The 288,358-nt window shown below is 41.8% G+C and overlaps 2 protein-coding genes, 2 long non-coding RNA genes and 3 pseudogenes across 14 annotated transcripts; 4 read left to right on the top strand and 3 right to left on the bottom strand.

The window, feature by feature from the left end:
- The first annotated feature begins 12,706 nt into the window (after positions 1–12,706).
- Ankrd31 (ankyrin repeat domain 31) lies at positions 12,707–206,446 on the top strand. Of its 8 annotated transcripts, none has more exons than XM_063282676.1 (22): positions 12,707–16,622; positions 18,388–18,475; positions 31,958–32,895; positions 46,400–46,571; positions 49,696–49,766; positions 50,853–50,962; positions 57,373–57,413; positions 66,768–66,844; positions 80,829–80,872; positions 84,142–84,708; positions 86,727–87,004; positions 87,527–87,603; positions 99,544–99,681; positions 100,398–100,540; positions 128,354–128,516; positions 131,089–131,204; positions 133,391–133,478; positions 134,314–134,410; positions 150,463–151,453; positions 158,989–159,129; positions 179,012–179,114; positions 194,825–206,446. In XM_063282676.1, the coding sequence occupies exons 4-22, from the start codon at positions 46,468–46,470 to the stop codon at positions 194,971–194,973; spliced, it is 3,498 nt and encodes a 1,165-aa protein (XP_063138746.1). In that variant the 5' UTR covers positions 12,707–16,622; positions 18,388–18,475; positions 31,958–32,895; positions 46,400–46,467; the 3' UTR covers positions 194,974–206,446. The 8 variants fall into 8 exon arrangements, with proteins under 8 accessions (XP_063138746.1, XP_038959391.1, XP_063138745.1 ...); XM_063282675.1 differs by lacking the exon at positions 12,707–16,622 and adding an exon at positions 16,632–16,875; XM_039103464.2 differs by lacking the exon at positions 12,707–16,622 and adding an exon at positions 16,632–16,875 and having other exon boundaries at positions 194,828–206,446.
- LOC134485631 (small ribosomal subunit protein eS26-like) lies at positions 46,648–48,355 on the top strand (annotated as a pseudogene).
- Positions 141,674–142,424, bottom strand: Cbx3-ps1 (chromobox 3, pseudogene 1; annotated as a pseudogene).
- Rnu6-180 (RNA, U6 small nuclear 180) lies at positions 177,977–178,075 on the bottom strand (annotated as a pseudogene).
- A 322-nt stretch (positions 206,447–206,768) lies between the features above and the next one.
- Gcnt4 (glucosaminyl (N-acetyl) transferase 4) lies at positions 206,769–236,533 on the top strand. Of its 4 annotated transcripts, XM_039103468.2 has the most exons (3): positions 206,769–207,730; positions 210,001–210,353; positions 231,781–236,533. In XM_039103468.2, exon 3 carries the CDS (start codon positions 231,782–231,784, stop codon positions 233,183–233,185), a length of 1,404 nt encoding a protein of 467 aa, XP_038959396.1. In that variant the 5' UTR covers positions 206,769–207,730; positions 210,001–210,353; position 231,781; the 3' UTR covers positions 233,186–236,533. The 4 variants fall into 4 exon arrangements, with proteins under 4 accessions (XP_038959396.1, XP_038959395.1, XP_038959397.1 ...); XM_039103467.2 differs by lacking the exon at positions 210,001–210,353 and having other exon boundaries at positions 206,769–207,768; XM_039103469.2 differs by lacking the exon at positions 210,001–210,353 and having other exon boundaries at positions 206,769–207,137.
- Positions 236,534–258,594: 22,061 nt separating this feature from the next.
- Positions 258,595–261,654, bottom strand: LOC134485580 (uncharacterized). Its single transcript, XR_010063710.1, has 3 exons — positions 261,529–261,654; positions 260,394–260,735; positions 258,595–259,390 (listed from the first exon to the last, which is right to left on the bottom strand). It is a non-coding gene; the product is annotated as an uncharacterized LOC134485580 (long non-coding RNA).
- A 255-nt stretch (positions 261,655–261,909) lies between these two features.
- Positions 261,910–283,054, top strand: LOC134485579 (uncharacterized). Its single transcript, XR_010063707.1, has 3 exons — positions 261,910–262,046; positions 263,439–263,645; positions 281,746–283,054. It is a non-coding gene; the product is annotated as an uncharacterized LOC134485579 (long non-coding RNA).
- The last annotated feature ends 5,304 nt before the right edge of the window (positions 283,055–288,358 follow it).

Genomic DNA, 288,358 nt, shown 5'->3' on the forward strand with positions numbered 1-288,358 from the left:
TTGGGTATATGCCCAAGAGAGGTATAGCTGGATCCTCAGGCAGTTCAATGTCCAATTTTCTGAGGAACCTCCAGACTGATTTCCAGAATGGTTTTACCAGTCTGCAATCCCACCAACAATGGAGGAGTGTTCCTCTTTCTCCACATCCTCGCCAGCATCTGCTGTCACCTGAGTTTTTGATCTTAGCCAATCGCACTGGTGTGAGGTGAAATCTCAGGGTTGTTTTGATTTGCATTTCCCTTATGACTAAAGATGTTGAACATTTCTTTAGGTGTTTTTCAGCCATTCGGCATTCCTCAGCTGTGAATTCTTTGTTTAGCTCTGAACCCCATTTTTTAATAGGGTTATTTGTTTCCCTGCGGTCTAACTTCTTGAGTTCTTTGTATATTTTGGATATAAGGCCTCTATCTGTTGTAGGATTGGTAAAGATCTTTTCCCAATCTGTTGGTTGCCGTTTTGTCCTAACCACAGTGTCCTTTGCCTTACAGAAGCTTTGCAGTTTTATGAGATCCCATTTGTCGATTCTTGATCTTAGAGCGTAAGCCATTGGTGTTTTGTTTAGGAAATTTTTTCCAGTGCCCATGTGTTCCAGATGCTTCCCTAGTTTTTCTTCTATTAGTTTGAGTGTGTCTGGTTTGATGTGGAGGTCCTTGATCCACTTGGACTTAAGCTTTGTACAGGGTGATAAGCATGGATCGATCTGCATTCTTCTACATGTTGCCCTCCAGTTGAACCAGCACCATTTGCTGAAAATGCTATCTTTTTTCCATTGGATGGTTTTGGCTCCTTTGTCAAAAATCAAGTGACCATAGGTGTGTGGGTTCATTTCTGCGTCTTCAATTCTATTCCATTGGTCTATCTGTCTGTCCCTGTACCAATACCATGCAGTTTTTATCACTATTGCTCTGTAATACTGCTTGAGTTCAGGGATAGTGATTCCCCCTGAAGTCCTTTTATTGTTGAGGATAGCTTTAGCTATCCTGGAAAACCCTTTCTTTTCCCTCGGCTGTTTTCAGTCAGTATTTTACTGTGGCAACAGAGCGCAAACTAGAGCAGATCCAATGGAGCTAAAGCGAGAAGCAGTTATGAGCCAGTCAAGGACTGCGTCGCCACAAACTGAGCGCAGGTCTTCTGCGGAGCAGCTCGGGCTCTTAATAGGGAGCCATTTCTCCAGCCGCCTTTAAAAGGCGTCTTAAAGTCCTGAAACACGCAATCTCGTACTCAGGAGTAGACATAAAGAGGAATTGCATTGGATATACAGAATTTCACAGCGGGTAAAAGGATCACTGCTCTTAGCGAAGCATGCCAACGGATGAACCACTTCCTAGAGCGACACTGTGGGGTACACAGCAGAGCTTCTAAGTGGTCTGGTGATGGGGGGGGGGTCACGCCGCGTGCTCGCTTAATTGTTACTGAGGTTAAAGTGGAGCGTGAGTGCCTGTCATAAGGTGACAAAAGAACCTTACCTTTAGATGCCACTGTGGGCCACATTGTATATCCTGGTGAGGCAGCTGTCTCAGAGAGGAGAGAGAGAGAGAGAGAGAGAGAGAGAGAGAGAGAGAGAGAGAGAGAGAGAGAGAGAGAGAGAGAGAGAGAGAAACGGAGGAACTGCGCCCTTAGACAGACAAGAACAACCTGACTAATGTGTGGTATTGTCCCTACAATTGATGGGAGAAGACAGTAACATCCTACAACAGGGCTCTGGGATTTTCATTGTTTTGTTTGTTTGGTTGGTTGGTTGGTTGGTTTGGTTTTTAAGGTAGGTCTCACCCAGGCTTGCCTCAGACTATGTACCTTGAAAGTCTGGTCCTCCTGCCTCCGATTTCTTTTCTTTTTTTTTTTTTTTTTTTTCCGGGGCTGGGGACCAAACCCAGAGCTCTTCCCCAACCCCCTGCCTCCGATTTCTAAGAACTGAGATTGCAGGCGTGTACCAACACACCTTGTTTATGTGGTGCTGGGGTGGAATCCAAGGCTTCATACATGCTAGCCGAGCAGCCTACTAAACAACCCACATCCCAGTCCAGTCCCTGTCATTGGATGCCCCAATTTCTGTTTTATTGCATCAGAAGAGTCAGATTATGGTTTGCCCGTAGAAGAGAGGCATCTCTCGTTCTTGCAGGTTATAGACAATTTCACTCAAAAGGCCAAAGCCGAGAGAAACACAGCACTGAAAAACCCGGGCTCTGTAGACACTGGAGCGTTAATATGATTTATTGAAGTAAACCCCTTTCATAGTTATATGCTCATTTTGCTCCACTCCTCAGAAGAACCTATAGTAATAGACTCTATCCTTCCTGATGGTCAATCCAGCCTCATCTCTGACCAAGTAAATGTTACGTCTTCTGGAAAGAGATCCTTTAATGCAAACATGTAATGCAGCACCCACCGTGCGAGGCACGCCACAGAGCTGCGTGGGGTGCCAGCAATAAGTGAAACTTTCCTAGTTTCCAGTCCAGGTAGAAGGCAGACACCGTTTAAAACAAGGCAAAGGCCGTAATTGAAACAGTATTTACTGCTTAGGCACCATGGCCTGGTTTCTACATCATTCTGGTCCTATGGGTACATCGTGTGTTATCTTTGCCACCTTATCCAGTTGTCAGCTCTTGCACAAGTGATTTAATTCATTTTTTATTACTTTTCTTTTTTACAGTTCAGTCGTTACCCCACCTTCCAATCTGCCCTCCCAGAGCAGTTCCTCATCCCATCTCCCCTCCCGTCCCCCTCCCCATCTGCTCCCCGCCTGCCCCTCCCCCTCCTCGACTCCCCTCTGCCTTCCCGCATCCCCATCTCCAAGAGGATGTTCTCCACCCCCCCACCAGGCCTCCCCACTCCCTGGGGCCTCAGGTCTCTGGAGGGTTAGACCATTGAGGCCAGACTAAGCAGTCCTCTGCTGTATATGTGGCAGGGGCATTGAATCAGCTCTTGTATGCTGCCTGGTTGGTGGATCAGTGTCTGAGAGAGCTCAGGGGTCTGGGTTAGTTAAGACTGCTGATCTTCCTATGGGATCACCCTCCTCCTCAGCTTCTTCTAGTCTTTCCCTAATTCAACCTCAGGGGTCCCGGACTTCAGTCCAATGGTTGGGTGTAAGCATTTGCATCTGTCTCAGTCAGCTGCTTGTTAGACCTCAAAGAGCAGCAATGCTAGGCTCCTGTCTGTAACACACCATAGCATCCGTAATAGTATCAGGCCTTGGAACCTCCCCCCTTGAGCTGGATCCCAAGTTGGGCCTGTCACTGGACCTCTCTTCCCTCAGTCTCTTCTCCATTTTTGACTCTGCAGTTTTTTAGACAGGAACAATTCTGGGTCAGAGTTTTTGACTGTGGGACGGCAACCTCATCCCTCCACTTGGTGCCCTATCTTTCTACTGGAGGTGGGCACTACAAGTTCCCTCTCCCCACTGTTCTGCATTTCATCCAAGGTCCCTCCCTCTGAGTCCTGAGAGTCTCTTACCTCTCAAGTCTCTGGTACATTCTCCCCACCTCCCCCTACCTCCTTCCACCCCCAGATTGTATATTTTCATTCTTTCTGTGGGCCTCAGGGCTTCTCTCCTGCCCCACCCCCAATACCTGATCATGTTCCCCTCCCCGTCCTCTCTCCCACCCAGATCCCTCCCTCCTTCTGCCTTCCTTGATTGCTTTCTTCTCCCTCCAATGTGGGTTTGAAGCATCCTTACTTGGGCCCTTCTGCTTGTTAACCTTCTTGAGTTCTGCGGATGGTACGCTGGGCATTCTATACTTTTTTTGGCTGATGTCCACATATTAGTGAGTACACACCATGCATGTCCTTTTGGGTCTGAGTTACTTCACTCAGGATGATATATTCAAGATCCATCGATTTGCCTGCAAAATTCATAATGTCCTCATTCTTAATCGCTGAATAGTATTCCATTGTGTAATGAACTACATTTTCTGTATCCATTCTTCCATTGTGGGACATCTGGGTTGTTTCCAGCTTCTGGCTATCACAGATAAGGCTGCTATGAACAGAGTGGAGTGTGTGTCCTTGTGTATGGTGGGGCATCTTTTGGGCATATGCCCAAGAGTGGTATAGCTGGGTCCTCAGGGTAGATCTATTTCCAATTTTCTGAGGAACCTCCAGAGTGATTTTCAGATTGTACCAGTTTGCAATCCCACCAGCAATGGAGGAGTGTTCCTCTTTCTCCACATCCTCGCCAGCATCTGCTGTCACCTGAGGTTTTTGTTTTGTTTTGTTTTGTTTTGTTTTGTTTTGTTTTTAATCTTAGCCACTCTGGTGTAAGGAGGAATCTCAGGGTCATTTTGATTTGCACTTCCCTGGTGACTACGGACTTGGAACATTTCTTTAAGTGCTTCTTGGCTATTCTAGATTCCTCTGCTGTGAATTCTCTGTTTAGCTCTATACCCCATTTTTTGATTGGGTTGTTTGGTTTTTGTTGGAGGCTGGATTCTTGCGTTCTTTATAGTTCTTTATATATTTTGGACATTAGCCCTCTATCGGGTGTGGTGTCAGTGAGGATGTTTCCCAATCTGTAGGTTGCCAATCTGTCTTATTGACTATGTCCCATTTCCAGTTTCATAAAGTCCCATTTATCAATTCTTGATCTTACAGTTCTGTTTAGGAAATTTCCTCCATGCCAACGAGTTCGAGGCTTTTGTCCACTTTCTCTTCTATTAGATTCAGTGTATCTGGATATATTGAATTCCTTGATCCACTTGGACTTGAGCTTTGTGCAAGGTGACAAACATGAATCTATTTTCATTTTTCTACATACCAACTTTGCGAGTTAGACCAGCACCATTTATTGAAGATGCTTTCATTACTCTATTGTATATGTTTTTGGCTTCTTTGTCAAAGATCAGTTGTCCATAAGTGTGTGGTTTTATTTCTCAGTCTTCAATTATATTCCGTCGACAAACATGTCTGTCTTTGTACCAAGACCATGCAGTTTTTAATCACTACTGCTTTGTAGTACAGCTTGACATGTCAGGCATGATGATTCCCCCGGAAGTTCTTTTATCTTAACATTGATGTTTTAAGAAGAATAACGGTAAGTCACATCCACTCGCTGCACACGGCTTAGAAATGAAATCGTTGGAAGTAGTCGAGCACGTAGCACAGTGGCTGTGAGCTGTGGCTGTGAGCTGTGTGTGCAACGTGTAACATCACACACAGTGTTGCAGATTCCGTCTGGAGGGTAGAGCTCTCTACCTGAAATAGAAAGGCGTCTTCTATGTGTTGAAGTCTTTGTGTTTTCATTAGCATGGTCTCATGACAGCAGGCCTCCGTGAGGCATTTTCACTTGACTCTCTCATGCATTTCGCTCATATTGGCCACCCATTCACCCTTTTGTGTCTCCCCTTTCCTTTTCCCTTCCACTTCCATATTGGGGTCTTGCACTCACAGAGAAGCACTAAGAGAGCCAGGAATGTTATTCACGCAAGCTGTCTTCCCAGTGGAGGAGAGGAAACCAAATACCTGCCTTCCATCCAGGAAGCTGCGAGTGGATTTTGCTATCTGGAGGCAGACCTCACCTGCCTTTTGTTATAGAGGCAGTCCTCAATATCCCAGACCCTTCCCTTCCCAGACTGTTGCCATTAGGGGAGGTGTCGCGTGCATTTTATGACCTGCTGACCTCTATACTATTAGTCAGAGAGCACACTAGATTCTAGTTTTTTTTAAGTTATAGAATCCACCCTCAAGGTCACTTTGTGAAAGAGTTTCTATGCAGTCACACCATAAGCTTCATTGTGTGCCTGGTATTGGACAGATTGGACTGATTGTGACCTGGAAACTTTCCCCCAAATTGTACTGGGTTTTAAAGGTGCTGACAATGAGCCGCCTGGCATCAGATTTCCTGAAGTCCGATCCAAGTGGACAAAGTCAGTCTGCACCAAGTTTTCGTTCTTACCTCTTCCTGAGCACTGCCTGCACTGACACTTGCCAGGACCCCTCAGTTACACACACACACACACACACACACACACACACACACACACACACACACAGTCACACACAAACTCACAGCAGATCTCTAGTGTTTGTTTGTTTGTTTGTTTTTGTGGTTTTGCTCATTTGTTTTTGGTTTTATTTTTGAGACAGATCTCATCCAGGCTGGCCTCAAACTTACGATGTTTCGGAGGATGACTTCTGATCCTCCTGCCTCCACTTTCAGAGAGCTCTGCTTACAGGCGTGTACCAACGCACTCACTTCGTGTGGTGCTGAGGGGAGTCCGAAGCAAGCACTCTACCAGCTGTGACTAGGAAGGACAAATTATGTGTATATGTGTGTATATACATACAAACATATGTGTGTATACGCACATATGCACATGCATACACATATACTATGTATATATTGTGCTGGCCTGCTACAGTGCCTCCCCTGAATCATACAGATAAGAAAAAGCTATAAAGGACAGAAGGGTGGAGATATAAAACGATGGACCGAATGGCTGCAGAGGAAGGAAAGCCGGGCAGAAGTAGAAGAAATGAGACCGCTGATCTGAATGTTGACTCCTCTCCTCAGCTGCTTAGTCTCTGCTCCTGGTCTGGGCTATGTCCCACACTGTGTTCAAATAGTCCTATTCTTCTTCTGTGGTCTTATAGCTTCCACAAATTTCAGAACAGGATAAATTTAGCATGTTCCCATTTCTCAATTTAAAACTAGAAGCCAATCTGTGCATGAAAAGCTCTTCCCGATGTTTATCCGTGACTAAACTGAGAAAGGTTCCCACTTTCCATGTTGTGCTCTCTCTAATTGCTGGATTTAAAAAAAAATGCAAGCCTATTTTATATTTATGATTAGAGAGTAAAGAGGCCTTTAGGGATCCATTGGACCCATGGTGCTCAACTGCCCTCAATGCTTCAACGCTTTAGTACAGTTCCTCATGCTGTGCTGACCCCCAACCATAAAAATCATTTTGTCGCTACTTCATAACTGAATTTTGCTACTGTGATGAATCCTAATGTAAATATTTTTGGAGATAGAAATTTGTCAGCGGGTGGAGACCCACAGGTTGAGGACCGCTTCACTAGACTAGTCCGCTTGTACAAGAGGAAGCCTACACCACACTTGAGGTTCAGGTCTGAGCAATTCTGAGCTTTGAGGAAGATCGGCCATGGTTTATAAAGCAGGTAATGTCAGCCATACCTCCTAGAGTAATGCTATTAGAAAGACCATTTCTTATCTGCCCTGTGGGTTTTTTTTTCTATTGTTAGCTGTCAGGTGGCAAGAAGGGACATCAGGGTTCAAATTTGGGGAAATGCTACCATACCAGCATTTGAAGAAGTGTTTGTATGGTGACTCACACCTGCAACCCCAGCACTCCAAAGCAGAAGCAGCAACCTCACGGCAAATTTGAGGTCAGCCTGGGTTACCAGGTGAACTCTGGGTGAGTCTGAGCTACAGACTGAGGCCCTGTCACAAATAAACAAATGGACAAATCGCAAAGGGGTGGGGGAGCGCTTAGAACTGGATGGCTAATGTCTCAAGCATAAGAAAGATGAATGAATTCTAACATACCCAAGAACATAGTATAGAGTGAGGGAAGCAATCTACCAATGAAGGCTCACACACCGTGTCATTAATAAACATTTCTGAAATAAATTAGGTGGTGCGTATTTTCCTTAGAGGTCACAAGTACCAAGACACAGGGGTGAAACATTCCATCAGTCCCTGCTTGTCTCTGGCAGAGGAGGAAGGAGAGATGATAAGTCAGGAAGCAGCCTGAAGGAAGCTGAGTCCTCTCAGGAAAACTGGCTGTGTCTTCTAAGTTACTAGACTTCTATTTCTCATCCTCTCTGACTCTTTCCCTTCTCTCCCTCACTCCCTTCCTCTCTCCCTCCCTCCTTCCTTCCCTTAGGCGGGCATACGTTCTTTTTATATATTATTTAGCTGGTTCCTAATTAGGCCCTTTGGCATAACAAACATAGAAGTAAGGATAGTAAAATATTAAGACTGACATCCATATGATCTCTTGCATTAAAATCCCAACATCACATTAGGAATGTGTATCAATTTGCTATTTCTATATAATAAACTAACCAAGACTTTACAGCTTACTTATTATCCCACATCTCTATGGGTCAGTTATCTGGGTCAGGTTCAACTGGAGTCTCTCCTTGGGGGTCTCCTATGGCTGAAATCAAAGAGTCAGGCATTCTTGGGCTCTTCCTGCAGTAGGGCCTGGTTCATTGTTCCTAGGGTAGAAGAATACTGTCCTTAGAGTTGTCTAGGTTCTTGGATGTCTTGAGACTATTAGGTGGAGGGCATTTTCGGCTCCTACAAGCCAGCCTGCATCTTTCTGCCTGTGACTGTCTCTAGAACACAGCCGTTGGTATTGTTGGGGCCAGCAGGACTGCTGTAGCTTAAACTCATTCTGCATTGCTGCATCTCCAACCATTGGTCCTTCTTTCAGGTAGCCTCATCTGATGTGATCACATTCATCGGGGATAACCTTAATTTTGTTTAATACAAAGCAACTGATTAGGGATGTGAATTATATCTGGAAAAAAAATCCCTGTGGCATGTAATGGTAACATTCATCAATTCTTCCTAAACGTCGGAGTAAAGGTTTATAAAAAGCACATTTCACTCCAGAACAAGACTATCAGGGTCAGTTCAGAATTCTACCTATGGCTATGCTCCCTTCCTAGCTCCCTTATTTCCTCTCAGGTACAAAATATATTGGGCCAGTGAGATGGCTCTGTTGGCAAAGGTGCTTGACACCAAACCTGATGACCTGAGTTCAAACCCTGGGACCCACAAAGTATAGGGAGAACTGACTCCCTCTGACTTCCATATATGTGCTGTGGCATGTACAGGTCCGCCCACATAAACACATGCATAAAATAAAGGAAATAAAATATAATAAAATTTAAAATACATACACATATATATATATGTCCACCTTTCCAAGATTTCCTAGGAGTATCACACCAGCAAAGTATTATTAATTTGATAGCTTGACTCTCACCATCTCAAAGTAAAATCTCTTCATAAGAAGTATCTCAGTCCAGAGCGCATGAGGCTCCCAGTACAAGCAGGAACTCAGGGCTACAGTTTAACTAGGCTCTCATACTTCATTGCCTCCTATTTGTTGTATGTAATTTCATTTAATGGTAGATTGCTGCTGCGTGCCCAGCTTTTACGGGCAAGATAACATCTAGGGTCCAGTGGTAAGACTCAGATTTCAAAATCGCTTGACCTATAAGCAGTTAGCTTTCTGCAGGATCTAGTAGCAAGCCAAGACACTATTTCTCAAAAGGATAATATGCACTATAGAGGACGTGAACTTAACTTCCCGTCTTTAAAAAGGTGTTCCACATCTATTGGTACCTGAAAGAGACTCTGATGGACACTTTGAGTGCCATGGTCATTAGCATCAAGTTCATGAGGCCTATGTGAAAGAGAAACCTGTAAAACACATTTATCACTTATGGTCTAGATTCATTTCTGTGGTGCTAAAACACTATGAAAATCAACTTGGGGGGGGGGGATCAGGTTTATTCTTGCTTATGATTCTAGGTTACAGCCCATTATCAAGGGCAGGTCAAGACAGGAATTTAAAACAGCTAGTCACATTATATCCACAGTTAAAACCAGAGAGAAACAATATTTTCATGCTTATTTCTTTACTTGTTCTCATAGATTTGCCCAATTTTATATCGTTTAGGACACTCTTCTAGGGAATGGCATCACCCACAGTAGACAAGGCCTTCTCACATCGGTTAATTAAGTCAGTCCCACATCATAAACAACCCAAGTTAACCTTCACGACTTACTCAAAGGTGCCAGATAATATATAAAAAGCAAACACCCTGTGTGCTGACTAGTTTTTTTAACGTCAACTTGACACAAAAGAGTCATTTTGGAAGAGGGAACCTTGACTGAGAAAATTCCTATACCAGATTGGCTTGTTGGCAAGGCTGTGGTGCATTTTCTTAATTGATAGTGTGGGAGGATCTAGCTGACTGTGGACGGTGTCACCCCTAGACTGGTGGTCCTGAGTTCTATAAGAAAGCAGGTTGAGAAAGCCACAAGGAACAGGGAAGTAAGCAGCACTCTCCTTGGGCTTAGCTTCAGCTTCAGCCTCCGGGTTCTTGCCCTGACTTTCCTCACTGATGGACTGTGATGTGGAACAGAAAACTGAAACAAACCCTTTCCTCCCCAAGTTGCTTTTGACTATGGTGTTTATTATAGCAATAGAAAAGTAATTAAGACACTCCTACCCCCACCCCCGATCCTCACAAAATAAAAATAAAAAATAAAACAATAAGAACAACATCCCCAAAAACTAGATGATTCAGGAAAAATAAGAGCCTTGTACCTTGCTTCTTGTCTCAATGTCCATAAGAAATTCAGTCTATAGGATGATAAACTAGCTTCACTCCATAAGTCGAATAGATCTTTAGTTCCCAGTAGAAATGGGTAGTTGAAAACTCAGTTTAAATTATGACGATAAAAATTTTAAATGGAAATCTTCCCAGTTACTTAGCAAACAGATCTGCTTAACACAAGCCCATGTTCCTCATCCTCCAGATCTAAGCTGCCTGCCTGCCTTTCCAAGGAACCTAGATACCAGGTGACAACCACAGTTAGCATTCTGGGACAGTGTGATGTTTCATGGAATCCAAGACAGTCAAGATTTCTACTAATTTTAGCAGGATATAACTATGAGGCAAGACGAAGAGGAACTGCAGGTCCCACCAAACAAGAGTAAAGAGTTTCTGGCAGCCCTCAGTGATTAGGAAAAAAGCATCTTTCATGTCAATAGCCATAGACCAATAGGGGCTCTGTCACTAACCTTTCCTCACTAGGAGAAAATGTAAACCTCCTCCAGGGTCCTTATGCAAACCCAGGTACAATTCCACCAAATTTTACCCTAGGGAACAAATGAACTTATTAGCCCTTTACAGAGCAGTCAGTGAGGTGTTACAGGAAGGAACATGGATGTCCCTACAGCAGCCACAGGAGAAACTCTGTACCCGGCATGGACGATGACTCTTCATAGCTGCTTAGTGGGAGGGCTTTTTATCATAAAAGGATATTGAATTTTGTCAGAGATCTTTTCTGCAGCAGTTGAAATGATCATGTGATTTCTGATCTTAGGTCCATTTGCAAGATAAATTATGTTTATTGTTTGTACGTGTTGAAAATACTTCAAATAAAGTCAAATTGACCATGATCTTTTGCACGTTCTCTTGAATATGGTTTACAAGTATTTCTACTAGGAATTTTCATGTCTTGGGCCATTGGGGAGATCAACCTATATTTTTAATTTTTTTTGTTAGATCTTTATCTCATTTTGATAACAGGGTAATACAGGCTTCATTAAATTGCTTGGAGCCCTGCCCCCTCCTGGCAATGGACAAAGACACCCCTTGTTGGTGGTGGTGTTGTACTTATCAGTCAGGGGCAGAGAGGATGGCGGTCCTTTGTTCATCCTAGCTTGATGCCTGGTTTGGTGGCCAAAGCTGTCATATGCCTAGGACTCATAAAAACCAAATCAAATCAGATCAAAACCAGGCACCCAGGAGGAGGAAGACAGACAGAGACCAGTGGATCGCCATGCCACCCACAGACCTGCCCTTCAGTGCCTAGCACAGATGGGCCACAGACACCTGCTTGCTGCCCTGTCAGCATAGATGGAGGATGTCATGTCATGCAAGGACCCACCAGCCTTGTGGCCAGCCAGCAGTGGGAGCCATCGCAGTGTGCAAGTATGTGGCAGTCAGATGGGAGAGAAAGAGAAGAGGTGCAGCTTGAATATTAAGAAGAGAGATGGAACTGGAGACTCGATGGTAGACAGGAGTACCCTGTTTGAGAGTCCCACCACATGAAGCCATGTTGAGGTCCCAGCCTGAGCTGCCACTGAGGACCATGTCAGAGTTCATGGCTATGCAGAGGTCATGGTCAATGTCCAAGGCTCATATCACCACTTGAGAACAGTTTAATGTTCCTTGTCGGGGCAGCCACCAGGGTCCAAGTAAATGTCCAGGGGCTGTGCATAACTAGCCCCACCCATGACTGGATGCAGCACTCTGGAGAGTTTGTCCCATCTTTCACCGGTGGCAGCACTAGGGAGAGTGACCCTGCACCTTTCCTAGGCAGCACAGCTGACATTGGTAGTAGGAATGTGGGTTAGCTGGCCCCAGGGGTCTGAGGATGGGAGAGATGACTTCACTATTCATCTGCCATTGATGGCAAGGTCACATATGATGATGACAATGATGATGACAAAGAGGACAATGACGATGATGATGATGTATGCATGTACGAGTGCCTTTGTGTGTCCCAACACCTCTCACCTCTGGCAGTCACGGAAGCTGCCCACGTGGTCATGAGCTCAGGAGAGCTAGCCCTGACCCTCACCAGCCGCAGAACCCAGGAGGGCAGACCCCCTACCTCACCTGGACAGCACAGCAGAGTTGACCTTGGTAGCAGGGACATAGGTGAGTTGGCCCTGCCATCGTCTTCCATGAAGTGGCCTGAATGCAGTTATGATGCCTTCCCATTTGCCCCTCACCACCTGCTGGTAGTGTATAGATAAGCTATTGATTTATGCAAATTGATTCTGTATCCTGCTACATTGCAGAATTTGTCTACCATTTCTAGAAGGTTTCTGCGCTCTCTCTCTCTCTCTCTCTCTCTCTCTCTCTCTCTCTCTCTCTCTCTCTCTCCCCCTCTGTAAAAATTTATCCTAAAGTGGGGATAGTTTGGCTTCTGTCTCTATTTGTATCCCATTAACTTCCTTTTCTTACCTTACTGCTCTTACCTTATTCCTTGAGCACAATATAGAAGAGATGTGGGGATAGTGGACATCCTGTCTCAGTCTCGACTTCAATGGGATCGCTTCAAGCTTTTCTCCATTTAAGATGATGTTATCTGTGTGCTCCTCATATGTAGCTTTTATTGTATGTATGTATGTATGTATGTATGTATGTATGTATGTATGTATGTATGTATGTATGTTCCTTCTACCCTACACTGTCTAGGACTGTTATCATGAAGGCATGGTAGATTGGGTAAAAGGCTTTTCCTGCACGTATTGGAATGGCCATCTGATCTTTGTCTTTGCGTTTCATTATGTAGCTCATTACATTTATTGGCTTAAATGTGTTGAACCATCACTGATTGCATTTGAGGATAATGCCAACTTGGTTATGGTGAATAATGTTTTTGATGTATGTCTGTATTCTTCCTGTTTGCATTTTTATTGAGCATTTTTGAGTTTATATTCATCAGGGACATTGGCATGTAGGGTTTTTTGTTTGATTGTTTGTTTGTATGTTTGTTGTGATTGCTTTACCTGCAGCTGAATGGAATGTGTATTGTTTGATGTTTGGGTGGAATAATTTGTAGATATCAAATGATTGATGCACAACACCAAATAATTCTGATGTTTATCTATTTATATTTTGTTCAGATAATCTGTCTATTGGGAAAACGGGATATTGAAATTATCTAATATTAGTGTATTGATGTTGCTTTATATCTTTAAATCCATTTTTTTTAAAAAATGAAATTGAGTGTCCCAGAGGTTTGTGCGTAGGTGTTTAGAATATTAATGTCTTCTCAGTTAGCTGTTCCCTTGATCAGAGTGAAGCATCCATCTTTATCTCTGGTTAATTTTAGTTTGAAGTCCATTTTCTCAGATATTAGAACACTGATGCCTGCTTGCTTCCTGGTCCCATTTGATTGGAGTACTTTTGTCCACTCTTTTATTCTAAGGTGGTGCCTATCTTTAAAACTAAGATAAAACTAAATCTTTTAGACAACAGATACATGGATTTTGTTTTTTGATCCATTCAGTCAGTCTGTGACTTTTGATTGGAGAATTAAGGTCATGGTTATTTAAAGTTATTATTAAAATGTGCATGTTAATTGTGGTCATTGTATTGTTGATTTTGGTATTGATTGTGTTCTAAGTACTTTCTGTTTTAATAATTATGGTTACTTATTCCTTTCCATAGTCTCTGTGCGATGCTTATTCTCCTGTTCAGAACAAAATATTTCTTGCTGTACTTTCTTTAGGTCTTGTTGTTGAACTCAAAATTTGTTGGTCTCTTTACATCATGGAAAGTTTTTCTTTTTCTTTCAATGATGGCAGATAGTTTTGCTGGGTATAGTAGTCTAGCCTGGCTACCATAGTCTTTTAGGAGTTGGAATGCTTGTTCCAGGCTCTTCTGCCTTTCAATGTTTCCATTGAGAAATTAGCTTTTATTCTGTTGGGTTTATCTTTATATGTAACTTGTGTTTTTTCTCTTCAAACTTTTAATATACTTTGTTTTATATGCTTAGGGGTCTCACACTTCCTATATGTTCCTTTTGTACTTAAAATGTTTCTATACCTTGGTTATTTGGTTTAGATCTTCTAATTTATCACTGAGTTGTGATATTCTGTTTTCTGCTTGATTCATTCTACTTGTAAGGCTTTTCTTTGAGTTTTCTAGTTAAGCTATTGGGTCTTTCAATCTGATCCTCATTTCAACTTGAGTCCTCATCAATGTTTTTTTCTCCTGATTGAATTTTGTTCTCAAGGTTTGGGTTGTCCTCATCATTTCCATCAGCTTTGTGTTTTCTTGGGTGTCATTCAGGTGTTTATCCTCCTTAATTTTATTATTTCTTTGTGTCTTCTTTAAACTCACTGAATTTATTGATCAGCTTTATAACTGTTCTTTTAAATTCTGTGTCCTGGGGCTCATTTAGGCAATTCTCACTGGCAAACATTTCTATAGGACAGGTAGATATTGGAGAAAAAGTCCCAGCTTGCCCTCTCATATTGTTGATATTCTTAAAAGGAGATCTGGGCATATGGACTTATTTTATTGTTTCTAAGTCTGGTATGGACAGAGCAATTTGGAACAGAAGAGAAGATTGTGGGTAGTTGGGGCTAGAGATGTTGGACCTAGAAAATGACTTGGATGAAATAAATCAGGTGGACAGAGGGAACTTGGCTGGTATACCAGATGTACCTCCTGGTCCAAGCCTGGAGTATGGAGGTATGTCTGATAGGATGTAAAGTTGAATATGGTATGGGAGGGGCCTGTGGGTTGGGGGATAGGTAGACAGGGTTCTGGTAAAAGCATAAGAATAGTTGAAGTTCAAGCAGGAGATACCATACTAGGGTGGAGGCACTGGATGTGGGACCCAGGGTAACCTGGCAAGCTAGGGAGGGTGAATGGATAATGAGAGTCAGGGACACCCAGTGGACTAGACCTTAGAGAAGGATATAGGAGATCAAGCTGGGTGGGATTGTTGGGTGCTGACACTTAGGACACAGTTCCTTTTGGGAAAGGCTTGGTAGAAGGTTTAGAACATGTGTCCATGTTTGTGCTGCTGTAGTTTCCTTTCTCAAAGGAAGCTAGCCCATACCTCTACCCAGGAGTTCTGAGCTATGAACTCGATTTGGTTTGGGAAGTAGAAGAGAAGTTGTGATGTCCCATTACAGTGACACAAATCAGAGGGCTGGTCGCCAGACCTGTAGTTTTTCCTAAAGGAATATGTTACTAGACCGTCTCTATATTCTATTCCTGCATATAGGTTGAATACCCTGACTATTGAAATCTGAAATGTGAAGTGCTCCAAAGTTAAACAGTTCACAACCAACCTTACATAACAGGCCATAGACTAATAGCACATTAATAAATTATACAGCATCACCCACAGACTATGTATGTTATATATGTGCATAAATAGGAATATTGTTCAGATTTATATTATATGAGTTTCTTGGCTGGTAATGAAGCTAAGGTTATAAAAAAGGTGGACATGGTGGGGCCTGATGCAGTGGGGAAAGGAAAAATGAAAATTATTCAGGGTCAAGCTTGAAGAATGTATCTAAAAATTAAGTGTGTAAGGGGTTCTGGCACTTTCTCGGGATGCCAGAGATTGCCGAGAGAGCGAGCTGAGAATATTACAAATTGAGCTGAATCCTATTGTTGTCATGTCCATCCAGGGCGCAGTGCTTTTTTTTTTTTTTTTTTTTTTTTTTGGTTCTTTTTTTCGGAGCTGGGGACCGAACCCAGGGCCTTGCGCTTCCTAGGCAAGCGCTCTACCACTGAGCTAAATCCCCAACCCCGCAGTGCTTTTTAAAAGATGAGTCTGTGTTCATATTGGTTGATGTGGGTCCCTGGAAGTTTACGGTTGCCTGACGTGGATTTGCTCAGAGATGTCTACTCTAAGCTGGATTCTGACTTAAGCTCTTTGAACCCAGTCTTTAATTCTCCAACACAGGCTGTTGCACACTCAACTGTTGCAGCTAAACTGTTACTCCTCTTAAAATACGCTGTGTCGGAAATCAAGAAAACGCTTTGTAAAGGGGATCTTAGGCAGGACGCTTCCAGTTACATAATCACTGCAAGTATGTCGTGGCTTTTACCTCCTGTTCTTTCACAAGGGCTCAGTCAGTGTCAGCGGGACACAGTCATCCCAAGGCTTGGGTGGAAGGAGACACTTCTACTTTTGTGTTGCTGGTAGAGTTTGGGTTCACTGTGATAACTGACCGAGGCTCGTTTCCCATCAGCTGCCTGCAGAAGGCTTTCTTTGATCCCTTGCCACATGAGTCTTCCATGGGGCATTGCGTAACAGAGCACTGGTGCCGTCAGAGAGCACAGGCAGCACTGCAAACGACGTAGCCCCGGTAAGAAAGAGTCGGCTCGCAAACGTGGCACGCTTATCCTTTTGCATTAATTCACCCAGGAGACAGACCCTTCAGGCAGGTTCCACTCACTTGCCATGGAGGGCATATTCAAGGGCAGGGACATTAGGATCCATATGGGTGTTCAGAACAGTCCACCTAGCTGCACGCTCTCGCACCTGTAATTCCTGTAATTCCAGGACTCAGGAGGTTGAAGAAGAAAGGTCATGAGTTTGAGGCTATCCTGGGCTACATGGTGAGTTCCAGGCCAGTAATGGATATACAGGGAGACTTGTGTTTAAAAAAAAAAAAACAAAGCAAAAAGAAACAAAGAGTCCATCACTCTGAGCAGGAAGATTTTGGTACTACACTCCTTACCATGCATCAGTATTGATGAGTGACTGTTGCCAATAGCTGATTATAAGGAACTGACAGAAAATAAATAATCAGAATATCAGGTTTCATTTTGTAAAAATAATACTAATTATCAAACTCCTGAGTGAATTGCTCTTGGTCATGCCTCACTCTTATAAAGGCTAAAGACTGTGATTACCATTCAGATATGCCCAATGTGTTCAATATTTTTACTCTAAACATTATTTTGCCATACCTATATGCTTTATGTACTTTGAAGTCAATATTGCCTGTTTCTTCTATGACAGGCCCCATTTCAACAATTTTGTGTACAGAATGAGGCTTTTACCTGTCAATATACAGCGTGCAATAACCTCTCTAAATAATCCATACATTAAAATAGAGTTAACCTCTCTAAATAATCCATACATTAAACTATGGAGTTAGGTTGTGCAAATCAGTCTGTTTCTACAAAGGAAAAGACTTCTCTATTCTCTTATGAGAAAAAATATTGAAAATTTTGATTCTTTTCTTTATCCTCATCATCCAAAAAAACAATGGTTCTCATATTTTTCTAATAAATTTGCTATATTGTTTTAAGCATGTAGCTTTTGCCTATGACGTGTGCACACACGTGTGCACTCTCATATGCATTTATATTGAAATAGGAAGGGAGAGAATGGCTTTGCCTGGTTCTGAAATATTCTTGTCGAGACAGTTCTATCAGTGTGACGTGTCTTTCAACCCACCCCTTAGCTTTTCCCAAGAAAAATGAAATGACCCAATAACTTGATAGGACAAGCAAGCATAAACTGGCTATAATCAATACTCCTTTACTTACACGCAGAGGCCGCCCATCAGAAGCATAAATAATGTTTTCTGCAATCCACATGCTTCTTTCAGGAGAGCTTGGAAAGAGTGTGTGGATGTGGTAGGTTCAATTTGTGCCCCTTTTAAATTCTGTAATTCTTTGTGTGGTATCCCTTTGGCAGTAAACATAAACCTTTTTTTTTTTCAATATTAGATTTATCACCAGAAAAATCTGGCACTGAGCCAGGGTTATAGCTCTGTTCTTAAGTGTCTGCTTAACAGAAGACCCTGGGTTTGGTCCCCAGCACCACGAAATAGGGGTGTTTATATGTGCTAACTGGTTTTCTGACATCTTTCTAAGTCTTACTCTTTAAATATTCAGAATATGATCAAAGAAATCAAGAATATCTTTTGTTGAGCTTCTCCAAATGCCTCTGTGAAGTTTTTGTTGTTGCTGTTGTGTTTCATTTGTTTTGGTCTCACAGTCATCTTGGGTGGGGGGAAGGGTAGTCAGAAATGCATATTCAATTCGTAGGGGATAAAAATGTCGATTTGAAGGGTTACGTTCATGATCTAATAGATATGGCCTTTTGTTTCCCCATAGAACTAGACAGGCAGTAACTAGTCAGAGGGAGAAGTCCGAATGATTACCAGAGAACTCTGCTGGGGAGAGCTAGGACTGGAAGTACCAGGTCAGTGCCATGATGCTATGACTCTCTCCTCTCTATTCAACATGGGTTGTGACCTGTATTGCTGAAGAACACATTTTAAATAAAACAATAGAAAAACCCTGGGATTGGATAGATCCCTGAATTAATTTCTTCCCGCTCTGCAGGCTCTGACCTGGTACATTCTACTTGTAAGTCCCCAAATAAAGGAATTTGTAGAGAACATTCAGAAGATGCTTGGGTAATACCAGAACTTTGTTTCTTTTGTTTTTATATTTATGTGTATGAAATGTCTTCCCACATATATGTATGTTCACCATATGCAAGCCTGGTGCTCAAGGAGGTGAGAAGAGAGAATTGGTTTTCTTGAGACTGGAGTTAACTAGAGCTAGAGAGATGGCTCAGTGGTTAAGAGCACCGACTGCTCTTCCAGAGGTCCTGAGTTCAAATCCCAGCAACCACATGGTGGCTCTCAACCATCTGTAATGAGATCTGATGCCCTCTACTGGTGTGTCTGAAGACAGCTATAGTATACTTGTATTCAATTAATTAATTGATCAATTAAAACAACTGCAGTTACAGATGGTTTTGAGCCGCCACGTGTATATGGTAAACTGAGCGCCAGCGCTCTGCAAGAGCAGCACGTGCTCTTAATCATCGAGCTGTCTCAGCAGCCCTGTTTACTTATTCCTAAAACAATACATCAGTGACAGATTTTAAAATAGTATGTAGTATTGGGGTTCAGAAAAGAATGTTTCATGTGTCTCCGTGGCCTTTATGTGTCCTCTAGACTCTTCTTTGTTTCTCTCCTAAAGGACAGTAAAGTACACTCTTGATCTGCTGAGTCCTCACCTGCTTCGGCCTGCCAGAGCCCTTTCACTTCAAAAGGTCTTAATCTGGCAGCCCTGAGCTTCAAAAGACAGGAGCTTCAAAGTGGGGTTTAGTCACTGTTCCTACCCCTAGGGAAACCTAGTCCCCTCTCCCTTACTACCTCTGATTTGGAGCAAGTTGCTTAACTTCCCTTAGCCCCTTTCCTCATCTGCAAAGTCACGTGATGTGCTTTACAGTGTACCTCACAACGGTGTCGTAAGATGCGTGTAAAGTAACTGACAGGTCAGTTGGTGCTCAGTACATCTGTAACTGTGTCTTAGAACTTCTGTAATCTAGTCATTCAACCTTTAAACAAGCAATGTTTGCACTCGTTGCCTCAGTTTCTTCAAGATAGCCTATGCAGAGCCAGAGCCAGAGCCAGAGCCAGAGCCAGAGCCAGAGCCAGAGCCAGAGCCAGAGCCAGAGCCAGAGCCAGAGCCAGAGGGATAAGCTAGTTTATTCCAGGTTCAAGGACAGCCCTGATGGGTGGAGTATAGAGTCTTGAGTGAACACATTTTTATTTGAAAAACAAACAAACAAACAAACCCTCAGCCTAAGGAATTGGGGCTTTAGAACTTGGTCAGAAAGGATCTAGCTTCTTGAGAAGAGGTTGTTCGAAGTCTGCAAATACGCTAACCTAACCATACCTGAGGAATTATGGGAGAAGGGTAAAGGAACAGAGAGGTCTGACTGACTTCATCTTCACTCTCCCTAATCTGTAAAACTCAACTAAGGTGAAAGGATAGCTCCAAGTGTGGGTCAAAGACACTCCAGCTGTGGTTGTCACATCTGTACAGTTAACAGCAGGAGGCTGAGAAGTCCTCAGAAATCTGAATTGTAGCCATGCAGTGGTAGACAATGTTAAGATTGTCCTGGGACTCTTCAGCCTACATCCAAGGCAGGCAAAGGCACCCCACATAATATTCTGCATCATTTGAAAGGGATTCAAACAGACGGAGAATAATCCCCACCGTTTGCCAGAGGGAGTTAAGTGCTCCTAGCTAAAGCCAACCAGCCTTTCTCCTACCTGGCGTGACTTGAGAAAAGGTGGGTTTCACCATTAGCCAACAGCAGATGAAAACAGGTACAAACCACCTCACCATGCTCCTTTCTTTATCGCGCTGAAATCTGTCTCGCAGGCATCTCACAGATGTGCAAATCTATGTTGCAATGGAAACTTGGACGTTTGCCTTCACTCTTACCTGAATAAGTGTAGAAGTGGAATTATCTAAATTGTTATTGTCTTCATCAGTTTTCTCCACGTTTTCTTAAACTGTTTGAAGATTTAAAAAAAAAAAAGTCACATGGAATGCTTGTGCAAACCACAAAGGAATTCCTCTCCTCAACCCCTAACGCCCCGTGCTGAATTAGGATTTACTGGGGGAGGAAAGATAATTCCATATTTTTAGGTGCTTTCCTCAGATCCAATCTTTGTAACTTGATCAAAGGGGTTTTTCAAAGCTACAGAGACAAAGAGACACCAGAAACCCAATAGAATCACTCTAGAAAAATATTACCTCCCCTACCTTCACCCTCTCTCAAAGACTCAAAATTACACGCAGTCATATCATGTCTTAATATGGGAGGAGAGGGAGAAAGATTGTGTCTATTCTACTTTGGTCTCAGGCTGGGATTGCCCCATATCTCTTACATTTTTACTTGAATAAAAAAATCTAGTTGATAATTTCCAAATGGATCACTTAAACCACTATTTCTTTTGGACTTCGGGCACGTGACTGCCACAAGTCCCTACCCTTGAAAAGGTCAAATGCAGGGATATATATTAGGGTATCTATAAGTATATTTACTTCAGAATAAATGGGAAAACGAACCTTCGTTATTTGGAGCCATTGCTTAAAACAAAACAAAACCTTCCCCAACCTTTTCGGTCCGACATGACCAGGATCCAGTGTAAAACTGTAATAGTCAAACCTTGAATTAGAAGAATATCACACAGACCCCCCCCCCGATTCTCATATTTTCTTCTATCTCTTGCAGATACATCTTAGTTTTATATCTAATGGTGACTACACCCATGCTGAGGTAGAAGTGGGTCATGCTGAAATTGGCAGGCCTTGGACTGGGGATTGCTCAATAGCAGAGTATGTGTGAGAAGTCTGGTCCCTACAGCTAGAAGAGAATGAGAAGAGAGAAAGAGCAGGGCTTAGCGTAGCCAAAGATATGCCAGGGGAGCAGTTGTTTAATGGGTACAGTCCTCTGTCCTCTTCCCAGAGGCCGGCTGAACAGATCTAAGAAGAGGTTTGAGTCATTTTCATTTTTAACAAAGCACCCAATGATTTTGGCACCCGCGATCAGTGCATCAGACCAGGAAAATAGTAACCTGAATGTCCATAGGCATATAAGCAGAAAGACCAGAGGAATTCTCTAGGAACTAAATTCTTAATTTTCAACAAGTCCTTGTAGTTAAAACCCTTTTTAATACTTTCTGTGGATTAATAAAACTGCCCAGAGTGTGAGGATACCCTCTCATCACAAGCATGGATGAAGACATGCTCCAGTCACGACCACTATAAATAACCCGTGCCTCGGGGAACAGCATGCTAAGCAGAACGAGATGTGGGGAGCGATAGATGAGCCTGATTAGCCATCGCTGTTCTCAGTCAGGTCAGAAGGGTAGCACTCCCAAAAGAAATGTCTGCGATTAGTTCAAACAAAGTCTTTTATTTGTGCAAATGACTGTACTATAATTGCCACAGTCCTTCCTGTCTGTGTAATTAGATAGTACAGCTCACTTTTCCAGTTAGGTAGGAGATACCTCTCTCTGCCATTCCTGGTGTTGCAATACTAGGCCCATTATTATATTATCATGTGGTTGTGGGAAGGGATATGGTTGAGACAAGATGTTATTCAAGGCTAGTTTCTGACTCCATTATATATCCAAGAATGACTTTGAACTCCTGGTGCTCTTGACCCCACTTCCCCAGTGCTTCGATTATAAGTGTGCATCGCCCGCCATGCCTGGCTCAATGTTAGGCCCATTAAAAGGCTTCTCTTGAGTAATCTTTTCTTGCTGGCTTTTGATCTTTATCATTAGTAGATGTCCCTAAAGTGGGCTGACCTAGTAACACAAAGAGAAGATGGCAGACACAGCGATGAAGGGTTGGCAGCAGTGACAGTGGTTGCCATAGCAAAAAAAAAAAAAAAAAAAAAAAGGAACTAAAGAGCTCCAGAGAGCCACCAAGGCAGCAAGCACAGTTGGCAGAGACAAAGATAAGACACTCTAGGCTCTGGTCACTAAAAGAGTTCCTGGAAACTGGCATGTCTTAAGAGTCAAGTGTCCTACATCCTAACCCTGGAAGACACAATGATAGCTGCTGTTAAAGGTAAAAGGTCTCAACACCCCATGCTGTAATGTTAGAGCACTAGTATCTAAGCCGAGGGTCTGAACACTTGAGACCTATTCAGGAACTATAACTATAACACTGCCTCTTGTTACCTGCCGTCTCCATTCACTGCTGCTGGAAACCAGGCACTGAAGAGTCAGCTGCTTCTGCGACAGCTGGTGGTTAAAGTCCAGCATTGTTTGCCTCCAGCCTGAGTGCCTAAAGCTATAACTCTGACTTCTAAAGGCTAGTGCAGCGGGCCTCCAGCTCTCGGGACATGATGCTTTAAGCCTCTGGGTTTGCAGGTCCAGCCCCATTCCTTATGCACTAAAGGGCCCAGGATTGCCTACACTGAATAGCTCCATGTCAACTTATGATTTGTATCTGAGTAGAGCAAAAAGAGGCCACCCTATGGCTGGTAATAGTTTGTCCCCCAAGTGGTAGGACTATCAAGTATCTAGATTGCAGTTACTAAGTCATGGGGTAGCACCTTTGGTTGTGGTTATTATCCATCTCTCAGGAGAAGTTTAGTGTGTTCGAGGCTGGATTTACTGCTTCCAGAGTGGATTGCTAATGAGCTATCTCACCGTCCTGTTGCCTGGGTCTCTTCTGTATGCATGAGCTTGTCAACCTCACATGTATGGTGTGTGAGGATGAAACCCTTCACTAATATCCATGTTATCACCATGTAATGATGCAGCCTGATCTTGAACTTCACTGCTTGCCGAGCTGTGAGCCCAAATGTATCTATAATGTAGGCTTTATTGATCTTTCTGCAAGTAAAAACATTTTTATAAATAACTGATTATACCTCTATGTATAATACCTGGTTATGCAATCTATGGAGATTGCATGGACAGGAGCAATCATATCTAATTCCAGATGAAGAGGTTATAGAACAGAAGACTTAGAGAAAGCCACTAAGAAGGTCAAGAAATAATGTAATGAGGTTGAAGTGCCTGGCTCTCAGGCCATCCCTACTTCATTCTGGAATGATAGTGAGGAAACCTTCTCTTATATCTTACAGAACAGAACTCAACTTCTCTCTAGAAATGGACTCTTGGCTTTTAAGAAGAGCACTGCCATGATTATTTTGTTCCCCCTTCTAAGTGTGATTGAAGCATCAACATTTGGTCCTTTCTTCTTGTTGAGCTTCATATGGTCTGTGAGTTGTATCATGGTTATTCTGAAAATTTTGGCTACTATTCACTTATCAGTGAGTACATCTCATGTATGTCCTTTTGGGTCTGGGTTACCTTAATCAGGATGATATTTTCTGCAAAATTCATGATGTCCTTGCTTTTCAATAGCAGAATAGTATTCTGTTGTATAAATGAACCACATTTTCTGTATCCATTCTTTGGTTGAGAATCATCTGAATTGTTTCCAGCTTCTGGCTATTATAAATAAGGCTGCTATGAATATAGCGGCACACACGTTCTTGTGGTATGGTGGAGCATCTTTTGGGTACATGCCCAGAAGTAGTATAGCTGGGTCTTCAGGTAGAACTATTTCTAATTTTCTGAGGGACTGCCAGACTGATTTTCAGAGTGGTTGTACTGGTTTGCAATCCCGGCAGCAATAGAAGAGTGTTCCTCTTTCTCTACATCCTCATCAGCATCTGCTGTCATCCGAGTGCTTGATCTTAGCCATTGTGATTGGTGTAAGGTAGAATCTTAGGGTCATTTTGATTTACATTTCCCTGATGACTAAGTATGTTGAACATTTGTTTAAATACTTCAGAACCATTAGAGATTCCTCAGTTAAGAATTCTCAGGCAGAAGAGGGGAGAGACCAGGGTAGGAGAGGGGAGAGGGAAGGAAAGAAAGGGGCGCAAGATCAGGCATTTTTGGGGGGAGAGAAGAGAGAAGCCCAGAGGGCCTGGAGAATAAACAGAAATGTGCAGCAGTGTAGGGTGGGGACTGGGGAAACTCAAAACACCAGGAATGTGTGAGGCTCCCAGGATCCAATGGGGATGGCCATCGCTGAAATACTCAACAGGGTAGACATGGAGCCTGAAGAGACCACCTCCAGCAGATAAACATGGCCCCCAGGGGAGAGATGGGGTCACACAACCATCTCAACATTTTTGACCATAATTATTCTTGTCTAAAGGAAATGCAGGGACAAAATGGATGGAACAGAGACTGAAGAAAAGACCATACAGAGCTGCCCCAACTTGGGATCCATCCCTGGCACTAAAACCCAAAACTATTGCTGATGCCATGCTGTGCTTGCAGACAGCAAACTGGCATGGCTGTCCTTTGAGGGACTCTACTAGCACCTGATTGAGACAGATGCAGATACTCACAGCTAACCATTGGACAGAGCTTAGGGACCCCTACAGAAGATTTAGGGGAATGGCTGCAGGAGCTGAAGGAGATTGAAACTCTATAGAAAGAACAACAGTATTAACTAAGGAGACTCCTGGGAGCTCTCAGAGACTAAACCACCAACCAAAGAGCATACATGGGCTGTTCCTTCGTCACCACTACATATGTAACAGAGGATTGCCTTATCTGGCCTCAGTGGGAGGGGATGCACTTGGTCCTTTGGAGGCTTGATGCCCCCGTTAAGGGGGATGGGTGCTAGAGGAATGAGGTGGGAGTGGGTGAGTCGGGGAACACCCTCTTAGAGCTGAAGTGGAGAGGAGAGGGAGTGAAAAACTCTGGGAGGGGGACTTGGAAGGAGAACTTTAGAATTGTAAATAAATAAAATAATTCATCTTTTTAAAGAGGGAAAAGAAGAAGAGTAAGAAGGAAGAAGGAAGGAGGAGGAAAAGAAGAAGGAGGAGGAGGAGAAGAGAAGAAGAAGAAGGAGGAGGAGGAGGAGGAGGAGGAGGAGGAGGAGGAGGAGGAGGAGAAGAAGAAGAAGAAGAAGAAGAAGAAGAAGAAGAAGAAGAAGAAGAAGAAGAAGAAGAAGAAGAAGAAGGAGAAGAAGAAGAAGAAGAAGAAGAAGAAGAAGAAGAAGAAGAAGAAGAAGAAGAAGAAGAAGAAGAAGAAGAAGAAGAAGAAGAAGAAGAAGAAGAAGCCGCCACCACTGCCTTCTATGGGGCTCAAGCTCTGGTGGGGACAGAGGGGGTTTTAAACCACAGTTCTTCAACTATCTAAAGCAAAAAACTGGGAATGTCCTTTCTCTCCCTAATCAGGAACCATAAACCTCCAGTAGAATCAGAAGATGTAGTAAAAATAATGGTGAGAGGGCAGATTTAGTGCACTAAAGTGGGACTGGGAAAGTCTTTAAGAAGCAGGTACCTCAAATAGGCTTAAGGTGAAGGTTCTTTGCTGATGTAGTAACAAACACTTTGTACTTTCATAGCAAACTGTGTGAGGAAATACTCATCAATGTTTAGGGGCTGACACACACTCCTATGGCTGTAAAATTATTCACAGGAGTCCTTTGAAGATTAAAGGAGACCTTCCTCCAGGTCATTCAGATTGGCCATTCAAGCGTTGTTTTATGCAGAAAAAAATATCTTATGTCCAAATAACCACTGGATGCTGCTAATGAACTGTAGGGAATTTTGTTTTGTTTTATCTAAGACTTCTGAATTACTGGATTAGAATTTAAAGGTACTCCAGAGGAATTACAGACATTGCAATCTATACATACATACATACATACATACATACATACATACATACATACATACATACATACAAGCAAAAGCATCCTACAAAATCAGTAAGGAAGTGGTACTCATGATGTCTGAATATTTAGAGATGTTGGCATAGATGAAGGTCATATTAGGATTTCGATACCTATTTGTCAGATAAATAAGAACGACAAATCTTTAGATATTATCTTCCACACAGCGTTACACTGGAAGTAAGTACCGTGCCCGACGAATCATTCACAGCAGCAAAGATAGGAAACCAGACTAGATGACCACTGACACGTGTCTGTACAGAGGAAATGTGGTGTAAAGACACAATGGACTTTTATGCAGCCATAAAGATCAAGAATATGTCATTTGCAGGAGAGTGGATGGAACCTATGATCGTGTTAAATGAAATGAGCCAGACTTAAAAAAAATGCACGATTTCTCTTATATACAGAATCTAGATCTAGATACAAGTATCTATGCACGTGTGATAGAGAAGTAGAAGCTCTCTGGGGAGGGGAAGGGCAGGAGGAGAGAGAGAACAAAGAGAGGGTCATGGGTGGGACAAGAAAGCCAAAACATCCATATTTCTCTCATATGCAGAATCTAGATTTAAACACACATTCTCTCTCTCTCTCTCTCTCTCTCTCTCTCTCTCTCTCTCTCTCTCTCTCACACACACACACACACACACACACACAACCCACCATCAAATCAGAAGCTGCATTATTATTTGAGTGGAGGAAAGGAACCAGGAGGGATGAGAAGAGAGTCGCATATGTGTGTGTGTGTGTGTGTGTGTGTGTGTGTGTGTGTGTGTGTATGTCATACAAGAAGTTAAAGTAAAAAGGAAGATATATATATTATATATAGTTATATGCAGGTATTGAGTTACAATATAGAGGGAGATATATATATATATATAGTTATATATATAGTTATATATAGTTATATGCGATACAATGACATTTTATCTAAGGGACTTGATACCAAGAGCCAATTGTTTTATACGACCTTTAGGCAATCAGGAAAATGTAGAAAATTACAGCAGAAGAGAGTATCTACAGCACTACCACTGAGGGAGCTCCAAGCATAATGTATCACATATATTATTATAAACTACATGTTTTATAGAGCGTGATAGAAAATACATCAGTATATATACTACATACCATGTACAACTAATAAATATGTAGTAGTTAATACCTGCTATATTGATAACTGATTATTAACTTTATGATACGTAAGTAACATGCATAGCACAAGACGATAATTGTATATTAGATTTATATAACTTCATTTTGTGTAAGCTACGAAGACAGTATCAAAATAAACGCTTGTGATGTACTGCACAGCTCAAGACATGGGCATCACTAATTGTTTGAGTCCTTGAGAAGAGTTTTCTGTACTGTTTCTTCACCTCCTTCCTTCTCCCAGAGAGGTGCTTCCTCATTTCCTCCCAGAGAGGTACTTGCTACCATGATGTTTGATATTTTTTTAATTTGTTTTACTTCAAGTTTTGCCATATACAAATGGGTTTTAAATAGTACATTGTTTAGAGCCCTGCATATTTGAGGTTTTAAGACACTTTCTTTGTTGTTGTTGTTGTTGTTTTGTTTTTTTAAGACACTTTCTAAAACTCATTGATGCTGTTATCTTCATTCATTCTCTTAGTTAACGAGATAGACTACACATAAAATATTTCAATGGTGTGAATCCTCTTGATGAGCAGTTAGGCTCATTTCTATGCAATGTTAGGTGTGTATCTGGGTGATGACGTGTAGGCAATTTTTTAGAAGTGGGATTTTTGGAATACGGGATGTGTGTCTAATTTAGGAACCACTGCCAAACTTGTTCTTGCGGTGCGTGTATCGGTAAGATTCTTCCTATCGAAGCACACCAGTTCCTCCGGCTCTCTTCTTCACGAGAACTCAGTGGTTCCTAAGTTTTACATGTTTGCAAATCTGCTGAGTATGGGACTGCATCTTGTGTGATGGCTTTAAGTTACACTACAGCCATGGACCTTTAAAATAATTAATTTTGTGATTTTATGTATATAAATGTTTTGCCTCCATGTATATCTGGGCACCACTTGCATGCCTGCTCCTGGAAAAGACCAGAAGACGGTGTCAGATGCCCTGGAACAGAAGTTATAGACAGCTGTGTGTCACTTACTGTAAGTGCTGGACATTGAGCCTGGATCCACTGGGAGAGCAGATGGTGGCCTCAACCGCTGACCCATCTCTCCAGCTCCAGTCCTTTGCTTTTGTCCCCACATGATTCCAGTCTTATTTTCTTCTTCAAAATGCCTATGTAAACACTTATAAATTGGGTCACTAACCTATTTCTTATTGACATTTAGGTATCTTTTATTTTAGATTTTAGTCTCTTCCTAATTGTACATGGTTTAAGTATCTTGCAATGGGGAAAGAAGACTGTGTCTTTGGATTAGAGTAAGTTCTTAATTCTGTTACTTTAGTCCATCTTTTTTGGTGTGGTAATCTGACATCTCAAGAAATATTTCTTAAAGTTTAAATCCCATTTATTTATTTACTTACTTACTTACTAGTGGACAGAGCTTGTACATGATGGCGTATGCTTGTGTGGGTGGGTTCAGAGGTCAACTTGCGGCACTTGGTTCTCTCTTCCCACCACGTGGGTGTTAGCAGCAAGCTCCTTTACCAGCAGAACTGTCTTGTTGGTCCAAGAATTCTTTTCTTATGCTGAATTTATAAAAGTGTCTTCTTATGTCGAATTGAAAGTTTTTACTAAAGTGAGAACAATAGCTAACAATATTCTTCAACCATCTATGCATCAACCCTCCCATAAGCATTTAACACTGTATGGGCGACAGTCACCATCCACACCCAGGATGTTAAGTGTCAGAGAAAAGGACCGTATGCAGGTGACCTATCATTCGATGCCTCCTTTGGAGATAACGGCTGTTGGGCTGACTCACTTCTTTCCTCTAACTAAAGCTAGAAAGCACTTCGAGGGACTTCTTGAAGACTTGCCACATGTTCTTTGCACTTCGGGTCACAGAAGACTGACATCTGGTTCACAATTCGGAAAACGAATGAGTGTCAAGTGATCAGCCCCTGATGACAGAGCCTAGGAAATGATCAGTGTGCTCTATGAGAGTTTGTTTGGGCAAAAAGGGTTTCTCATGAACTGAGTACAGGCCAGGAACCAGCCTGGTAAGATCCAGACTAGAGCCTGCAAAGGGTGAGCAGGTCTCAGCAGAGAAGAAATAAACAAACTTCCATATTCTCTGGTCCAAAGACTAAAGAACCAATTGAATAGGCTACATCCTCTCGGATGAAGTGCACAGAAGTATATGTCAGATTCCAGTGGTCAGTCAGGCCTCCAAAATTCTTACAGGACCACTTGTGAGAGAACCAACTTGAAAATAGACTCTCAGGGGTTGGGGATTTAGCTCAGCGGAAGAGCGCTTGCCTAGTGAGCGCAAGGCCCTGGGTTCGATCCCCAGCTCCGAAAAAAAAAGAAAAAAAGAAAAAAAAAAAAAAGAAAATAGACTCCCGGGGATACCCAGATGCCTCGGAATAAAAGTATTCAGAAATTCGTTGGTAACATTGGATTGCCGATCATCTTCAGGTCGAGGTGGACTGTATTAAAAAAAGTCATTAATCGCACTTGCTATAATATTGTGCAAGGAGGATTTTATTTCTCCCTTATAGGCACCAGAGACCTTGTGACAGGTTCTGATAGCGGAGAACAGAAGTTGGGCTCAGATATGCATTTAGCACAGGCAGTGGGAATTGATAGCCGGGTATGCAGGGTCAATGAACAGAACGTTATCAGGAGCTAAAATAGCAGGAGTAAGGGAGATGATGATGGTGGTGGTGGTGGTGGTGGTGGTGATGGTGATGATGATGGTGATGATGATGATGATGATGATGATGATGATGATGATGATGATGATGCAATAGGCACAATAGGATTCTTTCTGAATATATAGGCCACTGTGATAGGACTTCTCTGTAGGGAGTTGGGGGTGAGAGTGGTCAGGTATCTAGGGTTGGGGATTTTTTGCTATGCTGACTTCTCAGCAATCTTTGCAAAAGCTACAGGTTTGAAGGATTGTACTCTAAAGCCTAGAGTCGAGAAGCCTGACTTAAATTTGGCCAAGCTCAGAGTCTTCGTGAGGGGGAAATCTAGGATTTGCCGCATTAGAAGAGTCTGTCACATTATATGGCATATACGATGTGTCTACCATAAAGTCAAATGTGTCAAAATAACTAAAAATTAATGAGTTTCTTTTGTACACATCACAATCCTCTTTGATATGATTTACTCAATTATAAGATTGTATACTTTAAAGAATGTATGTAGAGCTGACCTTATGTTGTTACATTTATTGTTGAAACACTTTTTTTTTTTTTTTTTTTTTTTTTTGGAGCTGGGGACCGAACCCAGGACCTTGCGCTTGCTAGGCAAGCGCTCTACCACTGAGCTAAATCCCCAACCGTTGAAACACTTTTTAAGTCTAACAGTTGTTCTCACGAACAAGCACCACAGCATGGTCTGTCCTGCCTTTCTTTCTCTGTCCTTCCCACTCACCACTACTGCATTTAGTTATGAGAGAAAAGAGAACCTGGAAATAAGACATCTCAGTTCTCTGAGAGGAAGATGGGGTATTCCACCATTCAACAACACTGGCATTACTTTACAGAGAACGTGAACACGGTGGAAGGCTGAGACAGTCCAGGCAAAGAGAAATCCAGTAAGTGGATCTATTGTTAGAGGGAAGGATGAGAAATCAGACCGTCACGCCCACGTTACTTGGGTTTGTAGTCGTTGTAATTACAAGGCTTGTGTTTTATCTGTCCCAGCTCCTGCCAACCTTGATTGACTGTTTGATCTTAGCTCAAGTAACTAGCCTGTAGCTGATTAACCAAGTCTCAACTTTGATCTTCCATTAAAAAAAAAAAAAAACCAAAAACCAAAAACAAAACCCTCATATATTGTTCTTTTCTAGGAGCACTGAGAACCGGTTTGGGCTTATGACTTTTAGTGCTTATCCCACAATGGTCTGTCTACAGGTCACTTAATGATGGAGATACAGTCTAAGAAAAGCACCTGCGGGTTATTTCATCCTTGTGCGAATATCACAGTGTTTATACTAAAACCTAGATGTTCATACTGCAGTATATGTCAAGGCCTCAAATCTGTATAGCATGTGACTGGACTGACCACTCTAAGCAATGCATGTGTGTTTCTAAACATAGAAAAGTGCAGTAAGAATACAAACGGTAAAGGCACAGAACGGCATATCTGTGTGGGGCATTCACATAAAAGGATCCTCCAGGTCTACAAGTGGCCCTGCTTAAGTCAGCAGATGACAGGTGAGTGAACATGAATGTCTAGAATATTGCATGTTACTGTACATTTTTTTTGAGACAGTGCCTCACTGTATAGACCAGGCTATTCTCAGTCTCACAGAGATCTGCCAACCTCTGCCTCCTGAGTGCTGGGATTGAGAAAATAACACCTTCGTGGCTTTGGCTTAAGCGCTCCCATGTTAAAAACACAGTGTAACCTACTGGCTTGGATAGTGTTCTTCCTGGCATTTCAGAGGGAATCTCTTTGGGAAACAGAGTGTTGTGATTATAAGTAAGCCTGAAGGAGGTAGGACGGGCTCTAATCTCATATATTTGGTTCCCTTAGAAGAGACACAGAGACAATGCTGTCATGTGATGAAGCCAGAACCCCGTGCACCTTCACGCAAAGGACCACCAAGAACCTCTGGCAACCCCTCCGGCGGCCCAACGCCACTCACATCTGCTGATCGCTGTGTCTTCACTGCTTCAGGAGCCCGTGTGCAAGGCTGACCTGTGTCACTTCAGATTGTGCAAGGACGTTCTATGATGTTTGCAAAGTGATGAAACAAATCCAGCAGAACATTGCTCAGTACTGTCTGTCCCTGTGTGACACATGACTGTACTATTAAAACACAAATCATTGCATTGCATTGCCTGGTGTCAAAAAAAATCATTAAGCTCTTTTGGTTTTGTTTCTTTCCCTGTATCAGTAGACACACAATTACATTAATTTAAGTATATTCACACGGTTGTTTTAGTTATACAAAAAGAAGGTTGCTCATTTGACAATCCTATTGGTCCAGAAACCATTACATTTGATTTTTATTATGTTATTTATTTTTATTAGTGTTACTTTTCTCCTCCTCCTCCTCCTCCTTCTTCTCCTTCTTCTTCTTTTCTTCTTCTTTATTTAGGCAAGGCTCATGTGATCCAGGCTCAGTGAAAATTTTTTATGTAGCCAGGGGTGGCCTTGAATTTCTAACCTATCTTTGTCCACCTTTAAAAAACAATTTTATTATTATTATTATTATTGTTATTATTATTATTATTATTATTATTTTAACTATGTGTATATTATGTGGTGATGTGCTTATGAGTGCAGGTGCTCAAAGGACCCAGATGCATCAGATACCCCTGTATGCAGAATCACGTATGGTTTCAAGCTGCCTGATGTAGATGCTGGGAACTGAACTAGGGCCTCAGTGAGAACTGTGCTTTTAACCAGTGAATCACCCAGTGCTACCACCCCACCTTGCATCTACTTCTTAAGAGCTGGACCTATAGGTATGTTCTGCAAGCTTGACCAACTCTATTTTTAAGGCTGAAAATAATGATTTTTGTTTTCACCTAAAATTCCTGTAGGTTGATACATATTATTTCAAGAAACACGTAAGAACTGTATAATGACTCAAACACACATCGAGCTGAGCGCTAAAGGTTTGTGTGTTTGTTCATATGTAAATTATTCTAAAATGGAAAGGATTATGCTTTTCTGCAATAGCAGGGCTGGATGTGGGATGTTATATGTGGAGGGTCTTATTACACTCTGTTATTAATTTAACCATTCTAAACAACCCGCAGATCAAGCCACAAATGTGTTCTGTAAACCGTAAGCCAAAAACCTGTGTTTGTTAATGTAACATAGCTGCCATTCTCGGGAGGGTTCACTGGAGCCTTTTTTACATGAAGTCCCAGAGCTTTCACTCTTCCTCATCGGTAATAAAGCAACGCAACTGTATGTTCACAAGCAGAGCTGTGGCTCACCCGCTCCATCGGCCGCAGGATACTCCCCTCAGTCACTCTCTATTGGTGCACCTTAAGAATGTTTCTAGCTCTTTTTTTTTTTTTTTTTTGGTTCTTTTTTTTTTCCGGAGCTGGGGACCGAACCCAGGGCCTTGCGCTTCCTAGGCAAGCGCTCTACCACTGAGCTAAATCCCCAACCCCACTAGCTCTTTAAAATTAAAGTTAGTGACTGTGATGACAGTTTAGGAATGAATTCCTGAGGCAGGATGTGAGCACATGGAAGACTTTGATAGACACTGCTGTTATTCACACACGCACGCACGCACACACGCACGCACGCACACCCGCACATGCACACAGACAAAATCAAACAAATTTTTTTCTCTTCCCAAAAATATATGAAAACAATTGTTTAAAACCCAACATTATCATGTTATCATCAGTGCGCACTTGGTTGGCCTTTCTTTCCACGCAAGCAAATAGATTAACTAAGTCAGTCAACAAACACCCTGTTAGCTATTTTAAGAAATGTTTCCTTCCTGAGTTACACTAGTGTCTTAAAAAAACAATAAAACAAAAAACAAAACAAAACCGCACATTTTTTACACTCCAGATTTTATTCCCCTCCCAGTCCACCCACCGACTGTTCCACATCCCATACCTTCGCCCCGCCCCGCCCCGCCCCGCCCCCTCAGAGGTCTCCATGAGGATACCCCCCCTCCCGCCCCAACTCCACCAGACCTCTAAACTTCCTGGGTCCTCCAGTCTCTTGAGAGTTAGGTGCATCTTCTCTGACTGAACCCAGACCTGCGAGTCCTCTGCTGTATATGTATTGGGGGCCTCATCTCAGCTGGTGTATGCTGCCTGGTTGGTGATCCAGTGTCTGAGAGATCTCGGGGGTCCAGGTTAACTGAGAATGCTGGTCCTCCTAAAGGGTCTCCTCCTCCTCAGCTTCCTCAAGCTTTTCCCTAATTCAACCAGAGGGGTCAGCAGCTTCTGTCCATTGGTTGGGTGCACATATCTGTATCTGACTCTTTCAGCTGCTTTTTGGGTCTTTTGGAGAACAGTCATGGTAGGTCCCTTTTTGTGGGTGCCTCAAAGCCTCAGTAATGGTTTCAGATCTTGGGGCTTCAGATCTTCCCCTTGAGCTGAATCCAACTTTGGGCCTGTTGCTGGACCTTCTTTTCCTCAGGCTCTTCTCCATTTCCATCCCTCATTTCTTTCAGATAGGAAGAATTATGGGTCAGAGCTTTGATTGCGGAATAGCAACCCCGTCCCTCACTTGATGCCCTGTCTTTCTGCTGGAGGTGGATTCAGTAAGTTCCCTCTTCTCACTGTAGGGCCTTTCATCTAGGGTCGCCCACTTTGAGTCCTGAGACTCTCTCACTTCCCAAGTCTCTGATACATTCTGGAGTCTTCCCAATGTCCTTCCTCCTGAGGTCTCCTGTTTCCATTCTTTCTGCTGTCCCTCAGAGATTCAGTCCTTTCCCCCAATCCAATACCAAATCATGTCCCCCTCTCCCCCACCTCCCTCCCTTCCCCCTTGTGGTTGCTTTCTTCTCCCTCCCAAGAGGAACTGAGGCATTCTCACTTGGGCCCTTTAGCATGTTGACATTTTTGAGTTCAAAAATGTACTTGGATTGTACTTGGGTATTCTGTACTTTTTTTTTTTTTTGGCTAATATCCACTTATTATTGAGAACATACCATGCATGTCCTTTTGGGTCTGAGTTACCTCACTCAGGATGATATTTTTAGTTCTATCCATTTGCCTGAAAAACTCAGGATGTCCTCGTTCTTAATAGCTGAACAGTATTCCATTGTGTAAATGAACCACATTTTCTGTATCCATTCCTCTGTTGGGGGACATCTGGATCATTTCCAGCTTCTGGTTATCACAAATAAGGTAGCTATGAACATAGTGGAACACGTGCCCCTGTGGTGTGGTGGGGCATCTTTTGGGTATATTCCCAAGAGAGCTATTTCTGGATTTTTAGGTAGATCTATTCCCAATTTTCTGAGGACCTTCCAGATTGATTTCCAGAGTGGTTGTACCAGCTTGCAATACCACCAGCAATGGAGAAGTGTTCCTCTTTCTCCACATCCTAGACAACATGTGTTGTCATCTGAGGTTTTGACTAGCCATTCTGACTGATGTAAGGTAGAATCTCAGGGTCGTTTTGATTTGCATTTCTTTGATCACTAAAGACTTTGAACATTTTTTTAGGTGCCTCTCAGCCATTCAAGATTCCTCTGTTGTGAATTCTTGGTGTTTAATTTTATACCACATTTTTGGATTGGGTTGTTTGGTGTTTTTTTGGTGGTTAGCTTGAGTTCTTTATATATTTTGGATATTATCCCTCTACTGTATGTGGGGTTAGTGAAGATTTTTTTCCTAATCTGTAGGTTGCAAATTTGTCTTATTGACTATGTCCTTTGCCTTACAGAAGCTTTCCAGTTTCATGGGGTCCCATTTATCAATTCTTAATCTTAGAACTTGAGCCATTGGAGTTCTGTTTAGGAAATTTCCCCCTGTGCCAATGAATTCATGGCTCTTTCCTACCTTCTCTTGTATTAGATTTAGTGTATCTGGTTTTATGTTGAGGTCCTTGATCCACTTGGACTTGAGCTTTGTGCAAGGTGACAAATATGGGTCTATTTTCATGTCTCTACAAACAGACAGCCAGTTAAAACAGCACCATTTATTGAAGATGCTTTCTTTTTTTTTTTTTCTTTTTTTTTTTATTAACTTGAGTATTTCTTATATACATTTCGAGTGTTATTCCCTTTCCCGGTTTCCAGGCAAACATCCCTCTCCCCCCTCCCCTTCCTTATGGGTGTTCCCCTCCCAACCCTCCCCCCATTGCCGCCCTCCCCCCATAGACTAGTTCACTGGGGGTTCAGTCTTAGCAGGACCCAGGGCTTCCCCTTCCACTGGTGCTCTTACTAGGATATTCATTGCTACCTATGGGGTCAGAGTCCAGGGTCAGTCCATGTATAGTCTTTAGGTAGTGGCTTAGTCCCTGGAAGCTCTGGTTGCTTGGCATTGTTGTACTTTTGGGGTCTCGAGCCCCTTCAAGCTCTTCCAGTTCTTTCTCTGATTCCTTCAATAGGGGACCTATTCTCAGTTCAGTGGTTTGCTGCTGGCATTCGCCTCTATATTTGCTGTATTCTGGCTGTGTCTCTCAGGAGCGATCTACATCCGGCTCCTGTCGGTCTGCACTTCTTTGCTTCATCCATCTTGTCTAACTGGGTGGCTGTATATGTATGGGCCACATGTGGGGCAGGCTCTGAATGGGTGTTCCTTCAGTCTCTGTTTTAATCTTTGCCTCTCCCTTCCCTGCCAAGGGTATTCTTTTTCCTCATTTAAAGAAGGAGTGAAGCATTCACATTTTGATCATCCGTCTTGAGTTTCGTTTGTTCTAGGGATCTAGGGTAATTCAAGCATTTGGGCTAATAGCCACTTATCAATGAGTGCATACCATGTATGTCTTTCTGTGATTGGGTTAGCTCACTCAGGATGATATTTTCCAGTTCCAACCATTTGCCTACGAATTTCATAAACTCGTTGTTCTTGATAGCTGAGTAATATTCCATTGTGTAGATGTACCACATTTTCTGTATCCATTCCTCTGTTGAAGGGCATCTGGGTTCTTTCCATTTTCTGGCTATTATAAATAAGGCTGCGATGAACATAGTGGAGCACGTGTCTCTTTTATATGTTGAGGCATCTTTTGGGTATATGCCCAAGAGAGGTATAGCTGGATCCTCAGGCAGTTCAATGTCCAATTTTCTGAGGAACCTCCAGACTGATTTCCAGAATGGTTTTACCAGTCTGCAATCCCACCAACAATGGAGGAGTGTTCCTCTTTCTCCACATCCTCGCCAGCATCTGCTGTCACCTGAGTTTTTGATCTTAGCCAATCGCACTGGTGTGAGGTGAAATCTCAGGGTTGTTTTGATTTGCATTTCCCTTATGACTAAAGATGTTGAACATTTCTTTAGGTGTTTCTCAGCCATTCGGCATTCCTCAGCTGTGAATTCTTTGTTTAGCTCTGAACCCCATTTTTTAATAGGGTTATTTGTTTCCCTGCGGTCTAACTTCTTGAGTTCTTTGTATATTTTGGATATAAGGCCTCTATCTGTTGTAGGATTGGTAAAGATCTTTTCCCAATCTGTTGGTTGCCGTTTTGTCCTAACCACAGTGTCCTTTGCCTTACAGAAGCTTTGCAGTTTTATGAGATCCCATTTGTCGATTCTTGATCTTAGAGCATGAGCCATTGGTGTTTTGTTCAGGAAATTTTTTCCAGTGCCCATGTGTTCCAGATGCTTCCCTAGTTTTTCTTCTATTAGTTTGAGTGTGTCTGGTTTGATGTGGAGGTCCTTGATCCACTTGGACTTAAGCTTTGTACAGGGTGATAAGCATGGATCGATCTGCATTCTTCTACATGTTGCCCTCCAGTTGAACCAGCACCATTTGCTGAAAATGCTATCTTTTTTCCATTGGATGGTTTTGGCTCCTTTGTCAAAAATCAAGTGACCATAGGTGTGTGGGTTCATTTCTGGGTCTTCAATTCTATTCCATTGGTCTATCTGTCTGTCTCTGTACCAATACCATGCAGTTTTTATCACTATTGCTCTGTAATACTGCTTGAGTTCAGGGATAGTGATTCCCCCTGAAGTCCTTTTATTGTTGAGGATAGCTTTAGCTATCCTGGGTTTTTTGTTATTCCAGATGAATTTGCAAATTGTTCTGTCTAACTCTTTGAAGAATTGGATTGGTATTTTGATGGGGATTGCATTGAATCTGTAGATTGCTTTTGGTAAAATGGCCATTTTTACTATATTAATCCTGCCAATCCATGAGCATGGGAGATCTTTCCATCTTCTGAGGTCTTCTTCAATTTCTTTCCTCAGTGTCTTGAAGTTCTTATTGTACAGATCTTTTACTTGCTTGGTTAAAGTCACACCGAGGTACTTTATATTATTTGGGTCTATTATGAAGGGTGTCGTTTCCCTAATTTCTTTCTCGGCTTGTTTCTCTTTTGTATAGAGGAAGGCAACTGATTTATTTGAGTTAATTTTATACCCAGCCACTTTGCTGAAGTTGTTTATCAGCTTTAGTAGTTCTCTGGTGGAACTTTTGGGATCACTTAAATATACTATCATGTCATCTGCAAATAGTGATATTTTGACCTCTTCTTTTCCGATCTGTATCCCTTTGATCTCCTTTTGTTGTCTGATTGCTCTGGCTAGAACTTCAAGAACTATATTGAATAAGTAGGGAGAGAGTGGGCAGCCTTGTCTAGTCCCTGATTTTAGTGGGATTGCTTCAAGTTTCTCTCCATTTAGTTTAACGTTAGCAACTGGTTTGCTGTATATGGCTTTTACTATGTTTAGGTATGGGCCTTGAATTCCTATTCTTTCCAGGACTTTTATCATGAAGGGGTGTTGAATTTTGTCAAATGCTTTCTCAGCATCTAATGAAATGATCATGTGGTTCTGTTCTTTTAGTTTGTTTATATGATGGATCACGTTGATGGTTTTCCGTATATTAAACCATCCCTGCATGCCTGGGATGAAGCCTACTTGATCATGGTGGATGATTGTTTTGATGTGCTCTTGAATTCGGTTTGCCAGAATTTTGTTGAGTATTTTTGCGTCGATATTCATAAGGGAAATTGGTCTGAAGTTCTCTTTCTTTGTTGTGTCTTTGTGTGGTTTAGGTATAAGAGTAATTGTGGCTTCGTAGAAGGAATTCGGTAGGGCTCCATCTGTTTCAATTTTGTGGAATAGTTTGGATAATATTGGTATGAGGTCTTCTATGAAGGTTTGATAGAATTCTGCACTAAACCCGTCTGGACCTGGGCTCTTTTTGGTTGGGAGACCTTTAATGACTGCTTCTATTTCCTTAGGAGTTATGGGGTTGTTTAACTGGTTTATCTGTTCCTGATTTAACCTCGATACCTGGTATCTGTCTAGGAAATTGTCCATTTCCTGAAGATTTTCAAATTTTGTTGAATATAGGTTTTTATAGTAAGATCTGATGATTTTTTGAATTTCCTCCGAATCTGTAGTTATGTCTCCCTTTTCATTTCTGATTTTGTTAATTTGGACACACTCTCTGTGTCCTCTCGTTAGTCTGGCTAAGGGTTTATCTATCTTGTTGATTTTCTCAAAGAACCAACTTTTGGTTCTGTTGATTCTTTCTATGGTCCTTTTTGTTTCTACTTGGTTGATTTCAGCTCTGAGTTTGATTATTTCCTGCCTTCTACTCCTCCTGGGTGTATTTGCTTCTTTTTGTTCTAGAGCTTTTAGGTGTGCTGTCAAGCTGCTGACATATGCTCTTTCCTGTTTCTTTCTGCAGGCACTCAGCGCTATGAGTTTTCCTCTTAGCACAGCTTTCATTGTGTCCCATAAGTTTGAGTATGTTGTATCTTCATTTTCATTAAATTCTAAAAAGTTTTTAATTTCTTTCTTTATTTCTTCCTTGGCCAGGTTATCATTGAGTAGAGCATTGTTCAATTTCCACGTATATGTGGGCATTCTTCCCTTATTGTTATTGAAGACCAGTTTTAGGCCGTGGTGGTCCGATAGCACGCATGGGATTATTTCTATCTTTCTGTACCTGTTGAGGCCCGTTTTTTGACCAAGTATATGGTCAATTTTGGAGAAAGTACCATGAGGAGCTGAGAAGAAGGTATATCCTTTTGCTTTAGGATAGAATGTTCTATAAATATCCGTTAAGTCCATTTGGCTCATGACTTCTCTTAGTCTGTCTACATCACTGTTTAATTTCTGTTTCCATGATCTGTCCATTGATGAGAGTGGGGTGTTGAAATCTCCCACTATTATTGTGTGAGGTGCAATGTGTGTTTTGAGCTTTAGTAAGGTTTCTTTTACGTATGTAGGTGCCCTTGTATTTGGGGCATAGATATTTAGGATTGAGAGTTCATCTTGGTTGATTTTTCCTTTGATGAATATGAAGTGTCCTTCCTTATCTTTTTTGATGACTTTTAGTTGGAAATTGATTTTATTTGATATTAGAATGGCTACTCCAGCTTGCTTCTTCTGACCATTTGCTTGGAAAGTTGTTTTCCAGCCTTTCACTCTGAGGTAGTGTCTGTCTTTGTCTCTGAGGTGTGTTTCCTGTAGGCAGCAGAATGCAAGGTCCTCGTTGCGTATCCAGTTTGTTAATCTATGTCTTTTTATTGGGGAGTTGAGGCCATTGATATTGAGAGATATTAAGGAATAGTGATTATTGCTTCCCGTTATATTCATATTTGGATGTGAGGTTATGTTTGTGTGCTTTCACTCTCTTTGTTTTGTTGCCAAGACGATTAGTTTCTTGCTTCTTCTAGGGTATAGCTTGCCTCCTTATGTTGGGCTTTACCCTTTATTATCCTTTGTAGTGCTGGATTTGTAGAAAGATATTGTGTAAATTTGGTTTTGTCATGGAATATCTTGGTTTCTCCATCAATGTTAATTGAGAGTTTTGCTGGATACAGTAACCTGGGCTGGCATTTGTGTTCTCTTAGGGTCTGTATAACATCAGTCCAGGATCTTCTGGCCTTCATAGTTTCTGGCGAGAAGTCTGGTGTGATTCTGATAGGTCTCCCTTTATATGTTACTTGACCTTTTTCCCTTACTGCTTTTAATATTCTTTCTTTATTTTGTGCGTTTGGTGTTTTGACAATTATGTGACGGGAGGTGTTTCTTTTCTGGTCCAATCTATTTGGAGTTCTGTAGGCTTCTTGTATGTCTATGGGTATCTCTTTTTTTAGGTTAGGGAAGTTTTCTTCTATGATTTTGTTGAAGATATTTACTGGTCCTTTGAGCTGGTAGTCTTCACTCTCTTCTATACCTATTATCCTTAGGTTTGATCTTCTCATTGAGTCCTGGATTTCCTGTATGTTTTGGACCAGTAGCTTTTTCCGCTTTACATTATCTTTGACAGTTGAGTCAATGATTTCTATGGAATCTTCTGCTCCTGAGATTCTCTCTTCCATCTCTTGTATTCTGTTGGTGAAGCTTGTATCTACAGCTCCTTGTCTCTTCTTTTGGTTTTCTATATCCAGGGTTGTTTCCATGTGTTCTTTCTTGATTGCTTCTATTTCCATTTTTAATTCCTTCAACTGTTTGATTGTGTTTTCCTGGAATTCTTTCAGGGATTTTTGCGATTCCTCTCTGTAGGCTTTTACTTGTTTATTAATGTTTTCCTGTGCTTCCCTAAGTGTGTTCATGTCTTTCTTGAAGTCCTCCAGCATCATGATCAAATATGATTTTGAAACTAGATCTTGCTTTTCTGGTGTGTTTGGATATTCCATGTTTGTTTTGGTGGGAGAATTGGGCTCCGATGATGGCATGTAGTCTTGGTTTCTGTTGCTTGGGTTCCTGCGCTTGCCTCTCGCCATCAGATTATCTCTAGTGTTACTTTGTTCTGCTATTTCTGACAGTGGCTAGACTGTCCTATAAGCCTGTGTGTCAGGAGTGCTGTAGACCTGTTTTCCTCTCTTTCAGTCAGTTATGGGGACAGAGTGTTCTGCTTTCGGGCGTGTAGTTTTTCCTCTCTACAGGTCTTCAGCTGTTCCTGTGGGCCTGTGTCTTGAGTTCACCAGGCAGCTTTCTTGCAGCAGAAAATTTGGTCTTACCTGTGGTCCCGCTGCTCAGGTTCGCTCGTGGGGTGCTGCCCAGGGGCTCTCTGCAGCGGCAGCAACCAGGAAGACCTGTGCCGCCCCTTCCGGGAGCTTCAGTGCACCAGGGTTCCAGATGGTCTTTGGCTTTTTCCTCTGGCGTCCGAGATGTGTGTGCAGGGAGCAGTCTCTTCTGGTTTCTCAGGCTTGTCTGCCTCTCTGAAGGTTTAGCTCTCCCTCCCACGGGATTTGGGTGCAGAGAACTGTTTATCCGGTCTGTTTCCTTCAGGGTGCCGCGGTGTCTCTGGCAGGTGTCCTGCTGCTCCTGGGCCCTCCCCCACGGGAGCCCAGAGGCCTATTCCTCTTGGGCCAGGGATGTGGGCAGGGGTGAGCAGTGTTGGTGGTCTCTTCCGCTCTGCAGCCTCAGGAGTGTCCACCTGACCAGGCGGTTGGGTCTCTCTCTCACCGGGTCTGGGAGCAGAGAGCTGCTGCGGGCCTGGGATCCTCGGGTGTGGGGGAAGATGCTTTCTTTATTCTAACATATATAGTTTGGCTTTTCGTCAAAGATCAAGTGTGCATAAGTGTGTGGTTTTATTTCTGGGTCTTCAATTCTATTCATTGATCAACCTGTCTGTCTCTGTACCAATACCATGCAGTTTTTATCACTATTGCTCTGTAGTAGAGCTTGAGGTCAGGGGTGGTGATTCCCCCAGAAGTTCTTCTTTTGTTAAGAATTGTTTTTGCTACTCTGGGTTTTTACCTTTCCAGATGAACTTGAGAATTGCTTTTTCCATGTCTTTGAAGAATTGTGTTGGGATTTTGATGTGGATTGCGCTGAATCTGTAGATTGCCTTTGGTAGGATGGCCATTTTTACTGTGTTAATTCTCCCAATCCGTGAGCATGGGAGATCTCGCCATTTTCTGAGATCTTTGATTTCTTTCTTGAGAGACTTGAAGTTCTTATCATACAGATCTTTCACTTGTTTGGTTAGAGTTACCCCAAGATGTTTTATATTCTCTGTGGCTCTTGTGAAGGGAGGTACATATGGTTTTTTTTTAAATTAGTTCTTCCTATAAAGTGGGCAAAATTGCTGTGGGGAGAAAAGAGACTAGAAGAGACAGAAATACAAACTTCTCAGCTTCGAGGCCATCAGTGAGTGTTGCTTGCTTAGATAGACGAGCAGGAGAATTTGTCAAATTAGTTGACAAAAGTCTCTATTATCTTCATCAGAATGTTGCATTTTATTCTTTAATTCTTGACAGTCTGTCATGGCCTCTTCTATTAATTTTTAAATTTCAAGCACTTAAAACAGCCATTCTGTTTATTTTAGTGGTGGTGTTCAATTTTCTTTTTCCTTCTTTTTTTCCCTTTTTCCCCTCTTATTTATTCTTCTCTCATATATTACATTCAGGTTGCAGTTTCCTCTCCCTTCTTTCCCCAGTCTCAAACCCCCTCCCCAGCTTCCTTTCCCTCAGACTCACCCTCCCATTGTTTTTCGAGAAAACGTTTCTTGTTTCTTGCTTGTTTTGTGGATGTAGGTGCATATATGTCATACTCATGCATGTGTATGTATGTTTGCATGTCTATGGGTGTACATAGGGTGTGTGTGTGTGTGTTCATGTTAAGCCAGAAGCTGATGTCTGATATCCTCTTCAATTACATTCTACTCTTACTTAACCTGGAGCTCCCTGATTCAGCTAGTTAGGTGGAATTCTCTATCTGTGTTTCCTGAACATTGCGATCACCGGCAAGCTGCCACCCACCATAGCTAGATGAACAGACATTTATGAGAGCCTAGTGTTTTTCCGTTCATTCATAGCTAGACATACACTGGATCAAGAGACCTTTGAAAATGAACAATCAGATTTTATTCTTTCTCATAACAAAACCCTTTCTTGAAAAAAGAAAATGTATATTGCTATTAAAAAAAAGAATACTTTCCCTTCATCAACAGTGGTTATCTTAAAATAAAGGATAGGAAAGGATATTTGATAGGAAAGGCAGAATAAATGCTTTATTTCTCTTTTTATTAATTTTAATAAACACTACCCAGCAACTTCCAAGAGTAGTCAATCATTGTAAATCCCAGATTTTATGTTTTTGATTTCAGTAGAGTTAGAAATTTTAATCTAAACTAATTTAAACGGAAGCTGAGTTCCATTTCTTCCCAGATGCTGTTTGAGTATTTGGTTCCCATCATCCCTGAAGTGCTTGGGTTCCCGTGGAGGGTTCAGTGTCTGATTCAGCTTACCCTCCCTGAAGCCGTTTGAACTGCATAGCTACATAAGGCTCTTGGACTGATGACCTGGTCGTCCTTTCTTGTCTTGCAACTGAAACTCTGAACTTTATTTTTAAAATTATTATGTTTCTTTACAATGTTACTGGCGTTCTGGAGGTTCGTCTCTGCCACCTCTTCGTTGGGCTTGAAATATTGCTAACTCTTCATTAGAAAGACAAAAAGAACAAGACCTAAAACTGTCACCTTTCTACCACAGGAGAAAGCATTGAAAGTGAACGCTAACTTTAGTTCAGACACCCAACTTTTGTCTACTTAGGTTAGTAAGTGCTTGCAACAAGGGCTGCTGACAGCGGAAAGCCAGCTCTAGCTTTAGGGCACCTGCAGTAACTGACCAGTCTTTGTTGGGTATGCATATTCTCTGCAAGGCTGGGAAAGTGGAGCTGAGTGACCAAAGTGTTGATGAGCAGAGAGCAGGAGCAGTGAATTTATATGTCATTTTAAAATGGAGGATATTGCATGAAGAAGAGATCAGAGGTCTAGATCTTTGTCTACTTATTATTCTGCTTCCTTTTAGTTCTTATCTGTAAACGGAAAAGACCAGCATCAACCTGATGATTGCCATGAGCAACACAGCAGTAGCTTAAATATGGTCTAGTAGTAAAGACAAAAGGTGGGAATGGCAAAGCCAGGACAAGGAGTGAAAAGGGCATCGGAAATCCCTAGTTCCACCCACTTCCTTGACAAACCGCACGCACACACGCACGCACGCACGCACGCATGCAAATTTCAGGGAGAGAAAGAAACCCAGTCTTGTGCTGAGTCTTTAAGCTGTCGTGTGGCAAATGGACAGTCTCCGTGATGTGTCTCTTGAACACTTGTGCGGCTGTACTGACATCACTGACTGCTCACACAAACTAAGACTTCGGACATGACCAGGCAATCATAGTCTTTATTGGCTTAATTGTCTTCATGTGTTGTATAACTGTAGTTCGAATTTAAAACCTTCAAATAAAGCTCAGCGTGGGAGTGCAGACTTTTAATCCCAACTACGCAGAAAACCGTAGGCAGGGGGATGTCAAATTCAAAGTCAAACTGGGTACAACATGCATGGAGGCTAGCCTTAGGGAACTCGGTGACACTTTGAATTAAAAAGTCAAAAGGCTGCTGGAGACAGGGTTGAGTAGTAGACACTTGTCTAGCGTCTAGCGGGCCCCAAGTTTCACTCTTCAGAACCATATGAAATTTTCAGGTAGTTTGCGAAAAGACACTTCAGAGGGTGGGTGTGGTGGCAAAGCACTTGCCAAGTTTGACAGCCTGAGTTTGATCCCTGGGCGGAGGGAGGGTAGGAGGCAGGGGGAACATTTTCAAAAGTCATCAAATGAATTTTAAAAAGAAAAAAAAAAAACCCTAAATCCTCACTGAGAAAAATAATCATTTTTGAGTGTGCTAGCCACCACCACCATTCTAACATTTTATAAAGGGGAAAAGCATTTCTACTTTTTCTATATAGTTGTATTTCAGAGTAATTTATAGAGTTGTGAGAAAAATATACAAAATGTGTACCTATTGGATTAGTGGATCAGAAACCCTTTGATAAGCATTTCTTTTAAAGGAACACTTAGGGAGGTATTATCTAAGGGATTAAAAAGTTAGGAACTATTGGTGGATTGTAACACCCTCTGGGTCTAAGATTACATTCTGGCTTCAGAATGTTCTGGAGCCACGGCCTCTGGGACTTGCAGGAGGCTGTAGATAATCAAGTCAAAAGTATTAGCAACCTGCAGCAAATTAGCCTGGGGGGTTCCAACCACACCCTGGTAGACCAGAATCTCAGAACAGACCAGATTCATAAGGCCATCTTTATGGCTTTTATACATCCCGGTCAGTCTTGAGTGGGGCGGGGAGGCCAGGGAGGAGCCTCAGGAACTAGGGGCGGGGCCAGGAGCGGGGCGTCGGCGCACAGACCCCTGGGATTGCGCGCGCAGCACTAATGTGTGGCGCGCGGCTGGCGCGCGAGGGCAAGAGAGCCCGCGCGTCGACGACCATGCTGCATGTTGTGTGCGGATTTTGGCGTCCTCGATGCCCAGAGAGTTTTTCCCTTTGTTAGTTTTGTTGTTTTTTTTTTTAAATATTATTATTATATTAAATTCTCATTTCCCTCCTTCCCATGAAGCATCCGTTTGCTCGCCGATAAGAGGGAACTAGAGGAAGAGAGTAATAACCACTGAGTGAGGACCGAAGATGGAGAAAGGTGACCAGGCTTCCGACTGTGACAGTGATGAAACAGTGATTGAGGGGTCGGTGACAGAGAACGAACTGGAAGATGATGAGCTTCCCTGGAGAAGGTGACCACCATTAGGGCTTGAGCACTGAACTCTCGCACTGTTGTCAGTCTAGGCTTTCTGTGATGTTTGAATGGAAATGGCCGCCAGCAGGACCGAGCTTGTGGGTGAGAGAGCTTTCGAGGACAGCTTTGCTAAGAATTTATAAATAGCAGCTGCCGTCAGGCCCCCAAGCTCAGCTAGAAACAGTATGATGACGGTGGTCGTCTTTGTGGCATTTTAAAATCTTATATGTCTCAGACTGGGTCTAAGTACCTTTGGCTATGAACAAGAAATAGTTTATCCAAACTTAGCTTTGATCTAGGAGGTGGGTCACAGGATTTCCTTTCATTTATATTGGGGAAACAGGTTTGTATCAAACTGGAGACGTGTTACAAGAAAGAATGGGGCTGCAGAGATGGCTCAGTGGTTAAGAGCACTGGTCTTCCAGAGGACCCGAGTTTAATTCCCAGCACCCACATGGCAGCTCACAACTGCCTGTAACTCCTGTTCCAGGGGATCTGACCATCACAGAGACACACATTCAGGTAAAACACCAATGCACATAAAAATAATAAATGAAATATTTTTAAAGAGAAAAGGTATTCCAGCTTATCAGAGCTCTTTTTGAATGTATTCTCAGTGTTAGACTCCGAGATTTTAAAAAGGATTGAAATAGCGAGGCCACTACCTTTGTGAAAACTAGACTTGGAGAAACGCTTAAGTCTTCTCTGTGGAGTCCAGGGATGTGGGATGGAGGGGATAGTGTGAGTTTGAGAATCTCTGCAAAGTACACTTGGTAGCTAGTGCTTTTATTGTTTGCTAAACCATTTTACCAACCCTAATCCCCCTTCCCCCTTCAAATCCCTGAAATATTTAGTTTTTGATTTTTTGTTTTTCCTCTTGGGCAACCAGACTTTTTCAGACTGTATCTTTATGTTCATTTACACTCACACACCCTTTTAAAAAACAAAGTCTTTCTGTTTACCATAGACTGGCTTTGAGCTGAAGGTCTTTTTGTTTTAGCCTCACTAGTGCTAGAATCACGTACAGTAAATGGCTACCTGTACCTAATTAGCCTGAAAGATAGGTTGATTCTGTCCCTTAAGAACACACTAGCAGCTCTTTCGAGTCTTGGCTCCAATATGACCAAAAAAAAAAAAAAAAAAAAAAAAAAAAAAGGAGAAACCACAGTCGTGCCAAAAAGGGCCATAGCTATGTGCGGCCAATTGGCTACATGAATTGTGTCCAGTACATGCCTAAGGATAAGGCCAGTAAGAAGTTTGTCACTCGGAACATTGTAGAAGCCGCTGCTGTCAGGGACATAGCTGAAGCAAATGTCTTAGATGCTAATGTGCTTCCCAAATTCTACATCAAGCTTGCATTGTTGTGTGAGCTGTGCCATTCATACATAGCAAGGTCGTCAGGAATAGATCTCCTGAAGCCTGGAAGGACTGAACACCCCCACCATGATTCAGACCTGCTGGCCCTGCACCATGATCTCCACCAAAGTCCATGTAAAGAGATGGTTTTGTATAGGTGGAAGGAGAAATACCTTTGAAAAAATAAAACGGAAGTTATACTTTAAAAAGGAAAGAAAAAGAACACACTAGCACTGTATTCATGCAGTTATAAAATGACTTGATGGAAAGTAGGAGCAAAAAAGCCAAGCGTAAGAGACATAGACTTAAATAGCCACATTAAATTAGCACATAAAAGTTTGGATCAAGATCTGTGCCACAACAGGGGTTTTACTACTACTGATCAAGGCAGAATGTTGTTAAATACTGCTTTTTGACCATTATATTGGAAGCATGTTTTAACTAAATTTTCTCAACATGATGTGAGGATTTGTTTGTTTAATACACATAAAATTCAAACCCCAGTTGTTAAAAATTCATTATATTTTTAATAACCAATGAAAATTGTTTCAAATCTTCAATCAGATTTTAACCTGAAAAATTTCCTTTTAGTTCAGTCCATTAATTTCTCTCTCTTTTTAATGGCTAATGCTTTTCAGTGTTTCATCTTTTTAATATTAGAGATATAACATTCTAAATGTTTAATAATATTCTATTTCATTATTTAATACATTGAATAATATTTGATAATATTTCTTTTTTTTTTTTTTTGGTTCTTTTTTTCGGAGCTGGGGACCAAACCCAGGGCCTTGTGCTTCCTAGGCAAGCGCTCTACCACTGAGCTAAATCCCCAACCCCTAATATTTCATTTTTAAAATACTGCATCCTTGGAATTTTTTGTGTATGTGTGATTTTGGTGTTTTAAGACTCTTATTCCAGGCTGGCCTGTAACTCACTGTATAGCCCAGGCTGGCTTTGAACTCTCATGATTCCTCTTATGTTAGTGTCCCAAGTGCTTAGATTATAGGTATGAGCCACAGCATACAGCTATGATTTTGATAATTGAATTTTTGAAGTTTGTCTCATGATTTAGAAGGTTTTCATTAAATCACAGTAATAAAAGAGTCCTTCATATTTCCTCCTTGCCCCTAGTTTCTTTTCTCAAAACTCTCATTTTGTGCTCTGTGTTTGAAATGGCATCTCTTAAACAAGTGTTTGTATATGCGTTTGCGTGTACCCATAGAAGACTGTAGGAGGGTCAGGCCCACTGTGGGCAGCACCACCCCTGGGCATGTAGTCCTGGACAGTATAAGAAAGCAGGCTGAGCCATGGACAGCAAGCCAGTAAGTGACTCCTCCATGGTTTTTACTTTGCTTCCTGCCTTGAAGTTCCTGCCCTGCTTAAGTTCCTGCCCTGACTTCCTTTTATGATGAACTGTAAGCTAAAATAAATCTTTTCTTACAAAAGTTGCATATGATTATGGAATTTTTATCAGACAATAGCTAAGACAATCCTAAGACAATCAAGTACTGTTACTGTCTATCCCTTGTCCCCTAAATCAAACATAATGACAAAGTACTTGAAAAAAATTAATATGACTAGGTGGACATTTTTCTTCTTAGATAAATTTATATTAAAGTATGTTTCTTAAATAGTATTTTGAAATATAAGTATAGTAGTATAAGGGAATTTTAGCAATTTAAATTATAATTAAAAACAGTAGCTAAAATGTTACTCTGTTTTGGAAATACGTAATTAATCTATGTTTTCTTTTTTGCATTTGAAAGGTTCTTGAGTCAAGATACAACTTTTACATCTGAGTTCTGTTTTCATTCTGGTATAAATGGAACACAGAATGGTAAAAAAAAACTTTTACTAGTTGTTTATTTGTGTGTGTGTGTGTGTGTGTGTGTGTGTGTGTGTGCCTGTGTGCGTGTGCCTGTGTGCCTGTGTGTGTGTGCGTGCCTGTGTGTGTGTGTGTGCATGTGTGCCTGTGTGCCTGTATGTGTGCGTGTGCCTGTGTGTGTGTGCGCGTGTGTGTGTTGTCTGTGTGCCTGTGTGTGTGCCTGTGTGTGTGCGCGTGTGTGTGCATGTGCCTGTGTGTGCATGTGTGTGCCTGTGTGTGTGCATGTGTGTGTGCATGTGTGTGTGTTTCCTGTGTGCATGTGTACGTGTGTGTGTGTGCGTGTGCCTGTGTGTGTGCGCGTGTGTGTAAGGCATTGCCACACAGTGTGTGTGTGTTGCCTGGAGGACAACTTGTAGACGTTGGTTCTGCTCCTTTTACCATGTGTGTCCTAGGGATTGAACTTCAGTGGTCAGACTTGGCAGGATGCAGCTTTACCTACTGAGCTATCTTGCTGGGCCATGGCCCATTAAGTGCTATGTGCATTTAAATGTACATTTCTATGTAAATGTCTCTTTCTCGTTGCCTTTCATTTGGGTGACTTTCTGTTCCATTAGTACATTAGTATCTTAAGCACTTAGTGTATTTGAATGGAATCATAGAGTTCCTTGTGAGGCAACTGATTTTAATTGACAAGGTGTGTTTTAGCTAAAGGACAAGTACTTTACCCAACAAGACATCTCCTCAGTACCGGCATATAAAAATTTCTATACATACTCATTGTATTCCTTTATCCCGAGGCCAAGAAATATCAAGCATTGTTTTGTTCAATGCAGCATTACCCCTCCACTATGTAATAATTTAAAAATATTGACATATAAAAGTGGCAGTTAAGGAAATATGATGTATAATTATTTGGACTATGCTAGGATTTGAACTCAGGCTTTGTATATGCTAAGCATAATATATAATGTTAGTCTCCTGTGAAGCAGTTTTTAGTGACTTTAGTTTTAGTTATAGTATTTATAAAATTATTGAATTCTTCTCAAAGTAGAATAATAAAACTACTGGATGATATTGATCAATTACATTTCATTACAGGTATGCATTCTCCTGAGATTCAACTTGGACTGAAACTCAGAAAGGATTCACAAGAGCAAAATGATAAAAATGAGGTGTTGCGGGCTCTTAGTGAGGACCTAGTGTTACAGGTACGGCTGTGTTGTTTGAACATACACCTATCAAAAGCTGGAACTGCTATCTGGCAGATTACTAATTGTAAGGGTTTTTGTCTATTCATGTTTTGCTTCTCTTTCTTTGTTCAGTTATTATACCTTTTTAAAGCAATCATTTAATTTCATTGTTGTAAATTCGATGAAGGTCATTTGTTTTAGGAGGGAGATTTAAAATATTTTCTTTTTCTCTCTTCTTCCAGCATGAAAAGGCCTTTTGTTCTTTTATGTATGTTAATACATATTTGTATATAAATAGTATAAACTTGTTTCTCCGTAGTGCAAAAACTGTTGGGAGAATAGGGTATTAGCACTCTGGCTCGATTAAGCTAAAGCTTTAAGGCAGGGACGGGAGACGCACACAGGCTCCTGCTTGTTTTGCAAGACAGGGTCTTACTTTGTAGTATAGGCTTATTTCTGACTCACTACATAGCTCAGCTCAGGCTGGCCTTGAATTGGGGCAGGCTTCTGCCTGCCTGCCTGCCCTCTCTCTCTCTCTCTCTCTCTCTCTCTCTCTCTCTCTCTCTCTCTCTCTCTCTCTCTCTTCTTTCCTAAAGCAAAAACAGGTTTATTAGAACAACTTGAACAGAGCAAAAGTGTGTTGTTGTCCAGACACAAATAACCAACAGTCTAGAGAATGAGCACTGGACAGAGGTTTCTGCAGTCTAGATTTTTATTAGGGTCTTTTCCCTGGGGATTGGGGGACTATCTTTAGACTACTGGAAGCTATCTCTTCCACTTGAAGAAGAGGGGTTTTTGTTTGTTTCTTCTGTTTTTCCTAGATGGTCAACTGTTGTGGTACCATTCTGTCTAATGGACTGTTGAATGGAGTGTTAACAGACCCAGACGTTGCTCACTGCAGGGAATATTTATTTCCAACAACAGTAAAACTGTTCTTTGCTGAGGCAAAATACCTGTCATACCCAATTTAAGAAGGGAAACTGGCTTACAGTTAGTGAGATCTATCATGGCAGGAAAACTTCCTTTGTCTCTTAAGTGCTGGGTCTGCAAACATGAACCACCACACCTGACTCACATACATGTATGTCTGTCTGTGTGCATGTGTGTGTGTGCGTGTGCGCTCACACATGCATGCGTGGATGTAAAGGGATGCACATGCATTTGTATGTGACAGTTTACCCACACAAAGGTTGGCATTGGGTATTTTTGTTAGTCCCTTGCCACCATATTTTTTGAGGTAAGATCGTTCATGAATCTGGAGTTAACTGATTCTGATAGGCTGACTGGCCAAAAAGCCTCAGGGATCCTCCTGTTTCTGCCTCTCTAGTACTGGTCTTACAGGTAGGTACAAACAACTGCGCCTGGCTTTTACGAGGATGCTGGGGATAGAGCTCAGGCCCTCATGATCGCTACTCAAAATAGAAGAACTGGGGTGTTGGGATTGCGGGTGTGCACACTATTAATCCCAACTCTTGAGAGGCAGAAACAGGCAGATCTCTGTGAGTTTGAGGCCACCCTGGTCTACAGAGAGAGTTCCAGGACAGTCAGGGCTACACAGAGAAACCCTATCTAGAAGGAAGAAAGAGAGAGACAGAGACAGAGAGAGAGAGACAGAGAGAGACAGAGAGAGACAGAGACACAGAGAGAGATTGAGAGAGAGAACAAAATATAAAACTTACCCAAATTGGGCCAGGATCTGGCATATGACCACCACTAGGCAAGTGGGCTCACCTTAAACCACACTAAAGATAAGCAGGATACTGTATTAGCCCTTTAATGAAATACTATACTTTTCCTTCCAAGAATTATCTTTGTGGCACAGCCCCTAGGAAGCTCCATGCAGTTTGTCTGAATCTGACTTAGAAAGTTGCAAGTTCTCTTGTTTTTCTTTCAGAGCTTAAGTATGCTTGTTTGCTTGCTGGCTGGCTGGCTGACTTGCTTGCTTATTTATTTATTTATTTATTTATTTATTTATTTATTTATTTACTTACTTACTGACTCACTGACTCCCTCCCTCACTAACTCTCTCTCTCTCTCTCTCTCTCTCTCTCTCTCTCTCTCACACACACACACACACACACACACACTCATACACACACACAGCCTCTCTGTGTCTCTCTCTCTCTCTCACACACACACACACATACACACTCATACACACACAGCCTCTCTGTCTTTTTGTCTCTCTGTCTCTCTGTCTCTCTGTCTCTCTGTCTCTCTCTCTCTCTCTCTCTCTCACACACACACACAGACACACACACACACACACAGACACACACACACTGTCTCTCTGTATCTCTGTTTCTGCCCCACCCCCACCCCCAGTCACTCTGGGCTTCCTTACTTCTCTAAAGCTCCCTTATGCTCTGTGGCTGCTCTTCATGCTAACTTACCTGATACATAACCTTACCTGCTTTTCCATGCTCTCATTAACTGCTAAAATTTACAGCTTGACTGCCCTCTTTTTTTATGCTAATAAAATTTTTCTCACATTTTCATTTGACTCCTTTCTTAAATTGTTTTATTAGTTACACTAAGAACTATGAGAAGGAACTCTAATTTCCTCAGCACTAAGTAATTCTAAGTAGTTTTGTCTTCTAACCTTTGAGTTTTGTAAGCTGTAGAAGGATACAGATACACATAGAACCTGTGTGGATAACTTTCATGTCTGTAGGCTGCATAATCAACAAGTAGCACTGAATATCATTTGGAGAGGAGAGACATTTTTATTTTCAAATTTTGAATTTGAATTTTATTAAATTTTTATTAAAATGTTTTTGAAGTAATACAAAAATCATAGAACAGAAGGGAAAAGATTTTATTTCAATTCTCTTTGGATAGCTATATTATGTTTCTAATTGTATTTGTTATCTCAAGTTTTTTTAAGCTAAAATTTCACTTTATTTTTAAATTAAAAGATTTATTTTTAATTTATTAAAATTTATGGAAATTACATACATCATTTCCCACGTCCCCGAGGAAGACTGTTTCTCCTCCTTTTTCATCATTCCTTAATTGCCTGTAGTTCTTTGTCAATGGATGGAGTCCATGAGATTTCCCCTCCCATGTTAGTACATCTATTGGTGAACTTCTTCAGGTCTTATTCAGACGTCAGCATTGTTGAGGTATCCTAAGTGAAGCAACCCTGCCATTTCTAGGAGATAGATCTCACAGCAACTATCCTGCTCCTCTGCCTCTTAAAATTCTTGCGTCACCTCTTCTGGGATGTTTTCTTAAGCCTTATGCGTAGGAGTTGTATTGTAGATGTATCAATCATGCCTGGCACCCCACAATCAATTGTTTCTCAATATTTTAATCAATTGTGCTTTTCTGTAATGGTTTTCTTCTGTTGAAAGGACAAATTTCTTTGATGAGGGTTGAAAGTTATACTTATCTGTGGTTATAAGGATAGATATTTAGAATGTAGTTAGGATTTGTCCTGGGTTGTTGTTGTTGTTGTTGTTGTTGTTGTTGTTGTTGTTGTTGTGTAAATGGCAGTAGGAGAGTCTCCTGTCAGACCCATGAACTCACAGGCCCTAGATGGTTGGTTGGCTAGGTCTCATTATCAGGCATGGTTTCCTTCCTATTGAGGCTCTGTAGGCTCAGTGAGAGAGCAAAGATGTGAAAGCCACAACTGTGCTCTTAGAGCTCTCCTGCCATGCTTGTTATTGTAGTTGATAGGCACTGCAGCTGGGTAGGACTGTTGGGTGCTTCCCTCCCTTGGAAGCTTCTATTGCCCTTCCTGGTACCATGAGAGTTTGATCTTAGGAAAAAGGCTTTCAGGTCAGATCCTGCTTAGCCTCTAGGTCTTGTGTTGAAGTGCATGGTGTCTTCAGTAGTAAGGACTTAACCTTTAACCCAGGGAGACATGAGGATAGCAACAATAGCCTGTATTGTTTTAGTCTGTAGTCCCCTGACCAAAAATTCCAAAGATTTCTTGTGCCTGGTATTTGAGTTTTTGTCTATAGCTATATGGAGTAATATTATTGGCTTAAGTGACATAACTTCATTTGAGCTATATGTGTATGTATACATATATACTGAACACTAATTTGAAGAGATAGAGAAGTTCTCATATACCATGATTTATGTGTGTGTGTGCTTTTTGAAAAAAAATGAAATTGTATTAGTGCGACTGCTAAAACATTTGTACATTAAGAGCAGTGGTTTCACTTTCAGAAAGCCATATCTATAGATCATAGAAATAGGCAGGGGACCCCTGGAGAAGAATTTTTTCTAAATATTTTTTGATGTTGATAGTATGTTTAAGGCAAGGTTCTTTTTAAGGTGAACAAAGCAAATCTACTGTGAAATCTTAAACTGAAAAATTAGATCAGTGAATATTATCTTTTTAGAGTAAGACACAGTAGCCTCCATTTTTCTGGTGTGGTATGAGAGTTTAGCAGATGAGCCAATCATTTATTGTACAGAAGTACTCTAGTTTTTTTGTCAAAAGGAAGAATAATCAGGACTCAGAATCTGACAAGGATCGTTCCCCAGACTCATCATGGATCAGTGAAGAGGAGGGACATAGGGAATAAAATTCATTTCCCTTTCTCTTTGCTTTTTGTTGTCATTTGGACATCACTTACATTCTCACTCATTTGAATATTTGGTCCTCAACTGATGGCACTATTTCCGGAAATTGTGGAATCCTTTAGGAAGTGAAGCCTAGTGGGTCACTGAGGCAGAAGGTTCATTCTAAGCACTCTTCTTCCTGGTCTGCTAAATGTAAGCAACCTGTGCCACAAGGTCCTGCCATCACCTCAGCCCCCAGCCACTGTAGCTTCCCTGCCATAGGTCACCACATCTACTGAACTGTGAGCCAAAGGAAATCTCTTTCTTTAAATTGCTTCTATCAGAAATGTCGTCCTAGGAGTGAGAAAAGCCACACAATTAATCACTTACTTTACAGAAGTAAGTTAAGGAAAATCTATAAACTAAGTAGCAATTAGAAGAAAATATAATGGAAGGAATCGTGACATTGGGTTTAACAGTGATTTTTTTCAGTAACACTTGATAGACAAGTAAAAGGATTGGTAAGGTAGATGTAATGAAAATTAAAAAATGTTGAGCCTGAAAGGATACTTTAATAGAGTAAGAAGGTAGTCCAGAGAGTGGGAGAAAATATTTGCAAATCTTGTGGTATGAGATTGGTATCCAGAATATATAAAGAATTCTTGCAATGCAACAGAACTAACTCCATTAGAAAACGAGATGTCCGGCCTGGTGGCATAGTCCTCTAGCTGCTCAGACTCGGGACACTAAGACTAGGAGAGTGCAAGTTCAAGGACCGCTGGGACTGTAGTGAATGCAGGCCACACCGGGAAGCTGTATTACAATGAAGGTAGAGCCTGTAGCTCAGTAGCAGGATGAGTGGAAGAGTAACAGACGGCACGTAGTAGTGGAGGTTACTCAGTCTGAGGTAAGGAGAAAGTACTGACACACACTAGTGCATGGGTCAGCCTTGTTCTGTGTGAAATAAGCTATTCACAAATGACAAACACTGTGTTTCCTGTTCCAGGACATTCTTTTTTTTCTTCTTCTTCTTTTTTTCAGAGCTGGGGACCAAACCCAGGGCCTTGCGATTGCTAGGCAAGTGCTCTACCACTGAGCTAAATCCCCAACCCCAAGGACATTCTTATAGAAGCCAAATTCATAGAGACAGAAAGTAGTTTGCCATGGATGAGGGTAGATGGAAGTGAGAAATTTGTGTTTAAAGGACACAGAGTTTCAGCTAAGGAGTTTCAGAAGAGAAAGGTCTGGAAATTAGTGGTGATAACAGTTGTACAAGATGTAAGTTACTCAATGCTCTAGAATTATGCACTTGAAAATGGTTGAGATGGCACATTTTATCTGTATTTTCCACTATAAAAAAGCTTCCAAGGCTCCAGCCCTATTCAAAGAACTCCAGGCAAATGAGGAATGATGAGAGTGGGAGAGAGAGTCTTCCCTAAGAAGGAGCACACTGATTGGTTGTTCAAAACACTCTAGAGACCGAGCAAGTTATACTTATATATTTAGGGACACACACTCACACACACACACTCACACACACACACGCTCACACACACACTCTCACACACACACTCACACACACTCACACACTTACACACACACACTCACACACACACTCTCACACACACACTCACACGCATGCATGTACACGCTTACACATACATAACAACAATTAATGAAAAAGAGAAGAGACCATCAATTTAAAAGAGCCAAAGGATGTAAGGGAAGGTTTAAAGGGAGGAAAGTAAGGAGGATATGATATAACTATATTATAATCTTGAAAAATTAAAAATTAAAAAGCTAAGAAACACTAAGGTAAGAAATCTCTGGATTTTTGTTTGTTTCATTAGATTATAATTTCTTAGTTTCAGAAAAACAAGCAAAATAACCCTACTCTTTTTTCCCCCTAGGATCCTCAGGATGAAACAACACAAAATCAAGTTCTGTTACAGTTAAGTATGATGACTTGTGGCTTTATTACATTATAGGGTATCTATTTTGTTATTTTTTTCATAACTGAGTCTTTGTTTTTTTTTTTTTTCTTTTTTCTTTTTTCGGAGCTGGGGACCGAACCCAGGGCCTTGCGCTTGCTAGGCAAGCGCTCTACCACTGAGCTAAATCCCCAACCCCGAGTCTTTGTTTTTATGAGACTTTTAAAGTTATATGTTCTGGAATATTAGTAGGGTAAATATAGGTAGTTTTATAAGTATTTTCAAGATAAATTTAATTTCAAGTTTAATGAAAACTTGAATTAGATTAAACTAACTTGATTGTGTCTGCTACTCTTATTTAAACAGTGAGTTTATAGCATAGCATGAAGGTTTTGTAGTCACTGCAGTAATGGGACTTTATATTCTCTCAGTTCTTTAAAAACAGTGGTTCTCAAATACGGCTTGTAGGCTCCCTGGTAGTTCCTGAGGTTCTTTTAAGTGACCTGGGAAAACTATTTTCTTAATAATACTACCATTATTTGCCCCTTTCTGTGGGGTTTATATTTGCACCAACAGTGCTAAGCAGTGATAACATGCTGAAGGGCCTTAGCAGGAACCAAGGGAGCAGTACCAAACAATACTAGTAGTCATCTTGGTTTTCTTAGTGCCGTGTGCTAACTGTAAAAAGCACATGATGCTAAATTTACTTAAGTTGTCTGGAAATAAAAAAGTTGCTGGCTTTCATGAGGTGTCTACTTTTAAGTGTATATCTTTTCAGTGTTCCATGTGGCAAAACTTGTGGTAGGATTAAAGCACTTCTGTGCAGTGTGAAATAGTCACAAGAGAAACATAAATGTAGTTGCTTTAGTTGCAAACATCATAAAATCCACTTAAAAATTCAAAAGAATGATTGACGAACTAGTTCTTCACAATCAGTTGTATGTCTAGTGGTTAAGGATACACACTACTCTTGCAGCGAAGCCACACTCACTTCCTAGCCCCTGTGTCGGGTTGTTCCAGACCACCTATAAAGACAGGGCCAGGAGATCTGACTTCTTTCTCTACCCTTTGTAGGGATCAGCACTCCTGTACATTCTCATACACAAATGCATACACATAATTATAAATAAGTATTTTTAAAATGAATAAAGTAAGCTGGCCATTTCAAGAAAAACAAGTAATAATTATTGTTGCCAATGAAAAAGCTCAATGTTTTATATTTATTCCATAAAAAATTTATGCAGCGTGTCTTGATCATACCCACACCTTAGTACTACATATTCCCTAACTTCATGTCCTCTGTTTTTTTATTATTTATTTTATTTATATGAGTGCACTATATAGCTGTCTTCAGACACACCAGAAGAGGGCGTCAGATCCCTTTACAGATGGTTGTGAGCCACCATGTGGTTGCTGGGACTTGAACTCAGGACCTCTGGAAGAGCAGTCAGTGCTCTTAACCACTGAGTCATCTCGACAGCCCATGTTCTCTGTTTACAATTTGAAAACTTTTAACCCACCGAGTGCAGTTAGTGCTGCCCATATGTTTATGTGTTTAGGGTCATCAGCTAGGGCATAACAACCTTTCAGTGGCCACACTCCTAAACAAAAAGTTACTATCTCCCAGCAGCCATCAACTGCCTATAGCACCCCAAATAGGGTTAAGACCTCAGTAGCCTCTCCTCCCACCATTCTAGAATTTTAAATTGCCTTCATCTTGTGTAAGTCTTACATGGGTACCCACCCATGCTGTGGGTTCATGTGTGCAATAGTATGCTATATCTAAAGGACAGGATGGCAGTGTTTAATATCCCCTGAGCCTTGGTGGGGATGTTGATAGAACTGTCCCCTCTATAGCTGAGCTTTCACAGTTGCTTATTGCCAGCATTTTGAACAGTGATATGTCCCTGCATTAACCAATAACCACTGTATTCAGAAGTTTCAGAAAACTATGTCCTCCTTTCCCTTGATCTTCTTTTTCTTCCATCTTTATTAATTGAGGATTTCTTATTTACATTTCAATTGTTATTCCCCTTCCTGCTTTCAGGGCCAACATCCCCCTAGCCTCTCCCTTCCCCTTCTTTATGGGTGTTCCCCTCCCCATCCTCCCCCCATTGCCGCCCTCCCCCCAACAGTCTAGTTCACTGGGGGTTCAGTCTTAGCAGGACCCAGGGCTTCCCCTTCCACTGGTGCTCTTACTAGAATATTCATTGCTACCTATGGGGTCAGAGTCCAGGGTCAGTCCATGTATAGTCTTTAGGTAGTGGCTTAGTCCCTGGAAGCTCTGGTTGCTTGGCATTGTTGTTCATATGGGGTCTCGAGCCCCTTCAAGCTCTTCCAGTTCTTTCTCTGATTCCTTCAACGGGGGTCCTGTTCTTAGTTCAGTGGTTTGCTGCTGGCATTCGCCTCTGTATTTGCTGTATTCTGGCTGTGTCTCTCAGGAGCGATCTACATCCGGCTCCTGTCGGCCTGCACTTCTTTGTTTCATCCATCTTGTCTAATTGGATGGCTGTACATGTATGGGCCACATGTGGGGCAGGCTCTGAATGGGTGTTCCTTCAGTCTCTGTTTTAATCTTTGCCTCTCTATTCCCTGCCAAGGGTATTCTTCTTCCCCTTTTAAAGAAGGAGTGAAGCATTCGCATTTTGGTCATCTGTCTTGAGTTTCATGTGTTCTGTGCATCTAGGGTAATTTGAGCATTTGAGCTAATATCCACTTATCAATGAGTGCATACCATGTGTGTTTTTCTGTGATTGGGTTACCTCACTCAGGATGATGTTTTCCAGTTCCATCCATTTGCCTATGAATTTCATAAAGTCATTGTTTTTGATAGCTGAGTAATATTCCATTGTGTAGATGTACCACATTTTCTGTATCCATTCCTCTGTTGAAGGGCATCTGGGTTCTTTCCAGCTTCTGGCTATTATAAATAAGGCTGCTATGAACATAGTGGAGCATGTGTCTTTGTTATATGTTGGGGCATCTTTTGGGTATATGCCCAAAAGAGAGGTATAGCTGGGTCTTCAGGTAGTTCAATTTTCTGAGGAACCTCCAGACTGATTTCCAGAATGGTTGTACCAGTATGCAATCCCACCAACAATGGAGGAGTGTTCCTCTTTCTCCACATCCTCGCCAGCATCTGTTGTCATCAGAGTTTTTGATCTTAGCCATTCTCACTGGTGTGGGTTGAAGTCTCAGGGTTGTTTTGATTTGCGTTTCCGTTATGACTAAAGATGTTGAACATTTCTTTATGTGTTTCTCAGCCATTCAGCATTCCTCAGCTGTGAATTCTTTGTTTAGATCTGAACCCCATTTTTAATAGGGTTATTTGTCTCCCTGCGGTCTAACTTCTTGAGTTCTTTGTATATTTTGGATATAAGCCCTCTATCTGTTGTAGGATTGGTAAAGATCTTTTCCCAATCTGTTGGTTGCTGTTTTGTCCTAATCACAGTATCCTTTGCCTTACAGAAGCTTTGCAGTTTTATGAGATCCCATTTGTCGATTCTTGATCTTAGAGCATAAGCCATTAGTGTTTTGTTTAGGAAATTTTCTCCAGTGCCCATGTGTTTGAGATGCTTCCCCACCTTTTCTTCTATTAGTTTGAGTGTATCTGGTTTGATGTGGAGGTCCTTGATCCACTTGGACTTAAGCTTTGTACAGGGTGATAAGCATGGATCAATCTGCATTCTTCTACATGATGACCTCCAGGTGAACCAGCACTATTTGCTGAAAATGCTATCTTTTTTCCATTGGATGGTTTTGGCTCCTTTGTCAAAAATCAAGTGCCCATAGGTGTGTGGGTTCATTTCTGGGTCTTCAATTCTATTCCACTTGTCTATCTGTCTGTCTCTGTACCAATACCATGCAGTTTTTATCACTATTGCTCTGTAATACTGCTTGAGTTCAGGGATAGTGATTCCCTCAGAAGTCCTTTTATTGTTGAGGATAGTTTTAGCTATCCTGGGTTTTTTGTTATTCCATATAAATTTGGAAATTGTTCTGTCTAACTCTCTGAAGAATTGGATTGGTATTTTGATGGGGATTGCATTGAATCTGTAGATCGCTTTTGGTAAAATGGCCATTACACTATATTAATCCTGCCAATCCATGAGCATGGGAGATCTTTTCATCTTCTGAGATCTTCTTCAATTTCTTTCTTCAAAGGCTTGAAGTTCTTATTATACAGATCTTTCACTTGCTTGGTTAAAGTCATATCGAGGTATTTTATATTATTTGGAACTATTATGAAGGGTGTCATTTCCCTAATTTCTTTCTTGGCTTGTTTCTCTCTCTCTCTCCCTCTCTCCCTCTCTCCCTCTCTCCCTCTCTCCCTCTCTCCCCCCCCCCCCTCTCTCTCTCTCTCTCTCTCTCTCTCTCTCTCTCTCTCTCTCTCTCTCTCTCTCTCTTTGGTTCTTTTTTTCAGAGCTGGGGACCGAACCCAGGGCCTTGCGCTTCCTAGGCAAGTGCTCTACCACTCAGCTAAATCCCCAACCCCGGCTTGTTTCTCTTATGTGTAGAGGATGGCTACTGATTTATTTGAGTTAATTTTATACCCAGCCACTTTGCTCAAGGTGTTTATCAGGTTTAGTAGTTCTCTGGTGGAACTTTTGGGATCACTTAAATATACTATCATATCATCTGCAAATAGTGATATTTTGACTTCTTCTTTTCCAATCTGTATCCCTTTGATCTCCTTTTGTTGTCTGATTGCTCTGGCTAAAACTTCAAGAACTATATTGAATAAGTAGGGAAAGAGTGGACAGCCTTGTCTAGTCCCTGATTTTAGTGGTATTGCTTCACATTTCTCTCCATTTAGTTTAATGTTAGCTACTGGTTTGCTGTATATGGCTTTTACTATGTTTAGGTATGGACCTTGAATTCCTGTTCTTTCCAGGACTTTTATCATGAAGGGGTGTTGATTTTTGTCAAATGCTTTCTCAGCATCCAATGAAATGATCATGTGGTCTTGTTCTTTCAGTTTGTTTATATAATGGATCACGTTGATGGTTTTCCATATATTAAACCATCCCTGTATGCCTGGGATGAAGCCTACTTGATCATGGTGGATGATTGTTTTGATGTGCTCTTGGATTCGGTTTGCCAGAATTTTATTGAGTATTCTTGCGTTGATATTCATAAGGGAAATTGGCCTGAGTTCTCTTTCTTTGTTGGCTCTTTGTGTGGTTTAGATATAAGAGTAATTGTAGCTTCATAGAAGGAATTCGGTAGAGCTCCATCTGTTTCAATTTTGTGGAATAGTTTGGATAATATTGGTATGAGGTCTTCTATGAAGGTCTGATAGAATTCTGCACTGAACCCATCTGGACCTGGGCTCCTTTTGGTTGGGAGACCTTTAATGACTGCTTCTATTTCTTTAGGAGTTATGGGGTTGTTTAAATGGTTTATCTGTTCCTGATTTAACTTCGGTACCTGGTATCTGTCTAGGAAATTGTCCATTTCCTGCAGATTTTCAAGTTTTGTTGAATATATAGGCTTTTGTAGTAGGATCTGATGATTTTTTGAATTTCCTCTGGTTCTGTAGTTATGTCTCCCTTTTCATTTCTGATTTTGTTAATTTGGATACACTCTGTGTCCTCTCCTTAGTCTGGCTAAGGGTATATCTATCTTCTTGATTGAACTTTTGGTTCTGTTGATTCTTTGTATAGTCCTTTTTGTTTCTACTTGGTTGATTTCAGCTCTGAGTTTGATTATTTCCTGCCTTCCTCCCCTCTTGGGTGTATTTGCTTCTTTTTGTTTTAGAGCTTTTAGGTGTGCTGTCAAGCTGCTGATATATGCTGTCTCCTGTTTCTTTCTGCAGGCACTCAGAGCTATGGGTTTTCCTCTTAGCACAGCTTTCATTGTGTCCCATAAGTTTGGGTATGTTGTACCTTCATTTTCATTAAATTCTAAGAAGTCTTTAATTTCTTTCTTTATTTCTTCCTTGGCCAGGTTATCATTGAGTAGAGCATTGTTCAACTTCCATGTATATGTGGGCGTTCTTCCCTTACTGTTATTGAAGACCAGCTTTAGCCCGTGGTGGTCTGGTAGGATGCATGGGATTATTTCTATCTTTCTGTATCTGTTGAGGCCTGTTTTATGACCAATTATATGGTCAATTTTGGAGAAAGTACCATGAGGTGGTGAGAAGAAGGTAGATCCTTTTGTTTTAGGATAGAATGTTCTATAAATATCTGTTAATGTGGTTCATGACTTCTCTTAGTCTGTCTATGTCTCTGTTTAATTTCTGTTTCCGTGATCTGTCCATTGATGAGAGTGGGGTGTTGAAATCTCCTACTATTATTGTGTGAGGTGCAATGTGTGCTTTGAACTTTAGTAAGGTTTCTTTTATGTATGTAGTTGGCCTTGTATTTGGAGCATAGATATTTAGAATTGAGAGTTCATCTTGGTGGATTTTTCCTTTGATGAATATGAAGTGTTCTTCCTTATATTTTTTGATGACTTTTGGTTGAAAATCGATTTTATTTGATATTCTAATGGCTACTGCAGCTTGCTTTGTCAGACCATTTGCTTGGAAAGTTGTTTTCCAGCCTTTTACTCTGAGGTAGTGTCTTTCTTTGTCTCTGAGGTGTGTTTCCTGTAGGCAGCAGAATGCAGGGTCCTCATTGCGTATCCAGTTTGTTATATGTCTTTTTATTGGGGAGTTGAGGCCATTGATGTTGAGAGATATTAAGGAATAGTGATTATTGCTTCCTGTTATATTCATATTTGGATGTGAGATTATGTTTGTGTGCTTTTTTTTTCTTTGTTTTGTTGCCAAGATGATTAGTTTCTTGCTTTTTCTAGGGTGTAGCTTGCCTCCTTATGTTGGGCTTTACCATTTATTATCCTTTGTGGCGCTGGATTTGTAGGAAGATATTGTGTAAATTTGATTTTGTCATAAATATCTTGGTTTCTCCATCTGTTAATTGAGAGTTTGCTGGATAAAGTAACCTGGGCTGGCATTTGTGTTCTCTTAGGGTCTGTATGACATCTGTCCAGGATCTCCTGGCTTTCATAGTCTCTGGTGAGAAGTCTGGTATAATTCTGCTAGGTCTGCCTTTATATGTTACTTGTCCTTTTCCCCTTACTGCTTTTAATATTCCTTTTTTGTCTAATATGTTTGATGTTTTGACTATTATGTGATGGGAGGAATTTCACTTCTGGTCCTATCTATTTGGAGTTCTGTAGGCATCTTGTATGTTTATGGGCATCTCTTTCTTTAGGTTAGGGAAATTTTCTTCTACAATTTTCTTGAAGATATTTACTGGCCCTTTAAGTTGGGAATCTTCACTCTCCTCTATATCTATTATCCTTAGGTTTGATCTTCTCATTGTGTCCTGGATTTCCTGGATGTTTTGGTTTGGAACCTTTTGTGTTTTACATTATTTTTGATGGTTGTATCAATATTTTCTATGGTATTATCTGCCCCTGAGATTCTCTCTTCTATGTCTTGTATTATGTTTGGTGATGCTTGCATCTATGACTCCTGATCTTTTCTATCTCCAATGTTGTCTCCCTTTGTGCTTTTTTTTTATTGTTTCTTTTTCCATTTTTAAATCGTGGATGGTTTTGTTCAATTCCTTCACCTGTTTGGTTGTGTTTCCTGTAATTCTTTAAGGGATTTTTGTGTTTCCTCTTTAAGGGCTTCTACTTGTTTACTTGTGTTTTCATGTATTTCTTTAAGGGAGTTATTTATGTTCTTCTTAAAGTCCTCCATCATTATCATAAAATGTGATTTTAAATCTAAGTCTTTCATTTCCGGTGTGTTTGGCTATCCAGTATTTCCTTTGGTGGGAGAACTGGGCTCCGATGATGCCAAGTAGTCTTGGTTTCTGTTGCTTAGGTTCCTGCGCTTGCTTCTCGCCATCAGGTTGTCTCTGGTGTCAGCTTCTCTTGCTGTTTCTGACAGTGGCTTGACCCTCCTGTAGGCCTGAGTGTCAGGACTCCTGTAGACCTTTTTTCTTTCAGGTGGATCTGGGAGCAGAGAGCTGCTCCTGGGTTTATGTCACCTGAATCCTCCAGGTAGGTTGCTTGGCACAAAGGAGTTGATCTTAGCTCTGCTCTCAGGTGTGTAGGTGCTCCTGGAGACTGGCTGTCAGCTCTTGACACAGGCAGAAACTGGAAGGTCCTGCTCCTGACTGCTCCTAGGTCACTATACCCAGAGGGCAAAGATGGCACTAGGCAGTTGGGTCAGGAATGTAAGCAGAAAGTAGTTGTCTCCTCTGAGTTCTCAGGATTGTCCTCTCTTCTGAGGGTCCAGCTCTCTCCCACATGGGACTTGGGTACAAGGAGCTATGGGACTGGTTTAGTTCAGATGTTTTTAATTTTTAAACAAACAATTTATTGTAGTTATTTTCTTATATCATTGTCTTTTAGCATAAATTCTTTTTAAATTTTATAAATAAAATAGTGTCTGTTTATTTGGTTTGTTTTAAACAGTGTACACAAAATTATTTACCATGTTACGTAATTAAAGTGCTTTGAGGGATATTTTATTGTACGACTTATAATTTGTTGATTTGCTCATCTAGACTGGACATTTATCTTGTCTTAATACTCTTAGTTCAGTTCTTAAAATTAAGGAAGGCAGTTCTCATGTTGATTAAAACCTGTGTATTTATTTTGTTTTCAGTTACTTTATTCTTCTTTAAGTATACCATTCTTTCCTGTTAGCTTTACAGAAATTATCATTCTGTCTGAAGTGCTTAATCAGCATTTTCAACCTAACTTCTATTGGGCACTTTTGGACAGGAGAAAATGCTCTATTTGGTATTCTTCCATAGGATTTAAATAACAATGCCTAATACGTTAAAAATTATTGTTAAAACACCTGAAACAAGAGGTTATTTTTTTATTTTAAAACAGGAAAATGCCCTTGGTATTTATTCAATAAATTACTATGAAGAAATAAAGTAGCTGGCTGATTGTATTTTTCTGTCAGTTTTTAATTACCCCAAAGTATCAGGTTATAATTGCAGATTAGACATGACCTTTATTTAGTTTTAATCTTTTTTCTTTTGATTTTTTTACTCCTCCTTCATATTTGCTATGCAATACAAAAGTAGCAAATAGTAGCTGAGAAATTTCTCACATGACATTTACTTATGTCATCAAAATTCTAATGCCAAGCCCTCATTTGAAGGTAGAACCATTTTCTCTAAGCTTAGCACCCTTATTTGGTAGACAGTCATCTCTCAAGCCTAAATGTAGTTAAGATTGTTTCTATCCCTGAGGTTATCCAGCCTTTTTAGTACTTTTGGATTCACTTTAAGAAATTGATAATAATTGCAATGATAATAGAATGATATAGCCAACATTGTTTTCTTTGCATTTAAAAAGTCTGCTTTTGTTGATTAGTTAATGTATTTTTTTAGAACTAGAAAAGAATTGCCAGTATTCTCTGTGTCAGTTCCTCACCCCGAAGTTTCATGGAGTCACCAAACTACTGGAGGTAAGCTTTCATGAATATCAACACATAAGAGAATCTTTAAGACTAGAAGATGTCCTTCAAGTGAGCCCCCTAACAATTGGAATAGGAGGAGGGGGGCTACTCCAAAAGCTGTTGCCTGTGTGTGGTTATGTTCTTTGAGCTGGACTTCCTTGTCTGGCCTCAGTGAGAGATGATGTGCCTAGCCTTGCAGAGACTTGAAGGGTCAGGGTGGGGTCGATACCCAGGTAGGGCCCATGCTTTCAGAGGAGAAGGGGAGGGAGGGAAGAATTGTGGGAGGGAGTAACTGGGAAGGGGGCAGTAAGCAGGGTGTAAAGGGAATAAGTAAAGATAAATAAATGAATAAATAAGAAAAAAAGAGTAGAAGACCTGATTGAATATGGATTTATAGCTAGGCTAGTGTTTAAGTTTGAAATCAAGTCATTGCTGACCTTTGTGTGTAGACTCCCTATTGGAGAAACGGAGTAATTGCAACCTGTATCTACTGTTATAAATGTGTACTCTTCTCTTTTGATTTGGAGGAATTATATTGGAGAATGATAATTGCTCTGTCTCTTCATGACCTTATTGAAATTTATCTATACCTCACATAGACTCATTTAGCCATTTTCCCCTTTAGTATTGAGGTATCTTACTAGTGATATTTTACCTAGTGTTTGACAGCAGAGTAAATATGCATAGTGGCCAATGATTGTAGTAGTGAATTGTTCAGCTGTTCTGTGCTTCCAGCAGGTGCATGCACAGCTCTGCATCTGCCCAAGAGCTCTGAATTCGTGAATGAACACACACACACACACACACACACACACACACACACACACACACACACCCTTTATATTTTTGACCAGCTCATTGGTTGGGTACTTCCAAACCTCTACTTGGGTAGCATATACTCCCCTCTGGTATTCTCGAGGTAACACTTTCTAAATCTATGTTTTATCTTTGCTGCTCTGTTTCATTCTGGGCAGCTACCTACTGCTCTACCCCAATATGGGGCTGATTTCCCTTTGCACCTACATTTAAGCTGTCTCACCCTCCTTCCTCTTCATGGCATATTCTGTCCTACACCCCTCTCAGGGCAGAAACCCTTCTTCTCCTCCCCTGCATTTCTTGCCCAGGAATCCTAAAAGTCCCATCTCTCTCACTCTGCCCAGGCATTGTTCGCTGGCTGTTTATTGACCCATCAAAAAACCAAACTGTTGTCAGGGTCCTGCAGTGGACCCTGCATCAAACCCCCAACAAATGATACCCAGGTTAAAAGAAATAGGTACAAGGACATGATAAAAAACATTCATAAACTTACACTTTATATTACTATTTTTGGTATTAACTACCCAAACATGTACTTCTACTGCCTAGCTTTTAATATATGTTATTTTTCATGTTTCTAATAAACATTTATTAGATGCTATATAAATGTTGTATGAATTCTAAATACAAGATCACGGATATTTCTTAAAGTGTGAAGATAACAAGTCATATCTGAAGGATGAAAAACAAGGACTTTTTCAAGATGTCTGCGGACAGTGCTGAAAAAATAAAAGCATAATCTGTTCTTGCTTCTACTAGCTATGCTATGACAACTTAAATATAGGGGTAAAAACAGTAGATTTTAGTGCATGGAAGAATATTTTCTAGACTGCATAATACTTAAAATCATAAAATGTATAAGTGGTTGTCTGAATCCAAGAGTGATTAAAATAAGACACTAAACTTTCTGTGACTTGAAAGTAGGGACCCGTTAATGCGTGCACTGTTTTCTTTTTCACCTTTTCATATTTAGGGATTGAATTCAGAGCCTCATGTATGCTGACCGGGCATTGAACTACACTGTAGCCCACTTTATTTAATAAGTATGTTCATAAAGTATAATATATTTTTGTTACTATAAGTAGAAAAAAAAGAAAATGGAGTAAGTCAGGTACCCTTGAAGAAAGTAAGAATTATGCCAACAAAGGGAAAGACCAATTACATAGCACCAGTGGGACATATAAAATCATATAAGAAATGAAACTTGGGAGGAGAAAGCTGAACATTCAGAAGTGTGGACCATCCTGAGACCGCAGGACAGAGTGCCACTTCTGCCCAGCTTTGCCATATCCCTGTCCCAAGAGGAAACTGATAGTGCCTCTGGACACAGGAGTATAGGAAGAGTCAGCAGCAGGTAACTATGGTTCCGGTCTGTGCCTGGAACTGTACTGAACTGGTCAAACTGCACCCAATTCCCATGGGGGAGAGAGTTGGACCCTCAGAAGTGCAGACACTTGTGAGAAAGCAGAGGAGACTACACTCTGCCCACATTCCCAACCCAAGAGGGAATCAATCACCTAGTGCCACCTGTAGCCCCTGGGTGCAGGAATCTAGGAGCAGTCAGGGGCAGTACCCTTCTGATTCCTGCTGTGCCAAGAGCTAAAAGACAGTCACCAGGAGTGCCTACAAACCTGAGAGCAGAGCACTCTGTTCCCAGAAATGGCTCAAAGAAAACAGGAAAAGAGGTCTACAGGCATGCTGATACTCAGGCCTACAGGAGGATCAGGCCACTGTCAGAAACAGCAAGACAAGCTGACATCGGAGACAACCTATATTCAGCAAAACTCTCAATTACCATAGATGGAGAAACCAAGATATTCTATGACAAAACCAAATTTACACAATATCTTCCTACAAATCCAGCCCTACAAAGGATAATAAATGGAAAACTCCAAAACAAGGAGGGAAACTACACCCTAGAAAAAGCAAGAATTTAATCTCTTTGCAATGAAGCCAAAAGAAGAGAGACACACAAACATAATTCCACCTCTAACAGCAAAAATAACAGGAAGCAACAATCACTATTCCTTAATATCTCTCAACATCAATGGAATCAATTCCCCAATAAAAAGACATAGACTAACAGACTGGATACGTAAAGAGGACCCAGCATTTTGCTCCATAGAGGAAACAGACCTCAGAGTCAAAGACAGACACTACCCCAGAGTAAAAGGCTGGGAAACAACTTTAAAAGCAAATGGTCCAAAGAAACAAGCTGGACTAGCCATTCTAATATCGAATAAAATCAACTTTTAACCAAAAGGGATCAAGAAAGGTAAGGAAGGACACTTCATATTCATCAAAGGAAAAATCCACTAAAACTCTCAATCCTAAATATCTATGCACCAAATGCAAGGGCACCTACATCCATAAAAGAAACCTTACTAAAGCTCACAAGCACACATTGTACCTCACATGATAAAAGCAGGAGATTTCAACACCCCACTCTCATTAATGGACAGGTCATGGAAACAGAAATTAAACAGACATAGAAAAACTAACAAGTTATGAACCAAGTGGATTTAACAGATATTTATAGAACATTTCATCCTAAAGCAAAAATTATACCTTCTTCTTAGCACTTCATGGTACCTTCTCCAAAATTGACCATATAATTGGTCACAAAACAGGGTTCAACAGATACAGGAAGGTAGAAATAATCCCATACATCCTATCAGACCACCACAGACTAAGGCTGGTCTTCAATAACATCAATAACGACAGAACGCCCACATGTACATGGGAGTTCTACAACGCTCTACTCAATGATAATGTGGTCAAGGAAGAAATAAAGAAATTAAAGACTTTTTAGAATTTAATGAAAATGAAGGCACAACATACCTAAGTTATGGGACACAATGAAAGCAGTGCTAAGAGGAAAACTCATAGCTCTGAGTGCCTCCAAAAAGAAACAGGAACGAGAAAGAGCATACAGAAGCAACTTGACAGCACACCTAAAAGCTCTAGAACAACAAAAAGAAGCAAATACACCCAAGAGAAGTAGAAGGCAGGCAATAATCAAACTCAGGGCTGAAATAAACCAAGTAGAAATGAAAAGGACTATACAAAGAATGAAGAAAACCAGGAGCTGGTTGTTTGAGAAAATCAACAAGACAGATAAACCCTTAGCCAGACTAACCAGAGGTCACAGAGAGTGTATCCAAATTAACAAAATCAGAAATGAAAAGGGAGATATAACAAGAGGATCTGAGGAAATTTAAAAAATTCATCAGATCCTACTACAAAAGCCTATATTCAACAAAACTGGAAAAATCTGAAGGAAATGGACAATTTTCTAGACAAATACCAAGAAATAGAAGCAGTTATTAAAAGTTTTCCAACCAATAATAGCCCAGGACCAGATGGATTTAGATCATAATTCTAGCAAACCTTCATAGAAGACCTCATACCAACACTGTCCAAAGTATTCCACAAAATAGAAATGTATTGAGCACTACCACATTGCTTCTATGAAGCTATAATTTACACGTATACCTAAACCACACAAAGACCCAACAAAGAAAGAGAACTCCAGACCAATTTTCCTTATGAATATCAATGCAAAAATACTTAAATTCTTGCAAACAGAATCCAAGAATACGTCAAAAAGATCATCCATCATGATCAAGCAGGCTTCATTCCAAGGATGGAGGGATGTTTCAGTACACAGAAATCCATCAACATATTCCACTATGTAAACAAACTCAAAGATAAAAACCACATGAGCATTTCATTAGATGCTGAGAAATCATTTGACAAAATTCAACACCCCTTCATGATAAGAGTCCTGGAAAGATCAGGAATTCAAGACCCATACCTAAACCTTGTAAAAGCAATATACACCAAACCAGTAGCTAACATCAAACTAAATGGAGAGAAACTTGAAGCAATCCTACTAAAATCAGGGACTAGACAAGGCTGCCCATTCTCTACCTACTTATTCAATGTAGTACTCGAAGTTCTAGCCAGAGCAATCAAACAACGAAAGGAGGTCAAAGGGTTACAAATTGGAAAGGAAGAAGTCAAATGATCACTATTTGCAGATGATGTGATAGTATACTTAAATGACCCCAAAAGATCCACCAGAGAACTACTAAGCCTGATACACAACTTCAGCGAAGTGTTGGGGTATAAAATTAACTCAAATCAGTGGCCTTTCTCTACTCAAAGGATAAAGAGGCTGAGAAAGAAATTAGTGAAATGACATCCTTCACAATAGTCGCAAATAATATAAAATACTTCAGTGTGACTCTAACCAAGCAAGTGAAAGATCTGTATGACAAAAACTTCAAGTTTCTGAAGAAAGAAATTGAAGATCTCAGAAGATGGAAAGACCTCCCAAGCTCATGGATTGGCAGGATTAATATTGTAAAAATGGCGATTTTGCCAAAAGCAATTTACAGATTCAATGCAATCCACATCAAAATTGCAACTCAACTCTTCATAGAGATAGAAAGAGCAATTTGCAAATTCTTTGGGAATAACAAAAAACCCAGGATAGCAAAAACTATTATTTATACAACAATAAAAGAACTTCTAGGGGCTCACTATCCCTGCCTTCAAGCAGTATTACAGAGCAATAGTGATTAAAATTAAAAAAAAATCACTGTATGGTACAGAGATAGGCAGGTAGATCAGTGGATTAGATAGAATTGAAGGCCCAGAAATAAACCCACACGTCTATGGTTACTTGATCTTTGACAAAGGAGCTAAAACCTTGCAGTGGAAAAATGATAGCATTTTCAACAAATGGTGCTGGTTCAACTGGAGGTCAGCATGTAGAATGCAAATTGAACCATTCTTACCACCCTTTACAAAGCTTAAGTCCATTTGGATCAAAGACCTCCACATCAAACCAGAAACACTCTAATAGATGAAAAAGTGGGGAAAAGTCTCAACCCCATGGGCACTGGGGAAATTTCCTGAATAAAACACCAATGACTTATGCTCTAAGATCAAGGATCAACAAATGGGATCTCATAAAACTGCAAAGCTTCTGTAAGGCAAAGGATACTTTCATTAGAACTAAATGGCAACCAACAGATTGGGAAAAGATTTTTGCCAATCCTACATCTGATAGAGTGCTAATATTCAAAATATACAAAGAGCTCAATAGGTAGATTCCAGAGAGACAAATAACCCTATTAAAAATTGGGGTACAGAGCTAAACAAAAATTCTCAGCTGAGGAATATTGAATGGCTCAGAAGCACCTAAAGAAATGTTCAACATCCTTAGTCATCAGGGAAATGCAAATCAAAACAACCCTGAGATTCCACCTCACACCAGTCAAAATGACTAAGATTAAAAAACTCAGGTGACAGCAGATGTTGGCGAGGATGTGGAGAAAGAGGAACACTCCTTCATTGTTGTTGGGATTGCAAACTGGTATAACCACTCTGGAAATCAGTCTGGAGGTTCCTCAGAAAATTGGACATTCCACTACCTGAGGACCCAGCTATAATTGTCCTGGGTATATACTCCAACGATGCTCTAACTTATAACAAAGACACGTGCTCCACTATGTTCATAGCAGCCTTATTTATAATGGCCAGAAGCTGGAAAGAACCCAGATGCCCTTCAGCAGAGGAATAGATACAGAAAATGTGGTTCATGTACACAGTGGAGTACTACTTAGCTATGAAAAGCAATGATTTCATGAAATTCATAGGCAAATGGACTGAACTGGAAAATATCCTGAGTGAGGTAACCCAATCACAGAAAAACACACATGGTATGTACTCCAATAAGTGGATATTATCTCAAAAGCTCGAATTAGCCAAGATATACCCCACAGACCATATGAAGCTCAAGAAGGATGACCAAAGTGGGGATGCTTCACTCTTTCCTTAAAGAGGGAACAAAAATATTCATAGGAGGGGATATGTAGGCAAAGTTTAGAGCCTGAAGGAATGACCATTCAGAGCCTGCCTCACATGTGGCCCATATATGTACAGCCACCAAAACTAGATAAGATTAATGAAGGTAAGAAGTGCATGCTGACATGAACCAGATATAAATCCCTCTTGAGAGACACAACCAGAGCATGTCAAATACAGAGGTGAACGGTAGCATCAAACCACTGAACTGAGAACGGGACCCGTTGGAGGAATTAGAGTAAGGATTGAAAGAGCTGAAGGGGCTTGCAACCCCATAAGAACAACAATGCCAACCAACCAGAGCTTCCAGGGACTAAACCACTACCCAAAGACTGACCCATGGCTCCAACTGCACATGTAGTAGAGGATGGCTTTGTTGGGCTCCACTGGAAGGAGAAGCCTATGGTCCTGCCAAGGTTGGACCCCCAGTGCAGGGGAATGTTGGGGGTATGTGTTAAGGGGTGTGGATGGAGAGGGGAACACCCCTATAGAAGGGGAGGGGGAAAGGAAGGGATAGGCAGCTTATGAGCAGGAGACCAGGAAAGGGGATAACATTTGAAATGTAAATAAAGAAATATATCCAATAAAAAAAGGAGAGAAAAAAAAGAAATGAAACTTAATTCTCTATGTAACAGATAACTGAAAGCCAATTAAGGAGGCTTTTCCACAGTCCAGATTCTTCTGTTATTAAAAGTAAAAGTTTTAAATGACCCTGCTTTATCATTATTATATGCTAATAGAAGGGATGAGTTTGCACTGATATTTTTAAGTCAGTGCATAATGGCAAGAGAAATTTTTCTCACACTGACCAAGTACAATTTAATAGATAATGTTCTGGGACAAAATGTAATGTTACAAAAAGACCCTTTAGAAGCTTAAACTGTTGTAAGTACAACCAGAAAACGACTCATTGGCTGCAGATCAAGGTGGCATCTTTCTAGATATGCAGAGCAGAACATTCCTTTTGTTCTCTGCTTATAACTGTCCAGAGGGTATCATGGGGTTTTAGGACTGTGTCTGGTTATTTTGAGCAAGTGATGTCACTAGGTTCTAGTTATCAGGTGCAGCCTTTGGTATGTAGTTGGGTTCCTGACTAAGCTATTTTTTCATGTCTAAAATGCATTTTTATTTTGCTCATTACATTCCATCCTCTGGCATACACAGTGCCAATGAGGACCACATGTAAGCATTACTAACAATTTCATAGCAATTTGCAAATTTGGGCTATAACAGGTAAAGGAGAAACCATACAACAAATATTCCTAACACTGATAAACATGTGCAGGAAAATAAGTCTCAGGCACTAAAACATACAATTATTAAGCAAAAATGATCAAAGCAGTGTAGATCATAGAATATTGCTGTGATTCCCTATGGCATATACATATTTTCCCAAATTCATATTTTCTTTATGTTTTGTATGCACCAAGTTGAAAAATACATTCAGAGATAAGAGTTAACGCAATTGCGTTCAAACAAAATGTTGCAGAGTAAAGGGGTTGGGGGTGGTGGCATAACAGGTTTAAAGCTGTAGAACTGAGCTAAGCTAGTCATTCTAGAGCATTATCCTAACTTGATCACAGGAACATGTGAGTCATGGTTGTGGCTAGATATTTCTTCTTCTGTTAATGAAAAGAGCAACTAAGTGTCCAATAATCTTCATAGTTAATGTCTGACTTAGGGTTGTATTGCTGGGAAGAGACACCATGACCAAGGCAACTCTTATAAAAGAAAGCATTTACCTAGGTCTGACTTACAATTTCAGAGGTTCAGTCTATTATCAACATGGCAGGAAGCATGGAAAGGGTACAGGCAGACTCGGTGATAGAGGAGCTTAAGTTGTATATCGTGATCTGCAAGCATCAGAAGGAGACTGGATTCCACACTAGGCAGAGTCTGAGCAAAGGAGACCTCAAAGCCCTCCTACATAGTGACACACTTCCACCAATAAGGTCACACCTCCTAATAGTGCCACTCCCTCTAGCCAAGCATTTAGACACATGAATCTATGGTGGCTAAAACTATTCAAACCACCACAGCTTCTAATGTTGTTTCTCGGGCTTTTTATATTTTAATATCATGAAAAAGCAAATGATGAATTTATAAGGCATCGGGAAGTCTGGTATGTTTCTAGAGGTATCTATCTCAGGTCTCAGACCAATGTATACAGACCCTCTCTTTTAGCAAAAATGGCAGTTACTTGGTGGAGTGGAACAAAGAATTTGGAATACAATATTTTTGCCCAGTATTATCTGTCACTGTGGAAATGAAACATCTGAAGTTTTCCCAATCACAGTTTGCAGCTGTGTTTGGTGGAATCATATATGGTTTAGTCCTTCTTGTGCTGTTACAAATAAGGCTGCTATGAGCATAGTGGGACATGTGTCCTTGTTATATGTTGGAGCATCTTTTGGGTATATGCCCAGGAGTGGCATAGCTGGGTTCTCATGTAGTGCAATGTCCAATTTTCTGAAGAACCTCCAGACTGATATCCAGAGATGTTGTACCAGTTTGCAATCCCAACAACAATGGAGGAGTGTTTCTCTTTCTCCACATCCTTGCCAGCATCTGCTGTCGCCGGAGTTTTTGATCTTAGCCATTCTGACTGGTGTGAGGCGGAATCTCAGGGTTGTTTTGATTTGCATTTCCCTTATGACTAAGGTTGTTGAACATGTCTTTAGGTGCTTCTGAGCCATTCAATATTCCTCAGCTGAGAATTCTCTGTTTAGCTCTGTAGTCCATTTTTTAATAGGGGTATTTGATTCTTTGGAGTCTACCTGTTTGAGTTCTTTGTACATTTTGGTTATTAGCCCTCTATCAGATGTAGGATTGGTACAGATCTTTTCCCCATCTGTTGGTTGCAGTTTTGTCCTATTGATACTGTCATTTGCCGTACAGAAGCTTTGCAGTTTTATGAGGTCCCACTTGTCAATTACTGATCTAAGAGCATAGCTATTGGAGTTGTGTTCAGGAAATTTTCCCCTGTGCCCGTGTGTTCAAGGCTCTTCCCAGTTTCTCTTCTATCAGTTTCAGTAGGCATGGGCCTCAAATTCCTGAAGTGGTGTTGAATTTTGTCAAATGCTTTCTCAGTATCTAATGAGATGATCATGTGGTTTTTTTTTCTTTGAGTCTGTTTATATAGTGAATTACACTGATGAATTTCTGTATGTTGAAGCATCCCCTCATCCCTGGGATGAAGTCTACTTGATCGTGATGGATGATCTTAGGGAGTGTCACTATTAAGAGGTGTGGCTTTGTTAGAGGTGCTGTGTCCACTAGGGTGTGAGCTTTGAGATCTCAGAAGCTGAAGCATTTTCTTTCTGCTTCTGTAGATCCAGATGTAGAACTCTTAGCTCTTTTTCCAGCACCATGTCAGCCTGCATACCACCTTTTCCCTGCCATGATGATTGTGGACTAAACCTATGAAAATATAAGGCAGCCCCAATGAAATGTTTTCCTTTATAAGAATTACTATGATTCTGGTGTCTGTTCATAGCAATAGAAACCCTTACTATGACACCCACTAATCCCTGAGCCACAAGATGAAGCCACAGAATCCTACCAGTCACAGGCCTCCCTGGAAAGCTCTGCCCTCACCTTAGAAGCCCTATATAGAGCTTGCTCAGTTCTTTGCTGGTTCTGTCATAAGCAGAGGCAGCCACTCTCCCTCTTGTGTCTTTCCCAATAAATCTCTTATGTGAGGTTTGTTGTACAGTGTGACTTTATGGTATTCCTTGGCTCCTGACTGCCAGGATACCTTTCTCCTCAGCTGTAAGACTTACACTTTCTAATCACAGTCTCTAATGCTGCTAGAAGGTGGATGTGGTGGGGGTGGGTTGTGCACTGAGGATGCCTTTCAGTGCTACTTTCTTGACTTTGGTCCTGGGAGAGACAGGAACTTCCTTCTTCAGTTTTTGGTGCCCTCTTGGTGGTGGGTTTAAAATATTATTTAGTATTAACACTTTCCAGTAACATAAAAGAAATAAATAATAGTGATTCATGCTAACATTATTGTTAACAGAACTGATACATTGTGCAGCCTTTGTAGTTGGGTATGCTTCATCTTTCTAAGACATCTACTGCTGGGCTCAGTGGGCAAGGTTGTGTGTGTGTGTGTGTGTGTGTGTGTGTGTGTGTGTGTGTGCACTGTCCTGAGTTTGACCCCCCAAAACCCAGTAAAGAAGCTAAACTTGGGAGAGGTATGTCTGTGCTCTTCCAGAGTTCTTAATATCCACACGGTGGCTCACAACTGTGTGTGACTCTGGTTACAGGGTGATCTAATACCTCTTCTGGCCTCTGCAGATTTCAGGGATGTATGTGGCATACAGATATATATCTATGCAAAGCACCCATACACATAGATAGCAAACGATTAAAGCTAGATTTGGCACATGCTGAGGAGGTGGATCTTTGGGTTTACTGGTCAACCAGTGTAGCCAACTTAATTAGCTCCTGGTATCATAAAATAAGGTAGATGGCTCCTAAGGACTGATACTCTGTGTCGAATCTCGTCTTCAGAGACTCATGTACACATATGAATGAATATGCATGCCCCACCCCAAGTTAAAAAAAAAGGTTTGGTGTGTAAAAAAATGAATCCTATTAAACTTGTAATTTTCATTGTCTAAAGAAATTTCAACTTGTAATTGATGTTTAAATGTTAAAGAAGCAGTCATTTTCAAGTCTTCATGTGTTAGATATGTATATGTGTGAATATACATGCTCTCACATGTTTGAAGTGAGAGGTAGAGATCGAGTATCTTTATCAGTAACTGCTCACCATATGTTTTGAGACTGGGTCATTCACCGCTTGCCAGTTTGTCCAGACTATCTAGCAAGCAAGCCCCAGGGATTCTCCTGTCTGCAGCCAGCTTTGATGTGGGTGCTGGGAATTGAACTCTGGTCCTCATGTTTATGCAACAAGTATTTTACTGAAAGAGCCTTCACTCCAGCCCCTATGACCATATTGTTTCTTTGAAATATTTATTTTTCAATGAGGTACTAATACTACTATAAGGTTCTTTTATTAATTTATCAAGCTTTTAAAATGGCAGCTGGTATTATAAAATGTCAATTTTCTTTGTGATCAAATTGTTAAAGACAATATAGGGAAAAGTGTCCTTTTAATTTTATTTTTTTCTTTATTTCTATTTATAAAGTTTTCTTTATTATACAAAGGAATTATAAAGAATTTTTCATTTTTTAAATCTCTCAAAAATCTGACTATTTAATTAAGCAAAGAAAAATATACCTTCCCTTCATTGATGATTAAAGATATGTTTCATTCATTAGTACTAAGACTTTTTTTAATTTTATGTGTATGGGTGTTTTGCCTGCATGTTTGTCTGCATGTTCATGACATCCATGCAGTGCTTATGGAAGCCAGAAGCCAGAATCAGATGCCCTGGGACCGGAGTTCCAGAAGTATGTGCATCACCATATAGGAGCGAAGACTTGGCTTCTCTTAAATAGTAGGCAGTGTTCTCATCTGTCCAGCCTTATTATTAATATTTTTAATGACTTAAAGTATGGGTTGTAGAACTTGTCATTGCTGCTTGACATGAAATTTTTTAAAAGAATAGTAAAATTAAATAATGGTTGTAAAAGTAAAAAAATAAAAATAAAAAAAATATTGGCTGACTTCCACTTGTCATCCTGTGAAAGAGTAGAATGCCATTTTAATCTTCCCTTAAAGTAAGTATGTATGTATGTATGTATGTATGTATGTATGTATGTATGCATGCATTGTGTATGGGTGTTTTGCTTGCATTTATGACTGTAACACTTGGATGCCTGGTGCCCGTGATGGAAAAAGCTGGTGTCAGTACACTAGGACCGGAGTCACAGATACATGTAAATGCCAAGAAGTCAGTGGAGTAGCTCTTTTAGGACAGCAGCCAGGTTTACTCTTATTTTTGTACTTTCATTATCAAATGTCAACATGGAGCAAAACACTGAAGACCAAAACAACTGAAGTAGCTACTTCCTACACTATCCCTCTCCCTGAGGAGTGAGGGAGTGGGACTGGGGGTCAGCCTCAAGATTTTGGGGGTGGTGTGAAGTTTAGCAGGTGTATTTATGCTTAGTTTCTTCCCTGGTAAGCCTCTGTCGCCTGCAAGGATGTATTGAGATTCAGCAGATAATTACTTCCTACTTTTGTTAACTGTGTAGATTTTGTCTATAATAAGAAACCAAGAGAAAGAAACTATTTGAAGCATCAGCGTGGGATGTGAATTCCACCCATAGTAGGGTCTAGATGATCCCCAATTCCTCTTGGCCCCACATGAGGTATTCTCATTTAACTCCAGACAGCTAGAATTCATTTAAGCTCTATTACCTATCACAGAGAAGATGGCATCTCAAAAAACTAGTTATAAATCCTTCCTCTCTAGTTAGAAATACATAGACTAACACAACAGAAATAGGTTTATTTTCAGCTCAACTAATTTCTAATAGTTACAATTCTGTTTGGATTCACTTTGTTTACCACTCTAATTGTCCTTTAACCTGGGAGAGTGGAGCCTGAAAATGAGGCGCACTAAAGTGTTTATTCAGCGCATCAGAGAGTTTATACCCTGAGGGTTAAGAAAAGTCACATGAGTAAAGTTCTCATGAGTTCAGGCTGTATATAATCACAAGAAGAAGCTTCATATGGTAAAACGGGTTTTTCCATAGAGGAATATAAGCAAATATCAACAACTGTAGTGAGAAATCAAACTAAACTCATTCCTGTCCAAAAGCAGCGTCCAACAACAACTCTGTGTTCATGTTTTTGAAGAAACATGACTCTACATTCACAAGATTCTTGACTTCTCTTCTTGGAGTTTTCCCACAAGCACTCAGAATTTTCTCTGCAAAACTCCAACTGCATTCATTCATGGACCCTGTTCCAACACCACATAATCTTCCACCCCACCCCTTCCTCTTTGGAATGAAGAACCAAAGTGTCTGATAGCACCCTGGTTAGTCTTGATCTCATTGTGTGGCCTAGGGTGACCTTCAACTTCTGACTCCTCTCCTCAGTGCGAGGCTATAGGCCTGGGCCGCACTACCACTCCAGGAGAAGGGTTCAGGAAGTACTAGGCAGAAGCCCAAGGCAAGCAGTCTACCAGCTTTGCTATACCTCAGCCCAAGAAATGAAAGTCTTATTATAATTATAAATAATATTTATATCAACAAACATTTATACAATGCTTAATATACCTGTGGGTGGAATTCTGTAAGAAAGCTCAAGCTTTATTGCTAGAAAATGCCTTGTGGTTTAATAAGGGCTGAATAAATACATATTGTTCTATTCTAGGGCCTGGAGCTGAAATCTGTGAACATTTGCCACACTCAGAAAAGGTTGGTTTATGTAACCAAGATTGGCTTTATGGATTGCAAATTTAGATGTTTAAAAATCATGTTCATTAAAGTTTCATGTGGATTTAGACTCTCCTCTAGGCATAATCTGACTAAATCACATCACTAGCTAGAAACCTGTTCTCTTTTTATAAGTTTTAGGGGGCCATGTTGATACGGGTTTTTCTTTTTTATCCCTGACTGTCCTGGAACTCACTCTGTAGATAGACTGGACTGGCTTTGAACTCAAAAAGATCTACTTATCTCTGCCACTAGAGTTCTGAGATTAAAGGCATGTACTACCACCATCCGGCTATAATATTTTTGAAACTATAATTACATCATTTATCCTACCTTTTTCTCCCTCCAACCTCTCCCATGCACTCTACTTCCTCTCTCAAATTCATGGCCTCTTAAGAAATTGTTTTTACCCTGCATATATATGCAGGCCTATAACCTCCAACACTCAGAAGGGTCAGAAGTTCAAAGTGATATGTGTATTGTGTTCCCGTGTATATGTTACTATTGCTTAGTTTGTGTAATGTTACCCGTATGTGTATGACCTCAGATCTGACTCCCTGGGAAGGACCATTTCTTCTAGTCTTGCATTTTCCAGTTGTCTGTCTTTCCTTGTGTAGGGTTGAGAACCCACAAGCTATCCTCTTCCATGTTAACATGCACAGCGGTGTCATCATCTCTCAGATCTTCTTGGTGAGACTTTCCGGGTGTAGCTCCTCTGACATTCCTGGGAGACACGAGCTCACAGCAAACTCCCTGGTCCTCTAGCTTTACATCTTCCTTCCATCTTTCCGCAGTGATCCTTGAGCCTTAAGTGCAGTTGTTGGCATGTAGATCGATTGGTTGGGATTGGTACACACAATCTCTTGTTCTCCACATTTTAATCCATTTTGTTTTCTATAATTGTTCTCCTTTTGTTGCAAAGAGAAATTTTTGATGAGGGGTGAGGATTATAAATATTTACAATTTTAGGAATCATGCTGGTTTAGTAAAGTGGCAGGTATAGATTCTTGTTTGAGATCCATGACTCACTAGCTCTGGATAGTCTTCTAGGTTTCTAGTACCAGGGAACTCTTATTGAACAAGTCTTATGTCCAACTAGAGAGCTCTCGGTGGCCACCAGTGCCTGAGTGCAGGTACTGTACCCTTAGGGTTATTGTGCCCTACTGGTCTTTGCTGTGGTTCATAGGTGTCATAGCTGAGTAGGATTATTAGTTCCTTTCCTGCCTTGTAATGTGCATGGTACCTTCTGGTGCAATGAAAGGTATTCCTCAGGAGGAAAAACTTTGTCTCAAAATCTGTTCATGGGGCTGGGGATTTAGCTCAGTGGTAGAGCGCTTACCTAGGAAGCGCAAGGCCCTGCGTTCGGTCCCCAGCTCTGAAAAAAAAGAACCAAAAAAAAAAATCTGTTCATGTATATATTCTTCTGCTCTTTAATAATCTTGGTAATTTTTTGATCTGTGTTCCTTACTATGATGGAGTGTATGTAGCCGTTTTGTTTTTAAGGTTAACCTCATTTCTTTAATATCTCAAGCTTGTGTTCTCATTGTCTTGTTGCTGTTTTTCAGTGACCTGCTTTGTCTTTGTTTTCCACTTGGAGCTGTGAATCGACTCTGCCCACAGTTAACTCAAATCCTCCTTCAACATACCAAGTAGCTTCGTACCTCCTAGGCCCACCCTATCTTCTCTGGTTACATCATCTCAGCTGTGCCTCTTCTATATCTAGTTTCCAAGCTCTTTTGCTGAACTTATAAGCCAGAGGGCAGGAAAGTAGAGTTAAAATTTTGAGTGGATGTGTCTTCAAAGGCAGCTCTGGTTTACATCTATAAAGTACTGACAGATAGATGTTTCAAAGAGTTATTGTGAGAACCAGGAGCAATGACTTCTGGCCTGACACCTAGTTGTGTTTGAATAAATATATGTTGTTATTTCCCTTCTTCATAAGTCATTCATTCATGCCTCAAGTTCTTCCTTTCCTTTGGACCTGTGGCAGGTAACTGGTAAAATTGATCAAAGTAATTACTTCTTTCACTGGTTATACCAATCTTTCCTAATAGATCATCCTGTAAAAAAAACTTTTAAAACCTTTGGGGAGCATTGTATCTTAGACCTTTATATGTTTTAAAACATTTGTGGGAAAGAAACTTGATTAATTTTTCTCACATCAAAGTATTTTCAGAAAAATCAGTACGAGTCTGTTGCCTCCCTTCCCTGAAGGTTCCTCTTACGTATTATTCCTAGTACACCTTAGTGTCTTGAATTTAAAAAACATAAAAGAACTAAATAGCAGGGGACTCTTAGGATGTGACACAAATAATGGGTAGGAGCCATTTCTTAGATTTCTTATCTTAAAGAAAATGATAGCATTACAAATAAATAAAGGTATCGTATTAGGTTCTGTATGCTATAAACATGGGATAAAATGGTGCTCCATAGAATATATGGATTTTTTACTTCTTTTGTTCAACTTAGAGCAAATTAATAGCAGTCTTAGGAGATGATAATGCATCCCGCCAGAGAGGTAGTAGACACATTTTGGGGGAGCAGCCAACGTGACTGAAAACCATGAATTTCAATCCCTTTAACATACATATTTTCCTGAGCAACATAGTAGCTAATTGGATAGCAGCTCTAAAAGTAATTCTAATATTGGACACTCAAGCTCTGTGAGAGCAAGTACAACCTGATACGGTGTTGCTCTTGAAAATAACTCCCTGAGAAAGTTGTGTTTTATGTTGTTGTCGTTGTTGTTTAAAACAACAAAAACTGAGGGTTATAAATTTAGAGTCAGGATTCATAAAATTTCATAGACTTGCATCTTCATTTCTATCTCTCTTTCTGATTTTCTGTTCTTTCTTTATTCACATTTGCATATTCATTCACAAAGGGAAGTGGTATCAATTTTATAATTGTATGACATAGAAATATTTGGCAAGAATTTTATATCCTTACTTAAGCTGTGACATATTGAGGTCATTTGTTAATTTAACTAACTAGAACATCTGTCTCTTTTATTGGGACAGATAATTAAAGCTTAGTTGAAGAGATAATTTGTCATCTGTGATCCAGCCAGTGTTTCTCTTAGTCCATTTAACCACTCATGGTTAAATATTTAACCATGTATTCAGGCATTATTGATTTCATACAGGAAAGTAATATGGATGAAGTAGAAATTTGGTAAAAGTAAATTATCAAAATGAGTTCTAAATCTAACTTTTAATTTTAAATATTGCCTTGTTTTATGTAACACACAGGAACTAAGTGAAAACTCAGATTCCCCTGAAGTTAGTCTTCTCTCAGGGACTTCTCTTATGGCATCTGATTTGGTTACCTTAAAGGAACAATTAACAGAGCCAGTGAAGACCTTAGCAGTACCAAACACATTTTCTGAGCCTGGAAAGAAAGTAACACTGACCTTGACTTCTATAGAAACCAAAGATGAAGAAAGCTCTCTTGAAACATTTGTGTCTGCATTAGAAAAGTTACTAGAATCACCAGAATATACCCAAGAAGAAAGACTGCTTGAAATAATGAATGACTTCAGTCCTCAAGAGTTCTTGACCTCATTGAGCAATTCCATGAGTTCTGTGTCTGTCCCTTCGAGTGCCTTGTCAGCAGGTGATAGAGATGAACTAGGAAACAAGGCTGGTGCTGTGTTGCCAGCTCAATTGCTGGCAGCCATCAACACATTGCCAGGTGCTGATGTGGGACCCATCTGTCAAGGACAAGAGAGAAGCAGCAGTGTTAGTGGTGGAAATGGATGTTTAGAAGTGCAGCCTGCCATGTCTCAGAAAGATGAAGATTGTACACACATAGCACAGGTGAATTTGCTACCCTATTATTTAAATAGTTCAGTTTGTCCAGGTGGTAGAACAACCATCTATCAGTAGGACAGGTGGTTATACACAATATGAAAATCTGAAGCTAATTTTTATAGTGACCTGTAACAACCTTTATTGCGTTACATTCAAATCATCTCACCAATTACCAACATCTGGAAGATACTGGGGAAAGATAACTTTCATACATAGATTGATCCTTTCAGAAGTACTGGGAAAATTATTTTCTCCCCAACTTACATAAGAAGGCATATCATTAGGGTTTGGAACAATAGGAAAGAATTTTTTACCAGAAATTTCTCTTTGTTTAGAATATTACTATATTTACCTGAGTACAGAGTAGTTACTGAGCCCTGCAATTGGATATGGAATAATCTGGGCTACTAGGTATGGAGGGGAGAATCAAGCCTTCTTTAAGCCCTATTTGGAATACAAGTAAAATGCCATAGCCTGTGGTTTTAGAATTCCTACAGCATTATGCCTGGAGGCCCTGTAGATGTGTAACAGGTGCCAAGTTCTCTTTTCATGTTGACAGTTTTTATTATTATTATTATAAAATTAATTAAAGGCAATATGGTGGTGTGTACTTATAATTAGAGAGGCTGAGGCAGCAGAGTCAACAGTTCAGGAGTTTAAGGCCAGCATGGGGTCTTAGTAACACCCTGTCTCAGATCAATCAAAACCAAAAAGAACATATCATTGCATTTTAAGATTGTTTAACAGAATGGTAACAAAAGTCTCCTATAGATTTACTCTCTAAATATTTTTGATAGTTTGGTGCATCTTCAATGACTTCTAGTCCATGTAACTTTATTTTATTCAAATGAGACTGTATAATACAGGATACACTGCAACTTATTTTTTAAATATATGTTGCTTTTATTTTTAGTGTGAAGAAACTTAGCACTTTGAAACTTTTAGGTTATGAAATGATATATAAATGTATTATGTAAATATAAATTAATAATAATGGAAACTTAGGTTCCTTTTATTTCCTCTTAGCTATTAACAAAATATTGCGTATACATCCCCAAGATGATTTTGAGAAGACATGAGTTTTTGTTGCAGCATATAACCTGGAGTCTAGCTCAGATAGACACTGTAGGATCAAGAAACAAAAACAGAAACATTAATCAAGGAGATAGAGATAATTAAACATTTCACTGTTATAGTATGAGAAGAAGAACTATGACTAAAATGTAGAAAATCTGATTAATATTGGTAAAGTAAATACAGGTTTTAGCAATTCTTCAAGTTTAAGATGAGAAACCTTTTAAGCAGTAGATAGAAAGGAAATTCATGGACAATGAATCCTATCAAATACTCAGCTGTGTTTAAATTTTCAATACTTTGAGAAGCTTTGCATCTGGATATATAAATGAGTTCAAGGTTTATGTGGTACATGTAAAGTGTAAATGTCTTCATAGAAGTGAGATCAGTAGTAGATTGTTAAGGAGAAATAGGAAGAATTCATGACATACCATTGAGCTTTGAAAGTATGGAAGTTGTATATCACCTTGTCCCTTAAATGTCATTGCTTCTGCCAAGGAAGTGCACAGACCATTGATCTGGTCTTTGTCATGTTCTTATATGGGTGCCATATTCTATATGACTTATTTCCTGCCAAATTAAGCACCAAAGGAACCTTATATTTTCCTCTGAAATTTAAAGTAAAAATTGATAAAAGTAATTTGAAAGTCTTTCCTTTATTTATTTATTTCCTTCTACTGCCCCAGGTCTCCCTATGAAGTCCAAGCTGCTCTTAAACTCAAAATTCTCTTGTGTTAGATTTCCAAGTGCTGTGAGTGTAGACATATGTCACCAAGACTAGCTACTTATGTAATTTATAAGCTTACAATCTATGTTCTTTTAAAAATATGACTATAGATTTTTCATGTCTTCATATATGCTTTTAAATTAATTTAGTTTTAATAGAAGAGAATATAGATTTAACTTGTTCTTTTAATGTTGTAACTATTTATGGATATATATCTTTATAGAATATAGAAGACCCAAAACCATTTAGATTACAAACATTGACTCATGAAAATGCCACCTCTTATGAGCAACTAAACAAAAAGGAAAATTCAGATTCCATGAAAAACACCTCTACCCAGAAAACACCTCGTGTACTAAGAAGATCATCTAGACTGGAAAAACTAAGAGCAAGCAGAGATGTGCATACAGATGTCATACTGGAGAGGCCAGAGAGGATTTTATCAGAAGCACTTAGCTGTAAGGATCGAATAAATAGCATATTTACAACTGAGAATTTCAGGTATGCTTAATTGTATCTTTTTCACCAGATGTGCTACAGATCTAACCAGATGTGCTACAGTAATTGGGTGCTGGAGGTTGTTGGAGGCTTACCCTTAAGCAAAAAGCTTTTTCTTGTTTGTAGTTTTAATCAGTGCCCTGTCACCCACAAGTCCCTTTACCCCCACAGCCTACGAAGGGCCTGCCTCTTTCCCTACAGGGTGGCTAGAGGGGACAGAGACATGCCTTCTTGGAGAGCAAAGGGGAGACGGCTCACAATCCCCACATTTGTAAGCGGCTACACCAATGTGATGGAACTAAGAGCCTGGAGTGGGCCTTCTCTCAGTTCGCTACGGCTTACCTGGCTTCCACCGCCATGTCGAAGTTGCTTTGTCAGTTGAGAATAACTCAGTAACTATCTTAGGGGTTTCAACTTTTTGTTAAATTTCATGCGATTCTCCATGAATGCTTGTAGAAAACATTGCACTTATTTAATAAGTCCATTTTTTAAAAGAATCAAGGATTCTGTTTTGATGATTGACAGTAAAAGGAAGAACATGCATTCATCCAGATTCAAGAATGAACAGATAAGGAAAAATGAACAACTTAGAATAAAAAATGGTGAGACATATTTTGAGTATTTCATTTTTAAGTAGCCTATAGAAACAGAACTGAATAAAAACAATATACAATGTAAATTCAGTTTTATTGATGAGTTATCCGTTTCAATGATGCTGTGGCATAAGTGGATTTGAGCTTAATGGCTCCCAGGGTAGGAATATTTTCCATACTTTCTACTATAGAGAGCAGCATGGAGGATACTTTCACATTTGTGTGTATGGCTAACACAGCAAAAAAACTGACAGTACATACCAAAAATACTAGTTGAGAAAAGAGAGCAGTCATTAATTAACAAGTTCTGTTTCTATATAACCCATAATATTGAACTAAAATTTGTTACAATAAAATAATATAGAATTACTGGTTAAAATTAATAGTAGACTTGACAAAATTGAAACATGAACTAGAGATTACATCTGTTTTGAATTTTTGAATTTGAAAATAATACTCTTTTTTTTCTTCCTGACTGGTCTTTTTTTTTTCCTTCCATTTTTATTAAATTGAGTATTTCTTGTTTACATTTCAAATGTTATTTCCTTTCCCAGTTTCCTGTCCATCAGCCCCCTAACCTTTTCCCTTCCCCTTCTCGATGGGGGTTCCCCTCCCCACCCACCCCCATTACTGCCCCCATCAATCCCCTACACTGGGGGTCCAACCTTGGCAGGACCAAGGGCTTCCCCTTCCACTGGTGCCCCAACAAGGCTATTCACTGCTACATGAAAATAATAGTCTTGTATAAGAGAATGTTGATATTCTTAGAAAATATTACTTACATATTAGTGATAAAAGGTCTATTGTATAATAGTTATCTATCTGTGCATGGCAGATGATGGATGGATGGATGGATGGATGGATGGATGGATGGATGGATGGGTAGGTGAGTGGATGAATTAATGGATGGATGGATGGAGGAATGGACAAACAGGATAGATAAAAATGATTTAAAGTTGTGGCAAAATGTTAAATTGGATACTTTGCTTATTTTTCTTTTCTACTCAGATCAAACTCAGGGCTTCATACATGCTAGGCAAACACTCTACCCCTTGGCTAAAGCCTCAGAACATTAATCTCTTTACATACCTTTTCTGATAATCTGAATTCCTTCAAAATAAAATATAGACAACTTGAATAAATCAAAAACTCTCCAAATAGTTTACTTCATCTCAATATTAACTGGATAAACAATGTAAGAGAAACATATATAATGATAATAATTACAGTGCTAAAATAAAGAGGGTAAGGACCACCTGTTACAATAAACATATGTCATGCCTATGTGTATGGATTTAAAATTCCTTCTGAGAGACCAAAATGAGACGTGCACAAATGAAAACAAGGAACTAGTTCTCAGTTAGATTTAGAACTTCAGCAACTTTCTTCTCTCTGTTACTTCACACGTGCATAGGATCTCTATCAAAGTAGGAGGTGGGGGCTGAGGAGGTAGCTCAATCAGTAGAGTAATTGCCAAACAAATACCAGGACCTGAATTTAGTTTCCAGCACTGCAGTGGTTTGAATAAGAATGGTCCTCATAGGCTCATCTATTTGAATGTTTAGTCACCAGGGAGTGGAACTGTTTGGAAAGATTGGAAGGGTTAGGAAATGTGGCCTTGTTGGTATAGTTTTGTCCTTGTTGGAGGAAGTGCATCACTGCAGCTGGGTTTTGAAGTTTCAGATGCCCATGCCAGGTACAGCCCCCGCCCCCACCAGTCTGAGGATCAGGACTCTCTCAGCTACTTCTCCAGTGCCTTGTATGCTGCCATGTTCCTGCCATGAAGATACTGGACACCCTCTGAGATTGTAAGCCCATAATTAAATGCTTTGCTTTGTGGGTGTTGCCTTGGTCATATTGCCTCTTCAGAGCAGTAGGACAGGGACTAAGGCACACACATTTAAAAAGCAAGAAACAACAGCACATTCTTATAATCCCAGCACTTAGAGAGGCAGTAATGAGAAGATGTGTAGGTATTGATGACCAGCTGTCTTGTCAAGTCCATTAGCTATAATAAGTTCAGTGAGAAACTTTGTCTCAACTGGTTGAGCAAACCCTTGACATTGACCTCTGCTGTCCTCCACACCTGCACATATATTCACATGTATCACGCTTACATGTCAACCATGCACACACAAAACCATACAGGTGTGTATGTGTGTGTTGTGTGTTGCGTGCATTTGAGTGTTGGTATGCATACCTGTGCAACAGTGCATCAGGTGTCTTGCTTGCTTCATACTATTTCCTGGACACAGAATCCCTCACTGGCCTGGAAGCTTACTGTTTTAGCTAAACAGGATGACTATCAGATCCTCCTCCTTTTGCCTCCTAGTGTTGGGGATTTGGCATGTGTAAGCTAGGCCTGTATTTTTACATGGGTGCTAGGTATTTGAACTCAGATCTTCATGCTTGCAAAGCAAATACTGTTATACATTGAGTATTCTTATCTATTGAATAATCTCTCTGGTGCCATATACATGAGTTTGTTTTCTTATTTATTTTACTATTCTAATGGCTGGACATTAGCTATGAGAATACTACAAAATGATACTCTCAAGTAGAAAAGTATATATTCAGAAAATTAAATCAAAGATAGTATGGTAAGAGTCTGTTCTGTATAAAGGATAAAATGTTAGAAAGCTACTGAAATTAAAGTCATTTGTCATGGGATAGGTAGGACCAGACAGATAAATCAATGAAATGGAAAAAGGAGTTTAGATTTGGAAAGCATATACATTGGGAATAATGAAGTTGATGGGTGTACTGACTGGTTTCGTGTGTCAACTTGACACAAGCTGCAGTTATCATAGAGAAAGGAGCCTCCCTTGAGAAAATGCCTCCGTGAAATCCAGTTGTAAGGACTGTCATTTTCTCAATTAGTGATCAAGGGGGAACGACCCAGCCCTTTGTGGGTGGTGCCATCCCTGGGGTGATGGTCTTGAGTTCTATAAGAAAGCAAGCTGAGCAAGCTAGGGGAGCAAGCCAGTAAGTAACATCCCTCCATGGCCTCTGCATCAGCTCCTGCTTCCTGACCTGCCTGAGTTCCAGTCCTGACTTCCTTTGGTGATGAACAGCAAGGTGGAAGTGTAAGCTGAATAAACCCTTTCCTCCCCAAACTGCTTCTTGGTCATGATGTTTTGTGCAGGGATAGAAACCCTGACTAAGACAATGGGTGATAAAGTCCATATCTCAAAGTATTGGTAAAAAGGACTAAGTGTTACAGATAACATCCCTTCTTTTTTTTTTTTTTTTTTTTGGTTCTTTTTTTCCGGAGCTGGGGACCGAACCCAGGGCCTTGCGCTTCCTAGGTAAGCGCTCTACCACTGAGCTAAATCCCCAGCCCCGATAACATCCCTTCTTATAGCAAAGGTTTAAGTGAAAAAAACTTGAAGGAGAACAGAAGTGGATATTTTTTTGTAGTCCTGATATTGAAAAATCCATGTCCTTTAAAAGCATTATACAAAGAACTGAGATAGGAAGGGAAGGAGTAGCAATAGAGAATACATACATTTGAAGTCTATAGAAACACATTCTAAGGAAGAGTCAGCATGAAGCAGGAGAGCTGTGAGTGATGTGACACCAAGGTTTAACTGTGCATGTGGAACAAAATCGTGAGACAGTAAGGACACAGAGGGAAGGCTTGATGATAATGATTTTAGAGGTACATCCTTGTTTCCAAACTCACTGGGTTGTATACATAAAACAATGTGATTTTACATACCAAAATACTAATACCTAAAAACTTTACTACTGTTACTGGCTTTAAGTTTAAACATTACTCACTGCAAATTATGTAAATAGTCTAAAAGAAAAAAACTATATAAGTTATTTCAACAAATATAATGAAGGCATTTGGTAACATCAAACATTCAACCAAGTAGAAACAAAAAGAACTATACCAAAACAAACAAACAAACAAACAAACAAAAACCCCCAGGAACTGGTTCTTTGAGGAAATGAACAAGAACAAGATAGATAAACCCTTAGCCAGACTAATCAGAGGGCACAGAGAGTGTATCCAAATTAACATCATCAGAAATGAAAAAGGGACAGGAGGAAGAGGGAGAGAAGCCATGGCAGGACAATATGGTGGGTGACATTAAGATTCCACACTGTACCTTTACAGGTTGTTACGAATGTATTGGGCTCTGTATGTTTAGGTGGGCAATTATATCTCATCAATTGGGCCAAAAAAAAATGAAAAAGGGAGATATAACAACAGAATCTGAGGAAATTAAAAAAAAATCACCAGATCCTATTACAAAATCCTATATTCAACAAAACTGGAAAATCTGGAGGAAATGGACAGCTTTCTAGACAGATACCAGGTACCAAAGTTAAATCAGGATCAGATAAACCATTTAACAGTCCCATAACTCTAAAGAAATAGAAGCAGTTATTAAAAGTCTCCCCCCCCCCCAAAAAAAAGCCCAGGACCAGATGGGTTTAGTGCAGAATTCTATCAGAACTTCATACAAGACCTCATACCAATACTGTCCAAAGTACTCCTCAAAATTGATGCAGATGGAGCACTACCTAATCCCTTCAATGAAGCCACAATTATGCCTATACTTAAATCACACAAAGACCCAACAAAGGAAAAGAACTTCAGACCAATTTCCCTTATGAATATTGATGCAAAAATACTCAATAAAACCCTCACAAACCGAATCCAACGATCATCCATCATGATCAATTAGTCTTCATCCCAGGAATGCAGGGATGGCTCAATATATAGAAATCCATCAACATAATCCACTCTACAAATAAACTCAAAAAACCACATGATTATCTCATTTGATGCTGAGAAAGCATTTGACAAAATTCAACACCCCTTCATGTTTCCAAAGTCTTGGAAAGATCAGAAATTCAAGGCCCATACATAAACATAGTAAAAGCCATATACAGCAAACCAGTAGCCAACATTAAACTAAATGGAGAGAAACTTGAAGCAATCCCACTAAAATCAGGGACTGGACAAGGCTGCCCACTCTCTCCCTACTTATTCAATATAGTTCTTGAAGTTCTAGCCAGAGCAATCAGACAACAAAAGGAGGTCAAAGGGATACAAATTGAAGGGAAAAGTAAAAATATCACTATTTGCAGATGATGTGATAGTATACTTAAGTGACCCCAAAAGTCCCACCAGAGAACTACTAAGCCTGATAAACACCTTCAGCAAAGAGTCTAGGTATAAAATTAACTAAAATAAATCAGTACCCTTCCTCTATTCAAAGGATAAACAGGCTGAGAAAGAAATTAGGGAAACAACATCCTTCACAACAGTCCCAAATAACATAAAATATCTTGGTGTGACTTTAACCAAGCAAGTGAAATATCTGTATGTAAAGAACTTCAAGTCTCTGAAGAAAGAAATTGAAGGTCTCAGAAAATGGAAATATTCCCCATGCTCATGGATTGGCAGGATTAATATTGTAAAAATGGACATCTTGCCTAAAGCAATGTACAGATTCAATGCAATCCCCATCAAAATTCCAACTCAATTCTTCATAGAGATAGAGCAATTTCCAAATTCATTTGAAATAACAAAAAACCCAGGATAGTGAAAACTATTCTCAACAATAAAAGAACTTCTGGGGGAATCACCATCCCTGACCCACAAGCTGTATTACAGAGCAATAGTGATAAAAACGTACGATACTGGTATAGAGACAGGCAAGTATATCAGTGGAATAGAATTGAAGACCCAGAAATGAACCCACACACCTATGGTCACTTGATTTTTGACAAAGGAGCTAAAACCATGCAGTGGAAAAAAGATAGCATTTTTAATAAATGGTACTGGTTCAACTGGAGGTCATCATGTAGAAGAATGCAAATCAATCCATTCTTTTTTTCCCATTTTTATTAAAGTGGGTATTTCTTATTTACATTTCAAATGTTATTCCCTTTCCGGGTTTTCTGTCCATCAGCCCCCTAACTCCTTCCCCTCCTCTTCTATATGGATGTTCCCCTCCCCATTCACCTCCTATTACCGCTCTCCCCAACAAGCCCCTACACTGGCGGGCTGTGTGTGTGTGTGTGTGTGTGTGTGTGTGTGTGTGTGTGTGTCCAACCTTGGCAGGACCAAGGGCTTCTCCTTTCACTGGTGCCCAACAAGTTCATTCTCTGCTACATATGCAGTTGGAGTCTTTGGATAGTGGTTTAGTCCCTGGGAGCTCTGGTTGGTTGTATTGTTCTTATGGGGTCGCAAGCCCTTTCAGCTCTTTCAGTCCTTTCTCTAATTCCTCTAACAGGGGTCCCGGTTTTAGTTCAGTGGTTTGCTGCTAGCATTCGCCTCTGTATTTGACATGTTCTGGCTGTGTCTCTCAGGAAAGATCAATATCCATTTCCTGTCAGCATACACTTCTTAGCTTCATCCATCTTATCTAATTGGATGGCTGTATATGTATAGGCCACATATGGGGCAGGCTCTGAATGGCCATTCCTTCAGTCTCTGCTCTAAACTTCGCCTTCCTATCCCCTCCTATTGATGTTTTTGTTCCCCTTTTAAAGAAGAAGGGAAGTACCCGCATTTTGGTCATCCTTCTTGAGTTTCATGTGGTCCATGCATTGCATCTTGGGTAATTCAAGCATTTGGGCTAATATCCACTTATCAATGAGTGCATACCATGTGTGTTTTTCTGTGATTGGGTTAGCTCACTCAGGATGATATTTTGTAATTCCATCCATTTGCCTATGAATTTCATGAAGTCGTTGTTTTTGATAGCTGAGTAATATTCCATTGTGTAGATGTACCACATTTTCTGTATCCATTCCTCTGTTGAAGGGCATCGGGGTTCTTTCCAGCTTCTGACTACTATAAATAAGGCTCCTATGAACATAGTGGAGCACGTGTCTTTGTTGTATGTTGGAGTATCTTTTGGGTATATGCCCAGAAGAGGTATAGCTGGGTCCTTAGGTAGTGGAATGTCCAATTTTCTGAGGAAACTCCAGACTGATTTCCAGAGAGGTTATACAATTCCTCAGTTTGCAATTCCACCAACAATGAAAGAGTGTTCTTCTTTCTCTACATCCTGACCAACATTTGCTATTGCCTGAATTTTTGGTCTTAGCTATTCTGACTGGTATGAGATGGAATCTCAGGGTTGTTTTGATTTGCATCTCCCTGATGACTAAGGATGCTTCTCAGCCATTCAATATTCCTCAGCTGAGAATGTTTTGTTTAGCTCTGTACCCCATTTTTAATAGGGTGATTTGGCTCTCTGGAGTCTAACTTCTTGAGTTCTTTGTATACTTTGGATATTAGCCCTCTATGGATGTAGGGTTGGTAAAGATCTTTTCCCAATCTGTTGGTTGCTGTTTTGTCCTAATGACAGTGTCCTTTGCCTCACAAAAGTTTTGCAGTTTTTTTCTTTTCTTTTTTTTTGTTTTGTTTATCTTTTTTTCTCCATCTTTATTAAATTGGGTATTTCTTATTTACATTTTAATTATTACCTTTCCTGGTTTCCAGGCTAACATCCCCCTAACCCTTCCCCCTCCGCTTCTATATAGTTGTTCCCTCCCCATCCTCCCCCCCACTACCACCCTCCCCCCAACAATCACGTTCACTGGGGGTTCAGTCTTGGCAGGACCAAGGGCTTCCCCTTCCACTGGTGCCCCTACTAGGCTATTCATTGCTACCTATGCAGTTGGAGCCCAGGGTCAGCCCATGTATAGTCTTTGGGTAGTGGCTTAGTCCCTGGAAGCTCTGGTTGCTTGGCATTGTTGTACATATGGGGTCTCGAGCCCCTTCAGCTCTTTCAGTCCTTTCTCTGATTCCTTCAACAGGGGTCCCCTTCTCAGTTCAGTGTTTTGTTGCTGGCATTCGCCTATGTATTTGCCATATTCTGGCTGTGTCTCTCAGGAGAGATAAATATCCGGTTCCTCTCAGCCTGCACCTCTTTGCTTCATCCATCTTATCTAGTTTGGTGGCTGTATATGTATGGGCCACATGTGGGGCAGGCTCTGAATGGTCGTTCCTTCGGCCTCTCTTCTAAACTTTGCCTCCCTACTCCCTTTCAAGGGTATTCCTGTTCCCCTTTTAAAGAAGGAATGAAGCATTTGCATTTTGGTTATCCTTCTTGAGTTTCATGTGTTCTGTGCATTTAGGATAATTTGAGCATTTGGGCTAATATCCACTTATCAGTGAGTGCATACCATATGTGTTTTTCTCTGATTGGGTTACCTCACTCAGGATGATGTTTTCCAGTTCCATCCATTTGCCTATGAATTTCATAAAGTCATTGTTTTTGATAGCTGAGTAGTATTCCATTGTGTAGATGTACCACATTTTCTGTATCCATTCCTCTGTTGAAGGGCATCTGGGTTCTTTCCAGCTTCTGGCTATTATAAATAAGGCTCCTATGAACATAGTGGAGCATGTGTCTTTGTTATATGTTGGGGCATCTTTTGGGTATATGCCCAAAAGAGAGGTATAGCTGGGTCTTCAGGTAGTTCAATTTTCTGAGGAACCTCCAGACTGATTTCCAGAGAGGTTGTACCAGTTTGCAATCCCACCAACAATGGAGGAGTGTTCCTCTTTCTCCACATCCTTGCCAGCATCTGCTGTCGTCAGAGTTTTTGATCTTAGACATTCTCACTGGTGTGAGTTGAAGTCTCAGGGTTGTTTTGATTTGCATTTCCCTTATGACTAAAGATGTTGAACGTTTCTTTAGGTGCTTCTCAGCTATTTGGCATTCCTCAGCTGTGAATTCTTTGTTTAGCTCTGAACCCCATTTTTAATAGGGTTATTTGTCTCCCTGCAGTCAAACTTCATGAGTTCGTTGTATATTTTGGATGTGAGCCCTCTATCAGTTGTAGGATTGGTAGAGATCTTTTCCCAATCTGTTGGTTGCCCAACAGTGTCCTTTGCCTTACAGAAGCTTTGCAGTTTTGTGAGATCACATTTATCGATTCTTGATCTTAGAGCATAAGCCATTGGTGTTTTGTTCAGGAAGTGTTCTCCAGTGCCCATGTGTTCGAGATTCTTCCCCACTTTTTCTTCTATTAGTTTGAGTGTATCTGGTTTGATGTGGAGGTCCTTGATCCACTTGGTCTTAAGCTTTGTACAGGGTGATAAGAATGGGTCGATCTGCATTCTTCTACATCCTGACCTCCAGTTGAACCAGCACCATTTGCTGAAAATGCTATCTTCTTTCCATTGGATGGTTTTGGCTCCTTTGTCAAAAATCAAGTGACCGTAGGTGTGTGGGTTCATTTCTGGGTCTTCAATTCTATTCCTCTGGTCTATCTGCCTGTCTGTGTACCAATACCATACAGTTTTTATCACTATTGCTCTGTAATACTGCTTGAGTTCAGGGATAGTGATTCCTCAGGAAGCCCTTTTATTGTTGAGGATAGTTTTAGCTATCCTAGATTTTTTGTTATTCCCGATGAATTTGCAAATTGTTATGTCTAACTCTATGAAGAATTGGGTTGGAATTTTGGTGGGGATTGTATTGAATCTGTAGACCACTTTTGGTAAAATAGCCATTTTTACTATATTAATCCTGCCAATCCATGAGCATGGGAGATCTTTTCATCTTCTGAGATCTTCTTCAATTTCTTTCTTCAGAGGCTTGAAGTTCTTATCATACAGATCTTTCACTTGCTTGGTTAAAGTCACACCGAGGTATTTTATATTATTTGGGACTATTATGAAGGGTGTCATTTCCCTAATTTCTTTCTCAGCTTGTTTCTCTTTTGTGTTCACTGAACTTTTGGGATCACTTAAATATACAATCATATCATCTGTAAATAGTGATATTTTGACTTCTTCCTTTCCAATCTGTATCCGTTTGATCTCCTTTTGTTGTCTGATTGCTCTGGCTAGGAACTTCGAGAACTATATTGAAGAAGTAGGGAGAGAGTGGGTAGCCTTGTCTAGTCCCTGATTTTAGTGGGATTGCTTCAAGTTTCTCTCCATTTAGTTTAATATTAGCTACTGGTTTGCTGTATATGGCTTTTACTATGTTTAGGTATGGGCCTTACTTTCCCTTATGAATATCAACACAAAGATACTCAATAAAATTCTTTGAAACCGAATCCAAGAGCACATCAAAACAGTCATCCATCATGACCAAGCAGGCTTCATTCCAGGGATGCAGCGATAGTTTAATATACGGAAAACCATCAACCTAATCCACTATATAAACAAACTGAAAGATAAAAACCACATGATCATTTCATTAGATGCTGAGAAAGCATTTGACAAAGTTCAACACCCCTTCATGATAAAAGGAGTTGGAATTCTTTTTTTTTTTTTTTGTTCTTTTTTTTGGAGCTGCGGACCGAACCCAGGGCCTTGCACTTCCTAGGCAAGAGCTCTACCACTGAGCTAAATCCCCAACCCCAGGAGTTGGAATTCTTAAGAGGGGTTTTTAGAGTTTGCTCTCAAGTAGGTTTGAGCTGAATACTCAGCCTTTGTAGAAGACTCACTAGATAGTACTCATACTGTTGGTGTCATGGACAGTCTTCTGTTTCTTACCTAACCCTGTTTTGCTTTTTTGTTAATTTCCATCTTCCGTAATGTGGTTCATGCAGAAAACCAACCTCTTGGTTCTTGAGTTTCAGGAGGGTTCTATTCAGTACAAGATAAAATGAGTGGTTTCCCTTCAATTTAGACTTGGAAAGGGGACCTCAGAGTCCCAACTTTACTCTGTATCAGCTTTCAGTCAGTTTTCCTGTGTCCACACATAACTGGTGCTGGCTGCCTGGGATCAGATAGGCTTTTTTCCCCATGAATCTCTTTGCAGGCAGTTGAACTGAAGCATCCCACAGTCTGCTAAGGCAATTCACTCTTTAAGAGTAACATTCCAATTCCCCTCCTCAAATTTGTTCAAGTCTACCCTCTGTTCTTCTGTATTTTCTTTGATATTTAAAAAACAAAATGAACCAAACATAAAAAACAGAAAACAAAAAAGTACTGTAATGTAGCAGAATATGTGGAAAAAATGAGGAAAAACAGGGTTTGTTCATTAATTTTATTTCCAGCTTAATCTCTCTAACTTACACTGTGAAGAAAAGACTTTAAAATGGGCTCTTTGGACATGATTTTGTATTGAGTTTTATAGTAAAGAAAACCAGAATCCAAAAGGCCAGTTTGTTACTTGGCACCGTATGGGCTAGGAACATGCACATTGAGAAACAACTGTAAGAAGGATAGAGTTTCACTATATTATTATATTACATGGATCCCAGGGTGACCTGAAACTCACGACTCTCCAGCCTCAGCCTCCCAAGTGAGCATTGAGATTGCAGGCAGGCACTGAAACAGGCAGCCTGAAAGTGCCTATAACACCAGAATTCCATCATCTTAGGAAAACAAGCGTTCCTTCATTACAGGACTCGAGAGCGAGGTGAAGAGGATGGAAGCAGGTTTGTTCTGACCAAATGTTTGAGTATTTGCTTGAATCAGTGCAAAGCACTGTTACTTCTTCTTACTTAGGATTTGAACCAAAAGCAGCAAACAGTTTTTCCTGTCCACTGATACATGCTCAAGAAATTAAAATTTTATTTTATAACTCACTTAACATGAACTCATTCTGAAAATTAACTGATGCGTTCCCAGTTTAGAAGCACCTTGAAGGAAACATCTAGTGGAAGGAAATATGGTATCTAGTAGGTAGTATCAATTTTATCATTAAAACTCCCTACTGTTTCTGGAATTTTATTTTATTTGCATACTTAAATATAATCAATTTGCAAGATTCTTAGCCAGTTATTTCAAACTCCTGTTCCTGTGACTCCCTACATGGTGATGGTCTCTTAACCTGAAACTGTGACATAAAATAAACACTTCATCTTTTAAAGGAAAAGTTACATGTTTAGTGTTGTGCCTCTTGTTTATAGTATTATCAGGAAGTAGGTCTATATTTTCTAAGGACATTCATAAACAATGAGCATTTTGCAGAAAATAAGGCTCAGATTTGCTTGATATAATTACAGAAGTGAACACAGCTGGAATCAATAAGAGAAATGCCAAAGGAGAAAGCCGGCTCCATGTGGCTTCCAAAGGAGGAAATCTTTCCCTAGTGAAAATGCTAATAGAATCTGGAGCAGATGTGAATCTCAAAGATAATGCAGGTTTGGGCCCTTTTAATTATTTGTTTTTTAATTTGAACTCACTGAAATACTGTTTTTTTTTTCCTTCACCCCTAATTTTGACACGGGGTGATACTTAGCTATGTTTGAACTGTATTTTTATACCATATTTTAGTTTGGCGAATAATCAGATTTGTCATTGTTTCAAGGATGCATAGAGTGAGAAGGGAAGGAAGTTAGGCTTCTCCTGGGAAGCTCTAATCCCATTCTCTGAATGAGGAGGAAATGCAAAATGTTCACAACTCCCTTTTTTCCTGTTTGTCTTTCTTATTCTAAACCTGTTCTAAAAATCATTTTTGTGGTATTCTTATACAGAAAATAATCTTGTGTACATAATTAAAGATGGAAATGCAAAGGTTTACTGAGTCAGGTGCCACTTTAAATAGAAATGTAGCAGTGCAAGTCTGAGACAGGAAAGCTAGATAGTGTCAAAACCAAGCTCCTTGACCAGCACCTACCCTGTTTCTGGTTTGGCACCTTTATCAACAGTATTTATGAAGAGATTACCTTTTTCCCAAAATGAAGTTCATATGTTTTAAAACAATACTTCTAAAATCATTTCTTATTCAATACTTAGTACATTTACATGTATTTTAATGGAGTTATTGAGTTTACTAACACAAGAGCCCTCAAAATAAAGATATTTCATGAATCTTAATAGTTATGGAGCAGCTTTCTTATTTTTTTTTCTTTTTCAGGTTGGACACCCCTTCATAAGGCATCAAGTGGGGGATTTGATGATATAATTATAGAGTTATTAAAAGCTGGTGCAAATGTGAACTGTGAAAATGTAGATGGGATTTTGCCTTTACATGGTGCTTCTGCAGGGAACCATTTAAAGGTAATGGTGCTTGTCAAGTTAGATTTCTATTTTCTTAGGAGAACGAGTGAAAGAATGAAGACATTTAAAGTGGGAACTGAAGTGATTCTTATACTAACAAATGGTTTTAACACCTGCTAGAATTATGAGGGAAGATACAATCTTATGTGGGGATTAGAGAATCAGTATGTATTTTAAAGAATTATTTTTCCATTGTGTGTCACACAAGTCTTGTAAGTCAGAAGAAAACATGAATCTAATTTTTAATTGTCTGATATGATTTCCACAAAGAGTCTAATATTAGTGATGATGTATGTGGCAGATATTTTGGTGTTTGAGACAGGATTTTAATGTGCAACCATGTTGACCTCAGATTCAGAATGCTTGTGCCTCAGCCACCTGTGTGCTGGGAGATAGCATGAGCCCGACACCCATCTGAGGCTTACAAGTTCTAACTTACAAGTACGCAACAGTTTTGAGGGGAAGCATGAAGTGACTCCTGTTTGGATGTATGTTGTTTACTTTTCTCTACATGCAGTTCAGTAAACAACTCAAGAGTTTTGTTTCTAGGTTTTAAAAGAAAATTATTAGTGTGTTGTGATGATGCTGATGATGCTGATGATGATTACTATTACTGTATGAGTGTTCTGTCTGCATTTAATGTCTGTGTACCACATCCATGCAGTACCCTCAGAGGCCAGCAGAGAGCATCAGAGTCCCTGGGACAGGAGTAACATTTCTACCCTGTGGTTGTTTAGAATCTGACCCTGATCTTCCTAAAAGATTAGTCAGGGCTCTTACCCACTGAGCCATCTCTCCTGCCCCGGAACTCAAGAGTTTTAAACACAACAATATCCTTTCTCTTTTTAAGTTCTCTTTTCTTTTTGACAAATCTATGGAGGAAGATTCTTACTATTCCCAACAATAGCACAGGGATGAGGACATGACTCAGTTGGAAGACAAATGTGAAGACCTGAGTTCCATCCCTAGAACCCACAAAAGGAAAAACCCAATGCTGAGGGAGTGGAAACAGGCAGTTTTCTGGGGCCCACTGACCAGACTCCTTTGGCTAGTCAGTGTGCACCAGATCCCAGTGTCCCCATCTTAGAGAACAGAGACCCTGTCTCAGAAAGCAAGACTTCCAGTGAATGACATCTGGAGGTGGCCTCTGGGCTCCATATTCACAGGCACACCTGTGCCCTCATGCTCAACCATATGTACATTGTACACACACAGCCATGGACATGGACCCTAAACTCTTTGTAACTCTCTTGAGTACTTGTTTATATGTATATAGCATTAAGAGCACAGCAATAAGGATTTGTAAATGTTCCCATGCTATTTCAGCCTAAGTGTAGTCCTATGTTACTGAATTCGTATCTACAGAGATAGGAGATGTGAACTAACATTCAGACTAAGGTAGGAAGGCTTCTTTTGACGAACTCTTTAGACTTTCATGTATTTAGACTAAGAAAGAATAAACAAATTCTTAAGAATATGTGGTTTTACAAGATCTGGCTAATACCCCAAATTGATGAGTGTAACTAAGTGGGGAAAACTTTATTTTCTGACTGATTAACTGGATGTGGGATTATTGCTATGGTTATAAATACTACATGAAGACATTCTCAGCCACATAAATAATTTTCAACATTTAATAGTGGAGAAATCGAATTTTAGATTATTATTCTAAAAATAAAAAGAGTACATTTAAAAAATTAATTCTATCATTGGTATTTGTATTAGACAACTGGAGGTATATTTTAAAAACTTATAGAATTTAGTATATAGTGATAATCATGATCACATCACATATAAGTGATATAGCTGTGAATTATAAAACAAAAAGACATGGAATATGGAGGTATCTAAGTATTCTTATGTTCTATTCTTTTCAAGAGATCATTCTCTCCTAAACAGTGAAAAAGTGTGAATATATTCAGTGTTTGTGCTTAGTGAAACTATATAGAGTGACCCAGTAGCCAGTATTTTTATTGTTGGTCTGTGTGTGTGTGTGTGTGTGTGTGTGTGTGTGTGTGTGTGTGTGTGTTTGTGTGTGTAGGTCTCTGTTTTAATTTTAAGACAGGCTCTCTCAGTGGGTCTATAGTTTACTAACTAAGCTAAAGTGGCTGGCAAGAATACCACAGGAATCCTTATTGACACCCTCTACTTCTGAGATTTTATTTATTTTATGTGTCTTAATATTTTGCCTACATGTGTGTATCTGTACCTCATATACATGCAGTGCCCAAGGAGGCCAGAAGAGGGCATCAGATCCTTTAGGACTGCAGTTTCAGACGGTAGTGTATTTTACTTTAATCTTTTTGGATGTGGACCTAGCCTTTTAATGGCTGAGCCATGTGTGCACCTTATCCTTATGTTTTAATTAGTGAATATGGAGAACAGAGCTTTTGAATAGACAAGGGCCAAGAGAATTTATTTCCTAATTTGTTGCATTCAAAATATTAATGTGTAAGGCAGAATAATGGATCAGTGTTTAAGAGCACTGACTATACCTTCCAAAGGATCTGTGTCAACACATGGCAGGTCACAACTCTCTAACTCCAGTTTCAGATGGTCAGATACCCTCTGAGGGCACTGCATGTTCATGGTGTATAAAGAGCAAAATGCTGATCCTGGGGAAGAGAGCTGAACACCCAGAAGTGAGGACTGTCCTGAGACCACAGGACAGACTGCCACTTCTGCCCACCTCTGCCCACATCCCTGGTCCAACAGGAAACTGCATAGTGACTCTGGACACAGGAATATAGGAACAGTCAACTACAGGTACCTGCTGTTCTGGTCAGCACCTGGAAATGAACTGAACTGGTCAAACAGCTCCCTGCACCCAAATCCCATGGGGAGAGAGCTGGACCCTCAGAAGTGCAGACACTCATGAGAAATCAGAGGAGACTACACTTTGCCCACATTCCCGACCCAAGAGTGAATCGCTTAGTGCCAGCTGTGCCCCCTGGGAGCAAGGAACTAAGAGCAGTCAAGGACAGGACCCATCTGATTCCTCCCTATGCAAAGAGCTAAAAGACAGTCACCAGGAGCGCCTACACATCTGAGAGCAGAGCACCTGTTCACAGAAACGGCTGAAAGAAAACTGGAAAACGGTTCTACAGGAGTGCTGACATAGAGGCCTACAGGAGGGTTAAGCCACTGTCCAAAACAGCAAGACAAGCTAACAGCAGACAACCCAATAGCAAGAGGCAAGCCCAGGAGCCTAAGCAACAGAAACCAAGTCTACTTGACATAATCAGAGCCCAGTTCTCCCCCAAAGAAAATACTGGATATCCAAAGACACTAGAAAAGCAAGATTTAGATTTAAAAATCACATTTTATGATAATGATGGGGGACTTTAAAAAGGACATAAATAACTCCCTTAAAGAAATGAAGTACGAGACCCTGTGAGAGACAGACCCAACCGCCTGGTCAGGTGGGCACTCCTGAGGCTGCAGAGCGGAAGAGACCACCAACACTGCTCACCCCTGCCCACATCCCTGGCCCAAGAGGAAACTGTATAAGGCCTCTGGGCTCCCGTGGGGGAGGGCCCAGGAGCGGCAGGACCCCTGCCTGAGACACCACCAGAACCTGAAGGAAACAGACCGGATAAACAGTTCTCTGCACCCAAATCCCGTGGGAGGGAGAGCTGAACCTTCAGAGAGGCAGACAAGCCTGGGAAACCAGAAGAGACTGCTCTCTGCACACACATCTCGGACGCCAGAGGAAAAAGCCAAAGACCATCTGGAACCCTGGTGCACTGAAGCTCCCGGAAGGGGCGGCACAGGTCTTCCTGGTTGCTGCCGCTGCAGAGAGCCCGTGGGCAGCACCCCACGAGCGAACTTGAGCCCCGGGACCACAGGTAAGACCAAATTTTCTGCTGCAAGAAAGCTGCCTGGTGAACTCAAGACACAGGCCCACAGGAACAGCTGAAGACCTGTAGAGAGGAAAAACTACACGCCGGAAAGCAGAACACTCTGTTCCCATAACTGACTGAAAGAGAGGAAAACAGGTCTACAGCACTCCTGACACACAGGCTTATAGGACAGTCTAGCCACTGTCAGAAATAGCAGAACAAAGTAACACTAGAGATAATCTGATGGCGAGAGGCAAGCGCAAGAACCCAAGCAACAGAAACCAAGACTACATGGCACCATCGGAGCCCAATTCTCCCATCAAAACAAACATGGAGGGGCTGGGGATTTAGCTCAGTGGTAGAGCGCTTACCTAGGAAGCGCAAGGCCCTGGGTTCGGTCCCCAGCTCCGAAAAAAAGAACCAAAAAAAAAAAAAAAAAAAAAAAAAAAAACAAACATGGAATATCCAAACACACCAGAAAAGCAAGATCTAGTTTCAAAATCATATTTGATCATGATGCTGGAGGACTTCAAGAAAGACGTGAAGAACTCCTTTAGAGAACAAGTAGAAGCCTACAGAGAGGAATCGCAAAAATGCCTGAAAGAATCGCAAAAATCCCTGAAAGAATTCCAGGAAAACATAAATAAACAAGTAGAAGCCCATAGAGAGGAGACACAAAAATGCCTGAAAGAATTCCAGGAAAACATAAATAAACAAGTAGAAGCCCATAGAGAGGAGACACAAAAATCCCTGAAAGAATTCCAGGAAAACACAAACAGTTGAAGGAATTAAAAATGGAAATAGAAGCAATCAAGAAAGAACACATGGAAACAACCCTGGATATAGAAAACCAAAAGAAGAGACAAGGAGCTGTAGATACAAGCTTCACCAACAGAATACAAGAGATAGAGGAGAGAATCTCGGGAGCAGAAGATTCCATAGAAATCATTGACTCAACTGTCAAAGATAATGTAAAGCGGAAAAAGCTACTGGTCCAAAACATACAGGAAATCCAGGACTCAATGAGAAGATCAAACCTAAGGATAATAGGTATAGAAGAGAGTGAAGACTCCCAGCTCAAAGGACCAGTAAATATCTTCAACAAAATCATAGAAGAAAACTTCCCTAACCTAAAAAAAGAGATACCCATAGACATACAAGAAGCCTACAGAACTCCAAATAGATTGGACCAGAAAAGAAACACCTCCCGTCACATAATTGTCAAAACACCAAACGCACAAAATAAAGAAAGAATATTAAAAGCAGTAAGGGAAAAAGGTCAAGTAACATATAAAGGCAGACCTATCAGAATCACACCAAACTTCTCGCCAGAAACTATGAAGGCCAGAAGATCCTGGACTGATGTCATACAGACTCTAAGAGAACACAAATGCCAGCCCAGGTTACTGTATCCAGCAAAACTCTCAATTAACATTGATGGAGAAACCAAGATATTCCATGACAAAACCAAATTTACACAATATCTTTCTACAAATCCAGCACTACAAAGGATAATAAATGGTAAAGCCCAACATAAGGAGGCAAGCTATACCCTAGAAGAAGCAAGAAACTAATCGTCTTGGCAACAAAACAAAGAGAACACAAGAACACAAACATCTCACCTCCAAATACGAATATAACAGGAAGCAATAATCACTATTCCTTAATATCTCTCAACATCAGTGGTCTCAACTCCCCAATAAAAAGACACAGATTAACAAACTGGATACGCAATGAAGACCCTGCATTCTGCTGCCTACAGGAAACACACCTCAGAGACAAAGACAGACACTACAAAAGAGTGAAAGGCTGGAAAACAACTTTCCAAGCAAATGGTCAGAAGAAGCAAGCTGGAGTAGCCATTCTAATATCAAATAAAATCAATTTCCAACTAAAAGTCATCAAAAAAGATAAGGAAGGACACTTCATATTCATCAAAGGAAAAATCCACCAAGATGAACTCTCAATCCTAAATATCTATGCCCCAAATACAAGGGCACCTACATACGTAAAAGAAACCTTACTAAAGCTCAAAACACACATTGCACCTCACACAATAATAGTGGGAGATTTCAACACCCCACTCTCATCAATGGACAGATCATGGAAACAGAAATTAAACAGTGATGTCGACAGACTAAGAGAAGTCATGAGCCAAATGGACTTAACAGATATTTATAGAACATTCTATCCTAAAACAAAAGGATATACCTTCTTCTCAGCTCCTCATGGTACTTTCTCCAAAATTGACCATATAATTGGTCAAAAAACGGGCCTCAACAGGTACAGAAAGATAGAAATAATCCCATGCGTGCTATCGGACCACCACGGCCTAAAACTGGTCTTCAATAACAATAAGGGAAGAATGCCCACATATACGTGGAAATTGAACAATGCTCTACTAATGATAACCTGGTCAAGGAAGAAATAAAGAAACAAATTAAAAACTTTTTAGAATTAAGGAAAATGAAGATACAACATACCCAAACTTATGGGACACAATGAAAGCTGTGCTAAGAGGAAAACTCATAGCGCTGAGTGCCTGCAGAAAGAAACAGGAAAGAGCATATGTCAGCAGCTTGACAGCACACCTAAAAGCTCTAGAACAAAAAGAAGCAAATACACCCAGGAGGAGTAGAAGGCAGGAAATAATCACTCAGAGCTGAAATCAACCAAGTAGAAACAAAAAGGACCATAGAAAGAATCAACAGAACCAAAAGTTGGTTCTTTGAGAAAATCAACAAGATAGATAAACCCTTAGCCAGACTAACGAGAGGACACAGAGAGTGCGTCCAAATTAACAAAATCAGAAATGAAAAGGGAGACATAACAACAGATTCAGAGGAAATTCAAAAAATCATCAGATCTTACTATAAAAACCTATATTCAACAAAACTTGAAAATCTTCAGGAAATGGACAATTTCCTAGACAGATACCAGGTATCGAAGTTAAATCAGGAACAGATAAACCAGTTAAACAACCCCATAACTCCTAAGGAAATAGAAGCAGTCATTAAAGGTCTCCCAACCAAAAAGAGCCCAGGTCCAGACGGGTTTAGTGCAGAATTCTATCAAACCTTCATAGAAGACCTCATACCAATATTATCCAAACTATTCCACAAAATTGAAACAGATGGAGCACTACCGAATTCCTTCTACGAAGCCACAATTACTCTTATACGTAAACCACACAAAGACACAACAAAGAAAGAGAACTTCAGACCAATTTCCCTTATGAATATCGACGCAAAAATACTCAATAAAATTCTGGCAAACCGAATTCAAGAGCACATCAAAACAATCATCCACCATGATCAAGTAGGCTTCATCCCAGGCATGCAGGGATGGTTTAATATACGGAAAACCATCAAAGTGATCCATCATATAAACAAACTGAAGGAACAGAACCACATGATCATTTCATTAGATGCTGAGAAAGCATTTGACAAAATTCAACACCCCTTCATGATAAAAGTCCTGGAAAGAATAGGAATTCAAGGCCCATACCTAAACATAGTAAAAGCCATATACAGCAAACCAGTTGCTAACATTAAACTAAATGGAGAGAAACTTGAAGCAATCCCACTAAAATCAGGGACTAGACAAGGCTGCCCACTCTCTCCCTACTTATTCAATATAGTTCTTGAAGTTCTAGCCAGAGCAATCAGACAACAAAAGGAGATAAAGGGGATACAGATCGGAAAAGAAGAAGTCAAAATATCACTATTTGCAGATGACATGATAGTATATTTAAGTGATCCCAAAAGTTCCACCAGAGAACTACTAAAGCGGATAAACAACTTCAGCAAAGTGGCTGGGAACAAAATTAATTCAAATAAATCAGTTGCCTTCCTCTATACAAAAGAGAAACAAGCCGAGAAAGAAATTAGGGAAACGACACCCTTCATAATAGACCCAAATAATATAAAGTACCTCGGTGTGACTTTAACCAAGCAAGTAAAAGATCTGTACAATAAGAACTTCAAGACACTGAGGAAAGAAATTGAAGAAGACCTCAGAAGATGGAAAGATCTCCCATGCTCATGGATTGGCAGGATTAATATAGTAAAAATGGCCATTTTACCAAAAGCAATCTACAGATTCAATGCAATCCCCATCAAAATACCAATCCAATTCTTCAAAGAGTTAGACAGAACAATTTGCAAATTCATCTGGAATAACAAAAAACCCAGGATAGCTAAAGCTATCCTCAACAATAAAAGGACTTCAGGGGGAATCACTATCCCTGAACTCAAGCAGTATTACAGAGCAGTAGTGATAAAAACTGCATGGTATTGGTACAGAGACAGACAGATAGACCAATGGAATAGAATTGAAGACCCAGAAATGAACCCACACACCTATGGTCACTTGATTTTTGACAAAGGAGCCAAAACCATCCAATGGAAAAAAGATAGCATTTTCAGCAAATGGTGCTGGTTCAACTGGAGGGCAACATGTAGAAGAATGCAGATCGATCCATCCTTATCACCCTGTTCAAAGCTTAAGTCCAAGTGGATCAAGGACCTCCACATCAAACCAGACACACTCAAACTAATAGAAGAAAAACTAGGGAAGCATCTGGAACACATGGGCACTGGAAAAAATTTCCTGAACAAAACACCAATGGCTCATGCTCTAAGATCAAAATCGACAAATGGGATCTCATAAAACTGCAAAGCTTCTGTAAGGCAAAGGATACTGTGGTTAGGACAAAACGGCAACCAACAGATTGGGAAAAGATCTTTACCAATCCTACAACAGATAGAGGCCTTATATCCAAAATATACAAAGAACTCAAGAAGTTAGACCGCAGGTAGACAAATAACCCTATTAAAAATGGGGTTCAGAGCTAAACGAAGAATTCACAGCTGAGGAATGCCGAATGGCTGAGAAACACCTAAAGAAATGTTCAACATCTTTAGTCATAAGGGAAATGCAAATCAAAACAACCCTGAGATTTCACCTCACACCAGTGAGAATGGCTAAGATCAAAAACTCAGGTGACAGCAGATGCTGGCGAGGATTTGGAGAAAGAGGAACACTCCTCCATTGTTGGTGGGATTGCAGACTGGTAAAACCATTCTGGAAATCAGTCTGGAGGTTCCTCAGAAAATTGGACATTGAACTGCCTGAGGATCCAGCTATACCTCTCTTGGGCATATACCCAAAAGATGCCTCAACATATAAAAGAGACACGTGCTCCACTATGTTCATCGCAGCCTTATTTATAATAGCCAGAAGCTGGAAAGAACCCAGATGCCCTTCAACAGAGGAATGGATACAGAAAATGTGGTACATCTACACAATGGAATATTACTCAGCTGTCAAAAACAACGAGTTTATGAAATTCGTAGGCAAATGGTTGGAACTGGAAAATATCATCCTGAGTGAGCTAACCCAATCACAGAAAGACATACATGGTATGCACTCATTGATAAGTGGCTTTTAGCCCAAATGCTTGAATTACCCTAGATCCCTAGAACAAACGAAACTCAAGACGGATGATCAAAATGTGAATGCTTCACTCCTTCTTTAAATGAGGAAAAAGAATACCCTTGGCAGGGAAGGGAGAGGCAAAGATTAAAACAGAGACTGAAGGAACACCCATTCGGAGCCTGCCCCACATGTGGCCCATACATATACAGCCACCCAATTAGACAAGATGGATGAAGCAAAGAAGTGTAGACTGACAGGAGCCGGATGTAGATCGCTCCTGAGAGACACAGCCAGAATACAGCAAATACAGAGGCGAATGCCAGCAGCAAACCACTGAACTGAGAATAGGTCCCCCGTTGAAGGAATCAGAGAAAGAACTGGAAGAGCTTGAAGGGGCTCGAGACCCTATATGTACAACAATGTCAAGCAACCAGAGCTTCCAGGGACTAAGCCACTACCTAAATACTATACATGGACTGACCCTGGACTCTGACCCCATAGGTAGCAATGAATATCCTAGTAAGAGCACCAGTGGAAGGGGAAGCCCTGGGTCCTGCTAAGAGTGAACCCCCAGTGAACTAGACTATGGGGGGAGGGCGGCAATGGCGGGAGGGTTGGGAGGGGAACACCCATAAGGAAGGGGAAGGGGGAGGGGGATGTTTGCCCGGAAACCGGGAAAGGGAATAACACTTGAAATGTATATAAGAAATACTCAAGTTAATAAAAAAAAGAAAAAGAAAAAAAAAGAAAATAAAATCTTACCCTGCAAGCCAAATGAGCAGTATAAAGTAAATTTACTTTAATTTAAGATGGATAAAAAAAAAAAAGAAATGAAGTACAACACAAGTAAAGAAGTAGAGGCTGTTAAAGAGGAAACACAAAAATCCCCGAAATAATTATAGGAAAACACAACAAACAGGTGAAGGAATTGAACAAAACTGTCCAGAATTTAAAAATGGAAATAGAAACAATAAAAAAAGCATGAAGGGAGACATCACTGGAGATATAAAACCTAAGGAAGAGATCAGGAGTCATAGATGCAATCATCACCAACAGTATTCAAGAGGTAGAAGAGAGAATCTCAGGGGCAGAAGATACCATAGAAAGCATCTTCACAACCATCAAAGATAATGTAAAACTCAAAGAGCTCCTACCCCAAAACATACAGGAAATCCAGGACACAATGAGATCAAACCTAAGGAGAATAGCTTAAAGGCCCAGTAAATATCTTCAACAGAATTATAGAAGAAAACTTCCCTATCCTAAAGAAAGAGATGCCCATAAACATGCAAGAAGCGTTACAGAACTCCAAATAGATTGGACCAGAAAAGAAATTCCTCACATCTCGTAATAGTCAAAATACTAAACACACCAAACAAAGAAACAATATTAAAAACAGTAAGGAGAAAAGGTCAACTAACATTTAAAGACAGACCTATCAGAATTACACTAGACTTCTCACCAGAGACTGAAAGCCAGAAGATCCTGGGCAGATGTCATACAGACACTAAGAGAACACAAATGCCAACTCAATCCAGCAAAACTATCAATTAACATAGATTGAGAAATCAAGATATTCCATAACAAAACCAAATTTACACAATATATTTCCACAAATACAGCTCTGCATAGGATAATAGTTGAACTCCAACACAAGGAGGGAATTTAAAACCCATAAAAAGCAAGAAAGTAATCTCATTGCAACAAACCCAAAAGAAGCAAGCCACACAAACATAATTCCACCTCTAATAACGAAAATAACAGGAAACAACAATCACTATGCCTTAATATCTCTTAATATCAGTGAGCTCATTTCCGTAATAAAAAGACATAGGTTAACAGACTGGATACATAAACATGACCCAGCATTTTGCTGCATACAGGAAAAAGTGATAAAGACAGACAGTACCTCAGATAAAAGACTGGAAAACAATTTTCCAAGCAAACGATCCCAAGAAACAAGCTGGAGTAGACATTCTAATATCGAATTAAATTGACTTTCAACCAAAAGTTATCAAAAAAGATAAGGAAGGACACTTCATATTCATCAAAGGGAAAAATCCACTAAAATAAACTCTCAATCCTGATTATCTATGCTCCAAATACAAGGGCACCTGCATTCATAAAAGACATCTCACAACATCTCAAAGGACACATTGCACCTCACACAATAATAGTGGAATATTTCAACACGCCACTCTCATCATTGGACAGATCATGGAAACAGAAACTAAACCATAGACATAGAGAAACTAACAGAAATCATGAACCAAGTGGATTTAAAAGATATTTATAGAACATTTCATCCTAAAACAAAAGAATATACCTTCTCTTCACCACCTTATGGTACCTTCTCCAAAACTGACCATATAATCAGTCACAAAATAGGCCTCAACAGTTACAAGAAGATTGAAATAATCCCTTGTAACCTATCATTACCATGGACTAAGGGTGGTCTTCAATAACAACAAAAATGACAGAAAGCCCACATACACATGGAAGTTGAACAACCCTCTAGTCAATGATAACTTGGTCAAGGAAGAAATAAAGAAATTAAAGACTTTCTAGAATTTAATGAAAGTGAAGGTACAACATACTCAAACTTATGTGACACAATGAAAGCAGAAAAAATGAAGTTGCAACGTACCCAAACTTATGTGACACAATGAAAGCAGTGCTAAGAGAAAAACTCATAGCTCCGAGTTCCTCCAAAAAGAAACGGGAGAGAACATACATTAGCAGTTTGACAGCACCCTTAAAAACTCTAGAACAAAAAGGAACAAATACACCCAAGAGGAGTAGACAGCAGGAAATAATCAAACTCAGAACTGAAATCAACCATGTAGAAACAAGAAGAACTATATAAAGAATCAACAAAACCGAGAGCTGGTTCATTGAGAAAATAATTAAACCCTTAGCCAGACTAACCTGAATGTATCCAAATTAACAAAATCAGAAAAGAAAAGGGAGATTTAACAACAGAATCTGAGGAAATTGAAAATATCAAATCCTACTACAAAAGCCAATATTCAACAAAACTGGAAAATCTGGATGAAATGGATGATTTTCTAGACAGATACCAGTTACCAAAGTTAAATCAGGATCAGATAAACCATGTAAATAGTCCCATAACTCCTAAAGAAATAGAAGCAGTTATTAAAAGTCTCCCAACCAAACCAAACAGGGATGGTTCAATATATGGACCAGATGGATTTAGTGCGAATTCTATCAGACTGTCATAGTAGACCTCATACCAATACTGTCTAAACTGTTCCACAAAACAGAAGCAGGACCACTACCCAATTCCTTCTATGAAGCCAAAATTATACTTATACTTAAACCACACAAAGACCCAACAAAGAAAGAGAACTTCAGACCAATTTCCCTTATGAATATGATCCAGTATAATTTATAGTATCCTCACAAACTGAATCCAAGAACACATCAAAATGATCATCCATCATGATTAAATATACTTCATCCCAGCGATGCAGGGGATGGTTCAATATATGGAAAACCATCTACGCAATCCACTATATAAACAAACTCAAAGAAACAAACACGTGATCATCTCATTAAATGCTGAGAAAGCATTTGGCAAAATTCAACACCCCTTCATGATAAAAGTCCTGGAAAGATCAGGAATTCAAGGCCCATACCTAAACAAAGTAAAAGCAATATACAGCAAACCAGTAGCCAACATTAAACTAAATGGAGAGAAACTTGAAGCAATCCCGCTAGAATCAAGGACTAGACAGGGCTGCCCACTCTCCCTACTTTTCAATATAGTACTCGAAGTCCTAGCCAGAGCAATCAGACAACAAAAGGAGGTCAAGTGGATAAAAATTGAAAGGGAAGAAATCAAAATATCACTATTTGATATTGATAGTATACTCCAAAAGTTCCACCAGAGAACTACTAAACCTGATAAACACCTTCAGCAAAGTGGCTGGACATAAAATTAACTCAAACAAATCAGTAGCCTTCCTCTACTCAATGGATAAATAGGCTGAGAAAGAAATTAGGGAAATGACACCCTTCACAACAGTCCCAAATAACAAAATATCTTGGTGTGACTCTAAGCAAGTGAAATATCTGTATGACAAGAACTTCAAGTCTCTGAATAAAGAAATTGAAGAAAATCTCAGAAGATGGAAAGACCTCCCATGCTCATGGATTAGTAGGATTAATATAGTAAAAATGGTCATTTTGCCAAAAACAACCTAGAGATTCAATGCAATCCTCATCAAAATTCCAACTCTGTTCTTCATAGAAAGAGCAATCTGCAAATTCATTTGAAATAACAAAAAACAAAATAACAACAACAACAACAAAACCAGTATAGCGAAAACTATTCTCAACAATAAAAGAACTTCTGGGGGAATCACCATCCCTAACCTCCAGCTGTATTACAGATCAATCCTGATAAAAACTGTTGTATTTATACAGAGACAGGAAAGTAGATCAATGTAATAGAATTGAAAACTTAGAATAAACCTACACAACTATGGTCACTTTATCAGTGACAAAGGAGCTAAAACCATCCAGTGGTCAAAAGATAGCATTTTCAAAATGGTTTTGGTTCAACTAGAGGTCAGCATGTAGAAGAATGCAAATCAACCCATTCTTATCGCCCTATACAAAGCTCATGTCTAAGTGGATCAAGGACATCCACATCAAACCAGATACACTCAAACTAATAGAAGAAAATTGGGGAAGAGCCTCAAACACAAATAACCCTATTAAAAATGGGGTACAGAGCTAAACAAAGAATTCTCAGTTGAGGAATATTGAGTGGCTGAGGAGTACCTTTAGTATTATTCAACATTCTTAGTCATCAGGGAAATGCAAATCAAAACAACACTGAGATTCCACCTCACACCAGTCAGAATGGCTAAGATAAAAAACTCAGGTGACAAAAGATGCTTGTGAGGATATGGAGAAAGAGGAACACTCCACCATTGTTGGTGGGATTGCAAGCTGGTACTGCCACTCTGGAAATCAGTCCAGGGTTTCCTCAGAAAATTGACATGGAACTAACTTAGAATCCAGGTATACTTCTCCTGGGCATGTACCCAAATGATGCTCCAACATATAACAAGGACACATGCTCCAGTATGTTCATAGCAGCCTTATTCATAATAGATAGAAGTTGGAGGAACCCAGATGTCCTTCAACAGCGGAATGCATACAGAAAATGTGGTACATTTACACAAGGGAATACTATTCAACTATTAAAAACAATGACTTCATGAATTCTTAGGCAAATTGATTGAACTTGAAAATATCATCCTGAGTGAGCTAACCCAATCACATAAGAACACACATGGTATGCAGTCACTGAAAAGTGGATATTAGCCCCAAAGCTCGGAATACCCATGATACAATTCACAAATCACATGGAGCTCAAAAGGAAGGAAGACCAAAATGAGGATGCTTCAGAACTTCTTAGATGGTGGAAAAAATATTCATAGGAGGAAATACAGAGACAAAACGTGGAGCAGAGAGTAAAAGGCCATCCAGAGACTGCCTCACATGGGGATGCATCTCATATTCAGCCACCAAACCCAGACAATATTGTGGATGCCAAGAAGTTCATGCTGACAGGAGCCTGATATAGCTGTCTCTGTCAGAGCCTTACAAATACAGAGGCAGATGCTCACAGCAACCATTGAACTGAGAACACAGTCCCCAATAGAGGAGGTAGAGAAAGGACAGAAGTAGCTGAAGGGATTTGCAACCCCATGAGATGAGCACAATATCAACCAACCAAACCCTCCAGAACTTCCAGGGATGAAACCACCATCCCAAGAGGACACAGGAATGGACCTATGGCTCCATCTCTATATGGAGCAGGGGATGGCCTTGTGGGGCATCAATGGGAGGAGAGGCTCTTGGTCCTGTTAAGGTTCGTTGTCCCAGTATAGAGGAATGTCAGGGAAGGGAGTTGGGAGGGAGTTGGTCAGTGGTTGAGGCAGCACCCTCAGAAGCAGGGTTGCGGGTTGGGATAGTGGGTTTCTCAAGGGGGAACCAGGAAATGGTATGACATTTAAAATGTAAATAATAATGCAATTTTTAAAAAGATTCAATGTAAAAAAGGGGGGATGGGGACTCCAAACACTCCTGGGGATGTAAACAAGTGTGGATGCTGTGGAGATCATTTGAATGTTTCTTTTAAAATAGAATATAGATCTGTCATACAGCTGTACCACCCAGAGTATGGACTTACAGGCATACCTTTTTGGTACCTGCATTCTAATGTTTACTGTAGCACTGACTATGCACAGATCAAGTGATAGAATCAGTGTAGAGGAATTTTATTCCAGCAACTTGCTCTGGGAAGGGATCATATTGAAAGACCTTCTAGGTCTATGTGATCTGGCTGGAATACAGATGTACCCTCAGTACATACCTTTAATCCCAAACAAGGATGTCCAATCAAGTGGTAAAGTGACGAATCAGAGAAAGATTTCACAGAATGGCTCAGGTATAATACGTGACCAACTCTCTCAAGAAGCTATCCAAGGCACTCCAGGATGAGACAGAGTGAGTTGGGGGTTGAGTCAGAAGTCAGTGCGGTGGAGTTGAGTTTGTTCCTGAGTTCATACACTTCAGTGCAGGTCAGCAGAGGCAGTTGAAGCCTGAGGATAAGAAGGAGTCAGAAGATTAGAAATGCTGGGGACAGTATAGCATGACATGGATGGCATCCGGGACCCTGAGAAGTTGGAGACACATTCCTCCAAGGGACCCACCATCAGAAATAAGGAACTGCCCATAGCAGGCCTGGATGGAGACAGCTCAGAAGCTCACGGGCAGCTTTTTATAAAACAAAAAAGTTGTTCCCATTTCTTCTAAGCTTATCCCTGGACAGTGGCTTTATAGATTCCATTTGTGTGCGACTCTTCATTTGTCCTTGGTGTGCACAATTATTCTATTGCGTCTGACTTTCTTATTTCTTTTTCCTGCTCTGCTTAATTCTCTAGTTAATTCTGTGAAACTAGATGTTTCTTGATGTAATAATTCTTTTTTTTAAGAAAGTTTTTTAAATTTTTTTATTAATTTTTATTTATATGAGTACACTGTAGCTGTCTTCAGACACACCAGAAGAGGGCACCACATCTCATTACAGATGGTTGTGAGCCACCATGTGGTTGCTGGGACTTGAACTCAGGACCTCTGGAAGAGCAGCCAGTGTTCTTAACTGCTGAGCCATCTCTCCAGCCCCCTGATGTAATGATTCTTAAACAACTAAAAACTGAGGCATATTGGCACAGCACAGCACAGCACAGCACAGCACAGTCCTAATGGCCCAGGTGAAGGCTGTGAGAACTCATCTTGGAAACAATGCAATAACTGCATAGTGGTAGTGCTAGATTAATGTCTGACCTGCAAAGAAAGTTTGAAGAATTTATGTTTTGAAATAAATTAAGGAAATTGAGCAGAGCCAATATTGGGACCCTGAGAAAGGAAAAAGCTGTGAAGTTATGAAATGAGTTTTGCACATTTGATAATGGTTCCTGGTCTCTTTTGGAAATGTATGGATAAGAAAATACAGAATACATAAAATTATATACTACTAAAACTAAGTCAAAGCACTGTTACTCTTCAGAGAGTCACTGTGTGCAGAAGCAGAAAGGCTAGTGGAACTGCAGAGCTAAGGGTTAACTTGACTGGCCATTGCCTGGAAGCTTTGCCCATGCCATTTATCATTAGAGCTTCACAAGAAACAGCATGTAGCTGACCTCGGAGCTTTGAGCTCTGAAGTATAATAAGTCAAAAGTTAAAGTTTAAATAATGATAACATTGAAATTTTTATTTTGGCCATGGTCCTTGGAATGGGGAAGCTTGAAACTTTGGCTAACAATCAAAATTCTTAATTTTTTTGTGAGATGTGGTCATTCTTTTGAATTTTATTTGGTAATGATTATACAATATTTTTTTCTATCTGCTTTTTGGAGTATCAATCAATAAAAGACTGGGGCAAGTTAAAGGTGAGGGGAGAGTGGGGTAGGGAGCGAGGGAGAGAGAATGTGTAAGGAGAACACACTGAGGGGTATGTTCAATGAAGAGTGTGTGTGTGAGCAAAAGGAGTGCATGGAGGTATGTGTGGTGTGTGTGAGGGGTGTGTGTGGGGGAGTGTAGGTGTGAAAGGAGAGTGCACAGAGGTGTGTAGGAATCTGGGAGTGTGAGAGAAGAAAAAAAGAAAAGTGCATAGTAGTAAAACAGTGCATAGAAGAGTATGGAGTGCATGCAGACTCAAGCTGAGAGAGAGAGAGAGAGACACCTTAAGCCTTGAATCCTGCCTGTCTGCTTATGAGCAAGGTGGCGGGGGGGGGGGGGGAGAATGGCCAAAATAAATGGGTTATGAGAAATTGAAGTTGTCTATTGAAAATTCATATAATAAAAATATTTACTATTAGAAGACATATGTGACAAATTAAAAACATATCATTGAATAAGCACCACAGCATGATGGCTTCTGATTACTTCATCTACCTGTTATGAGAAAGAGAAAAGGGGCAACGGATGTGTGCAGTGGCAGAGAAGGGCACGAGTGTTCTGGTGTTTAGTTACATGTGAGTTTGTTTCCCTTCAGCTAAGACTCTGTATCAAAAAACACAAGTAAATAAATAAGCCCAGCCTTACCCATAATTTCCAATGTAAATGACCCAACCTCTGATACTCAACTCTGTATGACTGTAGCAATACTTGAATAAATTTTTATATTTTGCTTGTTTGTGTTTATATTTAGTCTGTGGTTAATTGACTCTATTGCTTTAGGCATGTGGGGTATAGAATAGTGGCAGAAAGCATATGGTTAAATAAACAAAAGAGAGGAAACCAGCCTGCATATCCATCAGCAGAGGAGTGGTAGAGACAATGTGGTACATATACTCAGTGAATTTTATTCAACTGTAAAGAATGAAATTACCTTGTTGGCAGAAAAATAAAAATTGCCATATTTGGAAGGATAAATACTATATTATGTAATATATAAACTCTAGATTTAATATATACATGCATATATATTAATGTATGTGTGCTTGCATATATATGTATACGTGTGTACATATATATTTAGTACATGAAAGTAGAAGAGGTCCAAGGGGGAGAGAAGAATTTAAAGAGAGGAAGAGGGAACAGGAAAGGATAATAAGAAAGAAAAATAGGGCCCGCAGCAGCTCTCTGCTCCCAAACCCCGTGGGAGAGAGACCTCACCGCCTGGTCAGGTGGGCACTCCTGAGGCTGCAGAGCGGAAGAGACCACCAACACTGCCCACCCCTGCCCACATCCCTGGCCCAAGAGGAAACTGTATACAGCCTCTGGGTTCCCGAGGGGGAGGGCCCAGGAGCGGCAGGACCCCTGCGCCTGAGACACCGCCGGAACCTGAAGGAAACAGACCGGATAAACAGTTCTCTGCACCCAAATCCCGTGGGAGGGAGAGCTAAACCTACAGAGAGGCAGACACGCCTGGGAAACCAGAAGAGACTGCACTCTGCACAAATCTCATACGCCAGAGGAAAACACCAAACGCCATCTGGAACCCTGGTGCACGGAGGCTCCCGGAAAGAGCGGCGCAGATCTTCCTGGTTGCTGCCGCCGTGGAGAGGTCTTAGGCAGCACCCCACGAGCAAACTTGAGCCTCGGGACCACAGGTAAGACCAACCTTTCTGCTGCAAGAGACCTGCCTGGTGAACACCAGACACAGGAACAGCTGAAGACTTGTAGATAGGAAAAACTACACGCCCAAAAGCAGAACACTCTGTCCCCATAACTGGCTGAAAGAAAACAGGAAAACAGGTCTACAGCACTCCTGACACACAGGCTTATAGGACAGTCTAGCCACCGTCAGAAATAGCAGAACAAACTAACACTAGAGATAATCTGATGGCGAGAGGCAAGCGCAGGAACCCAAGCAACAGAAACCAAGACTACCTGGCATCATCGGAGCCCAATTCTCCCACCAAAGCAAACACAGAATGTCCAAACACACCAGAAAAGCAAGATCTAGTTTCAAAATCATATTTGATCATGATGCTGGAGGACTTCAAGAAAGACGTGAAGAACTCCCTTAGAGAAAAAGTAGAAGCCTACAGAGAGGAATCGCAAAAATCCCTGAAAGAATTCCAGGAAATCATAAATAAACAAGTAGAAGCCCATAGAGAGGAGTCACAAAAATCCCTGAAAGAATTCCAGGAAAACACAATCAAACAGCTGAAGGAATTAAAAATGGAAATAGAAGCAATCAAGAAAGAACACATGGAAACAACCCTGGATATAGAAAACCAAAAGAAGAGACAAGGAGCTGTAGACACGAGTTTCACCAACAGAATACAAGAGATGGAAGAGAGAATCTCAGGAGCAGAAGATTCCATAGAAATCATTGACTCAACTGTCAAAGATGATGTAAAGCGGAAAAAGCTACTGGTCCAAAACATACAGGAAATCCAGGACACAATGAGAAGATCAAACCTAAGGATAATAGGTATAGAAGAGAGTGAAGACTCCCAGCTCAAAGGACCAGTAAATATCTTCAACAAAATCATAGAAGAAAACTTCCCTAACCTAAAAAAAGAGATACCCATAGGCATACAAGAAGCCTACAGAACTCCAAATAGATTGGACCAGAAAAGAAACACCTCCCGTCACATAATAGTCAAAACACCAAACGCACAAAATAAAGAAAGAATATTAAAAGCAGTAAGGGAAAAAGGTCAAGTAACATATAAAGGCAGACCTATCAGAATCACACCAGACTTTCGCCAGAAACTATGAAGGCCAGAAGATCCTGGACAGATGTCATACAGACCCTAAGAGAACACAAATGCCAGCCCAGGTTACTGTATCCTGCAAAACTCTCAATTAACATAGATGGAGAAACCAAGATATTCCATGACAAAACCAAATTTACACAATATCTTTCTACAAATCCAGCACTACAAAGGATAATAAATGGTAAAGCCCAACATAAGGAGGCAAGCTATACCCTAGAAGAAACAAGAAACTAATCATCTTGGCAACAAAACAAAGAGAAGAAAAGCACACAAACATAACCTCACATCCAAATATGAATATAACAGGAAGCAATAATCACTATTCCTTAATAGCTGTCAACATCAATGGCCTCAAATCCCCAATAAAAAGACATAGATTAACAAACTGGATACGCAATGAAGACCCTGCGTTCTGCTGCCTACAGGAAACACACCTCAGAGACAAAGACAGACACTACAAAAGAGTGAAAGGCTGGAAAACAACTTTCCAAGCAAATGGTCAGAAGAAGCAAGCTGGAGTAGCCATTCTAATATCAAATAAAATCAATTTCCAACTAAAAGTCATCAAAAAAGATAAGGAAGGACACTTCATATTCATAAAAGGAAAAATCCACAAAGATAAACTCTCAATCCTAAATATCTATGCCCCAAATACAAGGGCACCTACATACGTAAAAGAAACCTTACTAAAGCTCAAAACACACATTGCACCTCACACAATAATAGTAGGAGACTTCAACACCCCACTCTAATCAATGGACAGATCATGGAAACAGAAATTAAACAGAGACGTAGACAGACTAAGAGAAGTCATGAGCCAAATGGACTTAACAGATATTTACAGAACATTCTATCCTAAAGCAAAAGGATCTACCTTCTTCTCAGCTCCTCATGGTACTTTCTCCAAAATTGACCATATAATTGGTCAAAAAACGGGCCTCAACAGGTACAGAAAGATAGAAATAATCCCATGCGTGCTATCGGACCACCACGGCCTAAAACTGGTCTTCAATATCAATAAGGGGAGAATGCCCACATATACGTGGAAATTGAACAGTGTTCTACTCAATGATAACCTGGTCAAGGAAGAAATAAAGAAAGAAATTAAAGACTTTTTAGAATTTAATGAAAATGAAGGTACAACATACCCAAACTTATGGGACACAATGAAAGCTGTGCTAAGAGGAAAACTCATAGCGCTGAGTGCCTACAGAAAGAAACAGGAGACAGCATATATCAGCAGCTTTACAGCACACCTAAGATCTCTAGAACAAAAAGAAGCAAATACACCCAGGAGGAGTAGAAGGCAGGAAATAATCAAACTCAGAGCTGAAATCAACCAAGTAGAAACAAAAAGGACCATAGAAAGAATCAACAGAACCAAAAGTTGGTTCTTTGAGAAAATCAACAAGATAGATAAACCCTTAGCCAGACTAATGAGAGGACACAGAGAGTGTATCCAAATTAACAAAATCACAAATGAAAAGGGAGACATAACTACAGATTCAGAGGAAATTCAAAAAATCATCAGATCTTACTATAAAAGTCTATATTCAACAAAACTTGAAAATCTGCAGGAAATGGACAATTTCCTAGACAGATACCAGGTACCAAAGTTAAATCAGGAACAGATAAACCAGATAAACAACCGCATAACTCCTAAGGAAATAGAAGCAGTCATTAAAGGTCTCCCAACCAAAAAGAGCCCAGGTCCAGACGGGTTTAGTGCAGAATTCTATCAAACCTTCATAGAAGACCTCATACCAATATTATCCAAACTATTCCACAAAATTGAAACAGATGGAGCACTACCGAATTCCTTCTATGAAGCCACAATTACTCTTATACCTAAACCACACAAAGACCCAACAAAGAAAGAGAACTTCAGACCAATTTCCCTTATGAATATCAACGCAAGAATACTCAATAAAATTCTGGCAAACCGAATCCAAGAGCACATCAAAACAATCATCCACCATGACCAAGTAGGCTTCATCCCAGGCATGCAGGGATGGTTTAATATACGGAAAACCATCAACGTGATCCATTATATAAACAAACTGAAAGAACAAAACCACATGATCATTTCATTAGATGCTGAGAAAGCATTTGACAAAATTCAACACCCCTTCATGATAAAAGTCCTGGAAAGAATAGGAATTCAAGGCCGATACCTGAACATAGTAAAAGCCATATACAGCAAACCAGTTGCTAACATTAAACTAAATGGAGAGAAACTTGAAGCAATTCCACTACAATCTGGGACTAGACAAGGCTGCCCACTCTCTCCCTACTTGTTCAATATAGTTCTTGAAGTTCTAGCCAGAACAATCAGACAACAAAAGGGGTCAAGGGGATACAGATCGGAAAAGAAGAAGTCAAAATATCACTATTTGCAGATGATATGCTAGTATATTTAAGTGATCCCAAAAGTTCCACCAGAGAACTACTAAAGCCGATAAACAACTTCAGCAAAGTGGCTGGGTATAAAATTAACTCAAATAAATCAGTAGCCTTCCTCTACACAAAAGAGAAATAAGCCGAGAAAAAAATTAGGGAAACGACACCCTTCATAATAGACCCAAACAATATAAAGTACCTCGGTGTGACTTTAACCAAGCATGTAAAAGATTTGTACAACAAGAACTTCGAGACTCTGAAGAAAGAAATTGAAGAAGACCTCAGAAGATGGAAAGATCTCCCATGCTCATGGATTGGCAGGATTAATATAGTAAAAATGGCCATTTTACCAAAAGCGATCTACAGATTCAATGCAATCCCCATCAAAATACCAATCCAATTCTTCAAAGAGTTAGACAGTACAATTTGCAAATTCATCTGGAATAACAAAAAACCCAGGATAGCTAAAAGTATCCTCAACAATAAAAGGACTTCAGGGGGAATCACTATCCCTGAACTCAAGCAGTATTACAGAACAATAGTGATAAAAACTGCATGGTATTGGTACAGAGACAGACAGATAGACCAATGGAACAGAATTGAAGACCCAGAAATGAACCCACACACGTATGGGCACTTGATTTTTGACAAAGGAGCCAAAACCATCCAATGGAAAAAAGATAGCATTTTCAGGAAATGGTGCTAGTTCAACTGGAGGTCAACATGTAGAAGAATGCAGATCGATCCATGCTTATCACCCTGTACAAAGCTTAAATCCAAGTGGATCAAGGACCTCCACATCAAACCTGATACACTCAAACTAATAGAAGAAAAACTAGGGAAGCATCTGGAACACATGGGCACTGGAAAAAATTTCCTGAACAAAACACCAATGGCTTATGCTCTAAGATCAAAATCGACAAATGGGATCTCATAAAACTGCAAAGTTTCTGTAAGGCAAAGGATACTGTGGTTAGGACAAAACGGCAACCAACAGATTGGGAAAAGATCTTTACCAATCCTACAACAGATAGAGGCCTTATATCCAAAATATACAAAGAACTCAAGAAGTTAGACCGCAGGTAGACAAATAACCCTATTAAAAATGGGGTTCAGAGCTAAACGAAGAATTCACAGCTGAGGAATGCCGAATGGCTGAGAAACACCTAAAGAAATGTTCAACATCTTTAGTCATAAGGGAAATGCAAATCAAAACACACCAGTGAGAATGGCTAAGATCAAAAACTCAGGTGACAGCAGATGCTGGCGAGGATGTGGAGAAAGAGGAACACTCCTCCATTGTTGGTGGGATTGCAGACTGGTACAACCATTCTGGAAATCAGTCTGGAGGTTCCTCAGAAAATTGGACATTGAACTGCCTGAGGATCCAGCTATACCTCTCTTGGGCATATACCCAAAAGATGCCCCAACATATAAAAAAGACACGTGCTCCACTATGTTCATAGCAGCCTTATTTATATTAGCCAGAAGCTGGAAAGATCCCAGATGCCCTTCAACAGAGGAATGGATACAGAAAATGTGGTACATCTACACAATGGAATATTACTCAGCTATCAAAAACAATGACTTTATGAAATTCATAGGCAAATGGTCGGAACTGGAAAATATCATCCTGAGTGAGGTTACCCAATCACAGAAAAACACACATGGTATGCACTCATTGATAAGTGGCTATTAGCCCAAATGCTTGAATTACCCTAGATGCCTAGAACAAATGAAACTCAAGATGGATGATCAAAATGTGAATGCTTCACTCCTTCTTTAAAAGGGGAACAAGAATACCCTTGGCAGGGAATAGAGAGGCAAAGATTAAAACAGACACAGAAGGAACACCCATTCAGAGCCTGCCCCACATGTGGCCCATGCATATACAGCTATCCAATTAGCCAAGATGGATGAAGCAAAGAAGTGCAGGCCGACAGGAGCCGGATGTAGATCTCTCCCGAGAGACACAGCCAGAATACAGCAAATACAGAGGCGAATGCCAGCAGCAGACCACTGATTTGAGAATAGGACCCCTGTTGAAGGAATCAGAGAAAGAACTGGAAGAGCTTGAAGGGGCTCGAGACCCCATATGTACAACAATGTCAAGCAACCAGAGCTTCCAGGGACTAAGCCACTACCTAAAGACTATACATGGACTGACCCTGGACTCTGACCTCATAGGTAGCATTGAATATCCTAGTAAGAGCACCAGTGGAAGGGGAAGCCCTGGGTCCTGCTAAGACTGAACCCCCAGTGAACTAGATTGTTGGGGAGAGGGCGGCAAAAGGGGGAGGATGGGGAGGGGAATACCCATAAAGAAGGGGAGGGGGGAGGGGGATATTTGCCTGGAAACCGCGAAAGGGAATAACACTCAAAATGTATATAAGAAATACTCAAGTTAATAAAAAAAAGATTTAAAAAAAAGGAAGAAAGAAAAATAATCACATTTTCTCTCATATGCAGAATCTAGAATTAATTTTATATATAAAATTTTATATATAATGAATATAATATATATATATATATATATGGACCATTAGGGCAAGAAGGAAACCAGTCAGAGGGGAAGAGGAGGGATGAAGAAGTGCAATTATGTTTGTGTGTGTGTGTGTGTGTGTGTGTGTGTGTGTGTGTGTAAGGAAGAGCACGGGTCAATAATATATACATGCATGAAAGTTACATAATGAAACCCATTATTTTGTATTCTAACTAAAAAATTTAATTAAAATTTTTAAATTTGGAAATCAATAAAATTCTAAGCTCAATAATAACTTATCTGAAACTATTATAATAGATATGCCTAGAAATTAAAACATGACTTAATAGAGAAATGTCCCATAAAAAGTAATGCCATATTTTAAATACAATTGTTATAATTAAGCAAAGTTAAGCCAATAAAAAGAACATATTTGGAAAAATTATTAAAATATAATGTTGACTCTAGAATTTTATACAACTACAATATAACCAAACAATTTAAATCAGGAATATGAGATTAGTCTGTTTGGAAGTCAATGTAATTTAGCAAGTTTAACGTACTGAGAACATAGAAAATGCCAATTGTTTGGAACAATGAACTATGTCCATGGATTAAAAACTTACTATTGCTTATATGTTCGTTCTTACAAAAGTAGCATATAGATTCAATGAAACTCAAAATCTCAATAGAGAGTTTCATAGAAATTAATAAGCTATGTTTGAAATTTATAAGGCACTGAAAAGAGTGTGAAAAAGCTGAGACGTCTTAGGTAGTCACAGCGTCTGTAGAGTTGTGGATACTCATGCTGCAGCTGTGGTGGTAAAGAAGAGCGCCTGGGCGAGAATAGCACCACTGACACTGAAGCTGCACGTCCCTTTGTTGTGGAGTGCTGCCGTGTACATAAACAGGATGCTCACAGCATTGTCGACCTCAATGCCAGTAGCTTCCACAGCCTCCACTTATGAGAACCAGACTGTGTCTGGACATTGATGAATAGATCATGCTGAATACAGCCTAGGAGGGGAGGACACCCAAATTAAGAACCACCGAGTTTATAGACAGATCACTTTGGACAGGAAACAGCATGTAGAAATAGTTGATTTTGACAGAGATACAAAAGTGAGTTGGATAAAATTGAAATCTTTAGATTTTTATTTGCAAATTTTAGAAACCTTTAATCTTTTACTGTATATAAAAAATAACTTAAAATGTGTCATAGGCCTGAAAGAGTTAAGACAACCTCCTAAAAGAAAACAGAAGAAAATTTCAAGATTTTTCAGATAGGCAAATATTTCTTAAATAGAATCTAATAGGGATGAACTTTAATTATTGACTCTGGTAAGTTAGACCATGAAAATTAAAATCTAAATCTTTAAAAGCATGAGTAAACTAAAAGACCATGACTCGGATTAGGAGACACTGTGTTTCCTAAGTCATACTTATGAGAGTAATTTCTGTTGGCTCAGTGGCTTTTAAATGTTTCCTTTATCTTTATATCTTTGTATACACAAAAAGATAAAATCCATTGTCGCATAGTGTGCCTCAGTTTTACTCAAATTTTGACTATATTTTTGCTAGGCGATGTTTCCATAGTTTTGAATCACTGGGCTCTCTGTGCAAGTAGGATCACTGGCTCTTGGCCTGATTCACTATAATGTATTCTAATTGTTAGCTGTTCTTAATTTTGTTAAATTACAAACTCTCTATACACAACTTCTTTTAAACTTACTTTATTTTATTTTTTCTTACATGTGTAAGTATTTTATCTTACATGAGTGTATTTGTGTACCACATGTGTGTAGGAGCCTGTTATGATCAGTAGACATGTTGGATCCCTTGGAATTAGAGCTACAAACAGTTGTGATCCACCACCATGTTAACATGCAGCCTTTTGTTTTATCTTAGTTTAATTTTTATTACGTTCATTTGTTTATGCGTGGGCACTGGTAGGGTACGTGTGGCGTGCACAGGAGTCCAAGGGTAACCTGTAGTAGTAGATTTTCTTCTACCATGTGGATCCCAGGTATCAAACTGAGGTGATCAGACTTGGCAGCAAACCCCATTATCCACTGAGCCAACTCTCCAGCCCTTCTGACACCCAACTTTGAGTACCTCAGGGTACCTCATTTATGTTAAAAATGCTTGGTCATTTGTTTCCTTTCTGTAAAATGATGGGGTTAGAGTAGATCATTTGTAAGTACTACCTCCAATTTTGTTACCTTGCAATCATAACTACTAAAATATGTATTTCTATAGAGAGAATTTTAGAATGAATTTAGGTTGGTAGATTAATTTACTGAAAATGCTCATCCAAGTAGAATTTTATTACACTACAATGAATTGGTAACTTGCAGTATAAATGTACTGTAATGTAGTCCAGAAGCAAGGCTTACCGTCTTCTTTACTCCATCCGCAGCCAGTTGGGCAGTATAGTGGGACTGTGTCAGCGACTCCACATTTTCATACGCATGACTGAATCTGTACTCTGTAGACCTATGCAGCCCAGTGCAGTAGCTAGGAGCAACAGTTTGCTATTTGAATTTGAATTAATTTAATAAAGAATTCTGTCACTTAGTCATTTTCACTGTGTTTCAGATACTCAGTAAGGGCACATGGTTTGCATCTACTTTTTGGGAACAACTGGTACAGAAATTCTTGTGGGCAGAAGTAACTAGAAGTGATATTACCTGTGCCACTCTTTACCAAGGGAGCAGCGTACTATGGGCCAGTCAAGCCCAATCAAAGTTACCATTACCATGTCAAATTTACTCAAAATGTTTCTTGTCCATACCTTGAAGATATGTACTTAGTAATGATGTCTTAAAATGAAAGCAGATTTATTTAGCTATAACTTTGAAAATTTACCTTTCAGGCAGCTGAGATACTCCTAGAACATGGAGCAAACCCTAGTCAGAAAGATCAGAAACAGAGGACTGCTTTGGATGAAGCAGATGATGAAAAAATGAAAGAACTACTAAAATCTCATGGTGCTATTGAGACCGCTCATGGAGAAGAGAGGAGCTCCATAGTTCCAGGTATGCATGTCAATATTGCTTTCTACGTCATACAGGTATGTCTCTGCTTAGCACAGTAAAATCTTTGCATACAGAGTAGAGCATTATTTCCTTACTAGAGGTTGGTGTTTCCTTCTGTTCATTAAACTCTTAAAAATACATTATTTTGTAGAAATTAACATTCTAAAGTTTGATTTAGGAGCATTCCCACGGTGGCTCACAGTGATCTGTAACTCCAGTCCCAGGGTCTCTGGTGCTTTCTTGGCCTCTGCAGGCGTTGCATATGCTGGCACAGTGACATATATGGAGGCAAAAGACCTATATACATAAAATAAATATAAATCTCTAAATATAATAACATTTACAGATCATGTATTAGTATTAGCTTTTCCTTTATCACCTTCCTTTTTAATTTTTTAGTACAAAGGATGCTATTTTAATAATATTGTCATAGTATTTTATCTAAACTTTTTCAAAATCTTTTTATTTGTACAGAAATTTCCCTGAGGAACAGTGCAGTCAGGCGTTTACCCAATGCCTGAATATTTTAGTCCTTTTGGAAGTCCAGTCTCTAGGTCCATGAACTCTGGTGTGGCCAGCTGGATGGTCCCATCTATTGTTACTGGTCTCCTAGAAACCACTGTTTGGATGGTTATGGAACCTTCTAGAGGCTATGTACTTCTGTATCCAACACCACTGGAAGACACCAATGGCCATTAGACACATAGCCTAATAACACAGAACCCTGAAGATACTGTTCATTTTAGGGTTGCTTGGCTGACCAGAAGCTGCAGTTTCTAGCCTGTACACGAAGGGAGTGTCAGCACGTACTGATTGCTAGACCCCCCAAATCAGCATCGGTTTCTACACAATGGTCTGCTTCATGTTAAAGCTGAAAATACAGACCAAAGCACTGCTGAGTGTGGAGTACCTGTCTGTGGAGATAGTGGCACCATAACAGTATACCGTCAAAATAACAGACGTGATGGGCAGCTAGTAACGTGTGCATTGCCAGAGGATGTAAAGTAGTGATGTTCAATTCTGGGAGAAACTGGAGATTTAGAAACTGTGTGTCATGTTGAGGATTGAAAGATATAGAACCTATGTGGGTGGACGAGGAAGTCAATAAGGAACTCTGTGGATACAAGGAAAGTGTGAGCAGGTTGTTGAGTGCTAAAGGCACAGGACAGATGAGCTTGATGTGTGCTACACGAGCCACAGAGAAAAGGGGCAGGAGAATATTTCAGTGAAAGGCACCTTTATCTATTATCAAATCTTACACATTTGAAATTATTCCTTCCACAGTTACATTTCCCTCTTCAAAAATTCCCATGAACCTGGAGTTCCTAAGTGTAATGTTAGGGATCCAGCCCAGGGATTGCACATGCGTATGTTAGGAAACCCTCTCTTACTAAGCTATGATACCAAACCTGGATGGTGATATGGAATTGGAGTTACTGAGATGAAACATACACCATCTGCTAAGCAAACATCAATCTCCCTACCTTTGTCTTTGAGATAGAGTCATGTTGAAACCAAGCGGCTGATTTCTTTGTAGAAGAGCAGGAAAAGGGTGACATTATATTGAAGTCCTTGCAGCTAAGATTTCATTGTCTTAAAATGTATAATGAATGATCCTGAAGTTATTAGATTCAAGAATATTTCAAGAAAATGTAGATCTAGGCATAATTTATCAAGCAATTTTGAAATAGTTTCCACTTAAAAGCGTTAAAAGAGAATTGTTATTTTTTTCCTTTTTCTCATGATTGAAGCTTGACTCAGAAGATACTCAGAAATGCATCTGCTCTTGCTGTGGAGAATGTAGGAGTGAGACCATCTTTTCTAGTTCATCATGCTTATCACCAGCTGTTGATTTTCAAGGGTAGATGGATGTCATTGTGATTGGTTAAAACCAAAAATACTCAATATGTAACTATTATTGATCTAAATCACATGCAGGTTAAAATCAGGACTACTAAAATTCTTCTCTTTCTTGGAGCCCCATTGAGTTTTTTCTCCCTTTCTACCTGAACATTCAGCTCTTATGACTTGACTGAGCTTAGCACACTAGGGAATCTTGGCATTTGGACATACTGGGACTCCTCTGTCTACTGATTCTTGGATGTCTATTTAGTCAGGTGCCCAGAGGAATGAGGAGCATAGAACAAGTGGTAATATGGTATGGGCAAAGGGAACTCATAATAGGAAGGAAAAAAACAGGAGTATTACAGAGCAATGAATCATAGTCGTTAAGAGCATTCTCTTGGAATCAGATAGCATCTAGTTTCAGAATTAACTGTGTCCTAAATTTCCTGAACTTTGACATTTCACTTCTAATAAAATTTGTGGCAGGCTACCTATTTCAAGTGGTTCTTGTGAATATTTCAATATTAACTAAGATGATACACCAGGAAATAATTTAGTATATGATAAATGCTCATAAAATATTGTCATAGTTAAAATAATGAGAAACTACTAGCATTAAAATAATAATCATAATCATTCTTTTCGTCCTTTTCAGTTAAAACTGATAAAAGAAGACAGTTTTGAACATTTTATTTTCTAACTCTATTTTTCTAACTTATTTTTTAAGTAAAAATTCCTGCTATTCGCCCAAAAAGATATAAGCCTTTTATCTGTGACAATGACAAAGCAGTTGGTTCTCCTGCTCCCTCACATAAAGCAAAGAGGAGTGAGAGCCGACCTGTGGTAAGTGACGTGGAAGTCCATTCATTCTTCAGCCTGGAGAATGCCATCCCTTCAAATAGCCAGCCACTGGGCATGCCTTGAATGTGTGTTTTCATGACAACATCAGTTGAACAGAATGAGTCAAGAAGACATTGTGTGTTTAGTTCTCAGTTGTCTGCACTGACCAGGGAAGTACACATTAGCCGCTGTCCTTCTGCTCCTGCTTGAGCCAATGGACTTCTCTTCCTGCTGACACTGCTGCTTTCCTGTTGTCCTCATTCACAGGAATGACACATTCTAGGACATATAGTTCACAGAAGATTCTAGGGCCCACATAGAGAACAACAATGTTACTGGCCTAACTGCCTTGAGTCACACATAATATTAGAGTTTGTGGTGAACCTCACTATTGCTCAATAAATATCATTTACATATAGATCAGTTTGATTGGGAATATTTTCAGTTAAAAACTACTAAGTTTTATTAGACACAAACTTAAGATACCATTTTCAGTATTATTTTGAATATAGCTTAGTTCATTGTGTTGAAGATCAAGTACATCTACAATACAAGCAAGACAGGAAAGTTGACACAAAGGTAGTATCTTTAATGGAGCCTAAAGGTAGAGGTTTAGCCTGAGCACAAATGTAGACCTTCCTTTTGCTTTTGGAATAAGTGATTTACTATGTAAAGAGATAGGCCTTGGCTTTTTTTATTTATTTTGCAATTTCATATTTTGTAGTTTTACTATAAAGTTCTTAATAAATAGCAACACAAAGATTGCTTTACCATCTCTAATAAGACAGCCCACGAGGTAAAGGTACTTGTCACCAAGCCTGACAGCCTGAGTCCAGCTCTGGATCCAGACGGTAGGAGAGAACCAACTTCCAAAACTTGTCTTTTGTCTTCCAGTGTGTACACACACACTAGAGAAATGTAAATATTTGAGAAATTATGAAAATATAGGTAGTATTAGTCCATTAATCATCATTTATTGAGTGAGAGTTCTGCTCACATGATTTTGGAAAGCATACAGAAAAATAAAACATGTTCCTGCTTACAAGAATTGATGAGGAAATGCTTTATAAAAAGCATTATGTGGCTCTAAAATTATGAATTCACTGAAAGATAAGTCAGTAGGGACTCTGTTAGGCAGAGTTAGGTTTTATATGTGAGATGGATTTTATAGAGCAACACGTTACACCAGTGTTGTCCTTAACATTTTACATGAACAGCTCCTCTCGGCTCAGGCATGACAGGAGGCTGACTTGCTGCAGTCAGTCGCCAGGAGGAGGTGGAGCAGGAGCTCATACAGGTGGTCTGCCCCTGGAGGCCACGTCATGGCTCTAAAAGATAGAACAGGAGCTGTGAGTGCAGTTCTTGCGGGAAACTTAGTAGTGCCAAGGGCACGAGTAGTCCACGTTAAACCCCTTCATGTGCTTAATACAGTGTTTAATATATCTAGGGTTGTGCATAGGATTTTAATAATGCACAGCGATAATCATTACAATCTTCAAGTGAACTTCTTACATATATAATCATGAAATATGTGTGAGGTTTTCCCTCCATCTCTACAGTATCAAATGAAGACAGAAGTTGAAACTTTTTAATCATTTTTTTCTTTTTTTAAAATTGGTTATTTCATTTATTTACATTTCAAATGTTATTCCCCTTCCTGGTTTCCCCTCCACAAACTCCCTATCCTATCCCCCCTCCCCCTGCTTCTGTGAGGGTGCTCCCCCACGCACCTGCCCCTCCTACCACACCACCCTAGCATTCCCCTTGCTGGGGCATCAAGACTTCACAGGACCAAGGGCCTCCCCTCCCACTGATGCCAGATCAGGCTATCCTCAGCTACATTTGTGGCTGGAGCCATGGATCCCTCCATGTATTCTCTTTGGTGGTTTAGTTCCTGGAAGCTCTGGGGGGCTGGTTGATATTGTTATTCTTCCTATAGGGTTGCAAACCCCTTCAGCTCCTTGTATGGTTACTCCTTTTCTTCTGTTTTTCAGTAGATTCACTACATAAGGCAAGGTACATTTAAATCTTATCTTTATATATCTTCAACATCCACTCAATTAAAGTCACATAAATCACGAGTGCATTTTGAGATGAGATTTTAAGCTGCATATTCATTGTGTTTGTCAGACTATCAACACGCCAGTCTTCCCTCTTATAATGGAACTCTTAACATTTCTGTCTGGCAGCATCAGACCATCAGTGCCATTCTAAAAGATCTAGAAGAAAAACAGGAAACCTTACTGAAGTTTGAGATAAGAAACTCTGAAGATGAAGGTAAGTATGTACTTCTTAACTCAGCAGTCAGAGTAGCTGATGTGGGAGTCCGCATGCGTGGGGGTCAGACAGATCCAGGATGCTTTATCCTCTTTCATGGTCAGCATACTAAAATATATAGGCTAATTTTTAAAAATTAAAGAGGAGTTAGTGGAATTTTCTTTGAAACTTTGAAAAAAATACTTGAAGGATTTTTTTTAAAGAAGGAGAATGACAGAACTTTGTTCTTTAGTTAAGCAATGTTTTGAGGCTGGCAGATAAACTCGGTCTTATTGTAAAGACTAGAAATAAAGTTGCTTCCCATCATAATCTGAAAGATATAAGTGCTTATTTTCTTTTTAGAAATCATGTTCTTTGTTATAAATAATAAAACTGATATATTGGTGTCATGTACCGTTTATATCTGTAAATTCTGGATATCTTGTCCTGTCTTTTCACCATATATGGTTTGCCCTAGGACCACTTGAGAACATCTTTTTTTTTAAATTGATATACTTTTGAAAAGCAGTGTCAGATACAGATGGTACAGATAGAATCCTAGCTCCTAGAACTTAAATCAATGGGATAGCAGAATTAGGATTTGAGATGGGCTGTTCTTTCTTGGTACAGTGTTCTTATCTGAGTACCTCAGGCATTTCATTAAGATGGTAGAATTAAATAAGCTTTGATCTAATTATCTGGGCCACTTATATTGGAGAATGGATAGGAATAGTGAAGATTTAAGGCCCATTGCAAAAAAAAAGGACAATAATTCTAATTCTAAATTTACCTGAACAGATTCAGCATTTGCCAATCTTCAATTAGCTGATCTTTTATTTTGTCATTGTGTTTCTAGAACAATACATTGAAAAGATGTTAGACATAAAAGAAGTTATGGATAATATACTTGCTCAACAGAAAACAGAAAGGGATGATCTAGCTAAAAAATACAGGTGAGTGGGGAAAGGACTTATTTCAATTATTATAATGCCAGATTTCAACTTGACATATTTGCCAAGGTCCATGTGTTAAAAGCTTGGTTTCCAGCTTGGCACTGTTGGAGGTGGTGTAAACTTTAAAGTGGGGCCCAATAGAAGGTTTCCAGTTGTTGGGAGACAAACACCAGAAGAGTACAATGAAACCCTAGCCCTTCCTTCCTCTTTTTACATCTTGACCATGAAGTAAACAGCTTTGTTTTGTCACACACTCTTACTAAAATGTGTGGCCTCACAAGATGAGATATAGAGCAGTAAGCTGGCAATGACTGAAACCTCCGAAAGTGTGATCCCCAAACAAAATTCAGGGGTTTGTTACAGTCCCTGGAAGCTGTGTTGTATTTGTAGTTTGTGAGAATCTGTTTTTAAACTCTGTTACTAAATGCATTCTCTGGCCCTAGATAAGACTGACAGTATGGTTTCTCTGTTTGGCTTCTAGCTTCTGAGGAACCTCCTCACTGCCTTCCATGATGCTTGTACCAGTTTCACTCCCAACAGTAATGCATGCAGGCTCCCTTTCCCTTTGTCTTCTCCTGTACTCATTGTCAGTTTTGAGGATTGTTATTCTGACTAGGGTGAGATGGAATCTCAGAGGAGCTTTAATTTGCATCCCCTGATGGTTGATGATATTGAACACTTTTTAAAATATTTATCAGTCATTTCACTTTTCTCTTCTGTTGAGAATTCCAAGACGTGGCACATTTTTTTAATTAAGTTGTTGTGCCACCTCCCCCATCCCAGTTTCTTTGTGTGACCCTGGCCGTCCTGAAACCCACTGTGTAGGCCAGGCTGCCTCAAACTCAGAGATCCACCTGCCTTTGCCTCCCAGGTGTGGGAGTAAAGGCCTGTGCCATCGCACCAGCTCTGGATGTTTTCTTGATGCTTAGTTTATTTACTTCCTGGTATATTGTGAGTGTGTCCTCTGATGGGTCTGTAGATGGCAAGTGTTTCTCTTCTTCTCTGGGCTGCCTCTTCACTTAGTTTCCTTTGCTGGATGAAGATTTTGAATTTTGTGAGCTTTTATTAGTCATGTTCCTTTCTCCGTACTTCTGTCTAATGCCCTTCTCCCTCTGTCTTCTCCGCCCTTTGAGAGTTCTCCCGTCAGAGAGTCAGCTCCCATCTCTCCTCACCACTGCCGTGTTCGTGTCATTGACTACACATGTGGATTTTTGTTATCACAAATGTTATTCAGAGTCGACTAACAAGTTAGTTACTTTTGTGGCTTTGTATACTTCTAAATCCTGGGGGCCTTTAAGGAACTATATAATGCTAATATTGGTGATATATATCTTGTGGGGTTTTTTTGAGAAAATATAATAGCTTGTTTTCTTTGAGCATATTTAAAAATTAGTTTCTCTTGAATGCCCTCTTTGTGTTCAAAATTTCTAAATATTTCATTTGCATGTTTTCTCTTAAAACCATTTGGCATTTACTATATATCCACTTTTTCTGAACTTAAAATCAGCTCTTAAAACTTTATTTGTAAATCTTTTATCTTCATTATTTATACATCATACTGGATTAATTGCTTTTAGCTATGTGTACAAATACCCACTTGTAGAATTAATTATCTAGTATTTCTGGTTTTACTTTTTATTGATATTTTTCATATAATACATTTTCATCAGTGTTTTCCCCTACTCCAGTTCTTCCTAGATCCTATCCACCCAACTTTATGTATGTTCTTTCTCTCTCAAATGCCCTTTGAAAAGGCTATAAGACAAATGCCCAACAGAGTACAGTGAGACAAAACATCCACAAGTGTCATTGGATTCACTTTGGGTGGGCTTGGGGTCTGCCCTGAAGTGTGGTTAATACGCCCAGTGAGGTTTGGGTTTCAGTTGTAGACAGCTTCTTGGCTTTGGGTGGAAGGCCCTGTCCACTTCCCCATCTCAGTACTGGAGCCCCCATCTGGCTTGACCCTATGTAGGTCCTGTACATGCTGCCATGGTCTCTTCAGATGCTGTGCAGGACTGAGTGCCCCAAAGTCTCTCACTCTCTGCACTGTCTAGTTGTGGGTCTGTAGTGGGGATAATAAAAATGGATGCACATCCTACACTCGGTTGGACACCAGTGGGCCACAAAGCACCAGCAGGGTGTTCTCAATGCTGCAGACTCTCTGACCCTTTGCTCTAAAAGTTCTCCACCCAACTTGCTAAGTTCCCATGGTGGATAACTGTCAGAAATCCCTGTAGCCTGGTAAAATCAAAACTCTAGAGGCTTGTAATTTATCAGTCAGATTTATATCAGTATATTCTCTACCCACAAAATGCCCAAACAAAGAAATCAGAACCTATTGACATTGATATAAGCTACCACTTAGATTGGACAAAAAGTACTGTATTAATCCTTCCCATAGAAGACATTCATAGCTACCTGTGGCTGTTTAAAGCCACACGGATCTGGGCTGTCCTTCTCTTCCTCCATCTTCCTTCCTCCTTCTCTCTCCTATCTCTCCCAGCCCGCCCTCCTTTCTCCTGTCCGAGCACAGACTCTTGCCTTATCTCTCACCTGCCCTCATCTGCTTACCAGTGGCAATCTACATTTTCCCCTTTTTTGTCCAATTAAAAGGTTCTTTTCTCTCAGATATAAATTGAGCACAACTATTACTATTCTGTAATTTATAAAGTATAAATTACACCTAACATTTAGTCCATCATTTTGTCAATAAATAAAGCACTCTGTCATCTATCTTAACTTACAAAGGCTTATAATTTTGTATCTGTTATGTCTTAGTTTAGCTTGTATACTATCTGAAAATGATCTAATTAAATATGTTTTCACAATGCTAAATAGCCTGAGTTAGTTATGAGTCTATAACTAGTCTTTCAACCCCTTCAGAAACCCAAGAACAACCAATACTATCTGAAAATATAGGAAGCCTAATACAGCTTCCAGGACTGAGACAAGTTGTAGAGAGAGCTGCCTACCTATATAGTCCCCTGTTAGCAACACATAGGAGCATCATTCTTCAGCCTTCTGGCCCAGGATCCTCTGACAGACCTCGTGAAACAGGAATTATTAAGGACTGGCTTATTCTGTCTCGGCAGAACTAAGCTGTCCTCTCCTATAACTTGTGTCCTCTCATGAACAGTACAGGTCTGAAGGAGAAATAAGCAATTTCTGCCCAGTGCTCCCTTGCCACAGTGTATAACCTCACCTGGAGGTAGATGCTTAGTTTCTTTGAATCCATGACAAGGGAGCTGTTGGGAGCAGCTATGTCTCAACAAATGATAAATAACATCAAATGTCACATTCTGTGGATTTCTGGCGTTTTTGAAAACTATCTATCTATGTAAAGTAATCTGGACTGTTGTCTGTTCACTACTCTCAGCTATTTCTAATAGAAATATCTTGCAAACACCCTAGTAATTAACTCGGAGCCAAGATTTTGCTCTCTGGCCCTTAACTCACCTGCTTGCTCATTGTAGTCTGTAATGGTGTTTAGAGAAGGAAAGGGCCCAAGCTTTGTGCTTTTAAAATGTCTGTATCAATAGAAGAAATTTATGCCAATGAAAACCCTGATTCTCAATCAAAACAAGTCCTGTACCAATGTGACAAATTATAACTTCAACATAGTAACAATTATAAGGATTTCTACAAAATGAGATCGTGGCTGTACAATCATTTCTTTCTATTTCCTCCCTGTTAAATTATTACCATTTCTAAACTCCCCAGAAAGACAGCCTTAGAATAACCACCTCCAGCCCCCCAAGTCCAGGGAATCAGGGCGATGACTCTTCATAACTACTTCTAACTATACATGGGCTTTGAGATATCTTTGAAGGGGGTAGGGTAAGGAACATGGGGGAGTTGTTTGACTTTAAGAAGGCCACAGCAGGGGTTGGGGATTTAGCTCAGTGGTAGAGCGCTTGCCTAGGAAGCGCAAGGCCCTGGGTTCGGTCCCCAGCTCCGGAAAAAAAGAACAAAAAAAAAAAAAAAAAGAAGAAGAAGAAGGCCACAGCCAGCAACGATTGTTGAAGTCTCTGATGTCTGTCCTGACTGGATCCGGCTGAAAGTCCCTGAGATCAGGAGTTCAAGCAGGTCAGTTCAGCATGTCTGACACTGCATCTCACCAAAGCTGTATATTCTGTAATATAAAAATCTCAAAACAAAATTTAAGTATCATCAAAATACTGTATGGATTGTATCAGCCTGGGTAGGGTGTACAGACTGGTTAGGATGAAATTCTATTCCTTTTTTGTTTTATTCTCTCTTGAGAATAAATCTAGTTCTTCTGGGAGTCTACCTCTATCAAATCCATATAGCTCTGGAAGATGTCCAGAGCCTAATCTCCTTTTCTATAGACGCAAAGACAGCACCTTTCTCCCAAATCAGCATGTCCTTCAGTTGGCAACCAGGAAAACTTGTATCTTGTTTTCTCTCCCAGAGAAATATTATAACCACAAAACTCAAAACCATTTTGAAAATTAAAACAATCTAAAAGAAATGAAGTAAACTAAAATACTGTATGAGCCAATTCTTAGACTTTTTCTATTCTGTCATGCCAGGAAATTAACGCACAATTCCCATGGAGCCCACGAACAAAGAATATGGATGGGTTTCCTATAGACTTTAATATACCATCTATCTGTTATGCTGTCTACAAGGAATTACAGACTTCTGTCTTTCCTATTTTAGTTCCGAATCACAGGAGAAATTCCCCGTGTGATTCAGACAGACTTTGTATATAAATCTATCCTAAAAGCAAATAAATCAGCCTTTGAATTAAATCATACTCCAATCAACATCTACTAAGGAAGCAGGCAGCTTCCATTTTCCATCTCCTCTGTGACTCAGAGCAGCCTTTACTTTTCACAGTAGGGGACCTCAGAGCCTGTGAGCAGACACCCCCTCTGTTTCTTTGTCTCAAGGTTCAGATTTCTACAGGCTCTTGCCTTATCCCTCACCTGCTCTCACCTGCTTGCAGACAGCATTGACTTGGGTCTCTGTATTAGCTCCCATGGCTGGCAAGAAGAAGCTTCTCTGATGAGTGCTGAGTGAGGCCCGCCCTCCCTCCCTCCCTCTCTCCCTCCCTCCCCCTCTCCCTCCCTCGTTCACAGGAGTGGGTTGTTAGGAGTCATGTTATCACTATGTTCCTTTAGTAGAGGCCCATGACCTTTCTAGTGTGAGGTGGTTGGTCACTCCAGCAGTATCAAGTAGGGTTCCATTTCATCGAATAGTCCTGAAATCCAACCAGAAAGTTGGTGGTTACTCCCATCATATTGCACCAGTATATCTCACAAGCGTGTCACTGTTGGTGGTTACAGAGATTGTAAGTGTGAAATAGCCATGATCACTTTCCTCCTCTGGTGGTGTTCACGATACCTTCCAGTACTGTGAACACTAGTCAGTAGGGGTGAATCTTCTATTTAGATACCAATTCAACTTCTTCATGCTCCATGACATAAGTAAGTGGTGTCCTCAGCATTAGGGTCTTACCAACAGGCTGTAGAGAGTAAACAGCATCCTTGACAATGACAATAGCCTGGGATATTTGGAGGTTTCCATGGAGCCTCTTTGGCCAATGACTCAACAAGTCATTAATCTAGTCCTGGCACTGGAAGTTTTATTTAATAGCATAATATATCTAGTTGGGGTATTGTATCCTCTGTTCTTTGGTGACTCCATTTAGTTTCCTTTTGTCTATGTATATGTTTTAGGAAGCTTTTGTGGCAATAGTTTTCTTTTTTTTTTTTAGGTATTTTTTATTGGTTATTTTATTTATTTACATTTCAAATGTTATCCCCTTCCTAGTTTCCCCTCCCCAAACCCCCTGCTTCTATGAAGGTGCTACCATCCCCACCCACCCAACTCCCACCCCACTGCCCTGGCATTCCCCTATGCTAGGGCATCGAGCCTTCACAGGACCAAGGGCCTCTCCTCTCATTGATGCCAGATAAGGCCATCCTCTGCTACATATGCAGCTGAAGCCATGGGTTCTTCCATGTGTAGCTTTTTTTTTTAAGGAATATAAAATTATTGACCACTGTTCACAATTATTTACAATAAAGTAAATATACAGTTGGATGACATTCTGAGACTACAAAGTTACTTTTCTGGCCATTGAACCAGAACCCAAATACTGAAACGATTGATCCTACCAGTAAGGAATGAGTCAGGTTAAAGGAAAAGCATGCAGGGCACTAATTGATATTAGCAAATTTTGTTCATTCACTTAGTCAGCAGGTCTTAAATCGCCAACATCAGCTCCAACCATGATTCTGCTTCCACATCAAACAGATTCCATGGATCATAACCTTTTAGTACAGATTTTAACTTTCTATAAAGGAACGATTCACCAGAGGAACCTTTACACAGACCGGCTGACCTGGACCTGCCTCTGTAGACCAGCTGGCCTCTTAAATCAGAGCTCCATCTGCCTCCAGAGTTCTGGGATTAAAGGTGTGCACCACCCAAGTCTTATATATATATATATATAAAATGTATGTGAGTACACTGTAAATTCAGACACACCAGAAGAGGGCATCAGATCCCATTACAGATGGTTGTAAGCCACCATGTGGTTTCTGGGATTTGAACTCAGGATCTCTGGAAGAACAGTCAGTGCTTTTTTTTTTTTTTTTTTTTTTAGATTTATTTATTTTGTATATGAGTACACTGTAGCTGTCTTCTGACACACCAGAAGAGGGCATCGGATTCCACTACAGATGGCTGTGAGCCACCATGTGGTTGCTGGGATTCGAACTCAGGACCTCTGGAAGAGCAGTCAGTGCTCTTAACCACTGAGCCATCTCTCTAGCCCACCCCAAGTCTTGTTATTAAATCACGATACTACTTTGTTTATTTTCTGAAGGTGGAATTGGTATGTAAATAAACTACTGTGTTTACTTGATAATACATCAATTGTGATGGGGTTTTATTGGATAATTTTAAACTAGCCAATAAATTACATACTCTGCTTAATCTGAAGGGTTATGGTTTCAGGAAAATGTTCACAATGATGGAATCTCATCAACTTGTGTTTTCATCTCCAGTCCTTTTGAGTATTAAATACAAGACAAAACAAGTTATGTAAGTGTTTTATGCAAACACCACATACAAACAAACAAAAACCAGAATGGTCCTTCTGTGTCCCGGTTAAAAATAAGTTCTGACTTGAGAAATGTCTAAAAAATCTCCCCAGTGTTTAAGAAAAGCTGTTCTCCAAAGCTGAGGAAATACAACATGGTATCAAACATTCTGCTGTTAAGGAAGCAACTACAGAGAGCTCTCGCTCGCCCAAAGAATCCGTGCCTTTTGATGCAGAACGAAAACCAAAAGTGTCCCAACTACTGTCAATACTCTCAAAATCATCACATCAGACTTGATTTCCATTAGAAGCCTATTTTTCCACACTAGTAATTCAAAACCCAAGATCCAGATGTGTGTGTGTGTGTGTGTGTGTGTGTGTGTGTGTGTGTGTGTAAACAATGATTGCTTCATCTTTGGGACACGAATGCCAAGCCAGCCTCCCCTCACAGAAGGCCGTGACATTCTGAGGACATGTCATATTTGCCTCCTTTGCCAGCACCAAGTCAGCCTCCTCTGAGTCCTTCTATGAGAAGCATTAATTCTCCTCTGCTGTCGGTGGTACCCATTGTTCGTTCAGGATCAAGACCTCTGGCAAAGCCTCTGGGTGTGTAAGCAGCATCTCTTTTCCTCTCAATTTGCTATCATTAGATTCACTGTCAGATAAAGATTCCCTTTTTGTACCATCTTTTTCTTTATCAGCTTTTCGAGACTTCAGAAATGCTTCGATTAATTCTAGACAATCTAATTTTTCTTCTGGTTCCCTAGTATTATCAGCATCTGTGAACTCCTTCCACTTCAGGAAATGCTCCACCTTCCCATTCACTACACAACGGTCCAGAGCGTTTTCTACCACAAATTCTTCAGGCTCTGCCTCTTCAACTTTTTCACTCTCTCCGTTCTGTTTGTTTCCCATTTTGTGCAATGTGGCTTTATTTAATTGGAGGCTTGAAAAGTTCAAGGCTCAGATACTCACGACCCTGGATCCTGCAGTCTCCCACTTACGTGCTTCAGCTCGGCCACCTGTGTAGTCTTTGGATGGTGGTTTAGTCCCTGGGAGTTCTGAGGGATCTGGTTGGTTGATATTATTGTTCTTCCATGGGGTTGCAAAACCCTTCAGCTCAATCCTTTCTCTAACTCCTCCAATGGGGACCCCGTTCTCAGTCCAATGGTTGGCTACAAGCATCCACATCTGTATTGGTCATGCTCTGGCAGAACCTCTCAAGAGACAGCTATATCAGGCTCCTGTCAGCAAGCACTTCTTGGCATCAGCAAGGTGGGACAGTCTCTGGATATCCTTTCTTTCAGTCTCTGCTCCATTCTTTGTCCCTATATTTCCTTTAGACAGGAGCAATTCTCCACAGGTTCTCTCTCTCCTTTGTTGGGGATTTCAGCTAATGTCATGCCTGTTTAGTCCTGGGAGCCTCTTGCTTTCCTGAAATCTGGGACTTTCTGGTGGGTATCCACCAGTCTCCCATCCCCCACTGCTACACACCTCTGTTCAATTTCCTGACCCTCTGTACATCTACTCCATCTCCTCCCACACCTGATCCTGCCCCCTTTTCCCCTCCCCCTCCTCTTTTCCTCCCAAGAGTCTTCCACCCTCTACCTCCTGTGAGTATTTTGTTCCCCACTCTAAGAAGGATTGAAGCATCTACACTTTGATCTTCCTTCTTCTTGAGCTTCATATGGTCTGTGAATTGTATTGTGGGTATTCTGAGCTTCTTTTTGCCTAATACCCACATATTAATGAGTATATACCATGTGTGTTCTTTCATGACTGGGTTACCTTACTCAAGATGAACTTTCTAGTTCCAACCATTTGCCTTTGAATTTCATGAAGTCATTGTTTTTTAATAGCCAAGTAGTACTCCATTAGGTAGATGTACCACATTTTCTGTATATAATCCTTTGTTGAGGGATATCTGAGTTGTTTCCAGCTTCTAGGAATTATTAAATTAGGCTTCTATGAACACAGTGGAGTATGTGTCCTTATTATATGTTAGAGCATTTTTGGATATATGCCCAGAAGTGGTATAGCTGAGTCCTCAAGTAGTACTATGTCTAATTGTCTGAGGAATGGCCAGTCTGATTTCCACAGTGGTTGTAATCCCACTAACAATGGAGGAATGTTCCTCTTTCTCCACATCCTCAACAGCATTTGCTGTCACCTGAGTTTTTGGTCTTAGACATTCTAACTGGGGTGACATGAAGTCTCAGGGTTGTTTTTATTGACATTTCGCTGATGACTAAGGATGTTGAACATTTCTTTTTTTTTTTTTACATTTTTTTTTATTTTTTTTCAAGTCTTTTTATTTTTATACATGTCATTCACTAGGTCACAGAGGTACCTTCTATAAGTCAGTCATCATACCCAGAAATCTGTACCTTCCTTTTTTCCCCACGTAAGTACAAACACTTTACTTGAGTAGATATAATGGGTTTTTTTAATCCAATCATGGTATTAGGAGTACATAATTTTTAATCTCTTATTACAAAACAAACTGTACTACAATCAATAATCTTTTACAAAGATTAGAGGTACAGCTCAATGATAAAGCGGTTTGCCCAGTTTTATGTGCAAGTCCCTGATATCAAGCTCAAGTATTAGAATAAGTAATGCAAAATAGTAATATTCATACAATATTTCAGCTATCCATAAATAGACCTTTAGGTCACATGTCCAGAAGTGGAATTACTAGATTGAAGAATGAATGTATATGTAATTGAGTTTAAGATCGTCAAATTATCCTCTATAATCATGTCCATGTACCTCCAACAGTCTTTCCTTACACCCTCACCAACAGTGTTTTCCAGAATCTAAACTAATGACTAGTCAATATATATAAGAAAAAAGAATTACAATGTATGTTTAATGGCATTTAGAAAACCTGGTCATATTTTTACATGCCCAAATACATTTATTTCTCTAGGTACCATTTATTCATGTCTTTGAACATTTCTTTAGGTATGTCATATCCATTCAAGATTTCTCAGTTGAGAATTCTTTGTTGGGCTCTATACCCAATTTTTAATAGGATTATTTGTGTTCTCTGCAGTCTTTACTTCTTGAGTTCTTTGTAGATATTGGATATTAGTCTTCTATCAGAAGTAGGATTGATAAAGATCTTTCTCCAACCTGTAGGTTGCTTTTTTGTTCTGGTGAGTGTTCTTGCCTTACAGAAGCTTTTCAATTTTATGAGATCCCATTTGTCTGTAACTGATCTTAGAGCCTGAGCCACTGGTGTTCTGTTAAGGAAAATTTCCCCTGTGCCAATGTGTTCAAGGCTCTTTCCCACTTTCTCTTCTGTTAGATTCAGTGTATCTGGTTATAATGGAGGTCCTTAATCCACTTGGACTTGAGCTTTGTATAAGGAGATAAGAATAGGTCAATTTGCATTTTTCTACATGATGACCACCACTTGAGCCAGCACAATTTATTGAATATGCTATCTTTTCTCCACTGGATGGTTTTGTCTTCTTTGTCAAAGATTGGGTGACCTTGGTATGGGGGTTTAATTCTAGATCTTCAATTCTATTCCATTGATCATCCTTTCTGTTTCTGTACCAATACCATGCAGGTTTTTTTTTTTTTAATCACCATTGCTCTGTAGTACAGCTTGAGGTCAGGGATGGTGATTCCCTCAGAAGTTCTCATATTGTTGAGAATAGTTTTTGCTATCCTGGGTTTTTGTTGTTCCAAATGAATTTGAGAATCAATCTCTCTCTCTCTCTCTCTCTCTCTCTCTCCCTCCCTCCCTCCCTTTCTCCCCTCCTCCCCTCCCCCCCTCTGAAGAATGGAGCTGGAATTTTGATATGGATTGCATTGAATCTGTAGATTGCTTTTGGTAAAATGGCCATTTTTACTATATTAATCCTGCCAATCCATAAGCATGGAAGATCTTTCCATCTTCTGAGATCTTCTCTTATTTCTTTCTTCAGAGACTTGAAGTTTGTTGTTGTAAAAATATAAAAATAATAACGAGTATCATTGTCTTTTATCCTGCTAGGTCCGCACCGCGGTGCACCAAGATATCTGCTAGATATCTTGGCAGAAACACAGCCCAGCCGCACACTTTCTTACACTCAAACCCTCACATAAAAGAACACACAACACAACAATCTTTGACGCAATTGGTAAGATATAATTGCCCACTTAAACATACAAAGCCTGGTACCATCCATCCCTTGAGAACATTAATAACAACCTGTAAATACACAGAGCAGAATCTTAACATCACCTGCCATCTTGTCCTGCCACGGCTTCTCTGCCTCTCTCTTCCGCCCTGTCTCCTCCTCTCTCCCCTAGTCTCCTCCTCTTCCTTCAAACTTCTCTCCCGCCCATCCTTCCTTCTCCTCCAATGACAGACCTCCTTCTATCCTGTACCTGCCTCACCTGTGACATCATCCTACAGAAGTTCTCATCATACAGATCTTTCACTTGCTTGGTTAGAGTCACCTCAAGCAATTTTATATTCTTTGTGACTATTGTGAAGGGTGTCATTTCCCTAATTTATTTCTCAGCCTATTTATCCGTTGTGTAGAGGAAGGCTACTGCTGTGTTTGAGTTAACTTTATATCCAGCCCCTTTGCTGAAGTTGCTTATCAGGTTTAGGAGTTTTCTGGTGGAACTTTTGGGGGTCACTTAAGAATACTATCATATAATCTGCAATAGTGATTTTGTGACTTCTTCTTTTCCAATTTTTATCCCTTTGACCTGTTTTTGTTGTCTAAATACTCTGGTTAGAACTTCAAGTTCAGGTGAATGATCGTTTTGGTGTGTTCTTGGATTTAGTTTCCAAGAATTTTAATATTTTTGCATCAATATTCAGGAGGGAAATTGGTCTGAAGTTCTCATTCTTTGTTGGGTCTTTGTGTGGTTTAGATATGAATGTAACTGTGCCTTCACAGAATGAATTATATAGTATTCCTTCTGTTTCTATTTTGTGGAATAGTTTGATAATTATTGATATTAGGTCTTCTTTGAAGATCTGATAGAATTCTGCACTAAATCCATCTAGTCCTGGGCTTTTTTTGGTTGGGAAACTTTAATGACTGCTACTATTTCTTTAGGTGTTATGGAACTGTTAACATGGTTTATCTGATCCTAATTTTACTTTGGTACCTAGTATCTGTGTAGAAAATTATCCATTTCATCCAGATTTTTCAGTTTTGTTGAATATAGGCTTTTGTAGTATGATCTGATGAATTTTTAAATTCCTTCAGATTCTGTAGTTATGTCTCCCTTTTCATTTCTGATTTTGTTAATTTGGATACACTCTCTGTGCCCTCTGGTTAGGCTGGCTAAGAGTTTATCTATTTTGTTGATTTTCTCAAAGAACCAACTCCTGGTTTTGTTGATTCTTTGTATAGTTCTCTTTGTTTCTACTTGGTTGACTTCAGCCCTGAATTTGATTATTTCCTGCTATCTGTGCCTGTTTGGTGTATTTACTTCTTTTTGCTCAAGAGATTTCAGGTGTGCTGTTAAGCTGCTAGTGTATGCTCTCTCCACTTTCTTTATGGAGGCACTCAGAGCTCTTAGCGCTGCTTTCATTGTGTCCCATAAGTTTGCGTTTATTGTGCCTTCATTTTCATTAAATTCTAGAAAGTCTTTTATTTCTTTATTTCTTCCCTGATCAAGTTATCAGTGAGTAGAGAGTTGTTAAGCTTCCATGTGTATGTGGGCCTTCTATTGTTTTTGTTGTTATTGAAGACCAGCCTTAGTCCATGATGATCTTACAGGATGCTTGGGATTATTTCAATGTTCTTGTATCTGTTGAGACCTGTTTTGTGAGTGATTATATGGTCAGTTTTGGAAAAGGTACCCTTACATGCTGAGAAGTATATTCTTTTGTTTTAGGTTGAAATGTTCTGTAGATATCTGTTAAATCCATTTGGTTCATAACTTCTGTTAGTTTCACTGTGACTCTTTTTTGTTTCTGTTTCCATGATCTGTCCATTGTTGAGAGTGGGTTTTTGAAGTCTCCTACTATTATTGTACGAGGTTCAATGTATGCTTTGAGATTTACTAACATTTCTTTTACAAATGTGGGTGCCCTTGCATTTGGGGCATTGATGTTCAGAATTGAGAGTTCATTTTGGTAGACTTTTTTTTAAATAGGGTTATTTGATTCTCTGGAGTCTAACTTCTTGAGTTCTTTGTATATATTGGATATTAGCCCTCTATCAGAAGTAGAATTGATAAAGATCTTTTCCAAATCTGTTGGTTGCCATTTTGTCCTGATTACAGTTTGTCCTTTGCCTTACAGAAACTTTTCAATTATATGAGATCCCATTTGTCTGTAAGTGATCTTAGAGCCTGAGCCATTGGTGTTCTTTCTGTTCAGGAAATTTTCTTCTCTCCATATGTGTTCGAGGCTCTTCCCCACTTTCTCTTCTATTGGATTCGGTGTATCTGGTTTGATATGGAGGTCCTTGATCCACTTGGACTTAAGCTTTTACAGGGCGATAAGAAAGGATTTGCATTCTTCTACATGATGACCTCCAGTTGAACCAGAACCATTTTGAAAATGCTATCTTTTTTCCATTGGATGGTTTTAGCTCCTTTGTGAAAGATCAAGTGACCAGAGGTGTGTGGGTTCATTTCTGGTTCTTCAATTCTATTCCACTGATCTACCTGCCTGTTTCTGGACCAATACCATACAGTTTTTATCACTATTGCTCTGTAATACTGCTTGAGGTCAGGGATGGTGATTCCCCCAGAAGTCCATTTATTGTTGAGGATAGTTTTTGCTAGTCTGTGTTTTTGTTATTCCAAATGAATTTGCAAATTTTTCTTTCTAATTCTATGAAGAATTGAATTGGAATTTTGAGAGGGATTGCATTGAATCTGTAGATTGCTTTTGGTAAGATGGCTATCTTTACTATATTAATCCTGCCAATCCATGAGCATGGGAGGTCTTTCCATCTTCTGAGATCTGCTTTGATTTCTTTCTTCAGAGCCTGGAAGTCCTTGTCATAACAGATCTTTCACTTGCTTGGTTAGAGTCATACCAAGGTATTTTATATTATTTGGGACTATTGTGAAGGATGTCATTTCTCTAATTTTTTCCCCAGCCTGTTTATTCTTTAAGTAGAGGAAGGCTACTGATTTGTTTGAGCTAATTTTATATCCTGAAGTTATTTATCAGGTTTAGGAGTTCTCTGGTGGAATTTTTGGGGTCACTTAATTATACTATCATATAGTCTACAAATAGTGCTATTTTGACTTCTCAATGTAAAAATACTCAATAAAATTCTCACAAACCAAATCCAAGAACACAGCAAAATGGTCATCCATCATGATCAAGTAGGCTTCATCCCAGGTTTACAGGGATGGGTCAATACACGGAAATCCATCAACATAATCCAGTATATAAACAAAATCAAAGAAAAACAACTACATGATCATCTCGTTAGATACTGAGATTGCATTTGACACAATTCAGCACCGCTTCATGTTAAAAGTCTTGGAAAGATCAGGAATTCCAGCCCATACCTAAACATAGTAAAAGCAATATACAGCAAAGCAGTAGCCAACATCAAACTAAATGGAGAGAAACTTGAAGCAATCCCATTAAAATCAGGGACTAGACAAGGCTGCTCACTCTCTCCCTACTTATTCAATGTATTACTCGAAGTCCTGGCTAGAGCAATCAGACAAAGAAAGGGGGTCAAAGGGGTACAAATTGGAAAGGAAGAAGTCAAAATATCATTATACTGTTTCTCTATCATAGCCCATGTTCAGTGTCAGCACCTATAGGAAGCACTTTAATAGGAAAGCAAGCCAGTTCTATAATGCTTTTCCTTAAAACAGTAGCTCTTAAAGTACATACTATAGCCCATTGGTAGGTCCTTGAGACTGTCTTATGTCAGGTTGAAGCTATGTTCTCAAATGCTAAGATGCTATTTTTTTCTCATTTACTTGTGAGTATCTAATAGAATTTTCCCAAAGGCCACCTGCTATCTTATAAAATACATATTTTATATTCTTTTTTAGAACTTTTCTGTTTTAATTCTAAAATAATAAATAGTGGTAGATACAGCTTGTACAAACAAAACCTGTTTAGGTTCCTCAAGAGTATGTATCAGTCCTAAGGCCAAAAAGGTTCAGAGCCAGTGAAGCCAAGGTCAGTAAGGGACCTGTGCTTAACTGAAAGACCAGTGTGCAGGTGTGATGAATTCCTTCCTCTAGCTTAGCATTTAGATTCTGAGATGTTGGAGTTGAAGATGCTAGGGCTAATGTTTTTTCTGGTAGATCCTTCTTAACTTGAAACTGCCTCAGGGCAGATTCAGAATACAAATGAACTAACTATATCCTCAGGTCTCACTGAAGTATTCAAAACACAATCTTGTAGTCAGTAGCTATGGAACCTCAGTTGAGCTTACTCCCATATATAATTAATAATGAACCATTTCTTCTTTAAACCAGATAAACAAATTGAAAATTTAGTAACAGTAGTAATGTTCAACTGCCAATCATTCCCTTCTAATCAACATACTATAATTACCAAAGTTCTGTTTTCATTTTTAAATTCACTCAGATAATGTTATATTCTGTTTTTAATAAAAGGCAACCTGGAGCTGGAGAGTTGTCTCAAAGGCTAGGAGCACTTGTTGCCCTTTCAGAGGATTGAGGTTCAATTCCCAGTACCTACATGCTGACTCACAATCATCTAGAACTCCAATTCCAGGGCATCCAAAGCCTGCTTATGATTCCTGGCACCAAGCATGCATGTGGTGCACATATATCATTCATATGTCATATGCTTACAATAGTAAAATAAGTACATTTAAAAATGCATTAAAGTCAACTCTTATTAAATAAGGGTCAGTTTCCTTGCAAAGGAAATATATATATCTCAAATATAGGTTTTGTTATACTTAAAGCTGATACACATTAAGAGAGAGAGCATCTTTTATATCCAACAGTCTGTGAAGAAAATCTTCTGTGCTAATATTTTTTCTGTTTCTTATAGGGTATCCATGGAGTCATTTAAACATGGGGCCCTGAGAGAACAGCTGGCTAACTTGGCCACAAGACAAAAGAGTCTTTTAGTTGTAGCAAAGAAACAAAAAAAGATAAGACTGAAAATTCAAAACTATAAGACTGCCACACCATCATCTGGTAATAATTTAAGGAAGCTGCCATGTAACTCAGACATCTCCAGTGACAAGACCAGCCAAGATCCTCCTGGAGTGGGAAACTCAGCTCTTGCCCAGTCAGGCTCACTTTCTCCTAACAATCTTGCTTATAGAAGTATGCAAGAAATGCCATTTTCTCCAGAAATACAGAGTGACAGCCAGAATACTAACATTTGTTTGAATGCAGAGGCAATAAGAGGAGAAGAATTCCCTGGAAGTGACACAAATTCTAAACAAAATGTCCAGGATTGTGCCTCAGGTGGGTTATTAAAATCCACCTCAGATGACACTGAGAAAATGACATCATCATCCCAACCTGTTGCTCTTACTTCTCAAGCAGAGTATTCACAAGCAGAGAATTTTTTTCCAGAAACTTCAGTCAAAGGCTATGGATTTGATGCTCCTTCACTAACAGGCACCATAAATATTTCAGAAGATAAAAGTATATTTTCCCAAAATGATGTCTGTCTACCGGCTTTTCCTCAGAATCAGGGCCTTTCCCGTTGTAAACCAAAAAGAAGAAACAAGAGAACAGGTTCCCAACAACCATCTGAGGGAGCATCTAAGCCTCTGGCGCAGACTGTTGCTATCTTAGATACCTATACTGCGCGTCAGACAAAGCCGTGTCTTAAGAAATCAGCTTCTGTTGCTTTGAATGCAGACAGCATGCAAATCTCTCCTCCCTCTGTGTCTGCCCATCAACCTTCTTCTAAAAAGGCTCCACACCACAGCACAACTCCCAGAAAGAAAACTGTGCAGCTGAAAGACTTGATTTTACTTGGAAGAATTAATCCAGGAAATAACATTCTGGAATTTAAAACCCAGGTATTTTTTCTCTAAATTCTTGCAGATTTTATGAGTAGTGTTGGTATAAATAGTATAGGCATATAGGAAATAAGATTTGACTGTGCTTTCTGAATGGAGAGACCTACCCATTAAATCTTTAAGAAGAAATCCATACCTTATTCTGGATTTGTCCTGATAGAATTTACTCATTAACATCTTTGTTCCTCAACTAGTCAGTCAATTATATTGTAGCAGGAAGAATTTAAGAGCAAAGATCGGAAATCATTGTTATTAGTTCCAAACTAGGTTCAAGAACTACCAAAACACTGCTAAGCCATCCCCAGGTATGTGTTAATTTTTCTTCCATAGAGGCTCAGTTTAAAACCACACTTGAAGTTTCAATAAGAAACTCAACTAAAAATATAATATATGCATAAAAGTGGATGGTGAGAAAATATTCTATTAGATGTACCTATTAAAATATTTAGTTTCTTCTCACTTTTTGAAAGACAAATTTATCATGAAAAAGATCACCAAGTCTTGAATATGCTTCTTTGCTTATAGACTGCTCTTTCAGAAATCAGCCCTGCCTTACCAGAATTTAACTTGAATGACTGTGTTTCCTACTCTGCTCATTCCTGGACAAAGATTTTCCTGCTTTAAAAGCTTTACTTACAAGCTAAGAACCATGCTGTTTAATATTAAAGTTTCAAATTACGGTTCTCTAATCACATTATGGTTAGATCTCATTTCCTTCAATGTTCTAGTTTGCCTGCCAACTTATTTGATAAGTAATAACTTCATTAACCAGAGCACATCAATTTTAGCAGGTAAGTTATAGTTACTCAGATTTTGACAGTTGTAGCTACTTCTCTGGATCAGCTTAATAAATTTTCAGTAGAGTTTTGTGGAGGTATAATTTGTATACAGAACACTATGCATATTCAAAGTGCACTATCTGACAAGTTTGACATATGTATTTACCTGTGAAATTCTGTCTACAAACAATAAACTATCCATCTGCTCCAGATGATTCTTAGGGCCTGCTTTCTCTCTCTCGCTCTCTCTCTCCCTTCCCTGCCTTGGACAATTGCTTTTGTGCTTTGTGTTTCTAATTTGCATTTCTTAGAATTTGATTTATGAGAATTATTCTTTACATATTAATTTTTGTCGACTCGTGTCTTGTAGTCTAATTATTTAAGAGTTGCCTTTTTCATTGCTTTTTATTTCTAGGTAGTAGTTTGTTTTGCATAACACCATAGTGTCTTAGTCAGGGTTTCTGTTGCTGTGGACAAAACACCATGACCACAAAGCAAATTGGGGAGGAAAGGGTTTATTTGATTACACTTCCAGATCAGCCTGTCACTGGAAGAAGTCAGGACAAGATATTTATGTTGTTTCCAGGTGCTGGCTATTACATATAAAGCTGGTATGAATTTTCTTATGCAGGTTTTGGTATGAGATAGACTTTCATTTTTCTTGGGTAAATACTTTATGAATGGAGTTACTGAATCCTAAGCTAGTTATACATTTCACCTTTAAAGAAATGGCGGGGGGTTGGGGATTGAGCTCAGTGGTAGAGCGCTTACCTAGAAAGCGCAAGGCCCTGGGTTCAGTCCTCAGCTCCGAAGAAAAGAAAGAAAGAAAGAAAGAGAGAGAGAGAGAGAGAGAGAGAGAGAGAGAGAGAGAGAGAAAGAAAAATAAATAAATAAATAAATGAATAAATGGCAGAAGCTACTTACAAAATCTGGTGCATGCGCCATTTGTGCATGAGAGCTCTAGTTGCTCCACATCATCACCAGTGCAAAGTATGGTCAGTCCTCTAATTGTAACCTTGCTAACAGATAGTGTGGATGTATTGTGTGTTAGATAGTGTGTGTGTGTGTGTGTGTGTGTGTGTGTGTGTGTGTGTGTGTGTGTGTGTACTGCTTATCATTGTGGCTTTAATTTTCATATCCACAGTTGATGATGTTGAACATATTTTCTTGTGCTATTGGCCATCCATATTTACTTTTTGGTTCAGGTATTGTTTGGTTCAGATCTATTGCTAATTTTTTTAACCGGTTCTTCATGCACTATTTACAAATTATTTAAGTAGATTCTCCTCTAAAATCCATGGCCTCAGTAGCCTCAGGCATGATTTCCCTCGTCTTGAACAGACTTTAGGCCCTATAGACAGCCCTTGATTAGTGCCAAGGTATTGCTGCCATTTTGCTCCTTTAGGACTATCTTTCAGGGTTGGCCATTTTTGTGATTCTTATAGACATCACAGCTAAGTAGGATTGTTGGTTGATCTCTCCCTGGTCAGCTTGCATAGCACTTTCTGATACTATGAAAGCTAGCCCTGAGCAAGGACACTTTCAGATCCAGGTCAAATCTTCCAAGTCCTGTGTCCAAAGTACATGGTGTCTTAGGGACACAACCTTCAACCACTGGGGGACAACTAAGTCCAACACAGTAGTCTATGATGTTTGGGGAATCTCTTGGACTTCCCTGAACAACAACTCAAAAGGAGGTTTCATTCAAGGTGTGTGTGTGTGTGTGTGTGTGTGTGTGTGTGTGTGTGTGTGTGTTATCCATTCCCAATCCTTTTCTTCCTGTATTGGCCTCCCTCCCTGCTTCCTAACTGAAGGCCACCTCCCAACTTTCTCTATTTCCCTTTCGCATCACTTATATCCTGCTACTCCCTCTCTAGCTAGCTCACACCATGGTCCTCTTTTATTTTTCTGGTTTATGCAGTTACTCTGGTCATATATTCACTTATGAAGATTTAAAGCAAGGAGCCACCAATGGGAAAGAACATATAATGTTAGTCTGTCTTTCTGTGTCTGAGTTACCTCAGACAATATTTTCTAGTGACATCTATATATCTGCAAGTTTCATGATTTAATTTTCTCCATATCTGAGTAGTATTCCACAGTATATGCATCATGTTTTCATTTCCGTTAACCAGATGAAACACGTTTCTGCTGTTTCCATTCCCTAGCTACTGTGAGTAGGAGGCAGTCTTTTGAGTCTATGCCAAGAAGTAGTAGAATCAGGCCATCCAGTAGACTCCAGAGTGACTTACAGTTTGCAAACAGGGAGTCTTCCCAAGAATGGTCAGCACTGAAATCGTGTACTTAAAAGCAGCACTAAACAGATTCAGTGGACTGTATTTATGTATCTATGTATTTGTGGTACTTAGGCTTGTCTAGGTGCAGAACTGATGGAATTACATTAAAGGGATTTATTAGACTGATCTACACGATGCAGTCCAGATCGTCCAACAATGGTCACCATATAATGAAAAGGTCAGAAATTCAGTAGTTGTTTGGTCCACTAAACTTGATGTCTCTGCGGTCCCAATCTTGTGCTTGAGTTCCAGAGGGTTTCTGGAGAATTTCTGGTTTTCAGTCTACTTTGGAGCCCTGAAGAAGTTGGATTTAATACTTTATACAGCAATAGGGGAGAAGACAATCTGGCCAGTTACAGTGAAGGCAAACAGGCAAAATTAAAGCCTAATTCTTCCTGTCCTTGTATGTGGGCTGTCACTAGAAGGTGTGGCCCAAAGTGGGTCTTCCAACCTCAAATTATTTTTAATTAAATAATAATTTGATTAGGATGAGTTGGTAAGATTTTCAGTCTTAATCAAGTTAAGAAAATCCCTCACTGGCACATCCAGAATCTTGGGTTTTAGTTGATTCCAGATACCATCAGGCTGACAATGAAGATGAGCCATCACTCACGTCCATGTTGAGAAAAAGAAGCCATGGATTGAGAGGGAGTGGGGGAGGGGACATGGAAGAAGATGGAGGAAAGGGCAGGGAGGGCTGGAGGGAGGAAACGATACAGTTCTAGTTCAATTTAAAACGTAAACCAAAATATCTTATAACCAAATGAAACTGAAAAAGTATTTGACTCAAAATGACAATGATTTTCTCATAGAATTCTGACAGTTTTCCCCTTAAAGCGAGTGAGTTCATTAAGTAGTTGCAGTTGTGGGGCTGTGATCCTTAGGTTTCTTTACTGTGACTGCACATGATCCTGTGACTTCATCGATTACATTTCACAAAAGGGTAATCCACAAGGGCTAAAGATCGAGCATAATTTTATAGTTTTAGAGCTAAGATTTATCCTAAATTGATCTTCATACTTAGTTGAAATTTAATTTAATTAACCTTCATACTAATTTATTATTTTTCATACTAATTAAAATTTTGCTTATATATAATGTGATGTAATATTTATATTTAATTAATATTAATTTAAATTTTTCTTATTAATTTAAATTTAAGTTATTTACAAGGAAGAATATCTATTTATATATGAGCATATCTATATGGGGAATAATTATTTTTATAGATAAGATAAGTTTATTTTTATCTATTTTTGAGACAGTATCTTACTCTGTATTCCGGGATGGCCTGGAACTCTTTATGTAGCCAAGCCTAACTTGTAGTGATCCTCCTTCCTCAGCCCTCCAAATTCTGGGATTACATATGTAAGCCGCCACTCCCAAGCCCATTCCCAGTCGCTAATTTGAATAGCTAGTCGGTCTGTCGGTATAATTGAAGGAGCCATCCTTGTTCTAATGGATTGCCTGTGTATCTCTGTTTAAAAAAAAAAACATGTCTGTTTCTGGATTCCCTAATGCTTCATCATTTATTTGTTTAGCTTTCTGTTAGTATTAAACTGCCTTGATTGTCGTTGCTGTAGAATAACGTCTTAAAATTCAGTTAATGCTAATCTTCTGATTCTTCTTTACACTTTCTGTTCAGTAATGTTAATGTTAGCCTTCCACTCTCTTACAAACGTATTTGACTACTGTAGGTCCCATGTGAAGTTTAGGATGAGTGTGTCAACTTCTGCTACCAAAAAAACTGATGCTTTATTGACATCCCATTAAATGTGTGAATTAGCTGGGAAAGAAGGGTGGGCGGTAGGTGGGCTTGTTGAGCCCATGAGTGCAGCACGTTCTTCCATTTATTTTGGTCTTTGAATTTTGCTCAGTAGAGCAGAGTAGCTCACTTTTCATGTCTTTCTTATCTTTCATTAGATTCTTTGCTAAATAGTTCATATCTTGATAATGTCATTTATCCAATTTTTCTTTTTTTCTTTTAATTTTTTTAAAAGAAAGTATTTATTTATTGTATATAAGGACACTGTAACTGTCTTCAGACACACCAGAAGAGGGGATCGGATCCCATTATGGATGGTTGTGAGCCACCATGTTGAACTCAGGACCTCTGGAAGAGCAGTCAGTGTTTTTAACCACTGAGCCATCTCTCCAGCCCCCATTTATTCAGCTTTTAAAATTTCAATTTCTAGTTGCTTATTGCTAGTTTCAAGAAGTTGACATTTGGATATTGAAATAGTTTCTTACAGATTTGCTAAGCTCATTACTTAAGGAATGTTTGGAAATGCTATTGAATTTGCTTTGTAAATGAGCATACGCTTTAGTAATAAAAGATGCTGTTTTGCCGTGGTTGTGCTTTGTGGTTGATTTTGTTACCTGGCTGCACAGACCTAATAAGGGGAAATAAAAGAATATAGGCTGATATCTATTTCCTAAGACAGTTTTGCTATTAAGTATGATGTTAACTCAAGATTTTTTCAAACATTTTTTTATCAGCTTTGAGCAGTTCTCTTTTCCTCTTAGTTCACTGGGTGTTTTTATCAGGAAAGGGTGTAGGATTTTATCTAATGCTCTATCCATCAATTGGGAGGAATCACATGGATTATTTCTGTTCTATTGATATTGCTGATACAAGAAAATACACAAAACCTACAGCTGTCATCTTGAAGGGGATAAGAGTTTATTTGAGCCATTTCGAGTGACAGTGGCTTTGAGCCATTTCGAGTGACAGTGGCTTTGAGCCATTTCGAGTGACAGTGGCTTTGAGCCATTTCGAGTGACAGTGGCTTTGAGCCATTTCGAGTGACAGTGGCTCAGATTTTAGGTTAGTGGAAGCTAATCTGCTAAATTAACAAACCTTAAAAGGTTTTATCTGTTCATCAAAGGGTCTTGGTTCTGACATAGAGGTAGACAAGATAAGGTAATTAGCCCTTCAGCCTCCAGCATTCCGACTTCTCTACATCACCGCAGTCCAATCAGTCGGTGGCTGCAAACATGGCTTCCTTGTAGGAATTCTCATTGACAATATGGCACTATATATAGCACTAGTTGACCCTTGGATGTTAACCCTTGAGTTCCACTTGGTTGGTCTAGGATTCTTTTATGTGTTGTTGAATTTGAATCTCCAGCATTTTGTTAAATATTCACTTTGTCCATATGCATTAGAGATGCTGAACTGTTACGGTTTTAGTATCATAGTAACACTGACCTCAGAATGAGTTCACAAATGATCCTCTCTCCTGATTTTTGGAAAAGTTTGTAAAGAACTAATGCTAAGTCTGCTTTAACGTTTTCTCAGTGCTAAGAAGTAAAGCCCTTTGTGCCTGGGCTCTTCTTTGTGAGTAATGTTTTGTTGCTAATTTGTTTGTTACAGGTATTTCTAGATTGTTCTTTCTTGAGTCAGTTTTGGCAGTTTATTTATTTCAGAGAATTTGCTAATCTAACCTACCAGTATATAATTATTCATAGTGTTCTCTTTAACATTTTATTTCTATAATATCAATATTAATATCTCCTGTTTCAACCCTCATCCTTCGAATTGTCTCACTTCATTTTCTTAGTCATTTAGCTTAGGTTTGTAATTTTTTTAAAATTACATCTTTTAAAAAACCTTTTGATTTATTGCTTTTTCCCAAATGATTTTTTATTGTTTGTTTTGTTTTTATTCCAATGTTTGTTACTTTTTAAATTGCTTGTTTTCTTCTGCATTGTTTCTTTTTCAAGTATCTTAAAAGTTAAGCCATCAAACTGAGAATTATTATATAGATAGATGCAAATACTATTCTAAAGCTAGATTAGTAGCTTGGTAGACCGAAACAGGAGGATTGTATGTTTAAAACTAACCATACTGAAACCCTGTCTCCAGCCCCGCCTTGCACTCAAAAAGGACACCCTGTTGCTCACTGCTTTTGTTACACTCCTGTAGTTCAATATGTCATATTTTCACCCATTTTAGAGTTCTCTCTCCCTCCTTCTCCTCCCCCCCCCCGTGTGTGTGATATATGCACATGTGTGCACTTGTGTGTGTATGCAACCATAGATACCAGAAGTGTTGGGCGTCTTCCTCTATTGCTGTCAGTCTTTTTTAAAAACAAGGTCTCTCACTGAATCTGAAGCTCACTGCTTCTTCTAGGTTGGCTAGCCAGAGACCCGCTGGGGTCCTTCTGTCCCACTCCATGGCCGTGTTTCATACAGCTCAGTGCTCAGTGTGGTTGTTTTGCCTGATACTCAGCATCTTACAAAACATTGTTCTATATATTTTGTTAAGTTTGGGGTTTTTTATTTTGTTTTTTTTGTTTTGTTGTTGTTGCTAATTTGTTTGTTTCGTTGTTTGTTTGTTTGCATGGTGTTGGATGGGGAGCGTCAGGTGTTACAGTAAATCTGACTCTTATCATGGCCAGAAACAAAAGTTCGCACAGTTCAGCAATTGATTACCTTACACTGTTTTTCACCTCAGGAGACAACCCACAGAGCCAGTGTTTTACTGAGTGGTAAACTGAAGGTAGAAAATGGTCAGATTTACCAGAACCCAGTTACCTGGCTCAAGGATGTCCTGGGAGGTGGCAGTTATGTGACCTGGAATTACGCTTGGAATAAGGTGAGTTATTCTTACATTTTAGTTTCAAACATCTCTAAAAGAAATTTGAAATATTGCTGATTGGGTTTATGTCCCTGAATGTGTGTCCTGTGACAAGCTGTGTCTCCTTTTCTACAGATCTGTTTACAGAATTCCTAAAGGCAGGTAGTGTGTTTGACTGTGCCTGTTCTTGCTTTTTTATCTACTGTCAGAAACGTCAGTGTACCTGTGCATCTCTTTTTTTCTTTCAAGCAGTTTCAGGTTTATGAATCCATATAGAAAATTCAGGATCATTGAAGTGGCTATGTGGTTATTATTCTAATCAAACAAAGCCCAAATATTTCCCTAAATACAAAAGGAATGGGCAAGAATCCTAAGGCTTATCTCACTATATTACATTTTCATTTCTGATCATGGCATTATCCTCCAATCACTCAAAGAATTACTTTTCTCCTTTTCAATTTAACCTCTTAGACTGAGTAGCCTCAGTAGCTCAGTCCTGGCTTCTGAATTACAGGCCCATTTAGGACTTCACTGCTTTAGGAACCATCTTATAATAATTGACTCAAAAGAGAAACCATGAATCTTCAAATCCACCTTGGTAGTTTTATGTTAACAGAACACAAGCTAACGTCCTCTGAGAAGAGAGATCCTCAATTAAGAAAATGTCTCCCTAAGATAGGGCTGTACACAGCCTGTAGAGCATTTTCTTAATTAATGGTCAGCAGGGGAGGGACCAACCCACTGTGGATGCTGGGTTCCATAAGAAAGCAGGAGGAGAAAGCCAGTAAGCAGCACCCTTCCATGACCTCTGCCTCCAGGCTCCTGTCCTGTGTGACTTCTCCTGACTTCCTTCAATGAAGAAAGCATAAAGCAGAGAAACCCTTTTCTCCCTAACTTGCCGTTTCTGTTTTAGTCATGTTTCATTACAACAATAGAGACTGTAAGAATAGCTGATACACCTAAACTCCACTAGCCACTTAAGCCGCAAAGCACAAATTATCAAAATTCTCATTTTTGTCCAGCTTAGCTCCCTCCCACTCCCTGCTATGCCCCTAACTTGGCATTCCTCTCAGTGAGTCTCAGCCGTGCGTCTTGACCCCTGTAGTGGACACCATATCAGATATCCTGAAGTCAGATGTTTACATTGTGATTCATAACAGCAAAATTACAGTTATAAAGGAGCAATGAAATAATTGTATGATTAGGATCACTATAGTATAAAGAAGTGTTTTAAAGAGTTGCAGCCATAGGAAGGTTGAGCGCTGTTCTAGATCTGGGTGGGAGTAGTTCTAGTACTGTGTTTTACTTGCGTGCTTCAGATTTTGAATGTTAAGTAGTCTGTCTGCTGTGCCTTCTCCACTCCTCTCCACCAAAAACGTGAGTCTTTTTCTCCCGGGGAATCGTTGCAGTATCTACTTTCAGTTCCTCCTTGATCCTTTTCTCCAAGTCCTTCTCATGGATGTGTCATTCCTTTTAATGTTAGCAGTTAACATCTTAGCAGTTAGTATCTTAAATCCCTTTCATTGCAGCATTTTTAAATTGTGATAAATTATACCATTTGCAGATAACAGACTTTTTCCTCATACCATGAGTCTGGCAGGTTGTTGGTTTTGGTTTCTTGACCTAAGGATGCTTTGCTACACAGGAGGACTCACTTTGCCCACAATTTTCTTTTATTGGAACTACTGTGTTACCTGCATTTGAGTAGCTGGCTACTCCATATGGCTCCTGCTATACAAGTGCCTCCCTTATATATAATCTTGCTCCTACTGCTTTCTTATCAGTTGCATCAGCTAGTCATATGGTTTAGCATCTATGTGTAAGTGAGGCACTAAAATATCAGATTATCCTTGGTGTAAGACATACGTCCAGATCATGAACACAGCCTTAGATTACTTTTTTTCTCCATCTATATTAAATTGGGTATTTCTTATTTACATTTCTTTTTTTTTTATCTTTATAAACTTGAGTATTTCTTATTTACATTTCAGTTGTTAGTCCCCTTCCCAGTTTCCAGGCCAACATCCCCCTACCCCTACCCCTCCCCTTCTTTATGGGTGTTCCCCTCCCCATCCTCCCCCCATTACCACCCTCCCCCCAACAATCACGTTCACTTGGGGTTCAGTCTTGGCAGGACCCAGGGCTTCCCCTTCCACTGGTGCTCTTACTAGGATATTCATTGCTACCTATGAGGTCAGAGTCCAGGGTCAGTCCATGTATAGTCTTTGGGTAGTGGCTTAGTCCCTGGAAGCTCTGGTTGGTTGGCATTGTTGTTCATATGGGGTCTCGAGCCCCTTCAAGCTCTTCCAGTCCTTTCTCTGATTCCTTCAACAGGGGTCCCGTTCTCAGTTCAGTGGATTGCTGCTGGCATTCACCTCTGTATTTGCTGTATTCTGGCTGTGTCTCTCAGGAGAGATCTACATCCGGTTCCTGACAGCCTGCACCTCTTTGCTTCATCCATCTTATCTAGTTTGGTGGCCGTATATGTATGGGCCACATGTGGGGCAGGCTCTGAATAGTCGTTCCTTCTGCATCTGTTCTAAATTTTGACTCACTACTCCCTGCCAAGGGTATTCTTGTTCCCCTTTTAGAGAAGGAGTGAAGCATTCGCAATTTGGTCATCCTTCTTGAGTTTCATGTGTTCTGTGCATCTAGGGTAATTCAAGCATTTGGGCTAATAGCCACTTGTCAATGAGTGTATACCATGTGTGTTTTTCTGTGATTGGGTTACCTCACTCAGGATGATATTTTCCAGTTCCATCCATTTGCCTATGACTTTCATAAAGTCATTGTTTTTGATAGGTGAGTAATGTTCCATTGTGTACCACATTTTCTGTATCCATTTCTCCGTTGAAGGGCATCTGGGTTCGTTCCAGCTTCTGGCTATTATAAATAAGGCTGCTATGAACATATGGGAACATGTGTCTTTGTTATATGTTGGGGCATCTTTTGGGTATATGCTCAAGAGGGGTTTAGCTGGGTCCTCAGGTAGTTCAATGTCCAATTTTCTGAGGGACCTGCAGACTGATTTCCAGAATGGTTGTACCAGTCTGCAATCCCACCAACAATGGAGGAGTGTTCCTCTTTCTCCACATCCCTTCCAGCATTTGCTGTCACCTGAGTTTTTGATCTTAGCCATTCTCACTGGTGTGAGGTGAAATCTCAGGGTTGTTTTGATTTGCATTTCCCTTATGACTAAAGATGTTGAACATTTCTTTAGGTGTTTCTCAGCCATTCGGCATTCCTCAGCTATGAATTCTTTGTTTAGCTCTGAACCCCATTTTTAATAGGGTTATTTGTCTCCCTGCGGTCTAACTTCTTGAGTTCTTTGTATATTTTGGATATAAGGCCTCTATCTATTGTAGGATTGGTAAAGATCTTTTCCCAATCTGCTGGTTGCTGTTTTATCCTAACCACAGTGTCCTTTGCTTTACAGAAGCTTTGCAGTTTTATGAGCTCCCATTTGTCGATTCTTGATCTTAGAGCATAAGCCATTGGTGTTTTGTTCAGGAAATTTTCTCCAGTGCCCATGTGTTTGAGATGCTTCCCCACTTTTTCTTCTATTAGTTTGAGTGTATCTGGTTTGATCCACTTGGAGGTCCTTGATAAACCTGGACTTAAGCTTTGTACAGGGTGATAAGCATGGATCGATCTGCATTCTTCTACATGCTGACCTCCAGTTGAACCAGCACCATTTGCTGAAAATGCTATCTTTTTTCCATTGGATGGTTTTGGCTCCTTTGTAAAAAATCAAGTGACCATACGTGTGTGGGTTCATTTCTGGGCGTTCAATTCTATTCCACTGGTCTATCTGCCTGTCTCTGTATCAATACTATGCAGTTTTTATCACTATTGCTCTGTAACACTGCTTGAGTTCAGGGATAGTGATTCCCCCTGAAGTCCTTTTATTGTTGAGGATAGTTTTAGTTATTGTGGGTTTTTGTTATTCCAGATGAATTTGCAAATTGTTCTGTCTAACTCTATGAAGAATTGGGTTGGAATTTTGATGGGGATTGCATTCAATATGTAGATGACTTTTGATAAAAGTGGCCATTTTTACTATGTTAATCCTGCTAATCCATGAGCATGGGAGATCTTTCCATCTTCTGAGATCTTCTTCAATTTCTTTCTTCAGAGGCTTGAAGTTCTTATCATACAGATCTTTCAATTGCTTAGTTAAAATCATACCAAGATATTTTATATTATTTGGGACTATTATGAAGGGTGTCATTTCCCTAATTTCTTTCTTGGCTTGTTTCTCTTATGTGTAGAAGAAGGCTAATGATTTATTTGAGTTAATTTTATACCCAGCCACTTTGCTGAAGGTGTTTATCAGGTTTAGTAGTTCTCTGCTGGAACTTTTGGGATCACTTAAATATACAATCATGTCATCTACAAATAGTGATATTTTGACTTCTTCCTTTCCAATCTGTATCCCTTTGATCTCCTTTTGTTGTCTGCTTGCTCTGGCTAGAGTTTCCAGAACTATATTGAATAAGTAGGGAGAGAGTGGGCAGCCTTGTCTAGTCCCTGATTTTAGTGGGATTGCTTCACGTTTCTCTCCATTTAGTTTAATGTTAGCTGCTGGTTTGCCGTATTATGGCTTTTACTATGTTCAGGTATGGGCCTTTAATTCCTATTCTTTCCAGGACTTTTATCATGAAGGGGTGTTGAATTTTGTCAAATGCTTTCTCAGCATCTAATGAAATGATCATGTGGTTTTGTTCTTTCAGTTTGTTTATATAATGGATCACGTTGATGGTTTTCCGTATATTAAACCATCCCTGCATGCCTGGGATGAAGCCTACTTGGTCATGGTGGATGATTGTTTTGATGTGCTCTTGGATTCGGTTTGCCAGAATTTTATTGAGTATTCTTGCGTTGATATTCATAAGGGAAATTGGTCTGAAGTTCTCTTTTTTTTTTTTTTTTGGTTGGGTCTTTGTGTGGTTTAGATATAAGAGTAATTGTGGCTTCATAGAAGGAATTCGGTAGAGCTCCATCTGTTTCAATTTTGTGGAATTGTTGGATAGTATTGGTATGAGGTCTTCTATGAAGGTCTGATAGAATTGTGCACTGAACCCATCTGGACCTGGGCTGTTTTTGGTTGGGAGACTTTTAATGTCTGCTTCTATTTCTTTAGGAGTTATACGGTTATTTAAATGGTTTATCTGTTCCTGATTTAACTTTGGTACCTAGTATCTATCTAGGAAATTGTCCATTTCCTCCAGATTTTCAAGTTTTGTTGAATATAGACTTTTGTAGTAGGATCTGATGTTCTTTTTTAATTTCCTCTGATTCTGTTGTTATGTCTCCCTTTTCATTTCTGATTTTGTTAATTTGGACACACTCTCCGTGTCCTCTGGTTAGTCTGGCTAAGGGTTTATCTATCTTTTTGATTTTCTCAAAGAACCAGCTTTTGGTTCTGTTGCTTCTTTGTATAGTCCTTTTTGTTTCTACTTGGTTGATTTCAGCTCTGAGTTTGATTATTTCCTGCCTTCTACTCCTCCTGGGTTTATTTTCTTCTTTTTGTTCTAGAGCTTTTAGGTGTGCTGTCAAGCTGCTGACATATGCTCTTTCCTGTTTCTTTCTTCAGGCACTCAGGGCTATGAGTTTTCCTCTTAGCACAGCTTTCATTGTGTCCCATAAGTTTGGGTATGTTGTACCTTCATTTTCATTAAATTCTAAGAAGTCTTTAATTTCTTTCTTTATTTCTTCCTTGACCAGGTTATCATTGAGTAGAGCATTGTTCAACTTCCATGTATGTGTGGGTGTTCTTTTCTTGTTGTTATTGAAGACCAGCTTTAGCCCATGGTGGTCTGATAAGACGCATGGGATTATTTCTATCTTTCCATATCTGTTGAGGCCTGTTTTATGACCAATTATATGGTCAACTTTGGAGAAAGTACCGTGAGGTGGTGAGAAGAAGGTATATCCTTTTGTTTTAGGATAGAATGTTCTATAAATATCTGTTAAGTCCATTTGGTTCATGACTTCTCTTAGTCTGTCTATGTCTCTGTTTAATTTCTGTTTCCATGATCTGTCCATTGATGAGAGTGGGGTGTTGAAATCTCCTATTATTATGGTGTGAGGTGCAATGTGTGCTTTGAGCTTTAATACGGTTTCTTTTATGTATGTAGGTTGCCTTGTATTTGGAGCATAGATATTTAGGATTGAGAGTTCATCTTCATGGATTTTTCCTTTGATGAATATGAAGTGTCCTTCCTTATCTTTTTTGATGACTTTTGGTTGAAAATCGATTTTATTCGATATTCGAATGGCTACTCCAGCTTGCTTCTTCAGACCATTTGCTTGGAAAGTTGTTTTCCAGCCTTTTACTCTAAAGTAATATCTGTCTTTGTCTCTGAGGTGTGTTTCCTTTGGGCAGCAGAATGCAGGGTCCTCATTCTGTATCCAGTTTTTTAATGTGTGTGTTTTTATTGGGGGATTGAGTCCATTGATGTTGAGAGATATTAAGGAATAGTGATTGTTGCTTCCTGTTATATTCGTATTTAGAGGTGAGATGTTTGTGTGCTTTTCTTCTCTTTGTCTTGTTGCAAAACGATTAGTTTCTTGCTTTTTCTAGGTTGTAGCTTGCCTCCTTGTGTTGGGCTTTACCATTTATTATCCTTTGTAGGGCTGGATTTGTAGAAAGCTTTTTTGTGTAAATTTGGTTTTGTCATGGAATATCTTGATTTCTCCATCTATGTTAATTGAGGGTTTTGCTGGATACAGTAACCTGGGCTGGCATTTGTGTTCTCTTAGGGTCTGTATGGCATCTGTCCAGGATCTTCTGGCTTTCATAGTCTCTGGTGAGAAGTGGTGTAATTCTGTTAGGTCTGCCTTTATATGTTACTTGACCTTTTTCCCTTACTGCTTTTAATATACTTTCTTTGTTTTGTGCATTTGGTGTTTTGACTAGTATGTGAATGGAGGAGTTTCTTTTCTGGTCCAATCTATTTGGAGTTCTGTAGGCTTTTTGTATGTTTATGGGCATCTCTTTCTTTAGGTTAGGGAAGTTTTCTTCTATGATTTTGTTGAAGATATTTACTGGTCCTTTGAGTTGGGAGTCTTCACTCTCTTCTATACCTATTATCCTTAGGTTTGATCTTCTCATTGAGTCCTGGATTTCCTCTATGTTTTCGGCCAGTAGCTTTTTTCATTTTACATTATCTTTGACAGTTGTGTTGATGATTTCTATGGAATCATCTGTTCCTGAGATTCTCTCTTCCATCTCTTGTATTCTGTTGGTTGTCTACAGCTCCTTGTCTCTTCCTTTGGTTTTCTATATCCAGGGCTGTCTCCCTTTGTGCTTTTCTTTATTGCCTCTATTTCTGTTTTTAATTCCTTCACCTGTCTGATTGTGTTTTCTTGAAATTCTTTCAGGGATTTTTGTGTTTCTTCTCTATAGGCTTCTACTTGTTTATTTGTGTTTTTCTGCATTTCTCTAAGGGAGTTCCTCATGTTTTTCTTGAAGTCCTCTGTCATCATGATCAAATGTGATTCAAACCAAGATCTTGCTTTTCTGGTGTGTTTGGATATTCAGTGTTTGCTTTAATGGGAGAATTGGGCTCCAATCATGCCATGTAGTCTTGGTTTCTGTTGCTTGGTTTCCTGTGCTTGCCATCAGGTTATCTCTGGTGTTACCTTGTTCTGCTATTTCTGACATTGGCTTGACCATCCTATAGGCCTGTGTGTCAGGAGTGCTGTAGACCTGTTTTCCTGTTCTCTTTCAGCCAGTTATGGGAACAGAGTGTTCTGCTTTCAGGCATGTAGTCGTTCCTGTCTCCTGGCTTTCAACTCTTCCTGTGGGCGTGTGTCCTGAGTCCACCAGGCAGTTCACTTGGAGCAGAAAAGTTGGTTTTACCTTTGGTCTTGGGCCTAAAGTCGCTCCTTGGGGCTGGCTTTCAGTTCTCTGTGAGGGCAGCAACCAGAAGTGTCTGGCCCGTCTTCTCCCGGGTCCCTGTGCACAGGGGGCCCAGATGGCACTAGGCATTTTCCTGTAGAGTCAGAAATGTGGGCAGAGAGTAGTCTCCTCTGGCTTCCCAGGCGTGTCTGCCCCTGTGAAGGTCTAGCTTTCCCTCCCACAGGATTTGGATGCAGGGAGCTGTTTGACCAGATCCCTTCAGATCTTTGTGTAGTCTGGACCGCAGCGCTCCCGCAGCTTGAGTGCCCCTATCTTCCTCTGGTATAGCATTGTTTTAGCTGTCCTAGGCTTGTTGTTTTCTATATGAAATTGAGAATTGTTCTTTCACGACCTATTAAGAATTGAGTTGGAGTTTTGGTGGAGATTACATTTAATTTGTACATTGCTTTTGCTTATAAAACAGCCTTTTTCACTATGTTAATCCTACTGATCCAGGAGCATGGGTTATCTTTCTATCTTCTGATATCGTCCTCAGTGTCTTTCTTCAGAGACTTGAAATTCTTGTCATTCAGGTTTTTCACTTGCTTGGTTATAATAATGCCAAGATAATTTAAATTATTTGTGGCTATTGTAAAGTGTGTTGTTTCCCTGATTTATTTCTTAGCCTGTTTATATAAAGGAGGAATAGTGGCGTTTGTTTGTTTGTTTGTTTGGTTGGTTGGTTGGTTGGTTGGTTGGTTTGGTCTGGTTTGAGTTAATTTTGTGTCCAGCCACTTTGCTGAAGCTGTTTATCATCTATAGGAGGTCTCTGGTAGAATTTTGGGGTTCACTTATTTATACTAGCATATCATCTGCAAGTAACAATACTTTGACTTCTTCTCCCATTTGTATCTCCTCGATCTCCTTGATCTCCTCTAGTTGTCTTATTGCTCCGACTAGAACTTCAAGTACTTCATTGACTAGATATGGAGAGAGTGGGCAGACTTATCTTATCCTGACAGATCCCCGAAGGGAGACCCTTACTCAAGTCTCAGGAAATCTCGGACCCCAGACACAGAGAGACCATCTTGGATGTAATACGCACAGGCGAGGTTTATTACGGAGATCTATTACAGAGATCTCCAGGCTGACAGGTATCCCATGCAGGAGACAGAGGTGTCGACCCCGAGTGGCTGGGAGAAGGGCTTTTTAAAGCAAGAAGTCACAAGCTCCAGGAGATGAGGGGATGTCAAAAGGAAATACCAAAAATGTCACAAGGGGAAACTCTCAAAGTCACAGGATTGTTCTTAAGACTCCAGAGTTTAAATGAGGGGAAAGTCAAGCTCTCATTCTCCAGAGAACAGATCTTGATTATTGTTTAGGGTAAATGTTTGTCAGAGTTGATGAAGCATCTGCATCTGAAACACATCTGGTTAGGCTTGGCCATCAGTTTCCTGGAATACTCTCTGCAGGACACAATGGCTGGAGAGCACAATGGGGGCGTGAACAAACATCACAGGGACAGAACAGAACCCATTACTCATTTACTCACGTCAGGTGATAAGCGAAGTGTCAGTGAGTCTGTACCAGTTCTCCTGCGTTTTTAACAATCTGTCTTCCTGAGTCAGATCCTGTTGCTGAGTTTTGAGCTAATTTAAAACTCTTTCAATCCCTTATTTTAATGGAATCACATTAAGTTTCTCTCCATTTAGTTTGATGTTAGCTATTGGCTTGCTGTATATTGTTTTTATTATTTTAGGTAAATTCTCCAAGACTTTTAATATGAAGCGCCATTAGATTTTTGTCAAAGACTTTCAGCATCTAATGAGATGATCATGTTGGGTTTTTTCTTTCAGTTTGTTTATATAGTGGATTGCATTGATTGATTTTTGTTTATTGAACCATCCCTTATCCCTGGGATGAAGCCTAGTTGATCAGTGTGAATGATGTCTTTGATGTGCTCCTGGATTTGGTTTGCAAATATTTCATTGAGTATTTTTGCATCAATGTTCATAAGGGAAATTGATCTGAATTTCTTTCTTTGTTGAGTCTTTATATGGTTTAGATATCAGGGCAACAGTGGCCTCATAGAATGAGTTTGACAGTGTTCCTTCTGTTTCTGTTTTGTGGAATAATTTAAGGAGTGTTGGCATTAGTTCTTCTTTGAAATCTTCTAGAATTCTTTGGTAAAACCTTCTGGCCCTGTTTTCTTGTTTGTTTGTTTGTTTAGCAATGTTTAATGTCTGCTTCTATTTCCTTGGAGGTTATAGGACTATTTAGATTGTTTCTCTAATCTTGATTTAACCTTGGTGAGTGGAATCCATTCAGAAAATTGTCCATTTTTTTATTTTACAGTTTTGTGGAGTACAGGCTTTTGAAGTAAGACCTAATAATTCTTTGTATTTCCTCAGTGTTTGTTATTATATGCCCTTTAGATGTAGTTCCTCCTGGCAGTTCCACTCTTTGTGGTCTGGATAGCAAGTTTAATAGTAAACACCAAATACAAATTAGTAGCAACATCAAAATCTAGCAGAGGGGTTGGGGATTTAGCTCAGTGGTAGAGCGCTTGCCTAGGAAGCGCAAGGCCCTGGGTTCGGTCCCCAGCTCCGAAAAAAAGAACAAAAAAAAAAAAAATCTAGCAGAGACAGCAAGATTCTGCAGATTCCACAGAAGCAGCCAGAATCAACCAGATTACCAAGGGAAGTTCCTTGGTGTATTTCTCTCTACAAAGTGAAGACGAGTGAAGACCAGCAAAGCATTTCATAGTGTAGCAATGCAAGAGTATCCTCTCACTGTTTGTGGGGTTCTATTTATGTTCTTTCTACACACCACACATCCTCAAGTGTCTCTTTTCAGCAAAGCACTGCATGCCCTCTCATAAGACAGCTTCCAGAAAAAAACACCATGTGACATAACTGAGTTGTTGAAAAAAAAACCATAAATTTCCTTTTGGCACTTCTTTCATTGTGTCCTGTAAGTTTGGGTATGTTGTGCCTTCATTTTTATTGAATTCTTAAAGCCTTTAATTTCTTCTTTGGCCCAGTGGTCATTGAGGAGAGAGTTTTTCATTTTCCATGAGCTCATAAGCTTTCTGTTGTTTCTGTTGTTGTTGAAGTCTAGCTTTAATCATTGGTGATTTAATAAGATACAAAGGGTAAATTCAGTCTTCTTGTATCTGTTGAAACTTGCTTTGTGATCATATGGTCAAATTTGGAGAAGGCTCAATGAGATATTGAGAAAATATATTCTTTTATGTTTGGGTCAAATGTTCTGTAGATATCTGTTAGGTCCAGTCCATTTGATTTATAATGTCTCTTAGTTGCATTATTTCTCTGTTTAGTTTCTGTTTCAATGACCTGTCCATTGGTAAGAGTAGAGTGTTGAAGTCTCCCACTAGTAGCCTTTGGGGTCCGATGTGTGATTTCAACTTTAGTAATGTTTCTTTTATGAATGTGGGTTCCTTTGCATTTGGGCCATAGATATTCAGGATTGAGATGTCATCTGGTGGCTTTTTCCTTTGAAGAATATGAAGTGTCCTTTCCCATACATGTTGGTTATTTTTGCTTGAACGACTATTTTAGCTATTAGCTATTAGATATTTTAGATATTAGATAATAGAATGGCTACTCTAGCTTGTTTCTTTGGCCCATTTGCTGAGAAAACCTTTTTTCCTGACCTTTACTCTGAGGTTGTGTCTTCCTTGCTAAAATATGTTTCTTGTATGCAGCAGAGTGATGCATCCTGTTTTTGAATCCATTCTGTTAGCTTGTATCTTTTTATTAGGGAATTGATATTAAGAGATATTAATGACCAATAATTACTAGTTCCTATAGAATGTTTGTGCGTGCGTGCGTGCGTGCGTGCGTGCGTGCGTGTGTGTGTGTGTGTGTCTGTGTTGGGGGGGAAGATTATCTTCTTTTGGTTTTGCTGGTGTGAAATTATTCTTTTGTTTTCTTGGGTGTAGTTACCCTCCTTGTGTTGGAGTTTTTCTTCTAGTGTAAAGATGCTGTTTAAATTGGTTTTGTCATAGGTGTTCTTGTTTTCTCCATTTATGGTGATTGAAAGTTTTGCTGAATAAAGTAGTCTGGGATTACATCTGTGGTCTCTTAGGGTCTGCAACACACCTGCCTGGGCCCTTCTGGCTTTTAGAGTCTTGAGAAGTCAGGTGTAATTCTGATAGGACTGACTTTATATGTTATGCTTTTCTCCCTTGCAGCTTTTAATATTTTTGTTCTGTACATTTAGTGTTTTGATTATTATGTAGCTGAAGATTTTCTTTTCTGGTTCATTCTATTTGAAGTTTTGTAAGCCTTTTGTATGTTTATAGGCATCTCTTTCTTTTGGTAAGGAAAATTTTCTTCTATGATTTTGTTGAAGATATTTTCTGGACCTTTGAGCTGGGAATCTTCTATTCCCTTTATTGTTGGGTTGGGTGGTATCACAGTGCCCCCAGTTTCCTAGATCTTTTATGATAGAAACTTTTTAGATTTAGCATTGTCTTTGACCAATGTATTAATTTCTTCTATTGTATCTTCTATTGTATCTTCTAAACCTGAGATTCTCTCTTACATCTCCTGTATTCTGTTGGTGATGCTTGCCTCTGTAGTTCTTGTTCTCTTTCCTAGGTTTTCCATCTCCAGGATTGTCTAGTTCGTGTTTTATCTTTATTGCTTTTATTTCCACTTGCAGGTCTTGACCAATTTTAATCATTTTCTTCACCTGTTTGATTGTATTTTCCTGTATCTCTTTGTATGTATTTGTTTCCTCTTTAAGAACTTCTACATGGTTGATTGTACTTTCCTGTATTTATTTAAGGTATTTATTCATTTCCTTATTAAAGGCCTCTAACATTTTCATAAGATTAGATTTTTTAGGTCGTTTTCCTACCCCTCAGGTGTGTTAAGATATCTAGAGCTTGGCTGTAGTAGGATTTCTGCGTTCTGGTGGTGCCATATTGCCCTGGGTTTTATTGATTGTCTTCTTACACTGCCCTTTAGCCACCAGACCCTGGTCTTGGCAGGCCTGGTAGTCCTTGATGTCAGCAGGCCTTTGGGGATGCAGGCAGAGCTGATGGTCCTATAGCTGCATGCCCCCTCAGATTGCAGGTAGAGATGTGGACCAGAAGATGGCGCCCACGAGGACTGGGCAGGCCTCATGGCTGCTGAGATGCTGAGTGTGGCATCTCACCTGGTGGCTTCAGCAGGTCTCTGGGAATGCAGTGCAGAGGAGGCAGCTTACAATGTGTTTTGATCACGTCCATCCTCCATTTCCTCCATCCAATTTCTCCCCTACCCCACCACCACAGTTCCCTCCCCCTCCCTCACTTCCCCTGCCCCCTCTCAACTGTGGAGCCCACTTAGTCCTGCCAGAATGTGCATTGGTGCCATCTACTGGAACATAAAGCATGTAATCTGTTAGGAACCACATCCCTGAAGAAAACTGAGTCTCCTGTCCCAGCAACCATTCATTGATAATAGTTCCTCAGCTAGGGTGGGATTTTCTGGCTTGATCTTGTGCACACAGGTGCAACCTCTGTCAGTTCATAAGTGCAACTGAAAGGAAAATTATACAGATTTAAGGTTTAAAAATATGAAGTTAAAAGAGTAAGTTTCAAAATTCACAACCTCAGGGCTAAACACTGTGAAAAGCAAGTCCAGGCAGCCCCGCCCTGCCGCTAGAACTAACAGACCATAAAAGGAAAGGAATGCAGAACAGACCAGGAGTACCGGATCTGACTCACAGGCCACCTGGCAGGAAGAGATAAGCCCCCAGCCCCCGACGTTCAGGACGCCCCAAACTTGCCAATGTGTGTAGCTATACCTTATTACCTCATCATGTGAAATAGCCAATCATATGTGAACATGTCTATGTGCCTCGTTTGAATCCACCAATCCCCGTAACTATGCATCTGCTTCTGTACGCCCACTTCTGCTTCCCCAAACCCTATAAAAGCCCCATGCTGGAGCTGCTGGGCGCACAAGTCCTCTGAAGAGACTGTGTGCCCGCAGGTACCTGTGTTTTCCAATAAACCCTCTTGCTGATTGCATCCGAGTGGACTCGGCTCGGTCATTGGGCGCTTGGGTCTCCTCCTGAGGGCAAGGTCCTCTCCGGGAGTCTTTTACAACTACACTGCTGTATCCAGAAACTACTGTTTTCCTATAGTCATCCTCTGCCTCAACCTCTCAGATCTTAACCCCACCCCCTCTTGTGATAATACCTGGGGATGTGATAATTTAAAAAATTATTTGAAAACTTTTTTAATAAAATTATGGTCCCCATGTTTGTTGGTACATATATTTAAATTGTTTCATCTTTTTTAATTGTTTCCTTTATTATCATGTAGTGGCCTTCTTTGTCTCTTCTGATTTGGGTTTAAAGTCTGTCTTAGTGGATATCAGAAAGGTATAGCAGCTTCTTTTCAGTGTCTGTGTAATAGTTTTCATTCTTTGACTTGTGAAGTGCCCATATTTCTGTCAGTCTTAGAGGCAGCTTTGCTGGCGATGGTTCTCTTGGCTGGCAGTTCTTTACTTCCAGAGCTTGCAGGACAGCGTGCCTGTTTCTTGAGCCCCCATAGACTACCAAGAGTTAAATCCAGTGCAGACGCATAAAGGTCTCATTCAAGCACAGCAGGATGCGGAGGTGAAGCCCTGAGCTCTGTTTCAAGCAAGCATTTATAGAGGTGAGCAAACAAGTAAGGAGATTTCAGCTTAGCACATATCTGATTGGGGGGTGGGGGGTATGGAATTTGTTGACCTTTAAAATGATTGGCTGGTCCTGGGAGCCAAACCATAAACTTTCATAAGTAAGTGTCTTTAGGTACAGCAGTATCTCTGCCTTCCTCCTGAGTAGTGGCTGTTAGGGACTGGCCTGAGACCAGTGCTAGGTGCAGGCAGTAGGTAACTCAAGTTCAACCTTAGGGCAGGTTCTCTAAGACGGAACCCTAACCCAAGATGGATTGGTCTGATCTCTCAACATCATCCCCACTTTGTAGGTTCCTGAGGCAAGAGCTAATGTTATCCGATGTCTCTGCTTGCACTTTAAATGTTTTCCTTTGCTTTGTATTTTTGATATCTTAACTATAAAATGTAATAGAGTTCTTCTCTGACCATGTCTTTTTTGAGATCTTCATCTTTCCTTTCTGAATGTCTATTCCCTATGTGTTTCCTGCTCATCTCAGCTTCTTTCTCAGTCTGTGGGTTCTTAGGTTGTACCCCACAGTCCTTGGATGTCAGAGTCAGCCATGGTCACTTTCTACCTTCCTCACTTCTGAGTGGAGTAGTTCATCCACCTTTCCTTTCCTCTCTCGTGCTCTTTCTCTGCTTTTTCAAATCTATTGTGAACACTGTTTACTGTATTTTCTATCACATTTATTGGAGTTTTCACTTTCAACATTTCTATTTTTTTTTTTGTTTCTTTTCAGAATATCAGTGTCCTTGCTATATTGTTCATTTGTGTTTCTAACATTTTACTCTGTGTTGCTGAATTTTCTTTTTAGGTGCTAGATTTAACTCATGTTTTGTTTTGTTTTCTTGCAAATCATTGATCATTTTTACCAGAAAACTTTTGGGATTTTGTGGCATTTTACTGTTTGAATAATGTTGAGTCCTGTGGTTGACCAGTTAATAATCTTTGGGGGATGGTCATGTTCTCTTACATTTCGTGTTTCTTGCACTTTTGTGCTGCAGAATTACTCATCTGTTGCTTTATAATATATCCTCTAGATTTGGAGGTGGGGTAAGGGATAGTGTTGAGCATCCTGTTCTTAAAGACTTCATTGATCCCTGCTAGGTGGTGGTGCACACCTTTAATCCCTACACTCAGGCACCATAGGCAGGTAGATCTTTGTGACTTCAAGGCCAGCCTGGCCTACTTAGGAAGTTCCAGAACAGCTTAGGCAATTTAAAGGGAAAGCCTATAAATAAACAAATAAATAAATAAGACAGACAGACTGACTGACTGACTGACCGACTGACTGACTTGGTAAAAGACAACTCCAGTATGAGAATTCCTAAACATCCTTGAAGCCAGCAGTCATATCTCCCTGAGCCTGCCTTCTGTCTTCACCTCTCTTCCTCTGCCTACTTCCTTATAGAAAATAGACTTTGACACAACAAAAATAAGCCCGTCTCACTTCTGTTAACTGACTCAGAGCATGCAGTGGGAAATGTCTGTTCAATGTATGGTGGTAACAAAGCTGGATATCCATCTGCAGAAGAATGAAATGAGATACATATCTTTCACCTTGTACAAAAGCCAATTTGAAATGAATGAAAAACCTTAATTTAAAACCTGAAATGCCAAACTATTAGAGGAAAACATAGAGCGTGCTCTTCAAGACATTGGGGTAGGCAAGAAACACCAAAACCAACACCTTCAAACTGCCAGTTAACAAATGAACTAATAAAAAAATAAACAGTTTGCAAAAGAAGAAACACGAATGGCCAGTACTGTCTTTTAAAAAGTGTTTGACATCTCTAGTCATCAGGAAAATTCAAATCAACTACTTTGAGATGTTTCCTTACTCCATCAGAATATTGTTATAAAAATCTGACAGCTAATGTTGGGGAGGAGGTAGAAAAGAGGAACCTTGTTCTCTGCTGGTGAGAATTCAAGTTAATACAGCCATTGTGGAAATCAATATGTGAGTTCCTCAAAAAAATTAAAAGAATACCATATATCCCAGCTATCTTCTGGGCATATACTCTGAGCAGTCTCCACCAGTAGAGACACTTGTATATCCGTGTTTACTGCTACACTACTTATGAGAGCAAGGAAGTAGAATGATCCCACATGACAGCAAACAGACAACTCAGTAATGGAAATGTGGTGATATACAAAAGGGAGAGAGACATGAATTAGGAAATTGGCAGCAAAGTGAATAGACTTGGAATATACTATTATGTGAGCTCACCTGGACTCAGAAAGGGAAAAAATGCGTATCCCAAGAGTCTGAAAAGGGGAAATCTTCAGTGTTGCTATGGGATGCAAGCAAAAAGACACATGAGTTGTGAAAGAAGTTATAAAGCTGGTTATTTTTCCAGTTTCAACTCTGTCATAGGCTTTTCTGTTCTTTGTTGTGGATAAGCCCGTAGAAATCTAATTGGTAGTAAAAGCTTAAAACCCTGAGCAAAGTTCCTTTGCTTCAGAATGGCCATTCTCACTACGGAAGATTACTGTGATGTGTAGAGTATGGGACTAGGCAAGCGCTTGTTTGAGTGGTTACCATATTCTAGCTATTTTTTATTTGTAAGTTCATTGCAATAAAATGATTTTTTAAATTCAGGGCTTTAGAAAGAAGAGATATTGTAGTAAAGCATACTTTGTTTCAGTCTTACAAGGATCTGGTGGGCTTGGTGGGCAAGGCTTTTGTCAATAGAGTTTACACAAGTCTTTATTAAAGATAAATCAGCCAGTGAGTCCCAGACCACATGTGTCGTGCTCATTATGTTCTGTCTTTATTAAGTCCTCTATCCTGTCAGAAAGTTTTGAGGAACTACAAGATCTAGTTTAACATCTATAAAATGTATGACATTTTTAAAATAGATTTTTTTTTTCTTTTTTCTTTTTTTCGGAGCTGGGGACTGAACCCAGGGCCTTGCGCTTGCTAGGCAAGCGCTCTACCACTGAGCTAAATCCCCAACCCCTTAAAATAGATTTTTTAATTCAGTGTATTTTCTGATTGCTTTTCATTGGGGGTGTTGTTTGTTTGTCTGTTTGTCTGTTTGTCTGTTTGTTTAGACAAGTTCTTATTCTGTAACCTAGGCTGCACTGAAAACCATTATGTAGGCCAGACTGTCTTTGAACGTGGCAATGATCCTCCTCCTCTGCCTCTGAAGTCCTAATAATAGGCATGCACTGTTCCACCCAGTTCAGTGCATTAAAGCTGTGTGTGCCTCACTTCCAATGACTTGTGTACGCCACTTTACAGTAGCTACCACCTTAAAATTACCCAGCACTTCCTGGTAGAAATATGGTAGTGAAATCTGAGGTATAAGTGCAACCATACTTAGTCTGCTCTCTTTCTTTTATTTTCTTTAACATTTTTTATTGGATTTTTTTAAAATTTACATTTCAAATGTTATCCCCTTTCCTTGTTTCCATAAACTCCCTATCCCATCCCCCTCCCCCTTCTTCTATGAGAGTGTTCCTCCACCCACCCCTTCCTGCCTCCCCACCCTGATATTCCCCTACTCTGGGGGTTCAGCCTTGGCAGGATCAAGGGCTTCTCCTCCCATTGGTGCCCAACAAGACCATCCTCTGCTACATTTGCAGCTGGAACCATGAGTCTGTTCATGTGTACTCTTTGGATGGTGGTTTAGTCCCTGGGAGCTCTGGTTGCTTGGTATTGTTGTTCTTATGGGGTTGCAAACCCCTTCAGCTCCTTCAATCCTTTCTCTCCTCCAATGGGGACCCTGTTCTCAGTTCAATGCTTGGCTGCGAGCATCCACCTCTGTATTTGTCAGGCTCTGGCAGAGCCTCTCAGGAAACAGCTATATCAGGCTCCTGTCAGCATGCACCTCTGGGTTTGGTGGCTGTATGTATATTGACTAGATCCCCAGGTGGGGCAGTCTCTGAATGGCCTTTCCTTCAGTCTCTACTCCAAACTTTGTCTCTGTATTTCCTCCAATGAATATTTTTGTTCCCCCTTCTAAGAAGGACTGAAGCATCTGCACTTTGGTCGTCCTTCTTGAGCTTCATGTGGTCTGTGGATTGTGTCTTGGATAATCCGAGCTTTGGAGCAAGACAATATATACAAACCCATCATTCCTAATGTTGGTTCTTTGAAAACTGACAAGTAATATTTATGGGGCCTTTCCATTCTATGACAAGAAAGGAGGAATTGACACACTGGGAAGATGGGTTCTATCCCATTTTTTTCTTCAGACTTTGATTTATGATTGGGCCCAAAGGGTTCCTTCATCTTATAGATCTCCTATTACCTGGTTACTCTGTTCAGTTTAGCTAGAATTTATTAAATACTCAGAATATACTGAACAACCATGTCACCTTTTTCCTTTCAATCCTAACTTAATAAGCTGCAGGTAATTCTTTGCGCAGGGCCCTTGCTAATCTTCTCTGTATCGTTCCAATTTTAGTATATGTGCTGCCGACGAGCACTGCAGGGAATTCTTTAAAAACACACAAACTGTGACAGGGATTTAAGAGCCTTACTGAAGAGCTAGAACTTGCAAGTCTTTCATTCCATAATGGCAGGAACTAGGAGGCACAGATCATGTTCTCAGAAACCTCATGACTTAATGGAAGCAAGACACATTAAATCGTTTTAGTGAGATAAATGCTGTGAGAGAAACAGAAGCACAGATATTGTAGGAGCATATTGGGAGTATCATTCTTACACTTAGAGGTTACAGACGTATGCTCTGAAGAGAGAAATGTTCAGATTGAATCCTGACACATTGTCCACATGGACACTCCCCCCGGGAGTGTTTTACTAGAATGTCTGTAGCTGAGAGTAGAGAGCTCTTTGAAAGTCTGCCTCCACTCTCCCATTTACATGCAGATATTTTCAAACTGTTAGCTTTTAAGCCAATAATATTATCTAAATTCATAAGCACATTTAAAATTTTTTAAATACAGACCTAAATGTTAGGTGATCAATGTGATTAGTTAGATATCTCATTTCCTGAAAAGTGCTATTATTTTTATGGTTAGTTTTGTTGTAATGTTCATCTTTCAGTTACAAAGTATCAGGTGCTAGATTAATAGTTGTTAGCTGTCAGACATGTGGTATTAATGGCAAACAGAAGCTGGCAGATTTTCCCCATACAGGTGAGAGAGTAAATTACAATTTGGACATCACTGATACATGACTTCTGCCACAAGAATTTAATTCTCTTCTAACCCCAAAGCAGTCAGACATGTTAAATAGAAGAATGTAACTATATTCCAACAAAATATTTTTATAAAAATAAAGGTGGCAGGTTAGACATGGCTGTGATCTGTAGTTTTATTAAGCAAATTGTTTACAAAAATCAGTTTTTTAGGAAATGATTATATTTGCCTCTTACAAATTGTATGATTTTTAAATCACAGGTAACATACCTTGGAAAGGAGCTTTTGAAGTATGTTTCTGAAGCACCTCCTGTTTCTGCAGAACCGAGTAGCACACCTCAGCAGCACCAGCCTTGCCTCTCAGGTACACGTGGCCCAAAAGCTAGTTGGTAGTTGTGGGGCAGACATACACAAGCCTAATGAGACAGTACTAACTTCTTTTCCCATTAGGTAAAATTCATAATTAGTCATTATAATTACCATTTTAACACAAAAATCCAGTGGCATTTAGTATAACAATACCACCTCTGTGTAGCTTCAAAATGCTGTCTTGATTTTCAAAGAACCCTGTACTCCTTCAGCAGTTACTCCATTTCTCTCCTTCCCACAGTCCCTAGGAGTTGCTTTCTCTCTGGATGATGTGCTGCTGCTGCCGCTGCTGCTGCTGCTACTGCTGCTCCTCTTCCTCCTCCTCCTCCTCTTCTTCCTCTTATTCCTCTTATTCCTCTTCTTCCTCCTCTTCCTCCTCTTCTTCCTCCTCCTCCTCTTCTTCTTTTATTGGATTTTTCTTTATTTACATTTCAAATGTTATCCCCTTTCTCAGTTTCCCATATCCCACTCCCCCTCCCCCTGCTTCTATGAGGGTGTTCCCCCATGCCTTCCTTCCTCCTTGTCCTGACATTCCCCTACACTGGGGGTTCAGCCTTGGCAGGACCAAGGGCTTTTCCTCCCATTGGTGCCCAACAAGGCCATCCTGTGCTACACATGCAGTTGGAGCCATGGGTCTGACCATGTATAGTCTTTGGATGCTGGTTTAGTCCCTGGGAGCCCTGGTTGGTTGGCATTGCTGTTCTCATGTTCTTCAGCTCCTTCAATCCTTTCTCTAACTACTCCAACGGGCACCTCGTTCTCAGTTCAGTGGTTGCCTGCAAGCATCTGCCTCTGTATTTGTCAGGCTCTGGCAGAGCCTCTCAGGAGACAACTCTATCAGACTCCTGTCAGCTTGGGTTTGTTCTCCTAAATATGTTATAGAAGTGGGATGATGCTCTGTGGCCTCCTATTATCTGCACGGTGGTTTTGACGATTATCCATGTCATAGCATGTGCTCATCCTTTGTTCCTTTTCACGACTGAATAACACTAGGCTATGAGAACGCCACAGTTGATTTATTCACCATTTGAACATATGAGCCGTTTCCACTTCAGGGTATTGTGAACAGTGCTGTTGATGAACATGCACACACATGTAGTTGGTTGAATACCTGTCTTGGGCTCTTGTGGCTATATCGCTAGGAATGCAATTGGTTTGTTGTAAAGTAACTCTAGGTTTTATTCTAGAATACCCAGGCTGTTCCATAACATCAGGACCATTTTACATTCCCACAGTAATGATCAAAGATTCCAAGTTTCCGTGTCCCCAGTAATAGTTGTGTTGGTTTATTGTCCTAGACATAGTTGCTTCTAGGAAATTTTTAGATGATATCATCTTTTTCATCAATTCCTTTATCTGAATCTATTCTAAAATCACTGAGTGGTTTTTAAGTATCACACAGTGACTTGTTATGTTCATATATTTCCTGAAAACTTGTACTAAAAGGAATCTTTGCTTATTAAACTAATACTGTTTGTGAAATGGAAATAATATTATCCTGAAAAATCTAAAGATTCAGTCTCACAAATGAGTGTCACACCTTGACTTAATTGAAAAGAGCAAAGCACAATCCCGAGAATTAGATATAACCAACATTTATTTCCCTCCTCTGCTACAGCATCCCTCCTTTTATTTCAGTGTCTCTGCCATGCCAGTTAATGATAATATAGGCAGAGGGATGCTGCACAGAAAACGATGATATTGCGATGAATAAGGTCAGGAACCAAACAGGACTCCTGTTGTCCTACCAGGATTCCCTGGGATTATTAATTTTCTTATAATAGGGCTCCATAATTCAAACTACTTCTCTTCTCTAACTTATTCTTAATCCTAATCCACCTTAACTTCTTAGAATCCTGTCTTTAAAAAAAATACTGGGCTGGCAAATTTGGTGTCAACTCAAAACAAGCTAAAGTCATCTTAGAAGAGGGAATCACTTGAGAAAATGCCTCCATAGTTGTAGGGCATTTTCTTGATTAGTGATTGATGGGGGAGGGCCCAGCTCATTGTATGTGGTGGTATCTTTGGGCTGGTGGTCCTGGATTCTATACAAAAGCAAGCTGAGCAACCCATAGAGCAAGCCAACAAGCAGCACCTCTCCACGGCCTCTGTGCCAGCTCCTGCCTCCAGGTCCTGCCCTGCTTGAGTTCCTGTCCTGACTTCCTTCAGTAATGAACAGCATTATGGAAGTATGAGCCAAATAAACCCTTCCCTTCCCACGTTGCATTTGGTCATAGTGTTTTATTGCAGCAATAGAAACCCAACTGAGACAAACCCCTCGTCATGGTAGATGGCTTCTTCCAGTTTTGTAAAGACAGCTTTCAGCACTTGGGAGAATCTTGGTCTGGGAGATCAGATCGCTGAACATGGGGAAGTTAAAGGCATGGAAACCGAGGAGTCCTTACAGTAATCCATGGTGATTGGTCTAAACTGTCCTCGTTTGCTTCTCTGTGGCTGTGATAAACAGTGAGCAAAAGCAGTACAAGGGAGGAAAGGGTTTGGCTTGGTTTGTTTTGTTTGGCTTACAGTTATAGTCCTCTACCAAGCAACCCAAGACAAAACCTAGAGGCAAGAACTGAAGGAGAGACCAAAGAGGAAGGTTGTTTACTGGCTTGCTTTCTATGACTGGCTCAACCCACTTGCTTATACAGTCTCAGTCCACCATGCCCCACAAGAGTCACAGCCCACAATGGGCAAGGCCCGCCCACATCAGTGAATAATATAGGAAGTGCCCCACAGACATGCCTCTAGGCCAGTGTAATGAAAGTGATTCCTCAGCTGAGGTTCTTTCTTTTGAGGTGACTAATTTTTGTCAAGTAGACAGAAAATAGCCAGCATGCTCACCCTGATGATAGTAGATCCATTTAATCAAACCATGGAGTCAGGCCTAGTAACTCATCATTTTTAATGACTCATATTACAGCCTGACTGTAGATCTTGAATGAGTAGTAGTATTTCATTTCTTATGCAAAAGATAGTTTCATAACTCTCTAAAAAAAAATGGCTGTGCCATGTCTCTCTGTGCATGTGCTGGCTTATCTTCCCTCCCCTCTCTCTCCACGCCTGTACCCTACCCCACACATACACATACATCATACCCATCACCATTTACAGGAAAGTTGAGCAATCCATTCTCCTCCTAGTTTCTAAATGGAAGTCAAACAAAAACTGTATATTCTTCCTCGTGTCACGAAAGCCACCCACCTCCCAGATTTCTCCCCTGTTGCCTATACTATAAACATGTTTTTACTATTAATTTCTCTCCCCCCAGAAAAACTCCTGATTTTTCTTTCCTTCAGATAATTTCAATGATTATGTGCCAATTTGAAAGGTATAGAGGTACCGGGCACCATCCCATGTTTTGCTACCTGGTCTAAGCCTATAAATCCACAGGAAGACCCTTGCTAGCGTGCTAAATAGGCTGCCATGGCAGTTTCTTTTCAACTTCCATGATTAGGACTCTTGTGTCCCTGTTTTATGGTAGCTAACAGTATAAAGTAGAAAAATACAAAGCACCCGACCCAACTTAAAGAGAGGCATTCGTGAGAGACTCTTTCTCCTTCCTTCTACATCTCAATAAGTTAGGAAATAAAGCCAGGACTCTGACCCTGTAGAGAAGAGACTAGACTAACCCTTGTGGGGACTTCAGGAGCCCGGCCCAGACCAGAGGCAAAATCTGCTCTCTTCTGTTTCCAGTGACAAGTCTTTGAAGAGTGTTTTGGAGAGAGGGAAAATAGGGGGAGTTAGAAAGAGCAATTTATATTTGTTAGTCATCGGAAGACCATGTATTTAGGTATGAGCAAAGCTTATCTAATCTCGAAAAACTTAGTGATGTCCCTTTAATATTAGAAGTGTGCCGCTTCCATGACGCGGTAGAAAGCCATGTAAACTGCTGTTTAAGAAAGTAAAATGTGGGAGAGGTTGTGTGCCTTTTATAGGTGTACATAGAGCTTAACACTGCCAATACAAGCTCAGACCTTTTACCTGTCATTCCTTGTAAATAATTGCTTTTATACTCCTAAGACATCGATGAGGTCTTTGAATTCAAAGGGATTTTAATAGGGTCTTAGTTCATACAATCCACAATGCTCACCATACCATAGTTCCCAATAAATACCCACTGAATGTATGGATAAATTAGTGTATTATCCCAAGGACTCTGTTTTAAAACCATATTTAGTTCGATGATCTTAATAAATAGGTATGTCAAAAGCTCAAAGACTATAATAGAATTTGAGGTAAGGAATTCAACAAATGGTAAATCCAACTTTAATTAATTACTGTTACATCATGTAATATCTACTCATCATGTGTATATGTGCGTGCACATACATTTGTGCCACCGTGTGCATGTGGTGATCAGTGAGCAACTTGCAGCAATGAGTTGCCTCCATCTGCCACATGGTTCAGAGGGTCAGATTCAGGTCCTCAGATCAGATCAAACCAGCGCCTTCACCCACTTAGCATCATGTCTCTCATGAAGGATTGCTGTTCCCAACTGTGCAGTAGGTAGAGGCAGTAGCCCTTCCTGTTTCTCAGCCAGAGATGAATGAAAGGGTGCTCACCTTTGCTGCCATATTCCCTCCACCTCTTCAGGAGGAAGAAAACATGAAGTCTCTTCAGCTTTGTTCACCATTCCCTTCTAAACTTACAGAAGCACATAACATCTAACATTTTAACCAACAGCCTCTTCCTCAATGCCATTTGCATGCATTGTGTATATGAATGCATGCATGTATGTATCATAGTTGACTCAGATTATGAAAAGAATCTTTTCTTTAGAACTATAAGACTACTTTTTATTAAAGTCCTGCAAAAAAGAGAATGAATTTATACAATTTTTAAGTGAATTCTCTTCTTTTTTTATTGAATATATTCTTTATTTACATTTCAAATGTTATCTCCTTTCCCACTTTCCCCTCAGGAAACCTGCTATCCCATCCTCCATCCCCCAGCTTCTATGAGAGTGCTCCCACACGCACCCACCCACTCCCTCCCACCTCCTCTCCCTGGAATTTCTCTACACTGGGCCATCCAGCCTTCATAGGACCAAGAGCCTCTCCTCCCACTGATGCCCAGTAAGGCCAACCTCTGCTATGTGTGCGGCTGGAACCATGTGTACTCTTTCCTAGGTGGTTTATTGCCTGGGAGTCTGGGGTATCTGTTTGGTTGATATTGTTGTTCTTATGGGGTTGCAAACCCTTTTAGCTACTTCAGTTCTTTCTCTAACTCCTCCATTGGGAACCCTGTGTTCAGTTCAATAGTTGGCTGAGAGCATCTGCCTCTGTATAAGTCAGGATCTGGCAGAACCTCTCAGGAAACAGCTATATCAGGCTTCTGTCAGCGTGCACTTCTTGGCATCAATAATAGTGTCTGGGTTTGGTGACTGCATGTAGGATGGATACTGTATGTAGGTGTGGCAGTCTCTGGATGGCCTTTTCTTCAGTCTCTGCTCTACACTTTGTCCCTGTATTTCCTCCTGTGAGTATTTTGTTTCCCCTCCTAAGAAGGACTGAAGAATTCACGCTTTGGTCTTCCTTCTTCCTGAGCTTCATGTGGTCTGTGAATTATATCTTGGGTATTGTGAGCTTTTGGGCTAATATCCACTTACAAGTGTGTGCATATCATGTGTGTACTTTTGTGATTGGATTACCTCACACAGGATGACATTTTCATGTTCTATTCATTTGCCTAAGAATTTAATGAAGTTATTGTTTTTGCTAGCTGGGTAGTATTCCATTGTGTAGATGTACCACATTTTCTGTATCCATTCCTCTGTTGAAGGGCATCTGGGTTCTTTCCAGCTTCTGGCTATTATAAATAAGGCTGCGATGAACATAGTGGAGCAAGTGTCTACCTGCGGTCTAACTTCTTGAGTTCTTGGTATATTTTGGATATTAGCCCTCTATCAGTTGTAGGATTGGTAAAGATCTTTTCCCAATCTGTTGGTTGCTGTTTTGTCCTAACCACAGTATCCTTTGCCTTACAGAAGCTTTGCAGTTTTATGAGATCCCATTTGTCGATTCTTGATCTTAGAGCATAAGCCATTGGTGTTTTGTTCAGGAAATTTTCTCTAGTGCCCATGTGTTTGAGATGCTTCCCCACTTTTTCTTCTATTAGTTTGAGTGTATCTGGTTTGATCCACTTGGAGGTCCTTGATAAACCTGGACTTAAGCTTTGTACAGGGTAATAAGAATGGATGAATCTGTATTCTTCTACATGTTGACCTCCAGTTGAACCAGCACCATTTGCTGAAAATGCTATCTTTTTTCCATTGGATGGTTTTGGCGCCTTTGTCAAAAATCAAGTGACCATAGGTGTGTGGGTTCATTTCTGGGCATTCAATTCTATTCCACTGGTCTATCTGCCTGTCTCTGTATCAATACTATGCAGTTTTTATCACTATTGCTCTGTAACACTGCTTGAGTTCAGGGATAGTGATTCCCCCTGAAGTCCTTTTATTGTTGAGGATAGTTTTAGTTATTGTGGGTTTTTGTTATTCCAGATGAATTTTCAAATTGTTCTGTCTAACTCTATGAAGAATTGGGTTGGAATTTTGATGGGGATTGCATTCAATATGTAGATCACTTTTGATAAAATGGCCATTTTTACTATATTAATCCTGCTAATCCATGAGCATGGGAGATCTTTCCATCTTCTGAGATCTTCTTCAATTTCTTTCTTCAGAGACTTGAAGTTCTTAGCATACAGATCTTTCACTTGCTTGGTTAGAGTCACACTAAGGTATTTTATATTATTTGGAACTATTATGAAGGGTGTTGTTTCCCTAATTTCTTTCTCAGCTTGTTTCTCTTTTGTGTAGAGGAAGGCTACTGATTTATTTGAGTTAATATTATACCCAGCCACTTTGCTGAAGGTGTTTATCAGATTTAGTAGTTCTCTGCTGGAACTTTTGGGATCACTTAAATATACTATCATATCATCTGCAAATAGTGATATTTTGACTTCTTCTTTTCCAATCTGTATCCCTTTGATCTCCTTTTGTTGTCTGCTTGCTCTGGCTAGAGTTTCCAGAACTATATTGAATAAGTAGGGAGAGAGTGGGCAGCCTTGTCTAGTCCCTGATTTTAGTTGGATTGCTTCACGTTTCTCTCCATTTAGTTTAATATTAGCTACTGGTTTGCTGTATATGGCTTTTACTATGTTTAGGTATGGGCCTTGAATTCCTATTCTTTCCAGGACTTTTATCATGAAAGGGTGTTGAATTTTGTCAAATGCTTTCTCAGCATCCAATGAAATGATCATGTGGTTTTTATCTTTCAGTTTGTTTCTATAGTGGTTTACGTTGATAGCTTTCCATATATTAAATAATTCCTGCGTGCCTGGGATGAAGCCTACTTGATCATGATGGATGATTGTTTTGATGTGCTCTTGGATTCGGTTTGCAAGAATTTTCTTGAGTATTTTTGTGTCGATATTCTTAAGGGAAATTGGTCTGAAGTTCTCTTTCTTTGTTGAGTCTTTGTGTGGTTTAGGTATAAGAGTAATTGTGCCTTCAAAGAAGGCATTCGGTAGCACTCCATCTGTTTCAATTTTGTGGAATAGTTTGAATAGTATTGGTATGAGGTCTTCTATGAAGGTCTGATAGAATTCTGCACTGAACCCATGTGGACCTGGGCTCCTTTTGGTTGGGAGACTTTTAGTGACTGCTTCTATTTCCTTAGGAGTTATGGGGTTGTTTAAATGGTTTATTTGTTCCTGATTTATCTTCGGTACCTGGTATCTATCTAGGAAATTGTCCGTTTCCTCCAGATTTTCAAGTTTTGTTGAATATAGGTTTTTGTAGTAGGATCTGATGTTTTTTTTTAATTTCCTCTGATTCTGTTGTTATGTCTCCCTTTTCATTTCTGATTTTGTTAATTTGGACACTCTGTGTCCTCTCGTTAGTCTGGCTAAGGGTTTATCTATCTTTTTTATTTTCTCAAAGAACCAGCTTTTGGTTCTGTTGCTTCTTTGTATAGTCCTTTTTGTTTCTACTTGGTTGATTTCAGCTCTGAGTTTGATTATTTCCTGCCTTCTACTCCTCCTGGGTGTATGTGCTTCTTTTTGTTCTAGAGCTTTTAGGTGTGCTGTCAGGCTGCTGACATATGCTGTCTCCTGTTTCTTTCTGTAGGCACTCAGAGCTATGAGTTTTCCTCTTAGCCCAGCTTTCATTGTGTCCCATAAGTTTGGGTATGTTTTACCTTCATTTTCATTAAATTCTAAGAAGTCTTTAATTTCTTTCTTTATTTCTTCCTTGACCAGCTTATCATTGAGTCTACTCATTGTTCAATTCCATGTATATGTGGGCGTTCTTCCCTTATTGTTATTGAAGACCAGCTTTAGCCCGTGATGGTCTGATAGGATGCATGGGATTATTTCTATCTTTCTGTATCTGTTGAGGCCTGTTTTATGACCGATTATATGGTCAATTTTGGAGAAAGTGCCGTGAGGTGGTGAGAAGAAGGTATATCTTTTTGTTTTAGGATAGAATGTTCTATAAATATCTGTTAAGTCCATTTGGTTCATGACTTCTCTTAGTCTGTCTATGTCCCTGTTTAATTTCTGTTTTCATGATCTGTCCATTGATGAGAGTGGGGTGTTGAAATCTCCTACTATTATTGTGTGAGGTGCAATGTGTGCTTTGAGCTTTAGTAAGGTTTCTTTTATGTATGTAGGTGCTCTTGTACTTGGAGCATAGATATTTAGGATTGAGAGTTCATCTTGGTGGATTTTTCCTTTGATGAATGTGAAGTGTCCTTCCTTATCTTTTTTGATGACTTTTGGTTAAAAATCGATTTTATTCTATATTCAAATGGCTACTCCAACTTGCTTCTTCAGACCATTTGCTTGGAAAGTTGTTTTCCAGCCTTTCACTCTGAGGTAGTGTCTGTCTTTGTCTCTGAGGTGTGTTTCCTGTAGGCAGCAGAATGCAGGGTCTTCATTGCGTATCCAGTTTGTTAATCTGTGTCTTTTTATTGGGGAGTTGAGACCACTGATGTTGAGAGATATTAAGGAATAGTGATTATTGCTTCCTGTTATATTCGTATTTGGAGGTGAGATGTTTGTGTTCTTGTGTTCTCTTTGTTTTGTTGCAAAATGATTAGTTTCTTGCTTTTTCTAGGGTATAGCTTGCCTCCTTGTGTTGGGCTTTACCATTTATTGTCCTTTGTAGGGATGGATTTGTAGAAAGATATAAATTTAGTTTTGTCATGGAATATCTTGGTTTCTCCATCTATATTAATTGAGAGTTTTGCAGGATACAGTAACCTGGGCTGGCATTTGTGTTCTCTTAGGGTCTGTATGACATCTGTCCAGGATCTTCTGGCTTTCATAGTCTCTGGTGAGAAGTCTGGTGTAATTCTGTTGGGTCTGCCTTTATATGTTACTTGACATTTTTCCCTTACTGCTTTTAATATTCTTTCTTTGTTTTGTGTATTTGGTGTTTTGACTAGTATGTGAATGGAGGAGTTTCTTTTCTGGTCCAATCTATTTGGAGTTCTGTAGGCTTTTTGTATGTTTATGGGCATCTCTTTCTTTAGGTTAGGGAAGTTTTCTTCTATGATTTTGTTGAAGATATTTACTGGTCCTTTGAGTTGGGAGTCTTCACTCTCTTCTATACCTATTATCCTTAGGTTTGATCTTCTCATTGAGTCCTGGATTTCCTCTATGGAGGAAAAAGCTACTAGCCAGTAGCTTTTTTCATTTTATATTATCTTTGACAGTTGTGTTGATGATTTCTATGGAGTCTTCTGCTCCTGAGATTCTCTCTTCTGTCTCTTGTATTCTGTTGGTGATGCTTGTATCTATGACTCCTTGTCTCTTCCCTTTGTTTTTCTATATCCAGGGTTGTCTCCCTTTGTGCTTTCTTTATTGCCTCTATTTCTGTTTTTAATTCCTTCACCTATTTGATTGTGTTTTCTTGAAATTCTTTCAGGGATTTTTGTGTTTCCTCTCTAAGGGCTTCTACTTGTTTACTTGTGTTTTCCTGCATTTCTCTAAGGGAGTTCATTATGTCTTTCTTGAAGTCCTCCGTCATCATGATCAAATGTGATTCAAACCAAGATCTTGCTTTTCTGGTGTGTTTGGATATTCAGTGTTTGCTTTGGTGGGAGAATTGGGCTCAAATCATGCCATGTAGTCTTGGTTTCTGTTGCTTGGGTTCTTGCACTTGCCTCTCACCATCAGGTTGTCTCTGGTGTTACCTTGTTCTGCTATTTCTGACATTGGCTAGACCATCCTATAGGCCTGTGTGTCAGGAGTGCTGTAGACCTGTTTTCCTGTTCTCTTTCAGCCAGTTATGGGAACAGAGTGTTCTGCTTTCAGGCATGTAGTCGTTCCTGTCTCCTGGCTTTCAACTCTTCCTGTGGGCGTGTGTCCTGAGTCTACCAGGCAGGTCAGTTGGAGCAGAAAAGTTGGTCTTACCTCTGGTCTCAGGCCTGAAGTTGCTCCTGGGGGGATGCGTTTCAGCTCTTCATGAGGGAGGCAACCAGAAGTGGCTGCCCTGCCTTTTCTCGGGTCCCTGTGCACAGGGGTCCCAGATGGCGTTAGGTGTTTTCCTCTAGAAGCAGAAATGTGGGCCTGGCTTCCCAGGCGTGTCTGCCCCTCTGAAGGTTTAGCTCTCCCTCCCACGGGATTTGGGTACAGGGAGCTGTTGACCAGGTCCCTTCAAATCTGGGCGGTGTCTGGACCACCCCATTGGTGTTCTTTTCAGGAAATTTTTTTTTCTGTGCCCGTGTGTTTGAGTCCCTTCCCCTCTTTCTCTTCTATTAGTTTGAGTGTATCTGGTTATGTGGAGATCCTTGAACCATTTGGACTTGAGCTTTGTAAAGGCAATAAGAATGGATCAATTTGCCTGCCCTACATGCTGACCTCCAGTTGAACCAGCACCATTTGTTGAAAATGCTATCTTTTTTCCACTGGATGATTTTAGCTGCTTTGTCAAAAGATCAAGTTACCACAGATGTGTAGCTGTTCAATTCTATTCCACTGATCTACCTGCCTGTCTCTGTACCAATACCATACAGTTTTTATCACTATTGCTCCGTAATACAGCTTGAGGTCACGATGGTGATTTCCCCAGAAGTTCTTTTATTGTTGAGAATAGTTTTCACTATCCTGGGTTTTTTGTTATTCCAAATGAACTTGCAAATTTCTCTTTCTAACTCTGTGAAGAATTGAGTTGGAATTTTGATGGGGATTGCATTGAATCTGTAGGTTGCTTTTGGTGAGATGGCCATTTTTACTATATTAATCCTGACAATCCATGAGCATGGGAGATCTTTCCATCTTCTGAGGTCTTCTTCAATTTCTTTCTTCAGAGACTTGAAGTTCTTGTCATACAGATCTTCCACTTGCTTGGTTAGAGTTATACCAAAGTATTTTATATTATCTGTGACTACTCAACAAAATGGGAAAATCTGGATGAAATGGACAGTTTTCTAGACAGATACCAGGTACCAAAGTTATATCAGGATCAGATAAACTGTCTAGACAGTCCAATAACCCCTAAAGAAGTAGAAGCAGTCATTAAAAGTCTCCCAATCAAAATGGCCCAGGACCAGATGGGTTTAGTGCCAAACTGTATCAGACCTTCAAAGAAGACCTCATAGCAATACTCTTCAAACTATTCCACAAAGCAGAAACAGAAGGAATACTACCAGTCTGTGAAGCCACAATTATGCTTATCAATAAACCACACAAAGACCCAGCAAAGAAAGAGAACCTTAGATCAATTTCCCTTATGAATATCAATGCACAAATACTCAATAAAATTATGAAAACTGAATCCAAGAACACATCAAAACGATCATCCATCATGACCAAGTAGGCTTCATCCCATGGATGCAGGTATGATTCAATATATGGAAATTCATCAGTGTAATCCACTATATAAACAAACTGAAAGAAAAAAGCCACCTGATTATCTCATTAGATGCTGAGAAACCATTTGACAAAATTCAATACCCTTTCATGGTAAAAGTCCTGGAAAGATCAGGAATTTGAGGCCCATACCTAAACATAGTAAAAACAATATACAGCAAACCAGTAGCTAACATCAAACTAAATGGAGAGAAACTTGAAGCACTCCCACTAAAATCAGGGACTAGACAAGGCTGCCCATTCTTTCCCTACCTATTCAGTATAGTACTCAAAGTCCTAGCCAGAGCAATTAGACAACAAAAGAAGGTTAAAGGGATACAAATTGAAAAGGAAGAAGTCAAAATATCACTATTTGTAGATAGATTATATGGTAGTATACTTATATGACCCCAAAATTCCACCAGAGAACTACAGCTGATAAACAACAAAATGTAGGGGTATAAAATTAACTCAAATAAATTGATAGCCTTCCTCTACTCAAAGGATAAGCTGGATGAGAAAGAAATTTGGGAAATGACGCCTTTCCCAATAGTCACAAATAATATAAAAAAGAATCTTAAATCATGAAAATAATATCATTTAAAATGTTTAATCTGGCCATTTTAAGACTTCTTTAAGCCAGATGTAATAGAGCATATATATAATTCCAGCACTCAAGAAACTAAGGCAGGAGGATTACAGACTCAAAACCAGACTGGACTACACAGTGAGAACCTGTCTCAAAACAGTGGAGATACACACACACACACACACACACACACACACACACACACACACATTTCCTGCCGGTATAGTGCCAATGTATTCAAAGTACCTCAACATTAAGTTAATCATGTATAAGAAAAGGAATATTGTCTGAGGTATTTTAGAACGTCACTGTAACACTTGCCAATATGTTATATGGAAAACTTTAATTCTGGCCAGTGAAATGTATGCCACAGTTCTGGTAGGACGTTCGTTAGGCACAAGGCTTTCATGTTGCTCTGGCTTTCCATCCTAATGCCTAGAGTTTCACTTGTGACGGCTAGATATTCATTACAGTGTGAGATCATGAACTAACCTAAAGATACAGCAAGTGTTTGCTCAGCTGACAGAAGAAAAAGCCAAAAAGTAACCAATAGTTTCTGGCAAAAGTCCTTTTTAGGTAGCAAAAATGTGTCAATTGCTTTTAATGTTATTGAAATAAAATACCTGAGAGAAAACTTAGGGAAGTAAAGTTTTCTTTTGATTCAGTTTCAAAGTCATGGTTATTTGATTCCCTTGATTTAGCAAAACACCATGTTGCCAGAAATGTTGACTTTAAGGTGAGCAAGAAACAACAGGCAGGAGAGGGATAGCCATGGATAATACTGCCCAGGGGCCTGCCCTCCATGAGGACTTCTCATCACAGCCAACCTGCTGCAGTTTCTACAGCATCCCAGACTATTAAACTTTGAGCCTGTGAAGAGCGTTTCATATTCAATCCATACACTGTATACAGAGAAAATAAAAATTTAGACAGAGTAAATTATGCTGGATAATTTCACAAAGTACAAGGAACTTTACACTAAAAATTGAAGCAGTAGGCCTTTCTGAGAACTGAATTTAAAAAAAATAATAAACAAACAAAGTAACAAGCCAAGAATGTTACAAGTTGAACCAGTTGTGAAGAACTTGAGACTATAAATGAGTCTTGGCCTGTCTCCTTTGGACATAGGAATGGTAGGGCATTGTGCATCAGCATTGGTATGGACCCTCTCAGCTGGGGCCTTCCTGCTCTGCCTCTTTGCAGCTACATGTATAGTCAGAGTGGGAATCCCCGAGTTTGGTGTGTCAGCAGATCCCTGCTTCCCCCAGTGATCCCTTCTTCCTAACAGTTTTCCAAAGAATCATTTCAGTTATATTTGAATTAAGCAATATGGACTTGTGGGTTTTGCTTTCAGTCTTAAATAATATTATAGGAATCAATAATGAAAACTTAAATCTGCTCTGGCATTTATTTCAGTACACTGCTCAAGGATTACATATGCACTGTTATCAAAACATTCCCAAGTAAATAGTAATAGTAGTGAACCATCTCAAAACCCTTATAAACTGGTTGTGAGCGGTTCGTGTCCATAGTCCTAGCTACTTGGGAGACAAGGCAGGAGTCTCAATTGAACCCTAAAATCAAGATTAACCTGAACAATATAGTGGGATCTCATCTCAAAAAAAAAAGATAAAAATCCCTTTTAATTTATTTTCCATAGAATAGGAACTACAGACAGAGAGTCCCTGAAACTGTTCTTGAGTGAAGCTGCAGTAAGTCTCTGGTTAACAAGACATACAATAAACTTCCCCCTCTTGGAGCACCAGAATTAACTAAGCATTGCACTATCGTGCCCAGTGAGCTGAGGAATACAGTTTGAAAGCAGAATTTTGATCCATATACAGATTAAATTCCTGACCTAATCAACACCATAGTCTGGGTTGCTAATGGTTGCTAATGCATCATTGCCAACAGAAGCTTTAATAGGTAACTCCTAGGTCTAGATATTATAAAGGGCAGTAAGTCCATGTGCAGGATGCTCATACTAGACAGTAATCAGAAAGGCATCAGTGAAAACAGTAGCTTTATTTTGTACAGCCAGAGTGGGAGTGCTTTTAAAAATGGATGCCATGCAGTGTATATGGGTGAGGGAAGAATAAAACTGAGTTCACCAGTGTGAGCCAAGACTTTGAGCCTCTCACATCATTACCCAAGGCTGTTTGCTAATTGATTCAAGCTAGAAAAGGAAGATTTAGATGTGACTTTCTCCTAAGAGTCAATTGAAATCTCATTGTCTCTCACCTCCCTCTGAATGGATATGTTCCTATCATTGGGTCAGTGCCTACTAATTGGCACAGATGTAAATGAATGAAGAATTGAGGACAAGTAACCCAAAGAACATAAGCCAAGTAAGGTGAAAAGACAGTCATAAAGAGGCAAGTTATTGTGGGAAAGATAGGTATTGTGGGAAATATATCCATAAGATATGGATAACATTAATGGCCAATATGGTATGCCTTCACTCAAACATCATGGACCATTTCAACTGACAGAGGCAACAGAAGCCTCTCACTTATAAAAGAACTAGAAGTGGGCTGGAGAGATGGCTCAGTGGTTAAGAGCCCTGACTGCTCTTCCAGAGGTCCTGAGTTCAAATCCCAGCAACCACATGGTGGCTCACAACCATCTGTAATGAGATCCGATGCCCTCTTCTGGTGTGTCTGACAGCTACAGCGTACTGATATTAAATAAATAAATAAATCTTTAAAAAAAAAAAAGAACTAGAAGTGGTGTCATTTCCATGAGACCACACTCTACATGTATGGTAGAAAAAGGACTAGAAAATTGCTCATCTGTCTTCTATTCTAAAACATCTCAAAATCAGCAATTAGTAGTGATCATAATCATAGCAAGTTATTGTTTGTCATATGCCAAGTAATGTATTAAGTGCACACATGCAAAATCTCAGTCTTCTCCACTGTTTTATTCTCTGCTTCCTGGAATTCAGAGACAGGAGGCCGTATTCAACTACCTTCAGAAATGTTCAAGCTTTTCCTGCTATAATTTCAGACTACAGACAGTTCTCTCCTTTGTCCTCCTTCTCCCCTATCCGACCCTGCTCTCTGTGTGTGTCTCTCTCAAAAGTCAGACAGTTCTTGGTCTGTAGGTCTGTCTTAGGCACAGAGGGATGAATGTCCTAGTCAGAAAACCAGTCAAATATGCTCTGATATGGACTGACTGGATCTTAGCATACAAAATGATTATGTTTAATCTCACATTATAAAAGACTTGTTTTAATTTGATGCATATTTTAGCAGGCACTTCCAGAGAGTCGATGCAAATCATCCCTCATTATCTACAGATAAAAGAAATACTTCTAATCAGCGATCAAGAGCTTCTGCCGTGCCATGTAATGGAGCAGCATTGGAAGTTCTATGTGGAATGTAAGAAGCTATCGTTCTGACGCCTGAAGCTTGGCTTTCTAGGTAGCTTACTTAGCAGTTGCTCTTATAATCACCAGCCCCTCATCTCCATCGTGTAAGTCACATCTTAACCTGCACTATGAGTTATTTCCTGTGATAAGAAAATGGTTGTGTTATGGTCAGTTTAGTGCTTTTTGCCTCTAAAATCAAGACATTTCTGAATAAAACCATAATGAGTCTCCTGCTTTTCTTTTATTGTCATCAACTTAAAACTAATCTTGCATTCAGCACTTCTACCTGTGCATGAGTGACAGTTCCTAGTAGAACAGTGAAGACACAATCAACAGGTAAGTGTCTCTGGGGAAGCCCTGCAATGTCCCCCGTTTACTCTGATGTGTCGCTTAAAATCAAATGTAAAATTACAACGAATTTAAGTTTTATGTAAGATTAGTGTAGGTAGGGCTAAATCTTTGAACAGGGAGCTAACCAAATGTTGACTGGAGATGACTGCTTTTGAAAGTTGAACCTCCTACTTCTACACTGTCGTGAGCATTTGTAAGATACTCAAGAGTTTTGTCAGTTTCCTCAAACTCCTTAATGTTTTGATGACCAGATTATTCTCATCCTTCATTATCTCGGACTCCCTAGTAAGCTTTGGCCTCACGTTCTTATTCTGTCACTTGTCTGCCATTGTGTAGAGAAGTGAACATTGCAATAAAAATCACCAGGAGGCTGGAGAGATGGTTCAGCAGAGTCCTGGTGTCCATGTGTAGCTCACAGCCCTCTATCTATAACTCCTGGGAAACCTGGTGCCCTCTTCTGGCCTCTGTGGGCACTGGGTACATGCACAGGCATGCATGTAGACAAAACACCAATACACACAAAGTAATAATTTATTATTTTTAATCAGTAGAACTTTGGTGAGGGGGAATATAGTATTGGCTTTGAGTATTTGGATGTCTTACTTCAAATGTATACTGTATTTAGAAAATACCTTTAGAATACACATTTGAGAGCTGACTCTGGGAAGCAAGGTTACAGATCTGGACAATTGAGAAGAAAGGAAGGCTATTCCACCCAAAGCTGGAAAAATCTGCCTTGCCATGACTCTTGTCTAAGATCTCTGGGCAGTTTGGAGGGTATTTATAAGATTCTGTCTACTCTGGGGTCTCGGTGAACCTTTTAAGCTTCTGACCCTCAGCCACACACAGGACCTTGAATGTCCATTGATCCAATCTACTTGACCTTTGTGTCCTTTCTGTGAAACTGGTTTTTAAAAATGCACTGCATGTATTCACTATACTATACTGTGTTACATGGGGATATTTTCTACAGTATATATTATACTATACTATACTGTCTTACATGAGGATATTTTCATACAGTATATATTACACTATACTGTGTTACATGGGGATATTTTCTACAGTATATATTACACTATAATATACTGTCTTACATGGGGATATTTTCATACTGTATATATTACACTATACTATACTCTTACATGAGGATATTTTCTACAGTATATATTATACTATACTATACTGTCTTACATGAAGATATTTTCATACAGTATATATTACACTATAATATACTGTCTTACATGAGGATATTTTCTACAGTATATATTATACTATAATATACTGTCTTACATGAGGATATTTTCTACAGTATATATTACACTATAATATACTGTCTTACATGGGGATATTTTCATACAGTATATATCACACATTGAGTATATTCCCTCTTATGCACATCTTTTTCCTTTCTTCCACTTCCCCTCTCCCATTAGTCCCCCTTATCCTAGACAGTCTTGCCACTAGTTTCATATATACATACATGATTTTACCTATTTGAAATATAGGAACTATTCATGAGAGAAAACATGGTATTTGTCTTCCTGAGACTGGCATAATTTCCTTAGCATTATTAATTTTACTTAAACCCACTTACCAGCAAGTGGCGTAAGTTTGGTCTTCATACTGAGAACAATTTCATTGTGTCTCTATGCCACATTTCTTCACCCATTCCTCTGTTGTTGGGCACCTGCTTGCCCTTGTGAAGAGCACTGTGCATTAAGCACTGATGTGCAAGTATTTTCATGACCCATTGGCCTCAGTCTTTCCATTCTCTAGTTCAGCCTTCATTAGTACCAGTGTAGACTGATCCTACAACAGCAGTTCTAGCCAGTTCTTCTTACTGCAGCTTACTGTTGGTTCAGCACTGTGTCATACCAGCCTAATCATTAAATATCTACACTGTCCCCTTTGCTACTACAGGAGTGAAACTATAACAGGTCCCCAGACCTCAGCAGGGCTGACAGTGTGAGAGATGTTCCATCAGGCCTGGGAACCCAGTGCATAGGTAGCAACATCTGCCAACATGAAAACAAAGACCCAATCCACTCAAAGTCCATGGCTCTCAGAAAGGCCCTAAATGTATTGACCTTGCATTATGGCTCCTGAAGTTTCCCTTCTGGCTAACTGTTCTTGCTAACTGAGATATGTCAAGTCAGGGTGTGGATTTGTGCTTGAAAGCCCACCCTGAGAAAGGCTTGGGACTGTACTCAGGTCCCAAGCATCCAGTGTAGTCACAGACTGGCTAATTAAAGTTTTCTGTTGGCCTGAACCCATGTCCAATTGATATTCTCTGGTGGATCCCTCACAACAAAATCTAGGCCAAAATTTTTAATTACCTGTCTAGTCCTAATATAATCTTCCAGTTTCATCTCCCAATAATCTTGTAACTATTAAACATATTTTTGGTCCCTGTTATGAACTGAATTGTGACCCTTGAAATTCATGTGCTAAATCTCTAATCTCCAATTCCTCAATTGTGAGTGTATTTGGAAGATAGGGACTTTAAAGGAAGATAAGGGCCTTGGTTAAGTCAAGATAAAGTCATTAAAGCAGCAGGCTCTGTATGATTCAGTCATCCTGAATCAGAGAAGAGAAGGCTTGGACACATAGGGACACAAGAGATGTAAGAACACAGTAATATCCATTCATCTACAGACAAGCGGCCACATCGGATAAACCACGGTGATGCTGACTGTAGACCAGAATCTTGAGAAATGGTTTAAATCTTGTTTAAAGCCACCTCGTATGTGGGGTTTTCATTATGGTGACCCTAGCAACGAATGCAACCTAACACCCCTCTCCCTTTTCACTGTTTACCCCACCTATCACATTCCTTCTCCGCCTTGTCCAGCATGGCTCCTGGGACTTGGATCTACTGAGGGTGAATGAAGAAAAACAGAAAAGCTGGGGTCTTGTGATCTGGGCTCAGCTGGGAAAGTTTCAGCACCCAAGAAGCTTAGCATGTTTATAGTGCAGAGTTGAACAGAGAGGCAGGATTATTGCAGGGCCAGACAAGGAGGAGGGGTTTCTTGGTATTGTGCTGGTTTGAGTAAGCATGGCCTCCATAGATTCATGTATTGAATGCCCAGCCCATAAGGAGTGGCACTACTGGGAGGTGGGACCTTGTTGGAAGAAGCATGTCACTGTGGGAGAGGGTCTTTAGGGTGATATATGCTCAAGCTATGCCCAGTGTGCTACACAGTCTCTGCCATTTCCTCGCCCCCAGGCGGCAGGGAAGTTTGTCATTCTTCCACAGTTCATGGCCACACCCATATCAACAGCACACATTTCCTCAAAGCTTCACTCGGCTTCCTTCACTCCCTTCACCTCTCTTCCCTGTCCATTTACAGTTCTCATACAGTTTATCATACAGTTATATATGAGGCCACCCTCATATGTGACTTCCTATGTTGCCTCGCCATGACCTCTCAATTCAGGCCCTTAATATTTGGTGCCTGCTGTTCCTAATTTAAGTTTCCATAGTTTGTCTCCCTGAAGCATTTTAAAAGCCTGGTTAAGAATTCAGTCGTGGCTGTATAGTTAGTGTTTCCTAAATAGCTCAGGTACAGCAGGTGCCTAAGCCTGCCCTGTCAGTTACATACTGTGCTTTGAGGTCAGTGACAGGACACCTCAGTGAAGACGGCGAAGTGTCACTCTGACAAGCCACGACGTAGGAACATAGGAATGGCTATGCTTCAGTTGAGCAATGCCACCATTGTTTCTTCTCCAAGCCCCACAGGGATTTTGCTGTTGCAGTCTGAAGAATATCATTAGAAATGAGACAGTTTTCTTCTGATGCACTTCCTTGGGACAGTAGCTTTCCTAAACACTTCATTCACAAGAAAGTTGTGTAACAGTCTGGAAAGATGGCTCAGCAGGGAAACATGCTTGTCAGCAAGCCTGGCAACCTGAGTTACAGGCTTGGCCTGGAGAGTAGGGTACCACGAGTCATTCTCTCAAACACGCATAAACACATTTTAAAAGGTTTTGATTCTTTGTGAATTTCATATCATGTACCTCAATCCCACTCATCTTCCCCCCTCTTCATATCTACTATCTGTCATTACAACTTTGCACTCAAAAGAAAACAAAAACTAAAAACTACAACAGTTAAAAAAAAAAACACTGTGGAAGCTGTGGTGTCTCGTGGTGTGTCACACAATACACCCATTTGTCCAGTCTCACTTGCAAATGTTGATGGCAGTGAGTCATTGGTCTGGTTCGAGGACCCTGGCCTCTGCTACACCATCAATACTGGGTTGTCACTGGGGCTCTTCTAAGATGTCCTGTTGTTGCCCTTTGTCATGGAGATCCTGCAGCTTTGGTTTGTAGGACTGGCCCCTTTGCATACTCCAGCAGTTCACAGATGGCATACATGTTAGTAGGCCAACCTAAGGCCCTGGATCTGAGCCCGGGTAGGGGCTGTAGTTTTCAACCCACCAGCTCTTTCTGTGCCTGAACCCCAAGGGCCTGCTTTGCCCAGGTAAGTGGTGGGGACAGCTCTGTTTTGTGGTAGCAGGCAAGCACCCCTGCTACCAGGGTCCTTTCTCCAGCACTGTTCTGAACCTTCAAGGCCAGCTCTACTATGCTGCCCCAGGTGAGGTGTCAGGCCCACTCTCCTAAGTGCTGTAGCCATTGAGGAAAGGGGCAAGCTCTTCTACTCTCACACCCTTGGGGCCAGCTCTCCCATGCTGCCCAGGCAAGGGTCAGGGTCAGCTCTTCATAGTTCTCAGGCATCAACATGGTCCAGACTGGAGATATCTGCATGGCCTTTGGTAGTAACATGGGCCATGGAAATCAACACAAACCCCTCCTGCTGCCAGGATATGTGCCCAATCATGGCCCTCAGTAGCAATAAGGGTGGGTACCTCCTCATGGCCTCAGGCAACCTAGGCTACTCACATCAGGCTATATTCAGTGCTCAAACCATTCCACTTCTCTCCCAGCTCTCCAACACATGCATGTCCATGGTAGTGGTTTCCCTGGCCGGGGGTCCTCTCTTAGAGAGGTAACACGAAGGTTCTGCTTCTCCCTCTCCCTTCTTTCCACCACATGGTGCTTCTGGGTGTCTTCTGCCCGCCCCTGGAGGGTCTCTGGGTTTCTTCAACAGACGCCCACCACTGCATGGGGGTAGGCAATCCTCTTACACTTAAATAATTTTTTAATTGCTTAAAAAAAAGTTGTGTTTTCCTTGGGCACGGTGAATCACCTAAGTAGGTCACTCTGGAGAAGTGGCATTCATTACCTTGATTTGCTGAAAGAAACACATGCCCACATGTAGGAGAACAGTCAGCTGCAGAAATCACCCACAGGGCCAGTCAGGAAAGGAAGAGGAAGGAAGAAGGGAAGGGAAGGAAGTGCAGTCAGTGGTCTGTGTAAGGGGCTAGAATATGAACTAATATCTTTATTAATGCATTCCAGTTGTTATCACAAGCACTTCTGATGTGTTAACACATGTAACCCTCACCACACTAGATGTACTAAAAGCTATTACTCACTTTAAGATGAGTGATCTGAGGAAAGGCTGAGGTAACTTAGCCCAGAGTTACAGAGCAGCTGCCAAGTGGTAGAAATATCAAAACTGGGAGTCTAGCTTTGGAACTCAGATTGGGTACTGTATGTTTTTTCTCTCTCAGCCTGTTACCTAGTTCAAAATGTATATTAAGATATTGAACGGTGTCAGCCTCATGATGGTGACTCAGGCTCCTGCTACCTACACATTTTAAAGTCAATTTGCTCACTGTGGTAGGGCAAACGGATTCTCTCTGGTAGCCAAGGAAATGCAACAGCCCAGATGCCAGCTCTAACAGAAACACATTGGTGTCTACTATCGAGTCTCTTTATTTTTCTGTCTTGGAAGGCTCTAACCATGACTGAGATGATTTTTGATAGGAGAACTATCTTGCTGCTTTGAATGATTGCATGAACCCATAGGCCCTGGTTTGCAAGGGACTTCGGATTTCTTATCTATTGTGAGCTAATGGCACTTAGCTAACAACATATGGGTTTTTTTTGTTTGTTTGTTTGTTTGCTTGATTCTGCTCAGGGTTTTGCTGTTGTTGTTGCTTTGTTTTTTTCTGTTTACATAGTGCATGTAAAAGCCAAGAACTCTGATTTCATCCAGCTGAAGCCATAGTGTTCTCAAATCTTAAATCTTTTACCACCTAAAGATCAGAATTGGAGGCCATGCCAAGTCAACTTGCCTGACTTCATTCAATCCACAAGTACAGCGATTGTGGTTAACTACTAAATTCCTTAGACATAGCTGTAAGTTTATATTCTTCCATTTATTACTACTTTACCAAGAGATTCTCATTTTGCTTTTGGGATAGGTTGACCTTGAAATCACCATGACTTTGAATATCTGATCCTACTTCTTCCACCCCCCAAGTACTGACATTACACAGTACCACAGCACCCCCATGTATGTGGTGTTGAGGTGGGTGCCAGTAAACACTCCTACCAACAACTGAGCTGTAAGCCCAGCCCTCCCAGGAGTTTTAAGGAAGACCAGCAGGTGCACACTTAAGATGCTATAATGTCAATAAAGTATTTGTAAGTGGCAAAAGCAGTTGATATTTGTGTTTTCAGCACAGAATACCTTAAAGTTCCATGACATCTTGACTGTTTGTCTGAGATATGAAGTTGGGTCATGTCCTTAAAAGCTGAAGGCAGGGAAGTGATAGGGCAAGTTAAGTGGTAAGGCTAGTGGTTGAGCCTAGCCAGTCTCCTACCATCGGACAGCAGAGCTTCCCTGTCCACTTCGACCAACACAGTAACTGTTGTGAAATGAGCCAACAGAACAAACCAAAATATCCCCCCCTCTGTGTGTGTGTGTGCATGTGTGTGTGTGTGTGCATGTGTGTGACCTCAAAAGAAATATACTAGTGATGAAATAGTTGAAGAAAATATTGACCAAATTTCCAAGACGCCATCTCTATGCCACTAAAGATAAGTTCTCAACAATGCAAATCCAGAGAACCCCTCGCCACACGGAGTCCTTGCCCTTTAGAAGCCAAGTAGAATAGTTTGTATGGAGTCCCTCCATCCATATACAGGGCAAGGCCTATCATCCCCACTAGAGTCGCCCCTACCCTTATTTTTCTACACTTCCCCAGAAGGGACTTAGATTCCCCTGCTCTGTCTGTTTCTTTGATAAAATGTTCCATCAGCTTGTTGCTCAGTTCAATAAATAAAGAAAAATCCAGGCAAACATAAAAACATGTGAGACCCTCGACCTAAGGCTAGACTTGCTGTTTATCTGTAGCTGCTTGTCATAGTTGTAGATTTTCACCCCACAAAATCTTTAGAATTTGCCAAGATCTGTTTGTGTAAGTGCTGCTTCACCTCGGTTAGGTTAGACACTGAGATGTGAACACTGGTTCTGGGGGATGGGGGGTTACCATCCTGGCCGGTGGAGGGTCCTGAACACAGATTGTCCAGACCAGTACGTTTTCTACCTGCTCTGATCTGAGGATCTGGTATTCAAGCAGGGCTAGTCAGCTGACTCCTTTGATCCTTGGGACCCTTGATTACAAGACATGGCGATTCTCTAACAGTGCTCTGGAGATTCAGGACGGTCACATGGAACTACTGAAAGGTACTTATTATCCTTTGTGCTCACATTCTAACCCATGTGCCTTCAGCCCTATTTCCTTAAGGTAACTAAATTCTGCAGAAGGATCCTATCAAGTCTCAGAAGGCCAATGGAGAGTCTCCAATACACTCAGGTGAAGCCTATTCAGACATCTAGGAAGGCCCATTCATTTCTCAGCTGGAACTAGTACCACTTTAAGGAGGCTGTGTTTTCCTCAGGTGCTTTCCTCAGAGGGAGAGCAGTGCAGTGGTGGAAAAGCAACATCATTCTGTGTGGGCAGGGAGGCATGGCAGCATTCATGAGCAAACATCCTCCAGAGTGGTGTAACATACTAACTCTATGACTGATCTGTGATTTAACCAAGGTAGGAAACTCCTTTAAGCTTCAGGGTGTTGATCATTAGGCATGGTATTCCCCTCTCTTTTAATACTCAGGACATAGTCCTGAAAGATATAGTCTGAAAGATCTAAGTAGTGAGGGTACTTTTCCCCCCATTCTAGCGATTGAACCCAGGGCCTTGTGAGTCTCACCACTGAGCTGCACTGTCAGCTCAAAGGGTAAAGTGTGTGCTTAATGTATGCAAGGAGGTGCAGTTAAAAAAAATGCTGACATGACCACTCCTTGATATGGTTAGGGGTTTTATTATAAATAAGAGAAAACAGTTGGAGACATCTGGAAGCATCTAGAGCAGAGAGAGAACAAGGTGATTGGGCAAGGCCAGGGCTATGTGTATGAGAGTGAAGGGACAATCACCAGAGATAGGGACTAGAGAACAAAGTGAAAAAGTCAGGAGCTGAAAACAGCAAACTGAGGGGAGCAAGGGTTGTTGTGGGGTGAGTAGCAGTGGGAGAGAAACCTCTGAGCTGGAAGGGAACTTTCAAATGCATAAGTATGCCATGTTCAGTTGAGATCCCTGGAAGGCCTGCTTTTTTCTGAAGGGAATTGGAGGAAGAATGGATCTAAGGGAGAGAAGAGGTTGGGTGTGGTTGAAGGGAGGGGGACTCTATGGTCCGAATGTATTATATGAGAGAGGAATAAATTAAAACAAGGAAGAAAAGTAGAACAAGTACTTGTGCATAAAGTCTGGGAAGCCTGGGGGCTAGCGTGGGCCTTGATAGCTGGTAGGCACCTCAGCTGTATGCTAATTGGAGAGCCACATGTCCCTTTTGCTGGAGGAAAAGGAAATGACTCCCTTTGGTAGGCAAGAGCTGGCTTCACAACCACCAGAAATCCTATTAGTCCAAGTTGAGTTCATTTCTGGATATTTCAACTGCCTTTTGGAGTATGGTAAACTGGAGGTTCCTTTGAATCTGACACTAAATGTTATGATATGCTATTGTGGCAGTGAGTAATTAATTCATGGTGTTCTTACATGTGGTATGGTAAATATTTGCATTCCATCAGCCTCTGCCTTCTGGGGACACTTCAGGTGTGGAATGCTGACAGGCATATACGTTAGCATGTTAGTGGTTCTTCTAGGCTCCGCCCAATAGTTACCTAGTAACAGCCAAGTATGAGAGCCTAGCTTGCTATAAAAAGCCAGTTTGGCCTCTCCCTTGCTCTCTGACCCCTCTCTCTGTGTCCTTCTGTGTCCCCTCTCTTTCTCTGTCTCTATTCCCTTCTCAACCCCCTTCTCATGCCCCAAATAAATTTCATTTTATACTACACCCATCATATGGCTGGTGGGGGTGGGGGTGCCTCAGCACAAGGCCGCTAAGGCACCCCTCCTGACACATCATACCAAGTTTTACAAACACCAATATTCTTGACCCCCTTAACTATTGCTTCTTTCCTTCAAGGAAATGGTTGGACCAGTACTGCTTTAGGATTAAACCCCCTAGTGGTATCCTAGCCACTCTCCCACCGCTGTTATTTGGCCCATGGATGGTCATTTGGCCCCAGTTTAACACAGGCCTTCATTTGTAGCCAGAGTTTCTTTGAAGGCAGCAGGCACCTCAGTTTATACCTCTTTGCATCCTCAGCTCACGCAGTATATTATTAACTGACTTTTGTGAACTGTACCAGGTTAGTATTTTCCCCAACTTCAAGGCCACTTGAACCTTGTAAGTGGACCATCACCTGGAAAGAGAGCATGCACAGATACAATCCAGTTAACATGGGGTCATATTGGATTAGAGTGGGCTCTAAATCCAGTGCCTGCTACCCTTAAAGCAAGGAGGAATCTGGAAACAGAAGAAGAAGCAGGACAGAAGGCCAGAGTACAGTGGGGGCACCGTAGGAGTGATAGAGCTCCAATCCAAGCACCAGCAAGGATTGCTGGCCACCAGGAGGAGGCAGAGGACTCTCTACCTAGAACCTTCAGAGGAGTCACACCCCTGCCTATAAAACACTTGTGGATTGTTAAGGTTCCTCATTGTAGGGATGCTGCATATGAGATACTGAAGGGATGTCCTTGGAGGGTCACAATCTAGCCTTGAGCAATTTACTTTCAGAAGATCTGGAGAAACCGCATGGCTTTGAGAGAACAAGGACAGTCATTGACGTCCACTGATGGCGAGAAAGATAACACTGGGCATAATCTGGGTAGAGGTAATAACGATCCAAGAATATGAGGTTGAAGATGTCTTCTAAAGGTGTGATGGCTAATTGTGGTTATCAATTTGACAGTCCTACAAAGAAGGAGCCTCAATTGAGGGAATGGACATGTTCAAAATAATAAAACAGACATGTGGGAGGGAACATGTGGGTGTTTCCTAGTCCACCAGCCACCAACTGGAGGCTCCTTGACTTGAGCTGGGGCTTGTGATGGCTGCTGGTTCCTATGAACTCCAGACTGGCCTAGGTTCTTCTGTGGTGAAAGGCACACACGACAGACCACAAAGTCTACATTCTGGCTTTCCCCTTCCCGACAACGCACCCCCCCACACACACACCCCAATTACTGATTCCTACTTCTTAGTCGAAAAATCAGAAAAAGAGACCTTCCCCTTCATAAGGCTGTAGAGATCTATTTAAACTGCATTAATCCTTAGAACAGCGCACAGCATGGAGGATGATTTGAAGCATTTTTTTCCCTCTAGATCTCATGCATATATGATGCCAACTTGGAAAGGAGAATTATGGAGCTAATGTAATGACATTTCCAGAGAATAGAGGTCCCTGGAGATGGCAAAGCCAGCCCCCATTTGCCTCTCAATAAGTTTGTAAAATGGGCATGAAAACACGTGCACACTGGACGTTTTTTAAAGCCAATGTAGGGAAACGGGCTCCCTGCTGAGATGGTCAGACCCTGGAATTGACTGAATCCGGATTCTGGGTCCTACCCAGCTCCTCACTAGCTCGCCAAGCCTGCTGCAGCCTTTCAGTCCGTTTTAAAAGATGGAACAGAGTAAGTAAACAAGCCAACTGCGAGGGACTTGCTTAGTGCTACTCTTGTCCTGCAGGCAGATCCCAGGAAGTCTCCCACTCCCACCCCCTGGGAAGACCCTTCGAGGTGAAACTCTTAGACACTTACAGTGCTTGCTTTACAACATGCGCAAACACGAGGCCCCTTGACAAGTACCCCAGGAGTCAGATGCTGTCCACTGGGCGGGTGCCTTTTTTCCAGCAGTCTTTCTGAGAATTCCAGCCCGGCCGGCCGGATGCAGCATCACCCCCTGCCATCCTCACCCGCGCCGAAGGGGAAAAAGGAAGCGCATTCCGCATATAGGCACTGATTAAAACGCAACTTTGTACCCTAATTAGTCTCAACACTCCACCTTCCCACGCCGCTGATAACGCCTCGCCAGGCAGCGCAGGCTGATGCTGGCCTCACCCTGGAGAGCCCGCTGCATCCGACCAACAGTGAGTCCTGCTGCCCGCAAGCCGGGCGTGGGGGGGGGGGGTGAGGGGGGGGCGGACAGCCCGGAATAGCAGACGTGAGTTGCTTTGTCACCGCCCTCTCGGGGACTTTGGGCAAATCACTTAGCAATCCTTTCCCTTCGATGCCTGGTTGTGTCTTGCGGGCGGGGCAGCTGCAGAGAAGCCGGTAGCCGGACCGGAGAGCTGCGCGACCTGCCGGCGTGCGCGCCACGAAACTTCGGTCCCCAGCGAGGTGCGGGGACCCCCTGCGGGAGCACGGTGGCGCTCCCCTTCATTCTCCGGCGTCACCGGGGGGCCTCGGCGCTGTCTCACTTCTGGCCGGGAAAGAGCGACTTCGGGACAGTGCGTGTGGCCGTGGAGCCTGGGAGCACCAGGGTGGCGCAACGGCGGGGACCTCCGGCCCGGGGCTCCCAGTTCCCCGGTAGGTCCGCTTAGCCACGTAGGCAACCGAGGGGCGCTGGGCGGCCGCGTGCGACTCCTCTCCTGCCCGCTACTGTCGCTTTCCCTCGGTGGAAACTTGAACTCCGTGTCTCTGTAGCTATGGGGCGGGGGCGGCGCGATCCGGAACTAATTGGATCTAGGCTTCTTAGCGGCGGAGCCCACGGGTCCCAGGGAGGTGGAGAGGACAGCGGGGCGACCGCAGTGAGCGCCCGGCAGATGCCGCCGCTTCGCAGCTCCACGCAGTAGCCGAGTCGTGAGTGGGATCCCGCGAAGTTCCCAGGTCCCGCGTGGGAGGCCTCCCCGGCTTCGGCTCCACGCGGGATTTCTCCAAAGAGTGTCGAAGACAGAGGTTCTGGGAGAATCAAGTTTCAGGTCGCGTGTCCCAGCTCGTGGCTTCTGCAGGGACAAGCTTCTTGCGTTTTAAGGTCAAGTTTTCCTGCGGCAGAGCCCGCCAGAAACCGTCCCCCGCAGTGAAGTGGCGGCGTCTCCCCTGAAGACTGAGAATCTCTGGGGAACCCCAGCTTAAGGGAAGGGACCGCAGAGACCCCTTACGCACGTGGGCGTGCCTCCAAGGTGAGCGTGGTGTGAGAATGAAAGCGCCAAACTTCCAGGTAGGGGTTGGAAATCCTGAGTGTTGTTCCAGTGCTGGGCAAGTGGAGGGGGTGATACCAGTTTGGGGGCCCATAACCCACACCTTTTTTTAACCTTTAAAACTTAAGAGCAATAAACACGAAGAGTAAAAGAGCTGGAACAATACTGAGTCTCTTGTGTGACTGAGGCAGAGAAATCGCCTTTTAAAAATCTTATACCCGTAAAACATGCCCTTGTTATTTATTAAGCCTAAATCTAGAAACTAATAGTCTGTTTTGACAGCTTTCGTTAATAGTGCTTGGAAGAAGTAAGATCTTTAAAAGTGAGTTATTGAGGAGAACTGTCTGTGTTGCACTAAGTATTCAGATCTATGAGAAAGGCTGGGCTTGAGTGTTACTGAATTATCTTTTACTGGTGTTAGAGAGATGGACAGAGGTGTGTGGCACCGGAAAGACAGGAAGAAGAACTCTTGGGAAGGTGTGCATACTCTTTCCTTTTAGAGCCGTTTGCTAAATACTGAACGTGCGCTGCATATGCATTTGCGGGTAAGGCCAGCTGAAAATAGTGGCCGAGTAAACGCCTCGAAGAAGGAGCTGGGGAGGCTGTGTATGACACTGCCTTCTCTGCCCTGACCTGAGGAGAAATGCGTGATGGGAATGACCTGGTTCCCTGGGGCTTATCATTAGCACTACATAGTGTGAGTTCAGCTGAATAACCTTCAGAGATTTTCCTTAGAATTGTGCAGCAGGAACACCACCTGGAGACAATACAGTTGAGCAACCCAGGGTCCAAAAGTCAGCTGGACAAATCAATGTGTTACGTGATTACAGTGAGCTGGGCCCTTGCTGCAGGGCACAGATGGGCTGAAGCTCACCTTTATGGGGTGCAAGCCCCTTACTAGAGAACAGAAGGTGAACTAAGGATTAGTGGGGACAGTTTAAACTGAGGGAGTAAAGAAACCAGCGTGTGGTAAGGCAGAGGACAACAGGAGTGGTCAGGGTTAGGGGAGTCCCACCCACCGAGCCTGAGAGGACAATGGAGAAGGTGTGACTGGGGAATGGTGGGAGGTGGGGCCAGTGACAACGTGGGCGGGTCTTTGAAACAACCTCACACCTGCGAGTATCCTCTTATGGTTGTGATTAAAAGTAAAAGTAGCCAGGTGCAGGTGCACGAGGCTCCCAGGCCTAGTTGCTTGGGAGCCTGATGTAGGAGAGAATCTCTTGAGCCCAAACAATAAGCACTCACCCTGGCTGCTGCCCAGAGAATGGCGTAGAGTGTGCAGTGGAGATGGTTAGGGGCGTGGACTGGAGGCATGCCGTAGAAGTCATTTGCAGAGGACGTGAGTGCAGAAAGGTTCCATACGTTTGGGTGCCGCTATTCCTAGAAACAGGGAGCACTGGAGTTGGAGCAGTAGAAAGGAAGAACACATTGGGTTCTGTTGAGTCTAAGAGATCTTGAGGCTCCCAGGGAGAAGTATCCCCTGTGGCCAATAGAGCTGCCCTGGGTGCTTTTCCACCTGCAACAGGATGAGGTGTGAAGAGGAGGGAGTGGGCATTGGGAGGTGGGAAAAAGTGGATCAAGCACAGAGTTTGAGAGAGGTGGTGGCCAGGACTGATGGCTGCTTCCAGGGTGAGAGGAAGCCGGAGGAATGTCCTTTTATGGCTATTTCAATGTGAATGACAAGGAGCCAGTGGAAGGAGAAGACTTTCAGAAGAGTAGGAATTCCTCCCTTGGGATAGCAAGTTAAAAAAGTTTGTTGCTGCTGGTGGTGGTAATTTGATGGCAAAGCTTTACAGATACAGTGTTTTGAATCGAGTATGGCTACAGTTTTGCTTTGTAGATGACACGAGTTTAATGATGGCAGGAATACAGAGGGTGATCTCAGGCCACAGTGCACTTGGATTAGAGACAAACACAGCCCCTGCAGCGAGGAGGCTCTCTGACCGCTTGTTTCTTGGTGCTGCGACTTCCAATGCTTGCATCCTTGCTTAGGTTGCCTGGCCTTAGGTTGTGGCTTGTCCTGGTCTCTGAAGTGACCCTACAGCTAAGGGTCACTTCTTCATGGACTGTTTGCAAAGATTTCATGTTCCCATGTGTATAGACTGTGTGTGTGTGTGTGTGTGTGTGTGTGTGTGTGTGTGTGTGTGTGGTGTTGCCTGGCATACAGCAGACACCAAGCCCTATGCTGTTGATTTGAATATAATAATAATATAATTTCTGTGTGTCATATCTGTCATTTCCAAAATACATAGTCTATTGAGACCTGGAGAATATTGAGATGGCAAAGGACCATGGAACCAACAAGAAGCAAGTTAAAGCCGGAATCACCTTTGGATAACTTCTGAGTAAGGGCTGCCCTCCGTACCATGTCAGTGTCAGGTGCTGAATGTGGCTGGAGACGAAAATAAGAGAATCTGAGCCATACACGTTACCCTCACCTGGAATTCCAAGATGGGGGAGGCTGAGGCAGGAGAATTCATGACCAGCTTGGGCTACATAGATCCAGAATACTCCTGTAGGAAGAGGAAGAGGAAGAAGAAGAGGAGGAGGGAGGAAGAAGGAAGGAAGGATCCACGGCTTGCCCTCGTGTGGGGAGGCAGAACAGGTATCATCAGTTTTAGTGGGGCTTACAGACTTGGCCTGAGCTGTCTGGAGACAAATGTCTGGCAGTGTTCTGCATTGCTTTGCATGCCATTGGATATGCATTCCTGTAGGCTGGTAATTTTCCTTGCAGGGTCTAAAGTCTGAAACCTAAAAGATAAGAGGAAAAACAAGATTAAGCTGGAACTGAATGCAGCTGTCGTGTCCTAATAGCCAGGAATTGTGAGCTCTGTGTGGATTTCTGGGGGGATAGGGTTAGGTGTGTATTTACTCTTTCCGAAGGTGGGGAAGCTAGCTAACATTTGATAGAAGCAGGCCACTCCTTAATATGTTTGAAACTTGTTCTGCTGAACACGTAGTGAGAAAATATAGAAAATGGAGAAGAGCAGAGGGAAGCTAGGTTCTGTAAAATGCCAGAAAGCAGTGTTAAGAGGCTGAGCAGACAGAGCCTAAGGCGGTCAGAAGGGAAAGGCTGGACCTCTACCAAGCAGTCTGGACTTTTAGAAAATGTACAATCTTAGACACAAATGTGTGAGGGTTCTGCTGGGTCTGGTGGTGCACGCCTTTAATCCCAGCACTTGGGAAGCAGAGGCAAGTGGATCTCTGTGTCTCTGTGTTTGAGGCCAGCCTGGTCTACAGAGTGAGTTCCAGGACATCCAGGGCTACACAGAAACTGTCAAAAAAAAATGTATAAGATTTTAAAACTAATAAATTTCCCCAAAATTTGGGTTTACTAGGAAACAGGCCATTATGCTTTAGGAAAATATTAGGGATGTGGAGGTATCAAAAACCAGGCAGCCTATATGGTGCACGCATGCAATCCTAGCATATAGAACTTGGAAGATGACCAGTTCAAGATAATCTGTAGCTGAGTAGGCTAGCCTAGAGTATATTAAACTGTATAAGTAAGTTAGTTCATTAACTAGATAATTAATTAGAATGGTAAAGCAAATAAGCAGCCCGAGAAACATATGATAGTTTTGTTGGTTAGTAGTGTTCCTGTGTGTCCCTACGTCAATTGCTTCATTACTATCTGGGAACTTAGAAGCACTGCTTCTGAGACCACCCGCCCACCAGCCGCCCAGGGGGCCGTGTGAGAACCCTGGAGATGCTGGGCCCAGCCAGCAGCTCTCATACATCCTCTAGACCCTCCAAGAGGAGCAGCTTTTGATCCTCCTGTTTTGTTCATTGGCTCCCCACCTTCCAGTTTCCCTGTGAGGGGCTGAACTGAGAGACACCCAGCCACTGCACGGGTTGTCTGCCAGCCATCCCTTCCTGGTGGCTGGGTCTAACCCAGGACAAATGCTTTGCTCAGAGTGCCTAGGGCTTCAGCCTCCTGTGGCCCTGTGGTTCTCAGCCATCCAGGGCAGTGGCGGCTTTGTACCACTGCCTTTTTCTTTTTCTCTTTTGGCAACCTCCTTCTGAACAGTGACTTGCCAAGTGCAGTCAGCCAAAACGAAGAAGCATTCTCCATGGACGCCCCTGCAGTGAGCATGGTCAGCAGTGGGCGGGCAGTTGATGTCTGGGTCCAGTGCATTCACTCTGCATTTAGATGTCATCATTCCGGATCCGAGTGTGACAAAACTATCTGGCCAGTTGGGTCATTAAGGTCCAGGCCAATGAATTAATGACATGTGAGTTTCTTTGTTAGTGGCCCTTCTCAAAGCTAATGAGGCATAAAACTGGGGCCTCTTTTGTAGTTCTGCGGAGCCAGCGTGAGAAGAATGACCCTGGTCTGTGGTTCCTGGCAGTGGTCGCCTTTGAGTCTCTGCTATTCTAAAAGTCCTCTTTTAGCATCAGTCCTGCTTATGTAACCCTATCCCTCTGCACACTGTTACAGTGGTCAGCAACCGCCCGTGAGAGTGGCTTGCTTTTCTTGCGGGTGTTTGTATCATTGGCTTGGGGCCTGGGGGGGAGGGGCGGGCGTAGGTGACACAAAAGTGAATTCAGGAAGTAAAATTTGTACATTAGAATTCCTTTCCACTTCATTTCTGTTTCCTGCTAGAGTCCCCTGGGTAGGGGGTGGGAGGGAGGGTGGAGGGTGGTGGGGTTTGTTTATTCTCTTAGGGTTAATTGCAATACCTAAAGATTGATGCCAAATACCTGAGAACGATCCATAATCTATGGATAGATGCAATGAGTCCTACGGGGCAGAGGAACTCTCATAAGAAAAGGGAGACTAGAGATGAAGTCAATGGAAACCTGACAGTCTGTTACCAACTGTGAGAATGGGCCTTGCCTCAGGAGGGGGGTGGAGAAGGAAAACACCCAGGAAGAAAAAGGCAAGCTCTGCAGGGGCTCATTTTGTGTGAGAACTCTGCCTCTTAATTAAAAAAAAAAGTAATTTTATTCCGTGTTATGAATGCCTACATGCACGTATGTACCACACGCATGCCTGCTGCACTCAGACCCCCGCAACTGTAGTTATGGGTGCTTACACACCACCATGCAGGTGCCAGGAACTGAACCCAGATCCTCTGCAAGAGCAGCCAGTGCTCTTCACCCCTGAGCCATCTCTTCAGGCCCCTGTCTCCTTTTAAAGCTGCGAAGGCTGGAGCGATCTCGTTCCTGATTGCCAACGGTATTGGTCAGAAAGAGGGTGACCTTTTTGATGGCAGCATATTGTGTCCTGAACGTGATTACACTACACTGCACCACACTGCACTACACCACACTGCACTACACCGCACTGTACTATACCGCACTGCACTACACCGCACTGCACTGCACCGCACTACATTGCACTGCACCGCACTGCACTGCACTGCACTATACTGCACTGCACTGCCCTACACCACACCACACTGCACTACACCACACTGCACTACACCGCACTGCACTACACCGCACTGCACTGCACCGCACTACACTGCACTACACCGCACTGCACTGCACCGCACTACACTGCACTACACCGCACTGCACTGCACCACACTGCACCGCACTGCACCGCACTGCACTGCACTACACCACACCGCACTGCACTACACCACACTGCACTACACTACACCACACCACACTGCACTACACTATACTACACTGCACTACACTATACTACACTATACTGCACTACACTATACTACACTACACTACACTGCACTACACTATACTACACTGCACTACACTACACTACACTGCACTACACTATACTACACTACACTATACTACACTACACTGCACTACACTATACTGCACTACACTATACTACACTACACTGCACTACACTATACTACACTATACTATACTACACTACACTGCACTGCACTACACTATACTACACTACACTGCACTATACTATACTACACTACACTGCACTACACTATACTACACTATACTACACTACACTGCACTACACCACACCATACTACACTACACCGCACTACACTACACCGCACTACACTACACCGCACTGCACCATACTATACTACACTACACTGCACTGCACCACACTACACTACACTGCACCGTACTACACTACACTGCACTGTACTGCACTGCACTACACTCAGATTTCCTTTTGCTTTCTCTCGGTCCAGCTTTTCTTCCCCTTCTGATTTAGTTAAAGAGAAACTAAATGTGATTGTCCTCCTGACCAAGATCTAATTGTGCTTAGGCGTGACCCACCAGCCTGTCTCATTGTGGGTGGGTTTTGCTGTATGGGAACTGTGGTGACAGGCCAGTGACGTGTAGGTAGTCAAAGAAATCAAGACAAAACAAAACAAAGAGTCAGGACTGGAGTTTATTAGATACACTCTAGTGTAGCTACAGCGAGCTAAAACACCTGCCCAAAGGCATTGTGGGTAGGGGGTTCTACTCAGACAGCATGTCAGTGTTACTGGGCCCTAGTTATTTAGGGCTTATCCGATATCAGTGTGGGGCTCTTATCTGGCTAGGCAGATGTGTCATTATTTTGCTGAGAAATAAGTTTCCTCATGTGAGTTAAGTCTCTATGGGATTGGCTATCTGTGCAGTGCAGCATGAGTCACTAAGGGTCAAACTCCTGATGGGCTGAGCTGCTCATTAAAGCCTGGAATACTCTGCCTTTCCTTGCCTTGCCTTGCCTTGCCTTGTGAAATGGATTGCAGCTAATGTACTTGCCGAAGTTAACTGTTTCCAGTCCTGCACAGAATCAGCAGGGTTCTTGCTCTGAGCCCCAACCTGGATTGAGAAAGCAGCCTTGTTCAGTGGTTAGAAGAGTTTGGTATAGCCATCCATCCCAGAAATATGTACACAGCCTAGGCGTGTCTCCAAGGGATCAGTAAGCCTTTCTACTTCTCCTACTGATCTACAAGATGGAGAAGACCCGGGACTGGGCAGCACATAGAGGTGGCAGTGGAGAAGCACTCTGGCAGGCCCGTAGCAATGGCCCCAGAAGAGCGCCAGCTCTTCTCCCATCCTGCCACTCGCCTGTTTGAATATCTGAAAAATCGGGGCCACCCCTGCTTTCCATCTTGGCAGAGTAAAGAACTGGCTCTGTGTAGCCACCATGGTCTACCAGGTACCTTCTGCAGTAGCCTTCCCAGCCATCATCCTGCCCTCCCTCAGCTGCCAGATTCAGAGACTTGCAGCAGATGGATCAGGAGAAAGACGTGGGATGACACACAGAATGGCCATGAGTTAGGCTGCATGAGGAAGGTGACTGGGATGATAAGGAGTCTGCACAGCTGAAGGAAGGAGTATGGGATGGGACAAGAGAGCCCAAGAAATGATCGTAAGAGAGCCATCACCATAGCAAGGAAAGAAGCCCATGTGTCTTAGTCAGGGTTTCCACTGCTGTGAACAGACACCATGACCAGGGCAATTCTTATAAGGTCAACATTTAATTGGGGCTGGCTTACAGGTTCAGAGGTTCAGTCCATTATCATCAAGGGAGGAACATGACACCAGAGAAGGAGCTGAGAGTTCTGTATCTTGATCCAACTGCAGCCAGGAAAGGACTATTGTCCCTGGGCAGCTAAGAGGAGGGTCTCAAAGCCCACCACCACAGTGGCACACTTCCTCCATACCTACTCCAACAAGGCCACACCTCCTAATAGTGCCCCTCACTGAGACAACAAGCATATTCAAACCATGAAAGAGACATTTCCAAATGCTAGCTACCCACTTGTCTAAGACATTGTCTTTCTACGCACTGTGACAATGGGCCCTCATCAGCCACTCAACTGAATTAAGGAGGTTGTCTGAACTGGTGAAATAGGGGTATCTCCAGATTGGACTGACCTGTGGGGCAATGACATATTTTCAATCAAACCTCCTTTCCATCAAACCTCCCAGAGACAGGATCCCTGTTCCCCTTCTTTCCAAACAAGTACAGCTCTTGTACTGTGTCTGTACTTGCCAGACTCCAGCTTCTTGGGCTTTCTAATGTGAATGCAATACCAGCAACTCTCCAGGGAGCTTCTGGCTTCAGTGCCAGGCCTGGACTGTTGCAGCGCTCAGCTTCCAGGACTGGGAGGCTCCCAGGCTGTCTGCCACTCCAACGTGAAAAAAGCCATCATTAACTCCACTCCCACTGTGTATGCCAATTTTATATCACACTTTTTATACATCATGTATGTGTGTGTGTGATTGTATATGTGAATGTGTGTGGGTGCGTGTGTGTGTACATGTGTGTGCATGTACCCATGTGCATGTATGTGTTCTGTTTTTCTAGAGAACCCTGCCCATTAGTCACTGAAGACCTCAATTCCATTTCTGTTTCCTCAAAGCCTCACCGTGTTCAGTGTGTCTATATGGTGCTTCCAACCACGAGGCAGACACATAGTACGTATTTCTTGGATGGATGGGCAATGAAATTTCTTGTTTCTTGAAGAGCTAGAGTAGCAATTGGCAATTGGTTACTGCCAGGTGACAGAAGGTTAGTTTTAAGACTGTGGCCCTTGGTAATTCTGCCACACTTCAGCAGAAAAACCACTGATCCAGGAATATATGAGCAGCACATAGGAGACTTGATGGGTTTAGTTAAAAAGTCACAAAGCTGGACAAGTAGGTACATGAAGTTGGATATGGGAGGGGTTGGAGCAGAGATAAATAAATCAAAATTCATTGCATAAAATTCTGATTGATTAAAAATCCCTTAGAATAAGCAGGGAATAAAGTATATATTCTAAAGAAGTGAGGCATAGCTCAAGTTTTTACATTCCCAACACGCCCAAATATTTACTGACAAAGGAACAAGCTAGCAAAATATGGCATATCCTACACTGGGGCATTATTCTGCCTTCAAAAGTAAACTTTCAGCACATGCTTCAACATGGATGAATTGTGAAGATGTTGCAATAGGCCAAACACTGGGCAAATACTGTTTGACTCCTGTTGTATGATTCTTGAGTGGTCAAAGTCATAGAAACATGGGCTGGGCATACAGGAGAACTGGGAGCTGTCATCAGTAGGCAGAGAGTCTGTCTGGGAAAGAACACAGTTCAGGGAATGGGTACCGATCACTGCACAGTGACAGGAAAGTCTTCAATGCTGCAGAGACAGACTCTTAGGGACGGCTAAAGTGGCCCTCGCATACTCATTGTACATGTGGAAGCTTCGAACTTAGCCCCATTCGCATAGACAGTTAGTACATGTAAATGTATTTTTAAATGGTTAAAGTGATTACAACTTGTGTCCCCTATATTTTACCACCATAATTAGAAAAAATATCTTTTTAAAATTATCACACTTAGTGTAGGTGTGTGTGTGTGTGTGCGCGCGTGTTTGTGTGCGTGTGTGTGTGTTTGTGTGTGCGTGTGTGTGTTTGTGTGTGCATGTTTGTGTGTGCGTGTTTGTGTGTGCGTGTGTGTGTGCGTGTTTGTGTGTGCGTGTGTGTGTGCGTGTTTGTGTGTGCGTGTTTTTGTGTGTGTGTTTGTTTGTGTGTGCGTGTGTGTGTGTGTTTGTGTGTGCGTGTTTGTGTGTGTGTGTTTGTGTGTGCGTGTGTGTGTGCGTGTTTGTGTGTGTGTGTTTGTGTGTGTGTGTTTGTGTGTGTGTGTTTGTGTGTGTTTGTGTGTGTGTGTTTGTGTGTGTGTTTGTGTGTGTGTTTGTGTGTGTGTGTTTGTGTGTGTTTGTGTGTGTGTTTGTGTGTGTGTGTGTGTGTGTGTGCACGTGCTAGCCATGGAGCTCGTGGAGGCCAGAGTACAGCTTGTGGCTCTCATTCCTTTCCTTCCATCCTGTGGGTTCTGGGGCTCACACCCAGGTCATCAGGTTTGATGGCAAGCACTGTACTGACTGGTTTTGTGTGTCAACTTGACACAAGCTCGAGTTATCACAGAGAAAGGAGCCTCAGTTGAGGAAATGCCTCCATGAGACCCAGCTGTAAGGCATTTTCTCAACTTGTGATCAAGTGGGGAGGACCCAACCCATTGTAGGTGGTGCCATCTGTTAGTCCTGAGTTCTATAAGAAAGCAAGCTGAGCAAGCCAAGGGGAGCAAGCCAGTAAGAAACATCCCTCCATGGCCTCTGCACCAGCTCCTGCCTCCTGCTCTGTGTGAGTTCCAGTCCTGACTTCCTTTGGTGGTGAACAGCAATGTGGAAGTGTAAGCTGAATAAACCCTTTCCTCCTCAACTTGCTTCTTGGTCACGATGTCTGTGCAGGAGTAGAAACCCTGACTAAGACAAGCACCTTTACCTAGATGACCTAGCAGTTCAGAAAATATATCTTCATGATCCTCAATTAGTTTATAAATATAATGTATTAGAAGTTCTAGGGTTTAAAGAGGAAATTGACATAGGAATTATAACCAAGCCACCAGAAACTCCACAGCAGGGGGCGGGGACTCTCACCGGTTTTAATGCTGTCACTTCACATGTTTCATGATCTTTACGAGCCCCTCTTTTAAAGTATTTTCAGAGTTTCAGACTTGAGGATAGATGTTAATACACCACCACCCCCCACCCCGGCTTGACAGCTGTGGACTCTAAGAACTAGAGGGGAAAACAAAACAAAACAAAAGGCCTTTGTCTGTGAAACCCGTAACACCATAACAGTCACCTCTCAATGACAGCTTCTGGATGTGGAGTGGACAAGGTGCCTTGAGCAGGACTCCCTGCTGGTTTGCAGGGCTGTGGTTGGCTACCAGACCAGCTGTTTTAAATACCCCTGAGGCTGACAACAGCTATCCAATTGTCCTGCCATGGCATGCTGGGGCATTAATTCAACTATGCCTCACCACCCTGGGAGTCGGAGCTCACATTGCTCTTCCTAGACTAGGAATAGAGGCCGGCTGTCGGGACATCTCATTGGTGGCAGACTGGGACTCAAATTAGAACCACTGGTTCCCAATTCCAAACTTGTAGGATGTGCCCAACGGTCAGATGGAGGGGCGAATGTGTGGCAAGTTGGGAGATAGGGCCAGAGAGAAAGGGTGAGGGGCACACTCGTGGCTTTGAACTGCTCAAAGTATTCTTGAGCCACATGGTACCGACATCTTTTTATTGAAAACCTGTCTCAAGAGTCCCTGTGAGGTAATAAGAACCTCTCAAGAAGGGAGCCCACTTACCGAGTGATGCTGGACACTGTGTGGACTGTTGCCTGTGACTAACAACCACGCACAGCAGGCTCGCCATGTGCTGGAGGGTGTTTAAGGGAAACCTCGTCAGCCAACTGCAGTTCTCGCCAGCACTCGAGTTAATTTGGTAAATCTTGCAGGCTGACTTCCTTCAGATGTTTACCTAAGGCCTCCATCTACCTCCAAATTTAGACGGATGAGAAGTTCAGCATCTTTGAGACATATTTTTGCACTTGACTATATACAGGAGCGTGCCGTTGAGCGAGTTCTCACTTCGACCCGATTTAAAGTTCATCCGAGAGAGAAGCAGCATCCTTACCCTTTTCTGCTGCTTGTCTTTCAAGTTTCCCAAATGTGCGAGGCCTTGTTTTTCTCATCTAACCAAAGCCCAGGGGTGTGTCTGCTGCTGTGCCTCAGTGGCTTGAGGACCTGGAGGCTGAGAGACCAGTAGTCTCTTGGTCTACCTTCTTCAGAATGGCTCTAGCCATCTTGCTAGAGCTACAGGCAGAAAAGTAGAAGAAAAGGAGAGAAGCAAGGCATTCTTCCTGCTGAGAACCATGCTCCCCCCCAACCTCAGACTCTTTCCAACACTGGCTCGTCTGCATGGGAGGTAGGAAGAAAGTTTTCAGAGTCGCCCATTTCTGTGGCCAGCAGTAGAGGGATTCTCTGAGAGAGGAAAGGGAGGATGACTGTTGAGGGTGGCGGGAGGCCTGCTCGAGTCTTCCCTATGGCTGTTTTTGAGTTTTATCAAATCTTCGTGCTGGCACTGACCACATTCACTGTCCACCAGAAAATCAACTCTGAGCGTTTACTTCTGCTTTGTGTACGACTACGTGCTTAAGCATGTGGTAAGCTAAGCAAGCCTTGTGTTTATCTGTCATGTCACCTGTGCATTACAGCACGCTATAACCTGTGGGAACTATGGTTCAAGTGCAGCCTTGCCAGGGCTGCCTGATGCACAGCTGTCAGGGGGTTTTCTGGACTGGGTTTCTGCAAAGGCTAAAATCTCTGCTTTGGAACTTCCTCTCTTGGTCATATTGACCCACGCACCGTGGGCTTTCTTCTATCCCTCCCTGGTTAGTTTTGAGTTCCTGGATTTGAACTTAGTATTTATGGGACTTATGTACAAAATTTCAGGGCAGTTTACCTATTTTCTTTGACTGAACCATGCAATCATGACAGAGGTGCCCACCTTAGCACACATGTATCTGTGGAGGGGTGTGTACACACACACACACACACACACACACACGTGTGTGTCTGTCTCTGTGCACGTGCGTATGTGCAAATGCCTGGGATTATGTGTGCTTGTGTGGATGTCTGTGTGCATGACACACATACAGATTTTCACATGCTCGTTTATGCCCTTAAATACTGTGAAGAAGCCTGGGAAAGAAAGGAAAGACTCAGGGCATCATCATTGTCAGAAATGGCAGAGCCCCAAGCCTTGCTGCTGCATGTGCCTTGGCACGTGTGTGTGTGTGTGTGTGTGTGTGTGTGTGTGTGTGTGTGTGTTGAGAATCTCACAGTGTAGCCCAGGCTGTCCTCTCACTCTTAATCCTCCTGCCGCAGACTTCTGAGTACTAGGATTACAAATGTGGGCCACCATGCCTAGATGATCTTGACTTGATTACTACAGAAGCCAATGTTGATGTCTGCTGAGCTCCTACTGTGTTGGTTGAGCCTAGAAAACAAATGAGCAAGCTCTTCTAATCTTGAAATAGAGAGTATCCAATCCAATCATTAGCAGCAGCACTTGAGCCACTGCCATTTCTGGGAGCGATACCCTCCCTGATTGACATGTTTGTGCATGTGTGTGTGCACATATGCGTACTCACATGTGTACACAGGCACATGCAACATGCACAGACACCCTCATGCACATTACAATACTCATTTTTACATGTGCAGCAGCCCATGTGCATATACACACATGTGTGCACACACATTCAAACACACATACTCCCAGGCATGTGCACACACACACACACACACACACACACACACATACAGAACTTCCTCCACCATGCCCTTATTTAAGGGCATAAATGCACTTGTGGAAATGAGTTAAACATCTTCAGCTAGCTACAGAGCTTTTAAGGAGTTAATTAGGGAGAATAAAATATGGAGTAGACTCTATGATAGCAAAATAAACACTTCCAGAGATCTAGGGGTCTGGGGGAGAGGCTCACATCTGTGCACCTTGGATGAGGAAAGGTCTTTTCTTTGTAATACCATAAAGTTCATTTTAAAAATAAATAGACAAGGGCTTGGGGTGGGTGGCTCAATGGGTAAGAGCAGGTTCTACATAAGCAGGCAGACCTGAGGACCTGAGTTCAAATCCCCGCTACTCACATGAAAACCAAATAAGCCAGGCATGGCTGTGTGCACCTGTAACCAGCACTGGGGGGCACAGAGAGGTGGACCCCAAGTGCTTAGTGTCCAGTCATCTAGTTGAAATAGCAGACTTCTACTTCAGTGAGAGATCCTGCATCAAGTCAGTGAAAAGCAGAGCCATGGAGAACACCTGCTAACCTGCTCTGGCCTTTGCATGCACATGCAAGAGTATACATGCAACAGCAACAGCAACAGCAGCAACAGCAATAGCAACAACAACAGTAACAGCAACAGCAACAGCAACAACAACAGTAACAGCAACAGCAACAGCAACAACAACAGTAACAGCAACAGCAATAGCAACAACAACAGTAACAGCAACAGCAATAGCAACAACAACAGTAACAGCAACAGCAACAGCAACAACAACAGTAACAGCAACAGCAACAGCAACAACAACAGTAACAACAATAACAATTGTTTTTAATTCAAGTTTTCTGCTTTATAGAAAAAAAAAAGAATTAAAATACTTTTGACCCACATTTTAAGGTTAGAACATGGAACTCCAAAGGTAGCTTGGTTTTCTCAGCTCAGTGAGAAGGACAGAAGGCGAGGAAAGAAAGAAACTCAGGGTGAAGGTTTGGTGTTGGTCAGCCCCTCTTTTGCAGTCTTGTACCCCAGGCAGGCATGGCATGCAGGCTGCCGTCCAACTAACATTTGAAGGCATAGGTATTTGGGGAGTCCTTTTTAAAAAATATTTAGAGACAACATTTCTTACTTCATAAGGGTCACGAGTATTAAGAACTAGAAGTTTCATTGGCTTCGTGGTTTCTGGCATTTTAGCTCCTGCTAGGGTTTCTTGGCATCGAGGTGGCCTTGCCAGCTGGATAGTGGGCAGCTTTCACTGTTTACCTTGAAACATAAGAGGAGACCAAGAATTAGCTGACCCCGCAGATTGTTGTAGCTGCAGAATGGTAGCCGATTTCTGTGCTTTTTTTTTTTTTTTTTTTTTTTTTTTTTTTTTTTTTTTTGTCACGCTGCTATGACCCAGATTTCCCCGACCTTGAGGGACCATTCTCAGTCTGGACAAAGCATCTTGATAGGGGTTCTTTCCCACGTACCCTTACACACCTTGTGGTTCTCCCTAGACCCGAAAGACTCCGTCAGAGGCACTGCAGGCAGAATAGAGATCTAAAGAAGCAGTATGGAGACTGACTTTCATGTCCTGCATTTCCAGTGAGGCCTCTGTTCTTGCTGTTTTGCAGGTAAAGTTAACTATTTTTAAAAGATAAGTCAGGCTCTTTAAACAGCTGTGCTGAAGCAAAGTACTGAGCAAGAAACCTGTCAGTAGTAACACACCCTTGCTCAAACACGCCTAGTCAGCTGTGCTGAGACAGTGTCATTGGACATCGGATCTTTGTGACAGGGTTCTGTAGCGGCCCTTTCTGGGGATGTGTTGTGCATTCACGTTGCTTAAAAGCGTCAGGATGACTTTGCTGGTGCTCCTCAGGAGTGACATTTCCAAACTGTTATCAGTACAGAGCCTCCACAGAGAGTCACCCCTAAAAGAGTGGGGACTGAGAGGAGACATCTGTAACTTCTGCTACACAGAAAATCACTAGAGCTGCCACACGGGGCATTGGTGCTGCTGGGGCTCTGCTGGTGCACTCCTAGGAGCCCTTAGAAGAAGTTCTTTGGCAAGCAACCTTTCAAAAGAAATGAGGAACCACCTCTAAACATTACTACAGCAACTGCCTTCCTGTCTCTCACAACCAGGGAAGGTCTGGTTCTTCATGACTCAGAAGCCCCCAGGGAGAATTCTGGATCTTCAGTTGAAAATTACTATCAACAAAAACAGTGTTGCCAAAGAGTAAAGAATGAATAATGATTTAGAATGTGGAGTATGAGGGTTGGGGTTGGGGCGGGGTTAATGGAGGCACTGCTTTGGGAAAGTAGAACAAACAAAGAACTGGCTCTGGGTTCCCCCAGGAAACCATTCTTCTTATGAAGGTCCTCAAACCTGACGTTTGCAGACCTACATCTTTTTCCTATAGCTCTTTCACAGGCATTGTGTCATAGGGCTTTCACAGTAGCATTGTAGGATAGAAAAACTATTATCCTGCTTAATATTTGGGGCATAAAGACTTGCCCGTGATTAATACTGTGCTAGGTCTCTTGGGGCAGCTTTACTAGCAGAGCCCAGACTCTGGGTCTTCTGGCTTTGTGCTGCCAAACAGCTGCAGTGTGCCAGGGATGAGTGTGCTCGGTGCTAGAGAAGTAACCCTTCGAGGACCTCGCGTTCCTCTCTGAAGACAGATTATAAAGCAGCACAAATGGGCTGTGGCAATGGCTGGGGTCGGGGGACAGGAGTATGGCTAGGCCTGAGAGATCTGAAAAAGGTAATCAAGAGAGAACCCAAGGAAATGATATATTTGTTTTTCTACACTTTGAGAACCCTAGCAGGCCAAGGCCTAGGGAAGGTGGTTTAGATTTAAGAAACAGGAACTATGGGGTCCTGAGGTCAAGAAGAGACCCGAGTTCTCTAGGAGGCTTCAGAAGACCAGAGAGTCACCCAGAGCTCATGACCGGGGGGGGGGGGGGGGGGGGGGGGGGGGGGAGGAAGGGAGATAGGGAGGGAAGGAGGGGGAAGAAGGGAGGGAGGGAGGAGAGGAGAGAGAGAGAGAGAGAGAGAGAGAGAGAGAGAGAGAGAGAGAGAGAGAGAGAGAGAGAGAAAGAACAAGCCAGGCTTGCAGGAGAAAGGCTGCCTATTCATTCTTAGGGAAGGGTTTAGCCAATGGGGGGAGGGGAGGCAGGTATGTGAGGGCGTGGCTTATTTACACCTGAAGGGTGGACTAGAAGAAGCAAGGGAGGTGAGTGGGAGGCTGTTTCTCATGCAGAGGACATTAATGTGGCTTGGATTAGAGGGGCCCTGACAGAGCAGGAAATGGGATATACTTTTTGGATGTAGAACCATATTCCTGCAGTATAGGGCTAATATGCCTTCCCAGTATGAAATCTCTCTACCACCTAGAGACGAATAAAGACTCTTTAATAATAGCACACATCTGGCTCTGGCTAATGCACAGAAGGGAACCAGCCCTGATCAGAAACCTCTGTGGCCTCCTGCAGTTGCTTGGTCCAAGTTACACTTGGAGCCATTAAACCTGTTTCACAGAGACAGAAACCCGGAAGTTTGGTAATTTGGACCATGGGGAGAGGTAACATGTAAAACATTGTTACAGTTAGCCTGACTCAGACCAGGGATACTTTTCCCACATAGCTCTTAGCTGAGTCCTCCTGCCTGCCAGGCAGAATTAGCTTTTCCTGATCAGAAAAGCAGGGAAAACCTAGGGTGTTGCATTAGGCTTGTGTAACTTAGCATTTCCTGAGCAGGCTTAGTAGCTCCTTACAGCATCATGCGTGACTCCGGGCTGAGTCGTGACTGGCGAGAATTGGGCCATAGTTGAAGTTCTGGCCCTTCTCTATATTACAAGCTAAAGAAAATTACATATTTCCTGTGACTTGTTTTCTCACCTTGAAAAGCAAGAATAATGATTTGCTGAACGGTATAAGTAAGAAAATACAAATGATACTGACATTCTGCATAGACCATTAAGGGACAGGGATGTGTCCATAGACTCAGTCATGTTCTTTAAAGAAAAAAAAAAAAAAAAAAGAATCCCAACCATGGGATTTTACCCGAGAAGACTCAGGAGCCAGATGCCGGGGTGAAACCCTGGTAGCTCATAGAGGTAGAGAAAGCGCCTGGATGACCTTCCTACTTCACTGACATCCAGAAAGATGTCACGCTATCTTAAATACCCTTCAACTCAAAGACCCTCCTTCTCCTCCCTGGGTTTCTTACGTTCACTGCCTGTCGGATGGTAAAGTGACCATCTGCCTCTTGACCTGTCTTTGACCTTATTTAGCTCGTGTTTATGGAAAGCTCTTGAGTTAAAGGTGTGTGTCAGGGCTGGGCCACACCACAAGGCTTTTCCAGTTCACAGATTTGGGGTTCTCAGTGTGACCAAATATCCTGCAACACTGGCAGCATGGAGGATGTGTTGGCTTTGGTCAAAACTATCTTAGTGGTGAGAAAGAGGGACCCAGGTTGTGCTGGGTACCACCATAAGGAACCCTTATAAGGGACCGGGGATCCTACCCTCTGTGGAGTCCCTGGATGGACAATTGGATGCATATCACTACAATCCCAATGTGTCCTTCCCAAGTGCACGTTGAAACTTAACTGCCAGTGTGATAGAATTAGCAAGTATAGGAGGTTAGCAATGCCTTGGGGCAGAGCTGTCACAAATGGGATTAGTGACCTTATAAGAGGTCACTAAGGGAGCTGCTGTTCACGACTCCCACACGTGTGCCCTTCTGACTGACGCCATGGGAGAGCACAACAGTAAAATGCCATCTTGGAAGTTGGGCTGTGCCGTCTCTAGATGTGAATCTGCACTTCGATCATAACTTCCCAACTTACAGGGCCATGAGAAATACAGTACTGTTATTGATCAACTCCCCCACCTCATGGTATTTGTCATGGCAGGAGCAGACTAAGGTGCATACATAATGGGGAAAAATGTGTTCCCAGCATCCCAGGATGGAAGCGAGGCTTCTTTCGGGGAGGGCTGCGGACATAGTCACCCTTAAAGCCCTTTCAGTTTTTTAAGATTTCATGTTTTGTTTCTTTGAGAACTGTAGTTTTAAGTATTGGTGGAAAGGACCTAGAAGGAGAACTCTGTTATTTAAGTAGTGTTGTCGTTCCTGCTGGAAAGCAGGTTTGCTGCTATTCAAGAGCCTTTACTATTTTACAGACTCCGTTGAGAATGGGACAGGTCATGTAGTCTGTGGTGAGTGACAGAAATGAGCGGGACAGGGCCTGCACGGGGAGGCTGCTGTTAAGAGTGGAGGCAGCATGTAGGACGCTGTCCACGGAATGTCTTGCCAAGCTATGGACCACTGCACGGCAAGCCCTGTTTCTCACTACCGGCTTCTCTGACTTCCTGAGCTTGGTTGATTTGCTGTGTGTTTGTGATCGGAAGCAAGAGTGCGAAACCCTTGCCTTTTCCTCGTGAAGGACCGCACTTACCTGCCTTTCCAGGGCCCTGAGGCTCTTGGGCTGTACATGGGTGCTGCATTTCCCTACCTCACGCTGTGACAGCTATGGGCCTTGGCAACGTTCCTTCTAGACTAGAGCAAAGAGTGTAAGCCCATGGAGAAGCTCAGCTTCTGACTCTAGCACAGCTCCTGAGGTACTGTGGAGGCGTTACGGAAATACACCAGAGCTGAGTCACCCTCCCACCTAATGGTCCCAGTCCAGAATTCTCTGTGTTTGGAGATGAGACTCGGTGGCCTCCCTGAGGCCAGGTTCCGTGGTGCTTCATTAGCTCATGCTCATGGCCGCCGGGGTCCCTCGGTCTAGGAGGAGCTTTGGCTTTTTATTTGTGTGGTTGCTTATATTCATCTTTCCACGCCTGTCCTTATGTGGTAAAGTAATGACTTTCCTTTGTAAGGCCTTAGAAAAATATTCTGACATTCCCAAGTTAATAAGCCTTTCATAGCCTATTTTTCAAGTTGACATGTAATAAAAACAAGGGCGGGTGCATTGAGGGAATGTCCTCTGCCTCAAGGGAACGTCCAGAAAGCTTTCTAAAATGTTTAGGAAACCTCAGACAGCCCCTAACTGCACAGCAACAAGATGTGAGCCAGGCTGTTCCTCCCTGAAGGATCCTCCTGACTGAAAATTGGTTAATCTCTCCATCAGCCCGTTGACTGGCCTGGGCCCGGGGTCTCGGAGGGAGACGTGACGTATCACCTAGGTCCCCATAGGCTAACTCTCCATGCAGATTCTTTCTCAGACAAGTATAGTTTGTCATGGGTGGAATTCATTTGTCTCTGTTTCAATACAGTTATGTAAGACTTCCAATGGGAGCATCAGTCAAAAGCTGAGCCATTATGGAAAACATGGAGAGTGTTTCTCCGTACAGCCAAGCGATGGGGTTACATAGAAGGCTCAGTAGACCTGAGAGAGAGCAGGACTTCCTGGTGCCAAGCTCCAGCACTCTCCACATCAGGACCTTGAACAGTTTGAGGTTTTTGCAGACTTTCTTTTTAATTTGAGACACTGGTAAAAATGAATTTAAAGCTGGGAAGACTTAGAGTAAGAAGAAAGGCCATTACTCACAAGGAACAGGCCTCCCTGCTCACCTGCCAGGACCTGCATGCAGTAAAGGACAAACACCCAGGAAGGTGCTGGTCCCACACAGAGAAGCTTCAGGCTCACCATTATGGAGGTCTCCCTAAGGAGAGCTTTCTGCCCTTGCCCTTGGGTAGGAGTTTATCTCCTGTGCCACAGTCTCCTTTCCTCATAAGAGACGCTGACAATTACTACCTCATTAGTCTGTTGGCGGGATTGAGCTAGAAACGGTCTAAGTCCATGGCCACAACAATGCTATTCCGTTAACACAGTTTGGGATGGAGGCTGATTTTAAAATACTGGATCTATACTGAGGCTTTAGGGGGGTAGACTGGGAAGATGGGCAGTAGAGCTGGGTATAGTAGAACTGGCCTAGCTTACCTGAGGTCCTGGGTTCCATCCAGTGCTGGAAAACATAGGCAGTAAGCATGAGTTAGGCCTAAAGAAGTACTTGCCATCCCTCCTTAGAACATTGCCACTGCCTACCTTGGTCAGAAGAGGGGTAGGGCAGCCATGTTCTTAGCATTGTCTTCATAAAACGACCTTACAGATTCTCTTTCTAAAAGCTAGTTTGGAGTAAGGTGGCTCAGTGGTGAAGATCATATACTGCCCTTGTAGAGGACCTGAGTTCAATCCCCAGAAACCACGTCAGGCAACTCACAACTTCTTGTAACTCCAACTCCAGGAGATCCAAGGTCCTTTCCTGGCCTCTAGGCGCTTGGCATTCCTGTGTACATATCCCCATACAGACACACACACACACACATATAAAACTACAAAGTTGAAGTCAACCTTTTAACATAGATAAACTCAGTGAGTCCTGTATAATTGTTGTACTGAAAAAGTTCCAAGATGTGTTAAGCAAGCTGGCCATCAGTAAGAAAAGGCCTTAAAAGTAAGGGAAGGTTTCATAAATCTTTTATTGGAGCTAAATTTTTCATGGACTCCACAATCAGCTATGTGACTTCATATGCTGAATACAATTTAAGACACTGGGCACTGGGGGGAGGGGGAGACTGACTTTCTAAATCCCATATTGAGCCTAAACACTGATCTTCAGAGAGGTTAACTAGACACAGCTACGGAGTGTCCTTCCAGGGTCCTCAAGCCCAGCTCCGTGACATCCTGAAGCACTTCCCTCTGTCCAGTGTCTGGAGCTCTGTAAGTTCCCAGGTTGCACTCTTTACGTGTAAAGTTATTTTTCCCTTCTTTGAGATTTTATTTTCATTTTATGTGTATGGATGCTTCCCCTACATGTATGTCTTTGCACCACATATGTGAAGTGCCCTCTGAGGCCCAAAGAGCACATCGGGCCCTCTGAACATGGAGTTAGAGAGTTTCGAGCTTCCAAGTGGGTGGGAAGGATCTACCCGGTATCCTCTGGACGAGTGGCTTCCTCTTAGCCACTGAGCCATCTCTTCAACCTTCGGGTTTCGGTGGGTAAAAGCCGAAACTCACTCAGTCATTTTCTCCCCAGTCTCCACACTTCTGTTCCTAATTTACTTGTCCCCTTCCTTCTCTGGATAAAGGGGGCGCCCTCTTGCTCTGATGGCCCTGGGCTCTAAGACTGTTAACCTAAAAGATGGCTGCTCGGCTGCTGGTGACTGCTGCGCTGGCCATGCATATGGGCATCACTCGTTACTGTTGCCTCTGAGCTCTAGGAGGCCTGGGAGACCAGGGGAGAGTGTGGATTGGGAAATGCTCTGTCTTCCCTTTGGGGGCTTTAGTGAGGAGTGGTCTCCTCTTGAATCATTATAGACCTTATTTACGTGAGCTTACAGCTGTCAAACCTTGCCTTATTAGCTTTTCCGGTTTGATTGTCATAGCTAGGCACTTGTGTCTCTGTGGTCTAGACTCCACAAGGCAGCTTCCTTATCTACACAGGTGAGAGGGGAGAGTCCTTCCTTCTATTGGAAGTCATCGATAATGACTGTTATATACTCCCAGCCAGCAAACTGCTTGCCTGCCCATACCCTAGAAAGGAAAGTAGCCCCTGGAGTGTTTGCAGAAGGACGTACTGGCCTCCTGGGAACAATGTGGGCAGCTTGAGGCCAGCTTGGCCTAGCCCACCCTTCTGACTTGTGTAGGGCTCAGGGCTCCTTTACATCCTCTATGCCTGAGGAGTCGTGGCTTTCCTCAGGTCTAGGGTGCAAGTGGCAGGAAGACAGAAGTGGCTATAATTTGTAGATGTTGGCCTGGCCACCTTCACCCTTGAAGTTTATGGTCCTTGGGGCCACGCGCTGGTCTCTGCAGAACCTAGTGAATAGGTACAAGGGCGCCATGTAAAGTCACTGCAGGAGGAGCTTCCCTCTGTGGTATCCAGGACACAGAACTCAGCATGGCCTGCATCTTGGAAGGAGACCAGCAGCCCTGTGTAGGAATGGTTGAGGGCTGGTTCTAGGACCTTCAGGGGATGACCAAGATCCACAGATGCCCAAGTTCCTTACCCAAAATGGCTTGCTATTTGCATAATCATGTCCTATCTGTCCCTTTCTGTGTCTGGGTAATTTATAATACCTACTGGATCACTCATACAACACTTGTCTGCATGGATTTATTATAGCACCTGGGTCAGGGAAAATTCAAATTTCATTTCTAGGAGCTTCCTAGAAGTTTCTTTTCCAGGTTTTCAAATGAGAGTTCTGCTGAATTTACAGACAAGTAACCCATGGAGGCAGAAGGCTGGTTACACAATGCATCACTTGCAGTCTGCATTAGTCTTGGTGTATGTGAGGGGCAATTACTGTGGTTTGGACAGAAGTAAAAAGAACCAGGTGATCAGGAGGGCCTCAAAAATGGCAGGAACTCATTAAGGAGGAGGCGTGCCGCCCACTTATACAACATGCCCTTGGCCTGTGCATCTGAATCCTGTTCCCTGCATCCACATCTCAGCCTTCCCTCTGCTATTGCCAGGGGTCCTTTCCTCACCCCACCGCCATCTCCGTGCTCACCCAGGCCCCCAGGATCTACAGTTCCACATTTATGTCGCTGACACATTTCTCTGCAGCCACTGCCCCTCACCCAAGCCTGAGTGGTGGCCTTGCTAGTTCCCTGGTAAACATTTCCATGTGGAAATCTGAAAATTGAAAAGCTCAGCGCAGTCAGAACTGGGCTGCTCTTCTCTCCTGTCATCTGCTTTCCGTCTCCACAGATGGTGAGACCACCCACTTAGCAAGCAGTGAGAGTTCATCCATCTCACCCTGGGGTTAACAGGTCAGGTCATAAAGGAATCTTGCCTCCCATCTGTCCGGCCTTCTCCACTCCACTGCCAGGTCCACACCCTACCTTCGTTGAATGGCAGCCCCAGCTCAGGGGACTTGGTACCCTGTCAGGTCTTAGCTTTTGCTCTTCCAAACCCAGAGTGAGTCTTGGCCACTGAGGCTCTCAAGGCCAAGGTTTCTGTCTGTCTCTTGTTTCAACGATATGGAACACTGGCTTCCACACACGGGCAAGGTCACACACTGTAAGCCCATGGACGTTTTTATAACTCTAGTCTGAACCTTTTCCAGTCTCAAGGCCATTTTGCTAATCCCTGTGAGAAAATGGGGACTAACAGAGGAAGGAATAAGGCCTTTGCAATGTTTACAATCTCTGCTTCTTACTCTCTGTGCGCTGCTATTTCTGAAACGGGGTTCTCTGGACGGTTCCTAACAGCCTTCGGGCCTCCATCTAATAAGCATCTGAAGCTGGATAAAGTTAGATGACCTGGGGGCCTCAAGTGAGCCAGTGCATTTTTGAGGCCCTCCTGATCACCTGGTTCTCTTTACTTCTGTCCAAACCACAGTAATTGCCCCTCACATACACCAAGACTAATGCAGACTGCAAGTGATGCATTGTGTAACCAGCCTTCTGCCTCCATGGGTTACTTGTCTGTAAATTCAGCAGAACTCTCATTTGAAAACCTGGAAAAGAAACTTCTAGGAAGCTCCTAGAAATGAAACTTGAATTTTCCCTGACCCAGGTGCTATAATAAATCCATGCAGACAAGTGTTGTATGAGTGATCCAGTAGGTATTATAAATTACCCAGACACAGAAAGGGACAGATAGGACATGATTATGCAAATAGCAAGCCATTTTGGGTAAGGAACTTGGGCATCTGTGGATCTTGGTCATCCCCTGAAGGTCCTAGAACCAGCCCTCAACCATTCTAGGGAGCAACTGTGAGTATTATCATCTAAGGTGTTTAATAACCAACATCTCTCAGTGAGCTGATGTTAGTTAACGGTATGTTTTTATTTCATTATTTTGGATTTGTTCAAGGACTTTACTCCCTTTACCTTTGCATTCCCCGCTCTGTGGGATGCGCCAAAGGTTGTACCCAGCAAACGTTAGATGAACTCAGTTGATTTTCCTCTCGGTACCAGATAATCAACGATCACTGTCCCTTTCTCCTCTGCAGAATGAAGATACTCAGATGTTGCTTTAAATACACTCTCCAGCAGAAAGTCTTCATCCTCTTCTTAACCCTATGGCTGTTCTCCTTGTTAAAGCTTCTAAATGTGGGCAGGCTCCTCTTCCCTCAGAGGGACATTTACTTGGTTGAATACTCCCTGAGTACCTCACCATTTGTAAGGAACAGGTTCCCCGACACCGGGGATGCAGCCAGGGATGCAGTGAACTGCTCAGGGGTCTACGAGCACGAGCCGTTGGAAATCGGCAAGAGTCTGGAAATCAGAAGACGCAATATCATCGACCTGGAGGACGGTGATGTCGCAGTGATGACAAGTGACTGTGACATCTATCAGACCCTAAGACAGTACCACGAAAAGCCCGTTTCAAGAGTGGAGGAGGACTTCCCCATAGCCTATTCACTGGTTGTCCACAAAGATGCCATTATGGTTGAACGGTTAATCCGTGCTATTTACAACCAGCACAACCTTTACTGTATCCACTATGACCTGAAGTCACCAGACGCATTCAAAGCTGCCATGAACAACTTGGCTAAGTGCTTCTCCAACATCTTCATCGCCTCCAAGTTAGAGGCCGTGGAGTATGCCCACATTTCCAGGCTCCAGGCTGACTGGAATTGCTTATCAGACCTTCTCAAGTCCTCCGTTCAGTGGAAGTACGTCATCAACCTATGTGGGCAAGACTTTCCCCTAAAGTCAAATTTTGAACTAGTGACAGAGCTGAAAAAACTCCGAGGAAGGAATATGTTAGAGACGGTGCGACCTCCCACAGGTAAGATGGAGAGGTTCACCTATCACCACGAACTCAGACAGGTGCCTTATGAGTACATGAAGCTGCCAGTAAAGACCAACGTCTCCAAGGGGGCACCCCCTCATGACATTGAGGTCTTTGTGGGCAGTGCCTATTTTGTTTTAAGTCAAGCATTTGTTAAATATATTTTCAACAGCTCCCTCGTCAAAGACTTTTTTGCCTGGTCTAAAGATACATACTCTCCCGATGAACACTTTTGGGCCACCCTAATCCGGATACCAGGAATCCCGGGAGGAATTTCCAGATCGTCCCAGGATGTGTCTGACCTGCAGAGTAAGACCCGCCTGGTCAAATGGAATTACTACGAAGGCTTTTTCTACCCCAATTGCACTGGCTCTCACCTTCGAAGTGTGTGCATTTACGGAGCTGCAGAATTACGGTGGCTCATAAAGGAAGGGCATTGGTTTGCTAATAAGTTTGATTCTAAGGTAGACCCTGTCCTGATTAAGTGTCTGGCAGAGAAACTTGAAGAGCAACAGAGAAAGTTGATTGCTTTGTCTTCAGAGAAGTCCATTACAGAGGGAAACCCCAAAGCCACACATAAGATCACTACAGGCCTGAGGGCGTCTGATACAGAGAGTTAAGCGAGATGGAATTACGCACCCCCATGCCTTGCCCAACAGCATCTGAACTTAATAGTTTCCAAGGTTGAAACTTCTACAGGTTTCCATGCCTGGACTTCTAGCCCACGGCTGGCTGGTGTTTAAGTGCTGGATACGCTTGCTGTCTTTCTAAGTCAGAGCTGTTAACTGTCCAGTGATAGCACATCTGTTGAACACCTAACAGTGCACCAGGCACTTTATCGAAAGACACACAGGAATTAAATCTAAGATGCAATGACGTGTGCCCTTGGGAAGCAGCATTTACCCTTCTAATGTGGCAACTATCGTGTTTTGAGTTTCTTCTTGTTTCCGTGTAATGAGGGTGCTAATCATACAAGCCACTCCCTCAGAAAAGCGTGCGAGTATGAAGCCAGCCCTCCCCTTTTCTCAGTTCAGCAACTGAGATGTTTTTGAATTGTTAGAATATTAGGAGGAGGGATTACACTACCTCAGAGAAGCTCAAGGGTTGTCGGATCACCTGCTTGCCAAAGTATAATTTACCTTTGGGTGCCTGCCTCACTTTTCTGATTCAGGGCAGAGGGAATGTGGTCGGTGTGATGTTTGTAGGGTATGATTGTCTGAGAAGGCAGAGGGGGCTGGTGGGTGGACTGGACCGAGTAATGCCTGAAGAGGACCACCCAGCTGTAATCAGCTTCGCATTCCGAAGAGGACCACCCAGCTGTAATCAGCTTCGCATTCCTTACACAGTGGTGCCATGAACGGCTTTCCTTTTCATTCACTTGTTTCTTTAAAACACAGGTACTGATAAGGATAAATAGTTCAGAGCCCCAGGCCTGTGTCTGTTATTTCCTAAGATAACATTATAGATACAATTGTATCCTTGCCACAGTGGAACACTTCTGACAGGGTTCATAGTTCTGCTCTATGTAACCACCAAGTCAGTAAGCTTTCTTAGAAGAGTTATTGTGAAATATGACAGCTTTCTCAGTTGGTTATTGTGGTCACTTACACGTTTTCCTTTTTTAAACAAAATGGAATCAAAATTCAAAATAATTAACACTCCGAGTTAGTGCATCATTTTTCTCAACTGAGCACCAAAAGGAATATTATTACCCTTATTTTACATATACCCACACTTAGAATCGTTTCGCATCCCCACACACGTACGCACGCATAAACACATGCACACAGATGGGGGAGGGGCACAGCAGACTGAGACTGACTGTATTGTGTATTGTGCTGCTGAGCCAGAGCCCTGAGAACAGGCTGCAACATTACACCAGTCTCTGTGGACACATGTAAAACCTCACTGTGTTTTGATTCAGCCCCCAATAACTACTTAATTATGTAGTAATCAAGGCCAAGATCAGATTATTTGAAAGGCTAAAGTACGAAAATATCATTTTACATTTCCGCGCTCTGCATGTGCCGCTCTCTTGGTGTATTTATTGCTTTGTAGCACTGACTGCCCCGTGGCCCCATTTTTGCTCCATTTCTTTAACTCACCTTGCCCCTCTTTGATACCCTTTGGATTCTTTTGTTCCCTGGAAAGGGGCTGGTACCAAGTCTCTGTCCTTAGATGGTAAGCTATAGAGGGACTGGAGGGTGGCTCAGCAGTGAACACGTGCTGCTCTTATGGAGGACCCAAGTTCTGTTCCCAGCACCCATACCAGGTGGCTCCCAGCTGCCTGTAACTCCAGCTGTAGGGAATCAGCGCCACCTTCTAGCCTCCAGTGGCACCTACACCCATCTGTGTATACACACGCACATGCACACTCACGCATACACATACCTGCACACAGATACATTACAAGTATTTGAGGAGTTTGAGTCTCACAGAGACACTGCCCAGGTCTATCAGTGGGTGAGACCTAAAGAAACCATCTCCTCACTCTCCGTGGGCGTCTGTTCTCTGTGCACTGAGCACATGGATGCAAGTTGTGGTTTCCTCAGAAGCGTTTACGAGATTCAGTGTCACATGAAGCGGAGAGAAATTTTGAAATCTCAGTTTGGTGAGAGTATAAAGTAAGCAGAGGTCCCAAGTCCGTCGTGAGACTTAAAGACGAGCACTGGAAACACAACAAGAGGCCACAGTCACAGGGGAAGCTCTGCCACCAGATTCCGGTCTGAGAAAAAGCCCTGTCATGGCATTTGGAGCTTCTTCCACAGCCAACAGCGTACTGGCATGCTGGTCGAATGGTTATGTGGGAATGAGGATTAAAGAAACATTGGTAACCATACAGGGTCAAACTCACGAGGTCTTGCTTTTTTGGTTTTTTTTTTTTAACTATGACTTCAGCCATCAAACAGAGGGTAAGGGCGGCATGCAGTTAGCATCTACCTGATCTACCTGGTCCTCTGTCTTTCTGGAGAGAAAGGACCCTGTTCTCTGTTCTTTAGGGATTGTCTCAAGTTCGTGCATGGTGCCATGCTATTTTCAAGTGGACGATGGGCAGACCAAGTGGCATGCATTCCTTCCCCGCGGACACGTTCTCCGGACTCAGAAACGTCAGCTGCTTGTATTTGGGGGAGCTTGCCAAAGCACTGGCTCTCGTCTTGGGAATCCTGCGGGTTCCTGCTTAGTCTTCAGAAATGATTCTGGCAAAAAACCGCTTGCTATGAGCCCCTCCCCAGTCTCAGAACGTACAACACTGTTTTATAATTGTTCTTTGTATAGTATTTATTGAATTAAGACTCTAATTTACTTAAAGGTGAGAGTCTATAAATTATATGTGAATATTAGAAGGAAAATGAAAGCTGTCAAAATATATTATGTGAGCAGTCTACTGTACCGTAGACGCTGTGTGTATCGAAAAGCCAGTACTGGTATTTGTTTTGTTTTATTTTGCTTATTTTAAATCAACTCGTTGAAAGTTAAAACATTTTAGGGCTAGAAAGATGCCTTAGCAGTTAAGAGCACTGGCCACTCTTCCAGAGGATTCAGGTTCAATTCCCAGAGCCCTCGTGGCAGCTCACAAGTATCTGTAACTCCAGTCTGCGGGGATCTGACATCCTTCCTTTTCTGGCACAGGTACACACCTTGTAGACAGACAGACAGACATGCAGGCAAAACACTCACACACAGAAAATTAGTTGAAAGTTAAAGCTGTCCCTTGGCTTCCAGAATGTGAACACACACGGGCTTGCGTGTGTAATGTAGAGTGGGTGTAGCAAGTATATTCACATTGTTTCTGTCAATGGTGTCTTCAGGTTTTCCTTGTCCCTCTCTATGGCTCTTTCATTGTGTCATCCTCATCCCTTACCATTTCAGTAACAAATTTCCCACATATGGATTTTAAATAGTGATTTATTGTTTAAATTATGTTAGTTCTCTGGCATCGCAAAATAAAATGTGCTCCTCAAATCAAACTCCTTGGACTTTTTCTTGTCTCTGGATGTGCTGGTCTCCCCTGAAGATCTTTTTTTGTTTGTAGCAAACAGAATCCATTTCAGTCGAGTGTGGAGGAATCTCAGTGCCTCTCCCTCAGAGTGTAGACACGGGGATGGAACTCAAGTTTCCTTATTTGATGACGCCTCAGAATCCTCTGGGACCAGCCTGTCTTCACCGTGATCCCTCCCACGATTAACTATCTGGGTTTCTAAGGTTATCTGGTTTGCCTGGTAACTTTCTGGAAGTTCCCAAGAGAGTTCTCTACTCTCTATCCCTTTAAACCTTGGGAAATGTTTTGTTTTTCCTCTTGGAAGAGTTCTTTGTCGTAAGGTCATGCAGAAGTGTGGATGGGCACCTTCTGGTAACCCCGGGCTTTGATGATAGGAAAATTACCCTCTTCTAATGTTGTAGTGGTGACACACCTACCTTATCAGCACACACACACACACACACACACACTGTTTATAGAGCAGGAACCTTTTCAACAAGTAAGACCATTTTAGTAATCATCGACATAATAGAAATTAGTATTCTGCTGCCCCTAAGGTTGTGTCTAGCTCTTGCCAAACTGGGCCACGCACAGCCACCGAGCTTCAGGAAACCTTGGGTGTGCTTGGCTGGGGGAGATACAGGACCGTATGACAGCTCTAAGCTAGGAGTGGCGATGAGCATCTGTATTCCCAGCACTCAGAGGCAGAGGCAGGAGGATTGCAAGCTTCCGTGGCCGGCCTGGCCACTGTATGGTAAGACCTCATCTCAAATACACAAAAATCACTAGAGACTGGGCTCCTGTGGGTAGCTCCATACATTTTTGTCCTCTCCACTGCCCATAAATCCACATCCATTTAGAAAATTATAGTTTTCCTGACCCCGGCTATGAAGAAACCCTGGTACAAGAGAATAGAAGATAATTAACTGTTCCCACATGACTAGAACATACTCTTACACTCTACATCATACCTTGACCTTATCTTCAGAGATATGATCAAAATGGTGACCCAGGTTGACACTTGAGAACCTCAGAAAGGCCATTCTGCCAACCTTAGTCCTGCGACATACCCACACCAGCAAAGGTACCTATCTGTGAGAGCCTCAGAGTGAGTAGTGCAGAAAAGAAGCTAGGGAGTAGACCTGTGTGCTGTTGCCATAGCAACTGTGTGTGTGTGTGTGTGTGTGTGTGTGTGTGTGTGTGTGTGTGTGACTTAAACAGCTTAGGACCATAATTCTAACATGCTGGTAAAACCACAATACTTCTCTGAATGCCCCTCTAATCTGACACTTGCACATAAGCACTTTTGATGTCTCCTCCCACTGCCAATATGTTGACAGCACTTGGCCACATGGCTTTATATCTTTACAGCTAAAAACTGGTAATAACATAATTCATTGAGGCTCTCTGTTATCATGGGTTATTTAGACTGTAAACCACCCTCCTCTTTTTTTTTTTTTTTTTTGCTATGATAACAGTAATGTAAACAGCTTTACAAATATAGCTTCCCCCTTTTAATTATTAATTTCTAAGAATCAAAGTACAATCCTGGAAAGAATGGATTTTTTAAAAAAATTGGTTGCTTTTCCTATATTACAAATCACCATGCGTGGGAATACATTTTACACATGATCAATGTATGTAGACTATAGTCTCTGGCCTGTGAAATAGACTGTCAACTTACTTCTGACAAAGAGCTGTTTTGTTCCTCAAAGTAATCCAGGGCATTTGTCTAAAGCAGGAATGTAGATTTCATCTGAAAACCAAAAGACAGAATTTTAATGCATGGTTAATTAAGAGCTGTTTTGGAAAAAATGCTCTCAAAGGTTTAACGTTGATAACTGACTCCTTTCTAAAAAAGGACCGAGCAGTGTGTCCAACCTGTGGCCTCATGTCCATAAATGACAATATTACAATATTACATGTCAATGGTAAAAGGCAACATTCTCTCAGCCACTAGTTTCATTCTCCCTGACTTCCTAGTCTTAGCCTAAATAATGTCACCAACCTGTAAATCCTGGCCTCCCTTCTCACTGGGGGTGGCAAATGTGGTTAAGCCATGGTTCTCAACCTTCCTAATGCTGAGATCCTGGAGAAAGTTCTGCTGTGGGGACCCCAATCATAAAATTCATTTTGTTGCTACTTCATAACTGTAATTTTGCTACCGTTATGAATCGTAATGTAGATATCAGTGTTGTCTGATAGTCTTAGGTAAACCCCTGAGAAAGGGTTCATTTGACTCTTGTAGGGGTGGTGACCCACAGGGTGAGACCCACTCGTTTAAGCAGAAGTCACTTTGCATCTGAGCCTGTTTACAAAGTCGTTCCCATAGCTCTCTTCCCTCTCCCCCCTCAATTTCTCTCAATGCCTGCAGTGTTTTCATTAGCTAGAATCTCGTTAGTTATTTAAAACCATGACCATGGATACTCATCAGAGAACTTGCCTGTGATCCTAGAATTAACAGGATGGACTTGGGAAGATAAGGAGACCAATGCTCTCCCAGGTTCAAGCAAGTTCAAGGCCAGCTACAGGAGACCCTGTCTCAACAACACCAAAAAAGCAAAAAATAAAAACTGGACACAGAAGCTTTATGGCAGGACAGAGTAAAAAAAGATGACATTGGAATTATTCAAGACTTCAACCTCTTTGTATTCGAAAACTTTAATTAAAATCAAGTAGTCCTTTCACCCGATGGAAAAAGAACATAGCCTGAACTTTTAATCAGGCATTGCTGGCAAAGTGAGTCACATTTAGGTCCCGCATATCTTGTCACCTTTTTGTTCCTCAGACACACAGTGAATTGCCACAATGGGGAAGATATATATATATATATATATATATATATATATATATATATATATATATATATATATATATATATCTGGCCAAGCATCAGTGGGTGGTGCCTGCCTTTAATTTAATCCCAGCACTTAAGAGGCAGAAACAGGCAGATATCTCTCTCTCTCTCTCTCTCTCTCTCTCTCTCTCTCTCTCTCTCTCTCTCTCTTTGTGTGTGTGTGTGTGTGTGTGTGTGTACTCAATCTGAAATGTGCATTTAAGTTCTAAGCACTACTCCCCAGTCTTTGGAGAAGGAAGACGGGTCCAGGGAATGAACCTAGGCCTTGCACATGTCAGACAAGCATTCTATGGCTAAACTGTATCAGCAGCCCCAATTCTGAGATTTTTTTTTTCTTTTTTTTTTTTTTCGGAGCTGGGGACCGAACCCAGGGCCTTGCGCTTGCTAGGCAAGCGCTCTACCACTGAGCTAAATCCCCAACCCCGAGGTTTTTTTTCAAAGCTAAGCCATATCATACACTGGCAGACTTAGCATAATAATCGAATTTTAAATCCTCTATTGTTTCCACTGATAGCTTTTGCTGCCTACTCTCATCAGAGCACAATAAAAGCGTTGGAGAGCTATGTCGCCATTTGCTTTTAATGAGGTGTTCTTCGTCTGCGTCAAAATGAGGGAAGTAGAACATGACCCGGAAAAAGATCGGTATGGAAAACCCAGGTCTCCACAAGCCTGTAGACCACCATACAGGACGTGAGGGCGGGGCCCGGGGGCGCGGCCCGGGAGGCGGGGCCAGGGAGCAAAGGCCGTTTGGAGAGACTTGATTTGGGTTATAGATTGCCGCTTAGCCAGCCTGGGTGGACAGAAGACAGTGCAAATAACCACAGGGACCGAGTGTCTAAGATTGGGCTGCAGATTGTCCTTTGTCATTCATTCTTTCTGTGAGGGTGGTGGCAAACAAAAACCAAAGAACACGACTTCCAGATGCCTTATGAAGAATGTCTTAACCTGGTAAGCCGCCTCTCCTCCAAAGCAAACATTCATAGCCATTGTGTTTGGAACCTTTTATCCAGAAATGTTGCAATGCATTGATCATCTCTCAGAAACCATGGCTACTGGGGTCGGTAGCAACAGCCACATTGAACAAGGGGGTCCTGGGATAAGGCACCAAACTTTCTGTCTGAATTCCAGACAGAAAATCTTCTCTGGGTCAAAAGAAAAAAAAAAAAAATCATCAGAAGGAAGTCTGATCTCGGTATCTGCGTATGAGAACCGTAGCGTCCGGGTGGTCTGTGCGGACTGACGCTGCAAACTGCCCTTCTGCTGGTTGCCGTAGCTTTCTTCACCTCCGATTCCATGCGATTGACCTCTCCAAAGGAAGGACTTGTTTTTGAATGAACAGTAGCCAACTGCCAGCCTGTAGCCCTGAGCACCCATGAGTACCTGGTATCGTCATTCCATAGAAACGGTGGAGAAGAAAGCAATGTAATGTATAGAACGTAAATTCAAAATGGGGGAAGAAGTGTCAACAGAACAAACAAGAGGTGTCACCTAAAGGCCAGTTTATGTTTAGACCAAGAGGGCTAACTCTGAACATCCAGAGAACTATGTGTCGGTACAAAATGACTGACAGTGGATGTTTCACACGCACGCGTGCGCGCACACACGCACACACGCACACACGCGCGCACACGCACGCACATTCACTCACAGTGTACATAAGTAATGAATACTTTTCTGGGGCCTAGGGCCTTTGGCCTTCATCTTCCCTATATTCTTCTGTAGGTCTGTGTGTCCGTATCCACACAGCTCAAGTGTTCTGGCTTGGGTCTGGGTGCCTTCCGGCATCTTCCTGCCTCTCACTCTGTGATAGCCCCAACTCAGCACGGATAATAGCTCATCTGCCTGGAGCTTCTCGAATTCTCTTCAGCCTCCCAGCCTCCCACGACCCTCCTGCTTTCCCGGCATTGATTGGTTCTTGGACCATATACCGTTTCGCATGGCCCATGCCCACTTGCTGCGATTCTTAGCTCTCTTCCTGGTCTTACTCAATGACTCCCTACACAACTACATATTTTACATCAAAACACGAATACAAAGACATCTTTAGTAACAAGCAGGCCCATGAACGTACCTCCTGTGTGCTAGGTAGAACTCTCTGAAATGCAGTAATAGGTTTTTATGAATATTGCAGAGAAAAATATTTATTTTATTTTTTATGCACAGTAATGAAAACTCTTTCTATAAATCCAGATATGTCTTTATGGTCTAGGTTGTGGCATTGCCTCATAAAACATTGTCAGGACACCATAAACTAATTAAACAGGGTCTTTTATAGGTTGCCTTGGTCACGAGGCTTTATTACGGCAATAGAAAAGTAGACGAGACTTTTGGTCCGATCATTCGTGCTGTGCCCCAATTATCCTGTTATGGAATAGGAGTGACTATTCTGCGCTATTGGAAAAAGGAAAGTTGGAAAAAGGAAAGTTGGTTTTGGTTACAAGTTTGCCTTGACCTAAGATGAGGCATGGATTTTGGCCTTTTAAACTGGGAAGTTGTTAAACAGCGTGGACACCTTTAAGGTTTAGTTGTGTTTTATATTATAAGATGAATGTAAGGCTGGGACGGGGAAGGAAGTCAATGATTTAAAGAGATATGCCTGGGAACCAGCTGCCTCATGGGTAAAGGCAATCATGAACCTGATGACCAGAAATTGATCCCCAATGCCTATATGGCAGAGAGACAGAACCAATTCCTGAAAGCTGTCCTCTGACCTACACACACCACACACACACACTCACCACACACACACACACTCACCACACACACATACACATATACAGACATACACATACACACACTCACACACCACACACACAGACACACACAGACACACAGCACACACAGATACACACATATACACAGACACACACACTCACCACACACACACACCACACACCACACACACTCACCACACACACAGACACACACATATACACAGACACACACACACAGACACACACCACACACACACACTCACACACCACACACACACAGACACACACATACACACACACACACACTCACACACACTCACACACGCACACAAAATAAATAAATACGAATTGTGGAAGCATCGGCAGAGTCACAGAATAAACTTTAACGTGCTCTTGGGCATGAGTTAGCGTGGGTCTCATGAGACCTCTTTTTAGTAAATGAAAGTTAGTAACAAAGGAAAATGAATAGGCTCTCTTTGACATTTTGGCCAAGAGTCTTTTTCCAGAATGTCTTTTCTTAGAAGTTTTGCTATTTCTTTTGGATCAGTAACAAAGCCCAGTAGAAAGTACAGCCTGTTGAGCAACAGATTCGTTAAAGAAATCATGAGTGTTTTGTCATGGCATGGAGCACTGCAGAAGGCGGGAAGCAGGTGGGAAACTTAACAAAAACCACATCCAAGGGATGGGGGAGTGGGGGAGTCACAGTGTGAGTTTCACGCTAGTCATTGAACTTGGTGACTTGATCTGCTGCGAGCAGACAAGCCTACCTCTCCCTGGTATACACAGTGGGAATTGTAATCTGATCTGCAATCATATAGATGGTCTGCCTATCCAGAGTCTACAGTCATCCTTTAGGCATCTACCATCACAGGGCCAACATAATGGGCAGAACAGTTTCCAGTTCCCCCAGGAAACCAGATTCCCTAGTGCTATAATACTTGCTTGGTAAGCCCCGCCCTCAATCCCCTGTACAAGAGAAAAACAGAAAGAAAAAAAAAAAAACTTAGTCTCCAAACTTAGTGGGAAATCTCCTTGAGCATTGGAAACCTGCTCTCCTAAGAGACACTGAGAAGCTGACTCCTCCTCTGCCTCTCGTTGCTCACTTCCTGTCCACTAGATGAGCAGCTCTGACCTGCCACGAGCTCCCCACTGTGACTTGTTGCCTTGTCATGGCCCAGAAACAGCAAGTCCATTTGATAATGGCATGGGACCTCTGAGACGGAAGTCCTCCTCTCTTTATGAGTTGATTGTTTTATTTTATTATATGTGATAGTGATTATATATAATAAAATACACTGTATCTTATAATAATTACATATAATATATGTATATTATATTACTATGAATTTATTATGGCATTTTATTATAGTAATGGAAAACTGGCTAACACACGTGTAGCATAGCATCTTGTCTAACCTAAATATTCTCCCTACACTGAACCACCTCCGGCCAGGTACTATGTCACCAACCCAAGTAATTTCCCCTGTCTGCCTTGACATTCCTCGGTGGGGGTTGGGGGAGAGACAGAAGTTTGCTATATGGTCCAGTGACCTTGAACTCACTGTATAATCCAGCGCTTTTAAAACTCAGATTCTTGTGCCTCCCACTCCTGAGGATTAGGATGATAGGTGGATGACGCCACACTAGGATCTTGCCTTGCCTTCCTTACCAAAAAAAAAAAAAAAAAGTCACAATGAAAATTTATCAACCCATGTTCCTGCTTCTCCTGTGTGGCCCAAAGTGGCATAGTATGCCTCTCCTCTCAGATCTCTGTGTTGTGTGTGTGCGTGCGTGCGTGTGCGTGTGTGTGTGTGTTTCCTTTTATTGAAAATAAATTTTCTCACATAATATATTCATTTTTTCTTTTTATTGGTTATTTTATTTATTTACATTTCAAAGTTGTCCCTCTTCCCAATTTCCCCTCCACAAACCCCTTCTCCCCTCCCCTTCCCCTGCCTCTAAGAGGGTGCTTCCCACCCACCCACTCCTGCCTTACCACCCTAGCGTTCCACTACTCTGGGTCATCCAGCCTCCATAGTCCCAAGGGCCTCTCCTCCCACTGATGCCCGACAAGGCCATCCTCTGCTACATATGCAGCTGGAGCCATGGGTCCGTCCATCTGTACTAGTTAGATGGTGGTTTAGTCCCTGGGAACTTTGGGGGTGGGGGGTCTGGTTAGTTGACATTGCTGCTCTTCCTATGGGGTTAAGATCTCCCTTTGGGATCTTAAGTGACTTTAAGAATGTTCTTCAGTGACGTGGCCTTAGCGTCTCCATATGTCTCTCAGTGGCCTTCCTGTATTAACTCCTGAGGGTGCAACTGAGAGGGGCTCATGCTCAGGGCATTTGTAGTCATTGTTTTTGTCTGCCAGAAATGCAATCCACCCTCACCCCCGCATGTTTCTTCACACCCACATCCCCCCCACCCCACTAATTTGTCTCAGCTCAAATGGCATTCACCCCTGTAACCATCGCCGACTACCCTGTCTAACTGACTCGGCCTCTGGCCCACTTTGTTTCTCCCCATAGTTCTTATTACAACTTAACTCTATGTAAATCGTCTATTCTGTGTGGTCCTGCATCTCTTATTAAATAACCTAAACGTCATTAAAATCAAGCGTGCGTTCACAGCTGCTGCCCGGCGAATTGGAAGATTCCCATCGCTGAGAACAATGCCTGACAGAGAGGAGGTGTTAAAAATCTATCTTCTTCATGAACAAATGTCACTTGTTCAGAGTACCTGTCTCATTAATAAGCACTTGGGCCATCTGCTTCTCCCTCAGATTTATGCCTCCTACTGGAGCTGGACATGCATGCAAAAGGCCAGTTCTCTCGATCAATAGGATGTGAATCTCTAAAAGGGAGTAAGTGTTTCAAAAACATATCCTGGGTGATCCCAGGATCAAAACCCAGGCAAGCAGGCTCCTGGAATCAATCCTGAGACTCCTGCGAATTAAAGAAAAGAGAGCAATTCCCACCCGTGTGTTCTCCAGCCATAAGCCCCAGCTCAACGCTTGCCTGCTTTGAACATGGACTCCTCTGATGCTAAGGAGATAAGAGAAGCGCTTTATCACCTAGGAGCAGTGTATATCCTCTTGTGAGGGTGAAGTCCAGCCTGAGGAGCATTTAGCAAGCGCTGGCACAGACACTCTGGTACGCACAGAAAGTACCTTATCCATCTCCCTAGTGCAGCTCCTCAGTGCAGCCCGGCTCCACAGCGATGCTCCTACAGGGGGCCTTTTCCTCCTCCGTGCAGCAAATGCTATGCAAAGAATGCTGAGTCCCGCCACGTTCTATCTGGCTGTCTTCCTAGAGAGCTGGGTACCACTTTATATAACATCTATATCGGTGGTTCTCAACCTTCCTAACAAGGTGATCCTTTAATATGGCTCCTCATATTGCGGTGACGCCACCACTGTGAGAGTGTTGGTCATTTGACCCCCCAAAAGGGTGGTGACCCACAGGTTGGGAACCACTGATCTATAATAAACACAAGGAAGATGTGGCAACGATGACTGGGAATACAGGAAAGGAGGGAGAGAGAGAGAGAGAGGCACAAGGACTTAAGCTCATCACTTACGGTATGGTAAATCCCCTACGTAAATTTCCACAGGGTGATTCCAGAGGCTCATCCACTATATGGCCTGTAAGATATTTTTCTTCCTTTAACCCAAATGTTGCCATTTAGAGCTAAGACCTGATGGGTTATTGTCGCTGAGTCTGAGGTGTGATGAATGTATAGAGAATGGAGGGAGAGTAGACTGATGGCTCAGCAGCTAAGAGCATTTTCTGCTCTGCCAGAAAAATCAGGTTCAGTCCCCAGCACCCATATGGTGGCTTCCAACTGACTGTAACTCTAGTTCTGGGGGTTCTGATGCCCTTTTCCAGCCTCTGTGGTCACCTGCACACACATGCAGATACTCAGTCAGAAAGACACACACATAAAACTTTCAAAAATAAATATTTGAACAACAATGCCAACCAACCAGAGCTTTCAGGGACTAAGTCACTACCCAAAGACTATACATGGACTGACCCTGGACTCTAACCTCATAGGTAGCAATGAATATCCTAGTAAGATCACCAGTGGAAGGGGAAGCCCTGGGTTCTGCTAAGACTGAACCCCCAGTGAACTAGACTGTTGGGGGGAGGGCGGCAATGGGGGGAGGATGGGAAGGGGAACACCCATATAGAAGGGGAGGGGAAGGGGTTAAGGGGTATGTTGGCCTGGAAACTGGGAAAGGTAATAACAATTGAAATGTAAATAAGAAATACCCAAGTTAATAAAGATGGAGGAAAAATAAATATTTATAAAAATATTGTAAAATGAAGAAAGCTAAAGAGAGGGGATTAAAGGAGGAATTTAGCTCCAGACTGCACAGGGTGTAACGCTCTGGCAGCCGTCACTCAGCCCTGAGTACACAGTACCCAGAAAGGCTTCTGTGAAAACCAGATTTGTTCGGGACAGGCCATCTGGGTGCAGTCTGTGATAGATAACAAGGTTCACAGTCAATAGTTAGCAGAGACAGCCTGCAAAGCTGGAAATATTGAATATCTGTATAGGAAACATTTGTTGATCTTTGGGAATGACTAAAGGAGCCATTCTCTCCCCCAGACCGTTACAGTCTGGTTGAAGCAGTTCTGAGAGCTCTACAAGGCTCTTCTTTTCTTGATTCCCTCTGTATTATAACCCTTTAACTGTAATTATGTTTCTGAAGTGTGTTTTCTTAAGAGAAATCCTCAGACTTGTTACTAAGAGTTTCCCACCAGCCTGGACAGCGGTGTTTTCTCCTGTAACTGACTTAATTGGCCTTCTGGTACAAGTCCACAAAGTTCCCTAGGCTTAGTGGTTCCAGCATCCCTTGTCATTGGTCCAGATCTACAGGGTGGAAAGACAACACTGTGGACCTGGGGTGACCCTGTAATGTCTGAGCCCTGTGGGGTCAGAGCACGCCTATGGTTTGCATTGCATCCCATGGGACATAAGGAGAGTGTCTGGTGTCTATGGCCTTAAATTTCTGGGCCTTTTGATCTTTGATATGTCTTATTTTTTTTAAATCAAAGTAATGCATGAATGGAAACAGATAGGTAGAAGACTTAAAAGTGCTACTGCCTGAAGACCTTCTACATGTTTCGGATTTTTTTGTTAGTGTTTTAAAGGCGGGGACTGAGCCATGATCCATTTGCAGCACCTCCACCCCTCGTGTTTAATTCACTACTTTAAAATAACATGCTAAACAAAACTCTTAAACTATAGCACTATCAATGAGACAATTCTACTCCTTCCTTGTGTCTGTGGAGGATTGATTCCAGCCACCCCCAGAAACACTAAATCTGCATATATTCAGTCCCTTCCATAGAATGGTGAAACACTTGGATTTAAATGATAGAATATAACTATCTTCTTAGATGCTTTAAGTAATCTATGACTATGCATATAAAATACAATGTAGGTGCTATTCAAATAGTTATATTGTATTAGGATGTAATTTTATTTTTTTTAGATCCAATTGGTAAAATATAATTGCCCACTTAAACATACAAAGCCCGGAACCATCTATCCCTTGAGAACATTAATAACAACCTGTAAATACACAGAGCAGAATCTTAACATCACCTGCCATCTTGTCCTGCCATGGCTTCTCTGCCCCTCTCTCCCTCCTGTCAGGATGTAATTTTAAGAAAAAAAAGTCTATTGCATATATGTGTGTGTGTGTGTGTGTATACATATACATATACATATACATATACATATACATATACATATACATATACATATACATATACATATACATATACATCATATACATATACATATACATATACATATACATATACATATACATATACATATACATATACATCATATACATATACATATACATATACATATACATCATATACATATACATCATATACATATATACATATATACATATACATATACATATACATATACATATACATATACATATACATATACATATACATATACATATACATATACATATACATATACATACCGTTTCAGAACATATTTTTAAACTGTGACTGGTTGAATCCCGGAAGAAAGCAACCACAGATACAACAGTCCAACAGGCCAGCGTAGTTCCTTTGATCCTCTCTGGAAGACACGCCAGGAGTCGGGTTGCTCTGTGCTTGCTGCATAGCTATAACCCGACCAGCACCCTCTAGCATGCTGGGTCTTCCTACAAACTCTTGCTTGAGATTTCGCATGGTCTTCCAGGCTCTGTGCTTTCAGCTGGGACTTTCTCCCATTTGTAGAACACGCTCTCTCTCGTGAGAAAGGACGGATGGAAGGTAGAGCGCTGCTACCTTCAGCATCTGGTCCTGACTCCACCACATCTCCCACTGGGTTGATAGCTTTTCTGGGTTTGCAGTTCCTAGTGAAATCCATGTCCCCTCAGGAGTTGTAGGCATTCGGCAGTGTCCTATAGCTTCCTATGTTGCTATGACACTTTTTGGGTTTTGTTTTATTTTATGGATCCTTGCCCGCATGCATGTCTGAACGCTGCTTATGCGCCTGGTGCCTGTGGACGCATTTGATCCTCATGAACTGGAATGGTTGTGAGCCATCATGTGGGTTCCACATGGAAATGGGATTCCAGGCCTCTGCAGGAGCAGCCAGTACTCTGAACAGCTGGGCCAACAATTCGAGCCCCTCCCTGATGTGTTTATCATTTTTGAGGTCTTAGCCTTTATCCAGCCATTCTAAAATTTTGTCGCGATGCACCTTACATGGGTCTTTTTCTTTTGATTTCTAGAGCTGAACAGTCAGTGATCCTTTCAATTCTATAGGTTCATGTGAACCTCCATTTGGTAAATCTTATTTTCCTTTACCTGATATCTTTTTAAAGGCATGTATATGTGTACGTATTTATATATGTATATGCATATGTGTGTGTTTATACATATGTATGCTCTATTTACATGACAGAAGAGGGCATCAGATCCCAATGTAGATGCTTTTGAGTCACTAAAACCACACATCTTAGTAACTTAATAACATCAAAGAATAGTGATCTAAAGAAACTTTTAAATACTTTGAACTAAATGAAGACACGATTTTCTCAAATTTGTGACTGAAGAAGTGGCGAGAGCCTCGCACCAAACGTGCATGCTGGGATAGATCAGGCGTCTTAGGAAACTAGAAAGTGAAGAACAAAATTAGATCCTAAGCAAGGAGACAAGGAAACAGAATTAGAGGAAAAACCAGTGACATTAAAGACGAGAAAGCAATTGAGAAAACCGATGGAACCCACGGTGCTCCTCTGAGAAGCTATTGGGTGAGGACTCTCACAGATTCAAGAGGACACAAACCACCGATGTTCGAGGGGAGACACAGGGTTTCACTACAGGTACTGCACACACCACAGATATGGAGGAATACTGTGAACGAGGCTCACACATTTGATAATCCAAACGAAATGGACCAGATTTTTAGAAGAAAATCTGCCCAAACTCATCAATACTCAGTATACTGTGTTCTTCCATAAAACCACAAGAATAGCTAACATATTATGTTGTCTTAACCAGGAACAAATATTTAATGTATTGTCTTCTCGTTAGAAACACATTATAGGCTTCTGAGTATCCGAGAGAATGCTCACACAGGGCCCCTCTCCACGGTCCTTTTTTTAGTTTTACTTGTAAGTCTGAACAAATGCAAAGATGCTGATCATCATAGCCATGAACACTGCACTACAGAGCTACTAGCAGAAGGGTGGAGCTAGACCCACCCAGGAGAGAGAGCATCTGCTTCTGCCAGCCTGCGTTCTGCCAGTCTGTGTCCTGGTGACTCGGGGCAGCACAGTCGCCACTCTGCACTGCTCCCTGCCCCACTCCCTAAACAAACAAGTAGTTCAGATAACTAGCTCCCGAACTACGATGTCTACACCAGTGTTGACTAAGAGCAAATAGACCCTGCTGCGAAAACTACCCGGGAGAAAGTTCAGCTTTAACCCATGCTTTTAGGAGTTTCCTTCCATGGCCCATTGGTTCCATGGTGTCTAGGCCTGTGTTGACAGAGAACCACGGCGTAGACATGTGGTAGAGCAGAGCCATTTAGCTTATGGAGGCCGAGGGGCTGGCACAAGATATACTCTTTGACCTACTTCCTCCCCATCTTCACAGCTTCTACGGCCTACCAATAGACAAGTTCATGTTTCAATCCATCGGTGGATTACTCCGTTGACTAGGCCGTAGCCTCACAATCCAATCACCTCTCAACAACTGACCAGGTATGGACCAAGCCTTCAGTACATGAGCCTTTTGAAGAATATGTCACATCGGAAGCATAACATCCCACAAAAGAAAGTAAAAATTTAACATGCCACTATGCCAGAATTGGAAGGAGGATTCAACCTGGTTCTATGCCACCTCCTTCACTGGCAGTGTCCAGGAGGTAGTGACAATTTCTGGCGTGTCGATACTTATATAGGGTTGGATAAATACTGGCAGCCTCTTCTTGGGTATGACATCATTCTAGGACTAGAAAATAGTGCCTTGAGCCCTGTGGCAGCTTCTAACCCCTGACACTTGTAGCTCGTGAATTTGTTTTACTTAAATCTTCAACCAAAACAAGAGATAATTATGTTTGATCTTAGACCTTTTTTGGAGTCCTGGGTTCCTCCTCCTCCTTGACTGGCTAAGGTGAGCTCTAGATCCAGAAGAAAGTCCAGGACATCCAGACTGATTACCTATAGGCACGTGGCTCAGCTTGGATCTGCAGGCTCTGGTAGGTTGCAACACGTACTGTTCGTGCATTGCATGAAGCAGACTGCTTGCTGTTCCGATGGGGTGAGTTCTGTTCCCTGAAACAATAGATCAGAATTGTATTCCTTAGACACTCAGAATATGAACTCAATTGGGAACATGGTCACTGTAAGTACATTTAGTTAAGATTAATTACATTTGCATCTTTCTGGAGTCATGAGACAAGGAAGGGTACTACCCAGACTGGCCCTCCTGGTGCTTTATGGTTGCAGCCTTCTAGTCTTCAAGGCCATGAAAGAATACATTTCTTTTGTCTTGAGCTACACATTTTGTGAGGCTTATGTTCTTGTGGATTCTCCTAGGAATTTACTGTACTAGATATGCCTGTGAAGAAAGTCAAGTAAATCTGTTTGCTGTTACCACCAGTTACCATATAATTAGATATCAGCACAGAGCTGGAGCCTGAGAAACATTAAATGTAATTAAACGTTCATCAGTGTTTAAATCTTCAAAGCTATCCAGTGGGTGAAGAGGAAAGGCCGTGTCTTCATTTTATAACCCTGATGAACCCCTGTCATCAACCCAGCTATATTTAAGACATAGAATTTTACTTCTTGGCACTGCCTGATATTCTGACCAGCATATATGTGTGGGATGATGTCATACAGGTGAGGCAGGTACAAGATAGAATGAGGCCTGTCCTTGGATGAGAAGGAAGGATGAGGAAAAGTTTGAGGGAAAAGGAGGAGACTGGAACAGGTGAAGACTGGAGGAGAAGTCACTGAGAGAACATGGAAGATGATGTTAAGATTTTACGCTGTTCCTTTACAGGTTGTTATGAATATTCTTAAGGGATGGATTGTACAGGGCTTTGTATGTTTGGGTGGGCAATTCTATCTTATCAATTGGATCAGAGGTTATTGGGTTGTATGTTCTTTCTTATGGAGATTTGAGTTTGGGAGAGTGTGTGGCAGCAGAGACACTGGGTCACCATGGAGTTAGGATGTGTGTTTCTGGCAAGATATCTACCAGATATCTTGGGGCACTGCGGTGCTGGATCTAGTGGTGGGGGGGGGGGGGATAAAAGAAAACCCTTTTTATAATTTTACAACAACATATATGTTAGTACCTAATCTCAAAATACAAAACAGACACATAAAACCATACTACCCTGATATGAGACATTTTCCCAGTGCTCCCACCAGGACCAACATCAAGCTACTCCCGACGACACAGGTGGGACAGGTACACAGTGGCAGACTGTTACAGTCTGTTTCTACCACATGGATGGCCTTGGGGATGCTGATGCTGACATAACACAGTAATTAAAGTATGGGCAGGGGTTGACCAAGAGAGGCAACAATGGGAAGATTAACGAGAGGGAAGTATAGCCATGCATTGATGTCCACACATGGGTAGAAGCCATGCAATGTTGGACATTCAACGAACTGGTAGGGCGGTTGACCCAAATACTATTCTTATAGAACGTAGAAGTGGAGGACTGTAGGACATTCTTGGTGGTAGTAAATAGGACAGAGAACAAGATTGCAGGACAATCAGTGGCCTGGAACAAAATTCTTCTGGACTCCAGTGTGGACAGAAGGAAAGACTTTGTAATGTAATCTTGATGATCTCTCAGAAGAAAGAAAAAAAAAAACCCATGAAGACATCTGGCATCTGCGTTCCTCTCCTACAGACTGGCCTTCGGGTAGATATGACATTTTTTAAAAAGCTCTGATTTGTCTGTCCGGCTCCCCCACAGGATCCCGGTTCACTGTCTGATGTGGTAACTTTTGAGCCCCCCTCACTTACAGAGCCCCGCTAAGAGATAAGACCCGACAGAATCTTGGTCAAATTACCATCAAGCTTATGAAACTCTTGACCAATCTGAGCACTTCTTGGAAAAATCCAGGGTTTGCAAAGAGCAGGGTAGATGAGTAACAAAGTTCCACCCGCTTGACATCTGCGCATGCTCCATGGTGGATCCGCTGTCTCTTCGTCCATCTCCCCCAGGACACGTCCGTCTTCACCAAGAATCTATCGAGTCTGTTTTGCTGGAGTCCTTCCGCCTAGCCCTCACATTTCTTCCTCCATTTGCCAGCACCCAGCATGCTCCATGGTCACAATTGCTATTGGCTCATGTTGAACTCAACCGCTCTCTTCTGCTACAAGACGCAAGACGCAAGATGCGTTGGAACAGGCAGCCCCTATTGTGATGATCCCAAGTCACATCTTCCTGCCCACGCTTTGGCGGCATAAGTAACGCGTCTTTTCTTTAAGAATCATTAACTTTGTTTGACGCATGGGATAGGAATGGCTCGTGGAGTCAGAAGGCTTCCATTACCTTGACTCAGTGATAGTAACTTTCTTTTTTTTTTTTTCAGTTACTACTGTACTTTATTGTGTTCAACCAAATCACCATGTTACAAAAATAGCAAGCTGCCATAATAAAAAATAAGGCTCCTCTATCCAGCACGAGATAGCATCATTTTACTTTCAAGCCTAGAAATTGCACACTTGTATATAAACCAACCGAAGATGAGGATTGAGAGTTCATCTTGGTGGATTTTTCCTTTGATGAATATGAAGTGTCCTTCCTTATCTTTTTTGATGACTTTTAATTGAAAATTGATTTTATTTGATATTAGAATGGCTACTCCAGCTTGCTTCTTCTGACCATTTGCTTGGAAAGTTGTTTTCCAGCCTTTCACTCTGAGTTAGTGTCTGTCTTTGTCTCTGAGGTGTGTTTCCTGTAGGCAGCAGAATGCAGGGTCCTCATTGTGTATCCAGTTTGTTAATCTATGTCTTTTTATTGGGGAGTTGAGGCCATTGATGTTGAGAGATATTAAGGAATAGTGATTATTGCTTCCTGTTATATTCATATTTGGATGTGAGGTTATGTTTGTGTGCTTTTCTTCTCTTTGTTTTGTTGCCAAGATGATTAGTTTCTTGCTTCTTCTAGGGTATAGCTTGCCTCCTTATGTTGGGCTTTACCCTTTATTATCCTTTGTAGTGCTGGATTTGTAGAAAGATATTGTGTAAATTTGGTTTTGTCATGGAATATCTTGGTTTCTCCATCTATGTTAATTGAGAGTTTTGCAGGATACAGTAACCTGGGCTGGCATTTGTGTTCTCTTAGGGTCTGTATGACATCTGTCCAGGATCTTCTGGCCTTCATAGTTTCTGGCGAAAAGTCTGGTGTGATTCTGATAGGTCTGCCTTTATATGTTACTTGACCTTTTTCCCTTACTGCTTTTAATATTCTTTCTTTATTTTGTGCGTTTGGTGTTTTGACAATTATGTGACGGGAGGTGTTTCTTTTCTGGTCCAATCTATTTGGAGTTCTGTAGGCTTCTTGTATGCCTATGGGTATCTCTTTTTTTAGGTTAGGGAAGTTTTCTTCTATGATTTTGTTGAAGATATTTACTGGTCCTTTGAGCTGGGAGTCTTCACTCTCTTCTATACCTATTATCCTTAGATTTGATCTTCTCATTGAGTCCTGGATTTCCTGTATGTTTTGGACCAGTAGCTTTTTCTGCTTTACATTATCTTTGACAGTTGAGTCAATGATTTCTATGGAATCTTCTGCTCCCGAGATTCTCTCTTCCATCTCTTGTATTCTGTTGGTGAAGCTTGTATCTACAGCTCCTTGTCTTTTCTTTTGATTTTCTATGTCCAGGGTTGTTTCCATGTGTTCTTTCTTGATTGCTTCTATTTCCATTTTTAATTCCTTCAACTGTTTGATTGTGTTTTCCTGGAATTCTTTCAGGGATTTTTGCGATTCCTCTCTGTAGGCTTCTACTTGTTCTCTAAGGGAGTTCTTCACGTCTTTCTTGAAGTCCTCCAGCATCATGATCAAATATGATTTTGAAACTAGATCTTGCTTTTCTGGTGTGTTTGGATATTCCGTGTTTGCTTTGGTGGGAGAATTGGGCTCAGATGATGCCATATAGTCTTGGTTTCTGTTGCTTGGGTTCCTGCGCTTGCCTCTCGCCATCAGATTATCTCTAGTGTTACTTTGTTCTGCTATTTCCGACCGTGGCTAGACTGTCCTATAAGCCTGTGTGTCAGGAGTGCTGTAGACCTGTTTTCCTGTTTTCTTTCAGCCAGTTATGGGGACAGAGTGTTCTGCTTTCGGGCGTGTAGTTTTTCCTCTCTACAGGTCTTCAGCTGTTCCTGTGGGCCTGTGTCTTGAGTTCACCAGGCAGGTTTCTTGCAGGGGAAAATTTGGTCCTACCTGTGGTTCCAAGGCTCAAGTTTGCTCGTGGGGTACTGCCTAAGTCCTCTCTGCTGTGGCAGCAACCAGGAAGATCTGCGCCGCTCTTTCCGGGAGCCTCCGTGCACCAGGGTTCCAGATGACGTTTGGTGTTTTCCTCTGGCGTCTGGATGTGCACAGAGTGCAGTCTCTTCTGGTTTCCCAGGCGTGTCTGCCTCTCTGAAGGTTTAGCTCTCCCTCCCACGGGATTTGGGTGCAGAGAACTGTTTATCCGGTCTGTTTCCTTCAGGTTCCGGCGGTGTCTCAGGCACAGGGGTCCTGCCGCTCCTGGGCCCTCCGCTACGGGAACCCAGAGGCCTTATACAGTTGCCTCTTGGGCCAGGGATGTGGGCAGGGGTGGGCAGTGTTGGTGGTCTCCTCCGCTCTGCAGCCTCAGGAGTGCCCACCTGATCAGGCGGTGAGGTCTCTCTCCCACGGGGTTTGGGAGCAGAGAGCTGCTGCGGGCCGGGATCCGTGGGTGTGGTCGATAGTAACTTTCATTCCGTGCCTCGGCTAGAAGTCTTATTGCTTGGCTGTTGCTCGAAGATGGGAAAATGACGGAAATAAAAAGAAACTTTCAGGGCTGGAGAGATGGCTCAGCGGTTAAGAGCACCCAACTGCTCTTCCAGAGGTCATGAGTTCAATTCCCAGCAACCACATGGTGGCTCACAACCATCTGTAAAGAGATCTGATGCCCTCTTCTGGTGTATCTGAAGACAGCTACAGTGTACTTATATATAATAAATAAATAAATCTTTAAAAAAAAAAAAAAGAAACTTTCAGTCCCTCGTGAGTAAGCCTAACCTAAAACAAATTCAATTTTCAGTTATATATATATATATAAAATGTCATTTTTAAAAAATGACAGTTAACACAAAATGAGTGAAATTTTGCACTTCATTTCCAGCAGTCTCTAGGAAAACTGTGAGATTGATATTCCAGGCATGCACACATGCAGAGGGGAAGTTGACTTTAAAGGACAGATATTAAATAACTCATATATCTGAGAATTATTCACAGCAAACAGGGACATTTTTCTTGGTTCCAAGAGACCAATGTTTAACATTGGCTTTGTGACTCTGAGAGAAAATTCCCCTTCTTCTAGCTACCCTCTGGCTCTGCTGTCTCATTTATAAAACATGTAAGAGTCCCCGTAGGTAATTCCACTCGTAAGCATTAAATTCCACTCTGCGCGTGTTCTCTCTTCTATCTGAAAGAAATAAAAGTTAGAAATTAAGAACTGATAAAGCGCACCTCCGGGAGACACACTGGGATGTGTGCTGCTTTGGGAGTCAGGACACTATGGCTTTGGGGTGACGTACACCAGCTAGTCACCACACTTCTCTGGGTTTCCGTTCCTTTATCTGTGAAACACAGACGCTCATGGAAGCGGAGTCTCCTTTCAGAGAGCTGGTGAGATGGCTCTCCAGAAGCACTAGCAAGGATGAGGAACAGGAACGCTAAAGCGATGGCTTGTGGGTGGTAAGTAAATGGCAGAAACCGTGCAGGGGAGCTGTGTGGTCTAGTCATCCAACTCCTAGATACTGAGAAGGAGAAAAGCTATATGTCTGTGTGCTGACTTCTACCCGTATCTGTAACAGTGAAAGGCAGGACACTCTAAACGCTCTCCCCTAAGAGTATCAGTTACCTCTCTCTTGCTGTGATAAAACACCATGGCCAAAGGCAACTTATGGGAGAGTTTATTTGGGGTAATGGTTCCAGAAGGGAGTCCACAGTGACAAGGATATCAAGGTAGTTCCAGGCCCTCAGGGCAGGAAGCTGAGAGATTACATCATCATCTGCAATCCAGAAACAGAGAGAGATATGGGAGTAGAGGGAGGTTATAACCCTCAAAGTCCACCCCAAGTGGGCTGGAGAGATGGCTCAGCGGTTAAGAGCACTGATTGCTCTTCCAGAGGTCCTGAGTTCAATTCCCAGCAACCACATGGTGGCTCACAACCATCTGTAATGAGACCTGATGCCCTCTTCTGGTGTTCTGAAGACAGCTATAGTGTACTCATATACATAAAATAAATAAATCCTTAAAGAAAAAAGTCCACCCCAGGCGGCATACGTCCTTCAGCAAGCTGCACAGTGTGAATGTCGGGTAGGCTCCCCAGACACCACCACCAGCTGCGGACCGAGTGTTCAAATGCATGAGCCAACGGAGGGGACATTGCTTTTCAGAGATGCTGGTTACCTCAGTTTCTCAAAATAATCTGCTCACAATTTATCAGAAGAGAGTGTTTGGGGGTGGTATATTTACAACTCCCATCATCAATGTACCTTGAGCACAAACGGAAGCCGAGACATTTACTTTAAGAACTTTCGTTTTTGGTAATATATATGTTTAGTGCTGTGATTTTCTTACAGGTAACGTATAAATGGTATTACACAATATTCAATGTGTTTTTTTTTATTCTGTGTGTTGTTTAAATTATTTAAGTGCTTCTTTGAAAAGCCTTTTATTGTGAGGGAGTGTTCAGCTCCCATATGTTTTAGGGGACTTTCCAGAGCGTTCTGTTATTAACTTCTATTTTAATTCTGCTGTAATCAAACAGCACACTGTGATCCATCTGGAAGCCTCTCTTCCTGGCCTCTGGTGCTTTGCAAACATGCTTTGGCGTTGGCTGAAACCCAAGGAGAGCCATCCGCAGTGTTCTGCTATTCCCTCCGTGTAGACAGCCGTGCACGGCACTCTGCTGCCTGATGCAGCCCCTTCTCTGGGGCTGATTTTGCCCTGGGAACTCCTGCTTCTGTCTCTTTAAACTCTTGGTCTCTGAAGGAAGATCCGTGGGCTCTGCGTGCTGCGTGTGTTACCTTTTTCTCACCGCTTGGGAACTCTCAGGCAGTGACACTGACTCATGGGGCTCACCCTTCCCCTCACAGCCCCCATGGCATCACCGTTGTTCAGTAACTGGTGTCTTGGTGGTGGTGGTGGTTTGTTTTTTTTTTTAACTACCATTTCCTGTATTTTGTCATCTTACATTTATTTTAACAAAAACAAAAACCTATCTCTTATTTCATTTTGACTAAAAACAGAACTCAGTAAGAAAACTGGAATATCAATCTGTTTGTCTTGAAAAAAACCCTCTATTATGATTGGAATATCAAATATCCGTGAACCTTGTATGCATAAACATGTGACTGCTGCTCTGGAGACCGTGAGGTGCGTGAGAACAGAGAGCAGAAAGATAAGAAAAACATGCAGTGTGTTGAGTAAAAGAGAATCACTGAAGTTAGATATGTTGGAATTCAAACCAACGAGGCCTCTACATGCAGTACCTGGCTTCTGAGTAAGCGTGAACTGGCCAGTGAGCACCAGCCAGGTGATATCCATGTCTCTAAATTTGCCTCAGTAAATTTCTTTGTCTCTCTCTCTCTCGTTTTTTATTAAAAATAGTTTCATATGATCTATTTTCATCATATTCCCCTCTCCTCCCAGATCCTCCCCTACCCACCTGACAACTCCTCCCCCACTCCCCCCTCTCTCTCTAATTAAAGAAAAACACATAAATGAATAAAATTTTAAAATAAGAAGCAAGCTGAGAGACCCTCACTGTATTTATTCTGCTTAGTCCACTCAGAGGTGAAGGGTAACTTGAAGACCCTGTTTGTTGCTAAGATAACCTAAAGACAACCCTTCACCCATTTGTTGCTAAGGTAACCTGGAGATCCTGTTTGTTGCTAAGGTAACCTAAAGACAACCCTTCACCCATTTGTTGCTAAGGTAACCTGGAGATTCTGTTTGTTGCTAAGGTAACCTAAAGACAACCCTTCACCCATTTGTTGCTAAGGTAACCTGGAGATCCTGTTTGTTGCTAAGGTAACCTAAAGACAACTCCTCCCCCATTTGTTGCTAAAGTAACTTGGAGATCCTGTTTGTTGCTGTTAACCTGAAAACCCCATTTTGTTGTTAAGTTAACCTGAAAACCCTGTTTGCTGCTAAGATAACCCAAGATCCCCGTTTATTGCTAAGGTAACCTAAAGACCCCCATGTGTTGCTATGGTAACTTGGAGATCCTGTTTGTTGCTAAGGTATCCCATAATTAGGTTTCAGGCAGGTGGTTGGGACCTTCCAGGGCTGCCATCATGACTTCTAGACAAAGCAAACACTTTCTGTGGGTAGGGAGAGGAGCATCGATCGTTTCTAGAAAGTGCTTGATATTTCATGGCTGTGCCTCTAGCAGAGCCTCCAGGCACTTGGGTATTTAGGTGTTAACTTTACACTGCTTTACACTAGTCTTTAGAGATGTCAGGGAAAGGAATGCTTTTTTTAATCCACCTGAAAAAAAAAAAAAAAGACAAACTTGAACTGGTGAGATGGCTTAGTGGGTAAAGACGCAGTCAGAATGGAAATGGCCCCCACAGGCTCATAGGGAGTGATATTTGAAAGGATTAGGAGGTGTGACCTTGTTGGAGTGGGTGTGGCTTTATTGAAGGAAGTGTGTCACTGGAGGTGGACTTTGAGGTTTCAGAACCTCAAGCCAGGCCCAGACGTTCTCACTCTTCCTGCTGCCACTCCTGCTCCAGCACCATGCCTGTCTGCCTGGACGCTGCCAGGCTTCCCACATGATGATAATGGACTCGAACCTCTGAACCTGTAAGCCAGCCCCAATTAAATGTTGACCTTATAAGAGCTGCCATAGTCACACTATCTTAAGCTGAAAATGTGTCATATTAGCTACAGAACAAGGCCACCTGGTGCTCTCCGTCTTACCTATGACCACTGACCTAGTTAGCTTTAATTATCTACTTGACACAAGCCTAGTGTCATCTGAGAAGGGAGTCTCCATTGAAGGGTTTTCCAGATGAGAATGGCCTGTGGAAATGTCTGGGGGGATTGTTTTGATTGTTAATTGATGTAGGAGGATCCAGTCCACTGTGGGCAGCACCATTCCATGGCCAGTTGTCTCCTCAACGTATATAAAAAGCCTAACTAAGCATGAGTCAGAACAAGCCAGCAAGCAGTCTTCCTTGGGTCCTGCCTGCCTTCTCTCAGTGATGGAAGAGGGGCTAAGATACCTGAATCTGCATCTGCATAGCAGGAAATAATATTTATATGGGCCAAATGCTTCTCAGAAAACTGTGGGAGGTGCTAAAGGAGGCTATGTAAGAGTGAGGAAAATCCTCCAATCCTATCCACACCCCCCACCATAGCCCTTCCAGAGTTATAGCTTCTTCATCACTACTCTTAACGTGACCGTCAGTCACCACATGCATACGTAACAACAGCTAAAGGCCCCACCAATGGGATTGGTTCAGGGAGATGCCCCTCACATAGTTACCTCAGCCTGGCCTGGAATCTTATTCCCACTTCTGTTCCCTTCTCATCAACAGCTTCCATTCTGCCTCCCTGTGATGGATCTTCTCAGAAAGGCAACCGGAAAAGCAAAACCAATAAATTAGATTATTGCTGTGTCTCCCGGAGCTCAGTTTCAATTAGCGAGACGGTATGCCACGTCTGACTGAGCAGTGGAGAGAGAGTACGGGCGAGCACAATTACTGTTTCCTCAGTGGGGAAATAGCACTGAGCACTCAGGCCAATCAATGAAATGGGAGGTCGGACAGGAAGGCAGGCAGGCAGGCAGACAATTCACTTCCCCTCCACACCGAGAGCCTCTTAGCACCTGGAGAAACACAAATGAAATTTCAAAACGACTCACAACAGGGAGACTCTTCTCATTTGAAACACTTACACTGGCCCTTTGGGTGGGTTTGGAAGCCATTTTCCAATCTGCCAAATGTGACAGCCAGCTACTGGTGCCGAGTACTGTGTCCTTGCAAGACTCCATTTGCCTCACACCAACCAATGATGTTTTACAGGTCTGACTGGTGGAAACTGGCAACAAATGAATTTGTCTTTCGTGTTCTCTGTGCTTGTCCCTGATAGGCAGACCTTCACTCTCTCTCTGCTAAGACTCCCAAGTGTGCCTTCTGTAATAAGGCCACCAACCCCCTGCAAGTGACCATGCCTTGCCTTCTCCAGGAAGGCCACTGATGGCCTGCAAGCAACCTAGCCTTGCTTTTATCCCCATAGCTTATCCTCTGTTCCAGAAACTATTCTCTCCAGTGGATTAAAAATTAACAAGATTTTTTTTAGATTTATTTATTTATTATATATAAGTACACTGTTGTTGTCTTCAGACACACCAGAAGAGGGCATCGGATCCCATTACAGATGGTTGTGAGCCACCATGTGGTTGCTGGGATTGGAACTCAGGACCTCTGGAAGAGCAGTCAGTGCTCTTAACCACTGAGCCATCTCTCCAGCCCCACAAGCTCTTTTTATTTTTATTATTATTTCCTTATTCCTACTTCTGCAAGCCCTCCATCTTGTGTTCTTTGATAGGGGCAGAAATCATGAGAGCCTGTTCCTACACATCTGTACCAAATCTGCAGTGTCATTTCTGAAATATTTACCTCAGGCTTTCATGGAAACAACTCCCTTTGATGATCACACTTTTCCTATCTAAAAGACTTTTTTCCTAAGGTGGATGTTAGAACAAAATGGCTGTCCTCTCAGTTTTGGTTGAGACTCCAAAGCTAAAATCAATATGGGCTTTTCTATGCCTGCCCTTTCTATTAAAAGCTTCAGGCTCTGTAGCTGGCAGATTCTGAGCTGTTGGAGCCCGACTGTGCTGACCCGTTCTACTTCCCAGCCACGTGTCCCACCCGCCCGTTACCTGCCACCCCAGTCCCTTCCACCTCCTCCTTCATCCGTGTCCTGATGACAGCTCCCCAGGTCCCCAGCTGACACCCTCTCCCTCTCTCTGGGCCCAGAAGTCCCACCTTTTCCTCTCCTGCTCAGCTATTGGATGTTCAGCTCTTTGTCTAACCAATCAGAAGACGATGGAGAACAGTGTTTTACAAAATGCTGAGTCAGGAGATGATTCATAATAATGGCGATACCAAAGTCTGGACTGCAACCAGATCCCTGGGTACAGAAATCAACATTTGAATACACAGTATTGGGGTTGGGGATTTAGCTCAGTGGTAGAGCGCTTGCCCAGCAAGCGCAAGGCCCTGGGTTCGGTCCTCAGATCCGAAAAAAACAAACAAACAAAAAAAAAAAACAAAAAAAAAAATACAGAGTGTCCAAAACATCCTCCAACACGTAGCATGCGCACACAGGCACACGTGTGTGTGTGTGTGTGTGTGTGTGTGTGTGTGTGTGTGTGTGTGTGCGCGTGCGCGCGCGCGCATCTTCTTTTTTTTTTTTTTTTTTTTTTTTTGGTTTGTTTGTGTCTGCAAAGAAAGCTCAAGTATTCAAGAAGGCTAAACTAAGACATCTAGGCAGACTCTAAAGGGAGTGTGTGTAGGTAGTAAGGTGTGCACACACCCTAGGGGACTGAAAGGGACTGCACCTAGATTTCAGTCCCCAGAACCCCCGGAAGAATAGGAACTTTTTGAGATAGGGTCTCACTGTGTTTCCAAGGATGGCCTTGAATTTATGGTCATTCATTCTCCCAAATGCTAGGATTTTAGACATGAACGAATGAAATGACTTGACTAGAAAGTTTTATATATAATTGATGATATAAACATATATTGGTAGTGTTTAAAACATCTTCGAAATTCCAAGGGACTTACGCCAAATATACACTTGGAATGAACACCGGTAAGTAGATTTGGGATGATGTTTAATTGCAACAATGGTTGTAACAGCAGAAACCAATGTCACCGATCTTAAACTGGTTGCTTGGTGGATGGGTGGATAAGTTGGTTGGTTAGTGGGTTGGTTGGTCAGAGAGGAGGCACACTGAGGATGAACTTGAGGCATCACATGCTAGGTAAGCACCCCGCCACTGAGCTGAATGCCAGTTCAACGCCACATTTTATTGACCAGATGTAGGTAGGGATGTAGGTAGGGTTCCTTTGATGAGGCTGGCTCTAATCCTTGAAATTCCAGAGAGTGGTAAAGCTTTGCTTCTGCCCGAAAGGCTTCAACTTCTTAACCAACCACAGACATGGGTGGTGGTGAGCCACTCAACTTATTCTGTTTCCCAATCAAAAGTAGACCTGGGCAGTCTTTGACCCACTTGTCTCTGTTTACCACAATATGTTTCCTGCCAACTACAGCTATGTATTCCTGTGTCCATCTACTCTCTCTGGGGCAGGGTGTACTGACCAGAGTAGCCGTCACTGCATCGCCGTTGCTCGTTGTACTGTCCCTTCTATCTAACTTATCCTAGAACTCAAAAATATGCACTGATAAAGGAGTGCACGTAGAGGCGGTCTGTCCTTTCAGATCTGCCCCTTCTGCCACAGACAGGCCACCATGACTGCCCTTCCCGATTCCCACTTCTTAATGGTTTCTCTCCCTCCTACAGGGATAATCTCCTGTGCACTGTGTGGAAAAATTGCCCATCAATAAAAAGTTGATGACCAGTAAGCTGACACAGGATTAGAAGGTGGGACATCCGGCAGAGAGAGAGGAACTCTGGGAGATACTCAAGAGGAGGGAGATTTGCCATCAGGACTGTGAGGAGGTCGGACATATAAAACTGAGAAGAAACCATCCACGTGCCTGAACTCAGGTTAGAATAAATAAGATATTACGTTGAGAGTTAGTCAGGGAACAGCCAAAGCTTATTGCCTAGGCATATTCATACATAGCCTCTGAGAACTGGGGAGAGAGTGGAAAAGCCCATGGTTACACCCTCCCCCACCCCGCTCCCACTTTTTATTGTTCTCTAACAAAACCACAAAAAAAAAAATGTAAAATGTCCCCCTCTTGCCTCTTGAGACGTGCCCCATACCACCTCACACATTATAAATAATTCTGGTGGTGTTCCGACTGCAGCAATCTCGCCAACAGAAGCCGAACTTAACCAAGGCAATTGCCCTGTCTTGAGCATTTTCTCCACAGGAGAATTTCTGGGTCAGAGATTATTTTTTAATGGCGTTAGTTTATATCGATCAGAAGTTCCCTTCTCCATAATTTCCACTTGATGTCCACAGTCTGGCCCCTCAGAAGTACAGGAGAGAACCTGGGTGGTCTTTTCTGTGTGCTCATCCTCACTAAAGACCTCTGGGGAGACTCCAGGGTCTCTAGCTCTCAGTTCTACGTGAGGCAGTCTCTGGAGAACACGGTCTCCAGAACTGTTCGTGCTTCTGTTCTTACCACGAATCCCTTTAACGTTCACTGTTCTTCTTAGGTTGCATTGTACACACCTAAACACATTCTAGGAAACAAACAAGCAACCCATCCGTCAACCAGCTAACCAACCAACCGAATCACCCACCCACCCAACCAATCAAACAGCTCAGCCTCCCACCAAACGGCTAAACAGCCAATCAAACAATTTACCCACCTACCAAACAACCAGCTAACCAATCAAATCACCTACTCACCAAACAACCAATCAACTCGCCCACCCACCCAACCAATAACAACTCACCCACCCCACCAAACAATCAACCAACCAGTCAAACCACTTACCCATCCACCAAATAACCAAACAACCGATCAAACAATTCACCCACCCACCAAATAACCAAACAACCAATCAAATAATTTATCTACCTACCAACCAACCCACCCACCAACACGCCCCCGACCCCCGGGCCCACTACTTTCAAAGCTACGGTTACTGTGTTCCCAACGATTCCTTAAATGTGACTCTTTTTCCTAAAGTGAGGGTGGTTAAGCCTCTACCAACATGCATTCTTTTTGTCAAAAACTAAACAGTGGATCAGATTAAAAATAGTTCTCTTCCCTCAAATGACTGTAGTCCAAATTCTAAATTGATTCCCAGATATGGCCTTCTGGGAAATACAGGCTTTATTTTTCAGATCCGGCAGCTTTCTGTTCTCCGGGGGCCATATTTTTTTTAAGGATACTCAGATTCCCAGGGGATCCTCTATGCTTAGACTTTCCAAATGCATCGACACTGAGCACTCACAAATAATGTGTTAGCAAACTTGTATAGTGACCCGATCTGGTAAATGTACCATTCTTGTCTAAAAATAGCATGCCCCTCCCTTCTGAGTCAGACTCCCTTCTCCATGTCTTCCATGAGGCAAGTTTGAGATGCATTGACTTAGAACCCAGTGTAGTCAGGTAGTACGGTTCATGTTAGTGGTTACCTGAGAAGGCTGTTTGGGAGCAAAACTCTGAACTCACATTTTCTGGAACACAGTCTTTTTAGTAGCACAGAGAGTTAGCTCCTGACCAAGCATCTTCCCTGGCATTCATTCCAGCCTAGCCAGGGACTGACTGGAGCAGAAGATACTGACACATATTGAGAGAACTTGGATAGAAGGCAGGTAAAGTTGAGGTGTCAAAGGCCAGTGCCATAGAATGTCCAAGAGCTCTGATTGCTGCCCCAGGTCCTCTCCAACCCCAGTTCTGCCATTCAGAATCCTTCCATAATTCTGACTTTTACTATGTGGCTATTATGGTTTGAACCTACAATATCTTCCCATCCACATGTATTTTAAACACTTGGTCCCCGGTTGGTAACACAGTTATGGAACCTTTAGGAGGTCAGGGTTCTCTGCTGGAAGGTCACTAGGGTCCTGGTTTTGAAGATTGTGGGCCCTGGCTCTGGTCCACAATCTATGTTTCCTTGGCCGTTGTGGTGGGAGGAGCCTCTGCTTCCTGTCCCCACCACTAAGGGTGGAACCATTCAGCCATGTCTTTCCCTGCCAGGCCAGGGCTGAAATCACCTACTGTGACACAAAATAAATCTTGTTTCCTTCAGTCATCCAGGCAGACATTATGGACATGAACGTGACTGGTAGAGTTGGCCAGAGCTGAATTTGATCAGTGTTAAATTACAGTGGAGTCACAGGGCATTTGTCCCTAACCCTATACTCTTTGTCAGCTTGAGTCATATCCTGAGACAAACATTAATGTGCCCATGGCTTATATGCATCCTGAATCCTATGGTTTTGATAAACTCCCCCAGGCAGTGCAAGCTGCTGGTTCCTCCTCCACTTTGAGTTTCAAGACCTTATGACACATATACATGCTGGCTGTCAGATCTGCAGCTGCCCAGAGTCTAAAGGAAAGATCAATTATATAAAGTAACGGAATCTAGACATTCAAACTTCAAATAGAGGTCAGGATAAAACAGAATAACTACTACTGTTAGCAGTTAACAATGATAACTCTCATAGAATATGTCCTAGGTGCTAGACTATTGCTCTATTCTCAAGAACTCATCCTAGTAACTCATGAGATGGACCTTCATTTTAGAAATAAGTCAAGGACAGCTGAGTCCAAGGTCATCAGCTAAGAAGAGGAGGCAAGTTAGAAGTCACTGGATCTTAGAGCCCAGCAATGCCTTAAGAGTGTTCAGTCCAGAGTCAGAGGACTGAATGCTTGAAGCCGTCCACCTTAGGCACAAGGTATAATTCGATGGTCTCCAGGCTCCCATCTAGTTGAGAAACTTGCTATTCTAGACCACTTCTGTTGTTTCCTCCCCTCTCCCTCCTGTCTGTCTTCTGACAGTAGGGAAAACGACCAAGGTAATCAAAGAAGTTTGGGACTTAAAAGGAGAGGATGGAGTTCTAGAAGCTATCGGAAAGAAGTATTTTGTAAGTCAAGATTTCCAGGGACAGAGAGAGAGAGAGAGAGAGAGAGAGAGAGAGAGAGAGAGAGAGAGGAGAGAGAGAGAAGCTGGAACAGGAGGATTGTTTAGACTGCATAGTGAATTCCAGGCCAATCCAGTCTGTACTACAAAACTCTGCCTTAAAAGTGAATGAAGGAAAACTGTTGTCAGTTCATTTTGACGTTGTGTGAACGTCACAGAGTGTACTAACACAAGCTGAGGTGGCACAAAAATGTCAGCATGTGATTGCCCTGAATGCTGTGTTTATAACACAGCAGAGAGGATCTGAATAGCTAAACACATCTAAAGAGGGAAACTACAGTGAAGTGGAGACCAAGGGAAGTCGGTGCGCCTAGCCTTCCTTCCTTCCCACTCTTCTCCTCTTTATTTTTTCTCTCTCTCTTTCTTTTTTAGGTAGGCTATTGTTACATAGCCCGGAGTAGCCTACAATGTACAATCTATCTGCTTTAGATCTCCAAGTGTAGGATGTCAAACAATTTTTTAAAAAAGTATAATTAATAACAATAAAGATACAGCACAGTAATGACATGAACCGTTAACACGGTCATTTATTGCCATCATCAAGGGTTACGTATGTTATAAAGTACAGAACTGTGTAGTTTATCAAGAGCTTGGTGAACAAGCTGGACGTTCCTCAGCTCCTCCACATGACGACATCACCTGTGCAAGTGCATCACATGGGGGAAGAGGGGAAGCATTATAAGGGGTTGGTTTCTGTGGCCATGACACTGACAGTGTGCCAGTACGAGACGGAGACCCAGGACAGCTGATGGCAGAGTGTCACCCTGAAAGCCAACAGGACTGACACCCAAGACAGCGGATGTTCCAGTTCAAGCCTGCACTGGCAAGTTTTACACCAGTTATTTGGTAAAGACAATTGTCCAATCAGCAGGCTCCCAGTGCATGTTTAAATTAGTGATGGATGAGTGGGCCCATCCCACAGGGAGTGGTGCTGTGTACCTGTGCTTGGGGGTAAGCCTGTAAACAGCACCCCACGGCCTCTGCTTCAGTACCTCCCTCCGGGATTTCTGCCTTGAGTCTACTCTTACATGTCAGACTGTGATGTGGAACTGTAAACAAGGTAGTTTTGGTCATAGTGTTTCATCACAGCATAGAAACCCTGACTAAGACAAAGTCCAAAGGCCCTGGGCCAGTGAAGGGCCATCTGAAAAGGAGCCGAAAAAGGGAAGAATTCCCTTCTATTTAGGGGAGAGCCAACCCTTTGCGCTATCCAGGGCTAAATGCAATGGGTGCGGACCACCTACATTAGGGAAGACCATCTGCTTTCCTTGGATTTTTGAGCTGTTAAACCTGTTCAAAAAACGTGGTCAGAGAGATCTCAGAACGGGCACCTCTGCCAATCTTGAGGATTTGGATTTGATCCCTGGAGCCCAGGTGATAGGAAGAGAAAGCTACAGGTTTTCAGACCTCTACACATGCTGTGGGACACATGTGTTTCCACACAGACACACATACATGCACACAATAAATAAAATTTAATTTTTTTAAAAATAGAGAAAGCTCTGAACAGTGGCTGACCAAATATCTGGGTACCCTATGGCTGACATATAAAATCACTATTTCTCCCAGTTTTTCTCCTCACCTGGCATTGCCTGTCCCCGGCAATGGGGTTGAGATAGTCTCTCTAAACACAAACTCCAGAAAGGGGTTTAATCTTATGCAAACGCTGATCCAAATGGGCTTGCCCGAATTCCTTCAGTCAGGGGTGAGTCCAATTTCCTCAGGGCTAAATGTACCATGCAGAGAATCCCTGACACCTCCGTCTTCAAAGATCTGAGGATCTACAGTTCTAGGAGAAAAGAAAAATGTAGTAGTCTTTTGGAAATTATTTTGGTAAACTTAGTGAATGGACCAAGTATTCAGATCAGACTCAGCCACTTGAGTCACTAGGAAAATAAAATGAAAGGCGGCGGGGTGGGGAGAGCCAGCGATAAACAAGTCAACAGCCTCTCGTGGACAGACCTTTCTTGGCTGGTGTGCACAACGTCATCTGAAACCAAAGAACACTTGTGTGTAGGGAAGCAGAGAAGCGGCTTTTCCGTAACACTCTACTGTCCCCAGTGTCCAGTGAGTGACGGGCAAGTAACAGGAGTGACAAAGGAATCAACACGCTTACATTTTATGCTTGCAGAAGGCCAGCGGGATCTGAGCCAAATCATATTCCTCAAGCCAAGAATCAACAGCAAGAGGAAAAGGAAGCGAGAGCAGGTTCAATCTAACCACAGGTGCTAGTTTTCCCTCCTCGTCATGGCTGATCTGTTTGCAAAGCGTCTCTGGCAAACCCTGTGACTTGCCACCTCTGCCCTGAGAGCCTTGATCATTCTGGAACTGCCATAGGGCAAAGGGGATGGTGTCCCACAGCCCTAGGCACAACCTTAGGATGGCGCTGTCCATGGAGACCTTGATAATGAGTACTGGGTGCTGTAGGGAGGGCACCATGCAGCCCTACACTAATGGAGCCCCAAAAACCAGTGATACAAAGGCCAGTCTCTGCCAAAAATGAAACAGAAATAAAGACATACTTGTTGGCCGTAGTTACACGGTCGCTTTACCTGCTTTATCTTACTAGAAAAATCCTTAGTTATAGAATTATAAATGTGTTGGCCGCTTCTGGTTGGTTGAACTTTTTCTCCTTTTTTTTTTTTTTGCAAGCAAATATGTGTGGTGCAGGCATATGTATTCATGCATGTTTATGTATGTGTGGACATGCATGTGCAAGTGTGCATGCATATATGTACTCATGCAGGTAGAGGCCAGAGATTGGTATCAGTGTCTTCCTTGGTAGCCCTCCCCTTAGATATTGATCCAGACCTTGAAAATTCGGCTAGTGTAGCCAGTTCGCTTGCTCCAGAGTCTTCTGTCTCTAATTCTCAAGTGTTGAGAGGATCACCCTCTCTGTCTGATATTTACATGGGTGCTGGGGGAACAGGCTCCTGTCCTCACCCTCCTGGGGCAATTACTCCTTTGAGCTGTCTCCTCAGCCCCAAATTCTGTATTTCTTCCCTGGGGGGCATCTACAAAACTGTCTCTTGAGTTCTCCATTATGTCTGCAAACCAAAGTTCAAGTTGTCTGTGGACCTGTCTCTGTCCACCCAGCGGTTCTTCAGACCTGGTATCCATTTTAGTCCCCTCACCATGACCACCTCCCAACTATCTCTCATTTAGCATCTGCGCACTGTCCCCTGTAGCGTGCCAGCCCCAGCTCTCAAGTGCCAACCTCGACCACCTCCTCCCCTCCGAGTTTCATACTAGAACGGTAAGCGACAGCTGTGTTCCCATTAGTAGCCTGCTATCAGCCGAGGAGGGAGCACGTGACCCATGAAAATCAGCCAGCATTATACACAGAGCTCCCTCTCCAGAGAGCTTGTCGTTAAACAGTTACCAGCCTTTTCCCGTTTATAACCATCACTTTAAAAGATCTCCCAGCAGCCCTCCGAGTTGACAACACCACAGTAGTTATATGGCACCCCAGGAACTGGGCGCTTTTAGCATTTTATAAATGAGGAAAATTAGCAGAAAGAACGAAGTGGCCCAGGAGCCCACAGTGGCACAATAAAGTGACAGGAAGCGGCAGGCTTCTACAGTGTTTTCAGCCCCCACCGTGTCCTGCTGTTGCTTTACCTCGGCTCCAACTAACAATTAGGCAACCACCCTTGGAGTCCAACAGCCATCTTTCATCATCAGGATGTCTGCCACCCACGCTGGCCGCTTGGGCATGCATGAGGAATTTAGTTATCCATGCAGATCTACTGAGCAAATGGTTTTGGTCTCTGGAAATCCTCAGCTTCCTGTGGGGCACTTTCAGAGTCGCAGTGGACTTGGGGGAAGTGGTGGCACATTCTGAACTGCCAGAGCCACACAGACCTCAGAGTGAGCTTTTTGTATTTTATTAGGGGAAGGACTCTGCGGGCACCACCCTCCTCCTGATCCTCGGTTTTGTGGCTTTGAAGTCCCTGCCTAGGTTTTGGAGCACCTTCTATTTCTGGTAGAGTTTCTGAGTTCCTGCATACGATCTGACCTCAGCAATGATCAGTTTGCAGAGAAAAGTGTCTTGAGACCTAGGAGTTCTCGGAGCTCCAGGAAGCTCTGGGAAGCTCTCGGAAGCTCTGGCCAGCAGGATGCTGAGTGTGCACTTTAACTACAGCCCTGGGCTCCTGTGGGGCTTCCTCGCTGGTGGGGGCAGGCAGCGCTCCTGACTGCTGGTTCTGTGTTCTCAGACAACAAAGATAAGTGGTAAATGCAGTTGTGGGGTACAGTTACTAAGGTGCCCTCAAGTTTGTCAGTTCAGCTTTGGGTCAGTAGCTCACTTAAGCCCAAATTGAATCTTAAGCTCCACCAAGAACAGAAGATAATAAATTCTTAGATGGAATGGGGGTGGGGATTAGATAACCGTACTACTAAAATCACCACTGAGAGAAAGTATATGTTTCATACTTGCCAAATTCTTTAACCCCATGGGAATTCGATCTTTATTTCATATGTGTCCTAGAAACATCCAGCTTCTGTCCAAGTTTAGATATCTGATATTCCAAATCTTCTAACTCGCTGATGTGACAAATAAGGACTTCGGAGGCCAGTCAGCAGAAACTCAGTGGTTCTCAACCTTCCTGCGACTCTCTAATACAATTCTTCTTCTTCTTCTTTTTTTTTTTTTTTTTTGGTTCTTTTTTTTTTGGAGCTGGGGACCGAACCCAGGGCCTTGCGCTTCCTAGGCAAGCGCTCTACCACTGAGAGCTAAATCCCCAATCCCTAATACAATTCTTCTTGTTGTGATGGCCTCCAACTGTAAGATTATTTTAATGGCTACTCCGTAACTGTAATGTTACTACTTTTATCAATGGGAATGTTAACAGCTGGTATGCAGATCTGATATGTGACCCCTGTGACCCATAGGTCGAGAACCACTGAGTCTAACCCGTTTCTGACAGTGCTTGTGAGTGGAGAGCTCTGCCTGTATAGCGGAGAGAGGAGGGATGGAAAGGCAAGATCTTCATAAAGCTAGAAGGCTCTCAACCCTTCCCCCTTCATTTTCTCTCTGTGGTTTCAGTTACACGCGGCCAAATTTGATCCCAAAATACTAAATGGAAGATTCCAGAGAGAGACAGTTTATAAGTTTGATGTCACACCAGAAGCTCAACGACACTCTGTTACATCACAATACCTAACGTCATTTACCTCACCACACAAATACCGCACGTCCCATGGGAGCACCACGTGAGCAGAGAGAGAGGGTGTGGCCCGCCTTCTATTGTTATAACTGTTCTATTTAGCTGCTGCTAATACCTTACCATATTTGTTTTACGAATTGTGCCTTTGCATATGTAAGAAAAACTTATGTATAAAGAACTCATAATAATATATATTGGGTAGGTGCTACCCGTGGCTCCTGGCACCCGCTGGGGGTTATAGACTATGTATCTCTCCTGTCTACTGCCCTTCCTAGCCAGGCTCAGAGCTACACAGGAATGCAGGAGCTAGATGCTTCTGCAGTTCCCAGCCCTCCCAGAGCTGGCTGTACAGTGGAGGACTGGGTACATGGGTCCCTAGGCAGAGAGATGCTAGGGAGAAACGTGCAAGATTTGGAGCTTGACAAGCAGCAGGCTGGCTCCCCTGAGCCCACTAACCATCAGAAAGGAGATAAGGAAGGAAAATGAGCTTGCAAACGAGGCCTGCGTTGCCAAATCTCACTCTTCGCTGTCTGAGTGGCTTTTATTTCTCCAGATAAATGCATTTGCTCTCCTTCTGTGGCCCCACAGGGCTAATACCGTGTCTGAGTACTTTTTTAAGATCATTTTCCCTTCCTGTCTTCTTGCACAAAGAAGAAACTGAGGGAGACGAGAACTTTGCATTTCTCCTCTTTTTTTCAGCCGTGACTTAGAGACCAATAACAAGGTCACCTCCAGCACACTAATGACTGTCACATCTAGTATTTCATTCTTCTCACCTGGCCCCAGCCATGCTGCTCTCTCAGGGTGATGGCTGGACACACGGCCATTGTTCCAGAGTCCTGGTTGTTAATTAGTGACAGCAGGAGGGCTGACCTCTGATTACAGTCTGTGACCTGAGGACTCCAGGACTCAGTGATTCACACTCACCCTGACCTCTGACCTCTGACCTCTGACCTCTAGTTCACCTGTTCCAGTGTTTAATGCCAGTGTTTCTATAAATCTTCTAGGACAACCCATGCATTTATGCCATGTGCCTTCTAATAAAACACTGGGTTTTATATTCCAAGCCACTAGCTGTCTTCCCCTCCACAGCACTACCTTTTTTTTTTACTATGGTTTAATTATATAGCATGATTTAATCTCCATTGGATTATCTGAGAATGACTGAGCCCAGGGGGATGACCCATTTATGGTTTTAAACCTAAGGTTATTTTCAATCACGGTTGCAAGGCACAAGAAGCCCAGGCAAAACATTTCAACTGACGCTAGAGTTGGATGTGGCCCATGGGAAACCGCTAGCAGGAGAGCAGTGCCCTGGAAGGAGGAAGCATAATGAGGTTCTGAAGTATTCGTGGCAGCAGGCCAAGGGTCAGACCACCACCCCACCCTACCCCACCCCACCCCCCATTAGCCACGCCCATTTGGTATCTGAGTATAAGTTCTGATTAGATGTAATACCTTCTTCCCATTTGAATGGGTGAATGTCACCCTCTGGGAGCGGTTCCTCTGTGTACTGGTTCTTTGTTCTGTTCTCTGACGGTTCCCTCCGTGTGATTTCAGCTTCCTGCCCTCACAATGGCGCATGTCTGGCCTCAGCTTTGAGCATGAAGTCTGTTGATTGACACATGGCGGCTCACCGCTCCCCCTTCAAATGCTTGACACGAATCTCAGACCATCTCTGTGTGGTCCCGTCCTGATTCTCATCTTCCTTTTGCTTTTTTAATTTTACCTTTGCTTTAATACTGATCACAATCGATAAACATCACTTACAGTTAACTCCCTGTCCCTCATGGGTTGAAAAGCCCCCGTCTGGGGCACCCTGGGATTCCCAGCTCCTTTCATCCTCTTTGACCTCGTCTTTGTCTTCCAGATCTTATTCTATCTTCTGGAATATTTTTAGATCAGTCAATTATTTGAAAATAAATTAAGTTTGTTGATTCTTTTTTATATGCCTTCAAACTTTTTCAAGATTATTTAAAGCATTTCAACCTTTGTTTTTTTAACCTTTGATATTTCTTTTCTCTGCCCCAAAGGGCTGAACATACAGTACCTGTGACTAAAATTAATTTTTTTAAGGCTTAGAGTTTCTGGGTTCTCTTTTTTGTTGTTATTTACTTATTTACTTTTGAGATAGGGTCTCATTATGGAGCACTGGGACTTGTTATGTAGACCAGGATGGCCTCAAACCCACAGAGATCTGCCCGCCTCTGCCTCCTGAGAGCTGGAGATTAAAAGCATGTACCACCGTGGTTGGCTAAAGTTTATATATTTTTAATTTGTATAAAAATAACACAAGGTTTGAAAGTGGACCTCACTACATTTAAGTGTTGGGTCTGGAGAGATGGCTCTGTGGTTAAGACGTCTTACTACTGTTACAAGGATCCCAGTCCAGTTCCCATGGCAACTCAGAACTCTCTGTAGCTTCAACATCCTCTCCTTCCATCCCTGGCCGCTGGGCCTGCACATGGTCTACCTACATCCATGCAAGAAAACACTCCTACACATAAAATAAAAACTAAATCTCAAGGAGAAGGAGGAAGAGGAGGAGGAGGAGAAGGAAGAGGAGGAAGAGGAGGAAGAAGAGGAGGAGGAGGAGGAAGAGGAGGAGAAGGAGAAGGAAGAGGAGGAGGAGGAGGAGTAAGAGGAGGAAGAGAAGGAGGAGGAGGAAGAAGAGGAGGAGGAGGAGGAAGAAGAGGAGGAGGAGGAGGAAGAGGAGGAGGAAGAGAATGAGGAGGAGGAAGAAGAGGAGGAGGAGAATGAGGAGGAGGAAGAAGAGGAGGAGGAAGAAGAAGAGGAGGAGGAGGAGGAAGAGGAGGAGGAAGAAGAGGAGGAGGAAGAAGAAGAGGAAGAGGAGGAGGAAGAGGAGGAGGAAGAAGAGGAGGAGGAGGAGGAGGAGGAAGAAGAAGAGGAGGAGGAGGAGGAAGAGGAGGAGGAGGAAGAGGAGGAGGAGGAAGAGGAGGAGGAGGAAGACAAGGAGGAGGAGGAGGAGGAAGAGGAGGAGGAAGAAGAGGAGGAGGAGGAGGAGGAAGAGGAGGAAGAGGAAGAGAAGAGGAGGAGGAGGAGAATTGAGCTCAGAATGTGAAACCCCAAGGCATGGCACTCTGGCACCCTGAGCGCTTTGGGCTGCAGGTGGTTGGGAGAGCCTCCTGGTGGATGATGAAAATATTCTATGCTGACATGTCAACAACTTAAGTTTTTAAACACATCTGAAACACAACAGATGCAAGAAAATCATCTGGAACTTTGTTGCTTCTTAATTCTGATTCGAAAGTCACTCACCCTATTCTGGAAAGAAATAAAACTTTAATCACCAAGGAAGAGATATTGAGACCAAGAGAACTGTGTACAGCCCTTGTTCAGACAACCGTTACTCTTTTAGTCCTTCCCAGGGTTCAGTGGCTTCTTCCCAACTTACTGCTCGTAGCCCAGTTCAGTATAAAGGCCTGTTTAACTGTTTCTTAGGACCTGTGTTCCTTTATGAGGACTCCTGTGCCATGCGTCTCAGTTTCCTCTGTTGCTGTGCTCCAACACCATGGCCAAAAAGCAACTTTGAAGGATGATGTCATGCAGCAAGGCGGGTCCAGCATAAGGTGAAGCCTATCATTGGATGAGAAGGGAGGGTAGGTGGGGGAAAAGTCTAGGAAGGAGAGAGGAGGAGGAGGAGGAGGAGTGAGGCAAATCGAGATGGAGCAGGATGATCCAGATCCAGGTGGACTAGGTCAACTTTATTTTGTCTAGGTGGGCGGTTTATATCTTTATTAATTAGCAGTGAATTTATTGTGTGGATGTGTTGTGGATTGAGTATTTAACATATAAATCTAATTGCTAAATTACAAGTTTCTGAAACTTTGATGTTACCCACCGAGGGGCCATCGTGTGAAAGCAGCTGGCAGAGAAACAGCTGGAGTGCGAGGCCTCCACACCAAGTGAGAACACGCGGGAACCAGTTCCACCGCTTTTTTAATCTTCCCACAACACAGCTTCCGGGCAAGTTTGTTTTGGTATAGGTTCTGCAGGGATAAGAGGTCACCGTGGAGGGAAAGCCATGACAGCAAGCAGCAGGCTTGGTGCTGGAGCAGCAAGCACTCACTCTCAACCACAAGCATGACGCAGAGAGTGACCTGGAAGTGTCCACCGGCTTTAAACACTCAAAGCCCAGCAGCAGTGAAAGGCTGCACCACCGGAAGTCCCCAAACAGCACCACCAACGGTGAACAAACGTTCAAACACATGAGCCCATGGAGGACATTTTGTAAACCACACTCCATTCCCTGACTCCCGGGGGCCTGTGGCCATATCATAATGCAAAATACACTTAGCCCAACTTCAAAAGTCTCCCACCATCTTAACACTGTTTGAAAGGCTTAAGTTCAGAGGGCTTGAAAGATAGTGAAAATCACTGGCTGCTCTTCCAGGGGACCTGGGTTCAATTCACAGCATCCACACGGTAGCTCACAACTATCTTTAACTCTAATTCTAGGGAACCCAACACTGTCTTCTGACCTCCGTATGCACTGCACACATGTGATACCTGGACAGTAGACAGGGGATATATAGCCTATAACCCCCAGTGGACTTTTGCGGGGGGTGGGGGGGTATGTTCAAGATCCAACATGTAATATCCCTGAGAGTCATATTACAGCAAGTTGCCAAGCTCAGAGACCATGATAATTGTGTGTTTTGGGGGGGGGGGCGATGTTTTTTAATTGCATATCAGCTGATGGTTGCTTGTTTCTTGCTAATGTTTTGAGAAACAGTCTTGCTACACAATCCTGGCTGGCCTCTGATTTACAAATAATACTCCTACTTCAACCTCCAGAATATTGTGTGAGAGCCAAAGTCATGTTTTAAGTTTTAATTACTGTGCCTAAGAGATCCATAAAACAAAATGTCTCTGACTTGAAAGCCCCTCACGCAAGGGCAGATGCCTCCAGAGAGACTGGAGGCAGTTGTCCATAGAAGATAACAAGTCACAGGTTTCCTCTTCCCTGAACAAGTTTGGTTGACCCAACTGCACTAAATATGCTTGGTCATATGTAGCCGGGAGGTATGTAGGCAGGAAATACATCAGGCTGTTCAGCTGTCCCCATTGGATGAAGGCTCGTGACCATTTTCTGGGAACCCCAGAATGGGCCTGCCCAGTGCCCATCATTTGGCCAATATTTAATTAAAGCTTGTTTCAAATTTGGCTCAAAAATGTGATAGTGGTCTTATTCTCACCCAGTGGGATTAATTTGGATTACAGATCCTTGCCACAATAGTTGGCTTTGCAACTATTTTCACATAGACACAATGTACACCCTTATCATGTATCAGGTATACATTGATGCATATCAATGTATCGTCTGCTAAACTGCTGGTTACCATTGTATCTTCTGCTTAACTGCTGGTTACCAAGTATCTTCTGCTTAACTGCTCGTTATGCACTTCAGTTTTTAGATCCCAACTGTTTATTGTTGGGATCCCAACTGCTTATTGTGCGTACATTTCTCAATTGAGGAAGTTAGAACCACACAGGGTTTCTATCAAAATAAAATCGTAATCTACCACCTATCATTACATCAACTGGCAACCTTCCAAGATTGGTTATGTAACTTCTGACCTTGAAGGTTTTCTAAGGGAAGAAGCATGTGGCTATTGGGGGTTGCGGGGGGGGGGGAGGGGGATAGTAACTTCCACTGTATTCTAAATCTTCTTTCAAAACCTCCCTGTACTCCTGCTGGCAATTCGCTGACTGACTGGATGGTAAACTCCGGTACCTTGACAGACATTAGCAAAGCGCTGGGATAATCTTCCAGGCTTGGAGCAGCAAGGCTTCATTTATAATTTAGCTCTGGTGTGATTATTGCATGAATGCTCAGTGAAGAGCTGGAATGTTGAGCCATTGAAGAAGCATCTTCCCTAAAGGGTGAGCAGAGGACACAGCCCCGAGTGCAGAGGAGATCAAGCCTCTGCTAGTACTCTGACCACATCCGATTTATTGGGTCAGGCATCCTCCAGGCTCCCAGAAACTGACAACTGGAGCCCTCCTGCAGGGACGTTTGGTTTACCCGGCTGGAACAGTTTTTGTACTGTAAGATTTCCAGTGAATGGGAGGAGTGGGCAGACATCGAATGAATTTGTTTTGAGGTAAGAGTTTCTACCAGGAAATGATTGCTTTGGGTTCCCACCAGCCTCAGTGGGAGGGGTAATTAATTCCTTATCCTTCTGGCTGGAACTTAGTCCACTGGTGTCTTTAAACAAGGCAGTTGCTGAAGTGTTTAGCTGAAAACAAAGTGTTTGTCTCCCTTCTCTAGCCAAGGTCGTTTGGTTGCAGCCAGCAGTAGACAACCACTGCAGAGAAACCTGCTTTTAGTGCAGCTTCCTTCAGACATTTCCTGGAGCACCGAAACGGGTTGATAATAGCTGATCCAGAAACGGGAAACCTCCAGTGGCTACAGCTACACCTAGTTCTCCAGCCAGAAACAGGACTGGATGTCTATTAGCCGGTCTGTGCTGATTTGTGTTTATGATGCCCCAAAGTAAGGAACAAGCCACCAGGGGCCTCTGGCCTTGGTGCCACTGAAAGGACGTGGATCCGTCAAGGTTCCTTTTCCTACTGAAAAACAATATTGTAAACCAAGGCAGGATGGCCCCTCCCTCTAATCCTCACACTCAAGAGGCAGAGCATGCACAACAAAAGAAGTGGAGGCCAGCCTGGTCTACATTTAATGGGAGTCCCAACCAGAACTGCATAGAAAAAAAAAAAAGAAAGAAAGAAAAAGGGAAGTGGGGATAGAGAGATGGCACAGCGGTTAAGAGCACATGGCCCAGAAGAAAGGCTGTGCCGCGCACGCCCCTTCCTTTTCAGCCTCTGCCTCGGACCCTGCAGCTACCGCGATGTTGATGCCTAAGAAGAACCGGATTGCCATCTCTAACTCCTTTTTAAGGAAGGAGTGATGGTTGCCAAAAAAGATGTCCACGTGCCCAAACACGCCGAGCTGGCAGACAAGAACGCGCCCAAACTTCATGTCACGAAGGCCACGCAGTCTCTCAAGTCTCGAGGCTACGTGAAGGAGCAGTTTGCCTGGAGACATTTCTACTGGTACCTCACGAATGAGGGCATCCAGTATCTCCAGGATTACCTGCACCTACCTCCGGACATCGTGCCTGCCTCCCTGCCTGCCCCACAACCGTCCCGAGGCTGGCAGGCCTCAGCCCAAAGGTCCAGAGGGTGAGCGGCCTGCAAGATTCACAAGAGGGGAGGCAGACAGAGACACCTACAGAAGGACTGCTGTGCCCCCTGGAGCTGACAGGAAAGCTGAGGCTGGGGCTGGCTCAGCAACCGAATTCCTTCCAGCTTAGAGGGGGCTTCGGTCCTGGATGTGGTCAGCTACCTCAGTCAAGTTGGAGATTATGTTGTATTGAATAAACTTTAAAGAAAAACGTGAGGGTGGGGAAGAGTACACACACTGGGCTGGAACGATGGCTAAGTGGTTAAGAGAGCTGACTGTTCCTCCAGAAGTCCTGAGTTCAAGTCCCAGCAACCACATGGTGGCTCACAACCATCTGTAATGGGATCCGATGCCCTCTTCTGGTGTGTCTGAAGACAGCTATAGTGTGCTCATATAAATAATAAATAAATCACATGATGGTATAGAATAGAATAGAGTTTATTCAGGTCATGGGGATGGGGAGTTAAGAGGGCAGTAGGGGCAGAGAAAGGCAGAGGGGGGCAGGTAGAGGAGTAGAGGCCAGACATGGGCACGTGGAGGGGGGGGATTGAGAGAGAAGGGACAAAGGGGGAAGAGGGTAAGGAGGAAGAGAGAACAGGAGAGCAAGGAAGCAATAGAGAGCCAGAGAGTGAGGAGGGGGCCAGCAGCCCCTTTTATAGTGTCAGGCATACCTGGCTGTTTCCCAGGTAACTGTGGGGGTGGAGCTTAGACAGAATGCTAACATCCCTGGGACAGCATTTGTCTCTTTGCCCTTCTCAGCATCGAGGGGCTTCTCTCCCTCATTAGCTCTTGGACTCCAACTTCCAGATAATCTACCTTAATCTTGACATCATAAATTCCTTAATTTAATCACATTTGCAAAGTCTCCTTGCCCCCTAAGACAGACCTCACACGTTCCAGGGAAAAAGCACACAGACATCTTTTGAGAATAGCCATACCAGTTGGTGCTTCTCCCTCTCAATGTCTTAGCTGTTTCAAATTCTTTTCTATCGTGGCGAATTTTAATAGCTGTGTAGCTATGCAGCCTCAACATCTCCACTGTCAAAGGCAACGTCTACGCTCAGGCAATGGCCACCAGAGGACCGTAAAGGTGACCGGTTCTCCTGGTTGAACAGACAGCTTCACTGTACAGCTCCATGTCAGGGACGGAAATGGTCTCAGAGTTAGGGAGGATGTGAGGAAGGAAGTGAGGAGGATTGGTTGAGATGGATGGCCTCTGACTGGACTTATCTGCCCTAACCAGACCTGCTTTTCTAGGTCATTTGGAAACCCTCATGCAGAGAAGCCAGACAGCCTCCAAGACCAGTAGTTCTTCCTAATTCCCTTCCTAAAGTGAAAACCCAGGAAGGGGCTCAGAGAGGGGCCTGGCAACCTTTGAATAGCAGCTTCAGGACCAGACAGAGGAGGGCTTACATTGCCACTCTGTAAGGCTTAGAGCGCATTGTGTTTCTTCGTCTTTCTGAATCTTATTACCTCATCTATAAATGAAGACACGACTTAAGGATCCCTTATTTGGAACGCATGGGATCGCCAGTATTCTTAGATTGTTGAATCTTCTACAGATTTAATTTATACATGCACATCTTAGAAGCCATGTCAAAACACTAAATGTACTTGTGTTGCCACATAATACAGTGTGAAGGCCCTGACAGAAGGAACTGCAGCCTCCGCTGGCATCCAGGAGTGTGTGGGAACCTCTCTGGGGATGCAGAGTCCAGCCCCTGCCAGACCCTCACATGAAGAAAGTGGTTGGTCAGACAAATCAGATCCCTGATGGATACACCTGCACAGCTGAATATAAGACGCAACTCCCAGACCCTCAGGATTAAAAACAAAGATACAATGTATCCGCTGGATTGAGAACAGAGAGAGAGAGAGAGAGAGAGAGAGAGAGAGAGAGAGAGAGAGAGAGAGAGTTTTTAGCTAGATGTGGTGCTGCTGGCTGTCATACCAGGACTGGAAGGTCAGGAGGACTCAAAGTTCAAGGACAGTTTAGACTACAGAGTTCACAGCGAGAGCCTATCTAAAAGGCATGCGTAAGTAAACAAACTAATAAGTAAATTACTACAGCCGGGCATCAACTATTCACAGAAAGCTACAATGTTGCTCTGTCACACCCAAACCACTAGATCTGTGTTTGCTTTCTCTTTCCCCCTCATTTATTGTTTTGGGCCAATGATATATTCCATTCAGCATTAAATCAAAATGAGCCAAAAGAACACTATTTTTGTTAAAACACCCCCTTCTCTATTAATGGCATGGTAATACCCTTATATCTTATAGTCTTTATATTTCCACTGGAAAGTGGAGAATTTAGGATAAAAAACAAATCCTACATAGAGCCTGTGATGCCAAAAATTCAAAAAAAAAAGCAAAGAATAGAAACAGTAATAAAAAAATGTTGATTCTTACAATAGAGCTTTTTAAAGGAAGTTTTCAGTTTGTCTTTTGTTTTGTTTTGTTTTGTTTTGAAACAGTGTTTCTCTCTGTACTCACTGTCCTGGAACTCACTATGTAGACCAGGCTGGCCTCAAACTCATAGATCCACCTGCCTCTGCCTCCGAGTGCTAGGATTAAAGGTGTGTGCCACCACATCCCAGCCCAGAAAGATTTATTTTTTATTTTTAATGATATATTTCTGTGTTTCTCTATGTAGATATGTGCGGATGCATGTGGCCACCTGAAGAAGCCACAGAGGGCAAAGGATCCCCTGAAGCTGCAGTTCCAGGTGGTTGAGAACTGCCTGGTGTGGACGCTGGGAACTGAATCCAGGTTCTTGGGAAGAGCAATATGTCTCTTAAACACTAGCCATCTCTCCAGCCCCACAGCATGAGTTGTTAATGTTTCAATTTCTTCGGCAATAAACTCAAATCCCAGGAAACCTGATAGTCAAAGACCACACAATACCAAATGTCTAGTCTCTAAAACAAGAAGCCATCCACAAAGCATGACATCTAACGGATGCCACAGCTCCAGATGCTACCAAACATTACAACCATCTGCAAAATCACAAGAAGGGCCAGAGTCAGCAGAGGTTAAACAGTAAAAGGAAACACTCTGGAGACACAGTAAGAAAATGGCTAACTGATGCTGTTGCATTCTCAGACAAATATCCCCAGCCCATCTTTTGAAAACAATCTCACTGACCAACCACAAAGCACCACCATTGTTTAGTAAGACGTCATTATTTGGCTCCACGGGGTAGTGGCAGGGAGGGAACTGGGTGCTAACCTTCATAGCAATATATGGGGGCAGATGGTGCTTACTCAAAACCTGCAAACCAATATACCACACCGCTATCAAAGCCAAAAAGAAAACACATTGAAAATTGATTTGAGTAGAAAATCTCGGGGCTGGGGATTTAGCTCAGTGGTAGAGCGCTTACCTAGGAAGCACAAGGCCCTGGGTTCGGTCCCCAGCTCCGAAAAAAAGAACCAAAAAAAAAAAAAAAAAAGAAAAGAAAATCCCTGGTAAGTTGTCTCATCTTTTTCATATTCAGTTCTGAAGAAGAGGGGGTAATTGCTATATTGCCAATAAAATATCTGAATTTCTACCGTCTCAGACTTCTTTGCATGAGTGTCATCCGTTTATAGCCAGGAATCTTGAATTTATTTTCTACTAAGGGTTGCCATTCTAAATAGCAATGTTGCTTTTTAAAATTATTAGTAAAAAATATAAATCAATTAAAAATGGAAGCTACAGTCAATATGATTGTATGTGTGCACATATGTATTCATGTAAATATGTATATATATGTGCATGTGTGCATATATATATACATGTATATGAATGACGACACTCTTGAGAGATATTACCTTATAAGATGTCGAACAGTGTGATTGTCTGACTCTATGGTCTAGCTGAAGAGTCAACCTACTTCACACTGACTCTATTTCTTGGCTATTTGTATCCATTTTAGTCATTCTTTTATTGTTGTGAAGAGACACCATGACCACATAACTCTTATTTTTTTTTCTTTTTTTTTTTTCGGAGCTGATAACTCTTATTTTTAAAAAAGCATTTAATTGGATGCTTGTTTACGTTTTAGAGGATTAATCCATTATCATCATAGTGAGAGGCAAACAGGCATGAGGTCGGAGCACTAACTAAGAGCTTTACATCCTGATCCGCAGGCAACAGACAGACGACAGACAGACAGACAGACAGACACGGGGCCTCAAAGCCCACTCCCAGTGACACACCTCCTCCATCAAGGCCACACCTCCTCCATCAAGGCCACACCTCCTCCACCAAGGCCACACCTCCTCCATCAAGGCCACACCTCCTCCTCCAAGGCCACACCTCCTCCATCAAGGCCACACCTCCCAATCCTTCCCTGACAGCTCATCAATTAGGGACTAATATGAGTCTATTGGTGAGGCAATCTCATTCAAACCAACACAACCTCACAACCAAAGCAGTGAAGGGCCCCCATCAATTCACTCATTTTCTTATTGCTACTTAACATTACTCTATAAAATGGTGGGCTTCATTATGACCTTCCTATATACACATATGTGTGCTTGAAGTCATTGTGCTCTGCTCACATTCACCCTCCCACTGCTGTCCCCTCCCCCACTTCCCCCTCCTACTGGCTCCTTTCTACTTTCTAAATCCCAAAAACAAGAAACCAAATGCAATAAAGCATGTGATACCAACGCTGGCTTGACAAGTGGTGACTGTTGTCACATAAAGCCCCTCCATCTTCTAAGCACTGTACCCTCTTCCTTCTGAGTGTCTGTTCTTTCTTTAACATGATACTGCTGGCTTAGGGTTATGTCATACTCTGAGTTTCCCCCAAAAGAAAATCCTAAGCAAAACTCTGAGGACAAGCAGTGCACTAAGGAGGTAATCTCAGAAAGGACGCAGAAGCAGACTTTGGATTTTAAGTGTTCTTCTATGTCTGAATGTTGTAGGCTTGGTCAACAGCCTATGGGCACGTAGGAAGGTACTAGAACCTTTAGAAGGAGGGGTCTGATGTAAGAAAGTTAGGTTATTGGGGTGTGTCCTTGAAGAATATATTAGTACCCTGTCCTCTCTTGATTCTTTGTCTTTACTTATCCAGAAACTATGGGGCAAACAGCTCTGCTCTGCCCCGTGTGGTAGAACGTGTTGACTGTGCCACCAGAGGGATTGGCATGGGATGGGTGAGGTTAAGCATTGTCTGAGCCCCAGAAATCTCAAAAACTGAGATTAGAATCTCACTCTGAGACCGGCAGGCGTAGGGTTAACTTTCTGTTTCTGTGCCTGCCTTGGAGAACTTACCCAGGGAACTTCCAACTGGATGCCTGCGGGCAGTGGTACCCATCATCTGGAAGGCCTCTCCATGCTAATGAGATATCCCAGTAGCCTCGGCCTTTAGCCAATGACCTTTTCCCTCTCTGGATATTCTCACGCTCTTCCCCAAAACTATGTAACCCTTGGTTCACCCTGAATAAAGTGTATGTGTTCAAACCCACCCCCAGTAAAGAAATATGAACAAGCTAAGATAGTCTCAAAGCGCTGCTTCGTTAGAGATCATTGGAGAAGGCCTTCTTCCCCCCAACCCCACCTCCCAGCACTTGCTACCGACCCTGTTCCTCCCAGACTCCACTTCACCACCTCTTGGCCTGGCAGGCAGTGGCATCTGATGCCCCAGAGGAAAGAGGAGGACTGTGGACCCCACCCATTCCAGAGTTCAGTCTGTCCTCTCTAATCTGTTGTACGGCGGTGCCAGGACACCACTAGAGAGGTGGAACCCAGTATGTTCCACACCATAACGTACAGCCTCACTGCAGGTCCCGAGCTTAGCCAATGAGGATTGAGACAATGAGCCAAAATAAAGGGTTCGCACTTTAAGCTGACATATCAGGCACTTTGTCACAGTGATTGAAAGCTAGCACACACAGTGAAGGTACAGGAAGTGACTTGGGAAAGGGAAATGGTTAACAAAGAGCACATTTAGACGGTGGCTAGCTCTGGGACTCTCCTCCCTACTTCCCTAATGCTCTCTGACTTCAGGTGATGACTAAGCCCCAATGAATTCTCTCTTTGGTTTAAAAAAAAAAAATCAAGATTGAAAAGCCAGACAACCCCAACAACTGTAGTACACCAAAACAAGGGACAGGGGACAGGGGAGGCAGCAAGGGACAAGGGACAGGGGAGGCAGCACGTTAAAGTACTCACCGTGCAAGTGTGAGGATCCAAGTTCAACTCCAGCATCCACATAAAAACGCCAGGCATGGTGATTCACATCTGCAATCCCAATGCTGGGGATACAGAAACAACTAGATAGTTGGAGCTCACTGATTTGCAAGCCTAGGCCAATTGGAAAGTTCTGGGTCGCAATGAGATCCTCTTTCAGAAATCAACGTGGATCCTGAGGACCAATACCAAAGGTTGACTTCTGGCCTCTACTGCACCACCCCACTAAAACTCATTAACTTAGTTGGCTAATTTAGTTGGATAATTACGAGCTAGCAGTTATCTCTGCAATTATCAATAAAATCTCTACCTCAGATTGAATCGCGCCTTGTAAGATCTCAGATTTATAAAAAGATAAAAAGTATCCATTGGCAGGTGAGGGAAGAGGTCACCTCAGGACACATATACCTCTAGGTCTGCCTTGATTTTCAATGCGTGTTTTATCTACTTAAACTACACTTTACAACTCAATAAAAGTTAACCCACTTTCCCTAAGAGCTCCAGTGAACAGCAAAGAATTCAGAGGCAAACCCCTGAGAAGCAAGCGACACTGTCCCAGAAAACACTAGAGTGTCTAACAAAGGCTCAATATGGTTCATCACATCAAAACCAAGGGGTTGAAATTAAAGGATTTGTACTGTGTGTGATGTGTGTGTGTGTGTGTGTGTGTGTGTGATGTGTGTGTGTGATGTGTGTGTGATGTGTGTGGTGTGTGTGTGTGTGATGTGTGTGATGTGTGTGTGTGATGTGTGTAATGTGTGTGTGATGTGTGTGATGTGTGTGTGATGTGTGTGATGTGTGTGTGTGATGTGTGTGATGTGTGTGTGATATGTGTGTGTGATATGTGTGTGTGATATGTGTGATATAGTTTGTGTGTATGTGATGTGTGTGTGTGTGTGTGATATGTGTGATGTGGTATCTGTATTTGTCTGTGTGTGTGTGATGTGTGTGTGTGATGTGTGTGTGATGTGTGTGGTGTGTGTGTGTGATGTGTGTGGTGTGTGTGTGATGTGTGTGTGTGATGTGTGTGATGTGTGTGTGATGTGTGTGATGTGTGTGTGATGTGTGTGATGTGTGTGTGATGTGTGTGATGTGTGTGTGAGATGTGTGTGATGTGTGTGATGTGTGTGATGTGTGTGTGATGTGTGTGTGATGTGTGTGATGTGTGTGTGATATGTGTGATATAGTTTGTGTGTGTGATGTGTGTGTGATGTGTGTGATGTGTGTGTGATATGTGTGATATAGTTTGTGTGTGTGATGTGTGTGATGTGTGTGCTGTGTGTGTGTGATGTGTGTGCTGTGTGATGTGTGTGTGATGTGTGTGATGTGTGTGTGATATGTGTGATATAGTTTGTGTGTGTGTGTGTGTGTGAGATGTGGGGTGCTGTATGTATGTGTGTGAGATGTGTATGTGGGCTATGTGATGTGTGTGTGTGTGTGTGATGTGTATGTGGGGTGTGTGATGTGTATGTGTGTGTGATGTGTATGTGGGGGTATGTGATGTGAATGTGTGTGTGATGTGTATTGGGGTGTGTGATGTGTATGTGGGGTGTGTGATGTGTGTGTGTGTGATATGTATGATGTGGTATCTATGTATGTCTGTGTGAGATGTGTGTGATATAGTTTGTGTGTGTGATGTGTATATGGGGTATGTGATGTGTGTGTGTGTGATGTGTATGTGGGGTATGTGATGTGTATGTGGGATGTGTGATGTGTATGTGGGGTGTGTGATGTGTATGTGTGTGTGTGATGTGTATTGGGGTATGTAATGTGTGTATGTGTGTGTGAGAGAGAGAGGGGGGAGAGAGAGAGAGAGAGAGAGAGAGAGAGAGAGAGAGAGAGAGAGGTGTGACTTTAAAAGAGAACAATGAATGGTGTCAACACACTGGAACTCTAACTCAGAGTGTAGCCTGACACTCCGTAGGGAAGATGCTGGAAGGGGTGTGAGTGGAGGGCGACTGTTCACGTTCCCCACCTGCATTTAAAAGGAGAAAATTACAAAAGAGAATACTTTGGGAGCAAGCCGGTAAGGACAGAGTCTACCCAGCACACTGGCCGGGAGTCTTCCTCATGAGGACACTCATCTGACATCCTACTTCATAGTCTTAAACATCTTTGAGAAATGCAAGCAAATCTACTGAAGGACCCTTGTTCTCACTGAAGCATAAGAACTATTAGGAGGCTTGGCCTGATAGAAAGTAGGTAGGTTACTCTAAAGGCTTTCTCCAGCTTTACACCCACAGCCTCAGGTCAAGATCAGGCCAAGTACCAGCTTCCAGCCTTGGGTCAAGGCTAGGCTAAGTTCCATTCTCCACCTACAGTTCTCGGGAGGAGAAGGGACATTCCTGAAAATCCGAAGAATGTACTGACTGATAGTCACCTGGCCCCCTGGTCCCAGGTAGGGCTCCAAGGCACGCCATGTAAGTTTAAACTGTAACCTTGCTGAGGTAACCTGTAGCTCTGAAAGGATAAATAAAAACTGCTTGTCACAGCCATTCGGGTCGCCTTCCAGTCACTCACCGGGAGGGGCTGATCGAAGATCGACCCTGACACGCCGGAAATGAAGCCTCTTGCATTTGCATTGAACTCCGTTCTCGAGCCTCACTGGAAGGGGGGGGGGTGTCTCCCGGTAGTTAAGACTCACTTCCAGCCTTACACTATGAAATGGTAACATTAAAATCTGAACAGTTTGAAATTATTCAGATTTATCACTTCATAAAAATTCCAATTTTGGGCTAAGAGAGATGGCTCGGCCATTAAAGGCTAGGTTCACAACCAAAAAAAAAAAAAAAAAAAACAACTCCGATTTACCAGAAAGCCACAGACATTAAAGTGACATTAAAGCAGAAAGAGGATTCCCAAAACAAGCTGGTTAGCAAGGCTAGTAGCCATAATGAATTAGCTCTGAGTTCGATTGAGGACCCTGTAGGCATAAGAATGATAAGGTCGAATGCACTCAGACACCTAGAGTCTCAGAATTGAGGACAGGAGGAGTGGAGCCATTCCCTGCCTACTTCTACCTGCTCTGGAACCATGATATCCCACTGAAGACCACCGGCACTGGATCACGTAGCATAAACACCCGG

The sequence above is a fragment of the Rattus norvegicus genome, chromosome 2 (assembly GCF_036323735.1).
Source record: "Rattus norvegicus strain BN/NHsdMcwi chromosome 2, GRCr8, whole genome shotgun sequence".
Lineage (NCBI taxonomy): Eukaryota > Metazoa > Chordata > Mammalia > Rodentia > Muridae > Rattus > Rattus norvegicus.

Coding starts and splice junctions, on each gene's coding strand:
- Ankrd31 (XM_063282676.1), top strand. CDS start 46,468: ATGGAGAAAGGTGACCAGGCTTCCGACTGTGACAGTGATGAAACAGTG. Junction 50,963..57,372: donor GTGAGGACCTAGTGTTACAG/GTACGGCTGTGT, acceptor TTTTCCCCCTAG/GATCCTCAGGATGAAACAAC. Junction 100,541..128,353: donor CTGCAGGGAACCATTTAAAG/GTAATGGTGCTT, acceptor TTTACCTTTCAG/GCAGCTGAGATACTCCTAGA.
- Gcnt4 (XM_039103467.2), top strand. CDS start 231,782: ATGAAGATACTCAGATGTTGCTTTAAATACACTCTCCAGCAGAAAGTC.